The sequence below is a fragment of the Chiloscyllium punctatum genome, chromosome 18 (assembly GCF_047496795.1).
Source record: "Chiloscyllium punctatum isolate Juve2018m chromosome 18, sChiPun1.3, whole genome shotgun sequence".
NCBI lineage: Eukaryota > Metazoa > Chordata > Chondrichthyes > Orectolobiformes > Hemiscylliidae > Chiloscyllium > Chiloscyllium punctatum.
In genome coordinates this window covers 78,766,832-79,021,881 of record NC_092756.1, presented here as the reverse complement: position 1 = coordinate 79,021,881, position 255,050 = coordinate 78,766,832, and the positions used below count along the sequence as shown (strand labels likewise).

Here is a 255,050-nt window from a genome sequence, read left to right as displayed (position 1 = left end):
GAAAGCTTAGTCAGAGGGAGAGGTTTTAAGGAGCATATAAAGAAAGAAGCCACCTCCGGATATGTGAGGAATTTCCAGTGTGTAGGGTCTTGCTAGCTTTAGTATCAATGATGGAATGACTTTAATATCAGGGTCTTCAGGTGTCCAAACTGAAGAGTGCAGATATATCTCAAGTTTTGTGGTGTTGAAGGAAATTATAGAATAAGAGTGACACCAGAGAAGGATAGAAAACAAGGCAAAGAATTTTAAAATTTAGGTACTGCTTAAGTTGCTGCCAGTGCACTAAATGGAACTCTGCGCAAGTGTGGACAAAGGCAGCTGAGTTTTGGGTTACATTAATTTTTCTGGAGGTAGAATGTGGGAAGCGAGCCAAGAATGCATTGAATTGGTCAGATTTGGAGGAGACAAAGCATGGATGAGAGTTTCAGCAGCATGTGGCTTATGGCACCAGCAGAGTCAAGTAATGTGACACAAATCAGTGATTATAGGTATGTGCTCAAGAGCTTATCTTAGGGTTGCATGTGACACCAAGATTGCAGTCAGTCTTCAAATGGCATTATACCCCATCATCCTGAAGGAAGAATTATGTCATTTAGTATTCCATCTGTTCCCATGTGTGTTTATAAGAGTTCCCTTATTAGATTCAAGAATCGTTTTACCTGTGTTTACAAAAAAGGAATAATCATAGATTGAGTTGATGCATACCAAGTAGAAAATCACTTTAAACCATAGGCTCACCATCTGAAACAGAAAAATTGAGCAATTACAAAGATATAAATTTCCAACTTGGCTCAATTGGTAACCATTCATTTTGAGTTAGGAATGTTAGGAATTCAGGAATTCTAAATGACCAATGTATAATGTGGACTGATGCAGGGTATTGGTGGTTTTCAGCACTATTGGAGATGCTGCAATGCTTTATGTAGGTGAATGTAAAGGATGCCCAAGCACCATTTGAAAAGAAGAAATGTACCTAGTTTCTTAGTATTCCTACCCTGGTCTACACAACTCAAACATCCATTAATTTGCTGTTCATGAGTCTGTACTGTGTAGTGTTGAGATTTAAAAGTAATCTATTGGTTAAGTGCTCCTGAAAATGTGATCGGGTGCTATATGAAAGGATATTTTTGCTTAATGTTTTCTCAATTGTTCTGAAATTACTTACTGTTCTGTAACATGGAGCTGGGAGCAATTAATTAGTTTCAATTGACAGCCAGAGTTGATCCATTGATGGTCAAAGAAAACGGAGATAATTGGGTCCAGTAATTCCACTGGTATCATAAGTATTCGCCCAGCAGTGAAAGAAGCTTGGAGTAGAAGTCTGATTTACAGGCTGGAAGCAAAAGTTGAGATGAGAGGCCACATGAAGATCGAATGAGTCATATCAACCAAAACTTTCCAATCAACAACAAAGTCTCAGATGATATTGACAATAATGACAGCTCACTGGAGTGAGTTTTGGTTTGGTTGAGATTCTGGTGTTGCTTGTTGGTGGGTTGAGAAATTATCAGACACTTTTTCTTCCCCCTCCTTTCTGCGATGCTAATATAACTTCCCAGGCACAACCAGAGTTTGAAATTTTCAAAATGTGTTTTGTACTGATTTTTATTCTTTTGTTCGAGTTCATACCCTATCTTGTACCTTCAGTGTTCTCCTTCTTCCTGGGAAAGTGTCCAAACTCTTCAGCACTGCTTTGAGGGTGGAGAGTTATGAACTGAACACTATCAAATGAATGGTCTGTTCTATGATTCTAACCCACTTCCATAGTGTAGAAGCAGTTTGTTGCAGTGTTCAAACAATGTTGGGGCCTGTCACATTTCCTATATTACAGCAGTGAATTAAACATTTCAAAACTGCAAAGTGCTTTGAGACATCCTGTGTGCAAGAAAAACAATATAAATGCAGGAGTTTATTAGACTATTGCAACAATGCAGATTCCATGCTGAGTTGTGGCTGTCCTTGACATTTTATAATAAAAACGTAATTGCAGCATCTATCACATGGCAGTTCCTATTTTAAGAGCAGTGTGTTTCTGAAGACAAGGCATAAAGGAAGCAATGGAGTAGAACAAAGTGAATAGCTGTTCCAAAAGCCAGAAAAGTTGAATGTAAGGTTCTATGATTTAAGCTCACCAATTACGAAAAATATTTTGTCATATCATTTAATGTTTGATGCTTCTCTGAGCCTCTGGTTACATTATTACATGTATACCATAAACCCGATTAGTCCAATAATGGCTATGAAATCAGTTATTTTAAAGTTGAACTTCTGACCATAACGGGGAGTCATTGCAGTTTCTAATTTGAAGAAATCAGGTTTCAGATATTTTAGATTAGATTGCCTATAGTGTGGAAACAGTCCCTTCAACCCAACCAGTCTGCACCAACCCTTCAAGGAGTAACCTACCCAGACCCATTTCCCTCTGACTAATGCAGCTAACACTATGGGCAGTTTAGCATAACCAATTCACCTGACCCGCACATCTTTGGAATGTGGGAGGAAACCCACGCAGACACAGGGAGAATGTGCAAACTCCACAGTCTATTCCCTTTAAAGTAAACCATGTGGTACCTTAAGCTCAAGTTTAGTGTTGCATCTCTTCATATACTTGCATTTTGTTTTGTTTTAGATTGCTTAATCTTTGCCATCCAGTGTGATTCTACCACACCTGTTCCTCACGTTTCCTGCCTAAAGGCAGACCCTGAGTCTACCCTAGCACTCGCACCAACTAACACCTGCCCGCGCGGCCAGCCCCACACACACACACCAGAGTGTCAGCATTCCTTCTCTCTACATAACTGACCCTGAAATCTATCCTGTTTGAGATCTTTACTTTCTGAATTATTCTTCCTCCTTTGTGCAGTTTGGTTCTTTCATCATCCTGGTGAATTTCCCCTCCTAAGAAGTTGTACTCATTAGAAGTTAGAAACTGATTTAGAAAGATAGAGATTGTTCACTCCACTTTAACATTCGTCCCCTAATTTCATAGCTCTTAACGTTTAGTGCATATTCTAAAGATCTGGTGAATTATTAGACTGAAGTAGGCCCCTACCAACTGAACAAATAAGCTGTGTTATAGGTTGAAGTCCCACTCTAGGATTTGAGTGCATTGTCGCTGATGGCTCTTCTGTGCAGTTATAAAGCATTGCTGCATTATCTAATCTGCTATCCTTCTTGTACTGTTCATTATCACATAGCAGTAGGTGCACTTCGGTTGTTAAACACTTTTTTTAAATGATTCAAACATGTAAAAGCTGTTGTAAGATTTCCTGAACTTCCAAGTCTTCTTCTGAATTTCCAGTTGGACACAAAAAAGCTAAATTTGAAGGTATGTGGCATATTGCACTCTAATGTTATCGAACTGTGCAATAAATGACATTGTTAGAGGAAACCAGACAATCCCTTTGAGCATTGAGCGAAATCGGTTTCAGATTAGAGTTGATCTTGAAAATGGGGTATCAGTAAGAGCTAACATATAATAATATCATCACTGGTCTGATAATGGTCTCACTCCACTGTCCTGTCTGCAATCTATATAATCCTTAAATCCCATATTGAAGAATATATCAATCGATGTTGACCTTGCATAAGTTTTGAAAATCCAATCTCCACTACCTAGGACAGAGAATTCTGCATTCTTCCAACCTTTGGGGCGCGGAAGAGAAAGAGCTGTCATTGCTGCCTTAAAAGGAAACCCGTATTTTATAATGTCAGTACGAATGTGAGCACTATGTTGATTCTATATTCCTGCCTAATAATTTGCTGCCCAAAATCTCTAATTTTGTTTAAATTGACAAGTACTGCTGCTTTTTGTTGAAGAGTTGTATACTGCCCTGTCCTTTCTGTGAAGAAGTCACCTAATCGCGCTCTCACTCTGGCTTTAATTTTAAACTGTTATTTCCCTACCCTAGAAGCCTCATCACTAGTTGATTTATTTTTATTCCCCCCACCCGCCCCTTCATCCACTGGCCCAATTTTCTCTCGATCTCAAAAATTCAACTAAGTCTTCTGTATTGTAAGGATTAAAGACATGAGTTGTATAGTCTCCTCATAATTTAATCCTTGGAACCTATTGACATTTAGTTGGATGGGATGATTCCTCCTGGTTGTGCTAGAATGTTTTACAAATATTATTTGCCACCACAGTAACTGCAGCTTCCCCTTCTAGAGCATCAAGGTCTTCTGGAAATGGGCGTTTAAGATTAAAAACGTCATGCAGCGCAAGGATTGCATCATCTTACAAATGAAAATTTCTTTCTGAAAAGCCTGGTATTGGAAGTGGGAGGTTTTTTTTTAAATTTCAGGTACTGCGTATAAGTTGAAGTGTAAAATAGGTGAACCTAAATAGGTATGGAACAAACGCAAACAAATTGCTGGAGAATAAGTCTGGTAGCTTCTGTGCAGATAAAAGTCAATTGAGTCTCGTGGCCCTTCTTCAGAAAGTGAACATCATTTCTCTTCTAAATCACTGCCCTCGTCTGATCCCCTTTGGAGGAAGGGGATTTTCTAAATCATGAGTGAGTTGAACTATAAACTGAAATTTCAAAAACAGGCGTGTTTTACTAAGTTTTGGGTGAATCTTACACCGAGATTACCAATTGGTGCGAATGAAAACTCAATCACGGATCTAATGTTTAAAATACAATAGATTAGGTTAGTGTGAATTGTCCAAATGTTGCTTATGCATTACCCAGATAGTTTATAAAGCACTGCAATTTGGTTCCTAGATGTCAAAAGAGACACGCATTAGAGAGTGTGTAGGAAGAAAGGAAATGATGGGAGTAAATTGAGAATAGCGTCGAGAGCAGGTGTTTTCGACCTTTATTTTGTGTATAGCGTCATGCTTCTCTCTCTCGAACTGATGAGCACATTTTAGAATGATAAGGATAATTCTAAGGTTCTCGCACAACATTAAACTTGTTTTGAAAAATTTAAGATATGAACAAAATGTCAATAAATTGATCGTTTAAAAACGAGTAATAAAATTGTAACTAAAAAAGTGCTGAACTCAGCTAACCTTTCTCGAGTAGGACTAAAGAGAGAACTTGGGCCCTAAATTGTAAGGTGCCAAGCCCAAGTTAAGGAGTTGGTTTTAATTAATGCTGCCCTTAAGGGCAGCTGGCCTTGATGGTGTCTATATGAAATTGGGGGTTAGAAGTAAGTTGCCTCTCAGTCTGGGTGTGGATCGAATTTTTTTTCAATGGTCTGTCTAAAGGGAAAGCCAATAGATAATGTTGCTGGTGTGTAAAGTAGCAAGTTTGCTGATTAAATAAAAAGTATGATTTCAAATAACAGTGGATTTTTTTCCAATATTATTGAAGAAAGATACTGAACTTGAGCCAGTTTGTGCTTTGGTGCTCAAGTGATTAGTTGTCTGTCTCTAAGGTTCAATATTATTTGAAAATTTCGTTTACCTCTTACGGGTAAGAGCGAGGTGTACAAACGACGTACTTTGAATATCTCAGCATTCTGCAGCAACACAAAAGTACATTTGTACCTCTGAATTGGGTGTATATAGGTACATTTGAATTGCTCTATAGGCAAAAATACCTGGTTCCACAAACTACAGCGATAATAGCCAGTTAATGGCTATTGTGATGTTGCTAATTGGGAATAAATACGACTGGAATTTCTGCCTCCTACCTCTCAAATACCATACGTTCACCTCACGATAAACCAACATTCTCACATGGGCTGTAAACACCCACGACTTTGACTCAGATGTGGAAGTCAACTTCGATTCTACATGAGTGTGACTTGGACAAAGTCAGGATGGTAGAACATTGCATAACATTTAACAGTATGTTTTTGACCAATTTTCAAACAAAAATGCAACTCAAAGGCTGATAGATATTCGGAATGTGCAACTAGGAATGGGGTCGGAAGTGAAAATGCTTACAGATCGCTCAAAATAAAAGCGTCATATTTCGGATCAGGAATAGATCAGATAGTCTCCTTGAGCTGACTCCTGTGTTCAATCTTAGCTGATGATCAGATTCAACTTGATGTTTCTTGCCCTATCTAACCTACTTACCATTCCAAACATCCTTCAGTCACAGTCTTGGATAAATTCAGTGGCTTGTCCACAGCTTCAGAGGTAGAGAATTCCAAATCAACATAAATTTGAAGAAATTTCTCCTCCTCTTTGTCCTGAATGGCCAACCCCTTTCTTGAGATTCGTGTTACATCGACATTTGCCTGAAGAAACTCCGCCTACCTGCTAGTCTACAGTTCAATCACTATTCTGTTGAGTAATTCCAGGCACTATATTCTATTCTCCCATTGCCCTTTTAATGCCCGAAGTATTTCAAAAAAATTGGACCACTTACATCACGCCGAGCATCATTTTTAAGGAGCTGTAAAAGTAACAACTTTGTTATTTTGTAGGAAGTATTTGAGATAAAATTTTAGAATTAGATTTTATTGTTAAATGTAATCAAGTACAGTGAAGTGTATACAAAGACACCAATATCTGGTACCATCTTGGTTACAAAGATCAGAATCAAAAGCAACTGTACAAATAAATGAAATAGAACTAAAAGGGAAGAAAAGCGTCCAGATTTAAAGAACGTTTTGATTCTCTTAAGAAAAACATGGTACCTTTCACGGCTGGCCATTTAGTAATACTGTTTTTGTCCACTTCCTGCATTGCAGTAATATGGGTAGAATCAGTTTAAACAGTGTTGCAATAGATCTGTTTCTTTTTCATCTCAATGCTTCAGTTAATGTTAGAGAAGGTGAAGACTTTTTTTTACTAAGACAGGCACAGCTTCATTGAGTTAAAGGGGTTAAGATTGAATTGCATAGTAAAAGGATGCAATATTACTGTACAAGTTTGTGGTATAAAATTACATCTTGGATAAAGCAACACTAGGGAGTAATGTTACGTTGTGGAAGAGACATGAAGTACTTCGACCCCCTTAACGCCGTTGGCTGTCTATTTTTGGTGAGGTGGGAGACCATAAAACACCCACTCCAAGAAGGAAGCAGTAAATGGTACAAGCAGCAGAACAAAATTCGACATAACAGGCTTTGGTGCCAATACAAAAGCCCATTTTTATGATTTGCCTCTGAAAATTCCGCGTACGGAGAATTGTGCATGTTCCGGTTAATTGTGTGCCACGCTGAATTAAATGTTAAATGTTAAAGCAATAATTAAAATGGTTAATTTTCTGTACTTCATTGCTTTGAGCTTTGTAAATCTGTGAAGGAATTAATTAACTATTAGGCAGTACGTAACCCAGCTACGCAGGAACTTCCTTGTGTGGAAAGATGGTCAGTCTTGTCGGTAGCAATTGAAGGGATGTTATAATTGACCTTAATGTAACCAAATTTTGGAAATAAAATTCAGGTAGCTTCCTGCACTTTGTTACTGTGTAGAGGAGACAATCTAAGGATAGAATGAGGTGGATCCGGAATGTGCTCCCACGTCAAAGAACTATTGACAACTTTTATCCAGAACCCAACGTAGACAATGGAGATTTTGGTGTTCAGACCCGTGGAATCCAATGCTAGTAAGGATTCCAAACTTGGACCAAGGACTAAGAAGAAACACAATTATTAGCTCAAAATAAACTATATTAATTGGTTGATAAAATTCTCAAAGTCCGATTAAACCCACTGTGGGTTTAGGTTTGTGTGTGTCTCTGATTTCTACCTGACTTGTGATCTGAGTACGCGTCTTATTTTTGCAACATATTTACAAAATGGCAAAAAGCAGACTGGAACAGATTTTGACATCGTTGACATAGCGGGTTTCCTTCGGGTGCTCCGGTTTCCACCCACAGTCCAAAGATGTGCAGGCCTTGCTAAATTGCCCGTGGTGTTAGGTGCATTAGTCAGAGGGGAAATGTCGGGGAATGGGTCTGGGTGGGTTACTCTTCGGAGGGTCGGTGTGGACTTGTTGGGCTGAAGGGCCTGTTTCCACACTGTAGGGAATCTAATCTAATCTAATAAATCTAAAAACTGAGTTTTCTGTTCTATAATTTTCCTCTGAGCCATTTCTTACCTCTCCTGGTATGAGATCAATAAATCAATGACCTAAATGATTGGGAGAGATGAGCTGATATTGTTTCTCTCCTCCCTCCCTCCTTCATTTCTGCTGCACCACCTTCTACTAACTTAGTCCCAACTTGCTGGTTACATAATGTGGTCAATCATCCAGGATTGCCCTGGAATCTCCAAGAATTGAAGCTAACTTCCTGGGAAAACTGTTTGTTTTAAACAAAATCCTTTGAATACTTTGGTTGTTTTTGTAAAGAAAAGGAATAAAAAAGCTGTTTGGATGATTCTTGATTATTGATCAATCAGAGGTTAAGAGCTCTCCAATTGGTGTAGGAAAGCGGAGCTTGTGGAGGATTGACATGTAGGGGACCAATAGCAGCAGTAGTAGGTGCTTGCGTGGTGAAACCAGGTGGCTCTCTATTGTCGGTGGCCTCTGTATCATCGCACCTGGAATTTGATGCTCAGCTTATTTTTCTCCTTTGTATTGCTTCTCCTAGCTAGCCTAACCTTATATTATTATCACTTTTTCCTAAATGTTCCCTAAATGATACTTGACCTATCACTTCTCGGAGTCTTATCCGGCAGTCCCCTCCTGTCTTTTTGGTGCTGGAAACATATGTAATGGAAAATTATCCATTTGCTGTGAAATTTGAAAGAGAATGCTTCTCTAAATGTGTTGAGCTTTGTAAACAATACTTTGATGAGGTTTGCAGCCAGCTTGATGCTGTTTGAACTTTGTAAACATTCAACTTGACCTGGCGACAGTCGAACTCAGCGAAAGTTGAAGAACTCTTATGTCCAAGACCAGGGGATGAGAGAATAACAACTTGAGTTTTCCCAGTCTTTGCCCTTGAGAGTGTGATAAGAAACAGTATAAGCCGAGTATCTGAACAATGATCAGGTACCCCTTACATTGAGGCATCTAGCTGAATGTACTGGGGTCAATTCTGCAGAATTTACATAAAGCTCCTTTCTTTGCTCTTGCTAATGGTGGAGTCAAGTCAATTTAATTTCCAGGACAACATACCTTGAATATTCTCCTGAAAACACTTCAAAAATGCTTCCCCTCCTCCTCCTCACATCTTTACTGTCCCAGTCTGTGTTAGGATTGTAACCCCTACCCCACCCCACCGCACCCCTTAACTTTTGTACTTGGTAATTTCCTTTTAAACTTGTTCCATTGTATCTTTTGATGTCCAATGGAATGCACTGATAATTGTTATGGTAAACCTTATTGTTTGTTAGATGTAACCAAGCTCCTTCCTCCTCCCCCCCCCCCCCTTCCAATTCCACCCTCCCCAAAGACAGACAGACACACACCTAAATCCTAAATCCAGGAATAATTATTAACCAGAGATGAGTGAATTTTACTTTGCAAAATGAGTTATAATGGTGGGGTGAGCGAGTGCAGAACTAGAGGGCGTATATTTAAGGTGAGAGTAGAAAGATTCAAAAGGGACCTTAGGGGCAACATTTTCAAGCAGAGTGTATGGAACGAGCTGCCAAGAGGAGGTGGTGGAGGCTGATACAACTACAGCATTAAAAAGGTATCTGGATGGGTATATGAATAGAAAGGGTTTAGCGGAATATGAGCCAAGTGCTGGCAAATGGGACGAGATTAGGTTAGGATTTCTGGCCGGAATGGACGAGTTGGAACGAGGGGTCTATTTCTGTGCTGTACTGCTGCCTCACAGCACAAGGATCCCAGGTACAATTCCAGCCTCGGGTGACTGTGTGGAGTTTGCATACCCTCCCCGTGTCTGCGTGGATTTGCTCCGGTTTCCTCCCACAGTCCAAAGATGTGCGGGTCAGGTGAACTGGCTGTGCTAAATTGCCCATTGTGTTAGGTGCATTAGTCAGAGGGAAATGGGTTTGGGGAGGGGGGTTACACTGGTTGGGCCGAAGGGCCTATTTCCACACTGTAGGGAATCTAATCTACGACTCTATGACCTGAAATGACTGCAGATTGAATAGTGCTTTTTTTACACAAGGGGATTGGAGAAATACTGTATCAGAGCAAATTTGCATGAGTACAGGAAAGAAGTGAAGGGAACCATTAGAAAAGCCCTTACAAATGAGTCAATGGTTGAATAGCCCAATCCTGTCAATCCTGTGCAAGGTAACTTGTTAAAATGAGATTTACAAAGATTAGCCCAAACTTTTTCTCATCTTTTCACATAGAGTCATAGAGATGTATAGCATGGAAACAGACCCTTCGGTCCAACCCGTCCATGCCAACCAGATATCCCTACCCAATCTAGTCCCACCTGCCAGTACCCAGCCCATATCCCTCCAAATCCTTCCTATTCATATACCCATCCAAATGCCTCTTAAATGTTGTAATTGTACCAGCCTCCGCCACATTCTTTGGCAGCTCATTCCATACACGTACCACCCTCTAAGTGAAAAAGTTGCCCCTTAGGTCTCTTTTATATCTTTCCCCTCTCACCCTAAACCTATGCCCCTCTCGTTCTGGACTCCCCGACCCCAGGGAAAAGACTTTGTCTATCCTATCGATGCCCCTTATGATTTTGTAAACCTCCATAAGGTCACCCCTCAAACCTCCGACGCTCCAGGGAAAACAGCCCCAGCCTATTCAGCCTCTCCCCACAGCTCAAATCCTCCAACCCTGGCAACACCCTTGTAAATCTTTTCTGAACCCTTTCACGTTTAACAACATCTTTCCGTCTTGGAATACATTCATTAATTTCTAGAGATAATGATCCCTCTTACGAGCTAAGAGCAGAGGCTATCTTATTAAGGTTTTATTTTAAATTAGAGCAAAGGCTTCACTTCATGATTTGCGGAATACAGTATTCGCAGTGGTAAAGTGCAATGTAGATTTAAAACCGAATAAAAAACACACAAGGTTCCACCGAGATTTGAACTCGGATCGCTGGATTCAGAGTCCAGAGTGCTAACCATTACACCATGGAACCACGTGTTCAAGGAGTCAATAATGTAACAAAAAATAGATACATTCCGGATACAGTCACTGAGTAACAATTCAAGTTTGATACAAATGTTCCTCCTCGCTCTATTCCCCACGTCCCAGAGCCTGACTCTCCTAATCTGCAGGAAAACCCGGATCCTGAGGAAAGAAAAGGGAATTTTCTGCCCCCACCGGCCAAACAAATTGGCAGCATTAGAAACTTCGCCCACTGAGAATAAGGCCCACCTCCTGAATGAGGGAAGTGGAGAGTGTGGGTTTTATAAAGGGGTGGGTGTGAGGGGGAGTGGACTGTGTACAGTATAGGTGTGGGGGAGGGGGGGAAGGAGAGGAGACTTTGTGCAGGGGATGGGTTTGAGAATATGAGAAGGAGGATTTTATACCGGAAGGAGGGTGTGGGGTTATTGTACAGGGGCTGGGTGTGCGCGGATTTTGATTTATGATTGTGAAGCGGTGAAACGATGAGAATTGGCCCCGGGCGAGGGGGATGGGGCTGAATATCAGAGTAAAGCTGCAGTTTGCAGGAAAGCCAGAGTGTAGTCGGTGGGCCATCGAAACCCAGTGGAGCCTGTCACTGAACTGGGCACTGTGTGAACCGTCAGCCACAAAACCAAACGTATACCACAGACATACACCAAACCAAACATTCATCACACACAGCGATCAGGAAACGCAGCAGATTTGACTTGCACCATTTTAGCAGCACATTCCTGCATTAACGCTGCCCCGCTTTGGAAATGATTTGGAGATGCCGGTTTTGGGACTGGGTGGACAAAGTTGTGTGATTTTCAGCTTTGGAAAGTTAGCTTTCCCGTTTCACTATTACAGCTGGGGGGGGGGGGGGGAGCAAATGCGGGTGAGGGTTGGAAGGGCACAGAGGTTCTTGTTTGGAGACCAAGAGACCTGCTCCTTAAGTCTCAACGTCCTTTGGAGGCGACAGAAACCAGTCCATCTCTCTGTTCGGGAATTTTGCGAATTCAGTGATTGGGAAGTCCGGATTTCATTTTGAGCCGCATTCCGGAATGAAGCACATGTGCAAACCATTTCTACTCAGTCATATTACCTTACATTTCTAGTGGGTAATTCTGGGCTGGAGCAGGGAATGGTGAAAAATCAACATTCACAAGAACCAATTCAGCTCTTCAAATGATGTGAAAGCTTCAAACGAAGCCAGTTAATGATCGTAAGACGATTGCGTTCCAGAGTAAATCATGGAGCAGCGGGGGGTGCAGGGTTCAGGAGCCAACGGAAGACAGAAACTGATGAATAAATTATTGCAAAAGTAGTTACAGTAGAGAAGCGGCCTATAGGGATGGACAAAGTTAAAAATCACACAACACCAGGTTATAGTCCAACAGGTTTAATTGGAAGCACTAGCTTTCGGAGCGACGCTCCTTCATCAGGTTGGCAACCCCCACCCCAGACAGACACACACAAACACCCAAAGACCCACGTGCACACATATATTTTGTGGGGTGAATTTGTACTTGCAGAGTTACATTGTACTTTGCTCAAAATCTGCATGCATTCATGTAGAACTCTGTTATCTCACTTTTTAGATTAGAATCAATCTAAACATCAGGTCATAGACAGAGAACATAGGGGGCCAACACCTTCAACATATTGTCTAGCTATCACCATTGTTAACAGCTAACCCGAGAATGCAACTTTAAAAAAAGGTTTTGTGATTTTTATGAAAGAAGTGAAACTATCACTGTATTCTAACAGATGAAAGGCTTAACAGACAATCAATATTTCAATGTATAATTTCAATTACATCACACGGTAAATGTTTGCTATAAATTCTCTGTGTTAGGATCGAGCCCTCCACTATCACCTGATGAAGGAGCGTCGCTCCGAAAGCTAGTGTGCTTCCAATTAAACCTGTTGGACTATAACCTGGTGTTGTGTGATTTTTAACTTTGTACACCCCAGTCCAACACCGGCATCTCCAAATCATGACTATTATCGGGATGGAATGAGGGAGGGACCTGGAAACAACTGTCAAGTAAAATGCAGAGAAGAAACAAGGAATCAGCAAACACGTGACATAAGGATGTGTTAAAAAAACTCTATATAGGAGCAAAGAGTAGGAACAGAGAGAGTTTTAACTGTGAAATCCTCAGATTTTCAGTGTGAGGTGTGCACAAAGTGTACAAATAGGAACCCAAGTTAAGACTGAGATGAGGAGGAATTTTGTCTCGCAGAAGTATGTGAGTCTTTTTGAACTCCTTGCCACAGAGAGTTGTGGGGACAGATTTCTTGAGTCTAATTGAGGCTGAGATCAGTCGGGAATCGTGTTCTGGGGAAAGCACAGAAATGCCCTTCAAGTGGGTATTAATTCGTTCCTTCAGATTTTTTTCCAATAGTTTTCCTACCACTGACGTGAGATTCACTGGTCTGTAACTTTCTAATTCATCTCAATCAGCCTTCTTGAAAAGTGGAACCGCATTAGCCATCCTTCAGTCCTCTGGCACTCACCCCGATGGCCAGAGAGGAATTAAAAATTTGTGTCAGAGCCCCTACAATTTCCTGCCTCGTTTCCCACAGCAGCCTTGAATGCAATTCATCTAGACCAGAGAATTTGTCCATTTTTAAGCCTGACAGAACCTCTAGTACCTCCTCATTTCCTATGTCAAAACATGCAAGTTCCTCACAGTCCGTTTTCCTGAATTCTGTACCTACGCTCTCCTTTTCCAGTGTGAAGACTGAAGAGAGGTATTCATTTCAATATCCTGCAGCTTCACACACAGTTTGGCCCCTGGGTCCCTAATGAGCCTTACTCTTTCCTTCATTAACCTCTTCCCTTTAATGTATTTATAAAATATCTTAGGATTCTCCCTATTTCTCTTTGCAAATCTTTTTCTCATGTCCCCCTTTTTGCTTTTCTAATTGCTTTCTTACTCCTGCTCCTGTTTCTCATGGTCACTCACACTAAGGACACTGTATTTTCTCTCTTGAGCAGGCCCTGGGAGTAGCATTTATTTTTGATTCATTCTTGGGACCTGCTGAGCTTCCCTGGCTGGGCCAGCATTTGGTTCCATCCCTTGGGAGCTTTGAGAGGACAGATGCAGAGAGGTTGTAGAAGAGACAAGGACCAGAGAGAATAATCTCGAGTAGTGAATGTTACTGCAGAGAGCTGTCGAGGCTGAGGTATTAAATATAGCCAAGGCTGAGGTAGACCGATTTGTAATCAGTAATGGGATCAGGGTTATGGGGGAAAAGAAAGTTGACGGTCATTAGCTCAGCAATAATCTCAATCAATGGTGGAGCCAAATCGCCCACTTCTTTTATGGCCCTACTTGCCCTGAAGAATGTGAGTTGCCCTCTCAAACTGTTGTAAGTCCTTGTGGCAAGAATACAGATACGATGTTTTTACTGATGTGGTTGGATATAATTGATGGGCTTGTTGTCATTTCAGAGGTTGTTTGTAAGAATTAAGCGTAGGCTAGAGTGCCAGATTACCTCCACTTTGAATGGGGTATTTTCATGATCATTATTAATGAAACCTGGAACATTTTATGTTACATTTATTAGTGAATTAAACATTTCTGTGGTTGTGGGATTTGAACTCATATTTCCAGTTAGTGCAAGCCACTAGATGTCTAATTCAATACCAATGTGATACTATACCTCCAATGGTGGCATCCACTTAATGGCTGATGTTATTTGGGCACGTGTTGATTTTGAGATTAGTTCACAGTTTGACTACTGTAATTCATGTCAGGGTAATTTGGCTGCTCCGTGTGGAAAATATTAAAACAGAGGATGGATTCTACTTGCAAACATACTCCATTGCTCCAAATACCCCTTTTATTTCAGCTGACTCAGCCAAATATCCTTGTTTACCTTATCCCACCACAACATTAGCATGATCTGAGTTCACTGAATTTAAAAGAAATCTGTATCTCTTTTAAAGAAATCAACTCATCGAGGTCTGGACATGGGATGGCTGTGCTGGGCTGAGGTTTATGGCAGAGATTTTGAAAATGGCTTTGAAGGTTGCAAAGATTTCTGGAAGCAGCAGATATAAGAATGGATTCTTTGAAATCTTTGACAAGTTAAGCTGATAGTTAAGAGATAAACTTCTCAGTTAAAGCAGGATTTCATAAGGAAGAGATGCTTAGAGTGATTATCCGATACTTAGATTTAGAAAAAGGGAATCATGAAATCCTGCTTAAATCCCTAGATGTCGCAGCTAGGACTAACCAGGATACAGTTAGACTTGAGTTAGAAAACAAAGAGAAAGGGAAAGATAAGGAAAAGTGGAAATTGAGGAGAAAGAAAAACAGAGGAAAATGTGAAAAGATGAGAGAAACACAATCTGTAGTGGAAAAGGAGACAGCATCTAAAAAAGCGTGAACTCCAAAGAAACTGGGAAATTAGACAATATGTTTTGACCAAAAAAAAAATTTGAGTTAAAGAAGGAAAGAAGAAATGGTAAATACAGCAGATGATTCTTATTCTAATGAAGGATTTGATTTAACTCAGAATTTTGTGATTCTTCCTACTACTCCATCAAAACTCCTCATAATTTTGAATATTTACATTAGAGTTCCTCTTAACCTTCAGAGATTAAGGGTAAAAGGATCTTTTTCAGGATGGCAGCTGGTGCCTAGGGAGTTCCGTAGGGGTCAAATGTTGGGACGACAATGATGCATTAACAATCTGCATGACAGAATGAGGGCATTGTTACGGAGTTTGCAAATGATACAAAGATAGTTGGGGAGACAGGTAGTGTAGAGACTGGAAAGCTGCACAAAAACTTGGACATTTTAGGAAGTAGCAGATGGAATACAATGTGGGAAAGTGTATGGTTATGCACTTTACTAGGAAGAGTAGATTATTTCGGCAATGGGGAAAGGCTTTGGAAATCTGAAGCACCGAAAGGTCTTTGAAGTGCTCGCTCAGGATTCTCTTAAGGTTATTATGCAAGTTCAGTTGGCAGTTAGGAAGGCAAATGCAATGCTAGCATTAATTTTGAGGGGGTGAGAATACAAGAGGCAGAGATATTAGTTAAAATACATTCGAGACACCACCCACGCCCTCCACCTCCTCCAAGATTTCCGTTTCCCCAGCTGCCAACGCCTCATCTTCACCATGAATATCCAGTCCCTCTACACCTCCATCCGCCAAGACCAAGGCCTCCAAGCCCTCCATTCCTTCCTCTCCCGACATCCCCACCAGTACCCATGACACTCTCATTCGTTTGGCTGAACTGGTCTTCACTCTTAACAATTTCTCCTTCGAATCCTCCCACTTCCTCCAGACCAAAGGCGTAGCCATGGGCACCTGTATGGGCCCCAGCTATGCCTGTCTCTTTGTTGGCTATGTAGAACAGTCCATCTTCCATAATTACACCAGCACCACTCCCCACATCTTCCTCCGCTACATTGAGGACTGCATCAGCGCCACATCATGCTCCCGCGAGGAGGTTGAGCAATTCATCAACTTCTCCAACACATTCCACCCTGACCTTAAATTTACCTGGACCATTTCTGACACCTCCCTCCCCTTCCTGGACCTCTCCATCTCCATTAATGACGACCGACTTGACACCAACATTTTTTACAAACCCACCGACTCCCACAGCTATCTGGATTACACCTCTTCCCACCCTACCTCCTGCAAAAGTACCATCCCGTATTCCCAATTCCTCCGCCTCTGCCGTATCTGCTCTCTGGAGGACCAGTTCCACCACAGAACACACCAGATGGCCTCCTACTTTAGAGACCGCAATTTTCCCTCCCACGTGGTTAAAGATGCCCTCCAGCGCAACTCGTCACATCCCGCACCTCCGCCTCAGACCCCAACCCTCCAATCGTAACAAGGACAGAACGCCCCTGGTGCTCACCTTCCACCCTACCAACCTTCACATAAACCAAATCATCCACCGACATTTCCGCCACCTCCAAACGGACCCCACCACCAGGGATATATTTCCCTCCCCATTCCTATCCCCTTCTGCAAAGACCGTTCCCTCCGTGACTACCTGGTCAGGTCCACGCCCCCCCACAACCCACCCTCCCATCCTGGCACCTTGCCCTGCCACCACAGGAATTGCAAAACCTGCGCCCACACCCTCTCCTTCACCGCCATCCAAGGCCCTAAAGAAGCCTTCCACATCCATCAAAGTTTTACCTGCACATCCACCAATAGCATTTATTGTATCCGTTGCTCCCAATGCGGTCTCCTCTACATTGGGGAGACTGGGCACCTCCTAGCAGAGCGCTTTAGGGAACATCTCTGGGACACCCGCACCAATCAACCATACTGCCCTGTGGCCCAACATTTCAACTCCCCCTCCCACTCTGCCGAGGACATGGAGGTTCTGGGCCTCCTTCACTGCCGCTCCCTCACCACCTGACACCTGGAGGAGGAACGCCTCATCTTCCGCCTCGGAACACTTCAACCCCAGGGCATCAATGTGGACTTCAACAGTTTCCTCATTTCCCCTTCCCCCACCTCACCCCAGTTCCAAACTTCCAGCTCAGCACTGTCCCCATGACCTGTCCTACCTATCTCCTTTTCCACCTATCCACTCCACCCTTCTCCCTGACCTATCACCTTCATCCCCTCCCCCACTGTACTCTATGCTACTTTCTCCCCACCCCCACCCTCCTCTCATTTATCTCTCCACTCTTCAGGCACTCTGCCTGTATTCCTGATGAAGGGCTTTTGCCCGAAACGTCAATTTTACTGCTCCTCGGATGCTGTCTGAACTGCTGTGCTTTTCCAGCAACACTAATGCAGAAGCAGAGATATTAGTCCTGAGGTTGCATAAAGCTTTTGTCAGACTGGATTTGAAATATCGTGAACAGTCTTGGGCCCATATCTAAAGGAGTAGTTGCTGGCCTTAGAAAGGATCCAAAGATGTTTTACAAGAACTATCTTGGTGATGAAGGATTTGTTATATGAGGAGTAGCTGAGGACCCCAAGTCTATACTTGGAGCTTAGAAGGCTGAGAACAGATCTGATTGAAATTTATAGAATACTGAGTAGTCTGGATGGAGTAGATGGGGAGATGTTTCCAACAGGAGAGACTAAGAGTGAAGGTGTAACCTCAGAGGGAAGGGACAATCCTTTAGAACTGAGATGAATAGGAATTTCTTCAGCCAGAGGTTGGTGAATCTGTGGAATGTATTGCCACAGAAAGCTGTGGAGGCCAAATCATAGAGTATATTTAGGACAGACAGGTTCTTGATTAGTAAGGGGATCAAGGGGTATGGAGAAAAGGTAGGACAATGGGCTGGAGAAACAGCAGAATTCTCCTGCTCCTCGGATGCTGCCTGACCAGCTGTGCTTTTCCAGGGCCACACTGTTTGACTGTGTAGAGGAGTCCAACAAGCAGGCATTAACGTATAGAGTTTACCCAACATTCCTTTTATTCTGCCATCCCATTATTCCCTCCAACTGCAAACATTTCTTTCCCTGTTGAACCCATCTTTTGTCTTGCAGTATCATCACTGGTTGTTTCAATCACTTCTGGTCTCCAAGCAATCACCAACATTCACCTTCATCTGTTCCTTTGACCCTGCTATGGTTCCATTTTCTTGAACACTGTTGCTGCTTGAGCTGCCGTGTGGCTCCCAGAAGTGTCTGTATTTATTTAGTTATCTACATGTTTTCACAAAAATATGGACACCAATTGCTTGGCCAGCATTTATTTCTCATCCTTGATTGTCCTTGGGAAGAGGATGGCGAGCTGCCTTCTTAAAGTGCTGTCGGAACACCCATACAGCAGTTAGGGAATTCCAGGAATTTGACCCAGTGACAATGTAGGAAGGGTGATATAGTTCCACGTCAGGACAGTGCACAGCTTGGAGGGAACTGGAAGGAAAACAACACTTTATTTTTAAAACTTCTTCGACACCACTGGCAAAACCATCACTTGTCACATAACGCTAAATGGCTTGATTTGAGTGGCTTGCCATTTCAGAGAACAGTTAAGATTCAGGAAGGGACAGCAAATTTATCTCTCCAAAGGACATTCATGAACCAGGTGGAATTTTACTGACAATGATCGCTTTATGGTCACAAATGCTGAGCTGAGCTTGCAGATCCAGACTTTATTGAAATCCCACCAGTTGCCATGTAGGGATTTGAATCAGTGCCCTCGAAGGAATATTTCTGGGTCTCTGAACTACTAATGCATTGACATTACCACTTCATCTGAACTTGAGAATTGTGTGAAGAGAGTGGGTTTAATGAGATTATTCTTTCAAAGAACCAGAGATGGACAAGGAACTCGAAGAGTTTGGTGCTGGCAAAGCACAGCTGGTCGAGCAGCAGGAGAATCTACGTTACGGGCATAAGCCCTTCTTCAGGAATGAGGCTTGTGGGCCAAGGGGCCTGGGAGATGAATGGGAGAGGGGTAGGGCTAGGGGAAGGTAGCTGGGAATGTGATAGGTAGATAAAGGTATAATGTGATAGGTCAGATAGGTCAGGTCAGAACCAACCACCAGCGGGATGGGACCATTCGCCACAGCAGATTCACCGCCAACGATTAGCCACAACCCATTGACCACCGAGGATGCTTAGCCACCGCCAATTGGCCACTGAAGAAGATTTGCCACCGCAAGTAAGTCGTATACTTTGAATATTGGTGGTATAAAAAAAATTGTCATTATATTGGTTAAGGTAGTGTTTGCGCTGTTCCAGGAACAACTTATTTTCATTACAGGCGAGTTTTTAATAAGCTGGTATTTTCAGAACAGGAATTTTTAGTATGGAAACAGAAATTATTAGTAAACGTAGAAATAAGAAGTTTTACCACGATGGTTTTATATACATTTTTGATAATACTTGAATCATTCTTGGATTGTTTAAGTTTTGGTGACATGAACAATGGGCCACCACAAATAAAGCTAAAAAGGTATCGAGATGCAGATGATAGAATAAAACAAAATTGTTCTTGAAATACGGCGAAAGAGATAGTTTGGAATATCTTAGAGGAATAGCGCATAACTATCAAATGAACTGAAACTTCATTGTTTAATATTAATGTGAGATTTTACTACCATTATAAAGATTTTTAAAATTTATTTCCTTTTTCTGGTTTAAGTTTGTAACTCATTTTTATATATAATCCAATAAAATGATATTTATTTTACCTCTTTTTTTAAAAATCAGTATGTAGTTGCATAAATAAAGAGGACTGAAGTATGAACGAACAGGTGGGAGGGAAAACAAATCAGTTTATATATATATATATTTCCGGTGGTAAATAGTCTCCAGAGGTCAAACGATCCCAGTGGAGAAACGCTGGTGACGAACCGGCAGTGGCTAATCATCAGCGGCGAATCTGCCGTGGGGAATCGTCACCAACCTATCATCAGAGACATATTTCCCTCTGCATCCCTACCTGCGTTTCAGAGGCCATTCCCTCTGCAATTCCCTTGTCAGGTCCACAATCCCCACCAACCCACCCTCCATACCTTCCCCTGCCACCGCAAGAAATGCAAAACCTGTGCCCACACCTCCGTCCAAGGCCCCAAAGGATCCTTCCGCATCTGACAGAAATTTACCTATACTTCCAGACATGCCATCAACTGCATCTATTACACCGGATGTGGTCTCCTCTACGTTCAGAAGACAGGACGCCAACTTGCGGATTGTTTCAGAGAACATCTCTGGGACACCCACAATAACCACCCCCACTGCCTTGTGGCTAAACACTAACTCCCTCTCCTACTCCACCAAGGACATGCAAATCCTGGGCCTCCTCCATCACCAAACCCTAACCACCCAATGCCTGAAGGAAGAATGCCTCCTCTTCCACCTTGGGACTCTCCAACCACAAGGGATCAATGTGGATTTCACCAGTTTCCCCATTTGCCCTACCCCAACTTCCAACCCAGCACTGCCCTCTTGAACCCAGTTCTACCTGCCCACCTTTCCCACATATCTGCTCCATCCTCCTCTCAGACCTGTCACCTTCACCCCCACTTTCATCTACCTATTGCATTCCCAGCTACCGTTCCCCAGCCCCACCCACCCATTTTTCTCTCAGCCTCCCCAGCCCACAAGTCTCATTCTTAAAGGCCTTATGACCGAAGCGTTGATTCACCTGCTCCTCAGATGCTGCCTGACCAGCTGCGCTTTTCCAGCACCACACTCTTAGACTCTGATCTCCAATCCTTACTCCTATGCACGATGAACTCAATGGTCTTTGTTCAAGGCTGACTCCAGACCTTCATTTCTTTTTAAAATCATTCTCATTTTTCTTTCGTGCTTTCCCATTCTCACGTCTCCCGAGACTGCATTCTTGGCTTGGTGCCATATCAAGTTCCGCAAAGCGAATTTATGAACATTGGAACTAGGAGTGGAAGGAGACCCTTCAGTTCATCGACTCTGCTCCATCACTCAAGGAGATCATAGCTGATGTGTTTGTTTTCACATTGAAGGCATTACCTTGATACAGAGCAGTGGCTGGAACTGGCCTGCAGTCATGTGCCCATTCCCATACAACCCCAAATTAATTTCAGATAATAAATTATTGGTCCTGCCACACTCCAGTGATTCCTTGTCTGGAAGTACACGAACTGTTGCCAGGTTACTACACTACAGGGATCAATACTCACAAATCAAATCTTGCCTTTACAGAGGATCTGGACATAAACACGCATGGTCATCCAGAAATTAGCAGATTTTGAGAAGACTTGTTGCTTGGGTTGAGGTTCTGGAGGTAGGTTTGCTCACTGAGCTGGAAGGTTCATTTTCACACGTTTCGTCACCATACTAGGTAACATTTTCAGTGAGCCTCCAGATGAAGCACTGGTGTTATGGCCCACTTTCTATTTGTGTGTTTAGGTTTCCTTGGGTTGGTGACGTCATTTCTGGCGGTAACATCATTTCCTGTTCTTTTTATCAGCGGGTGGTAAATGGGATCCAAGTCAATGTGTTTGTTGATAGAGTTCCAGTTGGAATGCTATGCTTCTAGGAATTCTCATGCATGTTTCTGTCTGGCTTGTCCTAGGATGGATGTGCTGTCCCAGTCGAAGTGGTGGCCTTCCTCATCTATGTGTAAGGATACTAGTGAGAATGGGTCATGTCTTTTTGTGGCTAGTTGATGTTCATGGTGGCTAGTTTTTTGCCTGTTTGTCACTGTTCTTGCAAGGTATTTTGTAAATGACATTAGTTTTGCTTGTTGTCTGTATAAGGCGTTTCCAAGTTCATTAGCTGTTGTTTTAGTGTGTTGGTGGGTTTGTGGGTTTGTGGGCTACCAGGATGCCAAGGGGTCTGAGTAGTCTGGCACTCTGACAGCAAGCAAACCTACATCCAGACACCCAGAAATAATCACTGACAGATCAGAACAAGGTCAATCATTGCTTTTGGATGGAGATCAAATACAGCTTGTTGGCTGCCCCAAACCAGCTGTGCTCAAGGGTAAAGGTACTAGGGTGACTGAGTGAGCTAAACATATGGTACTTTTACTTAAAGCCATAGCAACACAATGGTACAGTTTTCAAGTCAGTCTTTGTCTGAACAGAAAGCTCTTAACCTAAGAAAATAATTACACTTCATCAAAGCAGTCTGTTAAAGATTTTTTTTTAATTAAATATAATACATAAAGAAAATCCTCATGTTATTCTATCCACAATGTGGAATGGGGTGGGAAAGCAAAACAAAAAAGTTTGTACAGAGTATGCTCTACACTATGATAGTGAGAACAGTTTTCAAATGGTTACCTTAAACCTAAGGGGAAACATTTGCAACTGCAGACGGTTAAAAAGACCTTTTTTTTAAGAAATGGGCAGAGTTTCTGGTCAAGTCTTTGTTATTTAAATAAACACTCTTCACTTAAAGATTCTGGGAAGGGGGAGCAGGGTGAGTGGAATGCTGATGCCACAGGACAGTGCAGCAGGGACGTTGCTAACAGCGAAAACTGAGGTATGATGCTGCTGTTTCTGTTTAATGGCCATACCTGAGGAAACAAAATATTTTTAAGTCATTTTCACGTACTATTCAAAACAGTGTCTCAACACAACACACTTGAGTAACTCTTTATGAAGCACTATTAAAATAGCATTAGTATATCCTGCAAAATGAACTCTCTCTCTCTCCCTGAATCTAGGTTGGCTACATCCATAGTGCCAATGCTCAGCTTAAGGAAACACAACAAAAACTATACATTTTTGTTCCACCCCGTGACCCTAGCCCATGAACACCCACTGAGAAATTATGTAACTGAGAACAAGCAAATCCTCACTCGAAACACAGGAAGAGGACTAGGCTATTCAGCCCTTTGTGCCTGTTCTGCCATTCATTACGGTTATGGCTGATCACACAATTCATTCCTGAAGGTCTTTTACCCAAAACGCCGATATTCCTGCTCCATGGATACTTCCTGACCTGCTGTGCTTTTCCAGCACCACTCTGATCTAAACCCCACACAACTCAATAGCCTGTTCTCACTTTTCTCCCAAATCCTTTGATTCCTTTCAGCCTGAAGTGCATTACTCAACTCCTTTGTGAAATCATACAATGTTTTGGCCTCAATTACTTTCCTTGGTGGCAAATTCTACAGATTCACTGGATGAAGAAATTTCTCATCTCAGTTTTAAAAGGTTTACCCCACATCCTTAACAGTGAGATCTCAGGTTTGGAATTTTCCTGTCATTGAGAACATGCTTCCTGCATCTGGCCTGTCTAGTTCTGTTAGAAAGTTTTAGGCTTCCATCATTCTTCTGAAATGCAGCAAATAGAATTCTAACCAATTCAACCTAACCTCATGTTTGTCCTGCCATCCCAAGAATCAGTCTGGTAAACCTTTGCAACAAAAACATTTTTCCTCAGATAAGGAAAGGAGACCAGAACTGCACACAATATTCCAGTTGAGATCACACCAAGGTCCTGTATGATTTGCAGCCAAGCAAGACGTTCCTGTTGTCTAATTCTCTCACTATGAAGGCCAACATACCATGTGCCTTATTCAGAACCTGCTTCACCTTGCGACTGATGGAGGACAACAGCGAGGTCACATTGCACATTCCATCTCTCCATTTATAGCCAGGGAATAACAACAACCCAACTTCCTGTTATTGCTACCAAAGTGGATAACTTTACATTTACCCACATTATACTACAACTGCCATGCATTTGCCCACTGAAGCATCTCTGCGTTCCCCTCACAGCTCACTCTCCCACCCAGCTTTGTCTCATCTGGAGATTTAGTTTCCTCATCTAAAATCATGAATATATATAGTGAACAGCTAATGATTGTGGTACCCCACTAATCACTTTCCTACTCAGAAGATGACCTGTTTATTCTTACTCTTTATTTCCTATCTGCTGACCATTTTTTTCTATCCATCTCAATACACTACCCCCATCCCATGCACTAATTTTAATTTTACACATTAATCTCTTATGTGATACTTTTACACAACATCCACTGAGCTCTGCCTCATCAACTCTACTAGATTGATCAGCCTACAATCCCAATTTCCCCAACATCATTCTTCTACCGAGACTAATTTCCTTCAGTTCCTCCTTCTCATGAAATCCTGTGTTTCCCAACGTTTCTGCTGTTACCTATGTCTTCCTCTGCAAATACAGAACCCAAGTGTACATTTAGTTGGTCAGCCATTTATTTATTCCCCATTATAAATTCACCTGTTTCTGAGACTCAATCTTTTTCGCTTCACATATGTATAGAAATTTTTACAGTCAGTTTTATGTTTTCTGCAAGCTTACTCTTGTATTCTATTTGCCCTTTCTTAATCGTGTGGGCGGCATGGTGGCACAGTGGTTAGCACTGCTGCCTCACAGCGCCAGAGATCCGGGTTCAATTCCCGCCTCAGGCGACTAACTGTGTGGAGTTTGCACGTTCTCCCCGTGTCTGCGTGGGTTTCCTCCGGGTGCTCCGGTTTCCTCCCACAGTCCAAAGATGTGCAGATCATGTGAATTGGCCATGCTAAATTGCCCGTAGTGTTAGGTAAGGGGTAGATGTAGGGGTATGGGTGGGTTGCGCTTCGGCGGGGCGGTGTGGACTTGTTGGGCCGAAGGGCCTGTTTCCACACTGTAAGTAATCTAATCTAATCTAATCAACCCCCTTGTTCTCCTTTGCTGATTTCTAAACAGCCCCCACTACGCAGGGCTGTTCATTTTTTTTGAGATTTTTCTGGCCAATTTGTATGTCTCTTTCTTGGATCTAATAATATCTAAAACTAGTACTGGATGTAATATGACTTGTATGCATGAATGGGCTTCAATACATTTACCATACAGGAGTCCTGCTGTTCTACATATTCATGATTTTTTGCATATATTTCAATTTATTCCTCTAAATTCATTTACCAGCCCCACTACCAAAAAAGTAGCCCTACTTACTTCTGGAATTCCCACTCCCTGTTGTCCAAGGGGCAAACCTGTCTGGTCTTCAGCCAACGTGAAATGCAGTGAAAATGGAAGGCATGCTGCAAAAACAGACAGGAGACAGTGAGGCTGAAGGTTAACAGTAGTCGTCACTGGCTCACAGGATTCTTAAAGTGGTAATGGTGGCTGCAATGTCCAGCCTGGCTCTCTCTGACGCTGCCATTTGCCCAGAAGCAACATGGTGGGGCCACAGACCGTAACAGTAACGTCACTGGACTAGAATTCAGATTGCAGATTGTGAAATTTGAATTCAATAAAAATCTGAAATTAAAAGCTAGTCTAATGGCTACCATTTAACTACTTCTGACTATTATGAAAATCTATTATATCATGAATATCCTGAGGAAATCTGATGGCCTTATCTGATTTGGGTTACATATGACGCCACACTCACAGTAATGTCGTTGACTCTTAATGGTACTCAGGACATTTAGGGGTAGGCAATAAATGCTAGGATAATCAGTGACTCACTAACCCATGAACAAATAAAGGAGTCATATGTTTAGGATGTCTAACAGTACAACATTAACAAAAATAAAAGACTTTGGATACTGGAAATCTGGAATAAAAACAGGTTGTCAGTTGTCAGATTCATAAGAATTTTTCATTTTAATTACCTGTGATTCTAGATTCCACCTATTTAAATTTGAAAGCCACACATGGTCTGATTTCATTGGTCAAAGTGTGCTCAGACAATTGTCACCTTAAGCAAAGTAACAAGTGATCATGAAAGGTCCTTGGGAACAGGTCCCAAGAGCAGGCAAATGGATAAGTAACCAAATTTCAGCTTATCATCTGCTCATTTGCAAAAGGCATTGCAGGATGCAATGGTTTAAAGACAAAGGTGAAATTATTGTACCATGTGGAGGAACCTTATACTTAGTGGCACCTTCATAATGCAGAAGCATCACAAAGCACTTCACAGGCAATTAAAATGGACTGCAATGTCTGGTGAAACGCAGGAAAATCCAGCAGGCAATTATTCACAGCAAGATCCCAAGAACAGCACCGACCAGACACCCAGGTGTTGACAACACTGTTTGGAGGAACAATGTTGAGACCTCTACTCATCTTCCTATTTAACCACAAAAAGACACTGACAAGGCAGTGTTCTGTCTGTATACACTGAAGTGGTAGCTCAGATTCTTACATCTAACAATATCACAAGCTTATGCTTAAAGCTATTAGATAAAGTAATGGAGACACTGGATACTTACATTACACACACCCCAAGCAACAGTGCACTCCTCTGAAGTCGCCGAAGCCTGGTTTGCCTGACATTCTATACCTACAGATCAGAAAAGGTTCAACAGCACATTACCCATCCAATTCAGCAGCAGTGCACATGCTGGCATTCCCTAATGGAACTACATTCGATGACTATACAAAGCAGGTTCAGTTACCCATTCTGCTGAGTCTTTACACTCAGACCTGGATTCAGGCAGATTACAAACACCACCGACAAAGCTGCAGTTGTGTTGCTGCAATGAGTTCATTCAGCTTTGCAGATTTCAGATATCATTCATTTTATTTGTTGAAAAACATCTAGAATATATATTATTCAAATAGTTCAACCTGGATTTAACCTGCCTAACCATAAACTGATCAGGTACATTAGATAGTAAATGCTGGATAGGTCAGTGACACCCACATCCCATGAAAGAATAAAGATCTAATTGGGTTTTGTGAAGTAGTAACAAAGAGGATTGATGAGGGCAGAGCGGTGGATGTGACCTATGTGGACTTCAGTAAGGTGCCCACCAAGGTTCCTCATGGTTTGACTGGTAGTAAGGTTCGATCACATGGAATATAAGGAGGACTAGCCATTTGGATACAGAATTGGCTCGAAGGTCAGAGGGTGCTGGTGAAAGGTTACCATTCAGATTGGAGGCTTGTGATCAGTGGTGTGCCACAAGAATCAATGCTAGATCTGTTGCTTTTTGTAATTTATAAAACTTGGGTGCGAACATAGTATAGTTAGTAAGTTTGCAGATGACACCAAAATTGGAGGTGTAGTGGACAGCGAAGAAGGTTACTTCAGAGTACAATGGGATCTTGATTAGATTGGCCAATGGTCTAAGAGTGACAGATGGAGTTTAATTTAAATAAATGAGGTGCAATAAATATGAAAGGCAAATCAGAGCAGGACTTATACACTTAATGGTGTGGTCCGAAAGAGAGTTACTGAACAAAAAGACCTTGGAGTCCAGGTTCATAGTTCCTTGAAAGTGGAGTCGATAGGATAGTGAAGGCGGTGTTTGGTATGCTTTCCTTTACTCGACAGAGCATTGAGTATTGGAGTTGGGAGGTCATGTTGCGGCTCTACAGGACATTGGTTAGGCCACTGTTGGAGTATTGTGTGCAATTCTGATCTCCTGCCTATCAGAAGCATGTTGTGAAACTTGAAAGGGTTCAGAAAAGATGTTGCCAGGGTTGGAGGATTTGACCTGTAGGGAGAAGCTGAATAGGCTGGGATTATTTTCCCTAGAGCGTCGGATGACGAGGGGTGACCTTAGAGGTTTATAAAATCAGGAGGGGCATGGATAGGGTAAATAGACAAGGTCTTTTCCCTGGTGCGGGGAAATCCAGAACTAGAGGGCATAGGTTTAAGGTGACGGGGGAAAATTTAAAAGGGGCCTAAGGGGCAACGTTTTCACATGGAGGGTGGTGTGTGTGTGTGTGTGTGAAATGAGCTGCCAGAGGAAGTGGTGGAGGCTGGTACAATTACAACATTTAAAAGGTCTCTGGATGGGTATATGAATAGCAAGTGTTTAGAGGGAAATGGGCCAAGTGAGCCTAGATTAGGTTAGGATATCTGCTCGACATGGATGAGTTGGACAGAAGAGTCTATTTCTGTGCTTACATCTCTATGACTCTACAAGTCTCATCCCAGCCATTGAAGAGGGGACAAAAACCTGTCGCATTCTACTCCCCTTGAGGATAGAACATGCAGGGATGCCTGATCGAGATGTTTGAAATGCTAAAAGGATTTGATGAAGATAAGGCAGATAAAGGTGGGAAGTCATAAATTTGGAACCAGCCATTTACAAGTGAAATCACTAGGCACTGTCTTCCTGGGGAGGGGGAGTGGATATCTGGATCACTCACTCTCTCCAAGACTGTGGGTTGAGAAAGAGTTGTAACATCCAAGATGGAGGTCAATAAACATTTGAAAAATAGATCAAGTTTATTACCCTTACAGTTTCCCATCCTTTCCCCAATAAATTATTATAATTACTGGAAACCCATACATGGGGAAAGTTGTGAAATGTTAGGCAAAAGCCAAAATTATGGGAACAGGAGTAGGCCATTCAGCTCTCAAGCCTGTTCTGCCATCAATGAGATCTGGGATGATCTATGGCTTAACTCCATCTACTTTGGCCCAGACCCCTTAACAGCTTTCCTTAACAAAAAATTCTCTCTAGGATTTAATATTAATAACTGATCCAGCATCCATTGCTGTTGTGGAACAAAGTTCCAGATCTCTACCATCTTTCGTGTTGAAGTGCTTCCTGACATCGCTCCCGAATGATCTAGCCTGATTCTCAGACTATGTCCTGTAGTTTTAGAATCTCCAAACAGTGGAAATATCTTATCGTTATCTACCCGGTCTTTTCTTGTTAATATCTTGAAGACTTTGATCAGATCTCTTAACTTTCAAATTCTAGAGAAAACCAGCCTAAAAACTCTCCTCATAATTTAACCTCTGAAGTCCAGGTATTATTCTTGTAAACCTTAAACACTCTCCAAGGCCAATATATCCATCCTCAGGTGTGGTGCCTAGAACTGCGTCCGGTACTTCAAATGGTGGCGAACCAACGTTTAGTATACCTGCAGCATTACCTTTGTATCCTTGTACTAGGTATGTAGTCCCCTAGATATAAATGCCAGTAATTGCCCTTCTTGATTATCTTCTGCACCTGTTCATGGCATTTTAAAAACCTATGCATCTGTCCCCTCAAGTCCCTTTGGACATCCACTGTATTTAACTTCACATCATTTAGAATGCATCCTAATCTATCCTTTTTTTTGGTCAAAAACTGATAACCTCACAACTGCTTACAAATTACTCCATCTGCTACACAGTTTTCACCATTAACTGAATCGATCAATACACCTTTGTAATTTTATGCTATCATCTACACTGTCTACAAAGCTGCCTAACTTTGTGCCATCAGCAATTATGGATATATGACTTTGTTTGTCATTATCCAAGTCATTTATAAATGAAATGAATAACTAAGGCCTTAACACGGAAAACTGTGGGACACCACTGGTCACATTCTGCCAATGTCAAATGGCTTCACAACATATATTTGCAGTTATTTTCTTAAATTCTGTTTGAGAGCAGCACATACTCACAGAGGTCCATGATGTGATTCCGGCAAATGGCACAGTTATCCACCACAATATCCCAGGCCCAGAGGGCTACTGCATTCCACTATAACAAAGCACAGGGTTAAAAAATACAGTTAAAATGACTTTGGGTCAGGGAGAGTCAATTAATAACCTATTCACAAAAGATTAAAGATAAATACAGGTGAAGGTGGACCCGCAGTTTAACCATCCCAGGAATCCTCTTAAATAAAAAAAAAGAGGATGCTGGAGAAACTCAGCACGTCTGGCAGCATCTGTGGAGATACAAACAGTTACTGTTTCAATTTCAATGACTTCGTCAGAACTGAGACTCCTCTTGCCACATTCAAACACTTCACAACAATTGAAGGGATTTCACTTCCACGACTAACTGGCAGTGATGATGAACTTTTTTTTTGAGTCCTAAATTACCTTTAATTTATTAATTTTCAGATTATAATATTCCAGATTAATCTCTTTTGCACCCATTTATAAGTCGCTTAAACCTCTACAATCACCTCACAGACACCTCCTATTGTGGCTGTATCTTTGTCACTTGTTGAACTCAATGTGCTTTATGTAAGAGATTACTGGCGATTGTAGAACCTAGATAGGTGAAGATACCAATAACCTCCAATGTCACATTGTCACAATTTGATACATGATGGTACGACATCTGAACTATGAGATTTGTCTTCTCTAGTCATGTGGTCAAACTAATTCTCTACAGTTGAAAGAGAATCTGTCCATTTACATGGCTTTACCCTGTAGGGAATGCCACTGAACAGTCAGCATAGAACAACTCTCTTAACATACTTGCCTTGGATCTCAGACAGGTTGAACAGCTTTCAGTCATTTCTAGAATGCGAGTAGACATCCTGAGTAGATTATTTAAAGACACACAACCATGGCAAGAGGCGGCAAAAAGTGTCAGCAACAGAATACAACCGTGGCTGAGTACACTGCAAATCTCAAAGGATTACATTTTTGCCTCATCATAACGGTCACAGCAAGCAAATATCACGTGAGCATCTTTGACAAGTGAGAAATTTTCTCCGGCAACTTAAATAGGCCATCTCTGTTCACTTGCTCAAATGCCTCAGTGATGAAGGCAATAAACAGTGGTCTCCCTTGCTCACGGCATTTTGCCATTGGCAAAGCCTGATGCCATATCAATTGAAAACATCACTTGGAAGAAACAGAATTAAAATTAATCTTCTTCAGTGGCAATCTGAAATGTGAAGACGACGTACATAGAATGGTCAGACAAATTGTACCTGGCTGATATCAGATGAGAGACAGTCCCAACTGACACAAAACTGATTGGCATAGCTTCCCTTCAAAAATCAGCTCAAAGAAAATCATTATAAGTTCATCTGGTATGAGAAGAGTTCAGAATAAATGCTCAATTAAGGTGTAAGCTTCACTGCAAGAATCTCACTACTCTCAATTATAAAACTCCCTTAATGGGTCAGAACATGTTCTCTTCAGTTAACCTCATGTATATTGTTATGACAGAGATAAAAGAACTATCAATATACCTTCTGTTTTAATTTGCATTTGTACAATTTTATACACTGAGATAAAAGGCGTGCCTGTAAATTATCCAGCTTTGAAAGGAAGCCAGGTTGTGTCTCTTTTTCTCCCGAGTTCCTCATCTCAGAACAGCATGTCAACGATAAACCAAATTCCGAAAACAACCATTCACCAAGAACTTAAAGTCATTGACAGAGTCTGAGACTGCTGGTCTCAGGTTAAAATTCTAACATCACAAGGACTTTAAAGGACCTTTAAAGTGCACAGCCTCCATTTTTCTTTTCTTGCCTGCACCAGGAACCTTTAAAAAAGAACATTACACCTGTATTTGATGGTGTTTTATTGTTTTTACTCAGTTTCTTATGTAATAAGATTTCTCTCTTTCACTCAAGAAACCTTAATTTTGACTTTGTTAAAAGATCACACAACACCAGGTTATAGTCCAACAGGTTTATTTGGAAGGACTAGCTTTTGGGGTGCTGCTCCTTCATCAGGTGGTTGACCTGTTGGACTATAACCTGATGTTGTGTGATGTTTAACTTCATCCAACACCGGCATCTCCAAATCTTAATTTTGACTAGTACTTAGTTGTAATTGTAGCGTGATAGCTACATGCTAAAAATAAAATTTAAAATTGTTGCAACTGACCAAAGGGAGTTTAAAATAATAGCCATAGTAGACCACAGGCTTTCTAAATTAGTTGTTGGATAGATTGCATGAAGAGTTTCCCCATTAGTAAAAATAACACGGGATGTCTGGAGAAAATGAGGGAAAAAATGGACATAAATAATCTGTGCAGCAGTAAGCTCCCTTTTGCTGTGCTCTTAAAGCATCTTACTCAAACTGAAAGAATGCTTTCCTAATTCTGATTTCAAGACTCTGCTTTGTGTTGCTGTGAGTGTGAAATGTCAATGAAATATATGACATGACATTGAGGAGACACTCCCACTGCAGCATCTAAGTATGCAAATGCTTTGTATACCATAAAACGTTGAACGCCAACTAGTTCAAAGCTTACGCTATCCCTCAACTCGCTTTCATAGAGATGTACTGCACAGAAACAGACTCTTCAGCCCAACTCACCCATGTCAACCAGAAATCCTAACCTAATCTAGTCCCAATTGCTTGCACTTGGCTCATATTCCTCTAAACATTTCCTATTCATATACCCATCCAGATGCCTTTTAAATGTTGTAATTGTACCAGCCTCCACCACTTCCTCTGGCAGCTCATTCCATACATGCACTATCCTCTGCATGAAAAAGTTGCCTTTAGGTCCCTTTTAAATTTTTACCCTCTCACCCTAAACCTATGCCCTCTAGTTCTGGACTCTCCCACCTCAGGGAAAATAATATGTCTATTTACCTTACCCATGCCCCATATGATTCTATAAGGTCACCCCTCCATCTAACTAACGTCCTGTACAGCCACAACATGACATCCCAATTTCCATACTCAATGCTCCGAGCAATAAAAGGTAAGCATACCAAATGCCACCTTCGTTATCCTATTTACCTGTGATTCCACTTTCAAGAAACTATGAACCTTCCCTTCAAGGTCTCTTTGTTCAGCAACACACCTCAGGACTTTACCGTTAAGTGTATAAGTCCTGCTCTGATTTGCCTTTCCAACATGCAGCACCTTACATTTATCTAAATTAAACTCCATGGCCACTCCTCAGTCCGCTGGCCCATATGATCAAGATCCCATTGCACTCGGAGGTAATCATCTTCACTGTCCACTTCCCCTTCAATTTTGGTGCCATCGGCAAACTTTCTAACTGTACCTCCTATGCTCGCATCCAAATCATTTATATAAATGACGAAAAGCAGTGGACCCAGCACCTGTCCTTGTAGCACGCCACTGGTCACAGGCCTCCAGTCTGAAAGGCAATTCTCCATCACTACCCTGTGTGTCTTCTACCTTCGAGCCAGTTCTGTATCCGTATGGCTAGTTTGCCCTGTATTCCATGAGATCCAACCTTGCTAATCAGTCTAACATGAGAAACCATGTTGAATGCCTTACTGAAGTCCGAACAGATCACATCCACTGCTCTGTCTTCAATCCTCTTCGTTACTTCTTCAAAAAACTCAATTAAATTCATGAGACATAATTTCCCATGCAAAAGGTCATGTGTTAACGATCCCTAATTAGTCCTTGCCGTTCCAAATACATGTAAATCCTGGCCCTCAGGATTCCCTCCATCAACTTGCCTATCATCGATATCCAGCTCATCGATCTATAGTTCCCTGGCTTTTCCTTACACATTTCTTAAAACAGTGGCACCACATTAACCAATCTCTAGTCTTCCAGCACCTCACTTGTACTATCGTTGATACAAATATTTCAGCAAGGGACCAAGCAAGAGCCAGGAACCGTCGATTTTCCTGCTCCTCGGATGCTGCCTGACCTTACTGTGCTTTTCCAGCACCACTCTAAGCTCAACTATAATCTGCAGCAACTGCAGTATCCACTTTCATCTGGCTCAGCAAGGGGCCCAACAATCACTTCCTTAGCTTCCCACAGAGGTCTAGGGTATACCTGATCAGGTCCTGGGCATTTATCCACCTTTATGTGTTTTAAGATATCCAACACTTCCTCCTCTGTAATAGGGACATTTTTCAAGGTGTCATCACCTATTTCCCCACATTCTATATCTTCCAAGTTCTTCTCCATAGTAAACATTGATGCAAAATACTCATGATTTGGAGGTGCCTGTGTTGGACTGGGGTGGACAAAGTCAAAAATAACACAGCACTAGGTTATAGTCCAACAGGTTTAATTGGAAGCACTAGCTTTCAGAGTGCTGTCCCATCAGGTGGTTGTGGAGTATAAGATCGTAAGACACAGAATTTATAGCAAAAGTTTACAGTGTGATGCAACTGAAATTGAATACTGAGAAAGACCTGGATTATTTGTTAAGTCTCTCATCTTTTAGAGTGACCATATTGGTTTCAGTTCTTTCCTATGTAAATCTCAGAATTTTTTTTATAAGTTACATTCTCAAGTGAACTTTAAACAATAGGTGCCATATCGGCACAGACAACGCATTGGAGGAGAGAGTTGCCCTTATGAGGCTGTCTGCGCACTCTGAAAGCTAGTGCTTCCAAATAAACCTGTTGGATGATAACCTGGTGTTGTGTGATTTTTAACTTTGCAATATGTTAATTTAGTATCTCCTTCATTGCCTGCAGTTCACACATAGACTGCCTTGCTGATCTTGAGTCCTATTCTCTCCCTAGTTAACCTTTTGTCCGTAATGTAGTTAGAGAATCCCTTTGGATTGTCCTTAACCCTATTTGCCAAAGCTTTCTCATGTCCCCTTTGTGTCCTCCTGATTTCCCTCTTAAGTATATTCCTATGGCCTTTATACTCTAAGGATTCACTCGATCTCTGGTGTCTATACTTGACATATGCTTCCTTCTTTTCCTTAACCAAAACCTCAACTTCTCTAGTCATCCAGCATTCCCTCCATCTACCAGCCTTGCTTTTCACCCTAACAGGAATTCTTTCCTTCATGTACATACAAAGCAGCTAACTATTTTATATTTCAATTCCTTTTCCCAATTCATTCCTGGGATGCAAACATCAACAAGTTCAGCATTTACTGCTCATCCCAAAATCCCTTGACTGAAATTGGTTAACTTGGCAACTATTTGAAACTGAACCTAGTTTACTCTAGTTTCTGACATCATCTCCAGTCCTATAAAATCCTGATCATTGGAGAACTGCAATGCTCCACTGCAGCATCAGCAGCTATGCAGTTCATAAAACTGTCATTAATAAATCCAATAACAAATTCAGGCTGAAGGTATTTAGGTATAACATTGATGTACTATATTTAAAGGGAAGCGGGTGCATAAGGGAGAAAGGAGTAAAAGGATATGCTGATAGAAGGAGATAATATAATAAAAGTTAGTTAGCACCTTGGTATAAGTGTGCTGGGCAGACTAGACTACACTACAAATGTAACATAGGTGTGTCAGTTAAAGACTGTGAATAACCAACGGCATATGTTTTTAAAATAAGCCAAATGGGTATCGTTAAAGACTGCATTCACCACAAAATGTTCACTCTTGGGCTACATCTAAATTGAGAAACTCCAAGGGAATATTTAAATACTTTTAGGGCAGTAAATTTCAAGCTATTTTGCAAATGACAATCTCAACTGTGGCGCAAATGCAACGAATCAGGTTATGAGAACTGCCTTTTGAGATTGCACCCATTGGCAGCAACCAGCGTTATCCTGCTCTTCTCTAGTACTCTCTCTGGTCAATAGCTGCTTCACTTCTGTCACTATGAAAACTAGAGCGCTAGAGCGCTCAATATTCACTAACTATCATACAATAGGTTTCTTGCCTGTGCAGAAGCACTCCAACTTGCAATGTCTGGTCCTGACAACTATGCCCCCAATGCTGAACCATAGCATGACTGAGTCAACCCAGACACTGTAGAACAATCTGGGATCCAACATCAGACCCTAAAGACTAGAACCTATATTTCTCCTGCTTCTTGGCCAAGATCCCAGATGCAAGAGCTGAACAGGCTCATATGAAGTCATGTTTTAAAAAATTAATTCATTGAATGCAGGCACTACTGTTTAGATCAGGATTTATTGTCCATCCCTAAATGCCCACAAGGTGTGTCAGCCACATTTGTGTGGGTCTGATGTCACATGGACGTCAGACCTGGTAAGGGCAACAGTTTCTTTCCCTAAAGCACATTAGTGAACCAGATGGGTTTATCCAACAATTGGCTATGATTTCATTCCCTACAGTGAGGAAAGAGGCCATGCGGCCCATTAAGTCTGCACAGACCCTCCAGAGTGCATCCCACCCAGATTAAGGGCGGCACGGTGGCACAGTGGTTAGCACTGCTGCCTCACAGCGCCAGAGACCTGGGTTCAATTCCCAACTCAGGCGACTGACTGTGTGGAGTTTGCACATTCTCCCCGTGTCTGCGTGGGTTTCCTCCGGGTGCTCCGGTTTCCTCCCACAGTCCAAAGATGTGCAGATCAGGTGAACTGGCCATGCTAAATTGCCCGTAGTGTTAGGTAAAAGGGGTAAATGTAGGGGAATGGGTGGGTTGCGCTTCGGCGGGTCGGTGTGGACTTGTTGGGCCAAAGGGCCTGTTTCCACACTGTAAGTAATCTAATCTAATCTAATCCAACCCCTCACAGTCTAAACCATAACCCTGCATTTCCCATGGTTAATCCACCTACTGCACATTCCTGGATACTGGGCAATTTAACACAGCCAATCCAGCTAACCTGCACATCCAGGAGGAAACCAGAGCACCCAGATGAAACCCACACAGACACGAGGAAAACGTGCAAACTCCACACAGACAATCACCAGAGAGTGGAATCAAACCCAGGTCCTTGGCGCAGTGAAACAGCAGTGCTAACATGTGGCCACTTGTGTTGCCCATTATTCGACTCTTAACTCCAATTCTTTAAATTATTTAATTGAATTTCCACAATCGGTCATGGCAGGAATTTTAGCTCAAACCACTAGAACATTAGAGACAATACCACTTGGCTATTCTCTCCAGGTACACAAAATAACATTTATTCAAGTTTTTAAAAAAATTAACATTTATGCATGTGATGTATCGTCTTGATCTATAATACAATTGTTAATTCTATATATTCATTGCCAAAATGCTATTTGTCATTCCCCTAAATACTTTGAGGTAAGCGTAAACATTCGTGAACGACAATGTGTCTATAACTATCAAATGTATGCAAAATCATGGGCTACAACCCTTCATGACAAGTTAGCTTCTGAATGTACTCGTGCCCTTTAAAAAATTTTTTAATCAGGAGCTTGCTGTGCAGGGATGGAGTCAATGATTTTTCAAACTCATTAAAAAGTTTTAATAAAAGCTGTAATTAAAGTTAGTTCTCTGGGATAATGAAATCCTCAGTTGAGGACTAGAAATATTTCACGTTTTTTTCGCCACAGACTAGTAGACCTGCTGAATTTTCCCAGCAATTTATAATTTTCGTTTACAAAGTAATTCTGATTTTTATTGTTCAAGCATATCGAAAATGAACACGCGTATGTGAGCGTAAAATGAATTGCTGGCATCTGGGCAAGTTAAAATGGGGCCGTTCGGGAAGATACCATCAGGAGCGCATAATGACAAATCCACACCCGCTCTTCTGGACATCTGACCTCCTCGAGGGCATGTGTAGCCAGCGGCCTAAAAGAAACATCTACGTGAGAGAGCCCTAATGACAAAGCAGCAAGCGAGCAGGGTCTAGTCCCCCTCCGGATGGGGCAGGGAGCACTGGGAGAATAGGGCCGTGGTTGGTGAGAGGAGGAAAGGAGGGCAGATCGGCTCGTGCCGTTTGGTGGCGGGGGAAGATGGGTGGAATGTGACTCAGGGAGAACACAATCACTAGGGGCCCAGGGAATTATAGGCTAACTTGGGGAGAGTGAGGGGGGGGGGGGGGGGAAGAGAAGAGGGGGGGGGGGGGAGGGGAAGAGGGGGGGGGGGAGGGGAAGAGTGGGGGAGAGAAACAGGCAGACCTCCATAATTTATCCATTCCTCTTCTGGTTAGTTCACAACCGCCATTGGTCAGTTGGTGCTACCATTTAAATCGTCACATCCGGTCGTATTTCAACCGCTTCAAAGCGCCGAATTTTCAAACAACACGTGTTTCAATACTCTGCTCTGTTAGTAGCGATATGGATCCCGCATTCCAGCAAACTGTACCTTTTTAACCTCAAAGCGCTTCTTCCCGCCACTGTTGGTAGAACTCGGTGCATCCACATCCATCGCAGTCGCCATTTTGTCTGCCTTCTGCCGGCGGCTGCACGTTGCCAACCAATCAGGCATGGGCGTTTTTGCGCATGTACGTTTGTGGTGTGCGACGCCTTCTTGTTAACGCCCCGCCCACTGAGCGTCACTTGGGCCACGACCACACCATGCTTAAACCCCGCCTCCGCCGCTGTGGAGGTCGCAGGATTCCATTAAGCCCCGCCCCACCCGTCAAATCGCTCCGCGCGCGCACACCTCCAACGTCACGAAGCCCCGCCTCTTCCCAACACGTTTATGGGACAGGGCTACGCCCACTATGCCGCGTCTAGCTCCTCCTCCTGTGGCCGTCACCCCATCAAATCCCACCCCTTCACCGTCAATACCCAAACCACACACTGACACATGACCCACCGGCATCACACAGCCCCGCCCCTTCCGCATCGCAAGTTCCCGTTTCCTCTATGAAGCCCCACCTCTCCATTACGTCACATAACTCCGCCTCCAATCGTATCCCCGCCCAGGCGAGACACGCCTCCGGCACAATGTCCACTTTCGGCCGTGACCGTCAGCCCCAGCATAAGGTCCCGCCCTCAACCCGGCACAGCGGCACCTGCAGGCTGGGCACTGCTGCTATTTCTTCCCCAACCTGGGACGCAATGGCCGCCATTATTAGACATCATTTCCCTATCATTCTCCATCCCCCCAATCATCCAGGAAATAAAATTTTATGTTTTAATTCTGTTGAATTCAAGTATAATTGGAGTTGGCGTCAGGTGTGTTTGATGGAATACAAAAATTCTAAGGTGTTTGAAAAATACAAATAACAAAAACAAAGATTATGCAAAGAAACTGGCAGTTTGAACGCAAAATTCTTCTAAAAACATATGAATGCTGAAAGGGTGGGAGAAAGGGTGCTGAAAGCGTAAGCAGGCCAATTGGAGACTAGAAAGGGAATATGTGCAGGCTAGGTGGAGATATAAAATTATCACTTCAAAACTTTTCACAATGCTGAAGATATTAATCACATTTTAGTAAGACTAACCATATGATTTAGAGGCTGTAATAGGCCACTTGGCACTTGGAGCCAGCACTGCTGATCTGATTTCAATCAGTATGCACATTGGAAGACATCAACAGCATGCCAGAATTACAAGAGAGTCAGGAGGTAAGATATGAGTGTAGTTGCCATCAGTAAGAACGTGCTAGTTGGGCTGATAGGTCTGAAGGTTGATAAATCACCTGGACCAAATGGGCTACACTTGAGGGTCGGGAGGAGATAGCTGAAGAGATTGTGGAGGCATTGGAAAATCATTCAGGAGTTACTGCAGTCAGATGACTGAAAAAAAAGGCTGATATAAGACCCCTGTTTAAGAAAGGGGGTAGAAGATGGGACATTATAGGCTGGTTAGCCTAACCTGTCATTGATAAGATTTTATAGTCCACTAATAAGGAAATAAGGTAAGGGCTCAAGTGAGGGGCAAGGTATTGGTGTATTCAAAAAGAATGGGTACCCAATGAACACAGTCTGCCAATTTCTGAGCAACAAACCCAAACAAGCAGACAAATGCATCCAGAAACCCTAGCCACTCTCCCCTACATCAAAGACATCTCAGAAATGACTACTCAGACCCCTTGGCATCATGGTAGCCCACAAACCCACCAACACACTAAAACAACAGCTAATGAACTTGAAAGACCCTATACAGACAACAAGCAAAACTAATGTCATTTACAAAACACCTTGCAAGAACTGTAACAAACACTACATTGGACAAACAAGCAGAAAACTAGCCACAAAAAGACATGACCCACTCTCACTAGTACATTTACATAAAGATGAGGAAGGACATCACTTCAACTGGGACAATACATCCATCCTAGGACAAGCCAAACAGAGACATGCATAAGAATGCCTAGAAGCATGGCATTCTAACTAGCACACATGTTGACTTGGATCCCATTTACCACCCCTGAGAAAAAGAACCAGAAATGATTTCACCACAGGAAATGACATCACCAACTCAAGGAAACCCAAACATTTAAATAGAAAGTAGGCTACACCACCAGTGCTTCATTTGGAGGCTCACTGAAGATGTTACCTAGTATGGTGATGAAATGTCTGAAAATGAACTTTGCAGCTCAGTGAGCAAACCTAGATCCATTACAGAAACATGTTTAAGGAAGGGACAGGACTGGCAGCTTAATGTGCCAGGGTACAGGTGCTTTAGGCGGGATAAAGGTGGTAGAAGGAGGGGAGAGGGAAGTTGCATTTTTGATTAAAGTAAGTATCACAGGTGTAATCAGATGAAATAACTTAAGGACCATCCAGTAAGACTTTGTGGATGGAGCTAAGAGGTAAGAAGGGGATGGTGATGTTATTGGCGTTGTACTATAGGCCCCCAAATCGTCAATAGGAATTAGAGGAATAAATATGCAGGGAGAGTGGGAAGCTTACAGGAGCAATAGGGTTGTCATAGTAGGTGATTATAATTTTCCTAACAGACTGGGACTGCCAGAGTGTTAAGGACTTAGATGGAATGGAATTTGTTAAGTGCTTCAAGGAAAGTTTCCTCACGCAGTATATAAAGGGACATACTCGGGAAGGGGCAAAGCTTGACCCACTCTTAGGAAATAGGGCAGAACAGGTGACAGAGGTGACAGTGGGAGAGCACTTTGGGACCAGTGACCATTGTTCCATTAAGTTTGAAATAATTATGTAGAGGGACAAAACTGGTCCATGGGTTCAAATTCTAAATTAGGGCAGGGCTAAATATGGATTAGACAGGAGCTTGCAGGGGCTGATTGGAATAGGTTGTTTGCAGACAAAGGGACCTCTGGCAAGTAGGTGGCCTTTAAAAGTGAGATAGGTAGAGTTCAAGGTCCATATGTTCTGTGAGAGTGAAGGACAAGATTGGCAGGAATAGGGAATCCTGAATGACAAGATATATTGAGGCTTTGACCAGAAAAAGGAGGTCTGGCTGAGATCAAGGGAATACCTGGAGGTACACAGGGAATACAAGAGTTTACTGATGAAAGAAATCAGGACGGTGAAAAGGGGGCACGAGATAGCCTTGCCTTAGGAGATTAGAGTGAATCCAAAAAGGTTCTTTAAGTATATTAAAGGAAAAATAATAATTATAGAGAGAATAGGCACCCTCAAGGACCAAAGTGGACATGTATGTGTAGACCTACAGGAGATGGGCTAGGTTCTCAATGAATATTTCTCCTCTGTGTTTACCATGGAGAAAGACACAAAGACTTGGGAACTTGGGCAAATTAATAGTGATATCTTGGGCACAGTCCATATCACAGTAGAAGAAGTGTTGGGTGTAGTAGAATGTATGAAAGTAGATAAATCTCCTGGTCCTGACCAGATATATCCAAGAACAGTGAAAGAGACTAGAGAAGACATTGGGGGGCCCTGCCTGATATTTTTACATCATCGTTAGCCATGGTTGAGATCCCAGAAGACTGGAGGGTAGCAAATGTTGTGCCCTTATTGAAGAAAGGCTGCAAAGCAAAGCGTGGGAACTATAGACCTTAACTTAACATCCATAGTGGGTCAGTTACTTGAGAAGATTCTGAGGGATAAGATGTACATGCATTTGGAAAGACAGGGTTTGATTAGTGGTAATCAGTATGGCTTTGTGAGTGGGAGATCAGCCCTCACAAATTTGTTAAGAGTTCTTTGATGAAGTAACTAGAAGGGTTGATGAGGGCAGGGGGTATACATAGTTTAAATGGATTTCAGTAAGCATTTGATAAGGTTCCACATGGTACGCTGCTCTGGAAGGTGAGATTGCATGGAATCCAGGGCAAGCTGGCAAATTTGATACACAACTGGCTTGATGGTAGGAAGCAGTGGGTAATAGTGGAAGGATGCTTGTTCGACTTGAGGCCGGTGACTAATGGAGTGCATCAGGGGTCAGTGCTGGGCCCATTACTGTTTGTTACCTCCATCAATGATTTGGATGAGAAAGTACAAAGCATGATTAGTAAGTTTGCTGATGACACTAAAACAGGTGATATTGTGAACAGTGAGGAAGGCTATCAGAAATTGCTGCAGGACCTTGATCAGCTGGGAAAGTTGGCCGAGAAATGGCAAATGGAGTTTAATGTAGATAAGTGTGAGGACTTGCATTTTGGAAAATCAAATCAAGGTATCAGTTTCATGGTGAACGGTAGGGCCTTAAAGGAGTGTAGTGGAACAGAGGGTTCTTGGAGTTCAGGTTTACAGTTCTCTGAAAGTGGAGTCACAAATAGACAGGGCAGTGAAGAAGGCTTTTGGCACACTGGCCTTCATCAGTCAGGACACTGAGTAAAGAAGTTGGGAAGTTATGTTGCAGTTATACAGGACATTGGTGAGGCCGCACTTGGAGTGTTGTGTTCAACTTTGGTCACTTGTTATTAAACTAGAAAGAGTGCAGAAGAAATTTACAAGGATATTGCCTGGACTCAATGGTCTGAATTGTATGGAGAGGTTGGACAAGCCAGGACTTTTTCTTTAAAATATAGGAGACTGAGGGAGACCTTATAGAGTGGATAAGATCATGAGAGGTATGGATAGGGTGAATGTTCTCAATCTTTTTCCCAGGGTTGCAGAATCAAGAACTAGAGGGCATCAGTTTAAAGTCAGAGAGGAAAGAATGAAAGGGAACCTGAAGGACAGCTTATTTTACACAGAGGGTAATACGCATATGGAATGAGATGCCAGCAGAAGTAGTTGAGGTGGGTATATTAATATCATTTAAAAGGCATTTGGACAAATACGCGGATAGGAAAAGTTTAGAAGGATAGGGGCCAAATGCAGGGAAATGGAGTTAGCATAGATGGACATTTTGGTCAGCATGGACCAGTTTGGGCAAAAGAACCTGACTCCATGCTGTAGGACTCTTTGACTCTAATTGTATATCACTATATTGCCACAGGTAGGGTATACTGTAAGGGTGGGATAGGCCATATTCACCAGTGGTGATAGTTGGGATGTTGTATGTAAGGTATGATCAAGCAAGTACAACTATATCAGAGTACTACTGGACTAGTCTGTGAGGCAACCTTACCTATTTTGGCACAAGGTTAAAGATGTTAGTAAGGAGGGCTTTGCAGGATGAACTGTACTGGGTGCATTATTATCATTTCCTCTGCTTAAGTTAATGCCAGTGGTCTGACCAGTTTCATTCCTTGTCTTTTCTAGTTGGCTAGTTAGGCCAGGGCAGTGTCGGCCATATTGCTGTGGGTTTGGAGTCTTGTATAAACTGGACCAGGTGGGGGTGGCAGTTTTTAATTCCAGATTTATTACTTGAACTTAAATTCTACTCGCTGCTCTGCTATGATAGAATTTGAATAATGTCACTGGCCCTCTAGATTACTAAACTAGTGACATTATAACATCGCTTTCCTTTAAGCCTGAGAGGGTGAGCAGAATCCAGGGAGGGGAAAATGGTGAAGAGGTAAGATTCTATAGCCCATTGATTATGATGGAATAACCCATTGGTGACATTATGCCATCGCTTTCCTTTAAATACATATTAAGCCTGAGAGGGTGAGCAGAATCCAGGGAGGGGAAAATGGTGAAGAGGTAAGGTTCTATAGCCCATTGATTATGATGGAATAACCCATTGGTCAAAAGGTCATAGAAAGCCATTCAGTTCAAGGGCAGTCGTGGATGGGCAACAAATGTAGGCTTTGCGAGCAATGCCATATCACATGAAACAAAAACTTGTTCCTTCAGAACTGATGGTAACTGGGGAACAATTCTATGTGCTAAAGAAGGGGTGAGAGGAGGAGGAAGGACAAAACAATAGATGATGGAGCCCAGAGAGAAAAACAGTGGGCAGATAAAGGAATGGGAGACTGGTTGGCTGCTGATGGGAGTGATAGCAGCCCATGTGATGATAAAATCTAGTGTGCGGGGGTTAGGGTAAACACATAGAAGGCGCTCAAGCCCGGAAAATGAGGTGTTGTTATTTCCAGCTAGTGCTTAACTTTGCTGGAGTCCTGCAGCAAGCCTGAGACAAAGATGGTGGCCAGGAAACACAATAGTGTGTTGAAACGGCAGGGAACCGGAAGCTCAGGGTCACTCTTGCAAACACAACATTCTGCAAAGTGGTTGCCCAGTCTGTACTTCATCTCCCAGGAGACCTCACCGTGAGCAGCAAATATAGTAGAGAAGATCTAAGTGAAGTGCGGACAAATTGCTGCTTCACTTGGGAAGTGCGTCTAGGACTGTGGATAGTGAGGAGGGAGGAAATACAGACAGGTGTTATAACTTCTGTGATTGCAAAGGAAGGTGCCGTGGGGGTGTGGGGAGTGGAGGAGTAGACCTGGAGGGAATGGTCCCTGCAGAAGGGTGATGATAGGGATGGGAAAATATGTGTCTAGTGGTGACATTGTGCTGGAGGTGGTGGAAATGGTGGCTAATGTTCCTTTGGATGTGGATGCTAATGGACGGTAGGTGAGGAGGAAGGGGAATCCTATCATTGTTGTGGGAGGGAAGAAAGGGGTGAGGGCTGAAGCGCGGAAGATGGGTCAGATGCAACTGAGGATCCTATCAACCACAGAGGTGGGGAATCTTTAGTTGAGGAAGAAGGTAGACATTTTGGAGGCCCCTTGTCGAAACTGGCATCATTGGAACAGATGCAACAGAGATGTAAGAACTGGGAGAATGGAAACAGCCTTTACGGAAGCAGGCTATAAGGATGTGTAGTCAAGGAAATTGTGTGAGTTGTTGGGCTTGTCGTTGATATTGGTGGCGAGCCTTTCCCTAGAAATGGAAACAGAGATGTCATGAAAGGGAAGGGAGGAATCAGAGATGGACCAGGTGAAGGTGAGAACAGGGTGGAAATAGGAAGCGAAATAGAATCCCAAACAAGGGAGAAAAGTCATTGATGTACCAGAGAAAAAGTTGAAGTTGGAGACCGGAGTAGGACAGGAACAAGGAATGTTCCATGTACCCCAACAAAGGGCATGTAGATAGACAGAAAATGGAGTTTAATACAGTCAATACTTTTTTGAATGGCAGAGCAGACGTGAAGGATTGTATGACCTACTCTTGTTGCTAATTCATGTGGCAAAGACTAGAAATGGTATAAGATAGAACTAATTTGCATTTGCAACAATAATCTGGAGGGGTCTCTGATGTTGCCTCATGAGCTGAATATTTCCAGCGTTTTTTGTTTTTATATCACTTTTCCAGGAGCTGCAGTATTTTGGTTTTGTAATTCACTAATCTAGTCTGGCCTGACACTGAATTCCCCTGAGGCAACTATGAATGGACAAGCAGTGTTGCCACTCCTAGGAACAGATTGAGTTCAGAAAGAAAATTCCATCTGTTTAACTATTGCAAATGAATATGGTTAGTGTGTCACAATTCTTCATCAAACACACTGCTGTTGAAAATGCTAATAAAATTTTGCATTATCCATTGGTGGTTAATGTGTATCATCGTTGCTTGCATTCTATTTACTAATCTGACAGAACAAAACTAAAGCAAGGACTGAATTGTGCAATTTGTGGAAGAGATCACTGGCCAGTCATGTATAAGCTCTTTGATACTGCCTTGATACATTGCTTTTCCTGTAGGCAGTGCAAGTTTCACACTGTCCAGTCACTGAAACGAATTTCCAGTGTATCCATTCCCCACATCATAAAAGTGACACAGTACATATACAATATACCTTGTATACAATCCATGATATACAATCCACCTTGTATGAAGGATCAGTCTGTACTTTTGGAGGTCATTTTGGTAACACATACTGGAAGTTTTTGGATACTTTACGTCTTAGAAATGGAACTAATTGGACAGCATTTGCTCATGTGTTGCAGCAGCAGTGACTCTACCTCTGGGCCAAGAAGGTTCAATTCCCACTCCCTATGAAGTTATGTCATAATATATGCCCAAGAAAGTTGATTTAAAAATGATTTTAAAACAGCTCATATGGCCTCATTCTGACTTATAAAATGCAAATTAGGACTTCTAGGCATCAACTAAAATTGAATTAACAACAAAAATGCTTTTTGTTTTGAAAAGGATGCAAATAAAAGTCTCCTAAGTGTAAGGAGAACAAAAGGAACCCTATTAAAGCACAATATTGTTCGTGTACGGAATTGTTTTCTCTGATGTACCCTGGCTGAGAAAAATATGACCCCTTTCTGTGATGCAACATCTATTTAATAACCTGAGAATACACAGTAATTAATAAAATGATAAACATAGAGCAGTCTTATGCACTATGCAATGAGGTGCCGCACATGAAGGCACATGCAGAACACCATGCAGAACAACCTCCTGCAATGCTCAGGAGTCTTCAGGTATGGTAACGGTGAACCATTCTCCATCGTACATTTGGCCAACTGTCATTAAGGTGCAGAGAAAAATAATCACCTGCAGGATGGAAGTACGAAATAAACCAGATAACATAGGGACCTTTGGCAGAGTTTCAAATGTTCTGATGAGTCCCAAATCATCAAACATTTTTCTCTCTTTCAATTTCCAATGTTCCTGCATTTTCTCCAGGAAGAAGAATAACATTTCAGAATGAAAAGTCAAAGATGAGATGAAAAGCAAGAAGGGAGGGATGAGATGATGTACTATTCAAATGAATTGTTCTGAACAGTATGTAAGTCGCAGGATTCCATTTGCAGAGTTCAAACTCATTATTGCAGAGAGGAAAATCTGTGTGTTGGGGCCACAGAGTCTAGACATATCCCTGTGATGAGCAAGGAGAAATAAAAGAGTTGCCTAACATCTGCTGTCACACATGCTTCATCTGCAACATAGTTGAAGGTGCTGGTCACCACTCCATTCTCCTAGATACAGATGGAGAGAAAACAAGAATCGGGAGAGGAAAAACTTACTTGAAACAAATAGGACTTTATCTCCATTTCATTAAAAAGTGCATTTTTTTTAAGAGCCCTTTTGTGACACAATGGTAGTGTTCCTACTCCTGGACTGGGAGGCCTGGGTTCAAGCCACACCTGCTCCAGATGTGAGTAATAACACCCCGAACAGGTTGATTAGAAATATAGGTGAAACATTTAGTTCCAGTTTTGTTTTCAATGTTTTCTGCCATTATTTTAATAAACTGTCAATACAACTTATAAAGTAACTACTCACAGGTAACACTGAGCTCACTGCAATTGGCAACATCATAATATATAGATTAGTGATGTGTTCCTTGCTTAAGAATTTTAATCTTGATTATTAATTTACCGGAATGAAAGGTTGCTTAAAGAGTCAGTTATTTAATGAAAAATATTACTGACACACTAAATTATGGCATGTTAGATCGATATATTGACATATAGGCATGTTAAACCACAGTCACATTTAAACAGTTTGGACTCTCGAATATGTATACAAGTAGATACCAATGGACAATAACCCGCATTGCTTCTACAGCTGCATTTAAAAAGATCCTTCATCTCCTGACAGAAGCCCCTTAATGTCAAACCCCAAATGACCTTTAGCACTCAATCCGATTGCCCCTCCACCACAAGATGGTAGCTTCTGAAGAGTTGTTCACTTAGAAAGATATCACAACCTTTCTGAACTAACCACAAACACAAAATTTATAGCATGGATGCAAGCAACAGATGGCAACACAGGAATATGCAGCGCAGAGAATAAACAGGCCACATACAAGAAACATTCTCTTTAAGATGCATCTTAAATTCAAATGGACCCTTCAATGCAACAAGCAGCTGCAGACATCAGATGTTAGAGGGAACAGTAGTCTTGGATCCAGAATGGTAATCCTGATTGATTTTTATTTCTCTCGTCCAGTAGTACAACAGCCAGATTTAATGACCCGATGGCAGCACATGACATCATTCTGCCAGCTTTAAACAGACATTTCCACTCAGTACAGCTCAGCACCATAGCGGTTTTCAATTACACACATCACCAGCATAGGGTTTTAAACAGTTGAGGTCAGAAACTAGCTGTCATTTGCCAAGATAATACTTGGGAGAGGTTACGATAAAAAAAAATTCTGTTCTACAGAAAAGAGTTTGGAGGGAGTTGAACGCTTGTGACGATCAACACCAAATGTTCAAAGGGGAGCCAAATGAGTTCCTAGCTGTAGTTGATATCAGAGTGTGAATCTAGGATGTGCCGCATAGTAACCATCATCTCCTGAAATCTGAAGTCAGAGAGAAAATGTTCCATGTTTAGATTCCAATTTGGCCAAGGGTCTTCATCTCACACCTTGGCTGTTACTCGGGGGCAAGGTGCTTGGTTATTCCGTGTCTGTGTAGCACAGGTGCGATTCACCGGCCAATCTTTGCCCATAATTTTAGTTAAAAAAATAAAAGTTCTCAAGTATTGTTCTAGTATCTTGTTGTACAATCTTCTGTCCTGGAGGATAGATAAATACTGTTCAGGGTTTTACATATCTGGACAGAATAAAATACTGTGATATGCTGACATCACAATATGTCATGCAGATTTAAGACATTGAATGGAGATGCTGGAATAATTGGGACTCTTCTTGTCACTTACAGCAGTTGATTATAAATTACGGAGGCATCAGCGCAAGGACTGTTTGCTAACGGTCAGCCCAGATTTGTTCTAATTCGTGTAATTCCTTGGGACAATCTGCGGACAGAACAATTGGCCCCTCTTCTGTTATCAAAACGTCATCCTCAATCCGAATTCCCATTCCTCGGAATCTTGAAGGAGCTGATGTGTCATGTTCTGGGATGTAGATTCCTGTAGTGGAATGAAAGATCCCAAAAGCAAATTTATCAGTTGCGTAGTAAAGGTCAAGCTTTGAAGTAAAATGGCCACTTATGACAGCATAAGCAAGAGTACATGAAAAGTTGTGGGTTAGCATCTTACATAGCAAAGTGCCAATTTCAAAGTGACTTTTGCAAAGGTGGATGTTTTCCTGAAAGAAAGGAAGAAGGGGAAGAGTGAAGTGAGTAAGGGAGAGTGAGAATGAGAGAGAAAAAAAGAAAATAAAACAGGCAGAAAGTGATTAACTCTGGCACTTCTTTCATTGGAAGTTTTAAGTTGTAGATCAAGATATTCAAACAATTTGCAGGCAGCATCCTCAAGCAGAGAGGCTAAAACTTGGGGAGGCTGGCAAAGTATCAGGGAAAAAGTTTCAGAAGGTGCCTAGAAAAGGCCTCCTTACAATATAATTGCCTCATGCATAAGACGGCAAAGATCTCAAGTGGTTTAAAGTAAGGAGGCTGAAGACGTGGAGGTCTTTATAGAACTAAATGGGGTAACAGGCTTACATTCGAAGATCATCCCTGATGTTTGTGGATGATGTTTGAAGATAAATGAGAGGCAAAGGGGCTAAAGGGTCTGTGACTTTCCGGACTGGTCCAATTGATCTACAATCATACTTATTTGAGTAGTTGTTTATGAGGGCTGGGGTGATTAGTATGGACAACATCTTTAGGTAACCATTGTCTCAAAGTATTTTTTAATACTCTTACGTTAATTCGTTCGTGGGATGTGGACCTCACTGATGAGACCAATGCTTACTGCTTATCCCTAATTACCTTTGATAAAATTATAGTGAGCCACCTTCTTGAACCATGTGGTGCAAGGATATCTATAGTGCTATTAGGAATGGGGTCCAGGATTCTGATCCAGCAACATTGAAGGAATGGCAATGTAGAAAGTGCTAGGGAAATCTACAGAGAGAGAAACAGAGATAATGTTTCGAGTATAAGAGGACGTGTCTTCAGAACTGAAGGGGGCACAACAATTATGGGTTTCATGCTGTTGAAAAAGGGGAGCGGAGGAGTAAGTGGAAATGATGGTGAGGGTGCCCACAGCAAAAGGCAAAGGGAATGCTAATAGGATCACAGGATAAACATAGATGAACAGCAAGTGTCATGGTAGGTGTTAAAAGCATGACGATTGATAAGAAATAACGGGAGGGGGGGAAGATGGGAGAGAGCAGAAGGGAGTATAATCAACATAGAGGTCAGTGTTCATGGTCTGAAGTTGTTGAACTCAATGTTAATTTCAGAAGACTGTAAAGTGCCTAAGCGGAAAATGGCATGCTGGAACAATGCAGCATACCGAGGAAATATTAGCATGAAAGCAAGATGCTATATTGAAATGGCAAGCAGCTGGAAGGTTGGGATCATCTTATGGACAGCGCTGAGGTGTCCTGCAAAGCGGTCATTTAGGTTGCGTTTGATCTTGTCAATGCCGAGAAGCCTGCACTTTGAGCAGCGAATGCAGTAGTCAAGAGTGAAAGAAGTACAAGCAAATCACTGCTTCGCCTGGAGGTTTGTGTTGGGGCCTTGGACATTGAGGGGGGTAGAGGTAAAAAGACAAGTGCATGGTGTGGTGCCACAGGGGATTAGATTAGATTAGATTAGATTACTTACAGTGTGGAAACAGGCCCTTCGGCCCAACAAGTCCACACCGCCCCGCCGAAGCGTAACCCACCCATACCCCTACATCTACATTCACCCCTTACCTAACACTATGGGCAATTTAGCATGGCCAATTCACCTGGCCTGCACATCTTTGGACTGTGGGAGGAAACCGGAGCACCCGGAGGAAACCCACGCAGACACGGGGAGAACGTGCAAACTCCACACAGTCAGTCGCCTGAGGCGGGAATTGAACCCGGGTCTCAGGCGCTGTGAGGCAGCAGTGCTAACCACTGTGCCACCGTGCCGCCCACGGGAGTGAAGATGTGCTTAGAGTAAAGGATGAATGGGCCAGGGTATGGGGGGGAAATGGTCCTTACAAAATACTGCCAAGGGAGAGGAGGGGAAGAAGTGCATGGTTGTGGTATTCTAATGGAGCTGGCAGAAATGGTGGAGGATGATTCTTTGAATGCAGAGGTTGGTAGAATGTAAATTAAAGACAAGTTGTTGTTCTGTGATGGAGGGGAATGGGGCGAGGACAGATATGGCGCAAATGGGTCAGATATGGCAGCGGGCTCTGTCAACCACAGTGGGGCAGAATCCTCAGTTGAGGAAAAAGGAAGACATGTTGGGAACAGCCCTGTTAAAGATGGCATCATCAGAACAGATGTGACAGATATATTTGACGTGTAACTAGTTACTTCAGGCCACACGAAGACACCAATGAAGGAGGGAGGACAAAGTATTTTAGTGGTATTATTAGTTAACCTTTTGCTGGAAAAATGGTGTTCTTATTGGGAGACTTTTCTGGTCCTGCTTGTTGTGGTTCATGGACATTTTTAAATCGACCCTGTAGACTAACAAATAGAAAACGTCTGACAGAGAGACTGGCAGACATTTCGAGAAGTATGCTTTCTTGTTAGTAAATGCACCAAGGTTGTTACCTGAAGTGAATGGATGTGTCAGATGTCCAAATAATGGACTATGATTGTCAGAACATCAGTTCGAATTTAGCACAAGGCAAAAACTAGTTGTCAGGGGTTCAACCTAATCGCTGACCTTATGTGCAGGACTCAGCTTTTCAACCTTACTGTTGGACAAGTGTTTCTTACCAGGTTCAATTGTCACCACCATCCCAGGCTGGAGGGCTATGGACCGGGAGATGCCTGGCGTGTCGTGGACGTCCATCCCTAGATAATGTCCGACATGGTGAGGGCAATAATTCACAGCAGCCTGCAGGGATAGAACAGAACTCTGCTCAATGACAATAGAGAAATCTCTTTGTCCAATATATGCTATAATTTTCTAAAATGAATGTAGGGAGATTCCCTTAGTGGCATAAATGTTGGTCCTGCCCTTCTATGTGTCCCCACAAACAGAACCTTGCTATAATTTATCATTTGAGAGATGGCACTTTTAAAAGTGCAACTCTCCCTCAGTAGTTACATGCTCAAGTCCCAAAATGCAGCATGGGTATAGGAAAAGAAAAAGAACAACTTGCATTTATACAATCCTTATTTCACAAAATCTGAATGTCTCAATGGGCTTTACTGCTAATAAAATATATTTGAATCATAGTCCTGGTTGTGATGAAGGAAGCACGACAGTCAAAGGACATTCAGCAAACTCACATAACAGCAAATCATAATGGTCGGATGGTGTAAATTTGTGATGTAGATTTAGGGAATTAACGGGACAACTCCCCCAATCTTCCTTGAAATAGTGCCAAGGGATCTTTTACATCCAGCGATGTAGGGCCTTGGTTCATGTTTCAGCGGGAAAACAGCACCTCTGACGGTGCAGTAGTCCGTCAGCAGTGCAGTGGAGTATCAGCCTTGATGTTCATGCTCAAGCCCTACAGTGAACTCTCGTGACTCAGTGACAGGAATGTTACCAATTAAATTATGTCTAAACCATGTCTAATTGTCAAAGTAAGGGAAGGGAACAGAGCTCCTAGGTTGAAACTCAATCCTGCTGACATTTCTGCTTGAGCTTTGCTGGCTTCAAAACACTGAATACATTTCAAAAATATTTTATTAATTGTAAAACATATTGCTACATCTTAAAGTGAAGAAGTTTATTATTTATTTCCATCAGTTGCAGTGGTGGGATTTGAAAGAGTGTCCACAGAGAATTACCCTGGCACCTTTGGATTACTGCATCAGTGACATGACTGCTACGCTACCCTCTCCTCCATGCAAGACTTTTGCAATTTAACATTTTACAAACTCAGTGAGCTTAACCGACAGGCTATAAATGTGCCAGTGCTTGGTGTTAACCTTGTAAGCATCATTCTGGTTAGAGTTCTTCTGCAGGATCCCTATGTCTTTCAGCTTTTGTCCGAGTGTGGTCAGCATGAAAGTGTAGATATTTTCCAGACTGATACTCGGAATGCAGAGGCTTAGGCAGGACTTCTGTACATCAAGGACGGTCTGGTACAGCTCAGCTTGAGGTCCTGTGAATCTGCAACAAAGCAAGTAAGTCTCAGGATTTTCCAACAGCATGTCAGCAAGGTTTTACATGTCACACATGTTCACAGGAGGCAGGTTAGGAGAAATGCCACCTTATAGAGGTTTATAAAATCATGCGGTGAATGGATAGGATAAATAAACAAAGTCTTTTCCCTTGGGTGGGGGAGTCCAGAACTAGAGGGCACTGGTTTAGGGCAATAGGGGAAAGATATAAAAGGGACCCAAGGGGCAACATTTTCACGCAAAGGGTGGTGCGTGTATGGAATTAGCTGCCACAGGAAGTAGTGGAGGTTGGTACAATTGCAACATATAAAAGGCATCTGGATGGGTCTATGAATAGGAAGGGTTTAGTGGGATATGGGCCAAGTGCTGGCAAATGGGACTAGATTAGGTTGGGATATCTGGTCCGCATGGACGAGTTGGACCGAAGGGTCTGTTTACATGCTGTACATCTCTATGACTCTATGTACCAAAGGGAAGCAGGCTATTTAATCTAACACATCTATGCCAGTGTTCATGCTCCACATGAACTTCATCCAATTTACTTCAGCTCATCCCACCAGCATATTTATCCATTACTTTTTCTTTCATGTGCTTCTACACTATTTGCTATGCTAAGTTCCCCATTTAGTCACTCTCTTTAACTCATGCTCTGGAACAAAATTCCAAATAATTCCCTCACACATAAGTTTTAAACCGGCCTTTTCAATTTTCAAACTAATTAAAATGCAACTGTACACAAACACTTTTGGAAGTGTTTCTCTTGCTTGTTTTGCATTGCATGAAGGTTGCATGACATTCCCTACTGGTGAAGTTAGGAGCTTTCAGATCATCACTGTCACCCACTCATCCGCAACATGCATTGATCTTTAGCAGCTTTCATTTCCATTGGTCATGAAATCATCATATGTGTAAAGGCAGCCTTGACTTTTCACTATTTGCTTTATGCATCATCACATGTTGCCTTTCCAACACATTGACTCAACTTCATCCCCTATAATACCAATTTCATGCAGTGTCTTTAAATAGGACTGCTTCTAAGGGACAAACCTACAATTTAAGGATGACAAAGCAAACTACTGCAGTTGCTGGGAACTTGAAATAAAAACAAAGTGCTAGAGAAACTTAGCAGGTCTGGCAGCATTTGTGGAGAGAGAAACAGAGTTAATGTTTCAAGTAGAAATGACTCCTCTTTGGATGTGATTTAAATATTAACCATCAGACCTATACAGATATTTCGGCTATCCAAACAAGGGCTTTTATTTAATTGAGATTACAAACCTGGCTGGTCTGGGGCCCCTTAGGAGAGGAATCCCGCACGAATACGGGTTTTATTACATCTGATGTTAACACATTCCGAGCATGTAAGAGATTTAAATATACACTCTGGTTAGTTGTAGGTTAGATTAGTAGACAGTTGAGTTTTGTTTTTTATCTTTTTCAGTATTTGTTTCTTTTGTTAAATTTTGGCTATTGTATATTTGATTTAATTGTATATCAATGTTTGTATATTAATATGAGAGTTTTGTTTATTTTTGTAAACTTGTAAAAATGTTAAATTTCTAATAAAAATATCTATATAAAAAAAACCATCAGACTTTTGCTTAAGGTTAATTCAAGCAGAGGGCACTTTAGGAAAAAAAATTAATTACATTTTATTTATACACTTTTACTCCATATTTTCTACAGAGATATAATTGAAAAGTAGGATGGTCACATTAAACTTGTATGGATCCTTCATTAAACTACACTGTGCTTGGTTTTGGTCTCCATATTATTAAAAGGATTTGTCCCTGAAGAAGGGGGAAAAAAAAAATTTCCAAGGAAGCCACCCTCCCAGAGTTGAGAAGATATATGAATCAGGCAAAACTTAACAGACTGGGGCTGTTTTGCTAAAAAAGAGAAGGCCGAGGGAAGGTTTAAGCTTTTAATTATAAGGACTTTGAGATAATAGATGTAGAGAAGATGTTTCCACTTGTGGAATGAGTACAAAACTACAAGCCATAAAAATAAGACAGACGTTAATAAATCCAATAATGAAGTCAGAAGAAATCTACTTTTTTGATGGATAATGTAGTTAGAATGTGGAACTTCAGTAGTTGAGGCACCTTAGATGCATTTAAGAAAGTAAATAAGCAAATGAGAGAGGAAGGAACAGAACATATATTTATCAGGTGGGAGAAACACCAACATTGATGTGGACCTGTTGGGCTGAAATGCATAATCTGTGCGTGTGTGTGTGTATATAAAATATATATACGCGCATGCTGATCAATTGCGGTAGAGAAGATCCCATTCCTCCCCTATATACACTATAAGGCTGAAGTTAGCTCCACAGACAGCAGCAGCCATCTGTACCTCAGGATTCCTTGTGTTTTCTTCCACACAATGAACATCCACTATTCAACAGAATCATGACAAGAATCTGATCCTATCCATCTTGACACATGTACATTCCTGAGCTAGGGAAGTCACTGGATTGGAAATGGGACAGGAAATACTAGATGAGATTCTCTCTCTTTTATTTAGTGTTCCTGATGGGTGAGTGTGGCTCTACTGCTCTCTTGGCTGAGACTTGGTACTGAACCTTCTTATGTGGACTACTGAATTCTAAAGAAGGTATTGTGGTCTCTAAGTGATTTACTGCAGTGCGAGCAGTTACCTTTTCATCAGTAAACACTATACAGCTCAATTGAGGCTCATTTGAACAGCTAAGGCAGGCACTAAGGACTCATATTAGGTGCAGTAACAAAGAAGCTCGCAGAGCAGAAACGTCTTCTGAGAAGCACTCTAAAATACCTGTCAAATGAGTGCTCTTGAGAAGTGATTGTTTGTTACAATCCAATTGTTGAAGTAGTTGCACAAATAAAGAGATATTATGACTGTAGTAAAGAATCAGTTACATAAGGACACCTTGTTTTGCCGCTATTGAACTTCTGTTGCCATAGATTGAACAGAGAAGATAGAGAATAAATAGAGAAGAGATGCTCTGTGTCCCAGCCAGTAAAGATGAGTATGAAAGCAAGGTAAAACATTGGTTGTGACAATTAATAGCATACAACCAAGGACAGTGCCAGGGGAAGTGGTGGAAGCTGGCACAATTACAACATTTAAAAGACACCTGGGGGAATCTAAGCTGGCGACGATCTGAGAAGATCACACTGCAGAGCTTTGCATCGCAGCAGGAGCAGGACAATTCTTTATCCCGCCCAAGCCAGGTCATCAGGATTTCTTAGGGCGTTGGAAAGAATGTGGAGCCCCAAGAAACATTTAAAAATTGACTTACCTGTATTTGCAGTTGTCCAGAAATGCCTAAAAAGGGAGGAGGAGCATCCGAGGCCGGGTCTGCAGCTCAGCCTGCTGCAGCCTCGGAGCCGATTACTCTCCAGGACGTGGTGAACCAGTTCTTGAAATCTCGTGAGACGTTGGGGAAACAGATTGAAGTGAAGCTGGCTCCAGTCTCTCTCATGCTGCAGAAACATGAGCAGAAGCTGGGAGACCTGGAGAAGAGGATGGATGAGGTGGAGCACAGGGTCACAGTGGTGGAAGCTGATGCCAGTTCATTCAAGGAAGAGATCCAAGCCCTGAAGACGCAGGTTCGTAATTTGCGTGACCAAATGGATGATCTTGAAAACAGGGGCAGGAGAAAAAACTTTCAGATCATCGGTCTGCCTGAGGGTAAGGAAAGTGAGTGGCCTACGGAATTTGTTGAAGATTGGCTTCCGAAATTCCTTGATTGGAGACTGGCATGAGAGGATTGAAGATAGAGAGGACTCATCGGGTCGCAGCACAGAGGTCGGGTCTGGGTCAACGCCCTCGTCCTTTCCTGGTGTGGTTCCATCATTACCGGGATAAGGAGAGAGTCATGGAGACTTCCAGACTCCAAGGGAAGGATTGAAAGGCCCTAATTTACGAGGGGTCTAAGATCATGTTTTTTCAGGACTTTTCAGCGGTGGTGATCCAGAAATGAAAATCGTATGATGGTGTCAAGAGAAGACTGAAGGAGCTTGGGATTCAGTACTCCCTGAGATATCCAGCAGTGCTTCGGATCACCTTAGATGGATCCATGCATCTCTTTAACACATCCGAGAAGGCAAAGAGACTTTGTGGACAAACTAACCTAATTTAAATAATTGTAGTATGTATAAATATTGTTGCTTGGGTATGCATTGATCATTCTGTAAAAGAATTGCAGGAAATCCGGTTGGAGCTTTGTTTTCGCCCTTTTCTTTCCTCTATTGATAATAATTTGGTTCAAACTATGTCTGGTGGTGGTTAAGACGTTTTAAATTTCTAAGTTAGAACATACCAAAGGATGGGTGGGATATTTATTCCCCCTTTTTCAAATAAAATAATTTTTAAAAATTTATATTGATATTCTTTGGAGTGTATATTCTTTTTAGCTTGTGCTGCGATGCGGCTCTAACTGGGAGAAGTGAAGGTGGTTGAGATGGTTAGATGCCTAAATATGGGCAGTTTGGGATGGGTAGTTGTCCCCCTCTGGGCAGGGGGTGAGTTCCCCTACTCAGCGCTATCGGCGCTTTATATGTTGGTTTGTTTTTGTTGTTTTTTATTTTTAATAATTTTGTATGTTTGTTAAATGTAGTGGTTTTAGTTTATGTAGTTTTTATATTGGGTGGACCATGCGACACTAAGGCTCAGCAATTTGTGGTTCAGGTTTCTCCTCTCTGGAATTTAAATGTAATTGCAGAAGATTATGGCTAATGATTTGATTAAATGGTGTACCTGGAATATCAAGGGAAGCCACTCACCAATTAAGAGGAAGAAGGTACTCTTGAGTCTTCGAAAGGAGAAGGTGGATATTGCTTTGTTACAGGAGACACATTTGGATGAGAAGGAGCATCTGAAATTACAGCAGAATGGCTTTGACCGAGTTTATTTTTCATCATTTAATACCAGAAGTAGGGGAGTGGTTATATTCATTAGCAAAAATCTCTCATTTAAATTGTTGGAATGTGTTAAAGACACATACGGGAGGTTTGTAATTCTTAAAGCCTTGATAAATGGGGAAGAATATGGTATTTTAAATGTTTATTGTCCCCCAGTTCATCTTCTTAAATTCTTGGTAGATGCTTTTTATAAACTGATAAGTCTCAAGTCTCAGCACATCATTATAGGGGGAGATTTTAACTGTCTCATGGACCCCACAGTAGACAGGTTGCCTAAAGGTCCCTCGATACCCTCTGCACAAACTAAACAGTTATTGGGTTTGTGTGGGGAATTAGGGTTGGTGGATGTCTGGAGGTGTCTCCACCTTACAGGTAGGGATTTCACGTTTTTCTCCAATCCACAGAGATGTCACACGAGGATTGATTTTTTTCTGACCCCTGCGGTAACCCTGGATCTGGTGGCATCCTGTACAATTGGTAATATTGCCATCTCTGATCATGCTCCAGTGTACCTCATGGTTAAGATAAAGGATGTTACAGTAGATTCAAAGTACCGGCGAATGGACCCCTTTATTCTCATGGACAGTAAGTTTGTGGAATATTTCTCTAGGGAATTTCGGGCATTCCTAGACATGAACATAGGCTCGGTTGATAGCTCATCTGTTCTCTGGGAAACTGCCAAAGCTTATGTCAGAGGGTTAGTTATTTCATATTCCACCAGTAGGAAGCAGCAGTAGGGTGAGCAGCAACGTCTCCTTGAAGCACGGTTGAAGGCAGCCAAGAAGGCCTATTTTGACAGACCCTCGTTGGTCAAACTACAGAGGATCACGGCACTGCGGTCTACACTAAATTCCGTGCTCACGCAGACGGCAAAGGAGGAGCTGGCTTTTGCAAAGCAAAGGTTATACGAGCAGGGTGACAAGCCAGGCAAATACTTAGCATACCTTGCCAGAAAGAGAAGTGCCCCACAAACCATTACAGCGATTAGAGAAGGGTCTGGGAACCTAACATGTGATTCTAAAAAGATTAATGTGGCGTTCCAGAGATTCTACTCTAAGTTATATCAGTCTGAGAATTGTGAGGAGGGGCAGGCCAAAATGGAATCCTTTTTTAAAGAGATTTGAAGCTCCCAAGTGTGACTCCCGAACAACAGTCCTTTCTCAATGCCCCATTATCAGAGCAAGAAGTGCAGGAAGCTGTGAGGCAGCTTCAGAGTGGAAAGGCGTCCGGTCCTGATGGACTTCCCAGTGAATTCTATAAAGAATTTAGAAGTATACTGTCAGGTCTGATGCTGAATATGTTTAATGATTCATACAGTCATGATTGTCTACCACCATCTCGGAGAGAGGCCAATATTTCACTTATCCTTAAAAAAGGGAAGGATCCGGAAGACTGTGCTTCACACAGGCACATCTTGCTCTTAAATGTGGACTTTAAGATCCTCTCTAAGGCTCTTGCGTTAAGGTTGGAGACTGTGTTACCCTCTATTATTAAAGAGGATCAGACGGGCTTCATAAAGGGTCGCAGATCCTCCAATAATGTTAAGAGGCTGCTTAACGTAATTCAAGCATGCCAACAGCAGTCAATACAGGAATTGGTGATTTCTTTAGATGCAGAGAAGGCATTTGACCGAGTTGAGTGGCCGTACCTTTTCTATACTCTAGACCGGTTTGGTCTGGGTGAAGTTTACATAAGATGGGTAAAGGTTCTCTACAGTGTACCTCTCGCGGTGGTCATTACCAACGGGGTACAATCAAGCAATTTTAATATTTCGCCATTACTTTTTACGTTGGTGATTGAACCGTTGGCAGAGGCCATTCGTGGGGATCTCAATATATCAGCTCCAGAAGTGGGGTCAAAATTACATAAGATCTCGCTGTATGCAGACGATGTTCTAATTTTCTTGACAAATCCAGCAGTTTCAGTGCCTTGCCTGATACAATCCATTCACGCGTTTGGCGCTTTTTCAGGGTATAAGATTAATTTTGCTAAATCAGAGGCTATGCCTATGGTTGGTCTTACGAAAGAGTTGGCTCTTGAGAGTGACTACAGATTCCCATTTAGGTGGTCACGGGGGGTTTTGTGCATTTGGGCATATTAATTACTCCAGTTCTGGATTGGCTGTTCAAAGCCAATTTTACTCAATTATTTGAAAAAATTAAACAAGATCTCCAAAGATGGGAGGTACTTCCAGTCTCATGGTTGGGTCGGATAGCGCTTATTAAGATGAATATTCTCCTCGTTTGCTATACCCGATATGGATGCTCCCCCTGACTTTCAATAAACAAACACTCAGGAGACTGAACAGTTGGTTCAGCTCCTTTATCTGGCACCATAAACAGCCCCTCATTAAATTAGCCGAACTGCAGTTGCCTCACAGATTGGGGGGAGTAGACCTTCCGGACATTAAAAATTACCAATTAAGCTCGCTTTTGACCTACGTGAGTGATTGGGTTTGTGGGGACCCTCTTTCAATATGGCTAGATATCGAAGTCTCCCAGGCAAGGTGCCCCCTTACCAGTTTGCTGTTTTTGGACAAGGTGAGGACAGTTAGGGAATATTGCCATAACCCAATAGTCATCAATACTGTTAAAGCATGGAGAGTAATTTGGCAGAGGGAAGGTAACATTGGCAAAACATCTTTGTTTACACCTTTAGTAGGTATGCCGGGTTTTCAACCGGGTATGATAGATTCAGGATTTAAACATTGGGCAGCTAGGGGTATATCTTGCATGGGTGATTTATTTGAGGGAGATGTGATGATGTCCTTCAATCAGTTAGTACAGAAGTACGAGTTACCTAATAGTGACCTCTTTTGTTTTTTTTCAAGTTAGGGATTTTATAAAAAAAAACACACTTTTGACTGATCCCTACAAATCTGACATAGAAAGAGGGGTACTAAGGGCTAAGAGTACACTCTCTGTCAGTACTTTATATCACCAATTGGGGGGTGCCACCTCAGATGAGTCTGTAAGATGTGGGAAAGAGAGCTGGGTGTTGAAGTTTCTTCAAAGGCATGGGAGGATATTTGGGAGAATGCAACGAAGATATCAATTTGCAATAGGACCCATGCTTTATAGTTGAAGATTCTCCACAGGGTCCACTTAACCCCAGACTGTTTGTCAAAATTTAAACCAGGGGTATCTTCAGCACGTCCCAAGTACAATATCTGCACGGGCACTCTTACCCATTGTCTTTGGTCTTGTGACAGGCTTCTAACATATTGGAGCGCTGTGGTGGGTGCAATGGAGAGGATTTTAGGTGTAGGGGTGGAGAAGGACCTTATTTCTCTCCTTTTGGGCCTACCCATTGTAGCTCCTGCAGACGCGCATAAGAAAAAACTTTTCAATATTCCTACGTTCTGTGCAAGAAGAATATCTTGCTAGGTTGGATATCCGAAAAACCCCCAGGCCTGTCGGGTTAGCGGAAGATTGTTATGGAGCATATTCCCCTGGATTTTCTCACAAATATGGTACACCACAAAACTAAGAATTTTTACAAGGCATGGCAACCCTTTTTGAAATACCTGGACACAGATTTATCTGCCACACTAACAAGGGCTTTTATATAGCTGTAACAATTGTGTTTCATGAGTCCAATATCCAGGGAGGAGGAACTGTGAATGTATGAGTGTTTTGTTTGGCTGGGCTGAGTTATTAATATTTATTTGTTTGTTGTTAGGTATTTATTTATTTAGTTAAATAGCTAGTTTAGGTTTTTTCAAAATTTTATACTTCTCTATATATGTTTATACATTCGTATAGGAGGGTGGGTTGGGGAATTCTTTTTATTATTTGGGTTTAGTTTTGTACTATTTTTGTACTGTTTTGAATTGCATTGTTTTGTATTTGTTGTAATATTTAAAAATCTATTTTTTCTTAATAAAAATATATTATAAAACAAGACACCTGGATGGGTACATAAATAGGAAGGGTTTAGAGGGATATGGGCCAAGTGCTGGCAAATGGGACTAGATAAATTTAGGATATCTGGTCAGCATGGACGGGTTTGACCAAAGGGTCTGTTTTCATGCTGTACATCTCTATAATGCAACGACTCTGACATGGGAGCAATATCCGACGAAGTTTAAGAACCTTTGCAGGGGGAATGAACTAATTGTGCACCTTTAAACAAATATTAAAATGTTCTTCAGCCATATTGCAAAAAAACCCCATGTTCTCCATTACTCAGTTAACCTTGCATCAAGTAAATAAAGGCTGACCTTTATACTGCATCTTGCACAGCCTCAAGACATTCCTGGGCACTTTTACAAACAATTAAAAACACTATGAAGCATAGTCATCATTGTAATGCAAGAAAAGCAACAACTAATTTGTTCACAGCAAGATTCCACAAACAACAATCCTCATATTCGAGTGATGTTAGTGGAGGGATTGATATTGCTCAGAATTGGGGAGACCTCCCTCTTCTTTTTCTTCAAAATGATGCCATGAGATGGTGGACAAGCCCAAAGCCTTATACTGTATGTGTGTTCACATTGGATGCAGGCATGTTCAGGACTGGCATAAAGACCCAATTTCCGTTTAAGCAGGTTTTAAGTGGCTGAAGCTGAAACATCATGTGAGGGAATCCTTTCTCAAAGAGTGCTAAGAAAAATGGTGGACACGATATTAAAATAATGTGGCTGTTGGGAGGGTGGGGTTAGTGGGTGGATCCAAACTCTGTGGCTCACCTTCCACTGACAGGCCAGACTCGAGTGACATCACTGACATAGCCGGAATACTCACAGCCGCCATCCAATAACACCATCTCGCCATCCTGGGAAGAGAGTGAAGTCAGTGGGTTAATAAAGGAGTAAGGAAAGGCCACAAGCATCTCATACCTTTTCTGTCATTCCACTAGACATGTATCCCAACCCACCTTGAATCTGTAACCCTAACAACCTTGCTCAATAAAAAAAAATCAAAATTTCAATTAGCACTCAGCCTCAACAGCAATTCTGAAATAGAGATTTCCAGACTTCTACTACCCTTTGTGTGAAGAAGCGCTTTTTTATGTCATTCTTGTATGGGCCATTCTACCTTTAAAGTTAGGTCTCTACATTGTAGGCTACCCCATCAGCAGAAATATTTCTTCTGTAGATCATAACATCCCAGCAGCTTGGAAGCAAGCTATTCAGCCCATTGAGTCCACACATTTTGCTTTGAGGAGCATCCCACCCAAACATTTCCCCCAACTTCTATTCCACCTCTCCCCCTCTGCCAATGCACAACTCAACCCAAATCCACCCCCCACCCGCCCCACCATGCAAGTGATAAGAGCAGGTTAGATTCCTGTTCAGCCACATCATACAAAGAACATCAAAGCCTCTACCATCACCATTCGTTCTGGGATACAACATACATGTAAAAGTTCACATGACTAAAGCACCCACTCCAATTCTTTTAATCATCTTAAATACTTCAATTAGATCAGCCCTGAAACTTCCATTTCCACTCAAGGAAATATAAGACCAGTTTATGCAACTTGTCTTATAATAATTAGTTTCATTTATACAGTATTTTTGTTGTGGTTAAGTATCCCAAGGATTTCATAGGAGTGTTGTCAAACAAACTTTGTTTGAGCCTCATGAGGAGAGTTAGGACAGGTGACCAAATATTTTGTCAAAGAGGCATCATTTGATGAGCATAACAAGAAAAGGTTAAAGGATGAAGAAAGTGATGAGCTTGGGTTCGGAGGACCAGCCAAAATGCCCATTTGAATGATTAGAGAAACTTGAGACTTTTCATTTGTTCACGGGAGTTGGGTGTCTCTGCCTCGATTGGCATTTATTAACAAAAGAACAGTTAAGATTCAACCATGTGGCTTTGAATCTGGGGCCATGAATAGGCCAGGCCTGGTAAGGATGGCAGATTTCCTTCTCTAAAGGACATTAGTGAAACAGATAGGTTTTGACGACCATCGAAAGTGGTTATGTGGTCACGACGAGGAGAACTTTTATTCTAGATTTTTATTGAATTCAAATGTAACCAATGAAGAAGCCACATTCCCAGACCATTAGCTGGAGTTCTAGATTTATTAGTTCAGTGACATTACCATTATGCCACCATTTTCCCTACACAGAAGGATGGAGTTGTATAGTAAAGGAGGGAGCTGCCAGCCCAGGAGCCAACAAAAGCCTTACCTTGGAGATACCACCAGAAATTCCTCAATATGTAACCACTGATCAATGGCAGGTGCACATTTACCCTTCTGTTTCATCAGCATCAAAGTAGAAGGGAATGGCAAGCGAGTTCTGCTCCGAAGTAATCAAATTGCTTGGGAAAGATTAATCGTGGTGACTGAGAAATTTAGAATGGAACTGTTCCTACAATCAAGGCTGTTTCTCCCCATGGTGAGCATATCAGCAACAAGCGCAGCAAACAAACAGCCCCCTGGCTTGTAGGAGCAGTGAGAAGGTGAGACACAGCAATGAATGACTGAGGCTAGTAGAAGCAGGGGTGTTTCAGGCAAGGTGAGATGTGAGTGGCTAAAAAGGGGCAGGAATGAAAGCTGTGACTACAATAGGGAGAGGGAAGGAGGCTGTCAAGACAACTAGTTAACTGGACACTTGAAGTTACTGGTAATAAATTTGTTGCAAATTAATCAGCTATATCATCAGGTGTGTGTTGTTGCTAACTTTTATTGTCTTGTGCCAATTTAAAAACTCGGAAACGTAAGCCTTCCTTGTGTGCTGTGGCTTTACGCATATTGGAGGGTTTATCATTATTGAGGATACTATTGAATTCTTCTAATTTTGTTTCTGTGAATCCCAAGTACTCCACATGTAAACACAAACACAGAAGGTAATATAGGTATGTGCCTGCTTCCCACCTAATGAAGGAGTTAGTGAGAATGAAAAAGCAGCCTCTGAAAATCAAAAAGTAACCCTTTAGAAATCTCAAGAATGGCCCTTAGGATAAAGTAAATATTCTGACCTCAGTAATAAGGAATGACTACATTCTTACCTTAACCATTTGGTTATTTTTCACATAATGCAGTGTATTGGAGCGATTGCCACCAGCTACCACAGGAGGGTAGGCCAAGAGGTCCGCCCCATGAGCTCGACACTCAAAGTCAAACTAAAATTGAGAAGTGTTACAGAACGGCATGTTATGAAAGACTACTCTCTGATGTGTTTCATCTACATTATACAGAAAGCAAACACATTTCGGGATTGTATTCCTGCACTTTCAGTATAACAAGCAGATAACATGCATTTACCTGAAACAAAATTGTAACACCTCATTAAGTATAACTTGGGGAGTCTATCAATGGTAAAACTGCAGTGGAGAGTCAAACACTCCCACAAGTGTACACAATATACAATAAAAGAACCATATTTCAAGGTGACAACCTATCTCCGGGGATCAGATCATGATGTAATACCTTGGCTCACTACATCACTGATTCCCAGCTTTTGTAATTTTTCTCTATATTAGCCACTTTATTTCCCCTCTGTTATTATCTTGGTGGTTCAGTTTTTATGCTCTTTAGCTGTGCTTAATGTGTGGAAATCAAGGCACAGTACACAGTCCTATTTTAACTCTCACTTTTTTGGTTTAGGAGCAGGAGTAGGCCATTCAGCCCCTCAAGCCTCCGTTGCCATAAAAGGTCATGGTCGATCATCTGCCTCAACACCATATTCCAGCACAATCTCCATACTCTTTATAACCATTAATAACCAGAGGTTTATCCTTGTGTTGAACTGATTGAATGACAGAGCTTCCCCTGCTCCGACCGATGAATAATTCCAAAGATTCATCACCTTCTGCATAAAAAATGTCCTCCTCACTTAATGTTAAATGACCGTTCTTTTATTCTAAGACACTGTCTCCTGGCTCTAGACACACAGCCAGGAGGAAACATCCTTCCTTCATATACTCTTTCTATCCCTTTAAGGATTTTCTAAACTTCAATAAGATCACTTTTTACTCATCTAAACTCCAGAGAAAAAGACCCATTCTCTCAGGAGTCACAGTGGTGAATCTCTGCTGCCGTCCCTCTCGGATTCAATACATTTGCTAAGACACCTGTACTTATTGTTATATTACTCCATGTAGGTTTGGCTGCTTCTGTTTATGAAAGCATCCATACTTTGTTGCTTACCTTTGCATAAAGATAGGCCTCGTCAACTGGAGCCTTGGTTGAGAACATTGTGCTTATGAATGCCTGAAAATAAACAGCCAGCCTTGTATCAGCTCCTTAGCAATCTGTAAAATTTGTACAAAATGCAGTCCAACTGCAACACAACAACACAATTACAAAACTGGAAGTACTGGGATGAGTACACACACTTTTGAGACTCATCAGCAGTGAAACTGGCACACACTGTCCCCTTCTCCCAAGCTTAAAGGATACTTATTCAGCAGTGGGATGACAGTGGGCTAATCCATGGAGTCACAGAGATTGACAGCACAGGAAATGTTCCTTTGGCCCATCAAATGCAACCACCTAACTATTCTAATCCCATTTATCAGCACTTGGCCCATAGCCTTGTATGCTTTGACATTGTAAATGCATATCTAAATACTTCCTATGTGTTATGTGGGCAGAAACCCTCCCCATTGATTTCACAGCAACTGGTTCCACTTTGAAATTGTGGGATGCATTTTTATGTATTCCAGACAGATGGCTAAAATATGCTCATCCCTTGTATATGTTAACAAGACGTTTATTGCCTGGTTTAAGGAGTTCTACCCTTACAATGGGCTACCCTAAATGGTGCTGAAACCGGGTCTGTGCTCAGGGCATCCATATCTCCATTCAGCCTGACTGGCAAGACTTTAAAAGAGTATTGAAGGCTACAACCAAACACATAAGTTTCTTACAAAAGAGTCTCACTTCTTGGGGTCCCACTGAATCCAGAACTATTGTGGATCACAGCACTTGCAACCCAAACTCCAAGGTCTCATCCTGACAGTATTCTCTCATCTTCAAACACAGTCAAAGAAAATTCATGTTGTTCACCAGTGAGTTACCCAGGGACATCTAGCAGGTACTGGTTGTTCATCTCATTCACTAATGTCTTTTCAGGAAGGAAATCTGCTGTCCTCACCTGGTCTGGCCTAAATATGACTCCAGAACCACAGCAATGTGGTTGACCCTTAACTGTCCTCTAGGCAATTAGGAAAGGGCAATAAATGATGGCTTAATCAGCGATGCCCTCATTCCGTGAATAGATTTTAAAAGAAGTCTACCTTTGAGGAGGTCCAAAGTTCAGTCTTAATCAGGCCTCGGGCCTACTTGTTCCGCTGCACAGATCTTTTTCTGCATATAGCTCATGCCTGGGATTCTGACTCCATGCGATCTCTTGCCACACCTACACTTTAGAAGTCTGCTGGAGAGATATGTGGAAGCCACTGTCCTTTATAGTGAGGTGGGGTGTCAACCAAGACTCAAAGCAGTATTAAAACTCCCAATTTGCAACAGAACTAACAAGGTGGCAACTGCTGTATCCCATCAAGTTAATGTTGCTTTGTGACCGATGGCAGCTGGGTTTCATGCTGATTTGCTGCCGAAGCAAAAGATTATCTTCTGTTCATTGAGAGGGTGAGCCAGGTAGACCAGCAAGGTTCAAGGCTGTGGTGAGTTAGTTGTGAAGGCAGTGGAAGCATGGCATTTGGTCTCAGTTGCCCTGACTTAGGAACGGGGTTGGTTTTTGAACCCATGCTTCTCTTTATGTATGTTAATGACTTTAACTTGAGTACAATTTCAAAGTTTGTTGATAACACAAAACAATGAAGTCTTGTGAACTGTAAGCAGGATAGTCATAAACCTCAAGAGGACAAAGACAAGCTGGTGAATGGACAGACAAGTGACAAATGGAATAACATGCAGAGTTATGAAAAATTCATTTTGGTAGGAAGAACAAGAAGAGGGAATGTAAAATAAAGGACACAATTCTGAAGGGGTGGAGACAGAAATTTTGCGTGTGCACAAATTATTGAAAGTGGTGATGGAGATTGAGTAAGTAGTTCATAAAGCACATGGGATCCTAGAAGGAAAAAGGAAGTTATGGTTAACCTGTACAAAAATACATTCTGTGATCTTATATTTGTGGCACCTAATTTTGGGATCCTCCCCCAAATGGAAACTGGGGGAACTGACAGGAAACCGGAGTTGATATGACAATTGGATAAGCCATTGAATGGTGGAGCAGGATCAAAGGGCCAAATGGCCGACTTGTACCCCTAAATTCGACATATTCCCCTCTCATAACTCACTCCCAATGCCCTGTCACAATATAACCTACCTTGGAGGTGACCTTTGCAGCTGTTTTCATGAGCTCTACCTCTGCGTCGGACTTAATAAGTCGAAGATATTGAACAAGTTTCTGAACTGGTTGGATTGTGTTGTTGCTCTGCATCTTAATAGCTATAAGGGGCTGCATGTAGTCTGCGTGGAACCTTGGGTGAACAACTGGCTCACTGTCGTACCATACCGTGCACCCTTCATCTGTTTGAGAGACAGACAGAAGAGGAACAGACAATTCTTTATTCAGTGCAGTCAACAACTTTCATTTGTATGCTGTCTTTAACATCATGCTTGACAAGAGAATTATAAAACAGAATTTGACACTAAATCTTATGTGTACATAATAGCACATTAGACAAAAAGCTTGATCAAAGGCACAGGTTATAATCAAAAAAATTAAGGTGGTTGTGATCTAGAGCACAAGGCAGTGCAGCTCACTCTGTTCTGAGATGCTGATTGTGCAGCCAGATTTTCTTGCATATTTCCCCAACTTAATAGTCAGCATGGCTATTAAGGGAGAGATCATGCATCACAAATTTTATTGAATGTTTCAAGGTGGTGATTGGGTGGATAGGTGAGGCTGGTGCAGTTGATGTAGTCTACCTTCAGTTTTGACATGTTTGGCAAGGTCGCAAATGGCAGACTGCTTAGGAAGCTGAGAACCCATAGGATCCAAGCCAACATGGCAAATTGGATCCGAAGCTGACTTTGTGGCAGGAGGCAGAGGGTGACGGTAAAAAAAGGGTGTTTGGAAGCTTGTGTCCTGTGATGTAACACAGAAATCAGTGCTGAGTCCTGTGCTGATTATTGTGCGTATTACTGATCTAGATATATGGACGTATGAGGTTTAATCATCAAATCCGTAGACAACATGAAAGTTGGTGGTGATGTAAACAGTGAGCAGAAAAGCCTTAGCTACAGGATGACAGTCAGACTGATTAGATGGGCTGAGATGGAGCTCATGAAATTTAATGTTGAATGGTAGGACACTAGCAAGTACAGAGGATCAGAGGGACCTTAGTGTGCATGCCTGTTGATCCTTGAAGGCAGCAGGATAGGTAGGTAAGATCGTTAAGAAGGCATATGAGATACTTGCCTTTATTAGTCAAGGTACTGAATACAAGAACAGGGAGGTTATGGTGGAGCTGTATGTAACATTAGTTAGGCCACAGCTGGAGTGCCGTGTGTAGTTCTGCTTACCACACAAAAGAAGAACTGATTGTATCGAGAGGGTGCAGACAAGATTCATAAGGGTGTTGCCTGAGCTAGAGTGATTCAGCACTGAACAGGGACTAGAGTAGAAAAGGCTTTGGAGGGGGGGCACTTCTGATTGAGTTTTGAGTAGCAGGGGAGAAACCTTTCCCCTTTGTAGAAGCATCAATAACCAGGGGGCACAGTTTTGAGATAAGACAGGAGGCTCAGAGGGGATTTCAGGAAAAATATTTCACCCAGTGGGTTGAGAGGATCAGGATCTCACTGCCTAAAAGGGTGGTAGAGGCAAGAATACTCAAGGCATTTAAGACGAACACTTGAAATCCCATAGCATAAAAGGCTATGGGCCAAGTAGTGGAAAATGGCATTAGAATGGATGGATATTTGATTAACGATACCATAACAACCCTGACTCGATCCTATCAAATGAGGATCGCAGTGTGCAGTCATTAGCGTTGCCCAGGAGAAACATTGTGTGTCAAATTCCCGGTTGATTGTACATGGGGATAGGAGTGGAATCATACAGCATCGAAGAAAGCCATTCAGACCAGCATGCTATGTTAGTTCACTGTAAGAGCAATGCAACAATTTCTGTACCCTGCTCTTTCTCCATTACCTGACAAATCTTTCTACATCAAGTATTTATCCAGCTCCCTTGTGAAAGTTACGACAGAATCTACTTCTAACAACCTTTCAGGTAACACAGTACAGAAGTATTGCATATTCTCCATGAATTCTTTTGTGAATTTTCATATTAGAGTGCCGCAGTTATTGAACTCCCTTTGCCAGTAGAAACAGTTTTTCCTTGTCTACTCAATTAAGAATCTCCTTTCATTTCGAACGCCACTATCAAATCTTATCCCACCCTGGTTTGAGCTTGAGGGAGAAGCTGAATATGCTAGGGCTATTTTCCCTGGAGTGTCAGAAGCTGAGAGGTGACTGTATAGAAGTTTATAAAATCATGAGGGGCATGGATAGGATGAATAGTTAAGGTCTTTTCCCTGGGGTGAGGGAGTCCAAACTTAGAGGCCATAGTGTTTAACGGGAGAGGGGAAAGATTTAAGGGGAGACCCAAGAAGCAACTTTTTCACGCAGAGGGTAATGCGTGTATGGAAGCCTGGGACCATTGTCATAAATCTCCTCTATGAACTCTTCAAGACTTCACGCTCTTCCTAAAGTGTAAAATTAAATACAATACTCCAGCTGAGGTCGAACCAGGGATTTGTACTTGATGCTGCAATTCTTAAAGCCAATTACATTTGAAGTTTTTGCTTTCTAGGACGGAAATTCAGGTCTCTTTCGTTGTTCCATTTCAACATGTTGTTTAGCCATGTTTAGGTCTGCACATAGTCTTCCACCACAACTAAGAGAAGACAGCAGCAAGGTAACCAATGACTGATAACTCTGCATTTCTAAAGAATGGCCCACAGTCCTTTTACATTATGGAGGGATAAAAGGTGCATGACAAGGGAAAAGAGAGTGAACCTGTCACCTTCACTAGGTGGATACCCCTCTGTTCCTGCAGTTGTATTTTGCTTTTCCTCATTTTTCCTTTCCATTGTATTTTAACAGCCCATTTCACCAGACTCACACCCTGAAGTCTGTCACTTTACTCCTCAGCATGTATTACACTCCTAATAGGGTGTCATCCACAAACTCTGCAAAAATGACCTCCTCTGTACTCAAATTAAGATTAAAGCAAAAAAAATAACAGGAAGCTGAAACCCTAGAAACAATCTTGTACATGTTCCTCTGATTTGGAAAACAATACCCCATTGCTCTCTATTTTCTATCTTGCTGTATGCATGGTATCACTGCCCCTTTAATTTCATGAGTTTCTGTTATGTGAACAAATTTGTTGTGTGTTGTCCTATTCAATGCCTACACATTGACATGGACTGCACAACGTTTATCAATCCTTTCCATTGTATTGTGAAAAATCTCAATCAAGTTTAGTCAGTGACTACTAGCCTTTAACAAGTCTGTGACATCTTTCATTTACTGATCCACATTCTTCCATATGAAAGAGAATTTTGCCTCAGCTTATCGCCTTTATAAATGCCCTCAGCTCTGATGCTGGTGGCTGATTTGCCAAGATATTATATTTCTCCGTTTGTTTTAACAGAAGATAAATGTGTTTGAAAAACTGGAAAAATAAGTGAGTGAACAAGTTAATGCTGACAGAAATGATGTCCATTATGACGAAAATATTCTTGAGGCTGGCTAGTTCAACATCATAGAGTTATAGAAATATACAACATGGAAACAGACCCTTTGATCCAACTCTTCCATGCCGACCAGATGTCCGAAACTAATTTAGTCCCATTTGCCAGCACTTGGCCCATATCCCACTAAACCTTTTCTATTCATATACCCATCCAGGTGCCTTTTAAATATTGTAATTATACCAGCCTCCACCACTTCCTCCAGCAACTCATTCCATACACCCACAACCCTCTGCATGAAAATGTTGCCCCTAAGGTTCCTTTTAAATGTTCCCCCACTTACCCTAAACCTATGCCATCCAGTTCTGAACTCACCCACCTATTTATCCACTCCATGATTTTATAAACCTCTATAAGGTCAGCCTCCAACGTTTCAGGGAAAACAGCCCCAACCTGTTCAGCCTCTCCCTATAGTTCAAACCATCCAACCCTGGCAACATCCTTGCAAATCTTTTCTGAACCCTTTCACATCCTTCTGATAGCAGGGAGACCAGAATTGCACGCAATATTCCAAAAGTGACCTAACCATGTCCTGTAGAGCCGCAAGATGACCTCCCAATTCCTATACTCAATGGTCTGGCCAATAAAGGAAAGCATATTAAATGTCTTCTTCACTATCCTATCTACCTGCAACTCTACTTTCAAGGAGCTATGAACCTGCACTCGAAGATCTCTTTGTTCAGCAACACTCCCCAGGACCTTACCATTAAGTGTATAAGTCCTGATTTGACTTACCTTTCAAAATGCAGCATCTAACATTTATTTAAATTAAACTCCATCTGCCACTCCTCAGCCATTTGGCCCATCTGATCAAGATCCCATTGTACTTCTTCATTGTCCACTACATCTCTAATTTTGGTATCATCTACAAACTTACTAACTATACCTCCTATGTTCACATCCAAATTATTTATATAAATGATCAAAAGAAGTGGATCCAGCACTGATCCTTGTGCACTCCATTGGTCACAGGCCTCCAGTCGGAAAAACAATCCTCCACCCACCACCCTCTGTCTTCTATCTTCGAACCAGTTCTGTATCTAAATGGCTAGTTCTCCCCGTATTCCATGTGATCTAACCTTGCTAACCAGTCTCCCATGAGGAACCTTGTTGAACGCCTTACTGAAGTTCATATAAATCACATCCACTGCTCTGCCTTCATCAATCCTCTCTGTTACTTCTTCAAAAAACTCAGTCAAGTTAGAGATACATGATTTCCCATATACAAAGTCATGTTGATTATCCCTCATCAGTCCTTGCCTTTAAAAATACATGTAAATCCTGTCCCTCAGGATTCCCTCCAACAACTTGCCCAACACCGATGTCAGGCTCACTGGCTTTTCCTTACCATCTTTCTTAAATAGTGGCACTATGTTAGCCAACCTCCAGTCTTCTGGCACCTCACCTGTGATTATCGATGATACAGATATCTCAGCAAGGGGCCCAGCAATCACTTCCCTAAGTTCTCACAGAGTTCTAGGGTACACCTGATCAGATCCTGGGGATTTATCCACCTTTATGAGTTTTAAGACGTCCCGCATCTCCTCCTGTGTAATATGAACATTTTTCAAGATGTCACCATCTATTTCCCCACATTCTATATCCTCCATGTCCTTCTCTACAGCAAACACTGATGCAAAATACTTGTTTAGTATCTCCCCCATCTCCTGCAGTTCCACACATAGGCTGCCTTGTTGATTTTTGAGGGGCCCTATCTTCTCCCTTGTTACCCTTTTATCGTTAATGTATTTGTAAAATCCCTTTGGATTCTCCTTAACCCTATTTGCCAAAGCTTTCTCATGTCCCCTTTTTGCCCTTCTGATTTTCCTCTTAATTATACTCCTACTGTCTTTATACTCTAAGGATTCACTTGATCTCTGCTGTCTATACCTGACATGTAGTTCTTTTTCTTGACCAAAACCTCAACTGCTCTAGTCATCCACCTAGTCCTACACCTACCAGCCTTGCCTTTCACCCTAACAGGAATATACTGTCTCTGGAATCACGTTATCACATTTTTGAAGACTTCCCATTTTCCAGCCGTCACTTTACCTGCGAACAACTGCCCCCAATCAACTATTGAAAGTTTTTGCCGAATACCATCAAAATTGGCCTTCCTCCAATTTAGAAGTTTTAATTTTAGATCCAGTCTATCCTTTTCCATCACTATTTTAAAACTAATACAATTATGGTCGCTGGTCCCAAAGTGCTCCCCCACTGACACCTGCCCTGCCTTATTTCCCAAGAGTAGGTCAAGGTTTGCACCTTCTCTAGAAGGTACATCCACATACTGAATCAGAAAATTGTCTTGTAAACACTCAACAAATCCGTCTCCATCTAAACCTTTAACACTGCTCCCTATGTTTGGAAAGTTAAAATCCTCTGTCATAACCACCCTATTATTCTTATAAATAATTGAAATCTTCTTACAAATTTGTTTCTTAATTTCCCGCTGTCTATTAGAGGGTCTATAATACAATCCCAATAAGGTGACCATCCCTTTCTCATTTCTTAGTTCCACCCAAATAACTTCCTGGATGTATTACCAGGAATATCCTCCCTAAGTACAGTCGCAATGTTATCCCTTATCATAAATTCCACTCCTCATCCTCTCCTGCACCCCCTTCTATCCTTCCTGTAGCATTTGTATCCTGGAACATTAAGCTGCCAGTCCTGCCCATCCCTGAGCCATGTTTCTGTAATTACTATGATATCCCAGTCCCATGTTCCTAACCACGCCCTGAGTTCATCTGCCTCCCTGTTAGGCCCCTTGCATCGAAATAAATGCAATTTACCAGTCCTACCTCATTCTCTGCTTTGTTTCTACTTGCCCTGACTGTTTGACTTGCTCCTTTTCCCAACTGAACCAGTCTCAGACTGTTTTCTTTCCTCAGTATTTCCCAGAGTCACCCTCACCCCCCACAATACTAGTTTAAATCCTCCTGAGCAAATCTCCCTGCCAGTATATTAGTCCCCTTCTAATTCAGGTGCAATCCATCCTTCTTATACAGGTCATTTCTACCCCAGAAAAGATTCTAATGATCCAAAATTCCTCTGCACCAGTTCCTCAGCCATGCACTCATCTACTCCATCCTCCTATTCCTCCCATCACTAGCTTGAGGAACTCCTTTTTAAATTCATGTCTAATTTTGGAACATAGAACATAGAAAAATACAGCGCAGTACAGGCCCTTTGGCCCTCGATGTTGCGCCGAGCCAAGCCCACCTAACCTACACTAGCCCACTATCCTCCATATGTCTATCCAATGCCCGTTTAAATGCCCACAAAGAGGGAGAGTCCACCACTGTTACTGGCAGGGCATTCCATGAACTCACGAATCACTGAGTAAAGAATCTACCCCTAAAATCTGTCCTATACCTACTACCCCTTAATTTAAAGCTATGCCCCCTCGTAATAGCTGACTCCATACGTGGAAAAAGGTTCTCACGGTCAACCCTATTTAAACCCCTAATCATCTTGTACACCTCTATCAAGTCACCCCTAAACCTTCTTTTCTCCAATGAAAACAGCCCCAAGTGCCTCAGCCTTTCCTCATACGATCTTCCTACCATACCAGGCAACTTCCTGGTAAACCTCCTCTGCACCCGTTCCAGTGCCTCCACATCCTTCCCATAGTATGGCGACCAAAACTGCACACAATACTCCAGATGCGGCTGCACCAGAGTCTTATACAACTGCAACATGACCTCAGGACTCCGGAACTCAATTCCTCTACCAATAAAGCCCAGTACACCATATACCTTCTTCACCGCACTATTTACCTGAGTGGCAACTTTCAGAGATCTGTGTACATGGACACCAAGATCCCTCTGCTCATCCACACTACCAAGTATCCGACCATTAGCCCAGTACTCCATCTTCTTGTTACTCTTACCAAAGTGAATCACTTCACACTTACTTACATTGAACTCCATTTGCCACCTTTCTGCCCAGCTCTGCAGCTTCTCTATATCCCGCTGTAACCTGACACATCCTTCCTCACTGTCAACAACTCCACCGACTTTCGTATCATCCGCAAACTTGCTCACCCAACCTTCTAGCCCCTCCTCCAGGTCATTTATAAAAATGACAAACAGCAATGGTCCCAAAACAGATCCTTGTGGAACACCGCTAGTAACTGCACTCCAAGATGAACCTTTACCATCGATTACTATCCTCTGTCTTCTTCCAGCCAGCCAATTCCTAATCCAAACCTCCAACTCACCCTCAATGCCATACCTCCGTATTTTATGCAGTAGCCTACCATGGGGAACCTTATCAAACGCCTTACTAAAATCCATATACACCACATCTACCGCTTTATCCTCGTCCACCTCCTTAGTCACCTTCTCAAAGAATTCAATAAGGTTTGAGAGGCACAATCTGCCCTTCACAAAACCATACCGACTATCCTTGATCACATTATTCCTATCCAGATGTTCATAAATCCTATCCCTTACAATTCTCTCTAAGAGTTTGCCCACAACAGAAGTGAGGCTCACTGGCCTATAGTTACTAGGGTTATCCCTACTCCCCTTCTTGAACAAGGGAACCACATTTGCTATCCTCCAGTCTTCTGGCACTATTCCTGTCGACAACAAGGACATAAAAATCAAGGCCAATGGCTCTGCAATCTCCTCCCTTGCTTCCCAGAGAATCCTAGGATAAATGCCATCAGGCCCAGGGAACTTAACTATTTTCACCCTTTCCATAATTTCCAACACCTCTTCCCTACATACCTCAAAGCCGACCATTCTAATTAATTGTGACTCAGTATTCACATCGGCAAAAATGTCCTGTTCCTGAGTGAATACTGACGAAAGTATTCATTCAGTGTCTCCCCAATCTCTTCAGCCTCCACACGCAACTTCCTACTACTATCCTTGATTGGACCTATTCCTACCCTAGTCATTCTTTTATTCCTGACATACCTATAGAAAGCCTTTGGGTTTTCCCTAATCCTACCAACAAAGGACTTTTCATGTCCCCTCCTTGCTGCTCTTAGCTCTCTCTTCAGATCCTTCCTGGCTACCTTATAACTCTCAATCGCCCCAATTGAACCTTCACGCCTCATCTTTACATATGCCGCTCTCTTCTCTTTAACAAGGGATTCCAATTCCTTATTAAACCACGGCTCCCTCACACAACCCTTTCCTCCCTGCCTGACAGGTACGTACTTATCAAGGACACTCAATAGTTGCTCCTTGAACAAGCTCCACATATCAATTGTGCCCTTGCCTTGAAGCCTACTTTTCCAAGCTACGCATCCTAAGTCATGCCTCACCGCATCATAATTTCCCTGCCCCCAGCTATAACTCTTCCCTGCAGTGCACACTTATCCCTCTCCATCACTCGAGTAAAAGTCACCGAATTGTGGTCACTGTCCCCAAAGTGCTCACCTATCTCCAATTCTAACACCTGGCCTGGTTCGTTACCCAGAACCAAATCCAGTATGGCCTCACCTCTTGTTGGCCTGTCTACATATTGTGTCAGGAAACCCTCCTGCACACATTGGACAAACACCGACCCATCTAACGAACTCGAGCTATAGCTTTCCCAGTCAATATCAGGAAAGTTAAAGTCCCCCATAACAACCACCCTATTACTTTCACTCTTCTCCTGAATCATCCTCGCAATCCCTTCTTCTATGTCTCTCGGACTATTAGGAGGCCTGTAGAAAACTCCTAACAGGGTGACCTCACCTTTCCTATTCCTAACCTCAGCCCAAACTACCTCAGATGGAGAGTCTTCATCCATCGTCCTTTCCATCGCTGTAATACTATTTTTGACAAGCAATGCCACACCGCCCCCTCTTTTACCCCCACCTCTGACTCTTCTAAAACATTTAAACCCTGGAACCCGCAACAGCCAATCTTGTCCCTTTCTCGAATCTCATCCTTTTCCCTTGTTATGTTATTAGTTCCAATGTGCACAATGACATCCTGCTGGTCCCTCTCCCCTGAGAACATTCTTCACCCTCTCTGATATATCCTTGATCTTGGCACCAGGGAGACAACACATTATTCTGATGTCTTGCTGCCAGCTGCAGAAACATCTGTCTGTACCACTGACTAGAGAGTCCCCCATCACCATCGATTGCTTGGAACCTGACATACCCCTCGTTACCTTAGAGCCAGTCTTGGTATCAGAAACTTACCTGTTTGTGCTACATTCTCCTGAGAGTCCATCACCCCCTACATTTTCCAAAGCAGATGGAGACAGCCACAGGAAACTCCTGTATTACCTGCCTCCCTCTCCTTTCCTGGGGGTAACCCATCTTCCTGACTGTATCGGTGTTTTTTTTCCCCTTCCTATAGCTGTCATCCATCACACTCTCACTGGAGATTGGCAAAGGAAGGACTTGCTGGGGCTGAGGGAGGGAACATTTGCTGATGGGATGGCTCTGACTGATTTTTTGCATTACCTCTCAGGTTTCTTGCAACTGACTGTGAGACCTTCATGATGATGAGATATATGAAGTGCAACAGGCTTTGGCATCACTTCTAACCATTTCCTCCTCACTGGCCATAACCAGCCCTCAGAGCACTTATACCTCTATGCCAGGAAACTCCAGCTAAGACAAGAAGAATAGGTGGAGGGGGAACAGTGGGCGAGACTGGGATTGAGAATAAGCAGCTTTCAATAAAACTGTAACCCTTAGAGATATCTGGACTCTGAATGCTTAAGACCATAAGACATAGGAGTGGAAGTAAGGCCATTCGGCCCATCGAGTCAACTCCGCCATTCAATCATGGCTGATGGGCACTTCAACTCCACTTACCCACATTCACACCGTAGCCCTTAATTCCCCGAGACAACAAGAATCTATCAATCTCTGCCTTGAAGAGATTTAGCGTCCCGGCCTCCACTGCACTCCGTGGCAATGAATTCCACAGGCCTACCACTCTCTGGCTGAAGAAATGTCTCCGCATTTCTGTTCTGAATTTACCCCCTCTAATTCTAAGGCTGTGTCCACGGGTCCTGGTCTCCTCACTTAACGGAAACAATTTCCTAGCATCCACCCTTTCCAAGCCATGTATTATCTTGGACGTCTCTATTAAGTCTCCCCTTAATCTTCTAAACTCCAATGAATACAATCCCAGGATCCTCAGCCGTTCCTCATATTTTAGACCTACCATTCCAGGGATTATCCGCGTGAATCTCCGCTGGACACATTCCAGTGCCAGTATGTCCTTCCTGAGGTGTGGGGACCAAAACTGGACACAGTACTCCAAATGGGGCCTAACCAGAGCTTTATAAAGTCTCAGTAGCACAATGGTGCTTTTATATTCCAACCCTCTTGAGATAAGTGACAACATTGCATTCGCTTTCTTAATCACAGACTCAACCTGCATGTTGACCTTTAGAGAATCCTCGACTAGCACTCCCAGATCCCTTTGTACTTTGGCTTTACGAATTTTCTCACCGTTTAGAAAGTAGTCTGTGCTTTTATTCTTTTTGCCAAAGTGCAAGACCTCGCATTTGTTCACGTTGAATTCCATCAGCCATTTCCTGGACCACTCTCCCAAACTGTCTAGATCCTTCTGCAGCCTCCCCACTTCCTCAGTACTACCTGCCTGTCCACCTAACTTCGTATCATCTGCAAACTTTGCTAGAATTTTCCCAGTCCATTCATCCAGATCATTAATATATAATGCGAACAGCTGTGGCCCCAACACTGAACCCTGCGGGACACCGCTCGTCACCGGCTGCCATTCTGAAAAAGAACCTTTTATCCCAACTCTCTGCCTTCTGTTAGACAGCCAATCCTCAATCCATCCCAGTAGCTCACCTCGAACACCATGGGCCCTAACCTTGCTCAGCAGCCTCCCGTGTGGCATCTTATCAAAGGTTTTTTGAAAGTCTAGATAGACCACATCCACTGGGTTTCCCTGGTCTAACCTACTTGTCACCTCTTCAAAGAACACCAACAGGTTTGTCAGGCATGACCTCCCCTTACTAAATCCATGTTGACTTGTTCTAATCAGACTCTGCTCTTCTAAGAATTTAGAAACCTCATCCTTAATGATGGATTCTAGAATTTTACCAACAACCGAGGTTAGGCTAATTGACCTATAATTTTCCATCTTTTGTCTTGATCCTTTCTTGAACAATGGGGTTACAACAGCGATCTTCCAATCATCCGGGACTTTCCGTGACTCCAGTGACTCTTGAAAGATCTCAACCAATGCCTCCGCTATTTCCTCAGCCACCTCTCTCAGAACTCTAGGATGTATCCCATCGGGGCCAGGAGATTTATCAATTTTAAGACTTTTTAGCTTTTCTAGCACTATCTCTTTTGTAATGACAACCATACTCAACTCAGCCTCCTGACTCCCTTTAATTGTTGGGATATTACTCATGTCTTCCACTGTGAAGACTGACGCAAAGTACTTATTAAGTTCTCCAGCCATTTCCTTATCTCCCATCACTAGGCTTCCAGCATCAGTTTGAAGTGGCCCAATGTCTACTTTTGTCTGTCGTTTGTTTCTTATGTATTGAAAGAAACTTTTACTATCATTTCTAATATTACTGGCTAGCCTACCTTCATATTTGATCCTCTCCTTTCTTATTACTCTCTTTGTTATCCTCTGTTTGTTTTTGTAGCCTTCCCAATCTTCTGATTTCCCATTGTTCTTGGCCACTTTATAGGATCTCTCTTTTTCTTTGATATATTTCCTGACTTCCTTTGTCAGCCATGGCTGTCTAATCCCTCCCTGGATAATCTTTCTTTTCTTGGGGATGAACCTCTGTACAATGTCCTCAATTATACCCACAAACTCCTGCCACTTTTGCTCTACTGTCTTCCCCGCAAGCCTCTGCTTCCAGTCTATTTTTGTCAGTTCCTCTCTCATGCCCTCGTAATTACCTTTATTTAACTGTAACACCATTACATCCGATTTTGCCTTCTCTCTTTCAAACTCCAGACTGAACTCTACCATATTATGATCGCTGCTTCCTAAGGGTTCCCTTACTTTAAGATCTTTTATAAAGTCTGGTTCATTGCAAAGCACTAGGTCCAGAATAGTCTGCTCCCTTGTGGGCTCCATGACAAGCTTTTCCAAAAAGCCATCCTGTAAGCATTCCATGAATTCCCTTTCTTTGGATCCACTGGCAACTTTATTACCCAGTCCACCTGCATATTAAAGTCCCCCATGATCACCGTGACCTTGCCTTTCTGACATGCCTTCTCTATTTCCTGGTACATGTTGCGTCCCTAGTCCTGACCACTGTTAGGAGGTCTGTACACAACTCCAATTATGGTGTTTTTTGCTTTTGTGGTTCCTCAATTCCACCCACACAGACTCCACATCATCTGATGCTATGTCATTCAGTGCCATAGATTTAATATTGTTCTTAACTAACAAGGCAACCCCACCCCCTCTGCCGACCTCCCTGTCTTTTCAATAAGTTGAAAATCCTTGGAGGTTTAACTGCCAGTCCTGACCCCCCTGTAACCAAGTCTCTGTGATGCCTACCACATCATAATCATTCACTATGATCTGTGCCATTAGTTCATCTGCTTTGTTATGAAAAGTGCCTTAATGCTAACTTTCTTATCATTAGAGATATTGGAAGTCATATGATGCCCTAAGTTATCCTTGCTTTTTTCTGCATTCCCAGTCTGCCTCAATTTTAAATCCGCCTGGACACATGCTATCCTGCTGCATGTCTTTCCATTTAACGCCATACTCCCTGTCGCTTTCACTTTCCCTTCCCCCGAACTCAGAAGTTTAAAGTCCTACTGACCACCTACTGACTGCTTGGCTAAAGGCAAGGGAAGACAGTGTCGATTCACTCAGTGACAGCGTGGAGAACAGCGTCTAACACATTGCCATCTGATGCCAGGCATGAAAGCCGACAGAAGCATTCCTGTCGTGTTTGTGAGTAGAATCTACAACGTCAATAAGAGTTTTGTTTTTTTCTGGTACTGAACAATGTCGGCCAAAGTGCACAGTGAGTTAGCTGAGAAGCTGATTCGGATTGAGGGTGACTTTATGCATTGCGTGAGTTCTACTCTGCCAGTCAGGTGAAGAAGGCCATTGTGGCTAAGGTTATCAATGAGATTAAAATGGTCAGAAAGCACTTCTTAATAATCACCATTCTTTGCGGCCAGTCCGAGGTGATGCACAGCCTGCAAAGGAAGATCAGCTAGTCTAGACAGGGAAGAGAACCAAAATTGTTTGAGGTCTACCATGTCTACGAAGAAGCAGAGGTATGTGTGGCCAATATAATGCATGATCAGGGTCCTGTGGAACAGTATCCACGCATTATCAGACCACCACAGATGGAGACATGGACATCCTATTTCTGAGTACTGTATTAATTCAAACTTTGAGGAGCACCCACTAGCAACAGCACAAAATGGCAGGATAAAGCATTTGCTTTGTTCCACCTTGATGGAAAATTGCAGTGTGCACTGGCCCCTCACAATGATGCCTAGGATGAGGAGCACGCCTACCTGACATGGTGAGGGAGCAGTGAGGATACAGGCAGGGACACTGAGGGAGCAGTGAGGATACAGGCACACTGAGGGAGCAGTGAGGATACAGGCACACTGAGGGAGCAGTGAGGATACAGGCAGGGACACTGAGGGAGCAGTGAGGATACAGGCAGGGACACTGAGGGAGCAGTGAGGATACAGGCACACTGAGGGAGCAGTGAGGATACAGGCAGGCACACCGAGGGAGCAGTGAGGATACAGGCAGGGACACTGAGGGAGCAGTGAGGATACAGGCACACTGAGGGAGCAGTGAGGATACAGGCACACTGAGGGAGCAGTGAGGATACAGGCAGGTACACTGAGGGAGCAGTGAGGATACAGGCAGGCACACCGAGGGAGCAGTGAGGATACAGGCACACTGAGGGAGCAGTGAGGATACAGGCAGGCACACCGAGGGAGCAGTGAGGATACAGGCACACTGAGGGAGCAGTGAGGATACAGGCAGGCACACCGAGGGAGCAGTGAGGATACAGGCAGGCACACCGAGGGAGCAGTGAGGATACAGGCAGGCACACTGAGGGAGCAGTGAGGATACAGGCAGGCACACTGAGGGAGCAGTGAGGATACAGGCAGGCACACTGAGGGAGCAGTGAGGATACAGGCAGGCACACTGAGGGAGCAGTGAGGATACAGGCAGGCACACTGAGGGAGCAGTGAGGATACAGGCAGGCACACTGAGGGAGCAGTGAGGATACAGGCAGGCACACCGTGGGAGCAGTGAGGATACAGGCACACTGAGGGTGCAGCAGAGAGGATCGAGGCATACTGAGGGAGCAGTGCGGTTCCAGCATACGGAGGGATGAGTGAGGATACAGGCAGCCACACTGAGGGAGCAATGAGGATACAGTCAGGCACACTGTGGGAGCTGTGAGATACAGGCAGGCATACTGAGGGAGCAGTGAGGATACTGGCAGGCACACCGTGGGAGCAGTGAGCATAGGGCAGGTACACTGAGGGAGCAATGAGGATACAGGCAGACACACTGAGGGAGCAGTGAGGTTACCGGCACACCGAGGGATCAGTGAGGATACGGGCACAATGAGTGAGCAGTGAGGACACAGGCACACCGAGGGAGCAGTGAGGATACAGGCACACCGAGCGATCAGTGAGGATACAGGCACACTGAGGGAGGAGCAGAAAGGATAGAGGCACACTGAGGGAGCAGTAAGGATACAGGCACACTGAGGGAGGAGCAGAGAGGATAGAGGCACACTGAGGGATCAGTGAGGTTACAGGCATACTGAGGGATCAGTGAGGATACAGGCAGCCACACTGTGGGAGCACTGAGATACAGGCAGGCACACCGAGGGAGCTGTGAGGATACAGGCAGGCACACTGTGGGAGCTGTGAGATACAAGCAGGCACACCGTGGGAGCAGTGAGATACAGGCACGCACACTGAGAGAGCAGTGAGGATACAGGCAGGCACACTGTGGGAGCTGTGAGATACAGGCAGGCATACTGAGGGAGCAGTGAGGATACAGGCAGGCACACTGAGGGAGCTGTGAGGTACAAGCAGGCACACCGTGGGAGCAGTGAGATACAGGCAGGCACACTGTGGGAGCTGTGAGATACAGGCAGGCACACCACGGGAGCTGTGAGATACAGGCAGGCACACCACGGGAGCTGTGATATATAGGCAAGCACACTGAGGGAGCAGTGAGGATACAGGCAGGCACACTGAGGGATCAGTGAGGATACAGGCAGGCACACTGAGGGATCAGTGAGGATACAGGCAGGCACACTGAGGGAGCAGTGAGGATACAGGCAGGCACACTGAGGGAGCAGTGAGGATACAGGCAGGCACACTGAGGGAGCAGTGAGGATACAGGCAGGCACACTGAGGGAGCAGTGAGGATACAGGCAGGCACACTGAGGGATCAGTGAAGATACAGGCACACCGAGGGAGCAGTGAAGACACAAGCATACCGAGGGAGCAGTGAGGTTTACAGGCAGACTGAGGGATCAGTGAGAATACAGGCGCACAGGGGGTGCAGTGAGGACACAGGCACAATGAGGGCGCAGTGAGGATACATGCACACTGAGGGAACAGTGAGGACATTGGCACACTGAGGGAGCAGTTAGGATACAGGCACACTGAGGGAGCAGTTAGGATACAGGCACACTGAGGGAGCAGTTAGGATACAGGCACACTGAGGGAGCAGTGAGGATACAGGCACACTGAGGGAGCAGTGAGGATACAGGCACACTGAGGGAGCAGTGAGAACACAGACATTCTGAGGGATCACTGAGGACACAGGCACACTGAGGGAGCAGTGAGGACACAGGCACACTGAGGGATCGGTGAGGATGCAGGCACACTGAGGGATTGGTGAGACACACGCAGGCACACTGAGGGATCAGTGAGGATACAGGCACACCGAGGGAGCAGTGAGGATGCAGGCACACCGAGGGAGCAGTGACGACACAGGCACACTGAGGGAGCAGTGACAACACATGCACACTGAGGGAGCAGCAGTGAGGATACAGGCAGGCACACTGAGGGAGCAGTGATACACAGGCAGGCACACCGAGGGAGCAGTGAGGATACAGGCAGGCACACCGAGCGAGCAGTGAGATACAGGCAGCCACACTGAGGGAGCAGTGAGATACAGGCAGGCAACCGAGGGAGCAGTGAGGATATAGCCAGGCACACCATGGGAGCAGTGAGGATACAGGCAGGCAAACTAAGGGAGAAGTGAGTCACAGGCAGGCACACCATGGGAGCAGTGAGGATACAGGCAGGCACACTGTGGGAGCAGTGAGATACAGGCAGCCACACTGAGGGAGCAGTGAGGATACAGGCAGCCACACTGAGGGAGCAGTGAGATACAGGCAGGCAACCGAGGGAACAGTGAGGATACAGCCAGGCACACCGTGGGTGCAGTGAGGATACAGGCAGACAAACTAAGAGAGAAGTGAGACACAGGCAGGCACACCATGGGAGCAGTGAGGATACAGGCAGGCACAATGTGGGAGCAGTGAGATACAGACAGCCACGCTGAGGGAGCAGTGAGGATACAGGCAGCCATAATGAGGGAGCAGAGAGATACAGGCAGGCACACCGAGCGAGCAGTGAGGATACAGGCAGCCACACCATGGGAGCAGTGAGGATACAGGCAGGCACGCTGAGGGAGCAGTGAGGATACCGGCACATCGAGGGATCAGTGAGGATACAGGCACAATGAGGGAGCACTGAGGACACAGGCACACCGAGGGAGCAGTGAGGACACAGGCACACCGAGGGATCAGTGATGATACAGGCACACTGAGGGATCAGTGAGGTTACAGGCAGACTGAGGGAGCAGCAGAGAGGATAGAGGCACACTGAGGGAGCAGTGAGGTTACAGGCTTACTGAGGGATCTGTGATGATACAGGCACACTGAGGGAGCAGTGAGGATACAGGCACACTGAGGGAGCAGTGAGGACACATGCACATTGAGCAAGCAGTGAGGATACAGGCACACCAAGGAGCAGTGTGGATACAGACACACTGAGGGAGCAGTGAGGACACAGGCAGGCACACCGTGGGAGCAGTGAGGATACCGGCACACTGAGGGATCAGTGAGGAGACAGGCACAATGAGGGAGGAGTGAGGACACAGGCACACCGAGGGATCAGTGAGGATACAGGCACACTGAGAACACAGGCATACTGAGGGATCAATGAGGATACAGGTACACCGACGGGAGCAGTGATGACACATGCACACTGAGGGAGCAGTGAGGATACAGGAAGGCACACTGAGGGAGCAGAGATACAGGCAGGCACACCGTGAGAGCAGTGAGGATACAGGCAGGCACACCGTGGGAGCGTGAGGATACAGGCAGGCACACGGAGGGAGCAGTGAGAATACAGGCAGGCACACGGAGGGAGCAGTGAGGATACAGGCAGGCACACCGAGGGAGCAGTGAGGATACAGGCAGCCACACCGAGGGAGCAGAGGGGATACAGGCACACTGAGGGAATAGTGAGGATACAGGCACACTGAAGGAGCAGTGAGGACACAGGCACACTGAAGGAGCAGTGAGGACACAGGCACACTGAGGGAGCAGTGAGGACACAGGCACACCGAGGGAGCGGAGAGGACACAGGCACACCAAGGGAGCAGTGAGGATACGGGCAGGCACACCGAGGGAGCAGTGAGCTACAGGCAGACACACTGTGGGAGCAGTGAGATACAGGCAGGCACACTGAGGGAGCAGTGAGATACAGGCAGGCACACTATGGGTGCAGTGAGATACAGGCAGGCACAATATGGGTGCAGTGAGATACAGGCAGGCACACTGTGGGAGCAGTGAGATACAGGCAGGCACACCGTGGGAGCAGTGAGGATACAGGCAGGCACACTGAGGGAGCAGTGAGGACACAGGCAGGCACACTGTGGAAGCAGTGACATACAGGCAGACACACTGTGGAAGCAGTGAGGATGCAGGCAGACACACTGTGGAAGCAGTGAGGATACAGGCAGGCACACCGAGCGAGCAGTGAGATACAGGCAGGCACACTGTGGGAGCTGTGAGATACAGGCAGGCTCAACACTGTGGGAGCACTGAGGCACAGGCAGCCACACTGTGGAATCAGTGAAATACAGGCAGGCACATTGTGGGAGCAGTGAGATACAGAAAGGCACACTGAGGGAGCAGAGATACAGGCAGGCACACCGAGAGAGCAGTGAGGATACAGGCAGGCACACTGAGGGAGCAGTGAGGATACAGGCAGGCACACTGAGGGAGCAGTGAGGATACAGGCAGGCACGCTGTGGGAGCAGCGAGGATGCAGGCAGGCACACCGAGAGACCAGTGAGGATACAGGCAGGCACACCGAGAGACCAGTGAGGATACAGGCAGGCACACCGTGGGAGCGTGAAGATACAGGCAGGCACACTGAGGGAGCAGTGAGGATACAGGCAGGCACACTGAGGGATCAGTGAGGAGACAGGCAGGCACACTGAGGGATCAGTGAGGAGACAGGCAGGCTCAACACTGTGGGAGCACTGAGGCACAGGCAGCCACACTGTGGGATCAGTGAAATACAGGCAGGCACACTGTGGGAGCAGTGAGGAGACAGGCAGGCTCAACACTGTGGGAGCACTGAGGCACAGGCAGCCACACTATGGGATCAGTGAAATACAGGCAGGCACACTGTGGGAGCAGTGAGATACAGGAAGCCACACTGAGGGAGCAGAGTTACAGGCAGGCACACCGAGAGAGCAGCGAGGATACAGGGAGGCACACCGTGAGATCAGCGAGGATACAGGCAGGGACACCGTGGGAGCAGTGAGGATACAGGCAGGCACACTGAGGGAGTAGTGAGGATACAGGCAGGCACACCGAGGGAGCAGGGAGGATACAGGCAGCCACACTGAGGGATCAGTGAGGATACAGGCACACTGAGGGAGCAGCAGAGAGAATCGAGGCACACTGAGGGAGCAGTGAGGTTACAGGCATACGGAGGGATGAGTGAGGATACAGGCAGCCACACTGAGGGAGCAGTGAGGATACAGGCAGGCACACTGTGGGAGCAGTGAGATAAAGGCAGGCACACCGAGGGAGCAGTGAGGATACTGGCAGGCACACTGAGAGAGCAGTGAGCATACGGGCAGGTACACTGAGGGAGCAGTGAGGATACAGGCAGGCACACTGTGGGAGCAGTGAGATAAAGGCAGGCACACCGAGAGAGCAGTGAGGATACTGGCAGGCACACCGAGAGAGCAGTGAGCATACGGGCAGGTACACTGAGGGAGCAATGTGGATACAGGCAGGCACACTGAGGGAGCAGTGAGGTTACCGACACACCGAGGGATCAGTGAGGATATGGGCACAATGAGTGAGCAGTGAGAACACAGGCACACCGAGGGAGCAGTGAGGATACAGGCACACCGAGCGATCACTGAGGATACAGGCACACTGAGGGATCAATGAGGATACAGGCACACTGAGGGAGCAGTGAGGACACAGGCACACCGAGGGATTCAGTGATGATACAGGCACACTGAGGGAGTAGTGAGGACACAGGCACACCGAGGCATTCAGTGATGATACAGGCACACTGAGGGAGCAGCAGAGAGGATAGAGGCACACTGAGGGAGCAGTGAGGTTACAGGCATACTGAGGGATCAGTGAGGATACAGGCAGCAACACTGAGGGAGCAGTGATGATACAGGCACACCAAGGGATTAGTGATGATACAGTCACACCGAGGGAGCAGTGTGGATACAGGCACACTGTGGGAGCAGTGAGGATACAGGCACACTGAGGGAGCAGTGAGGACACAGGCACACTGAGGGAGCAGTGAGGACACAGGCACACTGAGGGAGCAGTGAGGATAGAGGAACACTGAGGGAGCAGTGAGGATACAGGCAGGCACACCGAGGGAGCAGAGAGATACAGGCAGGCACACCGAGCGAGCAGTGAGATACAGGCAGCCACACTGAGGGAGCAGTGAGATACAGGCAGGCAACCGAGGGAGCAGTGAGGATATAGCCAGGCACACCATGGGAGCAGTGAGGATACAGGCAGGCAAACTAAGGGAGAAGTGAGACACAGGCAGGCACACCATGGGAGCAGTGAGGATACAGGCAGGCACACTGTGGGAGCAGTGAGATACAGGCAGCCACACTGAGGGAGCAGTGAGGATACAGGCAGCCACACTGAGGGAGCAGTGAGATACAGGCAGGCAACCGAGGGAACAGTGAGGATACAGCCAGGCACACCGTGGGTGCAGTGAGGATACAGGCAGACAAACTAAGAGAGAAGTGAGACACAGGCAGGCACACCATGGGAGCAGTGAGGATACAGGCAGGCACAATGTGGGAGCAGTGAGATACAGACAGCCACGCTGAGGGAGCAGTGAGGATACAGGCAGCCATAATGAGGGAGCAGAGAGATACAGGCAGGCACACCGAGCGAGCAGTGAGGATACAGGCAGCCACACCATGGGAGCAGTGAGGATACAGGCAGGCACACTGAGGGAGCAGTGAGGATACCGGCACATCGAGGGATCAGTGAGGATACAGGCACAATGAGGGAGCACTGAGGAGACAGGCACAATGAGGGAGGAGTGAGGACACAGGCACACCGAGGGATCAGTGAGGATACAGGCACACTGAGAACACAGGCATACTGAGGGATCAATGAGGATACAGGTACACCGACGGGAGCAGTGATGACACATGCACACTGAGGGAGCAGTGAGGATACAGGAAGGCACACTGAGGGAGCAGAGATACAGGCAGGCACACCGTGAGAGCAGTGAGGATACAGGCAGGCACACCGTGGGAGCGTGAGGATACAGGCAGGCACACGGAGGGAGCAGTGAGAATACAGGCAGGCACACGGAGGGAGCAGTGAGGATACAGGCAGGCACACCGAGGGAGCAGTGAGGATACAGGCAGCCACACTGAGGGAGCAGAGGGGATACAGGCACACTGAGGGAACAGTGAGGATACAGGCACACTGAAGGAGCAGTGAGGACACAGGCACACTGAAGGAGCAGTGAGGACACAGGCACACTGAGGGAGCAGTGAGGACACAGGCACACCGAGGGAGCGGAGAGGACACAGGCACACCAAGGGAGCAGTGAGGATACGGGCAGGCACACTGAGGGAGCAGTGAGCTACAGGCAGGCACACTGAGGGAGCAGTGAGATACAGGCAGGTACACTATGGGTGCAGTGAGATACAGGCAGGCACACTATGGGTGCAGTGAGATACAGGCAGGCACACTCTGGGAGCAGTGAGATACAGGCAGGCACACTGTGGGAGCAGTGAGATACAGGCAGGCACACCGTGGGAGCAGTGAGGATACAGGCAGGCACACTGAGGGAGCAGTGAGGACACAGGCAGGCACACTGTGGAAGCAGTGACATACAGGCAGACACACTGTGGAAGCAGTGAGGATGCAGGCAGACACACTGTGGAAGCAGTGAGGATACAGGCAGGCACACCGAGCGAGCAGTGAGATACAGGCAGGCACACTGTGGGAGCTGTGAGATACAGGCAGGCTCAACACTGTGGGAGCACTGAGGCACAGGCAGCCACACTGTGGAATCAGTGAAATACAGGCAGGCACATTGTGGGAGCAGTGAGATACAGAAAGGCACACTGAGGGAGCAGAGATACAGGCAGGCACACCGAGAGAGCAGTGAGGATACAGGCAGGCACACTGAGGGAGCAGTGAGGATACAGGCAGGCACACTGAGGGAGCAGTGAGGATACAGGCAGGCACGCTGTGGGAGCAGCGAGGATACAGGCAGGCACACCGAGAGACCAGTGAGGATACAGGCAGGCACACCGTGGGAGCAGTGAGGATACAGGCAGGCACACTGAGGGATCAGTGAGGAGACAGGCAGGCACACTGAGGGATCAGTGAGGAGACAGGCAGGCTCAACACTGTGGGAGCACTGAGGCACAGGCAGCCACACTGTGGGATCAGTGAAATACAGGCAGGCACACTGTGGGAGCAGTGAGGAGACAGGCAGGCTCAACACTGTAGGAGCACTGAGGCACAGGCAGCCACACTGTGGGATCAGTGAAATACAGGCAGGCACACTGTGGGAGCAGTGAGATACAGGAAGCCACACTGAGGGAGCAGAGTTACAGGCAGGCACACCGAGAGAGCAGCGAGGATACAGGGAGGCACACCGTGAGATCAGCGAGGATACAGGCAGGGACACCGTGGGAGCAGTGAGGATACAGGCAGGCACACTGAGGGAGTAGTGAGGATACAGGCAGGCACACCGAGGGAGCAGGGAGGATACAGGTAGCCACACTGAGGGATCAGTGAGGATACAGGCACACTGAGGGAGCAGCAGAGAGAATCGAGGCACACTGAGGGAGCAGTGAGGTTACAGGCATACGGAGGGATGAGTGAGGATACAGGCAGCCACACTGAGGGAGCAGTGAGGATACAGGCAGGCACACTGTGGGAGCAGTGAGATAAAGGCAGGCACACCGAGAGAGCAGTGAGGATACTGGCAGGCACACCGAGAGAGCAGTGAGCATACGGGCAGGTACACTGAGGGAGCAATGTGGATACAGGCAGGCACACTGAGGGAGCAGTGAGGTTACCGGCACACCGAGGGATCAGAGAGGATATGGGCACAATGAGTGAGCAGTGAGAACACAGGCACACCGAGGGAGCAGTGAGGATACAGGCACACCGAGCGATCACTGAGGATACAGGCACACTGAGGGATCAATGAGGATACAGGCACACTGAGGGAGCAGTGAGGACACAGGCACACCAAGGGATTCAGTGATGATACAGGCACACTGAGGGAGTAGTGAGGACACAGGCACACCGAGGCATTCAGTGATGATACAGGCACACTGAGGGAGCAGCAGAGAGGATAGAGGCACACCGAGGGAGCAGTGAGGTTACAGGCATACTGAGGGATCAGTGAGGATACAGGCAGCAACACTGAGGGAGCAGTGATGATACAGGCACACCAAGGGATTAGTGATGATACAGTCACACCGAGGGAGCAGTGTGGATACAGGCACACTGTGGGAGCAGTGAGGATACAGGCACACTGAGGGAGCAGTGAGGACACAGGCACACTGAGGGAGCAGTGAGGACACAGGCACACTGAGGGAGCAGTGAGGATAGAGGAACACTGAGGGAGCAGTGAGGATACAGGCAGGCACACCGAGGGAGCAGAGAGATATAGGCAGGCACACCGAGAGAGCAGTGAGGATACAGGCAGGCACACCGTGGGAGCAGCGAGGATACAGGCAGACACACCGTGGGAGAAGTGAGGATACAGGCAGGCACACTGAGGGAGCAGTGAGGATACAGGCAGGCACACCGAGGGAGCAGTGAGGATACAGGCAGCCACACTGAGGGATCAGTCAGGATACAGGCACACTGAGGGAGCAGTGAGGACACAGGCACACCGAGGGATTCAGTGATGATACAGGCACACTGAGGGAGCAGCAGAGAGGATAGAGGCACACTGAGGGAGCAGTGAGGTTACAGGCATACTGAGGGATCAGTGAGGATACAGGCAGCCACACTGAGGGAGCAGTGATGATACAGGCACACCAAGGGATTAGTGATGATACAGTCACACCGAGGGAGCAGTGTGGATACAGGCACACTGTGGGAGCAGTGTGGATACAGGCACACTGTGGGAGCAGTGAGGATACAGGCACACTGAGGGAGCAGTGAGGACACAGGCACACTGAGGGATCAATGAGGATAGAGGCACACTGAGGGAGCAGTGAGGATACAGGCAGGCACACCGAGGGAGCAGAGAGATACAGGCAGACACACCGTGGGAGCAGTGAGGATACAGGCAGGCACACTGAGGGGGCAGTGAGGATACAGGCAGGCACACCGAGGGAGCAGTGAGGATACAGGCAGCCACACTGAGGGATCAGTCAGGATACAGGCACACTGAGGGAGCAGCAGAGAGGATCGAGGCATACTGAGGGAGCAGTGAGGTTACAGGCATACGGAGGGATGAGTGAGGATACAGGCAGCCACACTGTGGGAGCTGTGAGATACAGGCAGGCACACTGAGGGAGCAGTGAGGATACAGGCAGGCACACTGTGGGAGATGTGAGATACAGGCAGGCACGCCGAGAGAGCAGTGAGGATACTGGCAGGCACACCGAGAGAGCAGTGAGCATACGGGCAGGCACACTGAGGGAGCAATAAGGATACAGGCAGGCACACTGAGGGAGCAGTGAGGATACAGGCACACTGAAGGATCAGTGAGGATACTGGCACAATGAGTGAGCAGTGAGGACACAGGCACACCGAGGGAGCAGTGAGGATACAGGCACACCGAGCGATCAGTGAGGATTCAGGCACACTGAGGGAGCAGTGAGGACACATTCACATTGAGGGAGCAGTGAGGACACAGGCACACTGAGGGAGCAGTGAGGACACAGGCACACCGAGGGATTCAGTGATGATACAGGCAGCCACACTGAGGGAGCAGTGATGATACAGGCACACCGAGGGAGCAGTGTGGATACAGGCACACCGAGGGAGCAGTGAGGACACAGGCACACCGAGGGAGAAGTGAGGACACAGGCACACCGAGGGAGCAGTGAGGACACAGGCACACCGAGGGAGCAGTGAGGACACAGGCACACCGAGGGAGCAGTGAGGACACAGGTACACCGAGGGAGCAGAGAGGACACAGGCACACCGAGGGAGCAGTGAGGACACAGGCAGGCACACTGAGGGAACAGTGAGAGACAGGCAGGCACACTGTGGGAGCAGTGAGATACAGGCAGGCACACTATGGGTGCAGTGAGATACAGGCAGGCACACTATGGGTGCAGTGAGGACACAGGCAGGCACACTGTGGAAGCAGTGAGGATACAGGCAGGCACACTGTGGAAGCAGTGAGGATACAGGCAGGCACACTGTGGAAGCAGTGAGGATACAGGCAGGCACACCGAGCGAGCAGTGAGATACAGGCAGGCACACTGTGGGAGCTGTGAGATACAGGCAGGCTCAACACTGTGGGAGCACTGAGGCACAGGCAGCCACACTGTGGGATCAGTGAAAAACAGGCAGGCACACTGTGGGAGCAGTGAGATACAGGAAGGCACACTGTGGCAGCAGAGATACAGGCAGGCACACCGAGAGAGCAGTGAGGATACAGGCAGGCACACCGTGGGAGCGTGAGGATACAGGCAGGCACACTGAGGGAGCAGCGAGGATACAGGCAGGCACACCGTGGTAGCAGCGAGGATACAGGCAGGCACACCGTGGGAGCAGTGAGGATACAGGCAGGCACACTGAGGGAGCAGTGAGGATACAGGCAGGCTCAACACTGTGGGAGCACTGAGGCACAGGCAGCCACACTGTGGGATCAGTGAAATGCAGGCAGGCACACTGTGGAAGCAGTGAGGATACAGGCAGCCACACTGAGGGAGCAGTGAGGATACAGGAAGGCAGACCGTGGGAGCAGTGAGGATACAGGCAGGAACACTGAGGGAGCAGTGAGGATACAGGCAGGCACACTGTGGAAGCAGTGAGGATACAGGCAGGCACACTGTGGGAGCTGTGAGATACAGGCAGCCACACTGAGGGAGCAGTGAGGATACAGGCAGGCACACTGAGGGAGCAATGAGGATACAGGCAGGTACACTGAGGGAGCAGTGAGGATACAGGCAGGCACACCGTGGGAGCAGTGAGATACAGGCAGGCACACTGAGGGAGCAGTGAGATACAGGCAGGCACACTATGGGTGCAGTGACATACAGGCAGGCATACGGAGAGGGCAGTGAGGACACAGGCAGGCACACTGAGGGAGCAGTGAGGATATAGGCAGGCACACTGTGGAAGCAGTGAGGATACAGGCAGGCACACTGTGGGAGCTGTGAGATACAGGCAGGCACACCGAGAGAGCAGTGAGGATACTGGTAGGCACACCGAGAGAGCAGTGAGCATACGGGCAGGTACACTGAGGGAGCAATGAGGATACAGGCAGGCACACTGAGGGAGCAGTGAGGATACAGGCAGGCACACCGTGGGAGCAGTGAGATACAGGCAGCCACACTGAGGGAGCAGTGAGGATACCGTCACACCGTGGGATCAGTGAGGATACGGGCACAATGAGTGAGCAGTGAGGACACAGGCACACCGAGGGAGCAGTGAGGATACAGGCACACCGAGCGATCAGTGAGGATACAGGCACACTGAGGGAGGAGCAGAGAGGATAGAGGCACACTGAGGGAGCAGTGAGGTTACAGGCAGCCACACCATGGGAGCAGTGAGATACAGGCAGGCACACTGAGGGAGCAGTGAGGATACAGGCAGGCACACTGTGGGAGCTGTGAGATACAGGCAGGCACACCGTGGGAGCAGTGAGATACAGGCAGGCACACCACGGGAGCTGTGAGATACAGGCAGGCACACCACGGGAGCTGTGATATATAGGCAAGCACACTGAGGGAGCAGTGAGGATACAGGCAGGCACACTGTGGGAGCAGTGAGATAAAGGCAGGCACACCGAGAGAGCAGTGAGGATACTGGCAGGCACACCGAGAGAGCAGTGAGCATACGGGCAGGCACACTGAGGGAGCAGTGAGGATAGAGGAACACTGAGGGAGCAGTGAGGATACAGGCAGGCACACCGAGGGAGCAGAGAGATACAGGCAGGCACACCGAGCGAGCAGTGAGATACAGGCAGCCACACTGAGGGAGCAGTGAGATACAGGCAGGCAACCGAGGGAGCAGTGAGGATATAGCCAGGCACACCATGGGAGCAGTGAGGATACAGGCAGGCAAACTAAGGGAGAAGTGAGACACAGGCAGGCACACTAAGGGAGAAGTGAGACACAGGCAGGCACACCATGGGAGCAGTGAGGATACAGGCAGGCACACTGTGGGAGCAGTGAGATACAGGCAGCCACACTGAGGGAGCAGTGAGGATACAGGCAGCCACACTGAGGGAGCAGTGAGATACAGGCAGGCAACCGAGGGAACAGTGAGGATACAGCCAGGCACACCGTGGGTGCAGTGAGGATACAGGCAGACAAACTAAGAGAGAAGTGAGACACAGGCAGGCACACCATGGGAGCAGTGAGGATACAGGCAGGCACAATGTGGGAGCAGTGAGATACAGACAGCCACGCTGAGGGAGCAGTGAGGATACAGGCAGCCATAATGAGGGAGCAGAGAGATACAGGCAGGCACACCGAGCGAGCAGTGAGGATACAGGCAGCCACACCATGGGAGCAGTGAGGATACAGGCAGGCACGCTGAGGGAGCAGTGAGGATACCGGCACATCGAGGGATCAGTGAGGATACAGGCACAATGAGGGAGCACTGAGGACACAGGCACACCGAGGGAGCAGTGAGGACACAGGCACACCGAGGGATCAGTGATGATACAGGCACACTGAGGGATCAGTGAGGTTACAGGCAGACTGAGGGAGCAGCAGAGAGGATAGAGGCACACTGAGGGAGCAGTGAGGTTACAGGCTTACTGAGGGATCTGTGATGATACAGGCACACTGAGGGAGCAGTGAGGATACAGGCACACTGAGGGAGCAGTGAGGACACATGCACATTGAGCAAGCAGTGAGGATACAGGCACACCAAGGAGCAGTGTGGATACAGACACACTGAGGGAGCAGTGAGGACACAGGCAGGCACACCGTGGGAGCAGTGAGGATACCGGCACACTGAGGGATCAGTGAGGAGACAGGCACAATGAGGGAGGAGTGAGGACACAGGCACACCGAGGGATCAGTGAGGATACAGGCACACTGAGAACACAGGCATACTGAGGGATCAATGAGGATACAGGTACACCGACGGGAGCAGTGATGACACATGCACACTGAGGGAGCAGTGAGGATACAGGAAGGCACACTGAGGGAGCAGAGATACAGGCAGGCACACCGTGAGAGCAGTGAGGATACAGGCAGGCACACCGTGGGAGCGTGAGGATACAGGCAGGCACACGGAGGGAGCAGTGAGAATACAGGCAGGCACACGGAGGGAGCAGTGAGGATACAGGCAGGCACACCGAGGGAGCAGTGAGGATACAGGCAGCCACACCGAGGGAGCAGAGGGGATACAGGCACACTGAGGGAATAGTGAGGATACAGGCACACTGAAGGAGCAGTGAGGACACAGGCACACTGAAGGAGCAGTGAGGACACAGGCACACTGAGGGAGCAGTGAGGACACAGGCACACCGAGGGAGCGGAGAGGACACAGGCACACCAAGGGAGCAGTGAGGATACGGGCAGGCACACCGAGGGAGCAGTGAGCTACAGGCAGACACACTGTGGGAGCAGTGAGATACAGGCAGGCACACTGAGGGAGCAGTGAGATACAGGCAGGCACACTATGGGTGCAGTGAGATACAGGCAGGCACAATATGGGTGCAGTGAGATACAGGCAGGCACACTGTGGGAGCAGTGAGATACAGGCAGGCACACCGTGGGAGCAGTGAGGATACAGGCAGGCACACTGAGGGAGCAGTGAGGACACAGGCAGGCACACTGTGGAAGCAGTGACATACAGGCAGACACACTGTGGAAGCAGTGAGGATGCAGGCAGACACACTGTGGAAGCAGTGAGGATACAGGCAGGCACACCGAGCGAGCAGTGAGATACAGGCAGGCACACTGTGGGAGCTGTGAGATACAGGCAGGCTCAACACTGTGGGAGCACTGAGGCACAGGCAGCCACACTGTGGAATCAGTGAAATACAGGCAGGCACATTGTGGGAGCAGTGAGATACAGAAAGGCACACTGAGGGAGCAGAGATACAGGCAGGCACACCGAGAGAGCAGTGAGGATACAGGCAGGCACACTGAGGGAGCAGTGAGGATACAGGCAGGCACACTGAGGGAGCAGTGAGGATACAGGCAGGCACGCTGTGGGAGCAGCGAGGATACAGGCAGGCACACCGAGAGACCAGTGAGGATACAGGCAGGCACACCGTGGGAGCGTGAAGATACAGGCAGGCACACTGAGGGAGCAGTGAGGATACAGGCAGGCACACTGAGGGATCAGTGAGGAGACAGGCAGGCACACTGAGGGATCAGTGAGGAGACAGGCAGGCTCAACACTGTGGGAGCACTGAGGCACAGGCAGCCACACTGTGGGATCAGTGAAATACAGGCAGGCACACTGTGGGAGCAGTGAGGAGACAGGCAGGCTCAACACTGTGGGATCACTGAGGCACAGGCAGCCACACTGTGGGATCAGTGAAATACAGGCAGGCACACTGTGGGAGCAGTGAGATACAGGAAGCCACACTGAGGGAGCAGAGTTACAGGCAGGCACACCGAGAGAGCAGCGAGGATACAGGGAGGCACACCGTGAGATCAGCGAGGATACAGGCAGGGACACCGTGGGAGCAGTGAGGATACAGGCAGGCACACTGAGGGAGTAGTGAGGATACAGGCAGGCACACCGAGGGAGCAGGGAGGATACAGGCAGCCACACTGAGGGATCAGTGAGGATACAGGCACACTGAGGGAGCAGCAGAGAGAATCGAGGCACACTGAGGGAGCAGTGAGGTTACAGGCATACGGAGGGATGAGTGAGGATACAGGCAGGCACACTGTGGGAGCAGTGAGATAAAGGCAGGCACACCGAGAGAGCAGTGAGGATACTGGCAGGCACACCGAGAGAGCAGTGAGCATACGGGCAGGTACACTGAGGGAGCAATGTGGATACAGGCAGGCACACTGAGGGAGCAGTGAGGTTACCGGCACACCGAGGGATCAGTGAGGATATGGGCACAATGAGTGAGCAGTGAGAACACAGGCACACCGAGGGAGCAGTGAGGATACAGGCACACCGAGCGATCACTGAGGATACAGGCACACTGAGGGATCAATGAGGATACAGGCACACTGAGGGAGCAGTGAGGACACAGGCACACCGAGGGATTCAGTGATGATACAGGCACACTGAGGGAGTAGTGAGGACACAGGCACACCGAGGCATTCAGTGATGATACAGGCACACTGAGGGAGCAGCAGAGAGGATAGAGGCACACTGAGGGAGCAGTGAGGTTACAGGCATACTGAGGGATCAGTGAGGATACAGGCAGCAACACTGAGGGATCAGTGAGGATACAGGCACACCAAGGGATTAGTGATGATACAGTCACACCGAGGGAGCAGTGTGGATACAGGCACACTGTGGGAGCAGTGAGGATACAGGCACACTAAGGGAGCAGTGAGGACACAGGCACACTGAGGGAGCAGTGAGGACACAGGCACACTGAGGGAGCAGTGAGGACACAGGCGCACTGAGGGAGCAGTGAGGATACAGGCAGGCACACCGAGGGAGCAGAGAGATACAGGCAGGCACACCGAGAGAGCAGTGAGGATACAGGCAGGCACACCGTGGGAGCAGCGAGGATACAGGCAGACACACCGTGGGAGAAGTGAGGATACAGGCAGGCACACTGAGGGAGCAGTGAGGATACAGGCAGGCACACCGAGGGAGCAGTGAGGATACAGGCAGCCACACTGAGGGATCAGTCAGGATACAGGCACACTGAGGGAGCAGTGAGGACACAGGCACACCGAGGGATTCAGTGATGATACAGGCAGCCACACTGAGGGAGCAGTGATGATACAGGCACACCAAGGGATTAGTGATGATACAGTCACACCGAGGGAGCAGTGTGGATACAGGCACACTGTGGGAGCAGTGTGGATACAGGCACACTGTGGGAGCAGTGAGGATACAGGCACAGTGAGGGAGCAGTGAGGACACAGGCACACTGAGGGATCAATGAGGATAGAGGCACACTGAGGGAGCAGTGAGGATACAGGCAGGCACACCGAGGGAGCAGAGAGATACAGGCAGACACACCGTGGGAGCAGTGAGGATACAGGCAGGCACACTGAGGGAGCAGTGAGGATACAGGCAGGCACACCGAGGGAGCAGTGAGGATACAGGCAGCCACACTGAGGGATCAGTCAGGATACAGGCACACTGAGGGAGCAGCAGAGAGGATCGAGGCATACTGAGGGAGCAGTGAGGTTACAGGCATACGGAGGGATGAGTGAGGATACAGGCAGCCACACTGTGGGAGCTGTGAGATACAGGCAGGCACACTGAGGGAGCAGTGAGGATACAGGCAGGCACACTGTGGGAGATGTGAGATACAGGCAGGCACACCGTGGTAGCAGTGAGCATAGGGCAGGTACACTGAGGGAGCAATGAGGATACAGGCAGGCACACTGAGGGAGCAGCGAGGATACAGGAAGGCAGACCGTGGGAGCAGTGAGGATACAGGCAGGCATACGGAGGGAGCAGTGAGGATACAGGCAAGCACACTGTGGGAGCTGAGAGATACAGTCAGGCACGCCGAGAGAGCAGTGAGGATACTGGCAGGCACACCGAGAGAGCAGTGAGCATACGGGCAGGCACACTGAGGGAGCAATAAGGATACAGGCAGGCACACTGAGGGAGCAGTGAGGATACAGGCACACTGAAGGATCAGTGAGGATACGGGCACAATGAGTGAGCAGTGAGGACACAGGCACACCGAGGGAGCAGTGAGGATACAGGCACACCGAGCGATCAGTGAGGATTCAGGCACACTGAGGGAGCAGTGAGGACACAGGCACACTGAGGGAGCAGTGAGGACACAGGCACACCGAGGGATTCAGTGATGATACAGGCAGCCACACTGAGGGAGCAGTGATGATACAGGCACACCGAGGGAGCAGTGTGGATACAGGCACACCGAGGGAGCAGTGAGGACACAGGCACACCGAGGGAGAAGTGAGGACACAGGCACACCGAGGGAGCAGTGAGGACACAGGCACACCGAGGGAGCAGTGAGGACACAGGTACACCGAGGGAGCAGTGAGGACACAGGTACACCGAGGGAGCAGAGAGGACACAGGCACACCGAGGGAGCAGTGAGGACACAGGCAGGCACACTGAGGGAACAGTGAGAGACAGGCAGGCACACTGTGGGAGCAGTGAGATACAGGCAGGCACACTATGGGTGCAGTGAGATACAGGCAGGCACACTATGGGTGCAGTGAGGACACAGGCAGGCACACTGTGGAAGCAGTGAGGATACAGGCAGGCACACTGTGGAAGCAGTGAGGATACAGGCAGGCACACTGTGGAAGCAGTGAGGATACAGGCAGGCACACCGAGCGAGCAGTGAGATACAGGCAGGCACACTGTGGGAGCTGTGAGATACAGGCAGGCTCAACACTGTGGGAGCACTGAGGCACAGGCAGCCACACTGTGGGATCAGTGAAATACAGGCAGGCACACTGTGGGAGCAGTGAGATACAGGAAGGCACACTGTGGGAGCAGAGATACAGGCAGGCACACCGAGAGAGCAGTGAGGATACAGGCAGGCACACCGTGGGAGCGTGAGGATACAGGCAGGCACACTGAGGGAGCAGCGAGGATACAGGCAGGCACACCGTGGTAGCAGCGAGGATACAGGCAGGCACACCGTGGGAGCAGTGAGGATACAGGCAGGCACACCGTGGGAGCAGTGAGGATACAGGCAGGCACACTGAGGGAGCAGTGAGGATACAGGCAGGCTCAACACTGTGGGAGCACTGAGGCACAGGCAGCCACACTGTGGGATCAGTGAAATGCAGGCAGGCACACTGTGGAAGCAGTGAGGAGACAGGCAGCCACACTGAGGGAGCAGTGAGGATACAGGAAGGCAGACCGTGGGAGCAGTGAGGATACAGGCAGGAACACTGAGGGAGCAGTGAGGATACAGGCAGGCACACTGTGGAAGCAGTGAGGATACAGGCAGGCACACTGTGGGAGCTGTGAGATACAGGCAGCCACACTGAGGGAGCAGTCAGGATACAGGCACACTGAGGGAGCAGCAGAGAGGATCGAGGCATACTGAGGGAGCAGTGAGGTTACAGGCATACGGAGGGATGAGTGAGGATACAGGCAGCCACACTGTGGGAGCTGTGAGATACAGGCAGGCACACTGAGGGAGCAGTGAGGATACAGGCAGGCACACTGTGGGAGATGTGAGATACAGGCAGGCACACCGTGGTAGCAGTGAGCATAGGGCAGGTACACTGAGGGAGCAATGAGGATACAGGCAGGCACACTGAGGGAGCAGCGAGGATACAGGAAGGCAGACCGTGGGAGCAGTGAGGATACAGGCAGGCATACGGAGGGAGCAGTGAGGATACAGGCAAGCACACTGTGGGAGCTGAGAGATACAGGCAGGCACGCCGAGAGAGCAGTGAGGATACTGGCAGGCACACCGAGAGAGCAGTGAGCATACGGGCAGGCACACTGAGGGAGCAATAAGGATACAGGCAGGCACACTGAGGGAGCAGTGAGGATACAGGCACACTGAAGGATCAGTGAGGATACGGGCACAATGAGTGAGCAGTGAGGACACAGGCACACCGAGGGAGCAGTGAGGATACAGGCACACCGAGCGATCAGTGAGGATTCAGGCACACTGAGGGAGCAGTGAGGACACAGGCACACTGAGGGAGCAGTGAGGACACAGGCACACCGAGGGATTCAGTGATGATACAGGCAGCCACACTGAGGGATCAGTGATGATACAGGCACACCGAGGGAGCAGTGTGGATACAGGCACACCGAGGGAGCAGTGAGGACACAGGCACACCGAGGGAGAAGTGAGGACACAGGCACACCGAGGGAGCAGTGAGGACACAGGCACACCGAGGGAGCAGTGAGGACACAGGTACACCGAGGGAGCAGAGAGGACACAGGCACACCGAGGGAGCAGTGAGGACACAGGCAGGCACACTGAGGGAACAGTGAGAGACAGGCAGGCACACTGTGGGAGCAGTGAGATACAGGCAGGCACACTATGGGTGCAGTGAGATACAGGCAGGCACACTATGGGTGCAGTGAGGACACAGGCAGGCACACTGTGGAAGCAGTGAGGATACAGGCAGGCACACTGTGGAAGCAGTGAGGATACAGGCAGGCACACTGTGGAAGCAGTGAGGATACAGGCAGGCACACCGAGCGAGCAGTGAGATACAGGCAGGCACACTGTGGGAGCTGTGAGATACAGGCAGGCTCAACACTGTGGGAGCACTGAGGCACAGGCAGCCACACTGTGGGATCAGTGAAATACAGGCAGGCACACTGTGGGAGCAGTGAGATACAGGAAGGCACACTGTGGGAGCAGAGATACAGGCAGGCACACCGAGAGAGCAGTGAGGATACAGGCAGGCACACCGTGGGAGCGTGAGGATACAGGCAGGCACACTGAGGGAGCAGCGAGGATACAGGCAGGCACACCGTGGTAGCAGCGAGGATACAGGCAGGCACACCGTGGGAGCAGTGAGGATACAGGCAGGCACACTGAGGGAGCAGTGAGGATACAGGCAGGCTCAACACTGTGGGAGCACTGAGGCACAGGCAGCCACACTGTGGGATCAGTGAAATGCAGGCAGGCACACTGTGGAAGCAGTGAGGATACAGGCAGCCACACTGAGGGAGCAGTGAGGATACAGGAAGGCAGACCGTGGGAGCAGTGAGGATACAGGCAGGAACACTGAGGGAGCAGTGAGGATACAGGCAGGCACACTGTGGAAGCAGTGAGGATACAGGCAGGCACACTGTGGGAGCTGTGAGATACAGGCAGCCACACTGAGGGAGCAGTGAGGATACAGGCAGGCACACTGAGGGAGCAATGAGGATACAGGCAGGTACACTGAGGGAGCAGTGAGGATACAGGCAGGCACACCGTGGGAGCAGTGAGATACAGGCAGGCACACTGAGGGAGCAGTGAGATACAGGCAGGCACACTATGGGTGCAGTGACATACAGGCACGCATACGGAGGGAGCAGTGAGGACACAGGCAGGCACACTGAGGGAGCAGTGAGGATATAGGCAGGCACACTGTGGAAGCAGTGAGGATACAGGCAGGCACACTGTGGGAGCTGTGAGATACAGGCAGGCACACCGAGAGAGCACTGAGGATACTGGTAGGCACACCGAGAGAGCAGTGAGCATACGGGCAGGTACACTGAGGGAGCAATGAGGATACAGGCAGGCACACTGAGGGAGCAGTGAGGATACAGGCAGGCACACCGTGGGAGCAGTGAGATACAGGCAGCCACACTGAGGGAGCAGTGAGGATACCGTCACACCGTGGGATCAGTGAGGATACGGGCACAATGAGTGAGCAGTGAGGACACAGGCACACCGAGGGAGCAGTGAGGATACAGGCACACCGAGCGATCAGTGAGGATACAGGCACACTGAGGGAGGAGCAGAGAGGATAGAGGCACACTGAGGGAGCAGTGAGGTTACAGGCAGCCACACCATGGGAGCAGTGAGATACAGGCAGGCACACTGAGGGAGCAGTGAGGATACAGGCAGGCACACTGTGGGAGCTGTGAGATACAGGCAGGCACACCGTGGGAGCAGTGAGATACAGGCAGGCACAACACGGGAGCTGTGAGATACAGGCAGGCACACCACGGGAGCTGTGATATATAGGCAAGCACACTGAGGGAGCAGTGAGGATACAGGCAGGCACACTGTGGGAGCAGTGAGATAAAGGCAGGCACACCGAGAGAGCAGTGAAGATACTGGCAGGCACACCGAGAGAGCAGTGAGCATACGGGCAGGCACACTGAGGGAGCAGTGAGGATACCGGCACACCGAGGGATCAGTGAGGATATGGGCACAATGAGTGAGCAGTGAGGATACAGGCACACCGAGCGATCAGTGAGGATACAGGCACACCGAGCGATCAGTGAGGATACAGGCACACTGAGGGAGGAGCAGAGAGGATAGAGGCACACTAAGGGAGCGGTCAGGACACATTCACATTGAGGGAGCAGTGAGGACACAGGCACACTGAGGGTGCAGTGAGGACACAGGCACACTGAGGGATCAATGAGGATACAGGCACACTGAGGGAGCAGTCAGGACACATTCACATTGAGGGAGCAGTGAGGACACAGGCACACTGAGGGTGCAGTGAGGACACAGGCACACTGAGGGATCAATGAGGATACAGGCACACTGAGGGAGCAGTGAGGACACAGTCACACCGAGGGATTCAGTGATGATACAGGCACACTGAGGGAGGAGCAGGGAGGATAGAGGCACACTAAGGGAGCGGTCAGGACACATTCACATTGAGGGAGCAGTGAGGACACAGGCACACTGAGGGTGCAGTGAGGACACAGGCACACTGAGGGATCAATGAGGATACAGGCACACTGAGGGAGCAGTGAGGACACAGTCACACCGAGGGATTCAGTGATGATACAGGCACACTGAGGGAGCAGCAGGGAGGATAGAGGCACACTGAGGGAGCAGTGAGGTTACAGGCATACTGAGGGATCAGTGAGGATACAGGCAGCCACACTGAGGGAGCAGTGATGATACAGGCACACCAAGGGATTAGTGATGATACAGGCACACCGAGGGAGCAGTGTGGATACAGGCACACCGAGGGAGCAGTGTGGATACAGGCAGGCACACTGTGGGAGCAGTGAGATACAGGCAGGCACACTGAGGGAGCAGTGAGATACAGGCAGGCACACTATGCGTGCAGTGAGGACACAGGCAGGCACACTGTGGAAGCAGTGAGGATACAGGCAGGCACACTGTGGAAGCAGTGAGGATACAGGCAGGCACACTGTGGGAGCTGTGAGATACAGGCAGGCACACCGAGAGAGCAGTGAGGATACTGGTAGGCACACCGAGAGAGCAGTGAGCATACGGGCAGGTACACTGAGGGAGCAATGAGGATACAGGCAGGCACACTGACGGAGCAGTGAGGATACAGGCAGGCACACCGTGGGAGCAGAGAGATACAGGCAGCCACACTGGGGGAGCAGTGAGGATACCGGCACACCGAGGGATCAGTGAGGATACGGGCACAATGAGTGAGCAGTGAGGACACAGGCACACCGAGGGAGCAGTGAGGATACAGGCACACCGAGCGATCAGTGAGGATACAGGCACACTGAGGGAGGAGCAGAGAGGATAGAGGCACACTGAGGGAGCAGTGAGGTTACAGGCATACTGAGGGACCAGTGAGGATACAGGCAGCCACACCGTGGGAGCAGTGAGATACAGGCAGGCACACTGAGGGAGCAGTGAGGGTACAGGCAGGCACACTGTGGGAGCTGTGAGATACAGGCAGGCACACCGTGGGAGCAGTGAGATACAGGCAGGCACACCACGGGAGCTGTGAGATACAGGCAGGCACACCACGGGAGCTGTGATATATAGGCAGGCACACTGAGGGAGCAGTGAGGATAGAGGCAGGCACACTTTGGGAGCAGTGAGATAAAGGCAGGCACACCGAGAGAGCAGTGAGGATACTGGCAGGCACACCGAGAGAGCAGTGAGCATACGGGGAGGCACACTGAGGGAGCAGTGAGGATACCGGCAGGCACACTGAGGGATCAGTGAGGATATGGGCACAATGAGTGAGCAGTGAGGACACAGGCACACCGAGGGAGCAGTGAGGATACAGGCACACCGAGCGATCAGTGAGGATACAGGCACACTGAGGGAGCAGTCAGGACACATTCACATTGAGGGAGCAGTGAGGACACAGGCACACTGAGGGAGCAATGAGGACACAGGCACACTGAGGGAGCAGTGAGGACACAGGCACACCGAGGGATTCAGTGATGATACAGGCACACCGAGGGAGCAGCAGAGAGGATAGAGGCACACTGAGGGAGCAGTGAGGTTACAGGCATACTGAGGGATCAGTGAGGATACAGGCACACCAAGGGATTAGTGATGATACAGGCACACCAAGGGAGCAGTGTGGATACAGGCACACCGAGGGAGCAGTGAGGATACAGGCACACCGAGGGAGCAGTGAGGACACATGCCCATTGAGGGAGCAGTGAGGACACAGGCACACTGAGGGATCAATGAGGATACAGGCACACTGAGGGAGCAGTGAGGATACAGGCAGGCACACCGAGGGAGCAGAGAGATAAAGACAGGCACACCGAGCGATCAGTGAGGATACAGGCACACTGAGGGAGCAGTCAGGACACATTCACATTGAGGGAGCAGTGAGGACACAGGCACACTGAGGGAGCAATGAGGACACAGGCACACTGAGGGAGCAGTGAGGATACAGGCACACCAAGGGATTAGTGATGATACAGGCACACCAAGGGAGCAGTGTGGATACAGGCACACCGAGGGAGCAGTGAGGATACAGGCACACCGAGGGAGCAGTGAGGACACATGCCCATTGAGGGAGCAGTGAGGACACAGGCACACTGAGGGATCAATGAGGATACAGGCACACTGAGGGAGCAGTGAGGATACAGGCAGGCACACCGAGGGAGCAGAGAGATAAAGGCAGGCACACCGAGGGAGCAGAGAGATAAAGGCAGGCACACCGAGAGAGCAGCGAGGATAAAGGCAGGCACACCGTTGGAGCAGCGAGGATACAGGCAGGCTCAACACTGTGGGAGCAGTGAGGATACAGGCAGGCACACCGAAGGAGCAGTGAGGATACAGGCAGCCACACTGAGGGATCAGTGAGGATACAGGCACACCGAGCGATCAGTGAGGATACAGGCACACTGAGGGAGCAGCAGAGAGGATCGAGGCATACTGAGGGAGCAGTGAGGTTACAGGCATACGGAGGGATGAGTGAGGATACAGGCAGCCACACTGAGGGAGCAGTGAGGATACAGGCAGGCACACTGTGGGAGCAGTGAGATAAAAGCAGGTACACTGAGGGAGCAATGAGGATACAGGCAGGCACACTGAGGGAGCAGTGAGGATACAGGAAGGCAGACCGTGGGAGCAGTGAGGATACAGGCAGGCACACTGTGGAAGCAGTGAGGATACAGGCAGGCACACCGAGCGAGCAGTGAGATACAGGCAGGCACACTGTGGGAGCTGTGAGATACAGGCAGGCTCAATACTGTGGGAGCACTGAGGCACAGGCAGCCACACTGTGGGATCAGTGAAATACAGGCAGGCACACTGTGGGAGCAGTGAGATACAGGAAGGCACACCGAGAGAGCAGTGAGGATACAGGCAGGCACACCGTGGGAGCGTGAGGATACAGGCAGGCACACTGAGGGAGCAGCGAGGATACAGGCAGGCACACCGTGGTAGCAGCGAGGATACAGGCAGGCACACCGTGGGAGCAGTGAGGATACAGGCAGGCACACTGAGGGAGCAGTGAGGATACAGGCAGGCTCAACACTGTGGGAGCACTGAGGCACAGGCAGCCACACTGTGGGATCAGTGAAATGCAGGCAGGCACACTGTGGAAGCAGTGAGGATACAGGCAGGCACACCGAGGGAGCAGTGAGGATACAGGCAGCCACACTGAGGGATGTGAGGATACAGGCACACTGAGGGTGCAGCAGAGAGGATCGAGGCATACTGAGGGAGCAGTGCGGTTCCAGCATACGGAGGGATGAGTGAGGATACAGGCAGCCACACTGAGGGAGCAGTGAGGATACAGGCAGGCACACTGTGGGAGCAGTGAGATACAGGCAGGCACACCGAGAGAGCAGTGAGGATACTGGCAGGCACACCGTGGGAGCAGTGAGCATACGGGCAGGTACACTGAGGGAGCAATGAGGATACAGGCAGACACACTGAGGGAGCAGTGAGGATACAGGAAGGCAGACCGTGGGAGCAATGAGGATACAGGCAGGCATACGGAGGGAGCAGTGAGGACACAGGCAGGTACACTGAGGGAGCAATGAGGATACAGGCAGGCACACTGAGGGAGCAGTGAGGATACAGGCAGGCACACCGTGGGAGCAGTGAGATACAGGCAGCCACACTGAGGGAGCAGTGAGGATACCGTCACACCGAGGGATCAGTGAGGATACGGGCACAATGAGTGAGCAGTGAGGACACAGGCACACCGAGGGAGCAGTGAGGATACAGGCACACCGAGCGATCAGTGAGGATACAGGCACACTGAGGGAGGAGCAGAGAGGATAGAGGCACACTGAGGGAGCAGTGAGGTTACAGGCATACTGAGGGATCAGTGAGGATACAGGCAGCCACACCGTGGGAGCAGTGAGATACAGGCAGGCACACTGAGGGAGCAGTGAGGATACAGGCAGGCACACTGTGGGAGCTGTGAGATACAGGCAGGCACACCGTGGGAGCAGTGAGATACAGGCAGGCACACCACGGGAGCTGTGAGATACAGGCAGGCACACCACGGGAGCTGTGAGATACAGGCAGGCACACCACGGGAGCTGTGATATATAGGCAAGCACACTTTGGGAGCAGTGAGGATACAGGCAGGCACACTGTGGGAGCAGTGAGATAAAGGCAGGCACACCGAGAGAGCAGTGAGGATACTGGCAGGCACACCGAGAGAGCAGTGAGCATACGGGCAGGCACACTGAGGGAGCAGTGAGGATACCGGCACACCGAGGGATCAGTGAGGATATGGGCACAATGAGTGAGCAGTGAGGATACAGGCACACCGAGCGATCAGTGAGGATAGAGGCACACTAAGGGAGCGGTCAGGACACATTCACATTGAGGGAGCAGTGAGGACACAGGCACACTGAGGGTGCAGTGAGGACACAGGCACACTGAGGGATTCAGTGATGATACAGGCACACTGAGGGAGCAGCAGGGAGGATAGAGGCACACTGAGGGAGCAGTGAGGTTACAGGCATACTGAGGGATCAGTGAGGATACAGGCAGCCACACTGAGGGAGCAGTGATGATACAGGCACACCAAGGGATTAGTGATGATACAGTCACACCGAGGGAGCAGTGTGGATACAGGCACACCGAGGGAGCAGTGTGGATACAGGCAGGCACACTGTGGGAGCAGTGAGATACAGGCAGGCACACTATGGGTGCAGTGACGTACAGGCAGGCACACTATGCGTGCAGTGAGGACACAGGCAGGCACACTATGCGTGCAGTGAGGACACAGGCAGGCACACTGTGGAAGCAGTGAGGATACAGGCAGGCACACTGTGGAAGCAGTGAGGATACAGGCAGGCACACCGAGAGAGCAGTGAGGATACTGGTAGGCACACCGAGAGAGCAGTGAGCATACGGGCAGGTACACTGAGGGAGCAATGAGGATACAGGCAGGCACACTGACGGAGCAGTGAGGATACAGGCAGGCACACCGTGGGAGCAGAGAGATACAGGCAGCCACACTGGGGGAGCAGTGAGGATACCGGCACACCGAGGGATCAGTGAGGATATGGGCACAATGAGTGAGCAGTGAGGACACAGGCACACCGAGGGAGCAGTGAGGATACAGGCACACCGAGCGATCAGTGAGGATACAGGCACACTGAGGGAGCAGTCAGGACACATTCACATTGAGGGAGCAGTGAGGACACAGGCACACTGAGGGTGCTGTGAGGACACAGGCACACTGAGGGAGCAGTCAGGACACAGGCACACTGAGGGTGCAGTGAGGACACAGGCACACTGAGGGATTCAGTGATGATACAGGCACACTGAGGGAGCAGTCAGGACACATTCACATTGAGGGAGCAGTGAGGACACAGGCACACTGAGGGAGCAATGAGGACACAGGCACACTGAGGGATCAATGAGGATACAGGCACACTGAGGGAGCAGTGAGGACACAGGCACACCGAAGGATTCAGTGATGATACAGGCACACTGAGGGAGCAGCAGAGAGGATAGAGGCACACTGAGGGAGCAGTGAGGTTACAGGCATACTGAGGGATCAGTGAGGATACAGGCAGCCACACTGAGGGAGCAGTGATGATACAGGCACACCAAGGGATTAGTGATGATACAGGCACACCGAGGGAGCAGTGTGGATACAGGCAGGCACACTGTGGGAGCAGTGAGATACAGGCAGGCACACTGAGGGAGCAGTGAGGATACAGGCAGGCACACTGTGGAAGCAGTGAGATACAGGCAGGCACACCGAGAGAGCAGTGAGGATACTGGTAGGCACACCGAGAGAGCAGTGAGCATACGGGCAGGTACACTGAGGGAGCAATGAGGATACAGGCAGGCACACTGAGGGAGCAGTGAGGATACAGGCAGGCACACCGTGGGAGCAGTGAGATACAGGCAGCCACACTGAGGGAGCAGTGAGGATACAGGCACACCGAGCGATCAGTGAGGATACAGGCACACTGAGGGAGGAGCAGAGAGGATAGAGGCACACTGAGGGAGCAGTGAGGTTACAGGCATACTGAGGGATCAATAGACAATAGATGCAGGAGTAGGCCATTCTGCCCTCGAGCCTGCACCACCATTCAATATGATCATGGCTGATCATTCCTAATCAGTATCCTGTTCCAGCCTTATCTCCATACCCCTTGACTCCACTATCTTTAAGAGCTCTATCCAATTCTTTCTTAAATGAATCCAGAGACTGGGCCTCCACTGCCCTCTGGGGCAGAGCATTCCACACAGCCACCACTCTCTGGGTGAAGTAGTTTCTCCTCATCTCTGTCCTAAATGGTCTACCCCGTATTTTTAGGCTGTGTCCTCTGGTTCGGCATTCCCCCATCAACGGAAATATGTTCCCTCCTGCCAGAGTGTCCAGTCCTTTCATAATCCTATACGTTTCAATCAGATCCCCTCTCAGTCTTCTAAACTCAAGGGTATACAAGCCCAGTCGCTTCAGTCTTTCCGTGTAAGGCAATCCTGCCATTCCAGGAATTGACCTCGTGAACCTACGCTGCACTCCCTCAATAGCCAGAATGTCTTTCCTCAAATTTGGAGACCAGAACTGTACACAGTACTCCAGGTGTGGTCTCACCAGCGCCCTGTACAGCTGCAGAAGCACCTCTTTGCTTCTATACTCAATCCCTCTTGTTATGAAGGCCAGCATGCTATTAGCCTTCTTCACGACCTGCTGTACCTGCATGCTTGCCTTCATTGACTGGTGGACAAGAACACCCAGATCTCTCTGAACAGCCCCTTTACCTAATTTGATACCATTGAGGTAGTAATCTGCCTTCCTGTTCTTGCCACCAAAGTGGATAACCAGACATTTATCCACATTAAACTGCATCTGCCATGCATCTGCCCACTCACCTAACTTGTCCAGGTCACCCTGTAATCCCCTAACATCCTCATCACATTTCACCCTACCACCTAGCTTTGTGTCATCAGCAAATTTGCTAATGTTATTGCTGATACCATCTTCTATATCATTTACATATATTGTAAAAAGCTGCGGTCCCAGCACGGATCCCTGCGGTACCCCACTGGTCACTGCCTGCCATTCCGAAATGGAGCCGTTAATCACTACCCTTTGTTTCCTATTAGCCAACCAATTCTCTATCCAATCTAGTACTTTGCCCCCAATCCCGTGCACCCTAATTTTACTCACTAACCTCTTGTGTGGGACTTTATCAAAAGCTTTCTGAAAGTCCAGGTACACTACATCCACTGGATCTCCCTCGTCCATCTTCCGAGTTACATCCTCAAAAAATTCAAGAAGATTAGTCAAGCATGATTTCCCCTTCATAAATCCATGCTGACTCTGTCCTATCCTGTTACTATTATCCAGATGTGCCGTAATTTCATCCTTTATAATAGACTCCAGCATCTTTCCCACCACTGAGGTCAGACTAACTGGTCTATAATTTCCTGCTTTCTCCCGCCCACCCTTCTTAAAAAGTGGCACAACATTAGCCGCCCTCCAATCCTCAGGAACCGACCCCGATTCTATTGAACTCTGGAAAATAATCACCAGCGCATCCACGATTTCCCGAGCCACCTCCTTCAGTACCCTGGGATGCAGGCCATCAGGTCCCGGAGACTTATCAACCTTCAGACCTAACTGTCTCTCCAACACCAAATCCTGGCAAATAGAAATTCCCTTAAGTTCAGGTCCTTCAGCCACTGTTACCTCAAGGAGATTGCATGTGTCTTCCCCAGTGAACACAGATCTGAAGTACCCGTGGGAGCGTGAGGATACAGGCAGGCACACTGAGGGAGCAGCGAGGATACAGGCAGGCACACCGTGGGAGCAGCGAGGATACAGGCAGGCACACCGTGGGAGCAGTGAGGATACAGGCAGGCACACTGAGGGAGCAGTGAGGATACAGGCAGGCTCAACACTGTGGGAGCACTGAGGCACAGGCAGCCACACTGAGGGATCAGTGAGGATACAGGCACACTGAGGGTGCAGCAGAGAGGATCGAGGCATACTGAGGGAGCAGTGCGGTTCCAGGCATACGGAGGGATGAGTGAGGATACAGGCAGCCACACTGAGGGAGCAGTGAGGATACAGGCAGGCACACTGTGGGAGCAGTGAGATACAGGCAGGCACACCGAGAGAGCAGTGAGGATACTGGCAGGCACACCGTGGGAGCAGTGAGCATACGGGCAGGTACACTGAGGGAGCAATGAGGATACAGGCAGACACACTGAGGGAGCAGTGAGGATACAGGAAGGCAGACCGTGGGAGCAGTGAGGATAGAGGCAGGCACACTGAGGGAGCAGTGAGGATACAGGCAGGCACACTGTGGAAGCAGTGAGGATACAGACAGGCACACTGTGGGAGCTGTGAGATACAGGCAGGCACACCGAGAGAGCAGTGAGGATACTGGTAGGCACACCGAGAGAGCAGTGAGCATACGGGCAGGTACACTGAGGGAGCAATGAGGATACAGGCAGGCACACTGAGGGAGCAGTGAGGATACAGGCAGGCACACCGTGGGAGCAGTGAGATACAGGCAGGCACACTGAGGGAGCAGTGAGATACAGGCAGGCACACTATGGGTGCAGTGACATACAGGCAGGCACACTATGCGTGCAGTGAGGACACAGGCAGGCACACTTTTGAAGCAGTGAGGATACAGGCAGGCACACTGTGGAAGCAGTGAGGATACAGGCAGGCACACTGTGGGAGCTGTGAGATACAGGCAGACACACCGAGAGAGCAGTGAGGATACTGGTAGGCACACCGAGAGAGCAGTGAGGATACTGGTAGGCACACCGAGAGAGCAGTGAGCATACGGGCAGGTACACTGAGGGAGCAATGAGGATACAGGCAGGCACACTGAGGGAGCAGAGAGATACAGGCAGCCACACTGGGGGAGCAGTGAGGATACCGGCACACCGAGGGATCAGTGAGGATACCGGCACACCGAGGGATCAGAGAGGATATGGGCACAATGAGTGAGCAGTGAGGACACAGGCACACCGAGCGATCAGTGAGGATACAGGCACACTGAGGGAGGAGCAGAGAGGATAGAGGCACACTGAGGGAGCAGTGAGGTTACAGGCATACTGAGGGATCAGTGAGGATACAGGCAGCCACACCGTGGGAGCAGTGAGATACAGGCAGGCACACTGAGGGAGCAGTGAGGATACAGGCAGGCACACTGTGGGAGCTGTGAGATACAGGCAGGCACACCGTGGGAGCAGTGAGATACAGGCAGGCACACCACGGGAGCTGTGAGATACAGGCAGGCACACCACGGGAGCTGTGAGATACAGGCAGGCACACCACGGGAGCTGTGATATATAGGCAAGCACACTTTGGGAGCAGTGAGGATACAGGCAGGCACACTGTGGGAGCAGTGAGATAAAGGCAGGCACACCGAGAGAGCAGTGAGGATACTGGCAGGCACACCGAGAGAGCAGTGAGCATACGGGCAGGCACACTGAGGGAGCAGTGAGGATACCGGCACACCGAGGGATCAGTGAGGATATGGGCACAATGAGTGAGCAGTGAGGATACAGGCACACCGAGCGATCAGTGAGGATAGAGGCACACTAAGGGAGCGGTCAGGACACATTCACATTGAGGGTGCAGTGAGGACACAGGCACACTGAGGGATTCAGTGATGATACAGGCACACTGAGGGAGCAGCAGGGAGGATAGAGGCACACTGAGGGAGCAGTGAGGTTACAGGCATACTGAGGGATCAGTGAGGATACAGGCAGCCACACTGAGGGAGCAGTGATGATACAGGCACACCAAGGGATTAGTGATGATACAGTCACACCGAGGGAGCAGTGTGGATACAGGCACACCGAGGGAGCAGTGTGGATACAGGCAGGCACACTGTGGGAGCAGTGAGATACAGGCAGGCACACTATGGGTGCAGTGACGTACAGGCAGGCACACTATGCGTGCAGTGAGGACACAGGCAGGCACACTATGCGTGCAGTGAGGACACAGGCAGGCACACTGTGGAAGCAGTGAGGATACAGGCAGGCACACTGTGGAAGCAGTGAGGATACAGGCAGGCACACCGAGAGAGCAGTGAGGATACTGGTAGGCACACCGAGAGAGCAGTGAGCATACGGGCAGGTACACTGAGGGAGCAATGAGGATACAGGCAGGCACACTGACGGAGCAGTGAGGATACAGGCAGGCACACCGTGGGAGCAGAGAGATACAGGCAGCCACACTGGGGGAGCAGTGAGGATACCGGCACACCGAGGGATCAGTGAGGATATGGGCACAATGAGTGAGCAGTGAGGACACAGGCACACCGAGGGAGCAGTGAGGATACAGGCACACCGAGCGATCAGTGAGGATACAGGCACACTGAGGGAGCAGTCAGGACACATTCACATTGAGGGAGCAGTGAGGACACAGGCACACTGAGGGTGCTGTGAGGACACAGGCACACTGAGGGAGCAGTCAGGACACAGGCACACTGAGGGTGCAGTGAGGACACAGGCACACTGAGGGATTCAGTGATGATACAGGCACACTGAGGGAGCAGTCAGGACACATTCACATTGAGGGAGCAGTGAGGACACAGGCACACTGAGGGAGCAATGAGGACACAGGCACACTGAGGGATCAATGAGGATACAGGCACACTGAGGGAGCAGTGAGGACACAGGCACACCGAAGGATTCAGTGATGATACAGGCACACTGAGGGAGCAGCAGAGAGGATAGAGGCACACTGAGGGAGCAGTGAGGTTACAGGCATACTGAGGGATCAGTGAGGATACAGGCAGCCACACTGAGGGAGCAGTGATGATACAGGCACACCAAGGGATTAGTGATGATACAGGCACACCGAGGGAGCAGTGTGGATACAGGCAGGCACACTGTGGGAGCAGTGAGATACAGGCAGGCACACTGAGGGAGCAGTGAGGATACAGGCAGGCACACTGTGGAAGCAGTGAGATACAGGCAGGCACACCGAGAGAGCAGTGAGGATACTGGTAGGCACACCGAGAGAGCAGTGAGCATACGGGCAGGTACACTGAGGGAGCAATGAGGATACAGGCAGGCACACTGAGGGAGCAGTGAGGATACAGGCAGGCACACCGTGGGAGCAGTGAGATACAGGCAGCCACACTGAGGGAGCAGTGAGGATACAGGCACACCGAGCGATCAGTGAGGATACAGGCACACTGAGGGAGGAGCAGAGAGGATAGAGGCACACTGAGGGAGCAGTGAGGTTACAGGCATACTGAGGGATCAATAGACAATAGATGCAGGAGTAGGCCATTCTGCCCTCGAGCCTGCACCACCATTCAATATGATCATGGCTGATCATTCCTAATCAGTATCCTGTTCCAGCCTTATCTCCATACCCCTTGACTCCACTATCTTTAAGAGCTCTATCCAATTCTTTCTTAAATGAATCCAGAGACTGGGCCTCCACTGCCCTCTGGGGCAGAGCATTCCACACAGCCACCACTCTCTGGGTGAAGTAGTTTCTCCTCATCTCTGTCCTAAATGGTCTACCCCGTATTTTTAGGCTGTGTCCTCTGGTTCGGCATTCCCCCATCAACGGAAATATGTTCCCTCCTGCCAGAGTGTCCAGTCCTTTCATAATCCTATACGTTTCAATCAGATCCCCTCTCAGTCTTCTAAACTCAAGGGTATACAAGCCCAGTCGCTTCAGTCTTTCCGTGTAAGGCAATCCTGCCATTCCAGGAATTGACCTCGTGAACCTACGCTGCACTCCCTCAATAGCCAGAATGTCTTTCCTCAAATTTGGAGACCAGAACTGTACACAGTACTCCAGGTGTGGTCTCACCAGCGCCCTGTACAGCTGCAGAAGCACCTCTTTGCTTCTATACTCAATCCCTCTTGTTATGAAGGCCAGCATGCTATTAGCCTTCTTCACGACCTGCTGTACCTGCATGCTTGCCTTCATTGACTGGTGGACAAGAACACCCAGATCTCTCTGAACAGCCCCTTTACCTAATTTGATACCATTGAGGTAGTAATCTGCCTTCCTGTTCTTGCCACCAAAGTGGATAACCAGACATTTATCCACATTAAACTGCATCTGCCATGCATCTGCCCACTCACCTAACTTGTCCAGGTCACCCTGTAATCCCCTAACATCCTCATCACATTTCACCCTACCACCTAGCTTTGTGTCATCAGCAAATTTGCTAATGTTATTGCTGATACCATCTTCTATATCATTTACATATATTGTAAAAAGCTGCGGTCCCAGCACGGATCCCTGCGGTACCCCACTGGTCACTGCCTGCCATTCCGAAATGGAGCCGTTAATCACTACCCTTTGTTTCCTATTAGCCAACCAATTCTCTATCCAATCTAGTACTTTGCCCCCAATCCCGTGCACCCTAATTTTACTCACTAACCTCTTGTGTGGGACTTTATCAAAAGCTTTCTGAAAGTCCAGGTACACTACATCCACTGGATCTCCCTCGTCCATCTTCCGAGTTACATCCTCAAAAAATTCAAGAAGATTAGTCAAGCATGATTTCCCCTTCATAAATCCATGCTGACTCTGTCCTATCCTGTTACTATTATCCAGATGTGCCGTAATTTCATCCTTTATAATAGACTCCAGCATCTTTCCCACCACTGAGGTCAGACTAACTGGTCTATAATTTCCTGCTTTCTCCCGCCCACCCTTCTTAAAAAGTGGCACAACATTAGCCGCCCTCCAATCCTCAGGAACCGACCCCGATTCTATTGAACTCTGGAAAATAATCACCAGCGCATCCACGATTTCCCGAGCCACCTCCTTCAGTACCCTGGGATGCAGGCCATCAGGTCCCGGAGACTTATCAACCTTCAGACCTAACTGTCTCTCCAACACCAAATCCTGGCAAATAGAAATTCCCTTAAGTTCAGGTCCTTCAGCCACTGTTACCTCAAGGAGATTGCATGTGTCTTCCCCAGTGAACACAGATCTGAAGTACCCGTGGGAGCGTGAGGATACAGGCAGGCACACTGAGGGAGCAGCGAGGATACAGGCAGGCACACCGTGGGAGCAGCGAGGATACAGGCAGGCACACCGTGGGAGCAGTGAGGATACAGGCAGGCACACTGAGGGAGCAGTGAGGATACAGGCAGGCTCAACACTGTGGGAGCACTGAGGCACAGGCAGCCACACTGAGGGATCAGTGAGGATACAGGCACACTGAGGGTGCAGCAGAGAGGATCGAGGCATACTGAGGGAGCAGTGCGGTTCCAGGCATACGGAGGGATGAGTGAGGATACAGGCAGCCACACTGAGGGAGCAGTGAGGATACAGGCAGGCACACTGTGGGAGCAGTGAGATACAGGCAGGCACACCGAGAGAGCAGTGAGGATACTGGCAGGCACACCGTGGGAGCAGTGAGCATACGGGCAGGTACACTGAGGGAGCAATGAGGATACAGGCAGACACACTGAGGGAGCAGTGAGGATACAGGAAGGCAGACCGTGGGAGCAGTGAGGATAGAGGCAGGCACACTGAGGGAGCAGTGAGGATACAGGCAGGCACACTGTGGAAGCAGTGAGGATACAGACAGGCACACTGTGGGAGCTGTGAGATACAGGCAGGCACACCGAGAGAGCAGTGAGGATACTGGTAGGCACACCGAGAGAGCAGTGAGCATACGGGCAGGTACACTGAGGGAGCAATGAGGATACAGGCAGGCACACTGAGGGAGCAGTGAGGATACAGGCAGGCACACCGTGGGAGCAGTGAGATACAGGCAGGCACACTGAGGGAGCAGTGAGATACAGGCAGGCACACTATGGGTGCAGTGACATACAGGCAGGCACACTATGCGTGCAGTGAGGACACAGGCAGGCACACTTTTGAAGCAGTGAGGATACAGGCAGGCACACTGTGGAAGCAGTGAGGATACAGGCAGGCACACTGTGGGAGCTGTGAGATACAGGCAGACACACCGAGAGAGCAGTGAGGATACTGGTAGGCACACCGAGAGAGCAGTGAGGATACTGGTAGGCACACCGAGAGAGCAGTGAGCATACGGGCAGGTACACTGAGGGAGCAATGAGGATACAGGCAGGCACACTGAGGGAGCAGAGAGATACAGGCAGCCACACTGGGGGAGCAGTGAGGATACCGGCACACCGAGGGATCAGTGAGGATACCGGCACACCGAGGGATCAGAGAGGATATGGGCACAATGAGTGAGCAGTGAGGACACAGGCACACCGAGCGATCAGTGAGGATACAGGCACACTGAGGGAGGAGCAGAGAGGATAGAGGCACACTGAGGGAGCAGTGAGGTTACAGGCATACTGAGGGATCAGTGAGGATACAGGCAGCCACACCGTGGGAGCAGTGAGATACAGGCAGGCACACTGAGGGAGCAGTGAGGATACAGGCAGGCACACTGTGGGAGCTGTGAGATACAGGCAGGCACACCGTGGGAGCAGTGAGATACAGGCAGGCACACCACGGGAGCTGTGAGATACAGGCAGGCACACCACGGGAGCTGTGATATATAGGCAGGCACACTGAGGGAGCAGTGAGGATAGAGGCAGGCACACTGTGGGAGCAGTGAGATAAAGGCAGGCACACCGAGAGAGCAGTGAGCATACGGGGAGGCACACTGAGGGAGCAGTGAGGATACCGGCAGGCACACTGAGGGATCAGTGAGGATATGGGCACAATGAGTGAGCAGTGAGGACACAGGCACACCGAGGGAGCAGTGAGGATACAGGCACACCGAGCGATCAGTGAGGATACAGGCACACTGAGGGAGCAGTCAGGACACATTCACATTGAGGGAGCAGTGAGGACACAGGCACACTGAGGGAGCAGTGAGGACACAGGCACACCGAGGGATTCAGTGATGATACAGGCACACCGAGGGAGCAGCAGAGAGGATAGAGGCACACTGAGGGAGCAGTGAGGTTACAGGCATACTGAGGGATCAGTGAGGATACAGGCAGCCACACTGAGGGAGCAGTGATGATACAGGCACACCAAGGGATTAGTGATGATACAGGCACACCAAGGGAGCAGTGTGGATACAGGCACACCGAGGGAGCAGTGAGGATACAGGCACACCTAGGGAGCAGTGAGGACACATGCCCATTGAGGGAGCAGTGAGGACACAGGCACACTGAGGGATCAATGAGGATACAGGCACACTGAGGGAGCAGTGAGGATACAGGCAGGCACACCGAGGGAGCAGAGAGATACAGGCAGGCACACCGAGAGAGCAGCGAGGATACAGGCAGGCACACCGTGGGAGCAGCGAGGATACAGGCAGGCTCAACACTGTGGGAGCAGTGAGGATACAGGCAGGCACACCGAAGGAGCAGTGAGGATACAGGCAGCCACACTGAGGGATCAGTGAGGATACAGGCACACCGAGCGATCAGTGAGGATACAGGCACACCGAGCGATCAGTGAGGATACAGGCACACTGAGGGAGCAGCAGAGAGGATCAAGGCATACTGAGGGAGCAGTGAGGTTACAGGCATACTGAGGGGTCAGTGAGGATACAGGCAGCCACACTGAGGGAGCAGTGAGGATACAGGCAGCAACACTGAGGGAGCAGTGAGGATACAGGCAGGCACACTGTGGGAGCAGTGAGATAAAAGCAGGTACACTGAGGGAGCAATGAGGATACAGGCAGGCACACTGAGGGAGCAGTGAGGATACAGGCAGGCATACGGAGGGAGCAGTGAGGATACAGGCAGTCACACTGTGGGAGCTGTGAGATACAGGCAGGCACACCGAGAGAGCAGTGAGGATACTGGCAGGCACACCAAGGGAGCAGTGAGCATACGGGCAGGTACACTGAGGGAGCAGTGAGGATACCGGCACACCGAGGGATCAGTGAGGATACGGGCACAATGAGTGAGCAGTGAGGACACAGGCACACCGAGGGAGCAGTGAGGATACAGGCACACCGAGGGAGCAGTGAGGATACAGGCACACCGAGCGATCAGTGAGGATTCAGGCACACTGGGGGAGCAGTGAGGACACATTCACATTGAGGGAGCGGTGAGGTTACAGGCATACTGAGGGATCAGTGAGGATACAGGCAGCCACACTGAGGGAGCAGTGATGATACAGGCACACCGAGGGATTAGTGATGATACAGGCACACCGAGGGAGCAGTGTGGATACAGGCACACTGTGGGAGCAATGAGGATTCAGGCACACCGAGGGAGCAGTGTGGATACAGGCACACTGTGGGAGCAATGAGGATACAGGCACACTGAGGGAGCAGTGAGGACACAGGCACACTGAGGGAGCAGTGAGGACACAGGCACACTGAGGGAGCAGTGAGGACACAGGCACACCGAGGGAGCAGAGAGGACACAGGCACACCGAGGGAGCAGAGAGGACACAGGCACACCGAGGGAGCAGTGAGGACACAGGCACACTGAGGGAGCAGTGAGGACACAGGCACACCGAGGGAGCAGTGAGGACACAGGCAGGCACACTGAGGGAGCAGTGAGACACAGGCAGGCACACTGTGGGAGCAGTGAGACACAGGCAGGCACACTGTGGGAGCAGTGAGATACAGGCAGGCACACTATGGGTGCAGTGACATACAGGCAGGCACACTATGGGTGCAGTGAGGACACAGGCAGGCACACTGTGGAAGCAGTGAGGATACAGGCAGGCACACTGTGGAAGCAGTGAGGATACAGGCAGGCACACCGAGCGAGCAGTGAGATACAGGAAGGCACACTGTGGGAGCTGTGAGATACAGGCAGGCTCAACACTGTGCGAGCACTGAGGCACAGGCAGCCACACTGTGGGATCAGTGAAATACAGGCAGGCACACTGAGGGATCAATGAGGATACAGGCAGCCACACTAAGGGAGCAGTGATGATACAGGCACACCAAGGGATTAGTGATGATACAGGCACACCGAGGGAGCAGTGTGGATACAGGCACACTGTGGGAGCAATGAGGATACAGGCACACTGAGGGAGCAGTGAGGACACAGGCACACTGAGGGAGCAGTGAGGACACAGGCACACCGAGGGAGCAGTGAGGACACAGGCACACCGAGGGAGCAGAGAGGACACAGGCACACCGAGGGAGCAGTGAGGACACAGGCACACCGAGGGAGCAGTGAGGACACAGGCACACCGAGGGAGCAGAGAGGACACAGGCACACCGAGGGAGCAGAGAGGACACAGGCACACCGAGGGAGCAGTGAGGACACAGGCAGGCACACTGAGGGAGCAGTGAGATACAGGCAGGCACACTGAGGGAGCAGTGAGATACAGGCAGGCACACTGAGGGAGCAGTGAGATACAGGCAGGCACACTATGGGTGCAGTGACATACAGGCAGGCACACTATGGGTGCAGTGAGGACACAGGCAGGCACACTGTGGAAGCAGTGAGGATACAGGCAGGCACACTGTGGAAGCAGTGAGGATACAGACAGGCACACCGAGCGAGCAGTGAGATACAGGCAGGCACACTGTGGGAGCTGTGAGATACAGGCAGGCTCAACACTGTGCGAGCACTGAGGCACAGGCAGCCACACTGTGGGATCAGTGAAATACAGGCAGGCACACTGTGGGAGCAGTGAGGATACAGGCAGGCACACTGAGGGAGCAGTGAGGATACAGGCAGGCACACCGAGGGAGCAGAGAGATACAGGCAGGCACACCGAGAGAGCAGCGAGGATACAGGCAGGCACACCGTAGGAGCAGCGAGGATACAGGCAGGCACACCGTGGGAGCAGTGAGGATACAGGCAGGCACACTGAGGGAGCAGTGACGATACAGGCAGGCTCAACACTGTGGGAGCACTGAGGCACAGGCAGCCACACTGTGGGATCAGTGAAATACAGGCAGGCAGACGGTGGGAGCTGTGAGATACAGGAAGGCACACTGAGGGAGCAGAGATACAGGCAGGCACACAGAGAGAGCAGTGAGGATACAGGCAGGCACACTGTGGGAGTGTGAGGATACAGGCAGGCACACTGAGGGAGCAGTGAGGATACAGGCAGGCACACTGAGGGCTCAGTGAAATACAGGCAGGCACACTGTGGGAGCAGTGAGATACAGGAAGGCACACTGAGGGAGCAGAGTTACAGGCAGGCACACCGAGAGAGCAGTGAGGATACAGGCAGGCACACCGAGGGAGCGTGAGGATACAGGCAGGCACACTGAGGGAGCAGTGAGGATACAGGCAGGCACACTGAGGGAGCAGTGAGGATACAGGCAGGCACACTGAGGGAGCAGTGAGGATACAGGCAGGCACACCGTGGGAGCAGTGAGGATACAGGCAGGCACACCGTGGGAGCAGTGAGGATACAGGCAGCCACACTGCGGGATCAGTGAGGATACAGGCACACTGAGGGTGCAGCAGAGAGGATCGAGGCATACTGAGGGAGCAGTGCGGTTCCAGCATACGGAGGGATGAGTGAGGATACAGGCAGCCACACTGAGGGAGCAGTGAGGATACAGTCAGGCACACTGTGGGAGCTGTGAGATACAGGCAGGCATACTGAGGGAGCAGTGAGGATACTGGCAGGCACACCGTGGGAGCAGTGAGCATAGGGCAGGTACACTGAGGGAGCAATGAGGATACAGGCAGACACACCGAGGGATCAGTGAGGATACGGGCACAATGAGTGAGCAGTGAGGACACAGGCACACCGAGGGAGCAGTGAGGATACAGGCACACCGAGCGATCAGTGAGGATACAGGCACACTGAGGGAGGAGCAGAGAGGATAGAGGCACACTGAGGGAGCAGTAAGGATACAGGCACACTGAGGGAGGAGCAGAGAGGATAGAGGCACACTGAGGGATCAGTGAGGTTACAGGCATACTGAGGGATCAGTGAGGATACAGGCAGCCACACTGTGGGAGCACTGAGATACAGGCAGGCACACCGAGGGAGCTGTGAGGATACAGGCAGGCACACTGTGGGAGCTGTGAGATACAAGCAGGCACACCGTGGGAGCAGTGAGATACAGGCACGCACACTGAGAGAGCAGTGAGGATACAGGCAGGCACACTGTGGGAGCTGTGAGATACAGGCAGGCATACTGAGGGAGCAGTGAGGATACAGGCAGGCACACTGAGGGAGCTGTGAGGTACAAGCAGGCACACCGTGGGAGCAGTGAGATACAGGCAGGCACACTGTGGGAGCTGTGAGATACAGGCAGGCACACCACGGGAGCTGTGAGATACAGGCAGGCACACCACGGGAGCGGTGATATATAGGCAAGCACACTGAGGGAGCAGTGAGGATACAGGCAGGCACACCGTGGGAGTAGTGAGATACAGGCAAGCACACTGAGGGAGCAGTGAGGATACAGGCAGGCACACTGTGGGAGCTGTGAGATACAGGCAGGCATACTGAGGGAGCAGTGAGGATACAGGCAGGCACACTGAGGGAGCTGTGATATACAAGCAGGCACACCGTGGGAGCAGTGAGATACAGGCAGGCACACTGTGGGAGCTGTGAGATACAGGCAGGCACACCGTGGGAGCAGTGAGATACAGGCAGGCACACCACGGGAGCTGTGAGATACAGGCAGGCACACCACGGGAGCTGTGATATATAGGCAAGCACACTGAGGGAGCTGTGAGGATACAGGCAGGCACACTGAGGGAGTAGTGAGGATACAGGCAGGCACACTGTGGGAGCTGTGAGATACAGGCAGGCACGCTGTGGGTGCAGTGAGGATACAGGTACACCAAGGGAGTGGCAGGCACAGGCAGCTTTGAGAATAAAGTGGAGGTGCACCAAAGGAGCATTGCGGATACAGGTGTACTGAGAACATGGTGAGGATGGAGGCACACTGATGGAGCAGTGAGAATAGGCAATCACTAATGGATACAAGTACAGCGTAGGATCCATGCCAATCAAAACGTATAAGTGGAGAATTGAGCTCACCATGCAGTGGCTGTGTGCATGGACTGAACTGCAGTGCTGGACCAGCGCAGCTTTTAATCTTAACCCAATAGGTTTTTTATTGTGCACTTGCTCATTTTTTTCCTTGGATGTTATTCCTGCAGCACACTTTGCAGAAGACTGAAATGAACATTGTTAGACTGTGCTTCAAGCTTCATTGACATTCACTCTCCTCTGCTTTCCACTACTCCATCTAATGAACCACCCATCCCACAGATAATCTGTCAGGACTTGGTTGTTTAATTACCAAATTGTGAGCATTGCCAACAAATGGAGGCATGTATTTAAATCAATTGTACTATCCAGTCCCTTTGTGAAAAATGGTCGTGACATCTACATTCTATCACACAACTACTGTATTCATTGTAATGACAGAACACGTGTATTCTGCTCGGCCCCTCACTGATGAATCAAAGCCTTTTCTCAATTTGGCTATTTGACAGATGGTTAAGGATCAAGTACATTGCTGTTACGTCTGGAGTCCCTATTACAGCACTGAGCTCTACTGAGCTCAAAATTACCGTGGTAAGAGATATTTTTGAAGTTTTGAACCAATTTAATTACTAAACAATACTTGACACTGAAGTTGTTTACAGGGTAATTGATCACAATGGGATTGGAGATTTACCAATTGCCTTTTAACAGGATTATGACCCCTTGTGAGGCAGTAGGATGGTTCATTTCACAGTGTCAGACTGAGTTGGGACTTTCAGCCTGTCCAGCAAAAGGTGCAATGTATGTGTGAAAGTTCAACTTCTAAACATTCTCTCTGCTTCTCCAAGGTAATGCGTTGGATGCTGCTTCTGTCTGACATATTAGCATTGTCTGCTATGAAACAATATTTTGCAAAAACTAAATGCCCGCATCTCATTTGTTTCTTTTATTTCGGTTCTTCCTGTTTAACAGCACATGGAAGTTCTTAAGTATTGTCTGAACCCCATGCCCCATGATTGGTACGATAAAATTAGTCACTTCAGTAAAGTCTCGAAAACATTTACCTATCTTACATTGTGGATGATGGGGTGCTTTGATTGTTCCAAACATAAAATATTTAGGCTGCGTGTTCGACTGAGTTAATGGATGACCAGAACCACCAAACCTATCTCTTACATATCTCTCTCTCTCACACAAAGGCAATGACCATTCGTTGGAGTGGGGGTTCAGCAGTTACTGGTTACCCATGAAATCTTGATTTTTGAGACATAACAATAAGTGAGGGAGAAAATAATTCTGTGTGACAACATACTTCAACTCACATTCAATTAAAAGAAATTACCTATTTATTTTGCCTAATACTTGCATTTGTAACATGCATCAGACAACTTCATTGATCAGAGAAGTCTCTAGCTATTGTGTGGCATTGTATAGAAAAGCAGCTATTTAACACATTCTGAATATATTACGACCAGTCCCTGCTGGTGTCTCTATACCCGCCATTCCCTTGCCCCCCCACCTTGTAACCCAGCCCTCCCCAGCAAATGCACTGCCCTGCCAGCAGCGGAATGCCATGCCTGGCTGATATTGCATCGATGGAACTTAAACGAGGAGGTAGCTTGGTGCAAAATCAGCCCTGACCCCAGGTATGGCTTCCTAGCTCTGGGAAGGGAGAAGGTATTGTAGAAGGTCAGGGAGGGGTAAAGTCTAATGTCTGAAAGTTAATAATGAAGACTCAACAGGGCAATTGACTTCAGTTCAATTCTGATCTTTCCTAACCTGCAGACTCTTCTGGAGAAGCTCCTCTTGGTCAGCCCCATCTTCCCGTGTCCTGTTCTCACGTCTAACTGGAACAGTTGGCAGTACAATCTAAGTTGGCTAAGCTCTCCTGCTTCCAACATTCATAACTACATAGAGGGGCCTCTGCTTCGGTGTAGCCCTAGGCTTGTGACACCTTGTTACCTACCAATCCCCTGTCAGAGGAATCAGTTGCTCCCTGATTACCATGGCAAAACTAGTTGTAGTTGTGCACATCTTCGTTCAGTCTTTCATTAATCTCCTCAACTCTCAAAGTCATCTCACATAACTGAGCTTTGCACATTTGAGTATCTGAATTCCAAATTCATTTTTCAGTCAGCCAAACTTGTCAACTGGCTTCATTAGTCACTGTGGCCGTCACTGCAAGGCTAGCAGTTGTTACTCATCCTAACTGCCCTTGAGATTAGCTTTCCAGAATATTTCAGCAGGCAGCTAAGAGTTAAGCACATTGTTGCGGATCTGCAGACAGATTCAATTCCCTAAATGACGTTAGTAACCAGAGTGTTCTTAAAACAATAGTTACATGGTTTCCATTCACCACACTTTTCATTTCAGGTTTTATTAAATTCAAATTTCACCACCTACCATGGCAGTACCCATGTCCCCAGACCACCCTGGATTAACCATCCAAAGATATTACTGCTTTGCCTCTATGTGTAACAAATATCAGGTTCCACTGCTACTCTGAAAATTCAAGCTTTTCCACCACCAAAAGCTTTACATAGGCCTTTATGTATATAACATAGAACATTATAGCGCAGTACAAGCCCTTCGGCCCTTGATGTTGCGCTGACCTGTGAAACCAATCCGAAGCCAATCAGTTAGCAAATTTCTGGTCCAAACCGCTAAATCACCCACAATTCCATGCCTCCGTATTTTCTGCAATAGTCTACCATGCAGCTTTAACAAAGACCTTGAACTTAGGAGCATCCTGGTCAATGTAGCTCTTGCCACTGAGATTACCATTTGATTGTTACAAATGTGGATGGAGTCACTGCAGGAGGTACCACATTTCTGGTCCTGGGTTCCATATCACAAGAAACCCACTGTATAAGGCGGCATAGTGGCTCACTGGTTAACACTGCTGCCTCACAACACCAGGAACCAGGGTTTGCTTCTACCCTTGGGCGACAGTCTATGTGGAGTCTGCACATTCCCCCCGTGTCTGCATTGATTTCCTCTGGGTGCTCTGGTTTCCTCCTATAGTCCAAAGCTGTGCAGGCGAGGTGAATTGGACATGCCAAATTGCCCACAGTGTCCAGAGATGTGCAGACTAGGTCATGGGAAATGCAGGAATTGGGTAGGGGTGTGGGTCTGGGTGGAATGCTCTTCAGAGGGTTGGTGCAGACTTGAGGGGCCGAATGGCATGCTTCCCCACAGTTGGGATTCTATGCAAAGCACATCAAACTTACATTAAAGGGTGGAAAAGTCAGTTAGACCGGATTCATTAGGAAAGCTCAAGAACATAGGCATTTAACACATTTTCAGGACCTTGCTTTCAGCAGATCACCCACAACTCCACCCAAACCAATCTAATTTATGAGCGTTTGTTGAGTAGCAGCTATTCATATTTTTACATTTGTCACATAAAGTTGCTTAACACTAAGTCCATCATCTACAAAGTACACGTCAGGAGCGTAATGGTATAGTTTCCACTTGCCTGGATGAGGGCAGCTCCAACAACATTCAAGAAACTTGACATGATTCAAGACAAAAAAAATGAGCTGACTGGCATTCCAGTCATCACCTTAAACATTCACTCCCTCCACCATTGACAGTCATAGAATCCTTACAGAGTGGAAACAGGCCCTTCAGCCCAACAAGCCCACAGTGACCTTCCGAAAAGTTACCCACCCAGACCCATTCCCCTACCCTATATTTATCCCTGACTAATGAACCTAACCTACACATCCCTGAACACTATGGACAATTCAGCATGGCCAATTTACCTGACCTGCACACCTTTGGATGGTGGGAGGAAACTGGAGCACCTGGAGGAAACCCACGCCGACACAGGGAGAATGTGCAAACTTTACACAGACAGTCGCCCGAGGTTGGAATCACACCTGGGTCCCTGGTGCTGTGAGACAGCAGTGCTGACCACTGAGCCACTGTGCTGCTGTACATTAGCTGCAAGATTCACTGCAGAAACTCATGAAGGCTATTTCAACAGCACCTTCAAATCAGCAACTTCTACAACTGCAAAGGACAAGAGCAATAGATACAGAGGAGCATCACCACCTGCAAGCTCCCCTCCAAGCCATTCACTATCCTGACTGGAAAATATATCATTTTTCCTTCAAAGTCTCTGTGTCGAAGTCCTGGACCTCCCTCCCTAACACCACTGCGAGTGTCCCTACATGCCAAATCTACAGCGGTTCAAGGAGGGGGCTCAAAGGCAATTAGGGATGGGGAATAAATGCTTAATTACCACCAGCCACATCATACGAATGAATAACCAGAACGAATGTTAAGATCAAGAAATGTATCATTAAAATTAAAGTCTGGTGTGAAGCTGTATCAAAAAATAGTTCCTCACCATTAGGACCATTGATGGAACCACATCAACAGAACTGGCTTCCAGCAAATGAAGATCATTCTTTTTTGTTTGATCATCCCCATGTTTACTATTGGGAAAAATACTGGTTTGTTCATGGCACCTCACCTAGAACACATCCAAACCAGCAGCAGTGCAGACCTGATGTAGAGCTCCCTCTTCTCTGCTCTGCACAGGATCATAATCTCCAGCATCTTAATTATGACATTTGGTCTCACATTTCTATTCCCCCATGAAAACAATTCCCCTCTGGCTGAGGTTGTCTTTCCAGTCCTATAAGTGGTTGCCCACTTACACAAAATGCCACTGACCTTTAAACCTCTGCATGTAAGGTCTAAACTCCTCCGTTGTGTAGGCCTCATCCACACCTGTGAGGGAAACGGCACCATCCACCCCAGAGCGTGGGCCATCCCAGAGTTCTCGGTTCTGATTCCTTCTTTGCACAAATAAGACAGCCTTGTGAGAAGGGAGGCTCTTTCCAGGAATACTGTGGAGCAACAGTATGCTGTCTGGCTCCTGAAAGCCACAGAGGTAGAGGAAATTTGTGTTCTGGTGGAAGGGAAATGGGATGTCATTCGTCATGTAGTAAGTGGGGTGAGACAGCAGAAGGATGGCATGGTCAGAAGTCCCCAAGCTCTCGGCCTTTTCGTGGATCAGGCTCAGCAGTTTATGTCGACGTAGGGCATATTCCACCTGTGACAAGCCGGGGGTGACCTCACCTGTTAATGATACAGAAATACAGTCACATTCTCTGAAATATCACAGCTTCTTGAAGCGCTTTTCATAGAAATAAAACATATTGGAACTTCATAGAGGTGAGGGAGGGACAACAAGGTGACCATTCTTCCATCTCAGATCAACTATCAGCTGGAGTTTCAGCATAACTTTAATTCTGAGAACTGACATTTCCTTTTCTATGAGCAATTCTCCTGATTAATCCAAATCCCACACATATCAGTTGAGATGAATAGCACAGATGAACTTACAACAATGTAAGTTTTTATAGTACCTTTAATGTAATCAAACATTCAAAGAGAAGCCTCGGGTGACTATTTGTTTGGAGTTTGCACATTCGCCCCGTGTCTGCGTGAGTTTCCTCTGGGTGCTCTGGTTTCCTCCCACAATCCAAAGATGTACGGGCTAGGTGAATTGGCTATGCTAAATTGCGCATAGTGTCCAAGGACGTGTAGATTAGGTGCATTAGTCAGGGGTAAATATAGGACAGGGTGAATAGGTCTGGGTGGGTTTCTCTTTGGAGGGTCGGGTGTGGACCTGTTGGGCCAAAGGGCCTGTTTCCTCACTGTAGGGATTCTATGATTCTATAATTGTTGCACAAAAGCATTATAGAACAAAGTATAACTCTCAGCCAGATAGGAGATAGTTGGTGCTACGATTGGTCAAAGAAGTAGTTTTTAAAAATGTGATTTGAAGGAGGAAAAGTGAGACTGAGGTGCAAACAGGAGTAGTGAGGGAATTCCAGAGCTTGGCAACTGAAGGAGCAGTCACTGATGATGAAGCAAGTATGATTGGAAATGCACACAGGGCCAGAAATAGAGGAGCAGAGTTATATTCAAGGTTAAGTTTGACATAATTTTGATTGACAAGCGAGTTAAGGGTGACAGGGAGAATATTGGAGTCAAAGCCAGATCATTTCAGCCTACTCCTTCTCCTAAGTTGCACATTTTACATTCAATCATAATTTTCAAAAGGGAACATTTTAAGAAAAAAACATTAACAGGGCTTACGAGGAAAGGGCAGAGGATTGGGAATAACTAGATTGCTCTTTTAAAGAACGAGCAAAGACACAGAGTCCAACTTATCTATGCTGACCAGATATCCTAACCTAATCTAGTCCCATTTGCCAGCACATGGCCCATATCCCTCTAAACCCTTTTTATTCATATACTCATCTAGATGCCTTTTAAATGCTACAATTGTCCCAGCCTCCACTACTTCCCCTGGAAGGTCATTCAATACACACATAACTCTCTGCATGAAAAAGTTGCCCCTTAGGTCCCTTTTATAGCTTTCCACTGTCACCCTAAAACTATGCCCCATAGTTCTGGACTCCCTCACCCCAGGGAAAAGACTTTCTCTATTTATCCTATCCATGCCCCTCATGATTTTATAAACCTCTACAAGGTCACCCCTCAGCTTCTGTTGCTCCAGAGAACACTGCCCCACCCTATTCAGCCTCTCCCTAATAGCCTTCTTCTGCGATTACCTTTGATACTATTAAATCAGATTGTCCTTAATTTCCACCAATAAAGCCAGTGTTAATGCAGGCTTTTCCAAACCTCCAGGCCGATAACATCTGAAATCAGCAAGGAACAAACATGAACAAGCAAGAAGCTGAATTGCTTGGACTTTGTGGACTCATTTGCCTAGATTTGGAAGCTGATGTCCAACAAACACTTCTTCATCAATTACTCATTTTTTTCAATGACTTCATACCTGTTTTAAGGAGATGGGGGTGTGTGAAGGGGCTAGGCTGACCGAGATAGCGAGGGGGAAGGTTCTTCTGTCCTGATGATATAATGGAAAATCTCTTGTGGAAGCAAATACTGCATCCTGAAGAATAGAAAGTGCATTTAACATTAAAAACCAGCGAGTCACAGAGTTGTACAGCACAGAAATAGACCCTTTGGTCAACTCGTCTATGCCAACCAGATATCCTAAACTAATCTGGTCCCATTAGCCAGCACTTTGGCCCATATCTCTCTAAACCCTTTGTATTCATATACCCATCCAGATGCCTTTTAAATGTTGTAATTGTACCATCCTCCACCACATCTTTTGAAAATCTTCACACACCTACTAATGGGAACCCAAGGCCAAACGAACTCCTGTTCTGACCAATGGTCATAGACCAGAAACATATAATGTTTTCCTTCTCTCTACAGACACTGGGTACAATTTCCAGCACTTTCTGTTCTTATTTGAAACAATTGCAAGTGCTTCATGAAGGGGGCTTACGAAAGAATAAGATTTTTTAAAAAAGAATTTATAGTTTAAAACGTTCGTTTGCATTGGCTGTCGGCTTCTCGGACTCATTTGCAGATCTAATGTAGGCTTTCACCATACCCACAAGTCTCTCCACTCCTTCCATCAACTCAATTCAAAATTATTTTTTTAATTCAGTAGCTTAACGTGACTCAAGCTTCCTAGATAATGTTGAACGTTTATCCAGATGTTAATCAACGTGTTCCTCCTCACAACTTGAGTGTCTAACCTTGAATCTTGAGATTCTTTAAAGCGGTACTGATGTTTCTTAATGTTTTGAGAAACATGATTGACTATATGTCAGTTAGCACCATTTATAAACACTGCACATAAAACTGTATGAACAACATCCATACTGTCATCTATCTTCAATGTGGCCTCAGAAAGCCACTTCAGGTCAAAGACATCGCTCTAGCCCTTCACTGCCTTGTCGCGTTGTGATGACGATATGGCGAGCTTCCCGCCTTCCATTGGTCGAGAATTACGCAATCTCGTAAGACTATTGGTTAGTGAGGAGATCACGTGGAGCTAACAGCCACAACCGAGATTATGGGTGGTCTCGACACTGCCTAGTTTTTCAAACTCGTCGCTCAGGAAAGATGGCTGAAGGGTTTTAAAGTACAATAAAAAAAACAAACAGTAAGGAATTGATATTAGAGGTTGATTTGGGTAGTTTCAAGATCAACCCAGGATTTGTAAACAGGCCGTGGGCCGGGTAACAATTTCCAGAAGGTTCCTGCAGGCACGTTCGGAAGCGGCCATGCGCATGCGTGCGAAGGGGGCGGGAGCAGAGGAGAGCTGCAGCGCGCAGTAACTCAGCCAGCATGGACCCGCAGAAACTTCGGGATCTTAACGCCTTTGTGCAGCTTTGCAAAGGGAATCCGGCCGTGTTGCATATGCCCGAGTTGCGTTTCTTTCGGGAATGGCTGGAAAGGTAAAGATTTCATGAGTGGCACGGGAGGGGGCGTAGATAGTTTGTGGTGGGGGAGGGGATGTGGGCAATGTGCTGGGGGGAGCAGAGGGGGTGTGTGGGTAATATGTGGTGGGGGAGGGGATGGGGCAGGAGGTGGGGATGGTTAGGTGTAGAATGTATTCAGAACGTAGTTGTAAAGCTGAGAGACAATCTGAAAAGATCTTTCAGCTTCCTGCAGAATTGATTTTATACCAGGATTGTGTTTTCAAATCAGAGTTCAATAATTTCTTTGTATATTTGAGCTCCACCAATAAATCTTAAAACTTCACAGTTCAAGTTATTTGCTTCACATGCAGCGCCATCCCCCATGTAACTGGAACCTCCAAGCATTTTAGGAATTTGTGACACAGCAGGTGTGCAACAGCTAACACCAACCAACTTTGGTTGCATGGTGGATTGGATAATCATTCACCTGCTTTTGTGTAGTGGAGTCTGGATTTTGGCAAACAAGCTAGACCGGTTCCATTTGTTTTAGACATGTAACACTGTGCCTTGTAATGCACACACACACACAGTCTGCTGAAACCATATTACTGTATGTGTATCAGACAAGTGTGCTTCAACAGGTGGTAGTCTTTTTTATTTTGATAAAAAAGATGACTGAAAAGTAACTTTCAAGGTGATGAAAGTATTGAATGTATAGAAGATGTTTACACTTGTGCTCAGGGCCAGAATTGCCCACAAAATGTTGAAGTCACTAATAAATCCAAATGGGATTCAGAAGAAATCTTTCAATGTGAGTTGCAAGAATGTGGGATATGTGACTAAGTGGAATAGTTTAGACGAAGAGCATGCACACATCAGGAAAGCTAGATAATATGTGAAAGATAAAGAAATAGAAAGATATGTTGATTGGATTTGAGGTGCACTGTGTGCAGAATAAGTACTGTAGCAGCAATGATCTATTGGGGTGAATGGCTGTTCTGTGTTGAGAATATGGAAAGCTTTTGGCTGAAGGAAAAAAATGGAAATTAGGCCAATTATGGTAGTAAATCTGTAAAACTTGCTACTTTAGGTGATTGAAACTAGTTGAGAAGAGATCACATTAACCTGACCTAAGATCTCTTCCATATTAGTAACATGTCTAGCTTGCTTGGAAATATTAATGACCTCAGGTCATTCACAGGTCGGAGCAACATCGAGGGCCGAAGGGCATGTTCTGCTCTGTCTTGTTCTACGTTCAGCTCACTAAGCTTGAATCAAATCACCAAGTTTATACTGCTTTGAAGCATACTGGCTTGGGCTTAAAGAGTTATGTGTATAGCTAACAGGTTTTAATCCAATGTAGGACTCATCTTCTGTACCTTTTTCAAAGCTTCTATCCATGTGAGAGCATTGAGACTGAGGAGTGTATTTGATGAAGCCTAATGTAGGTTTATATATATGTAGCACAAAATGGTGTCCTTTGTTTTGTAATTAATTGCCCTGTGTGCTCAGCTTATTTGCTTTAGATTCATAGTATTAATTGTGGGCCTTTAGAGGCAATGCATTGTAGTATGTCTTTCTTTCAATAGAGGTCCAGCTCTGTCACTTCTGGGGTATATGTTTATTTATCATTATGCTAACCCGTGTGTTACTGAATTGACCGTTTTATACCAAATATGAGTCTGTTCCCCAACACATTGAGATCATGTATTGCTAAAAAAAACATTTTGTCAAAGTCTTTAACTTTCACTCATCATGGCAATTTGCAAGAATATCATTTGGAAAAAGAAGTCCTGAGATTTTAACTCTGTGACTGAAAGAATTGTGACTTTGTGCCAAACTGTATTGATATATGACTGGAAAAGGAACTTGCAGTTGCTGGTCTCAATCACCATTTGTAATTGCAATTCTAGACATTAGCAGTCATAGTTTTGCACGATGCTTTTGAAGTGAGTTCTAGTAGTGCATCTTTGTGGCGACACTGATAGTGGAGGAAGTGCATGTTGAAGTGATGAGCAGGTTGCCTCTCATTCAATTTACTTTGTTCTGATGGTGTTGAGCTTCTCAATTTCTACTGGACCCACGTTCATCCAGACAATGAGGATTGTTTTCACCACACCCTTGCTTACGATGTTGTAGATTGTGGTCAGGCTTTGAGGATTCAGTTGGTGAATTACTGCCCATCCTTTGACCTGATCCTGTAGCCGCACTGGCTGACTTGCTTATCCTGTTACAACCAGGATACTCTCTCTCATTAATTATTTAACTGATCTAATAACATTTAGGTTTCCTAGAAATATCTGCTTTTAAGCATTGAAATATATCTGTTTAGGGATTATTTATTCTTTTGAGAGTATTGATGGTATATACATGCAAATTCAAACAGCCTATCAGCATTGAGTGGAAATAAAACACTTACTTTGAAAGAGGAGCTACTTTAGTTGTAAGGGGCCTGTTCGCTGTATACTTGGAATCTGAAACTTTTGTCTAAGTAGTGTCAGAGGAATGACATTCTATTAAGTTGCACCAACAGTTTGTCTTCAGTGGAATCAAAGTATCATTCTGTTTTTTAATTAATCTAAATGGATTAGCAAATGAATTCAGGAGAAAGTGAGGACTGCAGATGCTGGAGATCAGAGCTTAAAAAAGTATTGCTGGAAAAGCGCAGCAGGTCAGGCAGCATCAAAGGAACAGGGGAATCGACGTTTTGGGCATAAGCCCTTCTTCAGGAATGAGGAGGGTGTGCCAAGCAGGCTAAGATAAAAGGTAGGGGGGGAGGGGTGCTGGGAATACAATAGGTGGAAGGAGGTTAAGGTGAGAGTGATAGGCCGGAGAGGGAGTGGGGGGCGGAGAGGTTGGGAAGAAGATTGCAGGTCAAGAAGGCAATGCTGAGTCTGAGGGTTGGGACTGAGAAAAGGTGGGGGGAGGGGAAAATGAGAAAACTGGAGAAATCTGCATTCATCCCTTGTGGTTGGAGGGTTCCTAGGCGGAAGATGAGGCGCTCTTCCTCCAGGCGTCGTGTTGCCATGGTCTGGCGATGGAGGAGGCCAAGGATCTGCATGTCGTTGGCGGAGTGGTGGGGGGAGTTAGTGTTCAGCCACGGGGCGGTTGGGTTGGTTGGTGCGGGTGTCCCAGAGGTGTTCTCTGAAACGTTCCGCAGGTCCTTGGCCGCCAACTCATGTAATGTTTCATTGATTATCTCTGGGCACACACCAAACAAGCCCACTGCCTGGTGGCCAATCACTTCAATTTCCCCTCCCACTCTGCCAAAGGCATGCAAGTCCTGGGCCTCCACCACCAAATACCTGGAGAAAGAATGCCTCCTCTTCGGCCTTGGGACCCTCAAACCACATGGCGTCAACATCGATTTCACCAGCTTTCTCATCTCCCCTCCCCCAACCTCATCCCAAATCCAACTCTGCACTGTCCTACCTGTCCATCTACCTTCCCACCTCCTACCATCCCCATGGCCATTTCACCACCACGTGCGCGCGCGCACCTTTATCTACCTATCGCCTTCCCAACTACCTCCCCCTATCCAGCCACACCAGTGCCCTCTAAATTTATCTCTCACACACCCCCCACCCATTCCTGATGACAGGTGTATGCCAGAAACATCAGTTCTCCGGTGCCTTGGATGCTACCTAACTTGCTATGCTTTTTCGGCACCACACTTATTGACTCTGATCTCCAGCATCTGCAGTCCTCACTTTCTCCTAATTCATTGCAGACCAGACCTCATAAAGCTATGCAGTTCTGAGCTTTTTTTCATCTCCAAGCCATTGGAGCAATATTGAGCTCCTGTGAGAGCTGGCTGCTGCTAAACTGCTCAACAGTAAATAACATGGAGGTGCATGTGTTCAGCAATGAAATTGTTGATGGGGGTCAATATTTAGTAGATTTTGGTGTCTAATTGACAAAAAAGAGTTATTCAATCTGGAAAACAAATGGTGAAATCTATTAAAGTGCATAATGTCAGGGAATTAGTAAACAAGAGAAACATGAAAGGTTGAAAGATCCTGGAATATACATTTAAGGTTTTCCTGATGGAAGCAGAAATATACTAAATATTTTTAGAATTAGGTAAATGAAGGAAAGCGAATGGACGGGCCACATGATATTAGACCGATTGTGTGGAGGGCAAACACTTGGCCAAATAGCCTATTTCTGTGGTGTAATTTTGTCAAAAATGCTGTGTAAACCACTGATTTTTAAATGAAAAGTTTGAATTTTGTTTTCTACAAATGACACATTCTGGTTTCTTATTTCTGTTGAAATATCTAGTGATAAGATTAACTTGACTGGCTTATTAGTTTTATTTTGTTCGCTCTTGCTCTCACTATCGCTTCCTCCTCCTCCTCCTCCTCCTCCTCGGCATTGTTGATTGCTGGAGAAACAACATTGGAGAAGGAGTAGGCCACCCAACCCCTCTGGCCTGTTTTGTCATATAGTAAAATCAGGCCTGATCTCATTGTGGTCTGAACTCCACGTACCTGCCTGCCCTCAATTGTTGACTCTGGCATAGATCTAAATTTGGTCTAACTAAGCATTGAATAGAATTAACGACGCAGCCATCTGAGAGAGAAATTTCAGCCTCCTTCCAATTTGAAATCAGGCCCGATTACTTTGAATCTGTGCTTCCAGTCTAGATTCCTTAATGAAGGAAAACATTCCCTCAGCATCTAACCAGTGAAGCTTCCTCAAAATCTTATTCTTCTCAATGTCATCTCTTATTTTGCTAAAGTAGCAAAACAATCTGCTCAAGCTTCCCAATGTTCTTTCTGTCTTCTAATTACTCGCTGTATCTAGCGTTTTGTGATTTATGTATGAGAACACGCAGATCCTTCTGGATTGCAACGTTGTGCAGTGTACCTCCATTTTAAATCAGCGGAAACCTAATTTTACTGTATTGTACTCTTCACCTACCAATATTTTTGCTCATTACTTTACCTATATATCCTTTTGCAGGCGGTGTCCTCCCCATAACTTTGCAAAAAGCAACATTAGGCCATTTGAGCCCTGGAATTTGCTATACCATCATTTTATGCTTGATTTTGTCTTTGCTGTCAACTACCCACTTTGATTCTGAACCCCTCAAAAATCAGTCTCAATTTAAAATTTTTTAATTGACTCTACAATGTCAGCGTTTTGTTTTGGAAGGGGTTTTGTTTGTGTGTGTTGCAGAGGTGGGGAGTGGGTGAAGGAGCAGAGGAAAGAAAGAGGAGTGTGGTGGGAGCTTCAGATGAACCTTCATGTGCAGAAGTGTTTCTTGGCATCATCTGAATGGCTTAGTTCTAATGTTAAGCCCTCTTGCTCTTCGATCAAACCAACTAGAAGTTAAAAGTTTCTCCCTACCCTACAACATCATTCAATCATCTTGAACACCTCAATTTAATCATTCCTCCTGGTCAGTAAAAACTCAGATACTGTATCCACTGTTTTACCATAACAAGTCAAGGTCAATCCAGTGTACGTACAAGAATGTTTTCTAGTGGGAATTATTAGATTGTGACCTGAATAGAAACACTAGCAAATTTTTTTGCCCCTCTGTGTGAGATGTCCTCAGGTGATTGATAATGCAGTTGTCTTTGCTGAGATTCAACTTGGCTTTTGTTCCTCTGTGGTTTGGTTGCACATAATGGTGCTGCTATATCAGCTTCAAACAGAAAAAGGTTACTTTTAGAGGGTACCTTTCCAAGTGAATTGCGATCCTATTGTTGAGCAGACTGGAATCAGCTGATTCCATTGTCTGGGGAGAAGGGAATAAAAATTTTCCAGTTATGACCCACTGCTGCACTGCACTGCTCTGCTACTCCCAAGAGTCATCAGAAATGTGAGAAAATTTGAGTACCACTGAATTGCCCAATTCTACCTGTCTGTTCAGATTGATGGTATATGCGCCACCAGGTTTGTGTATTTAAGCATAAAGAAACTTTATGATGAACAAATTGTCTGACCAAAAAACGAATTATTAAAATCTTATAACTTTACCCGTTCTTTAGTACTCACAAAGACACACACAGATTTTGAGTGGGGGCAAAAAGCAGGGATAATACAATTTAGTAATACATTTTTGGAGTAAGAATTCAATGAGTTTTAGTTCAACATCTTCCAGTTTCCTTTGATCCCTTTTCATTCTTTGACAATACAAGATTCTTTGCATCAATGCTCAGTCTTCCTGTTAGGTTCTTTTCCTGAGGTTTCACGCACATGATACAATTCAAATTCACACACACCAACTTCTGCAAACAGTTAAAGTTTATTAGTGGTGACCCCCTTTGATGACCCCCCCCCCCACCTCCCCCGCCACAAGGTTGAGTCAAGAGGCACTGAACAAAGAAAACACACCCTCTTTATACAGGTTAGTTGGCCATGCTTACAGATACTCTGGCCACTTTCCCCCATCGTCACATGCCACTCAAGACAACCCCCCTCCCTCAGGGACTGTCACTCCCTCAGTCACATTTTACCCTAGGTACGATGGTAGGATGAGATCATCCTCAAGAGATGATTTAAGTGCCCTAATCCTGGGGAATTGTTATACAAGCGATTTCCTGACTCAGTGATTCCCCAAGACAATGCATTTGTGACATGCCTACCTTCAGGGGATGGCTAGAAAGCAATTCTGAATGAAAGAGATTGAATGATAGTTTAATTTGATAATAGTAGGGGGAGTAGTAGTAGCAGATGACTGTCTAAATGAAGTGTGAATTACAATGGATAGTCATCCACCTTCCTGCATGCTAACTATGAGACAGAGTTGCCCCCACCCACTTCCAGAATGTTCAGTTTTGCAATCCAACTCTTTAATATTACATTAATGTCCAGAGAGATATTCCTATTTAATCTGAGAATTGATCCTTTCATTACCTTTTGAAGGCTTTATTTTTCTTTCCTTTGACAGTGTGCAAAGCAAGCAATTAAAGGAAAAATATATGGTGAGAACAGCAGGCATTGGTGCACCTCTCTCAACAGGGACAGCAGGCTGTATCTTGATGCTTTCCTTTCAGAGGTTAAGATATCTCATGTACACTGCTTGCTGTCTCAACCTCATCACCTGGTCAGGGGCCAAATCAAACACTGGTGTTAAGGTGGACTCCCTTGTACCCACACTAACTGGTCAGTGGAAAAGCCAGCCAAACCAGTGTCATAGATAAAATCACATTCGACACAAACAAGTGCTGATTTGTCTTGATTTTAGTGCCTCCAAACAGTGATAGTTTCTCATATACCTTGAGCTGCAAACAGTTCCAGTAAACATGATTTTTAAAAAAATAACTGCAGCCATTCTCTTTCCACAGTAGATTCAAATCAGTATTTTTTCAGTTGTGGTCCACAGATCAAAAATTAAAAAGTTGGTGCATGTATGGAATGAGCTGCCAGAGGAAGCAGTGGAGGCTCTTACAATTACAACATTGAAAAGGCATCTGGGTGGGTATATGAATAGGAAGGATTTAGAGGGAGATGGGCCCCATGCTGGCAAATGGCACTAGACGAATTTAGGATACCTGATTGGCATGGACGAGTTGGACCGACGTGGCTGTTTCCGTGCTGTACCTCTGAGTCTTTGTGGTCTTTACATCTGAATTGGTTTTGCACAATTCTGAATCTTTGCAGCCAAAGACTAGTTTTACATTGATCAAACAATTATTGATCTACTAGATGAAACATTTTATCTTTCCTCTAATTTTCCATTTATTTGCTTCTGACTCAGGTTATTGCTGAAGAATCCTTCAGTATTTCTATCACCTGGAACTTGTCTATTTCAGTGCTGTCTTGGCCATCCCCCCACCTTTCACCCTCCGTAAGTTTGAACTTGTGCAGAATTCTGCCCCCCTGTCCTAGTTTGCACCAAGACTCATTCACCCATCGTTCTCTGATTGCTGGTTCACAGTCCCACAGTTCCTCAAAGCTTTTTTTAAATAAAAAAATCCTTGTTTTGAATTCCCCCGTGGTTTATCTGTGTAGTCTCTCGCACATCCATATCTATCCAGAACACTGTTTCTTTAATTTTGGCTCTAGTGCATTCCTAATTTCTTTTATCCTTCCATTGGTCGTCTTAGCTGTACGGCCTGAACTCCGAAATTCTCTCCTTTAGTGTCTCCACCTCTTGCCTTTTAGGATGATTCTTAAAACCTGCTTCTTTGGTCATCTCCCCATATGCTTACATAGTCATACATCATGGAAACAGACCCTTCCGTCCAACTTGTGTGTGTCAACCAGACATCCCAATCTGACGTAGTCCCATTTGCCGGTATTTGGCCCATATCTCTCTCAACCTTCCCCATTCATATGTCCATCCAGATGCCTTTTATATGTTGTAACTATCAGGGTTGGAGTTACAGTTTTGACTAATTAACATTTCTATGACCATCTTGGGATGTTCTATTGCATAAAGTCACTATGTAAATGCAAGTTGTTGTAATTATCTGTTTTGAGAAGCAGCAATAAACCATTCCAAGTGACTTAACTAGTGGCATTGTTTTTTTCTAAAAATAAGCTTACAGCTGATCAAGGTGGGGGGTGGGGTGGGGTCTACATTCCCTGGAAGTTGCGACTCATTCATAGACACATAAAATAGGAGTAGGGCTAATCTATGCAGCCCATTACACTCTGTCTGTCACTCAGTGTGATCATCATTGTCTTAATGCCGTATTCCTGCGCGCTCTCCCCATATAGTTTTCTGGAATTTTGTCTTTGTCTGTCTTAACTATATTAAGTGCATTTGCTTCCATTGCCTTCTGTGGTAATGAATTCCATGCCATCACTACTGAGTGAAGAAATTTCTCTTCTACTGGGACTGAAATGGACTACCACACATCCTCAGATGATGTCTCTTGTTCTGGACAGAGGAAACCTCTTCCCTGCATCCAGTCTGCTTAGATCAGTCAGGATTTTATACATTTTTTATGTGATCTCCTTTCATCTAAACTCAGTGAATATGTGCTCTGTCAACCCAATTCCTTGTCTTACTACAAACCTGAAACACCAGAAATCGCTCTGAATCTTCACTGTGTTCCCTCTATGGCAAGAATATCTTCTCTTTATTAAAAAGAACAAAACTACACATGGCACTCCAGGTATGGTCGCACCAAAGTTGCAAAAAGATTTCTTTGCTCCTGTACCCAAGCTCTCTTATAGTGAAGGCCATCTGTCTTCTGTTTGCTCCTCCTACTTGCTTTCAATGACCAGTATTGAAAGGCACCAAGATCCCTTTGTGTGTCAACCTTTCACAATCTATCACCATTTAAGCAATACTTTGCAATTCAGGTTTTCCACTTTGGTAGGAAAACAAATATTTATCCATGTTAAACTGCATCTGCCATGTATTTGCCCATGCGCACAACTTACATAAATTGCCCAGAAGCTTCTTCAGGTCTTCCTTGCCACTCATTCCCACCGACATTAGAGGATTAGAAACAGTGGCTTCAGAGCTGAGACAAATTGCCTGACATTACAAGTACCAGGCCCTTTGAAATTGTGGAAATAAAAAACAGCCTGGCCCTTTGGCATATGAAATATCTTTCATTTACATTCTGATGCCTGTCCTCCATTCCCTGTGCTCATGGAACCTGGTGTCACTGACAACATACTAATAAGCCCTGTCTTGCTCTTGAGTACTTGATGCACTTTGAAAAGATAAGGATCATTAGACTTATTCAAATATTTGCTCAGTAGTGGCTCAACTGTCTATGACTAATAGTTTGGTAACTATTAGATTTTCTAAAATTACAGCTCTGCTTTTTCTTACAGTATGGGAGCAGTCATCCCACCAGCAGCAGAACACCCGAAATTTTCAGAGTCACCAAAGGTATGCCATTGTATTAAATACTGTGCTATCATCAGTGTCTGTTGAGCCAATCTGGGTTGTCTGGATGTAATTCTCCAATAAGAATTTCCCTAAGTTCTTTTCCATCCTCACATTCTGCTTCACAGCCTACTTTGTTTTTGTCTATCTCAAAAGTCACATGGTGTTTGGTTGATGGAGAGTATTGATTTAGTGATGCTCAAGGGTAAGCTGGATGGATCTTTGGGTTGATTCCAGAAGAGGCAGGAACATAAATAGATCATTTGGTTGGTTGATTTCTGCTCCACCTTCAGTTGGATCATATCTGATTTGATAATCCTCAACTTTTTTCCCTTTTCCTTATACTCCTTGATTCCCTTAATGATTAAAAGCCTACCTACGTCAGCTTGAATAGTCTTAATGACCCAAACGTATCCGCTCTCTGCAGACTGAATGCCATTGATTCACTATCCTCTTGGAGAAGAAATTCTTCCTTATTTTTGTCGTAATTTGGTAACCCCTGACTCTGCGATAATGCCTAGAAGACAGTGAGGTCTGCAGATGCTGGAGATCAGAGTTGAGAGTTTGTTGCTGGAAAAGCACAGCAGATCAGGCAGCATCCAAGGAGCAGGAAAATTGAGGTTTCAGGCTGGAGCCCTTCATCAGGATGATGCCCTCTGGCCCTAGACTCTCTCATAAGAGGAGTAACTTGTCCAAATCTACCCTGTCAAGCCCCCTAAGAATGTTATTTAGATCCATAAGGATCTCATTAACTGCAATGAGTACAGGCTGAACTTCCTCAAATGCTCTAGTGAGAAAATCACTCCATACCTGAGATTTACTAAATAAACTTTCTCTGGGCTACTTCCAGTGCCAGTACATGTTCTCTTAGCTGAGAGGATAGAAACTTTTTTCATTATTCCAGATGTGGTATGACTAGTACCTTGTATAGCATTAACAAAATTTCCCTTGTTTTTTAACTCCAGGTCCTTTGAAATAAAGGCCATTATTTCATTTGGCTTCCCTAATATCTTCTGTTGAATACTAACTTCTCGTGATTCGTGCATGAGGACCCCCAAATCCGTCTAGTTCTGCAGCTTTCTGCAGTCTTTATCTCTACTTAAATAAAATGCAGCCCCTCTATTCTTTTGCAACATGGCGATGAGCCCCTCAGTTAATTAAACTGAACACCCAGAAAAGCTTATCTCTCCTTTTAATCTGTTAAAATGAGTGACAGAAAACTCCCACAATCTACTATTTAACAAAAATAATATCAATTTATTCTTAACTCTCAAACTGAACATTAAGCAACAACTATTCACAAATTCCCCCCCTTTCTCTTAACTGCTTATTATCAGCCCCCAATTCCATAACAATATACTGTTCCAATAAAACTTTCGTTAAAATTAATTTCAAAACCGTACAGTGGCTGTCATTGTCAGTATCTTTCTTCTTTCGGCTGAAGATCTCCCTGGGTGGTCGCCATTTTACGTGAAGACGTTTCGTATTAAAAGGTATCTTTGATAAAGAGTGTTTCAATCTTTTGGGGCTCTCACTCGCTCTCGATGGCAGGTTCTCTGCCTGACTTTCAAAATGCCTGCTTTCTTTTATATACCCCCAATGTCAGATCATCTCATTGGTTTGATGTTGGCAAAAACAATAAATTCAAACTTGATTGGGTTTTAGTACATTGAGGCATTAGTTCAATTCGATTCCTGATGTTTTGGGCAAGAGCCCTTCATCGATTCTCCAACTTCTTGGATGCTGCCTGGCCTGCTGTGCTTTTCCAGTGCCCCACTCTCGACTCTGATCTCCAACATCTGCAGTCCTCACTTTCTCCTAGTCATATGACAGGCGCTTGTAAGCTCTCCGTGCAAAACAGCATTCAGTCTCTCTTAAAGGTGCAGTACATGCCTTCAACTTCATAACAGTTCTTTTTGCTAAAGTGCAAAACCTCACATTTTCACGTATTATATTTATCTGCAAAGGTTTTGCTCTCTCACTTAACCTGACTAAATTGCTCCATGAACTCTGTCATCCTCAACACTTGCCTTCCCACCTCTTTTTGGCATTTACAAACTTGTCAATCCTACATTCACATTCCTTATCCAGGTCATTAATGTAGTCTATAAATAATTGTGGTCTCTGCATTGATTGCTGAGGTACTCCACTGGTTACAGATTGCTACACTAAGAAGGCCCCCTTTATCTACACACCCTATCTTCTTTTAGTTGACTAAACCTCTGTCCATGCTAATATGCTACCTCCAATGCCATGGACTCTATTGATTCCTGTCCACTGGTGTCTGGAGCTTCTCCTTCCCAGCCTCCTGCACAGAATACAGAAATTGCTTATAAAATAGCCCTGACACACAACATTTGACGTTGTTTTAAGGGGAAGGAGAGAATAGGCATGTAAATTGTACAACCTAAATTAGTTGATAGACTGGTGGCTGGTCAAACAATGGATCTGAAGTCATCAAGATCAAAATAGCTGTCCTATAGCTGAGATTTAATGGATCAGTAGCCTTTTTTTTGTCTGATATTTTGCATTCTTTTATTTCTGTTTCTTGTGCATTGTTTGTATAACAGCTGGTGCTCCAAATGATTTTTGTGTATCTGTGCAAAACTCACAAGTAACAGATAGGATTTTCTAGGGATAATGAGTTTAATCCTGATGCATCGTGGTTGTTATAACAGCACCGAAAGTGGCCATTTGCTGTTGTCTGTATCATTGAAAAATCTGTGCACTCTCCCACTTTTTCTCCATACTTATATTCCTTTTCAGATACATTTACATGTCGAAAGTTATTTGGGCTTCACTGAGGGGACTGTTGGCACAGTTGTAATATCATTAATCAAGTAATCTAGAGGCCTCGGTTAATTCTTTGGGGATAGGGTTCAAATATCACTATAGTGGAATTTAAATTCTATTAATAAAGCTAGAATTGAGAGCGAATCTTAGTTTCAATCATTGTTATTATCCGTGTAAAAACCCATCTAGTTCACTAATGGAAGGAAGTCTGCCATCCTTATCTGCTTTGGCCTACCTGTGACTCCCTGTCCAATGTGATTGATTCTTGAATATGACTATTCTTGCTACATAACTGTTTTCTGATGTGTGCATTGCTGATAATACCCGCAACATGCCGATCTCTAATTGCCTTTGACTTCAGTGGCTTGGTAGGCCATCCCAGAGGAATGGGACTCAGCTTCTAGTTCGGAGGTAGGGAAGCCAGCAATGTGCTCCAAGATTAGATTAGATTAGATTAGATTAGATTAGATTACTTACAGTGTGGAAACAGGCCCTTCGGCCCAACAAGTCCACACCGCCCCGCCAAAGCGTAACCCACCCATACCCCTGCATCTATATCTACCCCTTACCTAACACTACGGGCAATTTAGCATGGCCAATTCACCTAACCTGCACATCTTTGGAGTGTGGGAGGAAACCGGAGCACCCGGAGGAAACCCACGCTGACACGGGGAGAACGTGCAAACTCCACACAGTCAGTCGCCTGAGGCGGGAATTGAACCCGGGTCTCTGACGCTGTGAGACAGCAGTGCTAACCACTGTGCCACCGTGCCGCCCAATCTTCCATTGTGTCTGCTTTACTCTGCACTAAATCTGTGAAGTAGCTGGTATTGGTGCCAAAAGTCAGACATTCTATTCCTCAAGTGTGTCATAGCTTTCCTAGGTGTGCGTGTGCGTATCTGCAGTGTTGGCTGAGTAAAACAACCTAATATAATTTGCATTTCTTTAGAAAGCAAACACAGAAGAGAAGGCACCGGCTCCATCTCCAGAGCCATCTTCTGAGAGTGAAGAGAGTGAACTGGGTGAGTGCAGAGAATTGATAACTATCATAGTTGTTATAATAAAACTGCTGGTAATGCATTTATTTTAAAAGGACAAGTGGAGAAAAAGTAACAATCTAATTTCACAGAAAATGTTATTTGGGACTTGTATTGTTTGGATATCTACTGTCTTGCAGAAGTGAATGTGATAAAGAATAGTGCTCAAAATACATAGGGGTGGCAGGCAGGTAGATTCATCCCTGAAATAGCCCAGGAAAATCATCTTATGAGGCTGTCCTCATACGTGAGGAATGGGAATGATCAGGGAGAAGGTAGGGCTGATCAGGGATAGCGTAGGGAACTTGTGTGTGGAGTCTGATCAGATAGGGGAAGCCCTAAATGAGTATTTTGCTTCAGTTTTCTCGAAGGAAAGGGACCTTGTTATGAATGAGAACTTTGAGGAGCTGGGATACAGGTGTGACCAGATCAAGATTGATGAAGTTGATGTGCTGGAAATTTTGGAAAACAGTAAGATTGAGAAGTCCCCAGGTCCAGACCAGATTTACCCTATGGTGCTCCGGAAAGCAAGAAAGGAGGTTGCTAAGCCGCTGGCGAAGCTCATTGCCTCCTCCCTCTCCACGGGAGTCTTACCGGAGGGTTGGAAGGAGGTGAATGTTGTCCTCTTTTCAAGAAGGGTAATAAGGAAATCCCTGGCAATTACAGACCAGTCAGTCTTACGTCTGTGGTCAGCAAAGTTTTGAAAAGAATTCTGAGAGATAGGATTTATGACTGTTTGGCAAAGCATAACGTGATTAAATGCAGTCAGCATGGCTTTGTGAGGGGCAGGTCATGCCTCACAAATCTTATTGAGTTCTTTGCAGAGGTGACAAGACAAGTTGACGAAGGTCAGGCAGTGGATGTGGTGCATATGGACTTCAGCAAGGCATTTGATAAGGTTCCCCATGGTAGACTCATTCATAAAGTCAGGAAGTATGGGATATAGGGAGATTTGGCTATCTAGATTCAGAATTCATTGGCTGACAGAAGGCAGAGAGTGATTGTAGGTGGAAAATATTCTGCCTGGAGGTCAGTGTTGAGTGGGGTCCCACAGGGTCTGTTCTTGGGTCTCTGCTCTTTGTAGGTTTTATAGATAACCTGGTTGAGGGGTGGGTTAGTAAATTTGCAGATGACACAAAGGTTAGAGGTGTCGTCTATAGTATCGAGGGTATTGCAGGCTTCAGCGCGACATAGACAGCATGCAGAGCAGGGCTGAGAAATGGCAGATGGAGTTCAACCTGAATAAATGTGAAGTGAGCAGAGGGTGGTACATATATGGAATGAGCTGCCAGAGGAAGTGGTGGAGGCTGGTACAATTGCAACATTTGAAAGGCATTTGGATGGGTATATGAATAGGAAGGGTTTGGAGGGATGTGGGCAGGGTGCTGGCAGGTGGGACTAGATTGGGATGGGATATCTGGTCGGCATGGACAAGTTGGACCGAAGGGTCTGTTTCCATGCTGTACATCTCTACAACACTCTGATGCTTTTTGGAAGGTCGAACTCGAATGCTGAATATAGGATTAAAGACAGGATTCTTGATAGTATGGAGGAAAAGAGGGATCTGGGTGTGCAAGTATATCGATCTCTCAAAGTTGCCGCCCAAGTGAGTAGGGTTGTTAAGAATGCATATGGTGTTTTGGCTTTCATTAACAGGGGGATCAAGTTTAAGAGCCACGAGGTTTTGCTACAGCTCTACAAGTTCCTGGTGAGACCACACTTGGAATATTGTGTCCAGTTCTGGTCGCCCTACTATAGGAAAGATACAGAGGCTTTGGAGAAGGTGCAAAGAAGGTTTACCAGGATGCTGCCTGGACTGGAGAGTTTGCCTTATGACGAAAGGTTGATAAAGCTTGGTCTTTTCTCTCTGGAGAGAAGGAGGAAGAGAGGAGACCTGATCGTGGTATACAAGATAATAAGTGGAATAGATAGTCAATAGCCAGAGACTTTTCCCCAGGCAGGATTGACGGGTACGAGGGGTCGTAGTTTTAAGATATTATGGGAAAGGTAACGAGGAGATGACAGAGGTAGGTTCTTTACGCAGACAGTTGTGAATGCATGGAATGTGTTGCCAACGGTGGTGATGGAAGCAGAGTCAGTAGGGACATTTGAGTGACTGCAGGACATGCACTTGGAGAGCAGTGAGTTGAGGGGTGTGTAGGTTAAGTTATTATATTTTACATTAGGATTAAACCTCGGCACAACGTTGTGGGCCAAAGGGCCTGTACTGTGCTGTACTTTTCTATGTTCTATGAAAAGCCACCCCAATGAATAAACGAGAAGAAAATAGTGAGTTGCACCTCTGTTCAAAAATTGGCTGTCTCCTGTGTTTGTTGTTAATAGCCTCATGGTGAGTCTATTAGGAGCAAAAGTGTCACTTCGACTCTTACTGCTTGTAGGTTCAAAGAAGATCAACCTGTAATTGGAGTAATGAGGTGAGTGGCAGCAGTCAACAAAGCCAGAGGAAGCAAGGGTGGAACAGGGATTTGAGACTCAGGAGTGAGCCTGGCATGGGAGGGTGAGGCTGCAGAATTAAGGTGAGGAACTCTAATTATGGGAAGAAGGGCTACAAAGGGCACAGTATTACTGCAAAGGTTGGTGAGGGAGGAACTGGAAAGGGGAGAAACCGCATGTAAACCTTTTGCAAAGGAACACACTCCTTTTTGGGGTCAGGAAAATTAATTAATTCTTTGAATTATTGCAGTGTCTCTAGATTAAAGCTGCCAAGTTTAAGTGCTACTATTGGGGAGAAAATGTAAATGCAATTGTAATGAATACCAATGGCTTTCAACCTATTTATAGTTTCTTTTTGTAAAGGTTAGTGTTATCGCATCAGTGTTTTGCAAATTATGAATTACTTGAGTTACAGTGATCATTTAGAGATAAACATGCAACAGTTTCATGTGACTTCAGTCTGCTAGAAGCATGTTTAGGGTGTTGGCTTTTTGTGTGTGGAAATGTCTTTCTTTTTAAGTAATTGTTGCTAGTTTATGCCTAATGTCTTGTGCTAATTTAAATACTGTGTCCAAGATTTAAAGCCACATCCCAAGGAAAATATTAAGTTTAATGGATTGGTGATGATTAGTCCAGATATTGATGAATTTTCTTTTTCCTTCAAAAGAGTCCATGTCCTCCAAAAATTGACATGCATACAAATGGTGTTGTCATTAAGTGATTGCATCCCCAAATGAAGTGGTTTTGAGACTGAAAAAAGGAGCCCCTGCAAATCAAAAGGTTGCTATTGGGATCCCTTGAGCAGGTGGTGGTGGAAGGTATGCTATGAGCCCTGAAATGGAGCAGATTGGGACAGATGCAATTTAGTATAACAGTGAATCAGATCTCTTAAGACACATTGCACTCATTAGGTTTTTGATATGTTTTTATTAATGTGTGTGGTTTGTTCTTCAGAGATTGATAAGGAAGGTGTGATTGAGCCAGATGTTGAAGAACCCCAGGAAATGGGTGATGAAAGCATTGAGGTAAACAATTTTTTTTAAGCCTATTGTCCATACCTAAAGGCAATGAAATATATGCAAGAGTTCAGCAATGACCTGTCCACATTTGGAATCTGCAAACTTATTTTTGGGAAACATTATTGAGCTGTAATTAGAAATTCTGCATGATTTACAATTTCTACATTGTGGACCAAGTATCCTTTGGCACATTGGGCAGGGAAGTAGACTGTCTCTTTTTTAAAAAAAACTTTAAAGCATGTTGTGCTTTATAAAAGTTAAAATGAATCTACGCTGACTGCCCTTGATTAACTTGTGTACTTTCAAATGCTTGCTAATGTAGTATAATCTTGGTATGTACACCAGAGGAATGAGGAGAGGATTAAGTTCTTTGTTCAAAATGAAGATGTGGAACTAGGAGTTGTCGAGTGACAAGGTGAATGTACAACCATAGTTCTTTGCAGCTATACACTTGCCTCCTGGGAATAATTAGGTGTGTTGTCCCAGACATCTCACCATTTCACTATCTGGTTTGTGCAGCTTTGAAGGAGATCTCTGGTTTTCCTCTTGGAGATAATTGTGCAACAAATAGTGAAGATAATTAGATTTGTGCCTGGGGAGTTGCTATACACTGCCAGTGGGTTCAGGCATCTATTGAAATAAAGCGGAGCTTGGCCATATTTCCTTCAGTTGTCAAGTACTTGTACTTCAAAACATTATTTTCCATTCCCCCCCCTCAAATGTCCAAACACATTTTTTTTTGGTGCCTCTAATTCTCTTCCCTTGCTACAGATAGAAGTCTCTCTTGATTTCAGGAAGAAGTCAGCATCACCCTGACTTGTTTCTGTCTGTAGTTCCATGGGTGAGTCAGATTGCTGGGACTGTTACTGCCTGCAGTTAAACTCCCGTTTGGCCAATGATTGCACTGATTTCCCGCCCCCCCCCCCCCCCCCCCCCCAGTTTGGACAATAATTGCACTGATCCCTCCCCCCCCCCCCCCCCCCTCAAACAGCCATCTGGAGGCTCACTTATTTGATCATTCTTCATGCTAGAAGGTGGACAGTAACCTTTCAGTTGTAGCAATCATAACTGTCAGTTCAAATAAGGTAGATTTTGTCTTTGCTGTACCTGACATTGGGTAATGCTGATCCACTGTACAATATTGTATTGTTTTAGGTTTCTGAGGAGCAAATGGATCAAGCCAATGAGAAGAAAATAGAAGCCATTAATGCATTGAGTGAAGGTAGGTATAAACTGAAGCAAATATTTTTGAGGTAGGGAAGGGTTAATGCTCAGCATTTGGAGAGCTTGAAAGTTTTTTTTTGTTAATCGCCAATGTCATTAGTCATTAGAGTTTGAGGAGGAATTCTGAAATGCTGGAGATTCCAGAAGTAAGGCTTGTGGTGTCAGGACAAACAATTAGCCGCGATTTGTTCACTCAGAAGTTGATGACTTGTATTTCTTTGTCAAAGACTCCAATGGATGTTCATTCAGTGAACATAATGAAGAAAGAGATGGCAAGATATTTAGGTATTAAGAGATTCCAAGGCTGTTGGAGGAAGATTGAATTGATTTGGAATTTCAACTATAATCTAGCTATATAACAATGCAGGCTCAATATGATCGTTTACTGCTTTTTCTTTTTAAAAAAAAGCTACCTATTTGCAAGTAAATACATTGTGTCCACTTAATCAGAAAGAGCTCTGCTAGGTCAATCGTCAACCATCTCTTTTGTTAAGAAAAAAGAGCTCAGATTATTCATCCTTTTCTACTGGGTATAACTTGAAGTTGGGGTATTGTACCTGGAGCTATCCATTATTCTTAAATGCTTCACATCCATAGCTGCTACGTGCTTTAATTCTCCCTCAGAGGAAAGATGTTGTTAAACTTGAAAGGGTTCAGAAAAGATGAATGTTGCCAGAACTGGTGGTTTGAGTTTTAGGGAGAGGCTGAATAGGCTGGGGCTATTTTCCCTGGAACATTGGAGGCTGAGGGGTGACCTTATAGAAATTTATAAAATCATGACCGGTGTGGATAAGGTGAATAGCCAAGGTCTTTTTTTCCAGGGTAGGGGAGTCCAAAACTCAAGGGAATAGATTTAAGGTGAGGGGGGGAAAAGATTTAAAAGGGACCGAAACGATAATGTTTTTGCGCAGAGTGTGGTGAATGTATGGAATGAACTGCCAGAGGTGGTAGTGGAGGCTGGTACGGTTATAACATTTGAAAGACGTGGATGGGTACATGAATAGGAAGGGTTTAGAGGGAAATGGGACTAGATAAATTTAGGATATCTGGTCAGAATGGACAAGTTAGACCATGCTGTACAACTCTGATTCTATGCCTAATCTATTAGCAAACAAAATGTTGCTTATTTACAGGGATGGAACCCTCCTAGAAATTTCCAGTCCTTTGTTTATAAATCCTGTACTCTGTCTAAGCTTTTTGATTTCTTGATACAGGGAACTTGGAAAAAGCCATTGGCCACTTTACAGAGGCCATTAAGTTGAACCCACGTCTGGCTGTTCTTTATGCTAAGCGAGCCAGGTAAGAATGCTGAAATGGAGCTTTGCAAATGGGCCAGTGGCTTACAGTAGAATTTTTGAATACAGGAATTCCGGATATCAGCCAGGGCAGTAATTTGAACAAGACACCAAGTCGTAGTAGAGAGCAGGAATGATGTTTCCTTGTGCTCGCTTTAGAGGTGCATGTTAGAATCGTCTCACCACAGCCCCTGTCCTGGAGGGCTGGGTTGCCAACACTATAATGTTAGTCAAATGTCTGAAACATTTAGAAGGAACATGTAAATTCTGTAAGAAAGCTGACTTCAGGAACAAATGGAGAGATGCAACATCCAGAATTGAAAATTCAGGTTAGGGTTGACCTTCAGTACTTGTTCCTTTACCAAATGTAAGGAAACATTATCGATTGGCAGAGTTTATCTAGAAATGTCCTTTTGTTTTGGGAGTCTATGTAAAATAGGATTTCCCTTTTTTTTTGCCTTTATGTCTTTGTGTATTTCTAGAATAAAATGCTGAGAAGTATCATCCTTGAAGTGTCCCTTTAAACACTGCATGCTGGAGTAGGAGAAAGAATGTTTGAAATCCTATTTTTAAGGGATGGGTCTCTGGGCACCTCTGTCATAAGTCTGAAAACTTTTGGTGGCATCATCCTAATTCCAATCTGTTGGGAAATGCTGTTATTGGCCATTATAAATTAATTACTAAATTTTGTGGAAAATGTTGCGTAAATGAATCTGAAATGAAAGTTAGAAGTATTGACTATGCTCTCCAGCTACTCCAATATTCCTTGCAGTAATAGAAGAGTACATCTGAAAAGGAATTAAAATTTTAGTAGACTGAGTCTCTAATTTTCAGTTCGGTAGGTGGCTGGTTTGAGATACAGAATGGCGCCACTCGCCCAGTTGCACTCCCATACTGGTCGAAGTCATCGTGACCTCCCCCTCAACCTCCCCCCTCCTATGAGGCATGATGACCCTTCATTTAACCTCACCAACAGTCATCTCAGAGAGCAGCCTATGGTGCTCTGGGACTGTGGTGATTTTTACGTGCTTTGCTACTTCTTCACCATCTAGCTAATCACTGGGCTATTAGCTGTCCTAACAGATATAACCTATACTTGTTCTTCTGTACCAATATTGGTGCTTTTTGGTAATGACTATGTCTCTGTGCTAGCCGCAGTTGAATTGACCCATACATTTGGTCTTTTATGAACTGGCCACTAAGTGCATAATGGGGACCACAAATCATTGCTCCTTTTATTCCCAGATTCTTTTCCTTGCATTACCCCATCCCCTTCCATCTATAACCAAGATTAGGATAGATTTGAATAAATGCACTGTTATTCCACAAGTGTTAACTGACCGTATGAACTTGATATGCCCGTGAGTAACTTATGTTTGCTACCCTGACACTGTTCAAGACTTGGGATGGAGCTTGACCTATGTGTTCTCCTTGTTTTGTGGAGTGTTCCACAGCTCTCATTTAAGAAAGTCTCTGAATAATTTCTAATGCTATTAATGAACAGGAGTAGGCTATTAAGCTGATCAGTTGACTTCTGTTTTGAACGTGTTTTTTCAATGTTTGAGCTTCCATGATGCTCTAGGGTAGAGAAAAACAAAGAGTTAAAAATATTCTTCTTAATTAGTCTTAAATAACCTAAATTGTTATCCTGAGATTGTGCTCCCTCATTCTAAACTCGCCAGCTAATTTCTGTTTCCTAACATCCTGATAGTACTGTGTGAACCTGCACTGAGCGTACTTGCAAGAGACTGTGCCCCAACTCAGACACTGGTCGTCTTTTCACTGATGCCCAACAGATTCTTCCCAGTAGATGTCACTAGATAGCAATCAGGACTTGGAATTTATTTCCATTTCACCTTGTAGCTTGGGGGCTCAGATCAGTTATAACATTCCTAATGCTGTCTTTGCTGGGATTACCTCACTCGACAGGGATTTGGCATTGATCATCTGAATATGTCCATGTGACCTTTTCCTGAGAGAAAGAAGATGCTGGAGAGACAAGGGTTGAAAAGTGTGATGCTGGAAAAGCCCAACAAATCAGGCAGCATCTGATGAGCAGGAGAGTCGACATGATGAAGGGCTTATGCCCGAAGCATCGACTCTTCTGCTCCTCGGATGCTGCCTGACCTGCTGTGCTTTTCCAGCATCACACTTTTCGACGTGTCCCTTTCCCCCGTCAGACCACTAACGTGATACTAAATATTTAGTGAAACAGTATGCACAAGATAATATTTCCTGTTTCAGACTGAATGTTATCCTGTTCGTGCTTTTTTGAAAAGCATGAGGTTACCTCTGTTTATTTTTTCTTATCCTGTAGTAAGCAGTGTTTTTTTTCTCTCTTCAGTGTGTATGTGAAAATGCAGAAACCCAATGCAGCCATTCGGGACTGTGACAAAGCCATCAGCATCAATCCTGACTCGGCACAGCCTTACAAATGGAGGGGGAAGGCACATAGGTGAGGACAAGAACGTGGTGTTATTGCAATGAACTTTAAAGATAGAAGCTTGTTTTAAAAAACAAGCAAAAAGGGTTGAGTGCTGTAGGCATTTGTGTTTTACAGCGAAGAGGAGCCCCTTATTAAATGTTGTCCAGTGTCCTTCCAGAATATTATTTTAAAATGTACCCTTTTTCCTGTCCCTGTTCTGCATGATTGTTGTATGGAGTTAGACTTGCAGCTTTTGTCCCTACCTTCAGGAGCAATGTTTGAGGCAGAGAGTATTGGTGAGTGTTTGAACAGTTAGCAGAGTTGCCCAACGCCCACTTCACGTTAATCATAGAGTCCTGTCCTGATTGCAGGCTTGGATTAAGATCCATCGTGACAATAATGAAAGATCTTAATCCAGGCCAACAATCTGACAATTCCTCCTTGTTTGAACTCAGGGTGATGAGAAAATTTTGAGTTGTTTGGTAAGGTTACCATCAGTTACATGATTTAGTACCTGCAAGGTTCTGCTGCCAGTAGGATAAGATTGAGTTTTGAATTACTTGCTGGCTCAGGACTTCCTCTCTATAAGTTTTCTTTCTACCTCTTGTATGCATTTCCTTTTGGGGGAGGCTGCTTCCATTTTTATTAGTTTATGCCATGTGTGTGGCATTCATGTATGAGTCTTTCCCAGACTTAGACTTAGGTGACACTCGAGCTCCTAAATAAGCTACTGTTGGATCTACAGTGGCTTCCAAAGGCAGTTTCAGTGAAAGTAGTTAAGCGTCTTATTTGGACAATGTGTGATCATGTCCTACTGACTTAAGTGAACTTATCCAGTCCTGACAGTTTTTGATAATGACTGAAACTTCAGTCTTAAGGGGGGACTGGAGGGTTAGTGTGTATGTTATTTTGGTTTCCTTTGTGATGACTGTAAGGCTGAAGTTGTTACATACATTAGAAAACAAAGCCATGCTACATTGTCTGTCCAGCTCTAAGCTGTCCACTAGTCATTGACAAATAAATTGTAAAATTTTCTTTGGAGACTTAGTCTTAATATGAAGTCGTTTCAGATTGAGCAGCTTCCTCTGTTACACCATATGCAATTTTGATGTGAGGATCATCATGGAAGGCATCAGAGAGCGTGGTGGAGAAAAACATGATCAGAGTTGGTGCTAGTATGCAGCCCTGTTTAACTCTGTTAATAGCTGGGAATGGGTCAGAAGACTCATCATCCCCCAAGGTATATAAACCATGAATTTATTGTTATACATTTCTGAGGGAAGCTGATCCCCTTCCAGTGCCCCTCAAGGACTGTGTCAACCATCTTAGTCAAGTCAACAAAAGACTACATGTTCTGCTCTTGCTTTTCTGCTGGAGCTGTCAACTGCAAACACCATATTTTCTAAACCTTTTCTAAAATGCAAAGTCTGTCTCACAGCTGATCCTCATTGAGATGCCATACCAGGTGGTTTGGAAGGGTTCTGTCTAAAGTGGGCAGGTGTGAGATTTCATGACAGTTGTCCCAAGATTTCCGTTCCACCTATTTGGAAAGGCAGTTTTTGTATTCTTCCAGGATGGTGGTTGCTTTCTCAGACAGAAAGTGAACTTCTTGAGCAGGCGTGACCTCCGGCCATGTAGAACTCAGTTGGGTTAGCGTCACCTGTTTTCTTAATTCTTTGTCATGGAATGTGGACATGACTGACTTTTGTTTTCCATCAATATCTGCCCTTGAGTGGAGCAGATGGTTGGGCCATTGCAGAGGGGAGTTGAGAATGAACCACATTACTGTTATTTTCTTGCCTCAACATTAGTAAGCCAGATGGGCTTTTACAACAACCATTGATAGTTTCATGGTTGCTGTTGCTGAAACCAGCATGAAATCTTGATTTTTATGAATTTAATTGAAATTTTATTATGTGCCATGATGAAACTTGAGCCCATATCCCCAGAACATTGATTAGCCTGGAACTCTGAATTACTAGTCGAGGAATATTGCCACTATGCCACAGAAAATGAATAAAGCTGCTGTAGCTTTGCTGCAAGACTGGAGTTTGACTGCATTTGCTATTTCTAATGTGTGAAAGGATCACGAGAGATCAATTGATAGCAACATGTAGTGGTTTATTTCTTCATTAGGTTGATTTGAGGATATGGGGTCAAGAGTGCTGCTGGAACAGCACAGGAGGTCAGGCAGCATCCGAGGAGCAGGAGAATCGATGTTTTGGGCGTAAGCCCTTCATCAGGAATGAGGCTTGTGGGCTGGGAGGGGGGGAGCTGAGTGATAAACAGGAGGGGGGATGGGGCTTTGGGGGGGGAAGGTAGCTGAGAATGCAGTAAATAGATGAAGATGAGTAAGGTGGAGCAGATATATGGGAAAGGTGATGGACATGTCAGGAGGGCGGTGCGAGTTGGAGGCTTGAGACTGGGGTAAAGTGGGGGGAGGGGAAATGAGGAAACTGGTGAAATCCACCTTAATCCTGTGTGGTTGCAGGGTCCCAAGGCAGAAGATGAGGCGTAATTCGCCCAGTCGTCAGGTGGTAAAGGTTTGGTGATGGTCAAGTGGGAGGTGAAGTTGAAGTGTTCAGCCACAGGGTGATGAGGTTGCTTAGTGCAGGTGTCCCAGAGATGTTCTCTGAAACTATCCGCAAGTTGGCGTCCTATCTCCCTGATGTTGAGGAGACCACATCGGGTGCAACGGATGCAGTAGATGACATTGGTGGAAATATAGGTAACTTTCTGTCGGATGTGGAAGGATCCGTTGGGGCGTGGGACGATGGTGAGACGGTAGATATTGGCGCAGATTTTTCACTTTCTGTGGGTGGCAGGGGAAAGTGCTGGGAGTGGGGGGTGTGGATCTGACTAGGGAGTCGCAGAGGGAATGGTCTCCCAGAAATGCTGATAGAGGTGAGGAGGGAAATATAGCCGAGTGGTGAGGTCTGTTTGTAGGTGGCAGAAGTGGCTGCGGATGATGCAATGTATACGGTGGTTGATAGGTTGGAAGGTGAGGACCAGGAGGGTTTCTGTCCTTGTTGCATTGGGAGGAGTGGGGTTCAAGGGCAGAGGTACGGGATATAGAGGAGATGCATTGGCGGGCATTGTTGATCATGTGGGAGGGGAACTTAGGGTCTTTGAAGAAGACAGCCACCTGAGATTTTCTATGGTGGAATTGGTCATCCTAAGAACAGATGAGGTGAAGGAGTTGGAAATAAGGGATGGCATTTTTACAGGAGACAGGGTGGGAGGATGTGTGGTCCAGGTAGCTGTGGGACTTGGTGAGTTTGTAGTAGTAGTTGTCCCTAGTTGCTGGTGTTGGAGATGGAGAGGTCCAGGAAGGGGAGGGAGGTGTCTGAGATGGTTCAGGTGAATTTGAGGTCAGGATGAAAGGTGTTAGTGAAGATGAGAAACTGTTCAACCACCTCGTGGGAGCATGAGGTAGTGCTGATACAGTCATCGATGTATTGGAGGAAAAGGTGAGGAATGGTGCCGGTGTAGCTGGGGAAGGTGGACTGTTCCACATATCTGACCGAGGCATAGCTGGTAACCATGACTATCCCTTTGGTTTGAAAGAAGTGGAGGATTGGAAGGAGATGTTGTTAAGGGCGAGGACCAGTTCAGCCAGGCAGATGAGGGTGTCATTGGAAGGGTACTGGTTGGGATGGCATGAGAGGAAGAAACGGAGGGCTTGGAGACCTTCATGGCGGCTAGATGTATGCTGAGAATGCAGTAGGTGGATGAAGGTGGGGGAGAAGGTGATTTATCGGAGAGGAGGGAGGAGCGGATAGATGGGAAAGACTGTCGACAGCTGAGATTTGAGGATATGCTTGAAATACTCCCGCAAGCACTCACTCTTGTCATAAGTCCCGCAATGTAAGCAAATTTCTGTTAGTCGGCTCTCTGACGTGCTAATTTATAACCATGATTCAGGGGACGCTGACTTAGATAAGTTTTAAACCCCTTCACAAAAATAGACTGACACCCAACTGCCACTAGTTTAAAATGGAAATTCTGTGACGATACAAAATTAGACTACATTGTAGACAGTAAATAGTATAAAATTGCCAAGAGATATTGATGGACTAAGTCAATGGGCAAAACTGTGACAAACTGATTTCAATGTAAGCAAATATGATTATCCTTTTTGGACAGTAAAAGGGTAGATCAAAATACTTTCTGGATGGAATGTCGAAAGAGACTTGGAAGTTCAGAACTGTTGTGAACAGGTACAGAAAATAATCAAGAAGGCTAAGGGAATGTAGGCCTTTACATCTAGAGGATTAGTGGATAAGGGTGCAAATGTTATGCTGTAGCTACACACACAACCCTGGTTAGACTCCAGTTGGTATACCGTGAGCAGATCAGAAGAATGTTTTGACCTTAGAGAGTACAGCATAGGTGACAAGAATGATATCTGGATTTCAGGGGTTAAATTGTAAGGAGACATTATACATTGTAATGTTTATTGAAAGTTAAGGGGTCATCTGATTCAAGTCTTCAAGAAATTAACAGGAAAAGACATGGTAGATAAAGATAAATCGTTTCCACTGGTTGGAGATTCTAGAACTTAGAGGGAGCGTTGTCTGGGAATTAGGGCCAGGCTACTAAGGATTGATGTTAAGAAGCACTTCTACATGCACAGAGTAGTGAATGTTTTGGAACTCTTTTCTGCAAAGTAGTTGATGTTGAATCAGTTCGTATTTTTAAATCTGAGATAGACACGTTTTTGTTAAGTAATTATATGAAGGGATATGAGCCAAAGGCAATTATATAGAGTTAGACCACAAATCGGCCATGATCTCTCTGAATGGCAGTGGCTTAAGGGACTAATGGCCTATTTCTGTTTACATGTTATTGATATGAATAAATTAGACACCTTTCACCTCAGTCCTTTTAAATGTTTTGATAATGATTGTGTTTGGCTAATGATGATTTGTTATTGAAGTAAGCCCTGTAAAGGTGATGTTTCTTCTGTGATGGCTTCTCAGTTGCTTTAGTATTTTCATTGAACCAATCTTGAAGATTGAGAGACAGTAGGCCAAGGTCTCTGGAACTGTGGAGAACAGTATATTCTTGATGGTCATCTGATCATAGTGAATGCAGTGTGTTTCACTGGACGCAGAAAACTTTTGAATTTCTCTTGAGCATTTCCTTCATGACTGTTTGTTTATTTAAACCTTGAGCAGGGGATTGTTACCTCCACTTAACCAAGGTAGTGAGTCAAACTCTAGATGACAAGCTGGTCATCTGTCTGAGAGAACTGACTTTTGGTGATGCCGAAATGATTCCTGATTGTCCTGGTGTGACCAAATTGATCTTTGTGATTTTTATTTTAAAAGTGGCATCTTTTCTGGTCAGTTTTCAGTTATTGAGTGGTCTTATTCTGAGAATGCAGTATATAATTGTAGCTGCATTTATTTCCCTAGCTCTACTCCGCATTCTCTTTTTGCCAAAGCTAGAACGCGGCCACGTGGGCATCATGTGTGTAAGTCTTGGTCACATGTTGGTGGGCTATTCTATTTGAATGTGCTTAATCCTATCCTGACTCTGCAGGTGGTCATGTCCAGTAAGAATCAGTAGTTCTGAGGAGCTGATTGTTTCTCCCCCTTTTAACCCAGGGCGGTTGAAGCCATGTAACCCTGGCTGAAATCAGCTAAGTTGTGCAATACTAGGACTTTGATCTGGAACTCCCTTGGCTTGTATAGCTCAGTCATTGGCTGGTTAGACTCTTTCTTTGGACTTATCAGAATCATCAGACCAGGAGAGTGGCAGCTAGTCTCTTTTGAACCCGAGGGACTGCTGAAAATGGGAAACGTTTAAAGTAGTAGGATTTGTTAGTTATTAAGTGTTCTTTCACTTTCTCCTGAGAAGCTGAGAACTTGGATCACTTCTCTTTCCATTCTGTGGTACTAGCAGATTTTAAGTAATAATGTAAGTTTTCATGCCGGAATAAAGGTATGAATGTGCAGGTAAATTTTGCTTGTCGTTAACAGTTTCTGCCCTGTTGGCAGCTTTAGACGTGTCAATTCTAGTAACTATTGATAGTGGTTGAGCAACTGTATTGAATCTGTGGGTTTGAAGCTTCTAGTTGTAAACCTTGCTGTTTTATAATTACTTTATCAAATAGATTGCTCGGTCACTGGGAGGAGGCAGCACGCGATCTGGCCACAGCCTGTAAACTAGATTATGATGATGATGCTAGCGCCATGCTGAAGGAGGTGCAACCTCGGGTAAGTGACCACATTCTGGATACATTTTTGCTGAAGATGTGGTGTCTTGGAGAATAAATAGCAAAGTAAGGATTTACTGGTGGACTTGGTTTCTCTGACCCAACTTGGGTGGGGGAAAAAATCTGAGAATTCATGCAGTTTTCAGATTTGTTTTTGCGTAAAAATCATTGTGTGGAAGTGCTTTTGAAAATCTTATTTCAGTTTCAAATCCCTCCTTGACTGCCTCATTCCATACCTACTGTAAACTCCTCCCGTTCTATAGCGTAGTGATCTTTGCCATTCTTTAGTTCTGGCTTCTTGAACATCCCCAGTGTTAATCAAGACCCCATTGGCAACAATGTCATTAGTTACCTACGCTGAGGCCACAACCTCTGAAATCCCTCCCTAAACTTCTCTACCTTCCCCACTCCTTTCTATTGGGATAATCCTGAAAGGAAGTCTCGAGCATGGTGCTGGAAAAGCACAGCAGGTCAGGCAGCATCCAAGGAGCAGGAGAATTGACGTTTTGGGCATAGACCCTTCATCAGGAATGAGACTTGTGGGCTGGGGGGGTTGAGAGATAAATGCGAGGGGGGAAGATAGCTGAGAAAACGATAGATCGATGAAGCTGGGGGAGAGGTGATAGGTCGGGGAGGAGGGTGGAGCAGATAGACGAGAAAGGTGATGGACCGGTCACAAGGAGTGCTGAGTTAGAGGCTTGGGCTGGGATAATGTGGGAGGAGGAGAAATGAGGAAACTGGTGAAATCCACAATGGTCCCATGCGGTTGCAGGGTCCCAAGACGGAATATGAGGCCGCCCTCCTCCAGATGTCAGGTGGTAAGGGTTTGGGTGATGGAGGAGGCCCAGGACCTGCATGTCCTTGGTGGAGTGGGAGGGAGAGTTGGTGTTAAACCACAGGGTGGGTGGGGGTGTCCCAGAGATGTTCCCTGAAACAATATGCAAGTTGGCGTCTTGCCTTCCTGATGTAGAGGAGACCACATCGTGTTCAACGGATACAGTAGATGACATTGGTGGAGGACAACGCTTAAAGCCTACCTAACTCACCAAAACTTACTATGTTCTGTAATTTCTCTTTAATGCTTCAGTATCAAACTTTGCTTGTGCTCCTGTGAAGCACTATAGAATACTTGATGTAAATGAAAGTTGTTGTTTCAAATTACTTAATTTATTACATTACTTGTTACATTATTACTTAAAATTTGCTAGTACCACAGAATGGAAAGAGAAGTGATCAAGTTCTCCGCATATAATTGTAATATGAAATAACTGTTAATGCTGGAAATGTGAAGTGGGTTAGTAGGCATTAGAATTTTCAGTGGCCAAAATTATATTTTGTTCATGGGATGTGGGTGTTGATGGCTAGGCCAGTATTAATTGCCCAGAGGGCTGTTTAAGAGTCAACCATATTGCTGTGGGTCTGAGGTTATAGGTAGCCACTTTCCTCAAGTTCATTAATAAACGAGATGGGTTTATGTGGCAATCGACAGTGGTTACCATGGGAACCATCAGGCTCGATTATTCTTCCGGATTTCGTTTGTTGAATTCAGACTGCACCATCCAATGAGATTGATATCTCCAGAACATAGGCCTGGGGCTCTGGTTACTAGTCCAATAACATTAGCACTTAATCACCACCTACCATTATGTTCTGAACCATTCTGGCCCCTAATGCGTTTGCGTCTGCACCAAAATGCTGCTCCATTTAACTGGAGTATCACATCAAGACATTTTTATGTCAGGCTAATAAACATTGAGATTATCAGTTCCAAGATTTGGCTTACAAAAAAATAATTGGAGCTGTTTTAAGTTTAGAATCTGTGACTGTACCCAAGGTAGTCTACCCTGCTGGTTACTTTAAACATGTGCAGACAACTGGGGAAAGATGGAGTATTAGCATTTTAAATGCGTCCTGCTTGAAAACAAACCTGAAAGTTCAACAATAATCTGCAGTTAATATAGGGCCTTTAATGTAGTTCAGCATCCTAAAGCATTAAACAAAATTTGATATGGAATCTCTCAGAACTTGGGGGTAGTTCTTAAAGTCATTGAAGTACTTTTGAAGTACAGTCACTGATTCTTTCAAAAGCTCCAGTTACCTTAGTTTCTACTGTTGAAATATAACAAGACCAACATTTAATAGCCATTCCTAGACATCTTGATTTGTTACACTTGCTGCAGGACTCAGTTATACATTAACTACTTTGGTATGGGCTGGTGTTGTAAATGGGCCAGAATGGGTAAAGGCATCAAGTTTTTTTTTCTGCTTAAATGATATCTGTGAATCAGTTGGGCTTTCATAATAATCCATTCTAACCAATGTAAAAAATGCAGCAGGCAGTTTGCACTCAGCGAGCCCCATAAATAACACTTTGACTATGATCAGGTACGCTATTTTTTATGTTTGTTGATGAATCAGTATTAATTGAGACAATGTTGTTTAAAATAATTTGTGCATCAGAGAGGGAAGACTGGCAAAACCACGTTTCTGGATTAGGATTAGGAGTGGAAGCTATAGCTGTGCTCTGATTTGTACAAGTATAGGCTTGAAGACCTAACCTTGTAAGCAGCAAGAATTCAAAGCTGTTACTTTGAATTTGTGTGAACTCTGCTGTCTGTCACTGCATGCTGCAACTCTTTGTAAAAGTAGCTAGGCTAAAGAAATGTTCAGTGCACTATGAAACTCGCAGGTGGAAAATAAAACTTGTCATTACAAATGCTGATGAACCAAGAGTATAGCTGTTCTGAGAGTGGGCTGCACTGTTAGAGCATGGTGCAGAAAGCAATTTTAAACATGTAGTTTGAACCATTAGCAATGTGGCATAACTCCACTCCTTACTTCCTGTTTCTTCTATCCTAACAACACGAGCTTAAAAAAAAGCACAAACATCTCATTGTGCTTCCCTGTTTTGGGAAGAAAATAGGGATGGGAGTTTGCCATTTAGAGCCTCAGGCCTTTTCTGGCATTGAGAGATTGTGGCTGATGTATGACCTAACTACATATGCCAAATTTCCCCCAAAACTTATTTCTTCTGAATAACAAAAAAAAAGCATCAGTTGACATATGCAAAAGAGTTGCATACTTTTTATCATCATTGCATGTTTACATGTTTATACTCCTGTTCCTGCTATTATTCTCTGCCTCTATGGTGTATAAATTATATATAATTACTTAATAGCTTGGATACAGGGCTAGAAGGTATGACAGTGAAATTTGCAGAGGACACGAAAATTGGTGGGAAAGTAAGTTGCAATAAAGAAATTTACAAATGAACAAGTAAATAAAGTTGTGAATGGGGCAAAACTTTGCTGATGAAGTTGAACATGGATAAGTGAGATTATCCATTTTGGTCAGAAATATAAAGGTAACTAATTATCTAAATTTGAGAAACCTTAAATTACTTTGGTGCAGAGGGATCTAGGTGTCCTCCTGCATGAGTTGAAGAAAGCTGATAGCAGGTACAGCAAATAATGAGGGAAAATTCAAACAAAATTAGAAATTGCTGCAAAAGGATCAGCAGGTCTGGCAACATCTGTGGCGAGAAATCAGAGTTAATGTTTTGGCAAGTTCTGAGAAGGGTCACTGGACCTGAAAAATTAACTCTGATTTCTCTCTGTAGAGGCTGAGCTTTTCCAGCAATTGGTTTTTGTTTCCGATTTCCAGCATCTGCAGTTCTTTGTTTTTATTTAGGGAAAATTGAATGTTTGCATTTCTTGTCAAATGAATGGAGTATAAAAGTAGGGAAATCTTGTAAATGTACAAGACATTGGTGAGATCTCATCTGGAGTACTGTGTACAGTTTTAGTCCCCTTGAGGAACAATGCACTTGCATTAGAGGCAGTTCAGAGAAGATTTGCTGAATTCATTTGAGATGAAAGGCTTGTCTTAGAGGTTGAGCAGTTTAGGCCTATACATGCTAGACTTTAGAAGGATGACAGCAATATAATCAAGGTTTACTAGATGCTAAAATAAATTGACAAAATAGATGTATACCAGATATTCCCCTTGTGGGGTAATCTAAAATGAGAGTTCACTGTTTTAGACTAAGGGGTGGAAGATTGTAAATATAGATGAGAAATTATTTCTCTGAGGATTCACTCCACAGTGCTATGGGCGCCAAGACACTGAATAGATTCAAGGAGGGGTTAGGCAAATCTTTAATCAGTAATGAGTTAGAAGGTTATGGGGAATGGATAGGAAAGTGGGTTTGAGGCCAAGATGAGATGAGCAGAGCAGAGCATGTTTGAGGGGCTGAAATGCCTAATCTGTTCCTAGTTCTTAGAAAGTTCATTGGGCGAAGTCTGTTCTTAATATTTGTGAATATAAACTTAATTAGGGATTTCTAATTAACTCTTACATATCCCTTTGTAATGCATGGTTACGAACCATAAAATATAGTTAGCTAATTTTCTTTCATTAAATCAGGACCAGAGTAGGCATGGACAAAGAAGTTTCCAAAAAAGAGATCCTTTACAGTCATCGCCTATAATATATATGCAGAGGATCTGACTGTCTTTGGAGTTCAGTTTTGAGCAGGTTTTTGGGGTGATGAACAGATCTATTTATTAAAGAATAGATATATTTTGACTAAATCTCCTTAGGCTCAAAAGATTATAGAACACAGAAGAAAATACGAAAGGAAGCGTGAAGAGAAGGACATTCGAGAGCGAATAGAGCGGGCGAAAAAAGCAAAGGAAGAACATGAAAAAGCACGTAAAGTAAGTTGCATGGTGTTGAAAATCGCGTTCACTTTTGCTTTACTCCAAAATCTCCCTTTTCCTCTCCTAATGGTGCATATTTCAGCTGCTTGGACAAGTATTAATTTGAGAGAGATTCTGGTCAGAGAATATTAATGGACTTTTAACTTGAGGATGTGTAGCACCGAATTCCATGCTCTTCATGACAAGAATCACAGGATAGTAACTGTGCGTAGTATCTCTAACTTTTAAACAGAGTCCAAAGCAGAAATGGTTCTCTTGCCCCAACAGGTCCATTCATCCTCTTCCCACATTTATTTTATCTTGCCTGTTAAGGGAAACCTGAAACACTATAACTATCTTAGTCTTTACATTGCCCCTATTTTACTTGAATTGCAACAATCTTGGTTTTTGTTTATTCAGTCGTGGGATGTAAGCACCACTGGCTGGGCTAGCATTTATTGCCCATCCCTAGTTACCCTTGAGTCAGTGATGGTAAGCTGCTGCCTTGAATTGCTGAAGTCTCTTGGCTGACTGACCCATAAAATATTTAGGGAGAGCGCTCCAAGATTGTAGCCAGTGATGCTAACTGAATATTTCCAAGTCAGCATGTTGTGGCCTTGGAGGACAATTTGCAGATGGTGGTGTTTCTATATTTCTGCTGCCATAGCGTGATAGTCCTATAGCATGGAGATCGAGGCCTTTGGCCCAAACTGGATCATGCCGACCAAAATGTCTGTCCACACTAACCCCATATCCTTCTAAGGTGAAAGTGAGGACTGCAGATGCTGGAGATTAGAGTAGAGAGTGCGGTGCTGGAAAAGCACAGCAGGTCAAGTAGCATCTGAGGTGCAGGAGAATCGGATGTTTCGGGCAAAAGCCCTTCATCGGGAATTTCTGATGAAGGACTTTTGCCCAAAATGTCGATTCTCCTGCTCAGATACTGCCTGACCTGCTGTGTTTTTCCAGCACCACACTCTCTCGACCCATATCCTTCTAATCCTTTCCTATCCGTGTATTGTTCCAAATGCCTTTTTAACTTTTGCTAATGTACTGGCCTCAACCACTTTTGCTGGCAGCTCATGCCATATGTGTACTATTCTGTCAAAAAAAAAGTTGCCCCTCAGGTTCCCTTTTATTCTTTCCCCTCTAACCTTTAAACTAATGCCCTCCAATCCTCTATTGCCCAATCCTGGGAAAAAGACTGCATTCACCCTATTAATGCCTCTCATGATCTTCTACACCTTTATACGGTTCCCCCCCCCATAGTCTCCTACACTCTAAAGAAAAAGTACGATCTCCTCCAACCTCCTCCCTCTATAACTCGGACCATTTGAGTCCAAGCAATATCCTTGTAAATTTCTTATGTGTTCTTTCCAGTTTATTAATATCCTTCCTATAACAAAACTGAACACACTACTCCAAGTGCAGCCTCACCAATGTCCTGTATAACTGCAACATAACTCCCTGGGTTCTTTGCTCGGTGCCCTGACAGATGAAGGCTTGGTGTTCCAAAAGTCACATTCATTGCCCTTCTTCCAGTTGCTCCTCTTTCAGAGAACTGCAAACCTGAACTCCAAGAACCCACTGTTCCACTACACTCCTTAAGGCCGTACCATTCACCATGAAACTCCTACCTTGATTTGACTTTCCAAAATTCAAGGCCTCACACTTATCTATATTAAACTCCATTTCCCATTTCTTGGCCCACTTCCCCAGTTGATCAAAGTGCTGCTGCAACTTCTGAGAACTTTCCTCACTGTCCACCTTACCGCTTATTTTAGTGTCATCTGCAAACTTACTAATCATGCTTTGTACATTCTCATCCAAATCACTAAATGAGTATTTTGCATTGGTATTTACTGTGGAAAAGGATATGGAAGATATAGACTGTAGGGAAATAGATGGTGACATCTTGCAAAATGTCCATATTACAGAGAAGGAAGTGCTGGATGTCTTGAAACGCATAAAAGTGGATAAATCCCCAGGACCTGATCAGGTGAAGCCTAGAACTCTGTGGGAAGCTAAAGAAGTGATTACTGGGCCTCTTGCTGAGATATTTGTATCATCAATAGTCACAGGTGAGGTGCCGGAAGACTGGAAGTTGGCTAACGTGGTGTCACTGTTTAAGAAGGGTGGTAAGGACAAGCCAGGGAACTATAGACCTGTGAGCCTGATGTCGGTGGTGGGCAAGTTGTTGGAGGGACAGGATGTACATGTATTTGGAAAGGCAAGGACTGATTCGGGATAGTCAACATGGCTTTGTGCGTGGGAAATCTTGCCTCACAAACTTGATTGAGTTTTTTGAAGAAGTAACAAAGAAGATTGATGAGAGCAGAGCAGTAGATGTGATCTATATGGACTTCAGTAAGGCGTTCTATAATGTTCCCCATGGGAGACTGATTAGCAGCGTTAGATCTCATGGAATACAGGGAGAACTAGCCATTTGGATACAGAACTGGCTCAAAGGTAGAAGACAGAGGGTGGTGGTGGAGGGTTGTTTTTCAGACTGGAGGCCTGTGACCAGTGGAGTACCACAAGATTCGGTGCTGGGCCCTCTACATTTTGTCATTTACATAAATGATTTGGATGCGAGCATAAGAGGTACAATTAGTAAGTTTGCAGATGACACCAAAATTGGAGGTGTAGTGGACAGCGAAGAGGGTTACCTCCGATTGCAACAGGCTGTGGACCAGATGGGCCAATGGGTTGAGAAGTGGCAGATGGAGTTTAATTCAGATAAATGCGAGGTGCTGCATTTTGGGAAAGCAAATCTTAGCAGGACTTATACACTTAATGGTAAGGTCCTAGGGCGTGTTGTTAAACAAAGAGACCTTGGAGTGCAGGTTCATAGCTCCTTGAAAGTAGAATTGCAGGTAGATAGGATAGTGAAGGCAGCGTTTAGTATGCTTTCCTTTATTGGTCAGAGTATTGAGTACAGGAGTTGGGAGGTCATGTTGTGGCTGTACAGGACATTGGTTAGGCCACTGTCAGAGCGTCAGAGGCTGAGGGGTGACCTTATAGAGGTTTACAAAATTGAGGGGCATGGATAGGGTAAATAGGCAAAGTCTTTTCCCTGGAGTCGGGGAGTCCAGAACTAGAGGGTATAGGTTTAGGGGTGAGAGGGGAAAGATATAAAAGGGACCTACGGGGCAACGTTTTCACACAGATGGTGGTACATGTATGTAATGAGCTGCCAGAGGAAGTGGTGGAGGCTGATTCAATTGCAACATTAAAGAGGCATTTGGATGGGTACATGACTAGGAGGGTTTGGAAGGATATGGGCCAGGTGCTGGCTGGTGGGACTGGTTTGGGTTGGGATATCTGGTCGGCATGGGTGGGTTGGACCGAAGGGTCTGTTTCCATGATGTACATCTCTATGACTCTATGACTGATATAGATAACAAACAGTAATTGGCCCAGCACCGACCCTTGTCCATCTAGATAATAGTGATCATACATTTGAAAAGTGACATATAAGGAGCCTGGCTTAAGATTATACAAGTCCTAAAGAACCATAGTTAAGTTTGCAAAGCCATCTGAATCTCAGTACATCAGGATTGTCAGGAATTTTAGTGTGATGGTATCCATGTGCTTGTGATGTATACCTGAACCTCGTGTTCTATCATTGAAACTGATGTCTGAATGTTAGATTTGTTAGATCATTTTCATGGTTTAAATGGATTTGTGTGAAATCTTCATGTTTTCATTACACTTGAATAGAATCTTTGACTATGTTGGTGCGCCCATACAAGCTAGGTCTAACTGTAGAAAATTTCCTTGATGCTCTGATTTTAATAAAGCATTGTGTGAGCGAGAGGAAGATTTACAGCAGTTTTTTTTTGTTTCACAACTCTGAATTTTGTTTAAAATCAATTTAAGTCAAAATAAAGAGCTACTTGAGACTTCAGAATACAATACTATAAAGCTCTTATTATCAAACATTTGCAAATACAAAAAGTTGGGTTTTTCTTACTGGTTGAGCAATTTACCTAGCATTTTTAATCATGCTAAAAGTCCCAAATTCTGTCACAAATGTGAAGATGCAATAGTGGACACCTAATTCTTCACACAACTATCAATAGAGGTGACAAAATTGTTCACACAGTAAGCAATTTTGAGAAGTGTTTGAAAAGAAGACTGCAAAAAAAGTTGCAAGGCATTTTGAACTCCACTCAAGAGTTCAGATATCATCTGTCTGAACTTATGGCCTTTTCACAGGTCACAAGTGAAATCTGGACATTTCTTGTTGCTTCATAGCACACTGACATTCTTTTCAGACAAGTCTTCACCAAAGAAGTCAAGCTCTTGTGTAAAGCTTCTCATTGTCTGCAAGTCCCAAAAAACTTAAGTGAATAAGTTCTTCTGTTCAAGTGTAATCACTATGAAGTGAATATAGTAGCCAATTTATACACAGTAGGTCCAAGCACATGACACAAGTGACGCATTTATTTGTTGTGGATAAAAGTTGAATACTGGCCATGGCACTTAAAAAGAAAATCCTGGCTCTTCAAATGTAGTAATGGAATCTTTTATATTCATATTAGCAGGCAATCTAGTGTCTTCTAAAAGTACTGCACAGAATTTTCAGCCTCGATTACTTATTTGCATGCTGGGATAATATTTCTGGCTTGAAGCCAAATACTACAACAACTCGAGACTCACCTGGTCTGTAAAATGCTGGGACTCCTGATCATAGAGACTTGTTTGCCAGTGAATTACTTGCCGGGCAACCTCAATTACTGCAATCTTCAGTTTTATAGTTGCTGTGATGCTGAAGACCTAATTAGCAGCTAAATTCGATTCAATCTGGTTAATAGTTGATTGAAAGCCAAGAGGATTGGCAACAGTGAGCAGATATCAGCATTTAAATTATGTCGACTTCAAAATGGCATGACATAAAAAGCCCAAAGCAGGGAAATAGGAGGGTTTAAACACTGAAATGAATCTCCAAAGCTAATCAGAAAATGAACTGGCCCATTTCGAGCTTTTGTTGAGATGCTGAGTGGAAATTCAAATCAACTGGTAGTTTTTACAGCCTCTGCCTGTTCTTTATTCTTGTTTCTGGGTTTATTTTCCTTCTCCGTGTGGAATTAAGATTGTAAAATATGCTTTTAATGCTTGCTGCAATAAGACATTATGGCTGGCAGATGTGTTACATTTTGGACAGTCAGTTTCACCCAGCATGCTATGGACTATAAATCGTCATTTAGACATTCTGCTGACTCTGGGAAAGATTAGATTCCCTACAGTGTGGAAACAGGCCCTTCGGCCCAACAGGTTCACACCGACCCTCCGAAGAGCAACCCACCCAGACCCATTCCCCGACATTTACTCCTGATGAATGCACCTAACGCTACAGGCAATTTAGCATGGGCAATTCACCTAAACTGCACATCTTTTGACTGTGGGAGGAAACCGGAGCACCCAGAGGAAATCCATGTAGACACTGGGAGAATGTGCAAACTTCACACACAGTTGCCCGAGGTAGGAATTGAACCCAGGTCCCTGACACTGAGAGGCAGCAGTGGTAACCACTGAGCCACTGTGCTGCCCCACCTTTATGCTGCAGAAGCAATCTTACTCATGTGAACCGAGTCATAAAGTGTAATGCTGGAAAAGCACAGCTGGTTAGGCAGCATCCAAGAAGCAGGAGAATCGATGTTTCAAGCATAAGCTTTTAATTGTGAATTCTCCTGCTTCTCAGATGCTGCCTGACTGGCTGTGCTTTTCGAGCACCATAATTTTTGACTCTGATCTCCAGCAAATGCAGTCCTTACTTTCTTCCTCATGTGAGCAGAGCAGGAGTCATTACTGAGTTGGGATGTTAGATTCTTGTTTAGGAAGTGCCTGGCAGTCAGGAACTGAAGCACTTTGTTATGTTCATTGGATGTGTTGTCCTGATAATGACTAGACTCTGGAGATTCCCTTTGCTCTTAAGGAGACTCTGATTTGTGACTAGCATTTTACAGTCTGATATCTGGCTGAAGACATTTGCACCGTGTAAAAATAATTGGCACCAGAGTTTCTGCATAGAGTCTGGACTCCAAAGGGGTACCTGTGGTCTGGTACATCTGCATTTAGCTGTCTCAACAGCCACTCCAAATATTTAATTTCTTGATTTGTAGCCTTCATGTGTGATCCATAAACATCTCTCCTCTTTATTTCAGGAGGAAGAGGCTCGCCGTCCAGGAGCAGCTGGATTCGGTGGTTTCCCAGGTTGGTTTTTCTGTATTCCTTTGCATCCCCTTTTTTTGGCCAATAGAGAATGAGCATCCCAATTCCGTGGTGACTGCTGTTTTAAGACAGTTGTGAGAAACGCAACAGCTGACCAGGGACACTAAATGTTATACTGGGCAAATCCTTCCAACCACTTCACTAAATTAGATTGGACCTGAACAGTTTTGAAATAAAAATTGTTTATCAAAATGGGGTTGCCAAGATTTGCAATGAAATATTTCACACTTCTGGTATGGTTATCAATGTTCCTTGGGTGGTGAGATGCTCTCAGTAATCAAGCAGGAAATCGGAAGAACAGCAAGCCAGGCAGGATCAGGAGGTGAAGTCCATGTTTCTGAAGTAACTCCTTCAGGATTGGGGGTGGGTGTAAATGGGAGAGGGGCGGGGTGGTGAGGTAGGGATTGGTGAACAAAGGTAGAGGGTATGCCCCATGCTCTCTGTAGCTAGTGGTTGCTGCATCAAAATTTTTGATTTCTTCACCTTTAGCCTCCTTTCTAATTTAGTTTGTGAATGTTTTAGCATCAGTTTGAATTGGTTACTCACTGTGGAAGTTGTCCTTGAAAAAAGGCACTCGTGTGTCCCTCGAAGGCCTTGATTTGCCTTTCTGTATGCTACTCCCGGTTGATCACAAACTGACAGCCTCCTCAAATTAAGCTGAGTTCTGCAACACTGCCAGTAATATGTACACTCCATCACTTTTGCATCATTTTAATCCATCACATCCAATTCTTACTAGGCTACGGTTTCAAGCAACATTCTGATTGTTCCCAAGAAGTGGCTGATTTTCATTTTGCTGTCCCAGACAGTGAATGTCAGCAGTTGATAATAGAGGGCATCACAGTCAACTCTGCTCCTATTCTTGCTCAAATGTCATCACATATGCACTTACCAGTAGGAGTTAGTACGTCAGAAACTCAGTATCTGGCCTTGCTAGACCAGAAGTAACTGGCCATTGCTGTCTCAGTGAAGACTGGGTGACTTTCATAATCTAGTCATTTCCTATATCTGCTCCTCTTGTGGTATGAGTGCATTTTGGTAAAACAAGCAAAGGCAGTTGATGGTAGGGCCCTGGGTAGTGTTGTTGAACAGAGACCTAAGGGTTCAGATACATTGTCTACCTGCAATGCAAGTTTCAAAGAACTGAGTGGTAAAGAAGGCGTTTAGCACATTTACCTTCATTGCTCATACCATTGAGTATGGAAGTTGAGATGTCATGTTGTACAGGACATTGGTGAGGCTACTTTTGGAGTACAGTGTACAGTTTTGGTCACCCTGCTATTGGAAGGGTATTATTAAATTGAAGAGGGTTTAGAAGAGATTTATCAGGATGTTGCCAGCACTGGAGCGTTTGAGTTATATGGAGAAACTGGATAGGCTGGGACTTTCTTCATTGGAACATGAGGTTGCGGGGTGACTTTATAAAGGTTTATTGAATCATGAGGGCCATAGATAAAAGTGAATAGCAAAGGTCTTTTTCCTGGGGTGGGGAAGTTCAAAACTAAGGGGGTATATTTTTAAGGTGAGAGGAGAAGGATTTAAAAGGGACTTGAGGGGCAACTTTTTCTCTCGCAGGGTGGTTTATGTGTGGAATGAACTGCCAGAGGAAGTGTTAGATGCGGGTACAGTTAGAACATTTAAAAGACATTTGGATAAGTATATGAATAGGAAAGGTTTAGAGGGAGTCAAGTGGGACTAGATTAGTTTGGGAATATGGTCAGTGTGGACTGGTTAGCCTGAAAGGTCCATTTCTGTGCTGTATGACTCTGTAGAATTTGAACCCAGGATAATTTAGAAATCCAATTTGCTTATTATTCAGAGATATTCCTGACTGATGTACTAATAACTGAGTTCAATTCTTCATTGTAGATCAAGTTTTTATACAGAAATAATGCTGTAAATCACAATGGGTCAGGAAACATCTGTGGAGAGAGAACAAACTCGAGTTTTGAGTCTTAAGTCTCAAAACATTAGCTTGATGTCCGTGGATGCTGTCTGACCTGTGATTAACGGCACTTTCTTTTTGTTTTCAGTACAGATTCCAGCATCTGCAGTAATTTGCACCTAAATACTTGTGTTCTAATTTGGTCTTGGATGTTTGATAGTTTAAATGGTCTCTGAGTTTGCATAAGCCAGTGCCGTTTAGTTTTCCTCATTACCTATATTGTAGTTTTCCATAAATGGAGTGATTATCCATAACGTCATGTGACATAAGGCTAGCTGCAACAGGACAAGCTGGAAGAAGCATCCATTTTGAGCACACTGACAGCGCTAGTGCATGCGCTGCTGAGGAAGGGACTGAGGAGCTTAAGGCTTTTTCCCTTCCCAGCTAGAGTAGGGACAAAGGTCATCCATGGAAGTGGGAGTTGGGGTGATGGGGGGGGGGGGGGGTTGTCTGCAACTGAAATGCAATAGCCTCTTTTATTTTTTAAAACCATTGTCAGAACCTGAAAGAAGTTTCTGAACACATTCTGTATCATGTCATTTTGGAAGCTGGCTGCTGCTTTCTAACATTTGCCAGTGAGGTCAGCTTTCTCTTTGCACATATGCAGTCTGGCTGGTGTTATACAACAATAGCCTTCCAAATATATCTATTCAATTAGAGTTCAGGTCCATCAATCGTGGGAAGAGATCAATGTATGTGTGCTGCTTTATAATCACCTTGTCCTTGAATTCAGCATCAATGTTAATTTTCCTATCTTCAGGAGGTGCTGGTGGTTTTCCAGGTGGAATGCCTGGGATGGCAGGAATGCCTGGTCTGAATGATCTACTTGGTGATCCAGAGGTGCTTGCAGCTATGCAGGTAAGTGTAATACGAATTTTCAGTCTCAGTGTGCAGTCCTGTCTGGTAGTTTCTCACTGAAATGCACTTGTCACCAGAATCACCATTACTGTGGTGGGTATGAGAGAGATTGGGATTGGAATCCTGACACTTAAGCCCCTGTGCTGTCTGATCCAAATGCTGCCAGGTCACTGTACATATCCAAGAAGGTCAAATTGTTGACTTGGCTTATTGAAACAGGTAAATGGTGGGTGTTTGTCTAAATATGGAATGTGAATGTCCAGCTTGAGAAACGACTGCTTTTGGTTAACATCTCATAGAGAAGTGAGATGTGCATTCTGCATTGTGTTTCCTCTTGGTGCATCTGTGAAGTACTTGTTCTCTCTTCCAATCATTGTTTCCCTCTCCCCTTTTTTTTTAATCACGTCGGAAAAGAGCAGTTTGTAGTCCTTTTCAGCTGTGTTGCACCAACTCTATTTGATTGGTTACAGGTCAAAAGCAGCACATGTACAGGAAAAGAGAGATGTTTTCACTTCCCCTCATCTTGTGTGTTTTGAAGGCAGTGATTCGTACTAGAATGCACCTTCACGTAAAGCTAAGAAACTGTATCACCCACACCTCCGCCCCCCCCCCCCCCTCCCCCAGTCATGTTTAATATGGTTTTGGACAGAATTGTATTGTGAATTGGGAAGGGGTGACAGTAAGGTAGAGGACGATAGGGCTGCTCTCATTATAGAGACGACTGGTATTGGTTTAACCAAGAGGTTGCTATGCCTTGGGTGAGATCAAGAAGCTGTAACCTTAGCCATTACAGGAAGAGTATGTGAATGAGGAGAACTGAACCATAGCCACAGTTATTGATGGCTGTACTTCTAGTAAACCTGTGTTTGTGATTTGGAGTTGGCATGATCGCTAACCTGAGATTGCTCCATCCCTTTTCATGACATCTGTTAACGGAGTACAAATGGGGGAGCAACTCTGGGACCTTGCTTAGTATTGTACTGCATACTGTGATCCTTAGTTAGCCTCAGAAACTGGAAGAGTTAATCAAAAGAAAATTTATGAAGCTAGCCTTAAACCTTCATCATTTTTCTACATTCCTTGCCTATTAAAGCATTATTTAACTGGTTTTCTCTGCAGGATCCTGAGATAATGGCTGCATTCCAAGATGTGGCCCAGAACCCAGCTAACATCTCAAAATACCAGAACAACCCCAAGGTGATGAACTTCGTGGAGAAACTATCATCTAAATTTGGTGCCAAGCCATAAAGAGGCAGATCACGGAATGTCTGAAATAAAATCTTAATTAGAACTCCCTCCCTACCACCCATGCACTGCTCTTGCATCTATATACCTCCCAAAGTTCAGAGTAGCCTGCTTTATTTTTGGGTCTTTTTCTTACTAGATTTAATTTGATCTTTTGGAATTTTTTTGACAGTAAAAAAAAATGTTGCTCATGCAAAACCTCTCCTGCTGCTTAATGTCTGTAGTGACCTGGGTCTGGTAACAGGTTTATTACTTACACTGAGACTTGGAGTTCTAACCCTTTCACTAGCAAACTTTGGGGATATTTGATGCCTCTATTTTAGCAAATTAGTTAATGCTAAAGTAAACTGTTTAAAGCTGTAGAGTGGAGAGTTAATGCAAACATGGATTGCCTTAGAAAGAAAAACACGGGAACAAATTAACTGTATGTGTGGAGTCCAGACATTAATGTGCTTCTAACCTACCTTTGGCATAGTTAAGTACAGTTTGTATTGTGGCATGGGAGCATTGGCAGCAGACGTATTTCAGATTTAAAACTTTGATTAATCCTCTGCTAGATAACATTAAAGAAGCCTTGTTCTCCTGCCTGCTGAGTTAGCTAATCTCCAAGGGGATTCATTTGGATGCTGTGGGTCATCTTGGACTACATAGGTGAGCAATCCCTACTTCACTATCCAGTGATTTTACTGCATGTTGTGGTTTTTGAATATGAAGAGAAGTTTGATAGACTTACACTCTGGCCAAGCAGCTTTCTGACCTAACTATTTTTGTTAAAAATGACAAACCGGGAGATGTATCAGTGGGCTGCAAGTACCCTTATAGCTGCAGCCAAGGATAAATGACTGACTATCTACATAAATGCTAGTTTCATGGTAAGGTACTAAAGGGGAAAGGAATGAAGGTTGAGCACTCCCTATATGAAATGTTTTGAATATTCAGTCAAAGGGACACTTTATTGCCCTTGATACCCACTACATGACAGCTTAGTCAGTTGATACAAACTAAAACCTTGGTCTTTATTATCCACCATACAACTTTGAGCACCCAGTTGTCAAGCAGTTACTGCTATGAGGTTGCAACTAGGTTAATTGGTTCAGTTGTATTTCTCCCCAGTAACAATCAATACATTTTTGAAAAGGAGATTAATGACTATCTGACAAGAGCAATATTAAATGTAAATATCAAGCATGAGAGCTCTACTTATTCTGACCCTAAAAATGTCTTTGTTTGCCTTCTTCAGAAGATTAAATTCTGGTGAATTCATGGTTGTGTTAATTGTCTGTATTAAGTCAGTGTTATTTAGACTTTTATAGACTGATTGCTTATGAACAAGATTTTTATAGAACTCTATACTATTAATCATCCTTGTTTAGTAGTGGGGAAACAGATGAAAAGAGCAAGTGAGCAATTTCCCACTTTTGTGGGAGAAATTAAGTTCCCAGAGGTATAATTGTAGTAATTTCTATACTGAAGGGGTAGAATCTGTATGATGTATGTAGGTATGCTGCCCTTTTCTCCCATTAGCTGATTCTGATGAACTGTGGATACCCCTTCAGAGGGATGGAGCTGCAAGTCTATGATCACTTGGGAGTTTTTTTAGTTCCGGAAGTAAATGGAACTAGGGTGAAATTGTTCTTCTCCCTCCCTCCCCCCTGCCCTCTCTGAATGTTAATTGATGGTAGCCATGATGTGAAGGTGCTGGTATTGGACTGGGGTGGGCAAAGTCATAAGTCACATGACACCAGGTTATAGTTCAACAAGTCTATTTGAAATCATAAGCGTTCAGAGAACTGATCCTTTGTCAGATGAAGTCAGCAGCAGTCCGAAAGCTTGTGATTTCAAATAAAACTATGGGACTAAAAGCTGGTGTCGTGTGACTTATGACATGTTAAATCGAGGCTGAAAGGGACCGGGATCTCCCAGACTCTCACTTGAACAGACTGTCATCCTCTCCTCCCATGTTTAAGAAGCAACAAATAAAACATCAGATGTTCTCCTCCAAAAGAATTTCTTAACACAATATAATGAAATGTCTATTTTAGAAAAAAAAACCTGCTAGTGCTTTAATGACACTGGTTGTTTTCTTCACATATTCAAACATACAGCAATGAAGAATGTCCTGTTAGCCTCAATGCAGCTGGAGCGTATGACACCCATTGGCAAAACTGGAGGATTACTTCATGTGCATCCTCCCTAACATAAGCATTTTTCAAACCTGTCACCAATTATTATTCTTTATTCATGGTTCATGTTCATTTATTGCTGTTTCTCTACAACCAGTGTACTCTCATGTCCTTGTTCATCCCTATTCTTGGTGCTACTAATCTCAGCTCAGTGAGGTCTGTAGTCCTGTTGGTATGAGCATTGTAGCTCACCTCAAGGAAAGATAGGCACCGATTCTGTTCTTGCAGTTCTTGCTCAAGTCTAGTCTTCAAATGGTTGTGAATCACCCTCTGGTGCCAAGTGTTTCAAAGGTCACACATGGCTGCTTACTCAATAAGGTACTATGAGTTGTAGAAGTACATAAGTCAATCCCCATATCCATCTGCTCTGGGTCTCGTGGCAAGATTATAAATTTCTTCTGAACCCACTTGGAGAACTTCACAATGAGGCTTTTGCTGTTTGACTGCTGTAAACTTTCCACAACAGGAAAAGTCAAAAGACCTGGGGCTACAAACCACCACAGCCTGTACCATAACTCCCCCTGGACTGTGAGCAACCGCTTGGAAGAAACATTCAACTGGCTGAATGGCTGCCTCCTGTACTTACAATAACTAAGATCAGCCAACCAAACTTGATTAAAAGTAGGCAGTTGATGAAATAGTTACAAGTCTGCTCCATCATTCTTATAAAATCATGTCAAATCATTAACTCCACTCTCCTGGACACACTTCTTACTGTTTTCCTTGATTTTCTATCAATCCTGCTGTTACTGTTATCTCCTTTGGTGTCTCTCAATCAGTGGATTGTATTCTGGAAGCAGGCTTGAAGGGTGTGCCAACATTGCTGGACATAGGGCTAAGCCCAAATGCACCTGGTCCACACCCTTGTTTGTCAGAAAGGTGGGCAGCCAACAAGAAACTGCTAATCCTGCCAGTGGCGCACCTGTAAATATCCACCCTCCTTTTGAGTAAACACCACAAAAACAGCATTCAGAATGATAACATTTACATATGGAGTACTCTCGTTAAAAAGAACGCAAACCATCAGTTTTGAGATCTAAGCCTTTTCCCAAAAAAAGTCACAAGTCAATCTTGTACGCAAAGCATAAAGCTCAAATTGTCAAAAAGACTGTATAATTTGAAGTGAGATTTTTAAGAAAATAAACAAATAACCTTTAAAAACTCAATTTTAAGTGCTCTAAAAACATTTTATACAACCCTCCCCTCCCATACAATGTACAGACAGGAGCAGTCCTATTAAGACCAGGCTACACCAACCAGATTTCAGCAATGTGCTGAAAGGCTTGGCACCAATGATTGTTCTGCCACACACTACGCTGACAACATTTCATACTGTGGCTTGTAAAAGATTATTCAAATCTGCACCAAAAAAAAGACTGCTGGATTCTTCTTTAACATTATCCCATAAATGCACTTTTTTTTGAAAAAAATTATGTAAAAAGATACCACCTACAATAAAACTTTACATCAAACCCTGTAGTGACTCCACTATGCATTGAATACCATGAAGCAGTTAGTCAGCCCAAATTACTCAAAACAAAAATGTCTATGTGAATACAGGGTCCGTCCAAAGTGTTGCCAAATTGACCACAATCTTTCTTAAGTATCAACCTAATCTCAGACCACAGGTAGAGCATCCCAGAAGGTACAGGGTCACTCTTTCTCTCAGATCAAATTTTTTACCATTAGCCTGATATTTTCTCTTCAAACGTTTTTTGTGAAGTGATTTGGCTTGATCAGTGTGAAGAACAGCGTTTGCTTTGTAACTGATGTTAAGATTTAATATGTGTCTTGGGGTTCTTCCAATCACACAACTCTATAAATCAATTGCTAGATGCAGTGGCAGCCAGAAGGTCCCAGTTTCCATTTCTGGTCTGTGCAAAGTTGCTCTGAGGTATCCATTGCACTGCTAAATTGGATCTCCTGGGTCAGGCCAGGAATAAAGTAATGAAGCCTGGGCTATTGCTGCCAATTCACGCTCTAGTAACCTTTCAGTGGAAAGTACGAGCATGTGATAAAGTAAGCAGCAAACAATGCACATTACTCCCCCAGTCAAACTGACTTGCTTAACAAACACAGGCAGATATGTATGTCAGGGAAAGTCACCTTTTAATGGCAAGGAGTGCAGGTAAGTGACACAGTACCTCAATTGAGGCACAGCTTCCAGGAAGCAAGGCACAAAAAAAAAGGAGCAACAGTCTTTCACTAGGAGACAAATTAATTTGCCATTTAGATTGACACTGGTAAACAAATTCCAAAAGTCAGGCTATTAAAAAATGTAATTTTATACTTAAAACATTTACTTGCTGCTAAAATGTGGTGGTTGCTGAAGCAAATTTAGCGACAGCTATTGGATTTACCTGGATGTTGTGAAATTATAAAATCAGCCATTTGAGCCAATAGGCTCAATGACAGGAGATCCAGACAACAAGCTTATCTCTCAGAGGCAACTGGCCAGAGAGGAAACTGCAGCAATCTGAACTGGCCAAGAAAAAAACAACCCCTTCTACCTTTGTTCACAGAGCTGGGACCAGAGGACACTCAAGGCTGCTCTCACTCTGGAAGGACGGGAAGGAGTTTAGTTTGGGAGGAATGCCACTCAAAAGGTCCCTTAATCTCAAACTCAACAGACTGGCCACACTGTCCTCCATTCTCACAGTTCACACTAACAAGTCTCTTCAGTCTCCCTTAGAGGATGCCAGTCCCTGGGACTAGCACAGATGGAACTGGCTCCACCTCCACTTTGGGCCTCCTAAGCATTGCCAGCATCTGTCTCCCATCAGCGTCCTGGCTTTCAGACTGCGCGTCACCGAAGGAGCTCTTGATTATCAGTGGCGAAGCTGCCACCAGCCCATGCCATTCCTGTTCCTCCTTGACACCCTCCTGCATCCTGTCAAGATTAAGGAAAGCTGAGATTTCTTTCTCGACTCTCACTGGCTCCTCTTTGATGCCTTGTTCAGTGGCTTCAATGTGTTGAATGGCCTTAGAAGAGAAAGAATATTTAAGTGACTGCTAAAAACAACAAAATAAATTTAATACTGAGGTGACCCCTCTTGAGTTGCCCTCTTATGCAAATATATCTCAATATTTAATAGTCCCCTTTTTATATACTGGGTCAGCTTTCCCCACCCCAACCCTGCTGCTGTGCTGACAGATCCACAAAGTCCGGCGCTTGCCTCAGGTACCTCATCTCAAATGGGCCAGAGTTAGGACACTGGAAAAAAAGTGAGGACTGGAGATCAGAGTCAAAAAGTGTGGTGCTGGAAAAGCACAGCTGGTCAGGCAGCATCCAAGGAGCAAGAGAGTCGATGTTTTGAGCATAAGCTCTTGGTCAGGAATGAGGGGAAGGCCAAACTCTAGCATCGTCTTCTGCCTTGGGACCCTCCAACTATACGGATCAATGTAGATTTCACCGGTTTCTTTGTTTCCCCTCCGTCCCCCCCACCCCCCACCTTATCCCACAGTCAACCTTCTAACTTGGCACCACCCTCTTAAACTGTCCTACTTGTCCATCTTCCTTCCCACCTAAACGTTCCACCTCCCTTTCCAACCGATCACCATCACCCCCACCTTCATCTACCTATCATATTCCCAGCTACCTTCCCCCCAGCTCCACCCCCTCTTAATTATCTCTCAGCCCCCTTGGGCCATCCCCTCATTCCTGAAGAAGAGCTTATGCCCTAAACGTCGAATCTCTTGCTCCTTGGATGCTGCCTGACCGGCTGTGCTTTTCCAGTGCCACACTCCTTGACTCAGAGCTAGGTGACCGTAGGCCACCTCAATCCTGACAGAAGGAGGAAACCACTCCCTGGACAAGAGTGACCACCCCCAAGAGCAATGCATAAACCTACTGTCGTGCTCTGATCCTGTAAATAAGATATTGTGCTTCTGAACCCACGCCCCCCATACCTGTACAATGGTGTCCAAGTTCTGTTTCGATGTGGACACTGTACTGATGACGGAGCTCGGTGCCATGGTTACCACGTTGACCTGGAGGACACTTGGAGGCAGAGGTGCTGGCACTATGACTGTTGGGTGTTGAGTTGGGGCCGGGGGACTGTGTGCGACGGACAGCTAACAGGGAGGGAAACGAAAAACATCTTCAGAAAAAGCATCAGAGGCTGTTTAAAACAAACAAACATTCAGCTGCAAACAAGGTGAAGGAGGGAGAGACAGGCAGCAGCGAGAGAGTTAGGCAGAGAAAGTGGAAGCTGGAATGAGAAATACAGGCAGTGGAAGAAATGGATACAAAGGGACAGATGGACTTAGGACAGAAAGAGTGGGTCAAAAAAGGAGAGCGCAGGGAAGCACACAAAAAAAAATAGCATGGTGGCTCAGTGGTTAGTACTGCAGCCTCACAGCACCAGGGTACCTGGGTTCGAATCCAGCCTTGGTCGACTGTCTATGTGGAGTTTGCACGTTCTCCTGTGTCTGCGTGGGTTTCCTCCCACAGTACAAAGATGTGCAGGTTAGGTGATTTGGCCACGGTAAAATTGACCATTGTGTTCAGGGATGTGTAGGTTAACAGTATTAGTCAGGGATAGATGTAGAGTAATGGGGAATGGGTCTGGGTGGGTTACTCTTTGGAAGGTCGGTGTGGACCTGTTAGGCCAAATGGCCTGTTTCCACACAGTAGGGAATCTACGAGACACAGAAATTCTTAAAATAGTGGAGATCTGACTGTAATATACAGACCACAGCCCCTCATTACTACATTTTTAAGCATAGCATATGGATTCTGACATTCACTTGAAATGAAGTACTGGGGAGGAGCCCTTTTCCATAAGTGACCACCTGCCTACCCATTCTCCCTTCTCTGTCGTCAAGGAAAGAAAGAGAAGGAAACATTGAGCTTTGTCACCCTCACTTCGCAAGAGCCTTCTGTGCAACGTGACATCTGCACATTTTTAGATTGAGAAAATGTAATCAATTTAATGACGGGAGCATTGCTGTGGGTTTGAATAACACTTTCTGTGCTGGAATGGAGTGACTATCTCACCTGCTCAACCCACACACCAAGCCATCGCAGAGACAGAGAGGGAGGGTCTCAAATATAAAAACTTAATTGGCAACCTACTCTCCCTCCCTCAGCATCTGTCTTAGCAGCATTTTTTGAGGTAGAGAGTTGCAAATTCCTACTCCCCCCTCCCCTTCGTATGAGGGGGTACTCTCTGACATCATCCCTGAGTGACCTGGCTCTAATTTTAAGATAAAAGTCCCGTTGTTGAAGAATCCTGGCTGAGGAAGTAGTTGTTCTCCATCTCAATGAGTGCTTTCATCTTCATAATGACACCTCAGTTAGACTGCCCTTTAATCTTCTGCACATGGATATGGAAGGTTTGACATGAGGAGCCAGTTTTTTTTTTAACACAGGGTGGTTCACATGTGGTGGATGCAGGCACAATTACAACGTTTAAAAGACATGGATTTGGAGGGAAAAGGGCAAGGAGCAGTCAAGTGGGACTAGTTAGGTTTGGGATCATGTTCAGCATGGACTGGTTGGACCAAATACAAGCCCATTCTGAGCAACCTGCATGCATAGTCTGTCAGAAACTCCCAAACAGCAAGGCTGCTGAGAAACAGTGACCTGTGGAACCCACAGGGCCATACAGTCTAGAAACAAACCCTTCAGTTCAACCAGTCCACATCCACCAAAGCAAACTAGCCCCATTTGCCTGAGTTTGGCCCATATCCCTCCAAACCTTTTCTATTCAAGCACTTATCCAAATGTCTTTTAAACTTTGTAACTGTACCTGCATCCACCACTTCCTCTGGTAGTTCATTCCACAGATGAACCACACTGTGTAAAGTAATTGCCCCTCATGTCCTTCTTAAATCTTTCACCTCTCACCTTAAAAACTATGCTCCCAAGTTTTCAACTCCCCAACCTAGAGAAAAGACCTTTGTCATTCACCTTATCTATGCCCCTTATGACTTTATAAACCACAATAAAGGTCACCCCTCAACCTCCTACACTCCAGTGAAAAAGAACCCAGCCTCTCCTTCATAACTCAAACCTTTCATTTCCAGCAAATTCCAGGTAAATCTTTTCTGAACCCTCTCCAATTTAATAATATCCTTCCTATAACAGGATGACCAGAACTGTGCACAGTACTCCAGAAGAGGCCCCACCAGTGTCCTCTATAACCTCCCAACATGACATCCCAACACTTATACTCAAAGGTCTGAACAACGAAGGCAAGCATACTAAACACTTCGCTGGGAGAAGGCAGGGTTGGACCAGCTGATTCCAAGTGAGAGGAGAGTGACGGGCCTGAAGGAAAGGATCAGCCAGCTAGGCTGTGAGGCTGAGCTGGCAACAGACCAAAGAAAAATGCCGCAGCAGCTGTGTTCATATCCACTTACAGGAGAAAATTAAAACCAATCAACAGAGACCGAACAGTAGCACAGACAGCTGAGAGAGAGGCTGCCCTTGCCCACAAGGAAGGTTAACCCCTTCAGGAATTTCGAGTTGGGGTAGAGAAATCCCAGAATATAATTCTCCCGCTCAATTCCAGGGGCACAGAGGAACAATTTATTATTAACTCATTGCTCTATATCATGCAGGGTTCCCCTCCCAGTTCCTTCCCCCTTGCCACCAATCATTGCCCCCCTTCCAGTCCTTGTTAAATATTGATCTTGTAGCAAAGAAACAGGCCATTTGGCCCAATAGGTCCATACCAGCTCCACAGGTGTTTTCCCATCTGACCCTATCAGCTTATTGTGTTACCTTCTCACAAGTTTCTCTTAAATACATCTGAACTATTCACATCTTTGTGAGAGCAAGTTCCAGACTGTAGATATAAAGCTTTCTCCTCAATTCCTTATTGCATTTATTAGTTAGCTCAGATTAGAGATTGCTAGCTTTGGACTTGGAGGCCCTGTGGCGCAGTGAACAGAAAGTCTCAAGTTCAAGCCACGCCCCAGAACTTGTTAGCAAAGGAAAGTGTATTCATAATGCAGCCAAACAGTTTATTCTTCCAACCAGCAGGTGGTAAGTGCAGGAGAGACTCCTGAGTCAGCCTTTAAATAAAATCATTTCGGGGGTATCAGCATCATTGCTGCCCAGAACTGAACGGCTTGCTTGGCAGTTTCAAAGATGGTTATAAAGTTTCAAAGATGGTTATAAGTCACCTGCAACACTGTGGCCTACACCTGGTAGATTTTCTTCCCTAACAGGACATTGCTAAACTAGAATAATCCATGGTCACCGCTAGTTTTCAAATTCCAGATTTATTCATTGAATTCTAAATTTCAGCAGCTGCTATGGTGGGATTTGAAGTCATGCATTAGCCTTGGCCTCTGGATTATAAGTTGAGTTACATTGCCACGAGACCACTAATGGAAAGGAACCAGAGTCTCACCATTACGATACACATGACTGCAACATGCATATAAAAAAGAAACAAATTACCCAGAAAGTTAGGGAGCCTGTAGTTCTCCCCATTGGCGGAGGCATTGCCATGGAGAAAATGGCTAATCAGTATCCTTTTCTTCTGTTATACAAATTGTTGTGAAGGTTTAGAATTTGGCATTCTTCCATTTGTCCTGATGAAAAGATTTCGCACCTCAAAGCCATACTGCATGGAAACACACCCTTCAGTCCAATCAGTGCTTGCCGAACATAATCCCAAACTAAACTAATCCCACCTGCCTGCTCCTGGCCCATATCCCTCCAAACCTTTCCTACTCATGTACTTATTCAAATGTGTTTTAGACTTTATAATTGTACCCGCATCCACCACTACATCAGAAAGTCCATTCCAAACACAAACTACCCTCCATGCAAAACATTTGCCTCCTCAAATCTTTTTTAAAATCTCTCTCCTCTCGACTTAAAAAGCTGCCCCCAAGTCTTGAAATTCCCCATCTTAGGGAAAAGGCAACTACCATTAACTCTATCTCATTATTTTATAGATATTCTATCAGGTCACCTCTCACCCTCCTAAGTTCCAGTGAAAAACATCCCGGCCTTTCTTTACAACTCAAACCTTCCATACCCACAACATCCTAGTAAATCTCTTCTGAACCCTCTCAAGCTTAATTATATCCTTTCTGTAAATAGGTGACCAGAAATGGACATAGTATTCCAGGAGAGGCCTCGCCAATGTCCTGTACAACCTCAACATGACTTTTCAACTCCTTTGCTCAAATGACTGAGCAATGAAAGCAAGTTTACCAAATGCTTTTTTAACCACCGGTCCAGATGTGACGCAAACTTCAAAGAATTATGCACCTGCACCCGTAGGTCCCTGTGTTCTATAACATTACCCATGGCCCTATCATTAATTGTATAAGCCCTATTCTTGTTTGTTGTACCAGAATGCAATATCTCGCATTTCTCCAGATTGAACTCTATCTTCCATTTTTCAACCCATTGACCCATTTGATCAAGATCCCTTTGTAATCTTAGAAAACCTCCATCACTATGTACTAATTTTGGAGTTGTCCACAAACCTACTAACCATGCCTTCTATATTCATATCCAAATAATTTATATAACTGACCAGGAATCAATTCCACAAGTCTGCTAGGCCCACCAAAGTCTACCCCAGGTCGCTATTTAATGAGATGATTTGCTAATAACAACTAAGACCAATAGGATGCACTTAGAGAACGTGGATATAGTCCTTAGACATTTCTCCCAAGCAGGTTAATGCCTTAGAAGGGAAGAGTGTGTGTTTTAGGCACCCCAAGTAATACAGTAGATAAGACCAGGTTATACCTGTGGAAGATAAGTGAGGGTGATCAAAGGTGCCCCAGCTCCCATGTCAGTACCAGGGCACCCTAAACCTATGCCTTCTAGTTCCGGACTCCCCCACCCCAGGGAAAAGACCTTGTCTATTTACCTTATCCATGCCCCTCATGATTTTATAAACTTTGATAAGGTCACCCCTTAGCCTCCGCTCCAGGGAAAACAGGCACCTCATCCTTCTAAACTCCATCGAGTTTAGTCCCACAGTCCTCGAACATTCCTCATGTTAAGCCTTTCATTCCTGGGTTCATTCTCATGAATCTCCTCTGGACCTGCTCCAGGACCAATACATCCTTCCTGAAGTATGGGGACCAAAGTTGCTCTCAGTACTCTAAATGTGGCCTGCATGTATAGAATGAGCTGCCTGGGGAAGTGGTGGGGACTGGTACAATTGAAACATTAAAAAGACATCTGGATAAAGGGATATGGGTCAAGCGTTGCAAATGGGATTAGATTAACTTTGGATATCTGGTCAGCATGGATGAGTTGGACCATAGGATCTGTTTCCGTGCTGTATATTTCTACGACTCTATGGCTCTATCCAGTTGAGACTTGGACAGAGTGGACATTGGGAAGATGTTTCCATTGGCAGGAGGGATGAGGAACAAGGGCACAGCCTTGGGATAAGAAGAAACCTCAGAAGTACAACCCTGCTTTTATATTCTAGTTCTCTCAAGATGAGTGACAACATCGTATTTGCCGTCCCAATTACTAACTCAACATACAAGTTTACCTTAACAGAATCCTGGACTAGGGCTCCCAAGTCCCCTTGTACTCCAGCTTTCTGAATTTTCTCCCCATTTAGAAAATAGTCCATGCCTCTATTCTTCCCACCAAAGTGCATGACCTCATACACGGGATCTTTGATTTTAAACAGGTAGAGAGGGACTTAAAAGAATGAATGTGGGCACCACGACAAGGTGCCTGGATAGATTTAAATAATGAGGGGGTTACATTCAGTTTGGCTGTTTCTGTGAAGACCCCTATTTGTGTTTTTCAGATTTAAATCAAATAAATTAATGCCAATTTTTCACTCGCATTTACCCCCAACTCGCTGCAGCCCAGTATTTCAAAACAAAACTAAAATCTGAACAATTCAAACTCATTCAAAGATTTTGATGTAAGATTTTTCTAACTAAAAACCACAAAAGGAGACAATGCCCAGATTTGTCAGTCAATAATACTGCCTGCTTAAAGGATGTAATAGAGAAGAAGTATACTTTATTTGTTATAAGTTAAATAGTATAATTGCTGGTTTGCACTACACTGGCCAGGACTTGTAGCCCATTGGGTGTGGAAGGCCTCACATAAAGATACACACACTGCATTGCTCTATCCACCCACCACAATCCCTTCCACAGCTTGGCTCCAGTCTGGACCTTCCTGTATAGCCCACAGGGAGGTTCCTGGACTGGCCTCCTTACACTAGGTGGTCAAAATTCAGGAATGGGGATCATAGAATCATAAAATCCCATCAGTGTAGAAATAGGTCAACCTACCGACCTTCTGAAGAGTAACCCACCCACACCCATTCCCCTACCCTATTATCCTATATTTACTCCTGAATAATGCACCTAACCTACACATCCCTGAACACTATGGGGCAATTTAGCATGGCCAATTCACCTAACCTGCACATCTTTGGATTGTGGGAGGAAACTCATGCAGACATAGGGAGAACGTGCAAACTCCACACAATCACCTAAGGTTAGAATCGAACCTGAGTCCCTGGCACTGGGAGGCAGCTGTGCTAACCACTGAGCCACCGTGCCACCCTAATGCTACCCCCTCAGATGTCGAGGAGGCAGCAATCTCCTCCCGAGAGTGGAAGAGGGGCCGGGGATATAGAGAATGCAGTCTGGTCCAGGCTGTCCGAGGGAGGGTGGGTGGAGATGCAGGAGGTGGTACCTGTGCTGCTGTGTTGCTGCTTCTCTGTTGCTCCTCCACAAGCTGCCTCCGCCGCTCCAGCAACACATCATGCTCTTGCTGCAGTTGGGCCTGGTGTAGGATCTCCTTCAGCATGCCGGGCTGCAGCTGCGACTCCAGAGCTTTCACCTGAAGTAAAAAAGGTCGGAAAGCCTATGAGTCAGCGGCCGACGTGACTCCACAGAGTGATACAGCACGGATGTTCAGCCCGTCGGCTCTTTGCAAGTGCAATCCAATGAGTTCTGTTCTGCTCTTCACCCTCCAGCCCCTGAATCCCACCCCCACATCCTTGGAACCCTTCTTTAGTTTTTGGGGCATCTTCATCCCAAACTAAGACAGGGTGCAACGTATGTGCGCAGTATGTGTAATGATGGGTGTGTCTTTAGTGGGTTGTGGATGGTAATGGGTGGCTGAGGAGTGTAGCTGTTCTGGATGTCCACGTGTATCTGTGGCATTATGGTCTGGATACACACTTCATTCCTCAGCTGCAGTCCAGATTGGTTCCTGTGTCCACACAGTCCAGGAGCAGCGGTGGGACTGGGGACACTGATAAGAACTCAGCCTGTGTTTCTCTGCAATGGAGCAAGTCCAGGCTGCAGTGGCACTCTCCCAGCTCTAGGGGGACTCCACGCTGTCATTTTGGTGGGGAGGGCCTCGCACACTTCAGTCAGAAGTGGGGGAGACAAGGTCAAGTCAGTGGAAGTGGGCACCGTGTGAGGAACATGACCAACAATCCGGTTGGTGAGGAGGTGGAGTCTGTCGCCAAGTACAAAGCCCGAGGGCAGGCCAGAGGGCCACATCACAGACAGATTGAGGAGGGAGGCATGGCCCCCCCCCCCCAGCAGCCTCTGGAGCAAAGAACCAAACAAACCTTCTCTTCCAGCGTGATCCGGATCAGCCTCTCCTTCTCCAGGTGCTGCCTCAGCTCAGCCAGCTCTTCATCCGCGGAATCCGGAGAACCGATCCCTTCATCGGATTCGTCGCCTCTTTTCCGTTTTGGGGAGGAACCTGAGTATTCCTGGGTTTGGGAGCAGGTATGGAGAGGAAGGAGGAAAGTAGAAACCATGTCTGTACAAGACTCAGTTGGCAAGGATGACAAGACCACAGAGACATTGCGATACAGAACACACCGACAACAGCATTCCAAACATTAGGTTTTGAGGAGGGATTGCATAAATGAGCTGTGCCTGGGGAGGTGATCTGATTATAGTTTTTAAGGACTTTGAATAAACACAGGGTAAAGAGAGAGTCACTTACCTCCCGATGAGAGAGGTCCAATGGACATTAAATTAAGCTAGGCCCAATCAGGAGGGAAGTATTTTTAACCAAAGGCTGGTGGAAGTGTGAAATAACCAGCAGAGCCATTAAACATTTTAAATCGGAGATCGATTTTCTTTTCAATGGGAATAGAGGCATATTGGAGCAAAGGTAAGTGAATTGAATTAACATACAGATTTGTCACAATCGCAATCATTGGTGGAATAGACTAAAAAAGGGCTGAATGGCCCCCTGTTTCAATATTCTAAAGAGTTGCATCTGAATCATCCAAAAATGAGGGATATCAATGGAACCAGGTTGATTTTTCATATCCAATATGAGGCGCTCCAAGACCAGCTGCACAGTACATTTCCTGCCGCCCTGACCCAGCACTGTCCTGTTCAGTGACCCAAAACTTATAAAGATCCACGTGGTAGAACAGAATTTGAACACTGCTGAAAACAGTGACAAGTTGCTGAAGTTTTTTTTTGTCTTTCACTAATCAGGACAAATTTCAGACCATCACAATTTATACAATAGCTGAAGAGGAGACTGATTGGTCAGTAAGTTGGCTCTGATTAGCTTTGGTGCTGCCATGGATACAGCATCAGGAAATCATGTGCTCACCAAACTTCTGCCAAAAGAAAGGCTCAAAGCTTGAACAGCTTCCTCAAACTAGCTACCAATTTAAGGTAATCAGTTGAGCTCATAACGTGGCTCACTTCCACTGTTGGCCTACAATCTTTTTACAGGAACACATCCTCTGCAAACAAAAGGAATATGTCCAGCCTTGCACCTTGGCATCAAGAGCGAAGAAGGACAAGGGCAATTCATAAATACACCGTGCAGGGCAGATATGGGGTGGGGTGGGTGGGTAATGATACAGTGCTAGAGAATAAGGTCCTTATTCCACACAAAACAGCCGCCCACTCACTGTCCTTCGAATTTAACAGCTCAAGTATTTGGATTCTGCAATTAAAATGGTATAAAATGATAAAAAGGGTCTGATCAGGGTCAATGTGAAGAAGAGGTTTTCACTTGTGGCAAAGTCCAAAACTAGGGGACAATCTCCATCAGACAGCTATCAACAAATCCAACAGAAAATTCAAGAGAAACCTCTTTTCCCAGAGAGTAGAGAAGAACAATACATACTTTTAAGGGGAAGTGAAACCACTATGGGACGAAAAGGAGGGTAAGCTGATACCTGAGATGAACGAGGCTGAGAACAGGTTTGTGTGCAGCGTAATGTCAGACGTGGACACATTGAGGTGAATGACCTGTTAGTGAAAAATTCTACTCAAGCCGTACAATGGAGAGTTGGGGGCTCTGGTCTCGGAGGGGTTTCTGAAAAACTGTCTCTCTGTCGGTTTCGCTGCTCTTGTTGTTTCACAGTCGGACGGGCAGCAGTTTCAGGCGATGACCAGCTGAGAAAGCAGCTGCTCTGGCAGCTGTGGCCCATTCCCAGTCAGTCAGACAGACAGACAGTCAGTCAGTCAGTCAATCAGTCAATCAGCACACACAAAGCAACACAGAAATAGTGGCAATGGAACAGAAATCAGATTAGCGCTGCTTTCTGTAGCTTCTCATTTTCCCAATCAGATCAGCATTTTGTTCAAACAGGATGGTAGAAGGTAAAGCCAGATAATTTAGAACTCTGTCCCTTAACGCAATCTCAGAGGATTTTATAAACTGCTGAGCTTTAATCATACACCTTTACTTAGAGTTCTGAAATATTCAATACTGTGAAATGTTGCCCTCACTGAAATACCTAATGCACAGAAAAAGGCCACGTGGCCCAGCAGGTTCCGGATCACAAATATAAAGTGGTGATTCATAAAATCCTGAAGGATTTTAGAAGAAGCTTCCAGAGAGTGGTGAGAGTATACTATCACATGGATTTGGGGGTGGCACGGTGGCTCAGTGGTTAGCACTGCTTCCTCACAGCTTTGATTCCCACCTCAGGCAACAGTCTGTGTTGAGTTTGCACGTTCTCCCCGTGTCTGTGTGGGTTTCCTCTGGGTGCTCCGGTTTCCTCCCACAGTCCAAAGATGTGTGGGTCAGGTGTATTGGCCATGCTAAATTGCCCATAGTGTTAGGTGCATTAGTCAGAGAGAAATGGGTCTGGGTGGGTTACTCTTCAGAGGGTCAGTGTAGACTGGTTGGGCCGAAGGGTCTATTTCCACACTGTAGGCAGTCTAATGTTAACAGCATCAATGGATTGAAGATATAGCCAAGGAAGTACATGAAAAGCAGAGGAACAGAAGGATCTGCTGCTGATAGGTTTAGATGAAAACAATTTGAATGTGAAGCATAATTCTCAGCTCGAGGTTTAATGAATGCTGTGTTGCTTGGTCCAAATCTTTCTGCTCCCCTCTAAACATATCCAAGTCACACTCAAATTTAACAAAAGGAATCCATTATTTCAGGAGATGTGGATGTCATTAGCAAGGCTGACATTTATTGCTCATCCCTAATTGTCCTTGAACTGATTGGCTATCTAGACCACCCCAATTAAAAGTCAACCACATTTCTGTAGGTCTGGAGTCACATGTAGGCCAGACCAGATGGGGACAGCAGATTTCCTTCCCTAAAGGACATTAGTGAACCGGATGAGTTTTCACAACAAATTGACAATAATCGCCACGGTCACCATTTCTGAGACCAGCTTTATGTTCTATTCAATTTTTTTAAAGGAAATCATTGGTTGAATTTAAATTCCACTAGATGCTGTACTGGGATTTGAACCAGTGTCCCCAGAGCAATAGCCTGACCCTCTGGTTCACTAGGTCGGGAACATTACCACAGTGCAACTGTCAAGTGCTCAAATCTGCATTCCCATTAACCAGCACTCTGATTAGCTTACATATTACCATGGAGAATGCAACAGAAAACTACAGGTCCCCCAAGCTTCCAGGTAATCCACAAAAGGCAGAAGACGGGATATATATTCCTTCGTTTGCAGAGAATGGGTCCCTACACATGCTTGGTTGAAATTTAGCATTCTTGCCTTGATCCTGATGAGTGCAAGATGAAAAGATTCAGCAACAACCCACTTTCCAGCAATATTCAGTTAAGGGTTTGTAGGCATCTAACCACTGATAATTTATATTGTTAGGGAGACCAGTGTCCACAGAAAACAGGGCCTTGTATATATAACTTTCAGTACATGCAAGAGGGCCACACTGAGAAGCTGACTTGCCACAGCCAGGAAGACCATGTGCCCAAAAAAACTGAACAAAGTAGCTGACAGCTATTATCCGGTCCGTTTCTCAGGGCAATGCCTTGACAAAATCAGAGTCAACCTGCCAAGTTTAAGTTTAAGCAATGCCTGGCAGTTAACTATCAATCATCATCTAACTGGTGCATTCCCCGTGTCAACGGCTTTACCCATTAGCATTTGCTTGCTAACCCACCAGTACTCTCTGCTCACACAGGACCAAAATGTTGCTCCCCTTTACGTCATAATTTCATGTGACATGTCTCAATGAATACAAGAGGGAAAAGCCTTATTTTATTTCTAGTAGGCACAGAACCATAGAATTCACAGGACAGAAGGAGGCTATTCAATTTGTGTCTGTACCAATTCCTGAAAGAGCTACCCAACTAGGCTCATCCTCCATAGCTCTCTAAATTCATCACTTTCAATTTTCTATCCAAATCTCTGTTGAAACCTCCAATGGAAACTGCGTCCACTTCTCTCCCAGGCAGCGCATTCCAAATCCTAACAACTCTCCGACTAAGGACATTTCTCCTCATTTCATTCCTAGCACTCATGCTGACAATCTTGAAACTCCAGATACTGATGTACCAAATAGTGGAAACAGAATATCCTTCTTTACCCTCTCAAAATTGTTCATAATTTTAATCTTCTCTGCTCCAAGAAGAATAAGCCTAATTTCTTGAATCTTTCCTCGTATCTAAAATTCCTCATTGGTAGCATCATTCTCATAAACATTCTTTGAACTCTACCCAGGGCTTTAACATTCTTCCTTAAATAAGGTGCCCAGAACGGAACACAATACTCCAAGTGTAGTCTGACCAATGATTTGTCGAAGTGTAGCATCACCTCCTTGCTTTTATACTCTATGCTTCCATTTAAATGCGAGGTGCTGCATTTTGGGAAAGCAAATCTTAGCAGGACATATACACTTAATGGTAAGGTCCTAGGGAGTGTTGCTGAACAAAGAGGCCTTGGAGTGCAGGTTCATAGCTCCTTGAAAGTGGAGTCGCAGGTAGATAGGATAGTGAAGAAGGCGTTTGGAATGCTTTCCTTTATTGGTCAGAGTATTGAGTACAGGAGTTCGGAGGTCATGTTGCGGCTGTACAGGACATTGGTTAGGCTACTGTTGGAATATTGCATGCAATTCTGGTCTCCTTCCTATCGGAAAGATGTTGTGAAACTTGAAAGGGTTCAGAAAAGATTTACAAGGATGCTGCCAGTGTTGGATGATCTGAGCTACAGGGAGAAGCTGAACAGGCTGAGGCTGTTTTCCCTGGAGTGTCGGAGGCTGAGGGGTGACCTTATAGCGGTTTACAAAATAATGAGGGACATGGATAGGATAAATAGGCAAAGTCTTTTCCCTGGGGTCGGGGAGTCCAGAACTAGAGGGCATAGGTTTAGGGTGAGAAGGGAAAGATATAAAAGAGACCTAAGGGGCAACTTTTTCACGCAGAGGGTGGTGCATGTGTGGAATGAGCTGCCAGAGGATGTGGAGGAGACTGGTACAATTGCAACATTTAAGAGGCATTTGGATGGGTATATGAATAGGAAGGGTTTGGAGGGATATGGGCCGGGTGCTGGCAGGTGGGACAAGATTGGGTTGGGATATCTGGTCAGCATGGACGGGTTGGACCGAAGGGTCTGTTTCCATCCTGTACATCTCTATGACTCTATAAACCCAAGGATCCTAACCCCAGGTCAGGTGAATGGGCCATGCTAAATTGCCCATAGTGTTGGGTGCATTAGTCAGAGGGGAATGGGTCTGGGTGGGTTACTCTTCAGGGTGTTGGTGTGGACTTGTTGGACCGAAGGGCCTGTTTCTACATTGTAGGGAATCTAATCTAATCCTATAAACCTTGTTAACTAATGTTTCAACTTGCCTGGCCACCTTCAGAGAATCATGCAGGTGAATCATACTCCTGTACTCCCCTCAATGTTTTACCATTGAGCCTGTATTATCTCTCCATGTTTCTTCCACCAAAAGGCAATACCTCACATTTCTCTGCATTGAAATTTATCTGTCAGGTATCTGCCCATTTGACCTATCAGTGTCCCTCTGAAATACAGAAGTTGGAAGGTCATGTTGCAGTTGTACAGTACATTGATGAGGCCACTTTTAGAATACGGTGTTCAATTCTGGTCTCCCTGCTGTAGAAAAGATGTGAAATTTGAAAGGGTTCAGGAAAGATTTACAGTCATTTTGCCAGGATTGGACGGTTTGATCTATAGGGAGAGGCTGAATAGGGTAGGGCTATTTTCCCTGGAGTATCGAAGGCTGAGGTGTGGCTTTATACAGGGCAACCTCAATTATCCAAATGACATGGCAGGGAGTATTTTGTTCGGATAATCGAACTTTCAGATAATCGAATGTTCATATAACACAGTTTACTCAAGCATTGGAACCTTGAGATCTTGTTCGGATAACCCGAAATTTGGAAAATCGATGTTCAGATAATCAACGTTGTACTGTAGAGGTTTATAAGATCATGAAGATCATGGATAGAGTGAATGGCCAAAGTCTTTTTCCCAGGGTAGGGGAGTCCAAAACTAGAGATCACAGGTTTAAGGTGAAGGGAGGAAAGATTTAAAAGGGACACAAGGGACAACTTTTCATGCAGAGGGTGGTGTGTGTATGGAATGAGTGCCAGAGGAAATGGTAGAGACTGGTATAATTACAACATTGAAAAAAGGCACTTGGAAGGGTATATGAATAGGAAGAAATTAAAGGGATATGGACCAAATGTTGGCAAATGGGACTGGATTAACTTAGGATAACTGGTCGGTATGGACAAGTTGGACCGAAGGGTCTGTTTCCATGCTGAAAAACTCAATGACTCTACAGATCACTCGACATTATCCTCACAATTCATTATTCTCCTTAGCTTAGTATAACTGCAAACTTGGAAATTTATTAATATTTGTCAAAAATGTTATTTTTGTTGCTTTTTATCCTCTACATTAATGTGATTTTTGGATTGTTGGAAGCTAACCAATTGTCTCCCACTACAAACTATGTTCACCATTTGTGAAGCTTTCCAAGATTGTAACCCTCATGTAAATCCCTCTTTTATTCATGTAAACCAGTCGCTGTCCTGGAGGGAGTTCCACCCTTTCACCAATGCCCGAATAAAGAGATATCTTCTGAATTCCTGACTGGATTTATTAGTGACTATTTTATGTTTGCAATCCTGAATTTTGGTCTCCTTCTTTGAAAATGTTGGGAGGCCCACAGCAGTTGTACATGTCAACCATTAAAGTTCAATGCACCAATGTGACATTTTCACTGTCAATGGGGGTGGTGCCAGGGGACTGGAGAGTGGCGAATGTTTTGCCCCTGTCCAAAAACAAATGGAATAGGGATAACCCCTGGAATTACAGGCCAGTTAGTCTTACTTCGGTGGTAGGCAAAGTAATGGAAAGGGTACTGAGGGATAGGATTTATGAGCATCTGGAAAGACATTGCTTGATTAGGAACAGCCAGCATGGATTTGTGAAGGGTAGGTCTTGCCTTACAAGTCTTATTGAATTCTTTGAGGAGGTGACCAAGCATGTGGATGAGGGTAGAGCAGTGGATGTAGTGTACATGGATTTTAGTAAGGCATTTGATAAGGTTCCCCATGGAAGGCTTATGCGGAAAGTCAGGAGGCATGGGATAGTGGGAAGTTTGGCCAGTTGGATAGAGAACTGGCTAACCGGTCGAAGTCAGAGAGTGGTGGTAGATGGTAAATATTCAGCCTGGAGCCCAGTTACAAGTGGAGTTCCGCAGGGATCAGCTCTGGGTCCTCTGCTGTTTGTAATTTTTATTAATGATTTGGAAGAGGGAGTCGAAGGGTGGGTCAGTAAATTTGCAGATGATATGAAAATTGGTGGAGTTGTGGATAGTGAGGAGGGCTGTTGTCGGCTGCAAAGGGACTTAGATATGATGCAGAGCTGGGCTGAGGAGTGGCAGATGGAGTTCAACCCTGTCAAGTGTGAGGTTGTCCATTTTGGAAGGACAAATAATAATGCGGAATACAGGGTTAACAGTAGGGTTTTTGTAAGGTGGAGGAGCAGAGGGATCTTGGGGTCTATGTTCATAGATCTTTGAAAGTTGCCACTCAGGTGGATAGAACTTGTAAGGCGGCCTATGGTGTATTAGCGTTCATTAGCAGAGGAATTGAATTCAAGAGTCGTGAGGTGATGTTGCAGCTGTATAGGACCTTGGTAAGGCCACATTTGGAGTACTGTGTGCAGTTCTGGTCGCCTTATTTTAGGAAAGATGTGGAAGCTTTGGAGAGGGTGCAGAGGAGATTTACCAGGATGTTGCCTGGAATGGAGAATAGGTCGTACGAGGATAGGTTGAGAGTGCTAGGCCTTTTCTCATTGGAACAGCGAAGGATGAGGGGTGACTTTATAAGATGATCAGGGGAATAGATAGAGTAGACAGTCAGAGACTTTTTCCCCGGGTACAACAGAGTGTTACAAGGGGAGATAAATTTAAGGTGAAGGGTGGAAAGTATAGGGGGGATGTCAGGGGTAGGTTCTTTACCCAGAGAGTGGTGGGGGCATGGAATGCGCTGCCTGTGGGAGTGGCAGAGTCAGAATCATTGGTGACCTTTAAGCGGCAATTGGATAGGTACATGGATAGGTGCTTAAGCTAGGACAAATGTTCGGCACAACATTGTGGGCCGAAGGGCCTGTTCTGTGCTGTATTGTTCTATGTTCTATGACATTCCTGTTAGACCAGCAAGTGATTCTAGCAGACATATATCAGCCACAGGTTCCATGCCAACCGACTGCCCTGCTCACCTGCACCAGTCTCTTTAGATGTGCATTTTGCTGGACCAATCGGGTCTTATCTTCCTCCAAAGCAAAGATATACTCAGCAGTCTGCTGAAGGATTGCTGCCTGTCAAGAGAGAGAGACATAAGAATCAATCACTTTCCAGAATTCATTTTCTGTATGTTTTTTCAGTCAATCAGTCTGGTCATGTTATGTCATCACTCCCTGAAGTGGGACTTGAATTGGTATCGTCTGCCCCAGAGGTAGGGACGCTACCACTGTGCCACAAGATCCCAAAAAGTTAATTGCGCACTGTGTTTTACAACAATCTATATGACACAATAACATCAGGTAAGTGTTAGGGCAGGCAGATCAATAGACAAAGAGGCCAATTTGAAGAGTCACAAAGGAAGAGAAGGGAGAGTTATAGAAAGGTAGAGGGGTTTCAGGAGGAAACAATAGCTGAAGGCATGGTCGCCAAAATGCCTGATCCAGAGACCAGGATTGGGGAGCTGCATTTCCCACGAAAGATACATGAACCACAGTGTCAAAGCCCTCTGGGAAGGACAGGTAAGGAGACTAGCTCTCCTGTATCATTCTTTAAGAAATAGGAACAAGAATAGGCCATTCAGTCCCTCCAGCCAGTCCCACCATTTAACAGAATCATAGAATCCCTACAGTGTGGAAACAGGCCATTTGGCCCAACAAGTCCACACCGAACCTCCAAAGAGTAACCCACCCAAACCCATTCCCCTACCCCATTGCTCTACATTTCCCCTGATTAATGCACTTAGCCTACACATCCCTGAACACTATGGGCAATTGAGCATAGCCAATCCACCTAACCTGCACATCTTTGGACCGTGGGAGGAAACCAGAGCACCTGGAGGAAACCTACGCAGACACTGGGAAAATGTCTGTGTGGAGTTTGCACAGTCTCCGAAGGCTGGAATCAAACCCGGGTCCCTGGCGCTGTGAGGCAGCCGTGCTAACCACTGGCTGATCTGACATCCCTTGCATCATTAAAAATCACACAACACCAGGTTATAGTCCAACAGGTTTATTTGGAAGCACTAGCTTTCGGAGCACTGCTCCTTCGTCAGATAGCTGGAAGGTGCAGCATTCTGAAAGCTAGAGCTTCCAAGTAAACCTGTTGGACCATAACCTAGTGTTGTGTGATTTGTAACTTTGTCCATCCCAGACCAACACTGGCTCCTCCACATCGTTCCTTACGTTCACATTCCTGCCCTTTCCCCGTCGCCCTCCACTTTCTGACTGATCAAGAACCCATCCCGGCCTTAAAGTGGATCTGATTCTGCCTCCCCCACTAAGCCAATCAGCTCATGAACCTCATCCTTGTGAACTGGTTTGGGAATGGAATCGACAGAGCTCACAATAGGGGGAGGTGCAGAGAATCCTGGTGCTGTAGGAGATTAGTCAACACCATTAGGCTGATTGATCACCACAGTTAGTGGTGAGCAGAGGTAGGAACAGGATGGGGGGGGGGGGGGGGTTGCGAGGCAGAAAACGGAGAACGTGAGCCAAAAGAAAAGTCTCAAAATAAGCTGTGCAAGTGTAGTTCAAGTCTTTAAAACAAAAGGAATGTGTTGCGTAAAGTTCCAATTTAAAAAAAAATAACAGGCAGGAAAAACTTTTTGTTTGCCAGGCGCCTGGCTGCTTGCTCAGGACAATGGAAGGAAGGAAGGAAGATGGATCCTGCAGGTGTGAACAGACCTTGCTGAGCTTCTCTCCGTCTGTGTGAGGCAGCAGCACTTTGAGTGACTGGAAGCCAGCGTTGATACTCTGCATGCGTCGGCGCTCATTACTGTTGGCGATTTCCCTGCGGATCCGCCGATCGTGATCCCGCTGGCTCTCCGGCGTCAGCGCAATGTTCGACAGGCTGCAGTGAAGGATGGAGAGAGAGAGAGAGAGAGGCAACAGGAACTGAGACCATCAAATCAAACCAAATCCAAATCCCACACATTCCGGAGATCTCAAATTTTAACAAAACACAGAAACCGCTGGAGAAACTCAACGAGGTCTGGCAACCTCTGTGGAGAGAACAATGATGAAGATCTGAAACAAAATTTTAAGTTACTGGAGAACCTTAGAAAGGTCACTGGACTCAATTTCTCTTTCTCTCTCCACAGACTTGGAGGTGCCGGTGTTGGACTGAGGTGGACAACGTTAAAAATCACACAACACCAGGCTATAGTCCAACAGGCTTATTTGGAAGCACTAGCTTTCGAAGCGCTGCTCCTTCATCAGATGGTTGTAAGCAACGCTTCGAAAGCTAGTGCTTCCAAATAAACCTGTTGGACTATAATCTGGCATTGTGGGATTTTTAACTCTCTCCACAGATGCTGCTTTCCTGCTCAGATTCTCCAGCACTTTCTGAAACAGAGTTCATGTCTGGACCTTAATATGACTTCTGCAGAACAATAAAAATTAAATTCCAAACAAACACCAACATTTTGAGTCCAAACATGGGATGCCACAGTGGTTAGCACTGCTGCCTCACAGCACCAGGGACCCAGGTTGAATTCCAGCCTCGGGCAACTGTCTGTGTGAAGTTTGCACTTTCTTTCTGTGTCTATGTGGGTTTCCTCTGGGTGATCCAGTTTCCTCCTACAGTCCAAAGATGTGCATGTTAGGTGGATTAGCAGTGGGAAATGCAGGCGTAGCAAGGTAGGGTCTGGACAGGATATTCTTCAGAAGGTTGGTGTGGACTTGATGGGCTGAATGGCCTGCTTCCACACTGTAGGGATCCTATGCTTCAGTCGAAGTTTATATCCTGTGTCGTTAGGTCCCTAACTTAAATCAGACAAATATTCTGATTTTAGGGGTCAGTTCTTTTAGAGACAGGATTGTAATGATTTTGCAGATGAGTCTCTGAGGTAAGCGGTGATGTAACTGTGACATCAGTGGTCACGTGCTAGGACTGTGGCAGGAGGATGGAACCAGGACAGCTGGGAGTGTGCTGTTCTGTTGTGTAAACTCTGTTAACAGTTCTTTAAAAGAAGCTCAGAAATCAGGCCTGAGTTTGCATAAAGATCTGAAAACCCCTGAATGAAACTTAGATTGGGAGGCAGTCTCAAAGTGGTAATGTCACTTGAATTAGTAATTCAGAACTCCAGGCCAAAGTTCCTACTGTGGCAAGTAGGGACATTGGATTCAAAAAACTAAAAAATCTGGGATAAAGAGCTACACTGTATCAACATTTATCATTGTAAAAACACATTTGGCTCACTTAAGTCCTTCAGAGAAGAAAATCTGCTATCTTTACCTGGTCTGGCCTACATATGACTCCAGACCCACAACAATGGGGTTGAACATATTTTCCAATCAGCCCACTCAGATGTTTTGACATATCTCTGGAGCAAGTGGAACTTGTACCCAGGTCTCCTGGGCCAGGGGTAGGGGCAGTACCACAAGTGCCCTACCAATATAGTTGACTCCCTGAGCAAATTAGGGATAGGCAATAAGTGCTGGCTGAGCCAGTAACATCCTTGAACAAATTTATAAAACAAAACGACGGCTAGTAGAAGATTCAGCGCAGCTTCAGGCCCTACGCTCAGCTTTCCTCTCCTCTGGAGTTCCACCAGTTTGAGGTGTTGTCATAATCAGCTCAGATCTAAAGGAGGATACTAAGCACAATCTTTGTGCGAGTCACTTTTGAGGACAAGTACTTGCTCTTTCTTCACAGATAATAGTTGGCACAGAATGGCCTTTAGACATGATTTCCCTTAACCCAGGGTCAACAGTCTAACAATCAATTCCACCACACCCACAATCTCACTACCCCCAATCTACCCATGGTGACCAATTTGCCAGATTCTGTAATATTGTCACCAGATTATCAGCGAATCCTGGTCTCTCACTGCACTTAGAATCCGAATCTGACAGGCTCTGGAATCCTGTCTCGTGGTAGCGGAAAGGGGTGGGTGGGGTGGAAAGAGTGTTATGGGCCACACCAAAACCTCTCAAAATATATTGAGATGATAGGGTCAAGACTATCTTTTTCTTATTTTAAACATAAGTGTAAGATGGTGCATTCCAGATGCAATTTAATTGGTCACGGTATTTGACTTTAAGCAAAACACACTTTATTTTTACACTACAGTTAAAAGAGACAAAATAAAAATAAAGAAAGAAAGAAATTGGCTCAACTGCAACTCTATTAAAATGATATATATTAACTACTACTAGTTAACGGTTCCAAAATTGTGTGTCAGATAGACACACCCTTGGCAAATGCAAATTCAGCAAAATAGATTGTCTCACATACAATTCTGGGAGGTAAAAACAATGACTGCAGATGCTGGAAACCAGATTCTGGATTAGTGGTGCTGGAAGAGCACAGCAGTTCAGGCAGCATCCAAGGAGCTTCGAAATCGACGTTTTGGGCAAAAGCCCTTCATCAGAAAGGGCTGTGCTCTTCCAGCACCACTAATCCAGAATCTGATTTCCAGCATCTGCAGTCATTGTTTTTACCTCGTTGATTTTAAACCTACTGCGAATCCTCTTGCAAGGATGCCTGCCTTAAAGAAGTTTTCCTCCTCTCTCTACAAGATTCCTGATGAAGGGCTTTTTCGATTTCGAAACTCCTTGGATGCTGCCTGAACTGCTGTGCTCTTCCAGCACCACTAATCCAGAATCACATACAATTCTAGCAGCAAGGAGAGAACTCCAGATTTTAGCTTCAAGACCCCAGCAACTGCTACTGAAAGCTAAACTAAACATATCCTGGTTCTGTGGGAGCTTGAGCCCACCCATTCAGGCTGCTTTTATTGTTCCAAATTTAAAATGAAAACCCCAAGACCTCACAAGCTGTTTACTTCATTGGTGTTGGAGCAAACGGCTTGGTATCTCTGTCTCATTATTTCTTCATTTTAAAAAAAGGACAAAATACACCTCTTCAAGCCATAGAGAAAAAAAGAAGCCAATACTTGTAGAATGAACAAGTTGGGCTGAATAGCCTGAATCAGTTGCTGTATTCCACATAATCTGCCTTTCTTGAATACTGTAACTCTGGGGCTAAGTAGACCTCAACAGACTGGTCAGTGAGTGGTAGAAGACGGGTTGGGGGCAATATTAGGTTTAGAGCATTGGACACTGATGAATGGATAGGGTGTTGAACAAGAAAGAGATCATGTGATGGTTGACATCCAATCCTCTGCAATTTACCGATGGCGATTTTTAAAAAAAATCATTTACTTCAGTGGTGGCACTGTACCTTGGCTGTTTACCACAGTCCTCTGCAGCACATTTGGAAACAAAAATTAAACCAGCGCCCGGACCAGCCCAAGTTGTTTATCAGTGAGTGCGGAGATATGCTGCTCACAGGGGCCTCTGTCTCACAGCTGGCTTCAGGCCATAATTCACTTCTTGGACACAGTCCAACCTTCGGAAAGGCAGCCAAAGTCTCGAATGGCAAACGGAATATCCGGCCCAGGTGATTGCAGTGAAATGAACAAACAGTCACAGCAGACACACGCTGCCTGGCCTCAGGACTGGGCTTTTAACAGCAACTCTGTCCAGCCCAGAGCTCCCAAAATACCATGCTGTACATCTCTATGACTGTATAATACCAGACTCCCCCCCCCCCCCCCCCCACCCCCCACCCCCCACCCCCCCACCCCCCCACTGTCAACTGGAATATTCCTACCAAAGTCAGCTCTGTGATCACAAAACGCCAAGCTTTAAGAGTCGAACTGATGTTGTTAAAAGAGCTTCTTCTGCCATCTCAAGAATCGAGGTTGTTTTTCTAAACTTTACTGTAAAATCGGCTTCAGTTCTTTGAGAAGCACCTTCCCCCCCACCCCGTGCTCAGAAGCAGTTCCACCGAGTGGGGCTACCACCGGGCCGGTGAATCTGAATCTTGGGGAGGCCATTCAACCCCTCTGGGCTGACCAAATATTCTATTCGATTTATACCTGAGGGTCATTCCTGGCCCCTTGCCTTGATTGGAGAAAGTGAGGACTGCAGATGCTAAAGATCAGAGTCAAGAGTGTGGTGCTGGAAAAGCACAGCAGGTCACAGGGAGCAGAACTGTCGACGTTTTGAGTCTGCACTCTTCAACAGGAATGTGGGGGTGGCCCAAGGGGGCTGAGAGATAAATGGGGTGTGGGGTGGGGCTGGGGAAAGAGGAGATAGCTGGGAATACAATAGGTAGATGAAGGTGGGGGGTGATAGTGATTGGTTGGATAGGAGGGTGGAATGGCTCAGTGGGAGGGAAGATGGACAGGTAGGATGGTTCAAGAGGGCCGTACTGAGTTGGAAGGTTGGATTTGCAACCCCCCCCCCCCCATTTATCTGTCAGTCCCTTGGCCCACCCCTTTATTCCTAATGAACAGCTCAGGCTCAATGTTAACTCTCCTGCTCCTTGGATGCTGCCTGACCGGCTGTGCTTTTCCAGCACCACACTCCTGGTCTTAATGGCCTAAGAAAGCAACAACCTAACATTCTCTGTCTTGAAAGGTTCAACAAACCATGGCTTTTGGAGGGTGGATGTGAGTATGTGTGTGTGCGCATGAGTCCCACAGCGCCATCTCCAATTTCTCTCCCAAACAACCTCTCTCTTAATCATCCCTTGCCTCAGCCATCAAAGGAAACATTCCTCTCTACTAGGCCTATCAAACCTTTAAATCCTCAAATCAGATTCGCCAGAATCTTTACATCAAGGGGACTGACACAAGGTTGACTCAACTGTCCTCCTAACTTAACCCTTTGTTCTTTGTTAGCAGAGTTTAAAGAAAATTTACAGCCCAGGTGAGGATCTAAAATTGGAATTTAGGCAATAAAATATGCAGATTTTTATTTCAACAAAATGGTTTCTCAATTTAAAAGAATACTACAAAATGGCCTGTAAACCATTCTGCTGAACATACTGCTGATTTGCAGAATTAACTTGCAGGTCAAAGATAAGAGGACAATAGAGTTTTCATAAGATGAATACTGACACATTAATTGACCATTTGAACTAACACATGACATGACAATTTACGCAAGTTAGATATCCTTCTTAAAGAATATATCATTGGATTAACTTGCTGTCAATCATGTCACCTTATTATATGTGATTGGTCTTTCTTGTAATTAAGGCTGTACTATTTCTTAAAAAACATATAAATAATGTGTAATTTTCAAATGTAATTGCGCAACTTCATCACGGAACACAGAAGCTTCAATCTCTGTGTTGCTGGATAGAATTGCGTCAAGGTACCTTAATTCAATAAAAACTAGTGAACCCCGCTTTTTGAATAGACCGCATTTGTCGATTCCTTTGACCGATCTCGAACCAAGAAGCCCCTCTTGAGGGGACGCAGATCTTCACAGGAACAGGCCCTTTGGCCCTCTAAGCCTGAGCTGATCCAAATCCACTATCTAAACCTATCGCCTAATTCCTAAGCATCTGTTGTAATGAATTTGTGCTTCACCGTTGCCCCTCACTTGATCACCCTCCAACCCTCTTAGAGTTCACTGCCAAAACCAGAATATGGTATTCCAGTCAGGATCTATGACTAACTGATTGCAATCACAGAGGAACATTACATTCCCTAAATATTTTCTGTGGATGAAATCTCTATTGGCAATGGCTATTTGGATAGGAAGGGTTGAGACAGATATGGGCCAAGTGCTGGCAAATGGGACTAGTTTAGTTTAGGATATCTGATCAGCATGGACAAGTTGGACGGAAAGATCTGTTTCCGTGCTGTACATCTCTGACTCTGAATATTTAGGTTTACGCAAGGAAATAGCCACACACTGGGTACCAAAAAGCATTTGTGGGACAACTGCACAGAATGACTCACCTTGTTTAGGAATAGGGAGGGGGAGGTTAGAATGAGAAAATTCCCTCATGTGTAGCAAAGCCCTATCAAATCCCTCCCAATCTAATTTGTTACAAAGTATTTTTTTTCAACATTTGGAAAACATCCAGAGATTCAGAACTGCAGTAAGATTAAAGGTCATTGCTAAAACAGCCAAAAGGTGACTAAAGTTAAATTAGCAACTTTCAAAAGAGGAATTGGATGTAAACACTTAGAGGAAGGAATTGCAAGGATATGGGGAAAAGAGCAGAGGAGATACTGATTGGAGAACTCTTTCAGAGAGCTGACACAGGCACAGTGGGCTGAATTGCCTCCTTCAGTGCTAGACAGCCTACGAGGGAAGTAAGGACTTTCATTGAAATGGTGCTTTTCACAACTGTCAGAGGTCTCAAAGTGCTTTAATATCAATGAAGTTCTATTTGGAAGAGCAGTCACTGTTCAAGTATAGGATATGAAACAAGTCATGCGTGTTTAACAAATTCCCACAAACAGGAAAGTGATTAGAAAGATTGATTATCCGGTCTTTGTGATATTGATTCAGGAATAAATATTGCCTAGGACACCGGGGAGATGGCCCTGGAGTACAGTGGGACCTCTTAGCTCCAAGTTCATCTGAAGGTCAGTAAATTTCTTTCATAAATACAACCCAAAGGAAGCCAGTGTGTCTGCTCTCTGTAAGACAGTTCACCCAAAGCAATTACCCTGTCCTTTCCCCATAGCTGCACTAAACGTCCCTTTTCAAAAACTGATCCAATTCCCTTTTGAATGCTTCAACTGAGTCTACCTTGAATTGGTCCCCACCAGCTTCAAGGAGACCATCATCGTCCCGGTGCCAAAGAAAAATCATGTAGCATGCCTCAATGACTATCACCTGCTGGCTCTGAACTCCATAATTATGAAGTGCTATGAAAAGTTTGTCATGGCTCACATCAACTCCAGCCTACCAAATCATCATGATCCTTTGCTATTTGCCTATTGATGCAACAGGTCCACAGTAGACAGTATCTCCCTGCCCCTACACTTATCCCTAGAACACCTGGATAACAAGGGATATCAACCTCAGGCTCTTACTTACTGACTGCAGCTCAGCCTTCAATACCCTATTTCAAACAAACCCAGCTTTAAATTCTGAAGTCTCAGCTTCCCCCCTCTATAACTGGATCCTCAACATCCTGACCTATACACTGCATTCAGTAGGTAACAGTACATCCTCCAATGTAATCCCCAAGACTGGTGTCCTGCAAGGCTGCATCCTCAGCCCCTTACTGTACACCTTACATACAGAGTGTGGAAAATGTGTGTAAGTGTTGCTTCTGCAGAAGTCATGTACTCAGAAGTGATAAGACTCAGTGTTGCTTCAGCAGAAGTCATAAGACTCAGCTATTGGGGGGGGTGCACACTAACAAACAAGCCACAGATGGATGTGGTAAACCGATTAGATTAGCAGCTGCACAGAGCAACTGCAACTGTCACGTATGAGGTAAAAGGGGAAGTACTGAGAGACTCACAGAGACTGTATAAAAATGTACTGAAATTGTTCAGGGGTGTGCCTACTTTTTGGACACCCAGTCTTGCAAGAACGTATGACTAAAGACTGCTTCGGAATTTGACTCGGACTAAGATTATTTGGCAGTGAGCTTTGTTTCTCACAAGAGGAAACTTGATTATCCAAACGAAATGGACAGGTACTACTTCATTCGGATAATTGATTTTACCTTAAAAAAGGGAAGACATGCTGATCTAACATTGTGCTCTACCAGAGAATTTATTTATATCTACAATTTTAATGTATTGAGTGCAAAACAATACAGATTTCACATGATGAACTAAATAAAGCAATGATAACACAAGAAACCTTATTAAAAATGCAGCAGTAGTTTCCATTGCAAGGAGTGGTGAAGACAGCATTAAATAAGGTCCCAAACAGCTTCTACGATCGCAAGAGCATTTGTCAGTTTCCAGGAATGCAGTCTCATGAAAGAAAGACAAGACGCACTGCCTCGCACATGCATTTACATTCTCCACCATAAAGTGACAAGAGTACTTTATACTGTAAAACACTTACTTTTGCAAAGGGCTGTGTCACAACCCTTATCTAAAAAAAATCCAGTCGCTGATGCATGAACTGCTTGTGTTTCTTTGTTTCTGCCAGCATTTTAACATGTTCTTCAGTGCAGGTAATCCAAATTCATTTACCTCTTTTGAAAATGTGGAGAGGGAATGAGCAGGCAGGGAAAGAGTTAAATTCTGAGTTTTGTGAAACAAGAGGTTCAGTTGAACATGACTCAGATCAGATAAGAACTTGCAGTTAACAATGTGGTGCTGGAGGCAAGGGTAATGGGTTAACAAGGTGGAAAAGCATTCATTATGTACAGCCATTTAACAAGATGAGCGAGCGTTCAGTATGTAAAGTCAGTTGACAAGGTGAAAAGTGTTCAATATATGAGCCAGTTATTCATTGTATAATGCCAGATGGCTTAACCTCTACTATTGACACTCGCTGATTGTAACAGCCAATCAATATGTATGTTGCCTTATCTCATGCTCCTCCCTGTAAAGTGATTACATAATTCACTAAGAAACAGCTGTTCGAGAAAAGACTGAGGACTCATGTATCTGTGCATATGGGCAGTCATTCTCTCTCCCTCCACGGCCCAGAATAAAGATGAAGGAGGTAAAACCATGCCATGTCTCTGAGCGTTTTGCTTCAACTGAGGTGGGAACAGGATGACACTTTAACGTCACTTTTTTTGTGGGACCTTGAAATTTTCTTCGGATAATCTAAAATTCAGATAATCGAGGCTCCTCTGTACTCATGACTGTGTGGCCAAATTCTGCCTCAACTCCATTTACAAGTTTGCTGACGACACTAACATTGTAGGGTGGATTTCAAACAAGAATGCGAGAGAATATAGGATAGAGGGCTTGGTATAAAGACCACAATCTCTCCATCAATGTCAGCAACACAAAGGGGCTGGTCATTGACTTCAGGAAGCAGAGTGGAGGGCATGCCCCTGTCTACATCATGGGTGCTGAGGTGGACATGGTTGAGAAGGTCAAGTTACTTGGACTGATGATCACCATACTGTGAGGATGTGATGATCAAGAAAGAGCAACAACATCTCTGCTTCCTCGGGAGGGTAAGAAAATTTGGCATGTCCACAAGGACTCTTACCAATTTTTAATGGATATACTTTAGAAAGCATCCTATCTGGATGCATCACAGCTATTCCCAAGACTATGAGAAACTACAGAGCCGTGAACTCAGCCCAGTCCATCACACAAGCCAACCTTCCATCCATTGACTCCATCTATACTTCCCGCTACCTCAGGAAATCAACCAACATCATCAAAGATCGCTCCCACCCCAGTTATCCTCTCTTTCACCAGGCAGAAGATACAAGAGTTTGAAAATACGTATGACTAGATTAAAGAGCAGTTTCTTCCCTGCTGTTATCAGACTTTTATACTGACTTCTCAAATGTTAATTCTGATCTCTCTCTCTCTCTGCACCTTCTCTGCATCTATAATACTATATTCTGTACTCTGTTCTACCCTGATGCACTTTGTATGGTAAGATCTGCTGTTCGTGCACACAGGACAACACTTTTCACTATATCTCAGCAGGTGACAATACTAAATCAGTCAGTCTTGAAAGGATGCATTCCAGATCTTAACCAATTGCTGTCATGGGATGTGGGCATTGCTGGCTTTACAGTCATTTATTGCCCCACCCCTAACCGCCCTGGAGAGCTGCAATCCATTTGCTGCATGAAATCCTGGTGGGGAAGGAGTTCCAGGATTTTGACCCTGTGACAATGATGGAACGGTGATATATTTCCAAGTCAGGATAGTGAGTGGCTCAGAGGGGAACTTGCAGGTGTCCCTGCTCACCTACTGCCCTTGTCCTTGTGGATGGTAGAGGTCACAGGTTTGTAAAGTGTGGTCTGAGGAACCTTGCTGAACAACTGCAGTGTATAGGTAGTATGCAGTGCTGCCACTGTGTGTTAGTGGTGAAGGGAGTGATTGTTTAAGGGGGCAGATGAGGTGCCAATATGCAGCTATCTTGTCCTGGATGGTGTCAAGCTTCTTGAATATTGTTGGAGCTGATGGCCAGGCTTTGGGCATTTAGGTGGAGTTATTTGCGACAGATTTCCCACACTCTCACCCAGAGGAAGCGAGGAGTGCAGATGCTGGAGATCAGAGTCAAAACGTGTGGCGCGGGAAAAGCACAGCAGGTCAGGAAGCATCTGAGGAGCAGGACAGTTGACGTTTCTGGCATAAGCCCTTCATCAGGAATTCCTTGTGCGCAAAACAGTGATTCTCCTGCTCCTCGGATGCTGCCTGACCTGCTGTGCTTTTCCAGTGCTCCATGTTTCAACTCATACTCTGATTTGATCTTGTAGCCACCGTATTCTTATGGTGGGTCCAGTTCAGTTTCTAGTCAATGGTAACCCCCAGGATGTTGATATTAATGGATTCAGCAATTATAATGCTATTGACTATTAAGGGGAAATCATTAGATTCTATCTTTTGGACCTGGTCTGTGTGTAGCACAAATATTACTCGCAACAATGTTGCACCTGCTCAGTTCTACATTGCAGTGTCAGACTTTTGAGCTCAAGCCCTGAAGTGGAACTTGAATCGGCTGACTCAAGAGGCATGTGTATGATCCACTCAGTCACAGCTGATCCACAGCAACTGTATTTTGGGTTAAAACAATAAAATGCAACAAAGTTAAAAAGTCACAACACCAGGTTATAGTCCAACAGGTTTATTTGGAATCACTAGCTTTCGGAGCGCTGCTCCTTCATCCTTAACCTCCGCAACCACCTAATGTAGGAGGGGCACTCCAAATGCTTCATCCATTGGTGGCTCAGTGGTTAGTACTGCTGCCTCACAGCACCAGGGTCTCAGGTTCGTATTCCATCCTTGGGCGACTGTCTGTGTGGGTTTCCTCCCACAGTCCAGGTCAGGGTGAATTGGCCGTGCTAAATTGCCCATAGTGTTAGGTGCATTAGTCAGAGCGAAACGGGTTACTCTTCGGAGGGTCAGTGTGGACTTGTTGGGCCGAAGGGCTTGTTTCCACACTGTAGGGAATCTAATCTAATCTTAACCTCAACATCTCCTTCATCCCTAACCTCCACAGCCATCTAATGAAGGAGCGACGCTGCGAAAATAGTCCTTCCAAATAAACCTGTTGGACTATAACCTGGTGTAGTGTGATTTTTAAACTTTGTACACCCCAGTTCAACATCGGCACCTCCAAGTCATGGCGACCATCGACACCATAACATGCAACAGTTCTTTTTATTTAAAAAAAAGACACGAGCAGCGATGAAGGGACAGAACATTATATTAAGAGGATCCTGCTGATGCAATGGTCTGTAGAGTGCACAGACAGACCCATGAGCGTAAACAGAAGTCGGTTCGAAACACCCCAGAGTTCACGCCCCCTTGCGACGCTGCCCATCACACACCGACTACAGCTTCGTCAACCAATCGTATTCGCCAAAACTCGAGTCGATTGCAGGCCCATTCATAAAATTCACCACATGTCCCTCTCTAAACTTCTTCAATGAGTTCCAGTACTACGGGTCTTTTACAATTACAATCGCACGTAATAAATTACTAATACAAGGTTTTTTTTTAAAAAAAGGGAACGGTTTATTTCGTCTTTCTAATGACTTGCATTTTTCTTTCAAAAATTCACATTCATGATAAATAGGGTCTATTTTGAACGTGTATGGAGGTCATTAAATCTTTCGCAAACTTAAGGTGGTCAAGTTTCTAAACAAATGCCTGGTAATTGCGTATTTTTCTAAGGCACTTTTTAGAATTTGTGATCTTAAATTTTAATTCCGTTGCATCGCACGCCTCCTTTCCATTTTGAAAAATAAAATGAATGAGAAGTTTAAATTTAATATATTGATTATTGATTAAAGTTGCGCTGCGATGGTTGCGTGCAGGCACTTTCCCTCAACAGTTAGCGAAATCTTACTACGCGGCCACCAACAAAATATGGCACTGGATTCCAATTGGATTTTTTTTCGGCGAGGGTGATGCGGTAAAAGAGTGGACAGATCCGTTTAAAAATGTGCATTCAAACCTAACTCGTCTCAGATCGGGCGACCCACCCACACGCAATTATTCTCCTGTCCTGGCTCCTCGGAGGAGAAATGCAACCGAAACAGGGTTATGAAGCAAGCTTTAAAATGCGTTATCTCAGGCTTGTACGCAGTTCCTACTACTAGCAACAACGAACAGAATAGGGTTTCTCCTCTTAAATCCTACGAAAATAAATATTGGAGTAGAACTTGCCAATCGTTAAAGGTAAAATGAAAAATTAAACAGATGGAGGTGGGGAAGAAAAAGCAACTTTTGTTTGTTTAGAAGGAGGACACTAATTTCTAAAAAAAAGTGGGAGGATCCCTCTATTACAAAACAAATTAGAGAGAAGAGGAGCGGCCATTATCTGCTGGACAAGAAGCGGAGAAAATCTGATTGAGAGGAGGTTGCAGCCGAGGGAATTCCCCACGTGCGCGGTCCTTTGGAACACGGATACATTATTAAATGTTGCAAACTTTGGATACAATCGCTGAGAGATTCCGAAATGGAACATTTGGTGATCCAAGCGATTCCCACGTGGTTGCTTCCCGCGACTGCTGCAAAGGTTCCCGTTTTCTAGTTTAGCTTTCTTCCTTGTATTTTTTTTAAAAAGGACCAAAATTCTTTTCAGCTGCTCCTTCTGCATTCTTACTTTCCAGGGAAGTTGACCCTCCCCCGGCGCAATACTCTGGGATTGCCCCCTTTCAACACCCATCCACGTGGACGTCCTATCTAAATGTCTCCCTCTCCTGATGTTTCTCCATTGATACATTGTTTCAGAAATAAACAAACTGATACAAACCTGCATAAGCCTCCAATCACTTCCTTCTCCGCTTTGCGGAATTCTTGCAAGGTCTTCTGCCCCGCGTAGTAAGCCATCGAATCTTTTGCAATCCAGTTTCCAAAACACACACAAGAGGATCAAAGCTGCTGTTGGCAGACTCGCGTGTTTTTTTTTATATACATACACTGTTGTAGTAAAAACATTCAGCAATGGCGGGAAACAGCTGGGACCTCGTGGTCAGCTGGAGCCGCAGCACCGCTTTCTGCCTCCGCACAGCTTTGCTTGGGTTGACAGCCACTGGGTCTTAGCGCTCGCCGGCTGTAAACAGGGTTTCCCCTCTGGCTGCTCTGCACCGTCCCCCCCCACCCCCCCGGGGGAAGTTGCTGCAGAGCTGATTGATTCATCGCTACGGCAGAGGCTTGAAGGGATTGCTGTCAGAGCGGGGCATCCGGAGCATGTTTAAACAGATCATTCATCGGAAGGAATAATAGTAAATTTGTTTGGTGGTTGTTGTGGGGGGGGGAGGGGTTTTAAAATTGGCAATACTAACAGAAGCGGTTTTGCTGGATGTTTTGGTTCTCTCGGCAACACACAGTGTTCTCCGTATTGCACTGACATTTTCAGCTACTGCCGCTAGAGATAAGGGTGCACGGAGCAGATTACGAGCTGTTCTGAGTTCAGATCCAACGAAGCTGTCACTGTCGCGGTGTGAGGCGTGTTGTTTAGCTCAACGCATTATCACTGCTGAGAGTGATGTAGAGTGTCCAGAAGCTGATGTTCCAGGAGATATTTCGAAGTGGAGATGACTGGGGCAGTAGCTAGAAATTCCCCTACCCCAAGATAGAGCTCCATGTTGGTGGATTGTTGTGTGAAATTGTACAGATCCAGGATAGTTTACACAAGTTGAGGTCTAGAGTATCAGCACAAGGACATGATGTTGGAGTTGTACAGAGCGTTGGTTAGGCCACAACTGGAGTACTGTGTGGAAGTCTGGTCACCTCACTATAGGAAAGATGTGATAGCACTACAGGGGATACAGAGGAGGTTCACTGGGATGTTGTCTGGGATGGAGCACTTGAGCTGTAGGGAGAGACTAGATAGGCTTGGATTGTCTTCTTTCGAGCAGAGAAGACTGAAGGGGTGACATGATGGAGGTGCATAAGATTATGAGGGGCATGGATAGAGTGTAGGGAGCAGTTGTTTCTCATGTTGAGGGGTCAATCATAAGAGGGCATAGTTTTAGGGCAAGTGGCAGGAGATTCAGAGGGGTTTTGGAAGAAAACGTTTCGCTCAGTAGGTGATGGGAATTTGGAATGCACTGCCTGGAAACCTTTAAAAATATTTGGATCAGCACTTGACATATAACACTCAAGGATATGGGACAAGTCCGGGAAATTGACATAAAAACACATTTAGTGGGAGTTATTGTCAGTGCACACTCGATGAGCCAAGGGCTTTTTCTGTGCTCAATGGCTCTATAATACCCGCAGTCTACAGTGTGGGCAGTGTCCCTGCCTCTGAGCCAGAAACCCCAGGTTCCAGTCCTGGAGCTGAATGCACAGAAATGTGCATTCCTAACGAGTTCAAACTGGTTTGCTCCATATGGAGCAGCACCGCTGGCCTAGAGACAAATTAACAGCAGATGCTGGAATCCAAAGTAGACAAGCAGGAGGCTGGAGGAACACAGCCAGCCAGGCAGCACCAGGAAGAGCACAAGCTAGCATTCCCATTCTACCAGGATCAAGACTGGGAGTTATGGAGCTTTCCTGCTTGTCTGTGCTGGATCCGACCTGGGAGTATCTACAGCACAAACACACTCAGCAAACCTCTGCATTCCTGGTTGTTTCTGTTTTGTATTTGCACCGTTCCCCGCTTGGACTGACTGGAGAGATTGGTGTTGATTGTAGGAAATTGCAAAGAAAATCTCCAACTATGACACAAACTGTGGATCATAACCGAATCACTGAACTTGACTGAAGGAACTAGGCGAAAGTGAAGACTGCAGGTTAGAGTCATGATTAGAGTGCATCCAAGGAGCAGGAGAATCAACATTTCGGGCATGAGCCCTTCAGGAATTCCTGATGAAGGGCTCCTGCCCGAAACGTCGATTTTCCTGTTCCTTGGATGCTGCCTGACCTGCTGTGCTTTTCCAGTACCACTCTAATCATGATTGAAGGAACAGCAATTGAGCCACACCCACACAGCATAAACAATATACACAAATCGACATGTTTAAACAGTTTGTTGTTCTTTCATGGCATGTTTTCCCCTACCTCTAGGCCAGGAGGCTGAGGTTCAAGAGCTACCCGTTCTTGATGTATGCAATATCCCCTTTGAACAGGTTGATGAGGAAAATGAAAATGTGGGTGACACTGGCAAGGTCAGCATTGATTACCCATCCCTAATTGCCCTTGAACTAAATGGATTTTAAAAGTTAATCGAATTGGCTCGCAGGGCAGCGGTAGGAGTCCGGCTCACAATCACTTAAAATGGCAGTGGTTGGACCTGACATCCTACACCAGTTGGAGGATGACCAGGTGTGCGGTGGAATCCCATCTGTGCGTATCCCTGCCCAGACAGAATTTCACATTGGCCCCAGGAGCCTATGCCCCACAACCTGAGCCACTTCCAAAATGTACATTGTATGTCTTTCAGGGAAGCAAAACAGCAGGCTATGTCCAGACTGATGCTACTGCACACCATCCACTTCTGTTCTTTAATCCACCGCTCAGCGTGCCCATTAACCTCGGGACAGTGGGATCCCCAGTGGAAGGCTCTTTATGTAGGAGCCCTCCCTCTTTCCTTCAGGGGCTTAGGGTGAAGGCTGTTGCATGCAGCAGTCCCTTGTAACCACAGATTGCAGTGGCTCACAGACTCCCAGCCCAACCGTGTGTTTTGCGGTACTGTGGAGTCTGTGGATTGCGTGCGTATATTGATTGTGGGCGTTTGCACTTCCTAGTTACCTGAAGAACCTGTTGCCATGTTTTTGGTTACACTTCAGCCACATGCTCCTGATCTTTGGGCACCCACTGTGGGCAGGTTGAAGGATCTCCTCGTGGGTCTGCTCCTGGGCCTGGCAAGGCTGATCGTTAACAGGTTCAGGCAGCGGGCTGTGGAGGGGGTAATTTCTGTCGACTGCCCTGCCTCTGTTCTGCAGTCATATTTGAGCCTGGGTGTCCCTGGAGAGGGAGCACAAGTTATCTACTAACACTCTTGATGTCTTTAGGGAGAGGTGGGCACCGCAATGGGTGGTGGTGGTGGAGTGCTTTACTCCCCCTCCAATTCTATTTTGATCCCTACCCTCTACCCACCTGTATCACTTTATTCATTTAAGTTTTGCCTTTATTGGGCTTTGCTTGTAATTGGTTCCCCGGCAATGTGGGTGTTTTTCTTGGCAGTGGAAGTATTGAATAACATTAATTCCACAATGGTGTTTTCACCAAGTCCCTACAGTTACACACCAAATAAACACGTGGTTCTGGAGTCACGGGTAGGCCAAACCAGACAGCAGATATCACACCCTGAAGGACATTAGGAAGCAGATGGGTCTTTATGACAATGATAGTCTAAAGATCGCTGAGACGAGATTTCAGTCCTGGATTTTTATGAATTGAATTGAGTATTTGAAACCATGTTCCCCAGAGCATTAGTCTGATCCTCTAGATTACTAATCCAGTGAGATTACCACTGTGCTCCTGACTTTATCACTTTGTGATATACACATCACTGGTTACTGGTGACCTGATTGCTGTTTAGAGGTGTTTGCTGTGTGTAAGTTGGCTGCCATGATTTGGAGACACCAGTGTTGGACTGGGGTGTACAAAGTTAAAAATCACACAACACCAGGTTATAGTCTAACAGGTTTATTTGGAAGCGCTAGCTTTCGGAGCACTGCTCCTTCATCTGATGAAGTGCCTGCACCTCAGTCATACTTCAATTGGCTATAAAGCGCTTCTGAGGTTGTGAACGCTGAGCTTATAAATACAAGTTATCCTTTTGATTAGAACTGTTAGACCCTTCAAAATACTGTGTCAGGTGGTTCTGAAACCGCTGCCTTCTTGAATTACTATTTCAGATGTTGGCAAGTGCTTTCTAGAAGGTTACTGGACAATTAGCACACTTAATAAAATTCTGCAGTGCATTTGTTTCTTAAGAGATCCAAGTCGAACAAATTAACAAAATAATTATTAAACTTTTATAGCACAGAAGGCAACTTGGCTGAAGCTGCCTGTGCCAAATCAGTCTATAATGAATCTTGCTGCTCATTAGCCCGTGTTTTCCTCTACTTCAAATGTGTACCCATTTTTTCCTTTAAGAATGCTTTGATCCCTGCCTCAATTTTCCTCTATAGTAAAGTAAAGTATTCTATAGTTAAATAGCCCTTGGAATAAAGGGCCGTATTTATATTCTAGTACATACCCACTTGTATTTGGTGATTACTTACAACCAATGGTCTCTTGTCATTGAATTCCCAGCCAGAAGAGTATTTTTCCCCTTTGCTCTTAGTCTTCACTAGACTGCCTCTGATCCAAGGAGAGCGATTCCGGCTTCTCCGGAGAACTGAAGTCCCTGATCCTTGGTGTCACCTTGATAAATATCCTCTGCATTCTCCTTCAAGTCCTTGCCTCCCTTTGTACAGTGTGAAGCCCAGAATTGGATACAATACTTCTGCTGAGCTGAACAGAGATTTGTAAAAGTTTACAAATTTTTGTTTTTACTTACGAAGTCAAAACTCCACTGGCCTCTTTAACTGCATCAACCTTGTATATGGATTTTAGTAAGGCGTTTGATAAGGTTCCCTATGGTAGGCTACTACAAAAAATACGGAGGTATGGCATTGAGGGTGAGTTGGAGGTTTGGATTAGGAATTGGCTGGCTGGAAGAAGACAGAGAGTAGTAGTTGATGGTAAAGGTTCATCTTGGAGCGCAGTTACTAGCGGTGTTCCGCAAGGATCTGTTTTGGGACCATTGCTGTTTGTCATTTTTATATATGACCTGGAGGAGGGGCTAGAAGGTTGGGTGAGCAAGTTTGTGGATGATACAAAAGTCGGTGGAATTGTTGACAGTGAGGAAGGATGTGTCAGGTTACAGCGGGATATAGATAAGCTGCAGAGCTGGGCAGAAAGGTGGCAAATGGAGTTCAATGTGGGTAAGTGTGAGGTGATTCACTTTGGTATGAGTAACAAAAAGATCTGGTACTGGGCTAACGGTCGGATACTTGGTAGTGTGGATGAGCAGAGGGATCTTGGTGTCCATGTACACAGATCTTTGAAAGGTAAATAGTGCGGTGAAGAAGGCATATGGTGTACTGGGCTTTATTGGTAGAGGAATTGAGTTCCGGAGTCCTGAGGTCATGTTGCAGTTGTATAAGACTCTGGTGCGGCCGCATCTGGAGTATTGTGTGCAGTTTTGGTCGCCATACTATGGGAAGGATGTGGAGGCACTGGAACAGGTGCAGAGGAGGTTTACCAGGAAGTTGCCTGGTATGGTAGGAAGACCGTATGAGGAAAGGCTGAGGCACTTGGGGTTGTTTTCATTGGAGAAAAGAAGGTTTAGGGGTGACTTGATAGAGGTGTACAAGATGATTAGGGGTTTAGATAGGGTTGACCATGAGAACCTTTTTCCACGTATGGAGTCAGATGTTACGAGGGGGCATAGCTTTAAATTAAGGGGTGGTAGGTATAGGACAGATGTTAGGGGTAGATTCTTTACTCAGCGAGTTGTGAGTTCATGGAATGCCCTGCCAGTAGCAGTGGTGGACTCTCCCTCTTTATGGGCATTTAAACGGGCATTGGATAGGCATATGGAGGATAGTGGACTAGTGTAGGTTAGGTGGGCTTGGATCGGCGCAACATCGAGGGCCAAAGGGCCTGTACTGCACTGTATTTTTCTATGTTCTATGTTCTATAACCTGTCCTGCCTTTTCCAAAGGATTGTGAACATGCCTCTGAAAAGCTTACTTTGTCTGTTTATTGCTGAAGAGAGAGACACGTTGATGAAGATTTTACCCTCATCTGGACATATGTGAGAAAACCAACCATTTGGCGATCTGATATAGTGATGGGCATAGGTGGGTGAGAATGGAAATGCAGGACATGTAGATGTGCTGCTATTCTGGGCAGATCAATCAATCAGTTAGCAGCTTCCATCTGGCTCAAACTCAACCAAAACACAATGGCAAGAGAGCCCAAACCCAACTAATAACCAATGGCGGGGGACCCCAAATCCAATCAAGAATCAATTGCAGGTGAGTCCAAACCCAACCAATAACCAATGACAGAGGAGTCCAAACCCAATGAATAACCAATGACAGGAGAGCACAAACACAACCAATAACCAATGGCGGGGGAGCCCAAATCCAACCAAGAATCAATTGCAAGGGGAGTCCAAACCCAACCAATAAGCAACAGCTCCAACTGGGTGCAACATGGCCATTGCACGCAATTACTTTGTGAGCAAATCAACCATTTTAAAAAGAGTAATTATTCTGATCAAGAGTATCTAGAGCGAATGTTTCCATTTGTGGGGAAGAGCACTATTAGAGGCTGTTAATGTAAGACAGTCACCAGGGGAATTTAGAAGAAACTTCTATCCTCGAGGAATAGTGAAATTGTGGAACTTGTTACCACAGACAGAGCCTGAAGTGAGTAGTTTGGATGCATTGAAGCTCAGAGTGAATGAGAGAGAAAATATAAAGTTTTGTCGGTCAACTTAGTTGGGGAAAGATAGAGGTGGCTTGATTGGAGCACAAGTGCCAGCATGGAATTGTCGGGCTGAATGGCCTGTTTCTGTGCAATTTATAAAATTGAAGGAGATTTTAGAATGGTTACAGCACTGAAAGGAATCGTTCAGTTCACTTCTTGAGCAACTCCACTTTCCCCAGAACCCCACAGAGGTTCCTTTTAGTCCTGTACCTCAATCCCTGTTGCAAACCATGATTGAATTTGCTTCCACCACAGTCACCACTCGCTGCATAAAAAAAGTTTTACTCTTGTCCATGTTGGGACCTTTTGCTGAGCACCTTAAATTAGTGTTCTCTGGTTCTTCGTCATAGAATCCCTACAGCAGGGAAAGTTGCCGTTCAGCCCATCAAGTCCACGCTGACCATCTGAAGAGTATCCCACCCAAAGCCACCCCTGTAACCCTACATTTCCCATGGCTAATCCACCTAGCCAGCAAATCCCTGATACTATGGGCAGTTTGGATTAGATTAAATTTCCTATAGTGTGGAAACAGGCCCTTCGGCCCCACAAATCCATGCCAACCCTCTGAAGAGCAACCCATCCAGATCCATTCCCTTACATTTACCCCTGACTAATGCACCTAACACTACGGGCAATTTAGCATGGCCAATTCACCTAACCTGCACATCTTTGAATTGTGGCAGGAAACCAGAGTACCTGGAGGAAACCCACACAGATACAGAGAGAACATGCAAACTCCACACAGCCAGTCACCCAAGGCTGGAATCGAATCTAGCTTCCTGGCGCTGTGAGGCTGCAGTGCTAACCACTGAGCCACCGTGCTACTCATTAATGTATTATTGGGAATAGTTTCTCACCATGTATTCTGTGTAGACCCTTCATGATTTTAAACACTTCCAGCACGGTTTCTAGCCACATAACCGAAGTCCCTTGACACTTTTCGTTCAAATCTTTTCTGCAGCATCTCTACAGCCTTTGCCTCCTTCCTAAAGTGTGTAATGCCACATGTAACTGGCTGGGAATGAACGACAGGGGAACAGATAGAGAAAACTATTACCACTGGCTGGGAAGCTGAGGACTAGCGACTGTCGTCTGAAAATTAGAGCTAGACATTTTAGGGAACAAGATGAGTAAATCCTGCAGTACACAATGGTGATAATTTGAAATTCCCTTCAATTTTTAATTCTATTTCTAAGATAGAAAGATGTTTGGTAACCAGAGCTATCGTGGAATATGGAGTTCAGTCACACACCAGTCTTGACCTTATTAAATGGCAGAACAAGCTGAAGGAGCCTCTTGTTACCAATGGTCTGGGGTGAGCAACAGTGAACCTCATAAGACTATAAGATGTAGGAGCAGAACGAGATCATTCAGCCTATTGAGTCTGTTCTGCCATTCAATGAGATCATGGCTGATCCAATAATCTTCAACTCCACTTTCCTGCCGTATCTCCATAACCCTTTATTTCTGTACTGATTTCAAAGTCTGTCTATCTCAGCCTTGGAATATAATGACCCAAACTCAACAGTCCTCTGTAATAGAGAATTCCACAGCTTCACTAGCCTCTGAAAGAAGACATTCCTCCTCATTTCTGTCCCTTACTTTGAGATATTCCCCCTAGTCCTAGACTCTTCCTCAAAGAGCAACAACCTTGAGGAGGAATTTCTTCTCTCAGAGGATTTTGAGTCTTTGGAAATCCTAGCCAAAGAGAGCAATGGGGTAGAGTCCTTGTGTATATTTAAGGCTGAGGTAGATAGATTCCTGATCAGTAAGGGAAGCAGGTTTATGGGAGAGAGTGGGAAAGTGGATGCCTGGAATGTTAGATCCTCCTCATCCTCCTCCTACAGCCCCCTTGACCATGACCCCACCTCCCACCACCAAACCATCATCTCCCAGACCATCCATAACCCATCACCTCAGGGGATCTCCCATCCACCGCCTCCAACATCATAGTCCCACAACCCCACAACGCCTGTTTCTACCTCCTGCCCAAAATCCACAAACCTGACTGCCCCGGCCAACCCATTGTCTCAGCCTGCTCCTACCCCACCAAACTCATCTCTGCATACCTCGACACGGTCCTGTCCCCCTTAGTCCAAGAACTCCCCACCTACGTTTGGGACACCACCCACGCCCTCCACCTCCTCCATGATTTTCGCTTCCCCGGTCCCCAACGCCTTATCTTCACCATGGACATCCAGTCCCTGTACACCTCCATCCCCCATCACGAAGGACTCAAAGCCCTCCGCTTCTTCCTTTCCCGCTGTACCAACCAGTCCCCTTCCACTGACACCCTCCTTCGACTGACTGAACTGGTCCTCACCCTGAACAACTACTCTTTCCAATCCTCCCACTTCCTCCAAACCAAAGGAGTAGCCATGGGCACCCGCATGGGCCCCAGCTATGCCTGCCTCTTTGTAGGGTATGTGGAACAGTCCATCTTCCGCAGCTACACTGGCACCATCCCCCACCTTTTCCTCTGCTACATCGATGACTGTATCGGCGCTGCCTCGTGCTCCCACGAGGAGGTTGAACAGTTCATCCACTTTACCGACACCTTGCACCCCTCAAATTCACCTGGACCGTCTCAGACTCCTCCCTCCCCTTCCTAGACCTTTCCATTTCTATCTCGGGCGACCAAATCAACACGGACATTTACTATAAACCGACCAACTCCCACAGCTAACTAGACTAGACCTCCTCCCACCTTGCCCCCTGTAAAAATGCCATCCCATATTCCCAATTCCTTCGTCTCCGCTGCCTCTGCTCCCAGGAGGACCAGTTCCAATACCGTACAACCCAGATGGCCTCCTTCTTCAAAGACCGCAATTTCCCCCCAGACATGATCGACGATGCTCTCCACTGCCTGTCCTCCACTTCCCGCTCCTCCACCCTTGAGCCCCACCCCTCCAATTGCCACCAGGACAGAACCCCACTGGTCCTCACCTACCACCCCACCAACCTCCATATACATCATATCATCCGTCGTCATTTCCGACACCTCCAAACGGACCCCGCCACCAGGGATATATTTCCCTCCCCTCCCCTATCAGCATTCCGAAAAGACCACTCCCTCCGTGACACCCTCGTCAGGTCCACACCCCCCACCAACCCAACCTCCACTCCCGGCACCTTCCCCTGCAACCGCAAGAAATGCAAAACTTGCGCCCACACCTCCCCCCTTACTTCCCTCCAAGGCCCCAAGGGATCCTTCCATATCCGCCACAAATTCACCTGCACCTCCACACACATCAGTTATTGCATCCGCTGCACCCAATGTGGCCTCCTCTATAATGGGGAGACAGGCCGCCTACTTGCAGAACGTTTCAGAGAACACCTCTGGGACACTCGGACCAACCAACCCATCCACCCTGTGGCTCAACACTTCAACTCCCCCTCCCACTCCACCAAGGACATGCAGGTCCTTGGACTCCTCCATTGCCAGGCCATAGCAAGATGACGGCTGGAGGAAGAGCGCCTCATCTTCCGCCTAGGAACCCTCCAACCACAAGGGATGAACTCAGATTTCTCCAGTTTCCTCATTTCCCCTCCCCCCCCACCTTGTCTCAGTCAAATCCCTCGAACTCAGCACCACCTTCCTAACCTGCAATCTTCCTCCTGACCTCTCCGCCCCTACCCCCACTCCGGCCTATCACCCTCACCTTGACCTCCTTCCACCTATCGCATTTCCAACGCCCCTCCCCCAAGTCCCTCCTCCCTACCTTTTATCTTAGCCTGCTGGACACACTTTCCTCATTCCTGAAGAAGGGCTGATGCCCGAAACGTCAATTCTCCTGCTCCTTGGATGCTGCCTGACCTGCTGCGCTTTTCCAGCAACACATTTTCAGCTCTGATCTCCAGCATCTGCAGTCCTCACTTTCTCCAATCCCAGTACCAGGCCTGGTGAACCTTCTGTGGACTGCCTCCAATGCCAATGCGTCTTTCCTTAGATAACGGAACCAAAGCTATTCACATTTAAATATAGAAAGACTACGGAAAGCTACAGTCTATATGGATTCGGGTCTTTGTGCTTGAATCACAAAAAGCTATCTTCCAAATGGAATGGTTAATAGCGAAAGTATATGGACAGCTGGTGTTAATTTCAAAGGGACTGGTGTATTAAAAAAAAGGGAAGTATTGCTAAAGCTGTACAAGACACTAGTCAGACCACAGCTGAAATACAGTGAACAGCTTTGGTTTCCTTCTGATTTAACATGGCCAATCCACCTAACCTGTGTGCATCTTTGGACTGTGGGAGGAAACACTGGAACACCTGGAGGAAACCCACACAGACTCTAGGGAATGTGCAAACTCCACACAGACAACTGCCTGAGGCTGGAATCAAACCGGAGTCCCCGGTGATGTGAGGCAGCAGTGCTAACCACTGAGCCATCGTATCACCCTCACCATCTGCCCTCACACTTATTTTTGTACCATCCGCAAACGTGGCTTTCGTACATTCACTTTCCGCACCCAGGTCATTAACATATATTGTAAATATTTGTGTCCCTAGCACTGACCCCTGTGGCACTGCACTTATTACAGGTTATAATTCGAAACTGCTCCCCCTCCCCCCATCCCATTCTCTGAACTCTATGATTCCAAAATGTCAGAGCCCAAAACGTTAACTCTGCTTTCTCTCCACAGATGCTGTCAGGCCTGCTGAGTTTTTCCAGCAATTTCTGTTTTTGTTCCCAATGTCATGGACTGTTACTAAGGAGCCTTATGAGTAGTCGCCTTCACTGTCCTTTCTCGAAGGGTTTGGGAGAATGACCTCTAGTCCCTGGGTTCTGAACCCCCATTGATGGAGAAAAGGTCTGACTGAATACATGTGCCACATACCCAGGATAGATTTGGCAGGTTCTGGCAGAAGCCATTCGGCCCGTAGTGTCGGTGCTCTCCATTGCAGCATGAACTCCAGTCCTGCACAGAGTCTTGCCTTTCTCCCCCCTGTCAAATTGCTGAACCAGAGGAGTCATCGCGTCTAAATCTCTGAAGGTTTATGACGCAAACTGTGAGGCTGCAACAAAAGGCACTGGGGAAACTAGAGCATATTTCCAGGACTATTAATTATGAAACAGAAGGCAAAGGGCTGCGCTCCAAAACAAAAACTTCATTCAATTTATGAAACATATACATACGGTTCCAGAAAGAGTGAAGTGATAGATTACTGCTGTGGAAACCACTTGTTATCTGCCAGCGCCACCTTGTGTGAATTAATTGTTTCCCTGTAAGATATTTTACAGGGAAGAAATTGTATAGCATTATTATCGCATTGGATATTGATCTTTCTGACTGGCCATTGCTGGGAAGGGAAGGGTCTGTAACAGATACAGTCCAGAACCTGCAGCCTCCCTCCCTCTCTCTCTCTCTCTCTGTAGCACTTCTAACTGCAGCTCTCTCCAGCTGGAAGCCTGACAGCTGACAGCAGACATTTTGTACTGGTTGTCTCCCTCGGCTGTTGTCACAGGAAATCCCTCCTCCCCTCAACTTGTGATGTCACCCAGAGGGGGGGAGGAAATTCCACACAAAATGTCTGCTTGCAGCCTGAAAGCTCAGCAGCACAGGGTCAGGCAGACTGTGTGTAGAAGGGTAAGCAGACTGTGTGTACAGGTGTTGACAGCCTGTATATTCAGGAACAGGCAGACTGTGTACATAGGAACAAGTGTGCAGCCTGACATTTTTTTTCGGGAAATTGAAAATCCACAAAGTCTATGAGAGACAATGAGCAGCACTTGAAATAGCTCACCCTAGCTTTAGGCTGGAAAGGTTTTGATATCACAAACTTTCATTTTTAAACCTGATATTCTGATTGTTTGCAATATGGCTCTGATAGAGATGTCACCCTGAATTGAGACAGTAGCCCATTCAACCCCTCAAACCAGGTTAGATTATGAGATTCAGCATAAATCAAGGCTGATCTGATTGTGGCTTTAACTCTTGCTTTTGCTGTCTTTTCCCCGTGACTGTTATTGATCAAAAATCTATCTAAAGTAGCCTTGACTGCATCCAGTGACACCTGAAACCTTCATTGCATGGGGAGTGAATTTCAAAGATTAACAACATTCTCTCTGAGGGAAGAAGTCCCTTCTCATCTCCATCCTAAACGGGAGACCTCTTATTTTGAACCTGTGTCCCATTGTTCTTTATTCCTTCAGGAGTGGGAACAATCGATGCGGTTGTACGAGGATCTGCAAGAGTTAATGTCGAAGTTGCATTTAGTTCCACCCAATCTGATAATGTCACACAATCTTTGAGTGGAGAAACCAGGTCTGAGTAGAGAGAGACATGTCATCTCTTGCTTCTGATAATCTTTGTAATTATACCCAGCAAATCAATGCAACTTGTAATTACATCGTATTGTAGATGCAAGTGCATCTTCTTCTCTCTCTGATAATGGTGTGGCTTTAAGAAGTGTGTTTTGAGCTGGTTTCTTAGGGAGAAATTGGAGGAGAGATGTAGAGCAGTCTATGACAAGATGAACAACTTGTGAGGCCTTGGGGATTTTTTTGAAAGTTAGAACAATAGAAGCAGCCTGGACGGGTGTGGCCAGCACTCACCAACCAGGATTTCTCATTTTTAGTTTTTGAGCTTTGAGATTCAGCAGCGGTTGCTGTTGGGGTCTCATCGCGATCGGAGGTTGCAGTAAATGTCTCCTGGCTGTTACTTTGAGTTCTCACTTGATATTCTTTCTCTCTCCCTGCTGCTGGATTGCATCTGAGATAATCTGTTTCTGACTGCCTTTCTGCCAAGGGGTGTGTTGATGTGATGTTACTATATTGGAACAATTAATTGGTAATAGTTACTCTGTCTATTACTCTGTTATGCTATCCAATAGAGGTAAATTATTCTATGTTCTGCTTTCTTTTGCTGCATTTTAACTATAATTTTTGAATAAATTGTGTTTTGCTTAACACTGAGTAGCTTAACCAGTCAAAATCTTTTTCTGAACACAGCACTTTATATTTGCCTTTGAAATAAGAAAAAGTTAGGGTCTAGGCTACCTTCTTATAAAAATTTAGAGGGTCTGGTCTGGTCCATAACATCTCAAATGTGGTTTATCCTCCACCACTCCGAAATTACACAGGACGTTAGTACAGGAAGAACAATTAAGGCAGATTGTGGCATCTGGACGAATACATGAAGAGGATGGGAAAAGAGGGATACAGATCCTGTAAGTGAAGACAGTTTTAGTATGGGAGGGCAAAACGTATTGGTGCGGGGTTGGAGGGCCAAAGGGCTGGTTCCTATTGTTCTTTGTCTATGTGAGAGTTGGTTAAAATACATGGGAAGCAGGTTTGGAGGTAGCACACCACCTGTATTTGGTATTGCATTGTACAACATGGTGATCAGCATTGGGGGAGGCTACATAAATATCTCAAGGTAATGATTGTGTGGGGGGGAAAGAAAACCCATTAAACCCAGGTGGAAAAAAGTTTCAGCAGAAACTGAGTTTAGTCCTCAAAGGAGAGCCAGGTTTGAGTGTGTAAATATCAGGAAACAGCATCAATGCTGAAATAAACTTGACCCTCCCCCACCCCTCCCCCCAAGAGCTGGTAGGAAGTGCAGGAAAACAAAACAGTGTGGGCTAGAAAGACAGTAAAAACTGGAGGAAGTGACAAAGTCCTTACATACGAGCAGTGTTGGTATCTTGTCCTATTAATATGATGAGCTGAAAATGTGTTGCTGGAAAAGCGCAGCAGGTCAGACAGCATCCAAGGAACAGGAGAATCGACGTTTCGGGCATGAGCCCTTCTTCAGGATTGAGGAAAGTGTGTCCAGCAGGCTAAGATAAAAGGTAGGGAGGTGGGACTTGGGGGAGGGGGCGTTGGAAATGCGATAGGTGGAAGGAAGTCAAGCTGAGGGTGATAGGCCGGAGTGGGGATGTGGGCAGAGAGGTCAGGAAGAAGATTGCAGGTTAGGAAGGCAGTGCTGAGTTCAAGGGTTGGGACAGAGACAAGGTGGGGGGAGGGGAAATGAGGAAACTGGAGAAATCTGAGTTCATCCCTTCTGGTTGGAAGGTTCCTAGGCGGAAGATGAGGCGCTCTTCCTCCAGCCGTCGTGTTGCTGTGGTCTGGTGATGGAGGAGTCCACGGACTTGCATGTCCTTGGTGGAGTGGGAGGGGGAGTTGAAGTGTTGAGCCACGGGGTGGATGGATTGGTTGGTCCGAATGTCCCAGAGGTGCTCTCTGAAACGTTCTGCAAGTAGGCGGCCTGTCTCCCCAATATAGAGGAGGCCACATCAAGTGCAGCGGATGCAATAACTGATGTGTGTGGAGGTGCAGGTGAATTTGTGGCGGATATGGAAGGATCCCTTGGGGCCTTGGAGGGAAGTAAGGGGGGGGGGGTGTGGGCGCAAGTTTTGCATTTCTTGCGGTTGCAGGGGAAGATGCCGGGAGTGGAAGTTGGGTTGGTGGGGGGTGTGGACCTGACGAGGGAGTCATGGAGGGAGTGGTCTTTTCGGAATGCTGATAGGGGAGGGGAGGGAAATATATCCTTGGTGGTGGGGTCCGTTTGGAGGTGGCAGACATGACGACGGATGATACGATGTATCTGGAGGTTGGTGGGGTGGTAGGTGAGGACCAGTGGGGTTCTGTCCTGGTGGCAATTGGAGGGGCGGGGCTCAAGGGCAGAAGTGGAGGAGATGCGGTGGAGGACATCGTTGACCACGTCTGGGGGGAAATTGCGGTCTTTGAAGAAGGAGGCCATCTGGGTTGTACGGTATTGGAACTGGTCCTCCTGGGAGCAGATGCGGCGGAGACAAAGGAATTGGGGATATGGGATGGCGTTTTTACAGGGGGCAGGGTGGGGGGAAGTCTAGTCTAGGTAGCTGTGGGAGTTGGTCGGTTTATAGTAAATGTCTGTGTTGATTTGGTCGCCCGAGATAGAAATGGAGAGGTCTAGGAAGGGGAGGGAGGAGTCTGAGATGGTCCAAGTGAATTTGAGGTCGGGGTGGAAGGTGTTGGTAAAGTACCTTCCTATTAATATGGTGGTGAATATCTGGGAATTAAAGGTAACAAGGAATTGTGAACCAGTTAGTTTACTGTATTTATATATAAAGAAAAAAACAGCCAGAAACTGCCTGGGTTTTATTGTGCGTGCTTGGTTGAAATAAAACTCCAACTGCAAGTGTATGGACATTGTCTAAAAGTATTTAATTTTCAATGCCCATATTGGTCAAATGAATACATCAGAATGTAATCTTTCAGGGTACAATTATACACCCTGTTTTCTGAGTGGAAACTGTATGACCAGTGCAAGAATGAAGTTACAATATGGACTTGTGTAACTTCCTTATTAAAGAGGAAACAACGTATCACCTTCATAGTCTCATTGTGATAGTGAAGCAGGATAAGAAACAGTGTTTTTTTCAAAACTAGATCTGATGATTTGAACATGGACGAAGGTTTGAACAGATTTATTCATGAAAATTAACAAATTAATTAAAAAGCTGATTTACTGAATGTTTCTGATGTGGGGACAAATTCTGACAAATTTAGAAAGAGTGAAGGTAATTCCATGGAAGAATACTTAATGTAGTTCAGCAGATTGTATGCAAGACTGTAGAATTTTCAGTTGCAAATTCCCCAATGTGTGCTTGTACTTTAGTTATTAGACTTGCCAAAGAATCGAGTATGGACAGACTTTAATCTCTGGCTGCAGGAGTTACAATTGCAGGGAAACTCAGATTGCTAGATCAAATATTGGAAGCACTAAGAAAAACAAATCCTTGGAAAGCCTACCTTTCCAGCAGTGTTCGTAATGTGGAGGGAGCAGTCAATGATATATCAGAAATGGAAGACGCAACAGTAACGGAACACCAAGACTGTCTCAAAACAGTCGCAGGCAACAGTATGGAAGGAGAATTGTATCTAAGAAAAATGAAGACTGAAATGCTTTTCATCATTGTGGAAAGCAAAGCGATTTTGGAATTTACGATAAATCAATGAACCTCAGGAATGCCCAGTCTCAGTTATGATTTAAAGATCCATATGGCATGAACTGTCCCAAATGATATAAGAAAATACTCAAAACTAAACATGGAATGCAATATTTGGAGTAGGAAGGTGCAAATATGCATCAACTGGAAGACATTGTATTGGTTACATGAAGTTTCAGCTCAGTCGTGAATGTATTAATGGTAGAGTCTTTCAATTGTGCAGTGTAACATAGTCTACAGTGTGTGGCATAGTTTGGCTAAAACTCTGCAGAGATTCTCCGACAAAGTTAGCAATTTGAGAATTCCACTGGTTTCAAATTTGTGGGATGGTGATACATTAAAATCCTTTAAAAAGTCATCATTCCTTGTAAGATTGTGGAATTGACCATTTTATTAACATGGGTGTTGTATCGAGTGAAGTTGGTCATTGATAAAGAATGTGCAGATGAAACTGGATATGGAAAACAACAAAGCTTTTGTGTTGGTAAACTCTCTAAATTAGCAATTTACACAATTAGAACATGATTGCATTCTTTCAATGGAATATAACCTCTTGTGGGAAAAGATCTGCCATCCTGCCAACCCGGGATAGGCCCACAAAAGCAAAATTGGCCAACAGTACCAAAAAAACACCCAGAATGCCTCAGCAGGGACCAGGCAGGCTGACAAGCCAAACTAGACAGCACTCGCAGACAAGTGAATACACTTCAAGGTCCCACTAACAATGTCAGAGCAACACAGCTATCCCAAAGCTCCGAGAGCAGTTTCACAATCCAGCAATACCAAAGACATGCAAAGAGCAGGTCAGACAGACACCAGCAAGAGCATTGCTCCCAGGACAAGACAATGGAAGCATCTCACCACTTTAGAGGAGACATTAACACTTACCTGTGAAGAGGGATGGAACCATCGACACTGTCAGGATGTTGCATCGTGTGAAGGAAAAGGACATTCATCCGATAACTGTTTTCCAATTTTAAAAATCACACAACACCAGGGTTATGGTCCAACAGGTTTAATCGGAAGCACACTAGCTTTCGGAGCGACACTCCTTCATCAGGTGATTGCGGAGGGTTCAATCGTAACACAGAATTTATAGCAAAAATTTGCAGTGTGATGTAACTGAAATTATACATTGAAAAATTGATTGTCTGTTAAGCCTTTCATCTGTTAGAATACAGTGATAGTTTCACTTCTTTCATGTGTAAATCACAAAACCCTTTTTCTTAAAGTTGCATTCTCGGGTTAGCTGTTAACAATGGTGATAGCCCCCTGTGTTCTCTGTCTATGACCTGATGTTTAAATTGATTCTAATCTAAAAAGTGAGATAACAGAGTTTTCCATAATTCATGCAGTTTTTGAGCTCAGAGTTCTACATGAATGCAGTTTTTGAGCAAAGTGCAATGTAAATCTGCAAGTACAAATACACCTCACAAAATATATGTGTGCATGTGGGTCTTTGTCTGTGTGTGTGTGTGTGTGTCTGTCTGGGGTGGGTGTCGTGTGTGTGTGTGTGTGTGTGTGTGTGTGTGTGTGGCGAGTGCAGAGTGTCTTAAGTCTGTGAGGGGGTGCATGTGTGAATGTGGGAGTGTGTGTGTCTATAAGGGTGTGTGTGGGTGTCTGTGTGCGCGTCTGTGTGTACCTGTGTCTGTGTGTATGTGAGAGTGTGTGTGTGTGTAGGAATATCTGTGTGTGTGTGTAGTGCAATGGTGATCACCTGTAATCTGTAATGTGACATGAACCCAAGGTCCCGGTTGAGGCCCTCCCCATGGGTACCGAACTTAGCTATCAGCCTCTGCTCGGCCACTTTCCTCTGCTGCCTGTCCCGAAGTCCACCTTGGAGGATGGTCACCCGAAGGTCCGAGGCTGAATGTCCTGGACCACTGAAGTGTTCCCCAACTGGGAGTGAACACTCCTGTCTGTTGATTGTTGTGCGGTGCCCATTCATCCGTTGTCGTAGCCTTTGCTCGGTTTCCCCAATGTACCATGCCTCCGGGCATCCTTGCCTGCAACATATAAGATAGACAACATTGGCTGAGTCACATGAGTACCTGCCATGTACAAGGTGGGAGGTGTTCCCACGCGTAATAGTGGTATCTATGTCCATAATCTGACACGTCTTGCAGCGTCCACCATGACAGGGTTGTATGGAGTTGTCATGAGAGTCGGTTAGTTTGCTACGAACAATGATCTGTTTGAGGTTTGGCAGTTGTTTAAAGGCAAGTAGTGGAGGTGTGGGGAAGGTCTTGGTGAGGTGCTCATCCTCATTGATAATGTGTTGCAGGTCACGAAGAACATGGCGTAATTTTTCAGCCCCTGGGAAGTACTGAACAACGAAGGGTATCCTGTCGGTTGCAGCACGTGTCTGTCTCCTGAGGAAGTCATTACGGTTCCTTGCTGTGGCACATCGGAACTGGCGGTCGATGAGTTGAGCATCGTATCCCGTTCTTGTGAGGGCATCCTCGAGTACTTCCAGGTGTCCGTCACGTTCCTCCTCATCTGAGCAGATCCAGTGTATGCGTAGGGCTTGTCCATAGGGAATGGCTGTTTTAATATGTTTTGGGTGGAAGCTGGAGAAGTGTAGCATTGTGAGTTTGTCTGTGGGTTTGCGGTAGAGTGTGGTGCTGAGATGTTCGTCCTTGATGGAGACGCACATGTCCAAGAATGAGACAGACAGTCGAGAGTAGTCTGTGGTGAGTTTGATGGTGGGATGAAACTTGTTGATGTCACTGTGTAGTTTTATCAGTGACTCCTCACTATGGGTCCAGAGGAAGAAAATGTCGCCAATGTACCTGGTGTACAATGTTGGTTGGAGATCCTGCATAGAGAAGAAATCTTGTTCGAACCTATGCATAAAAATGTTGGCATATTGGGGTGCAAATTTGGTCCCCATGGCTGTTCCATGTGTCTGGATGAAGAATTGGTTGTCAAAGGTGAAGACGTTGTGATCGAGGATAAAGCTGATGAGTTGTAGGATGGTGTTTGGTGACTGGCAGTTGTTGGTGTTGAGTACTGAGGCTGTTGCCGCGATGCCATCCTTGTTGTGAAGGATGGGCCTGGCCTCGCTGCCGCGGAACGCTCCGAGTAGTTGGACCGTTCTGTATCACCTGTCCTTCGTGGAGAAATTTATGAGGAAAAACACCTTTGACCACAAGTCCATCAGGAAGTGGTCAGCACGTAGTGTCCTTGAGACCCTTCGGGAAAAGGAGAGGGCGGATCCTATCGAGCGGTTCCCTGAGCAGACTGTCAAAGCCATTTGGCAGAATGCCTCATTGCCAGAACTTTCCAACAAGCACCAAGACATGGCTTGGCTGGTGGTGAGAAGGGCTCTGCCTGTGAGATCCTTCATGCACGCCCGGACTCTCAGCCGCACCGCACGCTGCCCTCGAAGTGGCTGCGGGGGGGACGAGACTGTCACACACCTCCTTCTGGAATGTGTCTACGCAGAAGAAGTCTGGAGAGGAATGCAGTGGTGCTTGTCAAGGTTCATCCCGAGCAGCGCCGTTACGCGGGACTCCGTGCTCTACGGCCTGTTCCCCAGGACTCACACAGAGACGAACATCAACTGTACCTGGAGGATCATCAACTCGGTGAAGGACGCTCTCTGCGTGGTCTGAAACCTGTTGATCTTCCAGCTGAAGGAGTTGACCCCAACTGAGTGTTGCAGACTGCGCATTCCAAGGTCCAAGACTACGTGTTGAGGGACTACGTGGTGGGGAAAGACTACCGTGTAACATCTGCCTGCCTAAAGAAGAACAGGGGGCTCGCGCAGTCATTTGGGCTCTGCTGATGCCTCAGCTAAAAATGTAATCGTACAGACCTATAAATAGGAATGATTACTCTGTTTCGGTATGCAAACAAATGGAATGTTTACATACGTATGGCATGTCCAACTGTACAGATCATCAAAGTATTTTATGAATAAAGTATATTTTTGAAATTAAAAAAAGTGTGTTTCCAATTAAACCTGTTGGACTATAACCTGATGTTGTGTGATTTTTAACTTTGTACACCCCAGTCCAACACCGGCATCTCCAAATCATGTTTTCCAATTAGCATCCTTGTAACTAGATTACTCCATTTCCAGGTACATTGTATTTTCCCCATTCTTAATTAGAGTTATTGTACAAGATTATGATAAAAACTGGTCTCATCCTCAGCTGTGGGAATAGAATCCTCAACTGCTTGAGCAGACTGTCTGTACTGTTTCAACTTAGTTTCTCTTCTGCGCTATCGCTGTTTGTCAATTTCACTTCGAACTGTGCTTTGTGATCTTTAACTTATTGAGCAAATTTCTCCAACACCTCTCCACTAAAGAAATTAAAGAATGTCCATCCAAACTGCTAAACATTCAACATTTTAATAAATGATGCAGAAATAAAGAGATTGGAGAATATAAGAAGCTTGAAGAATTTGGATCTGAGATTTATAGAATATCGAAGGACCTCATTGTGGCTTGTAGTAAGTCTGCCCTTAATATGTGATTTCAAATGAGGTAGTGGATATGGATAAAGAAAGTATGTTAGTTTTACATCTCTTGGATTTGGCAACCAGATTTTGTCAGTGGACAATAATACACAGTAAAAATGAGAAAATGATTGTGGATAAGGAAAAGTGGATAGGGACTGGTCTTGGACCACTGGCAACATTACTCACTCAACACAGTGGGGCAGTTTGCTAATGATGAATGGAGAGATTAATGTGCAAATATGGACGCTTTAGTTACGAATACAGCAGCAAAAACCCTTTTAGAATGGGGTGTGAGAAAGAAAATGCAGGGAATAGATAAAATGGTTCATAAAAGTTTGCAGGTCAGCCAAATGTAAGTTCCCATCTGTTTCAGATGTATGTTCTAAGAACCCTTTGTAGATGGTAAGCAGATATAGTTGGTATCAATTAGCTTTCGGGAAATATCCTAAAATCTCATTATCGTAAGTGACCCAGCTTGAGCAGGGAGCATTTGTTTGGAGCAAGTGAACACACTCATGTAGACAGAAAGGCTTTTATTCAAGATGGAGTCTCAGAAAGAATAAAGTGAGCCTTAAGGTGTAGTGCAGGCGATTGGAAACCAGTTTCATAGAGTCATTGAGATGTACAGCACGGAAGCAGACCCTTCGGTCCAACTTGTCCATGCCGACCAGATATCCCAACCCAATCTAGTCCCACCTGCCAGCACCCAGCCCATATCCCTCCAAACCCTTCCTATTCATACACCCATCCAGATGCCTTTTAAATGTTGCAATTGTACCAGCCTCCACCACTTCCTCTGGCAGCTCGTTCCATACACGCACCACCCTCTGTATGAAAAGGTTGCCCCTCAGGTCTCTTTTATATCTTTCCCTTTTCACCCTAAACCTATGCCCTCCAGTTCTGGACTCCCCCACCCCAGGGAAAAGACATTGTCTATTTATCCTATCCATGCCCCTCATGATTTTATAAATGTCTACAAGGTCACCCCTCAGCCTCTGATGCTCCAGGGAAAACAGCCCTAGCCTATCCAACCTCTCCCTATAGCTCAAATCCTCCAACCCTGGCAACATTCTTGTAAATCTTTTCTGAACCCTATCATGATTGACAACTTCTTTCCGATGGGAAGGAGGCCAGTATTCCAACAGTGACCTAACCAATGTACTTCCTTGCTTTTATACTCTACGCTTCCATTTATAAACCCAAGGATCCCCTATAAACCTTGTTAACTAATGTTTCAACTTGCCTGGCCACCTTCAGAGAATCATGCAGGTGAATCATACTCCTGTACTCCCCTCAATGTTTTACCATTGAGCCTGGATTGTCTCTCCATGTTTCTTCCACCAAAAGGCAATACCTCACATTTCTCTGCATTGAAATTTATCTGTCAGGTATCTGCCCATTTGACCTATCTATCAGTACAGGTGTACAGGAGTTGGGAGGTCATGTTACAGCTGTACAGAACATTGGTTAGGCCACGTTTGGAATACTGCATTCAATTCTGGTCTCCCTGCTATAGGAAAGATGTTGTGAAACTTGAAAGGGATCAGAAAAGATTTACTGGGATGTTGCCAGAGTTGGACAATTTGATCTATAGGGAGAGGCTAAATAAGGTGGGGCTATTTTCCCTGGAGTATCGGAAACTGAGGTGTGGCCTTATATACAGGGCAACCTCAATTATCCGGACAGGGAGTATTTTGTTCGGATAATCATATTTTCAGATAATCAAATGTTCAGATAACACAGTTTACTCAAGCATTGGAACCTTGAGATCTTGTTCAGATAATCCGAAATTTGGAAAAGCGATGTTCAGATAATCAATGTTGCACTGTAGAGGTTTATAAAATCATGAAGGGCATGGATAGAGTGAACGGCCAAAGTCTTTTTCCCAGGGTAGGGGAGTCCAAAACTAGAGATCACATGTTTAAGGTGAAGGGAGGAAAGATTTAAAAGGGACATAAGGGGCAACTTTTCATGCAGAGGGTGGTATGTGTATGGAATGTGCTGCCAGAGGAAATGGTAGAGACTGGTATAATTACAACATTTAAAAAGGCATCTGGATGGGTATACGAATAGGAAGAAATTAAAGGGATATGGACCAAATGATGGCAAATGGGACTGGATTAATTTAGGATAACTGGGCGGTATGGACAAGTTGGACTGAAGGGTCTGTTTCCATGCTGTATAGCTCAATGACTCTACAGATCACTTGACATTATCCTCACAATTCATTGTTCTCCTTAGCTTAGTATAACTGCAAATTTGGAAATTTATTAATATTTGTCAAAAATGTTATTTTTGTTGCTTTTTATCCTCTACATTAATGTGATTTTTGGATTGTTGGATGCTAACCAATTGTCTCCCACTACAAACTATGTTCACCATGTGTGAAGTTTTCCAAGATTGTAACCCTCATGTAAATCCCTCTGTTATTCATGTAAACCAGTCACTGTCCTGGAGGGAGTTCCACCCTCTCACCAATGCCCAAATAAAGAAATATCTTCTGAATTCCTGACTGGATTTATTCGTGACTATTTTATGTTTGCAATCCTGAATTTTGGTCTCCTTCTTTGGAAATGCTGGGAGGCCCACAGAATTTGAGTTTCAATGGGGGAGAACCAATTTAATGGAAGAGAGATCACCAAAAAAAAATTAATGTAAGAGAGACGAGTTTAAAGAATGAGAGAAACGATTGATAAGGATGGTACAACTAGAACTATCAACATGGGCACCAAACTGTTCAGGTCCACTCTTTAAAGTTGCCTGGTGCAAATTATAAATTTGTAAAATAATTATTAAAATTAACAAGTAATTATTTACCTCTCCTGCCCAAATGTTGCACAGCTATGAGGATCAATTTGTCACAATCAATGGTTTGTCTGAGGGACAGAATTGTTCTGATGACCAAAATTAGGCTATTTGCCCCAAAGGACAATGCCAAAATTGGTACTAATGTCAAATATTTACCAGGAGGGGCTAGTCAATGGAGAAATGAGACTATTGTGAAGAAAGAAAGGAGGAGGATACACCCCCATCTACATCAATGGAACTGAGGTTGAGGGGTAGGACGATGTCAGGTTCCTTGGAGTGATGATAACTGACAACCTGTCCTAGACTTCTCACGTAGATGCAACAGTCAAGAAGGCACAACAACACCTCTTCTTCCTCAGGACCCTCAGGAAATTTGGCATGCCCATAAGAACCCGCACCAACTTCTACAGATGTACCGTAGAAAGCATTCCATCCGGGTGCAGAACAGGTTTGGCAACTGCCCTGCCCAGGACCATAAGAAACTACAGAAGGTTGTGTGCACAGCCCAGACCATCATGGAAGCCAACCTCCCATCCATGGTCTCCTTTTACATGGCTTGCTGCTGTAGAAAGGCTGCCAACATCATCAAGGACCCATCGCATCCATCTCCTGCAACCTCTTCTGTCAGGTGGAAGATATAGAAGCTGAACACACGCCCCAGCAGGTTCAGGAACAGCTTCTTCCCAGCCTTTATTAGAGTGACGAACGGACCGTCTAGCTTCAAATAATACTGATCTTTTAACATCGATCTCACCTATTACAATGTAACCTTATGCCTCTAAGTCATTTTGATCTGTACATCCTTGTTTACTGTGATCTACCTGTACTGTTTGTAAACAAGCTATTCAGTGTACTTCAGCACACATGACAATCAATCAGTCAATGAGTACAGCAGTGAAGGATAATAGAAAAGCTGGGTAATGTACATGATGAGGGGCTCGAAGTTAGGCCCATGGATTGGGAACTTGAAGTGTAAAGATGGAAGGCAAGAAAATGCAATGTAAGCTTGGACATTGGGTGTGGGAGTGAACACGTCCCTAGAAAAACATCACAGACTGTTCATAGGAATTCTATTAATAGGAGGGGCAAGTCAAATAGTAGCAGTCCTGAAAGAGATAGAAGTTGAGATAGAGGGTGCAGTTTAATAGTGTTAAGGAATATAGAACAAACTTATCTGGTCTGGCCTACATGTGACTTCAGACCCGGAGTAAAATGGTTGACTCTTAACTGTCCTAAAGATAACCATGGGTAGGTAATGTAAGAAATCTCAAGAATAAAATACATTGAAATAAATAACCAGAAAGCTTTACAAAAAGAAATAATTGTTCAAATATTAGATATCCTCAAACAGGTATGCCTTGTATTAAATTATTTATGGAAACAAAGACATATCCACATTACAAACATTTTTTTTGTAAGATAGAGTATAGAGCTTGTTAAAAATTACATAGTAATGCCACATACAATGTACTATCTTTTTGGATATTGCTTATTTTTACCATTTTATTAAAAGAATGAAATCTGTTAGTATCTATTTCTGTTAATTAGATGCTAAAAACCTCAGAGTTGAAAGTCACAAGGCAAACTGATGTTATGATCAAACGAGTTAGTTGTGAACAAACAAAGAAGAATCAGCCAGGATGGGTCTGGGGTTTTATGGTGTGTGGTTTGCTGAAATAAAACTTGGATTTAAAAGTGGTTACCTGTACTGTGATAAAACAGTAACAAGGATGTGTACGAGGAATTTGTGCCCCTGTCAATAAAGTTTGAGATCGGTAGGGAAAGGGAGAGACAAACATTAAAATAATGACATGAAAGATCACACTGGGAGAGATAGACGTGAAAAGGAGGTCTTACCCTTCAAAATAAGCATTGACGCTGCTGTCAGCAGACTCCATGAAGCATGGTTGCAGTAGAGACATAGCGAGCGGCCAGACATTAATTTATGCCAAGGCTGCAGCATCAGAAAAATCAGGGTACTCTTAAAAGTGAGAAAAGGCAATTTAAAAGATTCTGAACTCAAAAAATCAAATGGAAGAACATAGAAGAATTTGAAGACAGCGAGACATTCATAATATAAACTGTGATTTAAACCAGACCAATTTATTAAAGATGCAGTCACAAAAGAATGTCCACTTGCCCATGAAAAAGTCTACAGTCCCCACCCCTGCCCCTGAACAGGTTGGCTCTAGAAGTTGTGATATCTTCCAGAACTTGGGAAACTACCATTTCAGGTCAGAATAAAAGGTCAGAAAATCCCCAGTAAGCAGAACAGAGATGCTATGTGTAAAATGAAAAAGTAACTTGAAATAATAGTGTTATGCTGGAAAAGTACAGCATTGCTGTAATATAGATATTGAAAGCTTGCAGACAAAATACTACTATACAGAGAGTATAGTTCAAACATTTGAACAGAACTGAAGAATTAAGATTTAGAACAGCATTGATTTAATACAATATTACACAGTTTAAAACTATTGCAGAATCATTAAACCTTTGGCAAAAACAGAAAGGAACCAGCATTTAGATACAACAAAATTTAAAACAGCTTTAAAGCAATAAGAATAAGTAATCATATTAAGAAGAAATGGCAGTATAAAACATTGCTATCAAGATTTAATGTCAGAGATGGACCAGAAATAACAAAGGATTGGATATTTTTAAGAAAATAATTCCTAAGATATAGCATTATTTCAAAATTAAATATTAAGTCTCAAGCTGAACAAATAATTACTATTATAATCAACAGTTCTGACAGTTATATATTGCCAAAATATTAAATATTTATGTAAGGAAAATAGGACTCTAAAACAGGACTCTGATGTAATGGAGCTGCCCATCACTGAGTATAAATAAAACAGTATGGGTGTAGTTAGCACACTCTAGAAGAACACTAGATGGAATGCTTTGGGACATACATTACAGTCAGACTTAAATGTTAACATGAGAACAAATGGTTTGTTGAAATGGCAAGCAAATGGGAGGTCAGGGTCAGTGAGAAAGTGTTAAGGAGTGATGCAGGGCAGACCAGTGTGTGGCAGAAAGAATGGTCCCTGCTGTATGCTGACAGTGGGGAAGTGGGGAAAAAGTGAATTGTGGTGGTATCTCACTGGAGATGACAGAAATGGCTCTGACCTCTCAAATTTAGGTGGTCTGGAGGTTTTGCAGTTTTCCCAGAATGTGTTCCCAACCGAACTGTTTCCGTATTCAAACCATGTCGTTTCCACCACCTCTATGAGATGGAGCAGATCACAATAGTTTCATCTTATCTGGTAAGTGCACAATATTAAAGCTGATGGTGATTCTCGAAAGGAAATCTCCCTCCAAACAGAAATGTTGGAAAAGTGATGTTGGCTATGTTCACAAGAAAAGCTGGATAGATGAAGGCAATTTGCAAGCAATAGATCCAAAAATTGAGGCGTTTGAGACTGGGAAGACTACACATAGAATCAAGTTTTTTCATCTGGGAGATATACAAATCCCACCTTGTTGACATAGTAGCCTGTGGCATGAGATCGATCATCACTCATTCTCAGTGGTCATCCAGGACTTTTGTGTGGGCATGAATAGACCTTTCAAAGTATTTGAAAGATTTGGGGCCACTAAGTTTTGGAAATGAAGGAACATTCGCTGAAGGTGGAACAGTGTGAATACCCTCACAAGCAACATTGTGTCAATGGATTATTGACCCAACTTGATCCCAAAATTTTCAAAAAAAAATCATTTCTCAAAGATGGAATATTGAAAGCAGGGAATGGCACTGAAGACGATTACACATGGAATGATGATGTCAAAGTTACTACTAATGATGATAATGATAATAAAGATGTGTCTGGGTCCATCCAGTGATTTTTGACAACCAGGCATTCAGAGTCATGGAGATGTACAGCATGGAAACAGACCCTTCGGTCCAACTTGTCCATGCTAACCAGATATCCTAAATTAATCTAGTCCCATTTGCCAGCATTTGGCCATTATCCCTCTAAAACTTTCCTATTCGTATTCCTATCCAGATACCTTTCAAATGTTGTAACTGTACCAGCCTCCATCACTTCCTCTGGCAGCTCATTCAATACACGCACCACCCTCTGTGTGAAAAAGATCCCTCTTAGGCCATTGGGATGAATTTGCCATAATTTGGATGGTGGTCAGAATGATCTTGAAGGATTTTAACATGAAGTGTTGTAGTTAATTTATACAGTGAGTTGGATGAAATGTGTGTAATTTTATAGAATCAGTAAGGGTTAGAAAATTAATATAAATTGTGTAGTTTTGTGGGTTTTTACTCTAATCCATTGCAATACTTTTTTTTTCAGAAATCACTTAGGCTCAAATCAATCTGAGCCTGTATTCAAACTTTCCAAAATATTACTCATGTAAATATTGACCCTGTGATATTTGACCTACATAAAATCTCAGAATTTAATGCTTTACAAGGACTGATACAATGAACACAGGGTGTTTTTGTTGAAGTGGGATTGCCAGTGAAGGATGTTGATGTGTAGGTGCGATTCAGTCACGTTTTTGGTATTGTTAATTAACCTGTTCAGGTATAGTACAACCCTTCCCTGGAGCAGGTGGGAATTGAACCTGTGCCCCCGGCAAGGGCTCCCACTGCATTACAAGAGAGACTCAGTCCACATTTTAAACTTGTATGTTCTGCCTTTACCTTTCTATTCTTAATACAAATTCCTCACCTTGTGATACTGTTAGTGCAATTAGTGCAGTGGTGGCACTGCAATGACAGATTTCCACAGGCAGTTTCTGTTAGAAGTGTGCCACAGTAGGATGGCAGACAGTGTATACAGATGGAGGAATTGTCATACATGGGAGGCAGGTAGTTACACAATGACTATAATGGTAAAGTATTGTTTTCCCCTGGAGGGTAGTGAATTTGTGGAATTCTTCACAGCAGCGGGCTGTCCAGGCTAGGTCATTAAGGCTGAGATAGACAGATTCTAATCATTCAGGAAATCGCAGGTTTTGGGAATAAAAGGAGGAAAGTGGACTTGAGGATTATCACATCAACCATGATCTCATTGAGGCTGTAGCAGACTTAATGGGCCAAATGGCCTCCTTCTGCCCTACAGTTTGTGGTCTTCTGCTATCTACTTACCTGTGTGTAAAGGGATTGAAAGTGTTGTGAAAGATGATGAAGAGAACTCAGATGCTCTTCATTTACAAAATGTCCCATATTTTCAGCATCTCAAATAGCGTTCCCTGAATCACATTCTCCTGCCTGGCTTCACATACAGACTCCTGCTGAGAACAGTGAGCAGGAAGATTGAAGGAGCCTGTCTTAGTGCCTTAAAGCCAGGCTGCTCCCAGGCACATGGCACTTCTAATCTTAAACTCAGATACTGAGATTGCAGGATCAGCCATGACCATATTGAATGATGGTATAGGCTCAAAGGGCCAAATGGCCTACTCCTGCACCTATTTTCTATGTTTCTCTGGAAGGGGAGAGATGGATTTTCAGGGTTTCCTTTTTGAGGGCCCTGGAATTAAGAACTGTACCTCATGTTGTAGCACACCCTATGGGTTGCTTGGCTCTGATGAGGTGAGTAAGTTGACCTTAGCAGAGTTAAAACTCACACACCACCAGGTTATAGTCCAACAAGTTTAATTGTAAGCACTAGCTTTTGGATTGTGTGGAAGGAGCGGCGCTCTGAAAGCTAGTGCTTCTAATTAAACTTGTTGGACTATAACCTGGTGATGTGTGATGTTTAACTTTTTACACCCCAGTCCAACACTAGCACCCCCAATCATAACCTTAGCAGAAGCTGTTTAAAAAAAACCCAGCACTATGATAAGTCCTTGTGGGATTTTCAATGCTCTGGAAAGCCAATTGGTGAAGGGCAGTGCTGGAGTCAAACTTTAATGAATCTGATATTTATTTGTTGAGTGGAATATTACAAGCACATGCCTCATAAGTCAACTTTGCAAGGGTTTGGTGTCTCTGTGTATAAAAAAGATTAACCTAATTTCAATATGGCACAGTGGCTCAGTGGTTAGCATTGCTGCCTTACAGCACCAGGAACCTGATTTGATTCCAGCCTTGGGCGACTCTGTAAACTCCATGCAGACACTCCCCCGAGTCTGTGTGGGTTTCCTCCAGGTGCTCTGGTTTCTTCCCACAATCCAAAGATGTGCAGGTTAGGTGGACTGGTTATGCTAAATCGCCCCATAGTGTCCAGGGATATGAAGGCTAAGTGAATTAGCCGTGACACAAATGCAGGGTTGTAAGGATGGGGTGGGTCTGGGCAGGACGCTCTTTGAGGGGGGGGGGATTGGTGTGGACTTGATGGGCTGAATGGCCTGCTTCTCCATTGTAGGGATTCTATGAATATGTTATGACACTGCTCCATTACATATGGGGCTTGAACTCAGGACCTCTGAGGTCGGGGCATGACTATGGTACCACAAGAGCCTTGAGTGTGTCTATGTATTTGCGAAGTAGGACTAATGCCTTCTTGTCACCTTGTAGAAGCATGATGGGCTGAATGGCCTCCTTCTGCACTATAATGTTCTATGATTCTGTGATGTTTCAGCAGTGGGAATATGGAGAAAAGGCTTCAGCTCTTATTTGATGGCTCCACTATCAAACAATTCACATCCTGGTCAACAGGGAGTACTGGGAGGAGGATGCAGCAGGTCAGCACCACCAGGAAGCAGACTGAGAGTACAGGTAGCATGAGACAGGTAGCATCAGGAGAGAACAAGTAGCAAACAGAAAGCTTCTTCAATCTGTTTTATCAATTACAGCTGAAATGTGGCATCACAGGAAAACAGGGAGATGATTGATCAGCATTTCTGCTGTGTCCCCTTTGATTGGTTAAGTGTTTTAAATCAGAAGACGTTATTACGTCTTGAGTACAATTAGGGAATGCACTTTTGAAAGAAATGAAGCAAATAGAATAGAGATAGGGAGCTGGCTGGGTGATGTGTTGCAGCTGTAATATGTGGGAGCTGGTAGACAATAGTGTGACCCACATTGACCGTGTTTGCAGCAAGTGTTGGCTGTTTGAGGAAATTCAGCTCAGAGTTAATAAGCGGGAGTCCAAGCTGTGGACACTGCGACATACCAGGGAAGGGAAGAGTTACCTGAACACTATGTTTCAGGAAACAGTCACATCCTTTAATTACAAATATGTTCCATGGCCCCTGACAGGAAGGTGTGACTGTGGGTGAGGCAGGTACAGGGATCCAGAACTTAGCTTTGAAGGAGCCTTAGCCAGTACCCTTGTCCAATAGCGATGAGGTTCTTGCTCCTGCTGTGGACTAGGTCACTGACAGCAGGGAGGATGAGTAAAATGACCACAGCATCAAGGTACAGAGCACCACTCAAGTGTCGGGCGAAAACAGAAATGTAGCAGTGATAGGAAAAAGGGGAATAAATAATGTTCTCTGCAGCAAAGACAGAGAATCAAAGTTAAGGGGACAAAGTTAAGGACATCTCTTTGGGGCTGGAGAAGAACTCAGAGTGGAAGAGGAAGGATCGAGTTTGCTCCAATCACACAGACAAAATGAAGAAAAGGATTGTGCTGAGGGATTAGGGCCAAATTAAAAAGCAGAACCATAAGGTAATAAGCTCCAGATTACTACCTGAGCCACATGGAAATTGATATAGCGTAAATAAGATTAGCGAGGTAAGTGGGAGGCTCAAAGCTTGGTGTGGGAGAAATGTGTTCCAATTCATAGGGCACTGATACCAGTGCTGGGGGGAGAGGCAAAGGGAGAGACAAAGACTGAGCTGTTTCATTGAGACGAGCTTAATTAGAACAGGGATCAGTGTCCTGATAGTTTACATAACTAGGGAAATAAATGAGACTCTAAACTAATTAGTGGGAGAGTGGGTTCAGTTGAAGAGAAGATTTAAAAAATCAAAAAGAGAGAACAGAGATGCAAGGTCGTGAAGAGATAAATGATAATCAAATAATATGGGGCAGAATATGTAAGCAGAAGAGTGTAGCAGAAATTATAATCAGAATAAATAATAATGTTGAAAATTAAAGGCTCTTTATCCGAATGGTTGCAGTATTAGGAACTGAATAGATCAGTTGATGCCACAAATAGATATAAGTGGATATGATTTCATAGATATTACAGTGATGTGGTTGCAGGGTAACCAAGACTGGGAACTCAATATTCAAGGGTATTCACACTTCCAGAAAAATAGGCACAAAGGAAAAGGAGACGGGCAGCATTGTTAATAAAGGAGTCCTCAGACATAGTTACAGAATAAGGGGTCACTTGTTTAAAACTGAGATGCCAAGGAATTTCTTCTGCCAGAGGATAGTGAACATCTGGAACTCTACTCCAGACAGATGTGGAAATTAGATCACTGCAAGTAGTTAAGATGGAGGTAAGATAGATTATTGAAATATTGCAGAGTTTTGAGCTGTGATAAACTAGCGTGACAGAGGAGTTGAGGCCTGGGGCAGATCAGCCATGATCTTATGGAATGGTAGGATAGGCTTGAAGGGCTGAATGATCTACACTTGTTCCTATTTCTTCTGTTCTAGACTGTCAGAGATGCCAGGCTAGGTCACTGAGATCTGGGAGGAAGCTTGTCCTACTGATCCTCAGCAAAGGCCAGAATGTTCAGGGAGAAGATGAAAGTGCAAGTGTGCAAGCATTTGTCACCACAAGCTTTCATACTGTAACACAAAATGCAATAGATTTTGTTGTGTTGATGTCAGTATTGGCCATGAGATAGAATAGTGGAGCAGGCTGAATGGAACACTGCTACTGCTATGTTGCAGAAATGTAATTGCAATGAAATGGTGGAACAGCTTCTTTTGAGACTCTGCACTGTCATTTAAATAAAAATCCTTGAGAAAAACTTTCAGTTCCATAACGCCTTCAACAATCTCAGGTAACTGTTCCAAAGTGCTTTACAGCTAATTAAATATTTCTGAATTAATCACTATTGTAACGTAGGAATGAACGTTAGCAGAAGCGGAGGAAGCAGTTCCTGTAAACTCAAAGCATTCTTATTTTAACAGTTTCACAGACAAACAGATCTGAATGTGGACTGTTGCTTCCTGCAGATCAGCAGATTGTTGAATAACTTAATTTTATTGTTGGCCCCTCTTAGGACAGGTTCAATATTACCACAATGAAGATTATTTACTGTTTCAACAACACTGTTCCCTATTCAGCCCTAGTGGCCTAATGGATAAGGCACTGGCCTCCTAAGCCAGGGATTGTGGGTTCAAGTCCCATCTGGGGTGAGGTAGCTTTTTAGGATAACTGTACCAGAGTGAGGGAGAAATATCCACTAATTTAAAAAAGTGAATGTAGCAAGAATCTGCAAAAATATCTGGTAAGTGGATATAGGAAGAATCTGCATAAATTTCTGGTATTGTGAGAGGGAGCAAGAAACGCAGGGTCAGTCAGATGCAGAACATCTGACAGCACATTCTAAACAATGTTCTCTGTAACTTCCTCCAGGTGTAAAGCTTTTCCATGTTTTTGGATTGTTGTCTGGTAGAAGGGGAGCAAAGCTGATGTGGCACTGACCAGGCTCTACAGTGAAACACACACACAGTTTGGCAGCAGCAATGGCTCTGAATTGCTGCCTTCAGGTTCAGTTTGACCATACGGGAACTGTTTAATATTGTGACCTTCAAATAATATAGGCCACAACCTCAGTGGGCCATTCATGGAAAATGGCAGCTGGAACTAGATTGGAAGGTCATTACATAAGAAATAGGAGAATGGACAATTTCCCATTCCATACTGGATTAGTGGTGCTGGAAGAGCACAGCAGTTCAGGCAGCATCCAACGAGCAGCGAACATTCCAGCCTGTGCTGTCATTAAACAAAATTGCAGTAGATTTTCAACCTCCAGTTCACCCATAATACTGTATTGACATCATTTAATAACCCAAAATCTTTGGAATATACTCAATGAATGGTGATCCACAGCTATTTTGATGTGGGAAATGCAAAAATTCACTGCCCTTTGACTGAAGGGATTTGTCCTGCTCTCAGCCCTGACTGACCACCTTCTAAAACCACAAAGGGTTCCCACTCAGAGTAGCATTCTCCTAGGATTGGCCATTATTACCCCAGTCATTTAGAATTTAACCTTACCCCAGGTGGGACTTGAACCCACAACGCCTGGTTTAGGAGGCCAGGCCCCTTATCCATTTGGCCACAAAACTAGATAGCACTAGACTTTGTAAAAACATAAATCCTCTTTCCAAGAAGTAAATCTCATTTATCTAAATGCTAGAGAATATAGGCCTAGTCTATTCAATCTCTCCTTCATCACCCTTTATGTCAGAAAACAATCTGTGAAACTTTGTTGTACTTTCTCAAGGCGAAGTATGTTTTTTCTAAGGGTGACCAAAACAGTATTTTCTACAAAAGAATTAGAGTCATTATCCTGAAGGAGATAAGAAAAAAATACATTGAAGTATATCCAGGCAAGTTATTGTGGAATTGAGTCCAGTTTGAGAAAGGCAAAAGAAGTGCTCTATTAGTTATGTATGAGCAGTGAGATTAAGGACCATGGAGGAGTCGAGAGTGTGTCGCTGGAAAAGCACAGCAGGTCAGGCAGCATCCGAGGAGCAGGAGAATCGACACTTCAGGCATAAGCCCTTCATCAGGAATGAGGGTTGTGGGCCTAGGCTGAGAGATAAATGGGGAGTGGAGGGGTGGAGCAGTGTGGAAGGTAGCCGAGAAAGCGATAAGTGGATGAAGGTGAGGGAGAAAGTGATAGGTCAGGGGGGATAGTGATGGACTGGTCAGGAGGGTGGTGCTAAGTTGGAGGCTTGGGACTGGGATAATATGGGGGGAGGGGAAATGAAGAAGCTGTTGAAATCCACATTTATCCCGTGTGGTTGTAGGATCCCAATGCGGAATATGAGGCATTCTTTCTCCAGGCATTGGGTGGTAACAGATTGGCGGTGGAAGAGGCCCAGGACCTGCATGTCCTTGGTGGAGTGGGAGGGGGAGTTGAAGTGTTCAGCCATAGGGCGATGGGGTTGGTGGGTGCAGGTGTCCCAGAGATGTTCTCTGAAACAATACGCAAGAAGGCGTTCTGTCTCCCTGATGTAGAAGAGACCACACTGACTGCAACGAATGCAGATGACATTGGTAGAGGTACAGGTAAATTTCTGACGGATGTGGAAGGATCCCTTGGGGCCTTGGATGGAGGTGAGGGGAGTGATGTGGGTACAGGTTTTGCACTTTCTACGGTGGCAGGGAAAGGTACCAGGTGGGGTGTGGGCTGGTGGGGGAGTTGGCATGTGGACCTGATGAGGGAGTCGTGGAGGGAATGGTCTCTTCTGAACGCTGATAGGGGTAGGAAGGGAAATACATCTTTGGTGGTGGGGTCCGTTTGTAGGTGGCAGGAAGTGGCGGAGGATGATGAGATGTAGGCGGATGTTGGTGGGGTGGAAGGTGAGGACCGGGGGATTCTGTTCTTGTTGCGTTGGGAGGAGTGGGGTTCAAGGGTGGCGGTGCGTGAAGTGGAGGAGATGGGCTGGAGGGCATCGTCAACCACGTGGGAAGGGAAGTTCAGATCATGGAAGAAGGAGACCATCTCGGACTTCCTGAGGTGGAACTGATCAACCTGGGAACAGATAATAGACAATAGACAATAGGTGCAGGAGTAGGCCATTCTGCCCTTCGAGCTTGCACCACCATTCATTATGATCATGGATGATCATCCTTAATCAGTATCCTGTTCCTGCCTTATCTCCATAACCCTTGATTCCACTATCCTTGAGAGCTCTATCCAACTCTTTCTTAAACGAATCCAGAGACTGGGCCTCCACTACCTTCTGGGGCAGAGCATTCCACACATCCACCACTCTCTGGGTTCTCCTCATCTCTGTCCTAAATGGCCTACCCCTTATTTTTAAGCTGTATCCTCTGGCTCGGGACTCACCCATCAGTGGAAACATGTTTCCTGCCTCCAGAGTGTCCAATCCTTTAATAATCTTATATGTCTCAATCAGATCCCCTCTCAGTCTTCTAAACTCAAGGGTACACAAGCTCAGTTGCTCCAATCTTTCAACATAAGATAGTCCCGCCATTCCAGGAATTGACCTCATGAACCTACACTGCACTCCCTCAATAGCCAGAATGTCTTTCCTCAAACTTGGAGACCAGAACTGCACACAGTACTCCAGGTGTGGTCTCACCAGGGCCCTGTACAGCTGCAGAAGAACCCCTTTGCTTCTATACTCAATCCCTCTTGTTATGAAGGCCAGCATGCTATTAACCTTCTTCACTACCTGCTGTACCTGCATGCTTGCCTTCATTAACTAGTGTACAAGAACACCCAGATCTCTTTGTACTGCCCCTTTACCTAACTTGACTCCATTTAGGTAGTAATCTGCCTTCCTGTTCTTGCCACCAAAGTGGATAACCATACATTTATCCATATTAAACTGCATCTGCCATGCATCTGTCCACTCACCTAACCTGTCCAGGTCACCCTGTAATCTCCTAACATCCTCCTCACATTTCACCCTGCCACCCAGCTTTGTATCATCAGCAAATTTGCTAATGTTACTATTAATACCATATTCTATATCATTAACATATATTGTAAAAATCTGCAGTCCCAGCATTGATCCCTGCAATACCCCACTGGTCACTGCCTGCCATTCCGAAAGGGAGCCATTCATCACTACTCTTTGTTTCCTGTCAGCCAACCAATTTTCAATCCAAGTCAGTACTTTGCCCCAAATACCATGCACCCTAATTTTGCTCACTAACCTCCTATGTGGGATTCTATCAAAGGCTTTCTGAAAGTCCAGGTACACTACATCCACTGGATCTCCCTCGTCCATCTTCAGAGTTTCATCCTCAAAAAATTCCAGGAGATAAGTCAAGCATGATTTCCCCTTCATAAATCCATGCTGACTCTGACCTATCCTGTTACTGCTGTCCAGATGTGTCGTAATTTCATCCTTTATAATAGACTCCAGCATTTTTCCCATCATTGAGGTCAGAATAACTGGTCTATAATTTTCTGCTTTCCCTCTCGCTCCTTTCTTAAGAAGTGGTACAACATTAGCCTCCCTCCAATCCGCAGAAACTGATCCTGAATCTATCGAACTCTGGAAAATAATCACCAACGCATCCACAATCTCTAGAGCCACCTCCTTCAGTGCCCTGGGATGTAGACCATCAGGCCCCGGGGACTTATCAGCCTTCAGACCTAACAGTCTCTCCAACACCAATTTCTGGCAAATATAAATTCCCTTAAGGTCAGGTCCTTCAGCCACTGTTACCTCAGGGAGATTGCTTGTGCCTTCCCCAGTGAACACAGATCTGAAGTACCAATTCAACTGTTTTGCCATTTTTTTGTTCCCCATAATATATTCCCCTGTTTCTGTCTTCAAGGGCCCAATTTTAGTCTTAATCATTTTTTCCCTTTCACATACCTAAAAAAGCTTTTACTATCCTCCTTTATATTTTTGGCCAGTTTACCTTTGTACCTCATTTTTTCTCTGCGTGTTTCCTTCTTAGTAATCCTCTGTTGTTCTTTAAAAGCTTCCCAGTCCTCTGTTTTCCCACTCATCTTTGCTATGTTATACCCCTGCCTCCTCATAGGATCTTTCTTCCTTTTTGGAATGAACTGATCCTGCATCTTCTGCATTATACCCAGAAATATTTGCCATTGTTCCTCCACTGTCATCCCTGCTAAGGTATTGCACCATTGAACTTTGGCCAGCTCCTCCCTCATAGCTCTATAGTTCCCTTTAGATGCAGTGGAGGCGGAGAAATTGGGAATAAGGGATGGAGATTTTACAAGAGGTGGGAGGAGGTGTAGTCTAGGGCTTTTGCCTGAAAAGTTCATTTTCCTGCTCCTTGGATGCTGCCTGACCTGCTGTGCTTTTCCAGCACCACACACTTGACTCTAATTTCCAGCATCAATACCTACTTTCACCTAACTGCGGTATGACCATTACCAGCCAGCACTGGACTTGGAAAGAATACAAAACAAAACAAACTGAAGAGCGGCCTGTGACACATGGCAGCCCAGGCAGACCATGAATGAAGCCGTTCAATCTTACAGGAACCCGTTAACTTGCCTATGCTGACTACAGGGAGTCATTGTTTCCTGCTGCCCCTTTTGGAGTTGTTTTGTGTGAATGTCATTGCATTATTAGGTCTGGAAAGGTTGCTGAGCATTGCAATATTTGTTTTATTGTTGTTTAATTGAGTACGCTACATTCCTGACACAATTGCCACCATTTGATCTTTCTCACTCAGACTTGAGACCACTCTGCTCTCCGACCTAGAACAAAGAAAATTACAGTCCAGGAATAGCCCTTTTGGCCCTCCAAGCCTGCGCTGATCCAGATCCTCTGTCTAAACCTGTCCCCTATTTTCTAAGGGTTTGTATCCATCTGCACATTCATGTATCTGTCTTGATACATCTTAAATGACACTATTGTGCCCACCTCTACCACCTCCGCTGGCAAAGTGTTCCAGGCATCCACCACCCTCTGCGTAAAGAACTTTTCACACTTATCTCCCTTAAACTTTTCCCCTCTCACTTTGAACTCATGACCCCTAGTAATTGAGTCCCCCACTCTGGGAAAAAGCTTCTTGCCATCCACCCTGTCTACCTTCAATTATTTTGTAGACCTCAATCAGGTCTGACTCAACCTCTGTCTTTCTAATGAAAATAATCCTAATCTACTTAATCTCTCTTCATAGCTAGCGCCCTCCATACCCAGGCAACATCCTGGTGAACCTCTCTACACCCTCTCCAAAGCAGCCACATCCATTTGTTAATATGGCGACCAGACCTGTATGCAGTATCCCAAATGTGGCTGAACCAAAAGCTAGACCACTGCTCGAGCTCCTCATGAGGGAGCCTTCACCCAGTATCATCCCCCCAGAGATCACGCAGGTCACCACTGATACCCAAACATGATCGGGCTGCATTTACTGGTCCTCAGAGCACTGTCAATTTCCGATTTTGGCAGCCCCACCTTCCTCCTCCCTGCTGAGAGCCCATGGCCAAACTGTTGGGACCCCCGCAGCAGACTGTAACCCACAGCTGGAACAATGTAGGAGTCACCACACTCCATACAGACCAGATATGCCACCAACCTCCCCTCTCCTCTCCCGGGCCAGAATTCCCAGCATTCCCACGATGCATGCCGCAAAAACACCATGACCCTGCCTCCCAAAGAGTCAGGGGAGGAAATGCCACGGAGCCCAGCTATGATCGAGCTACAACCAAGAGCCAGAGGAAGGCCATGACCCAACAGCTAGCCAAGAAGCAGAGCCCCACCACACAGTGATATGAGCAAACCTCGGTGTCAGTAACAATCGCAGTGGACTCACAATAAAGGTACCACTATGCTTGGGCTCTAGTGCAGCCAGGAACTGGTGATTGCTCTAGCAGGTAGCTTGGATCCCAAATAACAAAGCCCTGTTCCTGCCCAAGTCCTGCGCAGGTGCCTAGCGCCATTTCAGACGGCCTGCTATGGGGGGGTGCTGTAAATAAAATATTCCATTTTTGTTTTCATAGTTTACCAGTATAAAAATTTAACCACTTAAAGTACACATAGTATTGTATTGCAACTTATCAGTGGCAATTATAATGTTTCAATGTTTTTTTCTCTGCTCAGGAGGGCCCTATGGAACCCAGCTCTGTTTTTAACACTGATTTTGTTCAGGAATCAATGCTTCACTTAAAGACCTTTTGTCTAAACTCACGGGAACTCAACCTTAACACCTTAAGTGAGGACACCTTATATTGGAATTACACCAACATCAATCACTACCAGTGAAATTGCAGAGTGCCTGAAAATAGACTTCATTCATTACAACGTTTCAGACTTTGTGATGAGTGACAATGGTCATCAATTTACAAGTGAAGATTTCAGAAGTTTCATAAAGGATTAATAAATCCAACAATAAACATCAAGTTCACACTGCCCCCAGTCAAATGGAAAGATTGTAAAATAATGAGGCAAATCCTGCACAGACTTGTACAAGGCAGTCCTTAAGTGGACAAATTCACTGACTGAAAGCATGGAAAGTAATTTAGTTGAAAGATTAATGTCGCATTGCACCCAAACTAATTCTCCAATAGCAAAAACTGAGTGATGCCAGATGTAGTAACAGACATAAATGTCAAAATCAAAGTGAAATGACCTGAGATAGGATTAGGGTTAGGAAACACTTTGCAGTGTACCAAAGTTATTGCCAGAGCTGAGCACTGGAGAGCAAGTCAGGGTTAACATATTCAACACTGTGAGCAAGTCATCTGATGCGGAAATTTGGGACCTGTGTACAGCAGTTTCCACCTCAAAACAAATGTGAACAACGTTAGAGACATTGAGCTGTACAGCACAGAAACAGACCCTTCGGACTAACTTGTCCATGCTGACCAGATATCCAAAATTAATCTAGTCGCATTTTCCAGCATTTGGCCTATATTCCTTTGAACCCTTCCTATTCATGTACCCATCCAGATGCCTTTTAAATGTTGTAATTGTACCATCCTCTACCACTTCCTCTGGCAGCTCATTCCAGACAGGCACCACCCTCTGCATGAAAAAGTTGCCCCTTAGGTTCCTTTTAAATCTTACTCCTCTCACCATAAACCTCAGCCCTAAAGTTTTAGACTGACTCACTCTATCCATCCCCTCATGACTTTATGAACTTTTGTAAGGTCACCCATCAGCCTCCAATGCTCCAGGGAAAACAGTCCCAGCCTACTCAGTCTCTCCCTCCAGCTCAAACCCTCCAAACCTGGCAACATCCTTTAAATCTTTTCTGAATCCTTTCAAGTTTCATAATATCCTTCTTATAGATATATCATCATAACCTGCAGACATCGACATACTGTACATTGAGAAAAGCTGTGTTGTCACTGTAGCCAGTGGATCAGGAAGCAGTGATTTCATCATTTGCACAGATTTACAGAATGACCATCAGTCCAGGAGGTTCACTGTTCCCCAGCAACAGAAATGGATTATCAACAAGCTATAACTACACTCACTACAGGAACAAAACACTCTGAAGTAACGTCACCCTCTAAAAGGGAATATGTCAGAGTAATAACCAATGACAATGTGCACACAGAACATTAGGAGACCAGTGTGATGTAAAAGTCTATGTATGAGGTGCATGTGCAGGGATTGTTGAAATTGGAACTGACAAGAATTCACACTGATTTTTTTTATTAATTAGATAAGATATACAGATACATGCACTTGGAAAGACGGGATTAGATTAGGAATAGTCAGTGACTTTATGTGTCGGAGATCATGTCTCACAAATTTGTTTGAGTTCTTTGAAGTGACCAGGAAGGTTGATGAGGGCAGGTGGTTAACAGTCTATATGGATTTTAATATGGCCTTTGATAAGATTCCACATGGTAGGCTAGTCTAGAAGGTTAGATTGCATGGAATCCAGGGGCCACTGGTAAACTAAATACACAACTGGCATGATGGTAGGAAACATAGGGTAATAATGGAAGGATGCTTGTCGGACTGGAGGCCTGTGGCTAGTGGAGTCCCTCAGAGGACAGTGCTGGGCCCATTACTGTTTGTTATCTATATCAATGATTTGGATGAGAATGTACAAGGCATGCTTAGTAAGTTTACAAATGACACTAAAATGGGAGGTATCGTGGACAATGAGCAAGGTTAACAGAAATTGCTGCAGGACCTTGATCAGCTGGGAAAGTGGGCTGAGAAATGGCAACTGGAGTTTAATATGCATAAGAGGTCTTACATTTTGGAAAATCAGATCAAGGTAGGAATTTCATGGTGAATGGTAGGGCCTTAAGCAGTGTAGTGGAACAGAGGGATCTTGGAGTTCAGGTATACGATTCTCTGAAAGATGATTTACAGGTAGACAGGGCTGTGAAGGCGGCTTTTGGCACACTGGCCTTCATCAGTCAGGGCATTGAGTATAGAAGTGTGGAAGTTATGCTGCAGTTGTACATGATGCTGGTGAGGCCGCACTTGGAGTGTTGTGTTCAGATTTGGCCACCTTGCTATAGGAAGGAAGTTCTTAAATTGGAAAGAGTGCAGAAGCAATTTACAAGGATGTTGCCAGAACTCAACAGTCTGAGTGAAAGGGAGAGGTTGGACAACCTAGGATTTTTTTCTTTACAGAATAGGAGACTGAGGGGGAAGTCTTAAAGAAGTATAAAATCATGACAGGCATTGATAGACTGAATGCAGTCTTTTTTCCCAGGGTTTGAGAATCAAGGACTAGAGGGCATCAGTTTAAGGTTAGAGGGGAAAGAATAAAAGGGAACCTGAGGCACAATTTTATTATACACAGATGGTATGCATATGGAATGAGCTGTCAGTGGAAGTGATTGAGGGGTGTACATTATTACTATTTAAAATACATTTGGACAAATACATGGACAGGAAAGG

At 45.2% G+C, this 255,050-nt stretch overlaps 4 protein-coding genes and 2 non-coding genes across 7 annotated transcripts; 2 read left to right on the top strand and 4 right to left on the bottom strand.

Annotated features, from left to right (window-relative positions):
• Positions 1–10,871: 10,871 nt before the first annotated feature.
• On the bottom strand, positions 10,872–10,943 carry trnaq-cug (transfer RNA glutamine (anticodon CUG)). Its single transcript has one exon. It is a non-coding gene; the product is annotated as a tRNA-Gln (tRNA).
• Positions 10,944–22,488: 11,545 nt separating this feature from the next.
• rbx1 (ring-box 1, E3 ubiquitin protein ligase) lies at positions 22,489–38,127 on the bottom strand. The gene is made up of 5 exons (XM_072588523.1): positions 37,949–38,127; positions 29,696–29,774; positions 26,551–26,621; positions 25,289–25,374; positions 22,489–22,880 (listed from the first exon to the last, which is right to left on the bottom strand). The coding sequence occupies exons 1-5, from the start codon at positions 38,069–38,071 to the stop codon at positions 22,868–22,870; spliced, it is 372 nt and encodes a 123-aa protein (XP_072444624.1). The 5' UTR covers positions 38,072–38,127; the 3' UTR covers positions 22,489–22,867.
• A 9,612-nt stretch (positions 38,128–47,739) lies between these two features.
• xpnpep3 (X-prolyl aminopeptidase 3, mitochondrial) lies at positions 47,740–132,172 on the bottom strand. Of its 2 annotated transcripts, XM_072588520.1 has the most exons (11): positions 131,985–132,172; positions 131,207–131,323; positions 129,064–129,471; positions 67,978–68,180; positions 65,832–65,894; positions 64,691–64,804; positions 62,416–62,501; positions 52,621–52,804; positions 51,454–51,574; positions 48,498–48,707; positions 47,740–48,353 (listed from the first exon to the last, which is right to left on the bottom strand). In XM_072588520.1, the coding sequence occupies exons 1-10, from the start codon at positions 132,040–132,042 to the stop codon at positions 48,544–48,546; spliced, it is 1,518 nt and encodes a 505-aa protein (XP_072444621.1). In that variant the 5' UTR covers positions 132,043–132,172; the 3' UTR covers positions 47,740–48,353; positions 48,498–48,543. The 2 variants fall into 2 exon arrangements, with proteins under 2 accessions (XP_072444621.1, XP_072444620.1); XM_072588519.1 differs by having other exon boundaries at positions 47,740–48,707.
• A 340-nt stretch (positions 132,173–132,512) lies between these two features.
• Positions 132,513–177,176, top strand: st13 (ST13 Hsp70 interacting protein). The gene is made up of 12 exons (XM_072588522.1): positions 132,513–132,689; positions 142,407–142,464; positions 146,204–146,276; positions 149,700–149,770; positions 150,920–150,986; positions 152,203–152,287; positions 154,628–154,738; positions 160,830–160,932; positions 165,533–165,649; positions 171,799–171,847; positions 174,571–174,668; positions 175,788–177,176. Exons 1-12 carry the CDS (start codon positions 132,580–132,582, stop codon positions 175,914–175,916), a joined length of 1,071 nt encoding a protein of 356 aa, XP_072444623.1. The 5' UTR covers positions 132,513–132,579; the 3' UTR covers positions 175,917–177,176.
• A 2,005-nt stretch (positions 177,177–179,181) lies between these two features.
• LOC140489218 (transcription factor AP-4-like) lies at positions 179,182–212,995 on the bottom strand. Its single transcript, XM_072588521.1, has 7 exons — positions 212,758–212,995; positions 199,750–199,915; positions 198,043–198,141; positions 189,649–189,795; positions 188,760–188,906; positions 182,006–182,170; positions 179,182–181,078 (listed from the first exon to the last, which is right to left on the bottom strand). Exons 1-7 carry the CDS (start codon positions 212,832–212,834, stop codon positions 180,785–180,787), a joined length of 1,095 nt encoding a protein of 364 aa, XP_072444622.1. The 5' UTR covers positions 212,835–212,995; the 3' UTR covers positions 179,182–180,784.
• Positions 212,996–245,824: 32,829 nt separating this feature from the next.
• Positions 245,825–245,897, top strand: trnar-ccu (transfer RNA arginine (anticodon CCU)). The gene has a single exon. It is a non-coding gene; the product is annotated as a tRNA-Arg (tRNA).
• Positions 245,898–255,050: the final 9,153 nt, after the last annotated feature.

Bases quoted from the DNA above. Each gene is read 5' to 3' on its own strand.
- st13 (XM_072588522.1), top strand. From the start codon at position 132,580: ATGGACCCGCAGAAACTTCGGGATCTTAACGCCTTTGTGCAGCTTTGC. The intron at 142,465-146,203 runs GTATGCCATTGT...GCATTTCTTTAG, and splicing joins AATTTTCAGAGTCACCAAAG to AAAGCAAACACAGAAGAGAA. The intron at 160,933-165,532 runs GTAAGTGACCAC...AAATCTCCTTAG, and splicing joins TGAAGGAGGTGCAACCTCGG to GCTCAAAAGATTATAGAACA.
- rbx1 (XM_072588523.1), bottom strand. From the start codon at position 38,071: ATGCCTGATTGGTTGGCAACGTGCAGCCGCCGGCAGAAGGCAGACAAA. The intron at 29,775-37,948 runs GTACAGTTTGCT...GCTTTGTTATAG, and splicing joins AGCGCTTTGAGGTTAAAAAG to TGGAATGCAGTAGCCCTCTG. The intron at 25,375-26,550 runs GTAAGTATCCAG...CTGTTTTTGCAG, and splicing joins TTGCTTGGGGTGTGTGTAAT to CATGCCTTCCATTTTCACTG.
- LOC140489218 (XM_072588521.1), bottom strand. From the start codon at position 212,834: ATGGCTTACTACGCGGGGCAGAAGACCTTGCAAGAATTCCGCAAAGCG. The intron at 188,907-189,648 runs GTTTGTTTGGTT...TTTTTACTTCAG, and splicing joins GGATCACGCTGGAAGAGAAG to GTGAAAGCTCTGGAGTCGCA. The intron at 181,079-182,005 runs GTATGGGGGGCG...TTCTCTTCTAAG, and splicing joins ACTTGGACACCATTGTACAG to GCCATTCAACACATTGAAGC.
- xpnpep3 (XM_072588519.1), bottom strand. From the start codon at position 132,042: ATGTTTCTCAAAACATTAAGAAACATCAGTACCGCTTTAAAGAATCTC. The intron at 64,805-65,831 runs GTAAGCAACAAA...TCTCAATTTTAG, and splicing joins AGGCCTATCTTTATGCAAAG to TTTGACTTTGAGTGTCGAGC. The intron at 48,708-51,453 runs GTAAGAAACACT...ATTCCACTACAG, and splicing joins GGTGGTGACAATTGAACCTG to GAATCTACATCCCAGAACAT.